Here is a 246972-nt window from a genome sequence, read left to right on the forward strand (position 1 = left end):
ACTGAAGTGAGCTATTCAACTTAGAAAGATATCTGTTTACGAAACTAATATACTAGTCACCGACTTCATAAGTTGTGGAGACACTTGATAGTCAATTTACTGGTAGTAACGTGTTTCTTGTAAAGTAATATACCACTAAAGCCTTAACTGCTAATTTAAAACGTTTTTTTGTTGTTCAGAAACTGAAGAAGGTTTGTACCGTAATACAGGGATTGGATAATTAACATCACCATCTTTTCCCTAAACATCCTTACTGAATCATAAATTATAAATCCTAACCGAGGGTAGATTTGCAACACACAAAAAACGGTCCTGAAAGTTGGAAATGGTTGATCCTCCCAGACGAAGTGTTGCAACCATGTTGGCATAAGTCGACTTACAGTTTAGTCTTTGAAAAATTGCCACAAAAAAGTCGGATAACCAATAAGCATGAGATTAGTTAAAGTTTGATAAAACTTTGCGAAGAATCGATGGAAAAGATGATGTGTATTAGTGATTACAGTTTTACTTTTTAAGTAGACTAGGCTAAGACTTTGCGATCGTTTAGGAGACAATGATGTTCTCAGATGCCTTAACGTCTTAGTTTCTGTTTCATTATAAAAGTTGCTTAATTATACCACTGGAAAGGAAAAAAGACGGTTAATGATGGTTTAAGCAAGTAACATGAGAGACTTGTTGTAATGTACTCAGTATTCGTTTTGACGAAGTGACTTAGTATCCTTCCACTTGTTTGATGGTAAGTTGCTTACGTAATGACAAGCAATGATTAACCTGAGTTTTAGACAGATTTAATGTTTTCTTTCAAGGAATCATCATTGTAGGGAACTGTCTGTTGTTTATCTTTATGAATCATGTAACGATCAGGAGGCAACCACGTTTTTTCTTCAAAGGGGGGGGGGCAAGATGTTAAGTCGTCCAGGGGGAGAAGGGTCTAAACGGAGGCGCATCCCCTCCTCAATTGTGTCCTCAAAGTTTTGGTAAAATAGAGAGTACCTAGATGATAGTGCTGTTATATGTTTTAACTTTTAAAAATAATTTTAAACAGAATTGTCGACTGTTTAGCTAAATATACATGATATATATTTATGTACGGTACACTTTCTTTCAGGAATTATTTGTAATATTCACTTTGCCAGTAAGTGTGTCGGGGGGGGGGGGCGGGGAGGGGTGTTGAGATCTTGCCCCTGATCTTTTTTGGGGGGAGGGGCTTACTTCAGTAACGACGAGAAGTGATTCATTCTTTCAACAATTGTATAGGTATATAAGTGTGTCAGTGCCCTCGATATGGAGTTACAATATTTCATTTCACCATCTTCATCATCAAATTCCAATATCATGGTAAACAATCAAATGATTAATATGCCTTCTTCGTGTCATCTATTTATCATGCTCTAATGCTATAATGCTTTAAAACACGTATAGCTATAAGAAACAATATTGTTGAAACTGAGAAGTGTCTAACAATTGAAGATTTTTGTTTATTTTTTGTTTTGGGATATGATATGTAATTAATATAGCTTTGAAACACGTCTAACGCAAGTTGATGTTTCTGTATATTTAACACCTACTTGACTCTTTCCCTACATTCACGAGTTTTTCTCTTTCATCATCTTCGACAACTATTTTATTTTTGGAAACTTTCATAGATATAGGATATAGATAAAGGTTCGTTATTAAATCATACCTTTTCTTTGATTCATTGTTTCGTCTTTGTTCCAGTGGTTTGATTTATGAGTTATGATTTCCTTATAAAGTGTTGCATTCTTTCGCAGTAATCATCACATCAGAAACCACCAACATTCTTATACTCGGTTGTTAAGAATATTTATCGTGGAGTCAGGATGTCGCTTCTCAAAGTTATCGCTCTGGTTCTGGCCTTTACCACTGTCACCACTCTGGGTGAGTTGGGTTTGTGCAAAGATATCGCAATTTTATTATTATTTGTAATAATTATAGTCACTTTGCGCAACGTTCTTTCATATATGATCTCATAACAAGTCCTTTTTCCTCAATTTGAATTATTCTTAAAGTGCATTGTTCCATCCTCGTTACGACAATCGGATCAATAGATAGTTTGCATGTCTTCTTGGTCTGTTATTGAAATCTTTACAAATATCTCTGTTTTCAAGTTATGATATTGTAGTTGATCAGATTTAGCATACAACAGATTAAGCTAACCTTAACGATTTGCAAATTGATTTCTCAGTCTATAAAAGTAATGCAGGATATTTTATGAGCTAGAATTGTTAGTAAAATGAACAGGTTAAGTGAAAGCAAAAGCTTACACCTGCTGGTGGTCAATTGCTACATACTATACAGGGTTGAATTCTAATCCGTCCACGGGATACCTCAGAGGCCTGCTTTCACTTTCTTTGTCACTGGTAGGTACACCACATAACGCTATATACGAACGCTTGTGGATCGGATCCTGGTTTATAGAGCTCTCTACTGATCCAATATCTGCCGATTGAGCTTTCGTATAAATAACATAATTATTCCCAGCCATACGTTTCCATCCTAAGCCGTTTAATGTGAACGAAGTATTTAAAAATTTATACACCACGTGGCTCATAAGAATGTTCTAGAATTGCGATAAGCAATCATTTCTTCAAAAAGCTGTTTAATCGTAACTGTCATCTTTACGTGCAAAGAAAAGCAATTGAGAATGATATTCTTGTATACTTGTGGCAATTTGATATATTATGATGTCTTCCTTGACTTTCAGCGTCCCCATCAAACTTGAAAGATGCCTCAGAGGCAGACTTTCTCTCGGAACTGTTTAAACGAGATGATGGATTTGACGAGAAAGCTCTAATCCCCGAAGATCGCGGATATTGGAAGGACCTTGACAACTATGTCAAGGCACACAAGACTCGGGGTATCTCTGACGATCAAGGACTTCCGGATGCTTTAAGTGAGAGACTCGCAGAGTTGAGCTTGGATGACGACTTTGGCAGTAAAGTATTTGATATGGTTGCCAGAGACTTAAAGATGAAGGGGCTGCAATACGAAGGCGAAGACCTACCTGACCGTTTTGAAGATTTAACTCCTTTGCAACGTCGACGTTGGCGCTTTTCCTATAGGATGGCGTTCCGTATTGTCGGTAAAATTCTGCGTGCTCTCCTGCCTCTAATCATCCGTGTACTTGGTTGATATCTTTTGGCAGCTCGTCATTGATTCTCCTGATAAGAGTCGAATGGGTAGGCTAATAATCATATAATTGGTGATGGTATTATAGCTTGTAGAACTACATATCAGCATAGTAGTTGTCATGCACAATGAAATGAAATATACTGACAAAAATTATTCGATCTTTCGATCTCTTTACTTGAGTGTACTACAAAAACAATATTTTCAATAATTCTTTTCTGTCATTTCTTCATTCTGTGGTTTGCCGATGTAAGGAACTAATATTATAATGTCCCACCACACAACGTTAACAGTAAGACCACATAAAAATCAAATCAGTTAATATAGGCATTTTCGCATTTTTATATAACACCGGTCTTGCATTTACCTTTCCTCGCAGTCAAAACTTCAACTTCGGCTAGACGCTTTCTTTTCTTTTGTTGAACGTCCGAAACATATCATACACTAACAGTTATAAAACGTTCAAAAAACTAAAGCGAAAACTCAACTGACTGGCTGACGTTGTAGCCAACACAGTTGTCATATGTGTATCGATCATCTCCCTTCCTCGGTATCCTCCCTTCCACCCTCCTCCCTCTGGAAATACTCCATTCTACCTTCGTTACATCCTTTCCAAGTCTGGTATCAAGATCAACAGGTCCAATTTCGTTTTCTATTAAATATTGACCATGCATATTTTTCTACGAACGGTCCTTACTAAGGTCGTTACCGTGTTGAGAAACATAGGGAAACGATGTTTGAAAACACAAGCAGAAAGGAATTGGAACCACCGCAGTTTTAAAACAGTTTATTACACACGTACCCTGCACTGAACAGGGAAATTCAGTCTCGGTATTTTGAAACACAGTTTAAGAATCCATACCAATGTATACTTTCAACAAGCGTAATCTGTTTACTTCATTGCTGTTTCTTGAAACCATCCAGGGACTACTTGAGAGGCACCTTTTCCACATTAATACCCTTGACACATAAATAAGCATAGGCGTGTAACCCGGGTAACTAGAGGGGAATCTTACCATACAACATCTTCGACAGTGGTAGGGGGTGGTAGAATATGTTGCCGCAGTCACTTCTCCACCTTTAGGGGATGTACTCTATATGGCAGTGCTAAATAATTCAGTTGGATCACTTTAGTGGCAAAAAGGAGTGCCAGGGGATCATTTTGCTTCTCAAAAGTTCAACATAAAATCGGAATTATGACATGAAAAAATCCACACATTTCGATAAAACAGCGAAATGTGCACAGTTTATACCCTCTACAAAATCAAAAATCTGTTGGGGACGACCCCAAACCTTATCCCTCCCCCCCCCTTCCGCCTCCCCTCACCCTCTTGTTTGATAGCCTCCAACCTAATGATTCATATGGAGAGTACCAATCACACTTCATTTGTGGTAAAGTTGTGAGAAACAATCCACACTAGTATTATTTATAGGAATTCTGATGAGAATCTGATGATTCGTAATGTATTACTGTATCGGGTAGCTGGAAGCATATGAAGATGATCCCTGCAATTTTCTATCAGCTTATGTTCTTATATTTCTGTATACATGATAAAAGTCGTGGTTCAATGTTTCTATGTGCATGCGCGTAGCCAGGAGGCGATGTAGAGTTAAACTTTCCCCCAACCCCCAACCCCCTGCCCTGCGCCTACCTCCTTCTCCCCATCTCCTTCCAACCTCAAGCAACATGCTGAAGAATCGTTATAAAACTGAGACATAGCACCATCATGATCACATTGTCACATCAGTCTCAATGTAAGGGAAATGGAATGGAGATTGTATATTCAACAAAAGCTTGTTGCGGTTAAACGTTTTCATGTTTCATGCATGACATAACGGTTGAATGGCGATCTTGCAGAAGGCTTATCTGTGGTACCAAATTACCAAAGACTATATGTCTTTAGCTCTACGTCTTAATCGAAAACAATTTTTGACATCAGGAGTGGTGGAGCTCAAGCATGTTTCCTCTAAGCTGGCAATCGGTAGTGCTTTGTGTTAGGAAGATGTAATATAACGCATGTACGGAGATGGGGAGGGAAGGCGGGGGGGGGACGGGTGGAAGGTGAGAGTGTATGTACTTAAAGTTTACGCTCTAACCCTCTAATATATACAGCATGTTCATGCTTGGATGTATAAGTTTCCAACGTTTTCAGTGACAACAAAGGATTAGAAATGTGTATTATAAAGAAATAATATTTCACTGTCTTTGTTTGTTTATGGATCAATAAATTGTACCGTGATCTCATTTTGTCACTTAGCCTGTACGTAATTAAATGTGTCTCTCGTTGACAGTGAAAGATTAGCTAAGCAGACATCCGGACATATGGTTAAGATCAATTGATTATTGTTGGTAGAGAGGGTTTCAATGTGTAAATTATCAGTAGAAGGAAATGCAACGAGTTTAAGATCCACCGCTTGAAAGAAAAACTCTTTATAGTTACATATTTTTGATATACTTCAAAATCCCGGATTGATTGTGATACGACCAGTCATTCTTCACCGGGTGTAAGTTCAAGTTGTTACCAAATATTTCATCTCTTGCAAAATAATGAAGGAACTTCTTCGTATCAATTCCAGATTGTTTGTACATAAATAGAAGTTGATTTTATCTCCGAGCAAACAGTCGGGTGCAAGTCTTCCAGCATCAAGAAATTCTGAAAGCTCCATGCAACATGTTTCGATTATATTCACCGTGCATAGTCCTTCTCCTTGGTGTGATTTGTGGTGAGTACACTTTTTCCTTTCTTTCTCTTTTCAGATTTACATGATATTTAGATTTTCCCACGAACTCTTTACTGATTTAACCATTACTCACTCAACTTAATAAATCTCATTTTCCTTTTAACTGTTGTGAAAGCAGTTGTGTTCTAACCTATTTTACGTCATTATTAATCTAGATGTTAAAGTTAAGAGCGATTTCCAAATCAAGCATCGGTGCCTTACCTACCTTACCTACTGAATTGTCAACCTAGGCTATAGAATTTGTGCCTAACATACTATACAGGTGCCTTATCTAGGCTATATGGTGTTCATAATCAATAGAATATGTGCATTTATAACAGGTGTATAACCAATAGAATAGGTGCTTTTATGAAAGGTGTCTAACCAATAGATTAGGTGCATTTATAATAGGTGTCTAACCAATAGAATATAGGTGCATTTATAATAGGTGTCTAACCTAGGATATGTGCCTAACATATATGTGATAACTATAGGGGTCTAACCTAGGATATGTGCCTAACCTATGTGGTAACTATAGGGGTCTAACCTAAGATATGTGGCTAACCTATGCGATCGCAAGGTACCTAAAAACCTAGGATATGTCCCTAAAATGTTTCTCGTTTCAAGTAACGTCATGGACATAGACACAGGTTTGTCCCTTTGTTCTTGTTTGCGTCATTATCTCTCTCTCTGGTTGATGGTTGATGGTTGATCAGAGCCATTTTTCACAAGTCAAATAAAGTCATATAAATCAAGTCACATTCCAGTCACATGACATTCAGCATTAAGACAGCGGCTCACGGATCACAATACCAAAATAAAGTTTGTCAATTGAAGCTATGAAAGAAGTTACTGACTATGACTAGTTTATTGCCAGTGTTATCTCTTGCCTTACTCATTAGTAATATCGGGCTCTATTAAGTTTTTTAGTCACAAGTTGTAAACTGTATATAAATGCCACAAACTTGCAAACGTGCACAATTAGTTTACACTTCGAAAAATTTGTGAAAACGATGGTATTTTTTTCTCTCCTTTTTTCTTTCAACTCAATAGAAAACATTACCCATTGTGTATGCCATCGCACTATATGAGGCATGTATGTATTAAACACTAAAGCGATCGCTCAAAAACGAACGAGTGTCAAAGGATTCTCAAATCATTGCAACGAAAATAAGTAAGAAGATGCAACCAAGAATTTCATTGAAATATCTGCTATTGTTTCCTTATGTTTCGCTACATCGCCTAAAGCTTGATAACTAATTAATAATCAATACCTAAAGTCACATGAAGCGCCCATGGCCTAGTTGGTTAGGGTGTCCGCATATAAAGGGGGAGGGCACGAGTACGAAATTAGGTAAATCGATACATTTTTTAATATGGAGTTTTGTGACACGCTGATTTTGCTCTTGCTCGGCTCTTGGTTCTACCAATGTGGATCCAAGTGAAGATAATGGTTCGACATATGTTTTTTTTCTCTTTCTTTTCTATTTTTTTTTAACCTTCTATTTTTAGTGTCTTCGTCTCCGACAACTGTTCAACGTGATACTAAAGATGTAAGATTGGACATTTCTCCAAATGGCCTGATTGGGAAATATTTCAATAAAAGAGAGAAACTGGACCAACATAAAGATCATCCTAGTCAGAGAATGAATGAACTGAGCCCGGAAGAGCGAAACGTATGGAGAGACCTTTCAAAGTTGGAGAAGTACCACAAGCTCCATTACGTCAAGCGACTCCGTCCTAACGAGGAAGACTCAACAAAAGAGATTGTAGGAGCAGAGAGGTTTGCTGAACCGATTCCTGAGAAAAGCAGTCCATTACGTAACATCGATAACGAGTTAGATCTTCGAGTTGCTAACTACATCACGAATTATCTGAGATCGGAAGGACTGTCAGCAGGGGCAGAGGACGTATTGGACAGAGATGAAGATTTGCCTGAACCACAGAGGCGATTCCTCTTTAAGTTAGGGCTCCACTTACTCGGCCATGTCGTGCACCATGTTGTCCATCACTTATTTGGATAGTTTCGTTCAGGCTCACAGCATTTCTAATAGTTTCCCTTTTTTTCAAAGTAGCTTTATTTAATAAGTTGTAGAGCAAAATCAGATTTTCGAGTCGGTTATTTATGTTTTGTCAATCGAAGTAGGTAATATTACCGTTTATTTAAAGTTCATCACAAGTTTTCCAACCGTTTGTATTTGATCGACAATGATATCTTAACTAGATCTGTGAAGAGCTATAACGTAACATAAGGAGCATATAATCATCATCACTATGGTGATTACAATGCATGAGTAACTGACGATGATTTTGTTACACTGCATTGTATTCGCCTGGTTTTAGAGCACTAAATTTCTAGTATCGAGAGAGAAACAATGGAAAATGAAATTAATACTTTACCTTGTAAATTAAATATATTACAGTACACATTAGCTATATACGCCTTAAATGTTGTTCCTTGTGGTTTTAATATAAATGGATTTCTGGGAAGACATGAACCGAAAGTTAAATATACTCAAATTAGACAGTACTTTCCAAATGTAGCTTCAGGAGTCATTTTTGTGTTAATTGCAAACTTTCAGTGTACGACACGAGTAAGTACGAAATTTAAGTCATTTTTAACCTTCGGATAATAACGCTTAAGTTGCCAGGACTTCCAATCTAATAAGTTTCAAGCTTGAGGGTTTCCAGAGAAGAGGTTTTAACATCTCAACACCTAGCCGCTCCGCGCTCCACCTCTGCGCCATGCCCGTACTCAAAATTCCATATTGAGGGGACTCAAATATTAACTTATGGCCATCTCGAATGGGGGGTGGGGGAGATCTAAGCCGACTCCGGTGTCCCCTCTCGTATGCGATTTTTTTATTTAAGTAAGAGGGCTTAGATGCAAAATGATAATGTCATTTACATCACTTTATTTCGACTACAGTTGTGTAGTACAAGTTTCCAATATTATTGTGTATTATATTATCAGCCATCGTTGGCACCCGCAATGGTGGGAGGGCATGCCTTTTACAACACATTACTTCTGTCAACAGTATGGTTCGCAGCATACCGAACAGTCCCAATTGGCGTTCCACAAATGCAATACATGACGTTGTCTGCACGTCTACCCCCAGTGTGTGGAATAACATCCCCTTTCGATTTCCACCAGTCCCATTAACTTATTAGCTTACACTTCAATGCTCATGGGTTGTTCACGTTTTGTCGATACATATAGATTGATGCCTTCCTTATCCAGAGACATAAGGCTCCGACCTTACCCCGTGCATCTCTCTCTTCTTTCAACCCGTATTGCTTCCTTCTTCTACAGTAGTCATTAACACGTTAATGTTATCAACTACTTACCTGAAAATCAAATCTGATAATATAGTAACCTCCGTGTAAAGGCACACAAAACTCGCGGTCAGTATTTCTGACGATCGGAGACCTTCGGTTGCTTTAAGAGAGAGACTCTCAGAGTTGAGCTTGGATGACGACTTTGGTAGCAAAGTATTTGATATGGTTGCCAGAGATTTAAAGATGAAGGGGCTGCAATACGAAGGAGAAGACCTACCTGACCGTTTTGAAGATTTAACTCCTTTGCAACGTCGACGTTGGGGCTTTTCCTGGAGGATGGCGTTCCATATTGTCGGTAAAATTCTACGTGCTCTCCTGCCTCTAACCATCCGTGTACTTGGTTGATATCTTTGGCAGCTCGTCATTGATTTCTCCTGATAAGAGTCGAATGGGTAATAATCATATAATTGGTGATGGTATTATAGGTTGTAGAACTACATATCAGCATAGTAGTTGCCATGCACAATGAAATGAAAGATACTGACAAAAATTACTTACTAATTTCCAAGGGGGGAGTACAAAAACAGTATTTCAATAACTATTTTCTGCCATATCTTCATTCTGTGTTTTGCCACAGTAATGAACATGTACTAATATATTAATGTCCCATCACCCAACGTTAACAGTAAGATAACATAACAATCAAATCAATTAATATAGGCATTTTCACGTTTTCTTTTCTTTTGTTGAACATCCGAAATATATCATAAACTTACAGTTAAAAAAAATATAAAAAAACAAAAGTCCAAAATTCAACTAAGTGACTGGCTGACAGTGGTACGTGGTAATCAACATACAGTAGTTCTCAATTGTTTGTCGATCATCTCCCTTCCTCCCTCCTCCCTCCTCCCTCCGGAAATACTTCATCCTCCCTTTGTTACATCCTTTCCGAGTCTGGTATCAAGATCAACCGAAACCGATTACGTTTTCTATAGATATTGACCATATTTTTATACGAACGTCCCTACTTAAGTCGTTACCGTGTTGAAAAACATATGGAAACGATGTTTGAAAAAACAAGCAGAAAGGAATTGGAACCACCGCAGTTTTTAAACAGTTTATTACACACGTACCCTCCACTGAGACAAGAAAATTCAGTCAGTCTCGGAATTTTGAAACACAGTTTAAGAATCCATATACAATGTATACTTCCAACAAGCGTAATCTGTTTACTTCATTGCTGTTTCTTGAAACTATCCAGGGACTACTTGAGAGGCACCTTTTCCACATTAATACCATTGACACATAAATAAGCATAGGCGTGTAACCCGGGTAACTAGAGGGGAATCTTCCCATACAACACCTTCGACAGTGGTAGGGGGTGGAAAAATATTTTTGCCGCAGTCACTTATTCACCTTTAGGGGATGTACTCTATATGGCAGTGCTAAATTATTCAGTTGGATCACTTTAGGTGGCAAAAAGGAGTGCCAGGGAATCATTTTTGATTCTCAAAAGTTCAACATGAAGTCGGAATTATGACATGAAAAAATCTACACATTTCGATAAAACAGCGAAATGTGCACAGTTTATACACTCTACAAAATCAAAAATCTGTTGGGGACGACCCCAAACCTGATCCCTCCCCCTTCCGCCTCCCCTCACCCTCTTGTTTGATAGCCTCCAACCTACTGATTCATATGGAGAGTACCAATCACACTTCCTTTGTGGTAAAGTTGTGAGAAACAATCCACACTAGTATTATTTATAGGAATTCTGATGAGAATCTGATGTTTCGTAATGCATTACTGTATCGGGTAGCTGGAAGCATATGAAGATGATCCCTGCAATTTTCTATCAGCTTTTGTTCTTATATTTCTGTATACATGATAAAAGTCGTGGTTCAATGTTTCTATGTGCATGCGCGTATCCAGGAGGCGATGTAGAGTTAAAGTTTCCACAACCCCCCTGCCCTGCGCCTACCTCTTTCTCCCCACCTCTTTCCAACCTCAAGCAACATGCTGAAGTATCGTTATAAAACTGAGACAAAGCACCATCATGATCACATTGTCACATCAGTACCCATGTAAGGGACATGGAATTGAGATTGTTTATTCAACAAAAGCTTGTTGCGGTTGAACGGTTTCATGTTTCATGCATGACATAACGGTTGAATGGCGATCTTGCAGAAGGCTTATCTGTGGTACCAAATTACCAAAGATTATATGTCTTTAGCTCTACGTCTAAATCGAAACATTTTTGACATCAGGAGTGGTGGAGCTCAAGCATGTTTCCCCTAAACTGGCAATCGGTAGTGCTATGTTTTAGGAAGATGTAATATGACGCATGTACGAAGATGGGGCGGGGTAGGGGAGGGGGGAGGGTGCGGGTGGAAGGTAAGAGTGTATGTACTTAAAGTTTACGCTCTAACCCTCTAATATGTACAGCATGTTCATGCTTGGATGTATAAGTTTCCAACGTTTTCAGTATGAACAAAGGATTAGAAATTTATATGACCAAGAAATAATATTTCACTTTCTTTGTTTGTTTATGGATCAATAAATTGTACCGTGATCTCATTTTGTCACTTAGCCTGTCACGTAATCGAATATGTCTCTCGTTGACAGTGAAACCTTACCTAAGCAGACATCCGGACATATGGCAAAGATAAATTGATTATTGTTCATAGAGAGGACTTCAATGTGTAAATTATGTAGAAGGAAATGCAACGAGTTTTAGATCCCTCTCTTGAAAGAAAAAATCTTTATAATTTCATATATTTGACAAACTTCAAAATCCCGAATTGATTGTGATACGACCAGTCAGACTTCACCGGGTGTAAGTTCAAGTTGTTACTAAATATTTCATCTCCTGCAAAATAATCAAGTAACTTCTTCGTATCAATTCCAGATTATTTGTACATAAATGGAAGTTGATTTTATCTCCGGGCAAACCGTAGTCGGGTGCAAGTCTTCCAGCAAAAATAAATTCTGAAAGCTCCTTGCAACATGTTTCGATTATATTCACCGTGCAGAGTCCTTCTCCTTGGTGTGATTTGTGGTGAGTTCATACTTTTTCTTTCTTTCTCTTTCCAGATTAAAATGATACTTAGATTTTCCCACGAACTCATTAATGAGTTAAACATTACTCACTCAACTTAATAATTCTCATATTCCTTTTAACTGTTGTGAAAACAGTTAGTTTTTCACCTATTTAACGTCATTATTAATCTAGATGTTAAAGTTAAGAGCGATATCCAAGTCTAGCATCGGTGCCTTACATGAAATAGTATACCTTACCTACTTAATTGCAGGCTAGGCTATATAATTTGTGCCTATCACATACTACAGGTGCCTTACCTAGGAGATACGGTGTCTAACCAATAGAATATGTGCATTTAAAATAGGTGTCTAATCTAGGAATTGTGCCTAACCATATATGTGATAACTATAGGGGTCTAACCTAAGATATGTGGCTAACCTATGCGATCACTAGGTACCTAAAAACCAAGGATATGTCCCTCATATGTTTCTCGTTTCAAGTAACGTCATGGACATAGACACAGGCTTGTCCCTTTGTTCTTATTTGCGTGATTATCTCTCTGGTTGATGGTTGATCAAAATCATTTCACAAGTCAGAACAAGTCATAAGCGGCACACGGCAGCGGCTCACGGATCACAATACCAAAAAAAAATTTGTCAAATGAAGCTATGAAAGAAGTTACTGACGACAAGTATATTGCCAGTGTTACCTCTTGCCTTACTCATAAGTAATATCGGGCTCTTTTAAGTTTGTTAGTAAAAAGTTGTAAACTGTCTATAGATGCCAAACACTTGCAAACGTGCACAATATGTTAACACTTCGAATAATTCGTGAAAACGATGGTTTATATTATTATTCTCACCTTTATTCTTTTAAAACAATAGAAAGCAATACCCATTGTGTATGCCATCGCAATATATGAAGCATGTATGTATTAAAAACTAAGGATCGCTGTTAAACGATAGATTGTCAAAGGAATCCAAAATCATTGCAACGAAAATAAGTAAAAAGATGCAACCAAGAATTTCATTGAAATATCCGTTATTTTTCCTTATATTTCGCTACATCGCCTATAACATCTTAACTAATTAATAATCACTATCTATATTAAAATGAAGCCCCATGGCCTAGTTGGTAAGGGTGTCCGCTTAAAGAGGGAGGGCACGAGTACGAATTACGTAAATCGGTACATTTTTGAATATGGAGTTTTGTTACACGCTGAGTTTGCTCTTGTTCGGCTCTTGGTTCTACTAATGTGGACTTAAGTGAAGATACTGGTTCAACGTGTGTTTTTCCTTCTTTTCTGATTTTTACCTTCTATTTTTTAGTGTCCTCGTCTCCGACAACTGTTCAACGTGATACTAAAGATGTGAGATTGGACGAAATTCCTCCAAATGGCCTGATTGAGAAATATTTCAATAAAAGAGAGAATCTGGACCAATATGAAGATCATCCTAGTCAGAGAATGAATGAACTGATCCCGGAAGAGCGTAACGTATGGAGAGACCTTTCAAAGTTAGAGAAATACCACAAGCTCCATTACGTCAAACGACTCCGTCCTAACGAAGAAGACTCAACAAAAGAACTTGTAGGAGCAGAGAGGTTGGTTGAACCGATTCCTGAAAACAGCAGTCCATTACGTAACATAGATAACGAGTTAGATCTTCGAGTTGCTAACTACATCACGAATTATCTAAGATCGGAAGGACTGTCAGCAGGAGCAGAGGACGTATTGGACAGAGATGAAGATTTGCCTGAACCACAGAGGCGATTTATCGGCAGGTTAGCGTTTCGCATACTCAGTCGAGTCCTCCGCCATCTTTTGCCATATTTGCTAAGAGTCGTATTTGGATAGTTTCCTTCAGGCTCACAGCAAATTCAAATAGTTTGCTTATTTTTCAAAGCAGCTTAATAAGTTGTATAGAGACAAATGAGCTTTTCGAGTCGGTTGTTAACGTTTTGTCAATCAAAGTAGGTAATATTACCGTTTATTTAAAGTTGATTACAAGTTTTTATTTTTTGCGGGTATAGGTTACCAAAACTAGACCTGGATAGAGTAGTAAGGTCACATATGGAGCAAGATGCATGCTTGTTTTCTTTTCTTATTATTATCATTATAATGATGATTACATTGCATGAGTAGCCTAACTGACGCTGGGCTTGTTCTTTTTAGAAAATTTAGAGCTCTGAAACCTGGCGACTACAATGTATTGTACTCGCCAGGTTTCAGAGCACTAAATTTTCTAAAAAGAAACAATGGATTATGAAGATACCTTACCATGTTAATTAAATGTATTATATTACACATTAGCTATATACGCCATACATGTTATTCCTTGTGGTTTTAATAAATGGATTTCTGGGAAGACATGCACCGAAAGTTAAAGATACTCAGTAATTTTTGTGTTGACTGCAAGTAAGTAAGAAATTTGCGTCTATATTAACCTTCAGATAGTAACGCTTAAGTTGCCAGGACTTCCAAACAATTTAGTTTCTCGCTTGCAGGTAATCGAGTTGCCAGATGAACGGGTTGAATCCACTCACCACCCAGCCGCTCCGCGCCCCACCTCTGCGCCATGCCCGCACTCACATTTCCAATACTGAGGGGACACAAATAATAACTGATGTCCATCCCAAGGGGAAGGGGAATCCGGTGTCCCTCTCCTATGCGCATTTTACATTGAAGTAAGAAGTTGAAGTTCCAATATTAGTGTGTATTATTAAATGTAAGCCATCGTTGGCTTCCCGCAATAGCGACAGTGCATGCCTGTTACAATATATTATTTGTGTCAACAATATGGTGAGCAGCATACCCCCAACTCTCCCAATTGGCGTTCCATAAATTCCATACATGACGTTATCTGCTCACATCTATACCCACAGGGAGTGGAATAACATCCCCTTTCCATTTCCACCAGTCCCATTAACTTATTAGCTTACACTTTAATGACCATGTTGCTACAGATTGGCTGTTCACGTTTGCAGATACATGTAAATCTGCCTCCATTATCCAGAGACATACGAATCTGACCTTACCCCAGTCCATCTCTCCCCCTCTTTCAACCCGTATCACTTCCTTCTTCTGCAGCTTCTGCAGTCTTATACACGTTAATGTAATAACCTAATTGCCTGAACAGCAGATAGTAACTGACCTAGTACCCTACGTGTTATTTATCACTACCCAAGCCTTCACATTTTAGTACAAACACAAATAAGCAGATGACTATGTCCATACCCATCTCAATCATTTTCAAAGCAATGTTTTTCGCGCGGTCGTAGTGCCGTTAAAAGAGGCAATTTCAACATCACTGAATATTGATCTGACCGCTTTCCCTTCCGCCCAACTCAAGCCTCTGTCAGCAACCCTGCACTACATTACAAGTTGTGCCAGTTCCCACCAGAATCACTTGAGTATACCATGAAAAACTCCCCATGGAAAACACCAACAATTATTACATCTCGCATACAAATGTAGGAATTACTGCCCGATTAGCACCCCTTGAAGCAAAAATGAACCTTAATTTTTGTAGGTACAACCCGAAAATCGCAAGTGGGTATGTCCAGCCTGTTACTCACGGAGACCGCTGGAGATTGAAGAGGGGGCTGGGAGGGATGCATCAACTTTGGGAGCCCTAGACTAATTGCACACTGCCCCCACTGGATAATTCGGTGCAATTTGCTGATATTTGCTTTAAACATTGTGTTAACGGTGTTATATAAGCCTAGCTGAAGTCTCTTTTCTCCAACGCTTGTTTTGAGAACTGACCAACTTTTATTACTAAACATAACATTAATGGCTTATAGTAAATAGGGAATATATTTAATGAACTCTATATGAACTCATATAATGGTAAGGTATAAATTTGATGTACTCTGTTAATCATAGTTACATATAACAATAGGGAATATATACTCTGTTAATTCCTTGTGACTCATTTGAAGTCCCATATCGCTACCCTGGAGATATTGCCAGAGTTTAAGCCATCCCTGGGAGATGTTAATTCCCATTTCTCACACTCCATGATAAAGAACATTTCACTAAATTGTGTTTTAATATAGTCTTAACTTAATCCATCCAGAACGAACATATTTCAGATGCCAGGTATTATTTTAAAGAAGCAAGTATGAAGGAGGAGTTTAATTTGGAAAGTAATCATCTTCGCCTGTGATTCAATCATTGGAACAATTCATTAATTAGTAGTATTATTTATAGATATGTGCTTAATTCTATCAATCACCACTTTGTTAACAATGTCCCGTAACATTAGTCCCTCTCAAACTTGCAAGGTGAGAGTTTCAACAATTGAAGATTGTTTAGCAGATTTGAATTATCACTAGAATCAGAGAGGTTTACCTATCATTGTTTTCAAGTTCTTCATGTGATTATACTTATTATTCACCAATTATTTCACAATAAATAATGAGAAGGAAATTAAAAGTCAAACACAAAATCGAATTTCAACTTTCAACTGTTTATTTTTGTTGTCACCAATTTGTAATTTCTATTCTATAAATTTGATGAACCCCTAGGGCAAGGACCGTATTTGGTTCCTACTACCCTATGTACGGTGGGTCCCATTGTGTAACATTACAACAACAATATCTTGGCATTGCTTGTATTACTTCAACGATTATTTCACATTAAAATAAAAGTCAACACAAAACGACTTCAACTTTCAACTGTTTATATTTTTTGTCACCAATTTGTAATTTCTATTCTATGAATTTGATGAACCCATAGGGCAAGGACCGTATTCGGTTCCCACTACCCTAGAGGTACGGTGGGTCCCATCATGTGACATTACATTAACAATATCTTGGCATTACTTGTATTATTTCAACGATTAATTCACATTAAATAATGAGAAGGAAAATAAAAGTCAACACAAAATCGATTTCAACTTTCAACTGTATATTTTTGGTGTCACCAATTTGTAATTTCTATTTTATGATTTTGATGAACCCCTAGGGCAATTACCGTATTAGGTACCTACTACCCTAGATGTACGGTGGGTCCCATCATGTAACATTACAACAACAATATCTTGGCATTACTTGTATTACTTCAACGATTATTTCACATTAAATAATGAGAAGGAAAATAAAAGTCAACACAAAATCGATTTCAACTTTCAACTGTATATTTTTGGTGTCACCAATTTGTAATTTCTATTCTATGATTTTGATGAACCCCTAGGGCAATTACCGTATTAGGTACCCACTACCCTAGATGTACAGTGGGTCCCATCATTTAACATTACAACAACAATATCTTGGCATTACTTGTATAACTTCAACGATTATTTCACATTAAATAATGAGAAGGAAAATAAAAGTCAACACAAAACGACTTCAACTTTCAACTGTTTACATTTTTTGTCACCAATTTGTAATTTCTATTCTATGATTTTGATGAACCCCTAGGGCAAGGACCGTACTCGGTTCCCACTACCCTAGATGTACGGTGGGTCCCATCATGTAACATTACAACAACAATATCTTGGCATTATTTGTATTATTTCGACGATCATTTCGCATTAAATGAGAAGGCAATTAAAAGTCAAACACAAAATCGACTTCAACTTTCAACTGTTTGTTGTTGTTGTCACCAATTTGTAATTTCTATTCTATGAATTTGATGAACCCCTAGGGCAAGGACCGTACTCAGTTCCCACTACCCTAGATGTACGGTGGGTCCCATCATGTAACATTACAACAACAATATCTTGGCATTACTTGTATGATTGATGATTGATATCAACTGTAAACAATAGCATTCCACAGCTATGAATTGATGAAATATTTAAAGTTGTCACTAAAAAATAAATAAATTCTGAGCCCTGCACTGATGGGCTTCCATAAAATTGTGTTCAAGAAAGTTGAGAAAAAATTTGGTTTTTAAAATTGGCAACTACAATGTCGGTGATTTCAGCTAAAAATGAATAACAGGGAATAGGAAGTTAGACAGCCAATCCTCTTCACTACTTTTTCTGAGACATCGTCAAATGTAGTATTTAGGAATGTGATGTACAATTAGACCTTACCCAATATTAAATATACACCGAATAATACTGTAAAATCGACTTCATATATGAGCACTTTAAAGGTATCTCCAAAAACAATTATCATAAATAAACAGAGCATGAAAATAATTTAAAATATAGCATGAAGATTGGACAATTCAGACCCATATATGAAAACTTAAATTTTTGAACATGCAAAAGCATATCTAATATTCAATCCATATTATTGCTTAAGGGATTATGAACATATTAAAAAAAAAAATGTGTACATTTAATTTCAGAAGTTACAGTGAGTTACTATATATTGCTCAATGAAACAAAATGCATTGAAATGTTACCAATGGAGAACAAAAATCATTAAATATTGTAACAGTAGGAATTTAACTTATATTCATTACATAATATAGTAGAAAAGTGAGTGGAATTTTCTTGTGGACATGTATATAGTGATTTCCCAGAATGGATATGTAAAGTTGTAACTGAAGATGTGACCCTAACTGGATTCAGAAGTCTTTAAGTTGTGATAGGGTTCTCAACTTCTCATCTCAACAAAAGGTGCTTGCAAATAGTCAATTACCTTGAGGGAAGTTTTAACAATACATTGATGAACTGTTCTGAAATTCATTGGCAAATTAATTGTTTTGCTTTGTAAAGGAATTCAAACGTAACATGTGCCACCCTGATGTAAGAAATCGTCTAAACCATTTTTGAGATATGTTCATTTAAAATTTAAAAGTTTATAACAAACCTGAACTTGAAGCAAACAATTGGTGTCATTCTATATATACACATCTGCAATTTTTTTTTTTTTTTTTTTTTGGGGGGGGGGGGGTAGCTGGTTTAATATTTTATTATATTTCTGCTTCAAAAGTGGATACATCAGAATATGTTATTCATTGGTAGTGAAAGTTGGAACTATAGTGAATCCCAAGTCAAAGACAATGTTGTGAAAGAAAACAACATTTTCTTTGTCCACGTGCATCTATGACATCACTACTGCTTGCTAAAAATCACTCAAGGTTCAAAATGTTTAAAATTCAAATGAAAATATGTGAAATGAATAGTGAAAATGTCAAGTAGCAATTGCATGGTAATTTCACATGGATGAAATTCTTCTGTTTACAGGCCAGAAAATAATTTTTTTTCTATAACCCTCTCTTTCTGGTTCAAAGTAAAGCATCAGTAAATAACAGTCTTTTTTTGGTCCTGATAAGCCTTTTTTTCCAGCTGGGATCAGCTGATAAGGTCTCAGTATTTCAGCAGTAAGGTCAAAGGTCATTATTTCTGATAAACCTGTTACCCTCAGAGTGTCTGCCGTAATAAACATATCTGCACTTTCCAAAAGATCCTGGGAAAGGAAAAAAATAGAGAAGGGTTGGGAAAGAATATTTGAAAGAAATTAAATATTATCTTTCACTAAATAGCATCACTAAAAACTTTCTCTTGAAGTACAGCCATCTTCATGTCACAAACAACACATCATCATCCTTGGAGGACGAGCAACTCAAAATAGGGTTGCTTTGCTTGTTAACTTTTGCATTGTGTTCGTGATTGACATGAATATGGCAACAAAATTTTGGGCCAAAAAAAATCTTTTCAAACAGTAATCACAGATTGCTCGCTGAATAACACTTCTCAAAAATTGCAATTGAGTAATACCTGTTTGGTTTCTAGAAAGTTATCACAGATTGCTAATGGCTGGTTACAGAAGCAGGGTTTCGATTTTCTAAGAAGATACAAGTTCTGGAATGCTGTACTTAAAATTTTAAAATGGACTGTTGTCAACAAATTTCATAACAACTTAAAGCAATGCAACAAACAGTCATCTACTGTACTTCTACCACACTGAATGCTCCCAAAAGTGAAGCTCCCATATGAAAGCTCCAATTAAGGCTTCAAAACCACTACTCAGCTACTCCCAAAAGTGAAGTTCCTATGTGAAAGCTCCAATATGAGGCTTCCATACCACTACTCCCCAAAGTGAAGTTCCCATATGAAAGCTCCCATATGAGGCTTCCATACTACTCCTCAGCTACTCCTAAAAGTGAAGTTCCCATATGAAAGCTTTCATAGGAGTCTCCCATACCCCTCCTAAGCTACTCTCAAAAGTGAAGTTCCTATATGAAAGCTCCCACATGACGCTTCCACACTGCTCCACGACTACTCCTAAAATTACTACCTACTGTAAGTGAAAGGCAATGGTTTATAAAGCACTAAAGCTGGTTTAGACTAGTTCTGAAGTATGTCAACATACAACAAAGTTAATCAGTGTATAACAGAAAGTGAAAATGTAATACTATTAACCAAAACTGCTCTCGCACTATATGGATGAAAGGCACTGTATAGTTAGATAGATTGGTTACTAACAACATGCCACATCTGTTTATATACACAAGCAGTTCTTAATAAGTTGTAATCATCTCATTTCCTGCTAACTTGAAACAAAAACTATGTCAATAGTACTGAAACTGCAATGTCAATACTGAAACTGTCAAGTACCCTTGTGAACGTCCGTAAACAGTACTTACAGCTATTTATTAGACTTGTCATTTTGAGCTCAAATATAGAACATTCACTTCAAGACACATTGTGTGCTCTTGAAGAAGTCCCAAGGTTAATTATGCTGACCTACAACTGCAGAACTTGACCTCCAAATTGGTAACAACAATTGACTGTATACAAATCCTTGTTATCAGGGTCACTGAACTTAACGTCACAAGTTCACTTGACTTCAGGGAACAATGGAATTAATTAGAACACATAAATATCCCCCACTCATCATCTGTTTTTGTTTTCTCAGAATATATCTCCCACAATGCTAGGTATCAAAACACATGACTAATCAGGTGATGGGTTAACGGAACTCTTGATTCTACTTGTTTTTCCAGGACCTTGAACTTACAGCGATGGATCAACACTAGATAATTTAAGATAAGCCATATTTAAGTGCTTTGACACTGACGGTCTTTCAATCTGCATGCCATTCTCTATGAGTGCTTGCTTTATTCATTAACAGTAGCAGATGCTGAGATAATTCGTCACTGACAGAGACCGGCTTGAACTACAGTAGCCTCTGAGAGTAACACAGTTGTTTAAAGTAACATACGAAACTAAACTATACTGTTCATACTCATTGTTTGTTAGTTTTGCTTGTCGTTTTAACCATATTTAAAGGGCATCGGAACTACACCAAACTATGTATAAAGTGTTAAAAGTTGCCCCAAATTTTCAAGAAGTAACTTCCTTGATGCAGTGATCTCCCTAGTTGTTCCCACAAGTTGAAGAGTGTTCCCTTAAATATACCGTAAGATCTCTCTGTGAAGATATGGCAGTTGAAAGCTTCTTGTAATTTCAGAATGTGTGACCAATATTTCATTTTCTGGTACATTTTGGCCGCAATACGGACATTCTTCAAAACACAGCACAAAATTAGTCTAATGTATGATATATTTCTCTCAATTACAAATAATAGGTCTTTCTTTGCACTCATTGGTCATTTTAGTTTATACCAACATACTTTAAAGTAAAACGTTAGATGCAAAGTATTTTCACAGTCGCACTTGCTAGTTATTTCCAGAGCCAGAAACCCTTACGATCAAACAACAAGCTAATTCTTGTCTGAGAACCCACCCCACAACATTTCTGCAGACTTCCAAAAATTATTTTACATATTTACATAAATACCACTACTGTTTAAGGATGAATAAGTCAGTGTTCATTAATCGCTCAAGTTTTCGACACTGAATTAAGTATGTCAGCTTTAAAGAATACAGTTCATTGGACAAACCGTTTCTAATGCTATTCTGTTTACAATGGAGATATCCCACCCTTTGAACCCTATTTCAAAGCATGTCCAATCATGTTTAAGTACTGGTTAATAATCTGTTAAAGTTCCCCAAAGCTTAAAAAGTAAATTGTGCTGACTTCCAATAATCATCACGAATTTCTTTCATTTTTGCATGAAAGGCTGCTCCCATTTAAGAGCACTGCACCATATGTTGTGCAAATAGAACGTTCAGCATCAGTAACCAATTAATCTTTAATAATCAAAGAGTGTAATAGGCAGTCTAAGAGCAATTCATGTATCAAATTGTTACATGGTTTTCAGAGGGTCAGGCAACAAGGTTCCATTTTTCTATTTGAGGGTTATGGAAAGACTGTGTTCATAACTGCTGCACTGCAACCTTTGTTGGGACTATTTCAAGAAGTATGATTTAGTTTACAAGTACATTTTGCACGGGATGATGATGATGTCGTTGTCCTGTTTGAAACAATGAAAGCATAATTTTGGGCATAATGAAGGAAAAGTGGATTCAGTATCAAAAATACTAGGATATACAATAAAAGTATAATGATCAGAGTATAATCACGAATGAAGCAAGACCATACCTTTATGGAGGCCCTCTCGGGAGCTATCTGGCAAAGGTGTGTAGGGCGTTGACAGGACTTTTACTTCATCACTCTCCTCCTAAAACGATAAGACAGATTAATACAAAACTTGAAAGATTAATTAGAGAAACAAAATGTGTGGAATGGGAGATCATTGCTTTGCTAATGTTGGAGGTAGCATAATTCACTGTTCCCTACAATAGAAGGATTTGTAATAAGACCAGCATCCAACACGGAAGTGATACTCATTCCTCTGTGGACATAAAATCGGCATCCAGAATACAAGTGATACCCATTCCTCTGATGAAATAAAATCTTTGTTCACCATAAATCTATGCCACTGTTAATTACATTAATGTCACACATTCACAATAGAGCTGTGACAGTTAGACTTAATACACAAGAATATCAAGCACAGTTAGGGACAAGCAATTGAAGATTTAAAATTTTGACCAATAGTATTGTGCAATACTGCCATCTTTCCTGTAAATATGACATTGTGCACCTTCCTTCAACTCTCTTCACCTAGAAATTAAAAAACTCACCAGATTCGAGTCAGGTTTAGCTACTCTCATGTAAGAACCCCGTCTTTGTGCCTCTTTCTTTTCGTGGACACTGACAGGTCTGGAATCTAAGAACTTGAGTTGTGGAAGTTTAAAAATAACATAATACCTGAAAGGGCAAAAACAAAAAAAATTAGATTCGGGTTGCCAATGATTCTGGTGCTATATTAAATGAACTGCTTGCATTTTGACAGAAGTCATGCTAAAATCTTGTATAGGGTTGTGCGGGATCCCGGTAGTCAAGTGAATCCCGGTATCCCGATCCCGGTATTGACTAATCCCGATCACAGTGCAATGTGTAACTACTACCGGTATTGGGAAAACAACCGGTTATTACATTCGTTTCGGTATCATTCCCGGGAATCCCGGACATAATTAAAATATCTACGTGTTACTATTTGAAATAAAGAAAACAAACACGATTTTTTTCTGGTTTCTGTGTTCTTAGTTTGAATAATATCTGATCAACGTACTGGCCTAGACCTATATATTAACAAATCAACTTTTCACGTAGTAATTTGGACCTAGGCTACACAAAATATCGAACGTTACTTGCGCTCAACATGTTACGGGACCTCAAAGTTATTCTGAATTTTCGTTAGTTATTCTTCCTTCAAACGATGATTGTCAAGGTTCCCATGTACAAAATCTTACCCTTATGCATTTCACCTCATTTTGTTATAATAATTTTAACGATTTTATAAATTTTGAGCCAAAACCGCAGGGAGTATATCCAGTTTAAATCCATCTTCGCACAGGACTGTATACAGTATTATTATAGCCTAGGGTACGGTACTGGTACACAGCAGTGCAGTACTTGAGATTTGATGCTGTAATGAAATGGATTCGTTTATTAATGCGGGGGGTTCCACGATGTCATTTATATTTATCTTTCGCTACTTTTTTTTAATTTTTAGAACTTTTGTACGAAAGATTGATATTGCACGTATTCAAAGTATATTTCCTGGAGTAAACAACAGCCGATTAACGATATAAATAAATCTATACTATTCTTATGTATGTAGTTTATAATCCAGTATTTACGTAGCCCCTATGTTATATTCTTATTGTCTGAAGTTCCAAACACGTGGTTACTTGTTGATCGTTAAAAACTTTTCATTGTGAACTTTTGAACTTGAAGGGGTTGCCCTATTCCAATATCATGGAATAGTGGGGAACTCCCAATTTATGTTTGTGTACGGATTACAAGTTTAATCCACGTGCGAACGTGTTAATCTAATAGCGTACGTCGAGTATGAATGAAGGATGGTGTGGGTTGCTTTTTTCCAAGGTTTGTGCTTTTCTTTTTGGAAGTGTATGTTAAAAAACAAAGGCCCTAATATAGCGTGTTATTTTTTTTATTTTATTTTTTTATAATCGTGCGTGTAAGAGTATGTACATAGCCTAGGCTATGCATATTGAATGAATGACATTGACAGTCTCGTAACTAAGTGCGTTGAACCGTAGATGAAAGTTGAGGAAAATACCGGTTGTAGTTACGATACCGGTATTCATGTTGCAACACTACCGGTTGTGTGAAATCCGACTACCGCACAACGCTAATCTTGTAAAAATAGTCTTGCATACTTGTAGGTTCACGTCACAGAAATCAGCGAAAGATGATTGCTTAAAAAAGTTTAAATATAGAGATGTGTTAATTTACATTCCTTTTACAACAATACCCATATTTGGAAGAATACTGTCAGTTACAACTGGTTAGATCTGTCTCCATCTTGTTTTCAAAGGCTCTATGAAAATTTTTGTTTCTGGTAGGAAGTTCTTCCATCTGTTTTTTGGCAGCATTTTCTTGCCACTCAGAAAAGTTGTCCATGTACTGTATGAACAGCTCTTGTAGGTTCACATATTGACCATCAATGCATACCCTGGATATACAGACTATTGGACCACAAACTGAATTATGAAACTAAACCAAGCTGAAGTATTCAAGGTTTAACTCACAGATTTGAATAATTATAAATATGACAGTTACTTTCTTATTTTATTGGCGTTATTCTTTGAAGGTTATTCGGTCACCTTTAAACTGAAACAGAAAATTATCTATTTTTAATACTTAGGTCTACATCTTTCATGAGGTTTATACATCAAGTGTGAAGGACAGTACTGATGACCATAACCATATTTCAAATTCTTCACTTAAATTGGCAAAATTGGCATCATACATGGCTTCAATTACCTATCTGGCAAAACATATAATCAATAATCTTTTATTGCTACTAACTTAAAAGGAGTGAGAAACTGTTTGCTCTGGCCATGACCATAATTTTGGTAAAAAAACAAAAAAGGAAAACTGACAAAATGTTTGCCATAACCCTGACCAAATAACCAGTCCTCGCTTGGTTTATTTTGACTGTTTCACATTTACAGACTTAGGGTATCAGTGGGAGAGAACTTGGCATAGTTAATGCTTTGGATAGGTGTAAGGTACCTATCTTAATTCAACTTGTGAATTATAATCTGCACGTAACACTCAGCAAGTTATGTACTAGTGTCTGTATACTGTTCCCTTGAGGTATGAAATGGGATTTTAGGTTTATAGTCATCAAAGAGTGAAGTTCATTTCTCCCTGTGCTATTAGAAATGTTTTATTGGTTGGACATGTTTTAATCTTTGTACCACATACTACATAGGTCAATATTAGTACTGGTAAGTGCTAGCAATAGGAAACTTACAGTCTATAGTATCTTCATAACCATAGCAGCAATAGTCATGCATATATTCCTATGTAATTGCTTACACAAAATGTGGGTAAATCACCATCTGTGCTGATTATAGAAATCTGGGAAAATTCATGGGACCATAACTGGAGGTTACTTTGTGGGACATTATTCCCTTACCCTTGAAATAACTACCGAAACAATGATAACACTATAAAGCTACATACCTATATCTTTGACATTATTCCCTTACCACTGAAATAACTACCGAAACAATGATATCACTATAAAGCTACATACCTATATCTTTGACATTATTCCCTTACCATTGAAATAACTACCGAAACAATGATATGACTATAAGGCCACGTACCTATATCTTTGATAATCCTCTTCATCCTTCTGAGAGTCTGATAACTCATTCGGACACGCTATATTACCCAGCAGGCTTATGTATGTGACATTCGGAAGATGACCTTTGACCTTGGATATTAAAATATCGACATCTTTAATGTACCATATGAGTCAAGGAATGTATCAATAAAACAAACCTGTAAATGCTACATAGTGCAATGTTATAACAGTTAACAATAATCAGCAGCAAATATTGAACCGATTACAAAAGTGTAGAAATTGAAGAAATATAAACGTACAGTAAAGTACCATACGTCACAATGACATTTAAAAACCACACACAACGTCATGGTACTGTACACAACCAACCACTTTTCCATAGACCTACAGAGCTATTGTACCTAATGTAAAACCTATTACGATTTATTTTTTGTACCATTCATGCACAATAGGTAGTTAAGATACTGTACAGCAAAATTTGGTACTAATGACTTTACACAAACCAAACCTATTGCTAGTCATTGGGCTACTTTTTTTGCTGACTATTTGGTTGTAACATCAACAAATTTGCTGTTTGAATTATGACATTGGCAGAAATTGTATCTTAAACAGGATGTCATAAAAAAAATATTGTCTTCCTGATGTGACTAAACTTTATGGTACTGTTCATCTCCTGTCTATACCAGGAAGATGATCTTACAATAAATTGATAAGTCTGCAACATCATCAGTGTGTGCCTGTGCAATAGACTGTGGATTATACCCTGGGCTACCTCTCGGTTTATGTACAGAGCTGTATATGTAACAGAGGAGACAACCTGAACAATAATATCATATCATACTTTACACACCTACAACCTATGATACTGATCTTGTCAACTATGGTAGGATACTAGCATTGACTGCAATGGAAGCATTGCAAAGGGTAATAGGAGGTGTGGGTTGGAACCATCACTTGCTCTTGTTTAACAACATCCACTCAGATTTAACCCCTGCCCCCCCCCCCACCACACCCCTTAAATTTAAAAAAAGAGAAAGGTAGAGCAAGAAAATAAAACAGACAGTGTACATGTCATGCCTTACAACACACCCAAGAATATCTTCCTCTCTCCTCCACAAATCTGAACCTGCAAACCAGTGAAAGTTTGTTTCAAGCACTGTACAAATAATTCATTTTTATTGACTTTATTTTTTTTAGGGGGTGTGTGGGCAGTGGGGATACAAGGGGAGGATGAGGGTGAGAGGTAAGTTATTTTAAGTTATAGAATGAGAATATACTGGTCTCAATGCATCACTTTCAGTTATGAAATACTTTACAGTGCACCCATCTACTCTCTTTAAGATTATGCTTGTAGTTCATTCCTCCTTTCTCTGTTCAATTAAAAGGATATTTGATTCTTGTTGAGAATGAGTGTGTGGAGGCTGTTTAACACAGGAAACGAGATGGAATCGTCCAGTTGGTTGCTGTCTAAGATGAGTTCTTCAAGGTCTTTAAAATACTCTAATCCATCCAAAGATCTACATAGGAGAAAATCAAATCAAATAAAAAACAAACCCTTCGGTTCATTCAAGAGACACATTCATAAAGTGAATACAAAATATATTATCAGGTTATAACCTAGTGTATGCCTACCATACACTACACTATAGGTGACATTCCTTTTGTGTCTTTGGCAGCTATGAAAGCTTTCTGACCGATAGTTTGGCGAAATGGCCTTAGCCTATCTTGACTGCCAGGGCTCTATGTTACATTTAGTATGAAAGCATCAATAAAGAGGATCCATGTCATACACATCAAGTAGTACAGTATATGACCTTGATTTTCTAAAATTCCTCTAGAAACGGTGAATCTGTGCTCAGTTACAGCATAATAGTTACTTAAATTAAGTTGGAATTCAACTAAACAAGAGATCAATAAACAGTAAATAAACCATATAAATCATAACTTACTACTCGGAAGATTTGTACGTGTATGGATACTGTAATTTATGCAAATTCATTAATTCTAGATGGTGAATGACATCACTACTGTATGCAACTATAAAACACTGAGGTACACACCTGAGTTATATACACCACAGTAAATGTTCTGTTACAAGTACAATGTAGTAATGTACTGAACAAAATGACAATTACCGTTGAACGTGTGTATGTACTTGTATTATAATGGCATACTCAGATACATTTAAACTGTGTAATCATGTGACTTTGTAATATTTCAGTGTTTATAACCAAGGGCGTAGGAACCAGGGGGGCTGGGGGGGGGGGCGCCAGCCCCCCCAGTGAAAAATATGGGGGGGCGGAAGTATCATTCCGCCCCCCGCTCCGCAAGTCAGAAAACCCCTTTTTCATTTCCAAATGAGAAAAAAATCTCATTTGGAGCATCAAATTGCATTTAAGGCCAGGTGAAAATGCAAAATTCTTTACAAAATGGAGTGGGAGTTGAAGTGTGCTATATTGCACCAAATTGCATCTGAGGCCACCTGGAAATGCAAAAAAATTCCAAAGGGGAGGGGGACACCCCCTCCCCTTAGACCCCTCCCCCAGCCCGGCCATCAGTCTTCAGCCCCCCCACTCAAAAGTACCTTCCTACGCCACTGTTTATAACTATGTCAACCCCATCAGGACAGTTTCTGAGTCCTGTACTGTAGGTCAAAACTTACATGTGACAAGAGAATTTCATCACCAGGGGAAGTACAGTACATATACTATAGATATGTAATATTCTCAGCTGAGCACACTGCTGTCAGTTGTTATGGTACCTGTATCATTAACAATACACTGAAAAACAGAACTTCCTCTTTCAGCCGAGGCGGCAACAAAATTAAAATTACCTTATGTGGTTAAAGCTCAGATCAAGCCTTCTGATTTGGTTCCCGTACCATTTTCCAAGTTCGTCTGGTATTTTGATACATTTTTGTTCGATATATGATAGCTGAAAGAAAAGAGGAAGTGATGTCACATGTTATATACAAAACTGGATTTAGTACAAGTTTGAATCATGATCATTGAAAGTAAGCAGTTTAAAGTGGGAAACTGGGAAATAACTGTATCCTTATTGTTACTTCCTGTTCTATGTTTGAGATGTAAGTCCAACCAGATTTCCTTTGAATTGAAATTTTAATTTCAGTTACGATAAACATTTGACAGAACATACATTATACAAAGTTCAACTTTTAAACTGCCATTAGCATAAAGTCTACTGGTTTTACAGGGAGCCTCCTGATTTTATGTGTTAATCTCCTGGCAAACTTGCATTTCTAAAACTTTTACTTGGGTTAGGAGCATGGAAAATTGGCAGATAGTTGTATAAAATGCTTATATTTAGTCTTGAAGAAGCAAGTGTGTTTTTTCCCCCCCTCTAAGCAAAGGACCGATTCCTCTGTCCTTTTACTTGTAAAAAGTGTGAACTTCAAGGCCTTGCATAGCACACTCTTTTTGTAGGAATAAAGTACTGTTAAATGATGTTATCTGTGGCTAATGTTGGGTTTGCTTAAAAGCCCAATACGTGTTACTGTATGGCTGGGTTTTTCCCAGTTCTTCCCAAGATTGGCCATAATCTATTTTGGGGGATGGAAATTTTTAATTCTCCCAATTTTTTGTGAAAGACAGATTTGCAGGTCTGCACTGAAGACCCTATAGTTGCCTAATATGACTGTGGAGTGAGGGGAGGGGTGCCTACCTACTGTATTAAACATACTGAACTGACAGTTTACTGACTGTATAAAAATCTCAGCTTTGCAACAAATGGGAGTACTTGAGATAGGGTGAAAGAAATGCCTGCAGTGAAAATGTATTGCCTGTTACTGTTAAACTATAGATTAAGAAGAACATAAGTTTTGGTCATCAATGGCAACAGTTATATCTTGTTAACATAAACATTAATTTCAACTGTTTTGATAATTAATGGTTAGGATAGCTAAGCTAAGGATGAATTTTGGGGATACCTATTTCCTTTATGGAGCACCAAGGCAGAAGTGTCTGGCCTACACTAAATTTCCACCATGATTTGCCATGTATGAGAAGAACAACAACAAAGCAAGCATGAATGAACATGTAACTAGCCTATATGCATAAGTTTACATATTCTTTTACCTGCATGATCTCTTTCAATCAAGGCCGTGGCTATTCTTACGACTAGTCGTAACATTTATTTATAAACTATTCTTACGACAAAGGCGAATTCAAGCGCAGTAAAGTAAATAAAGCAACTGCGCATGTAGTAGGGGTAACCCTACTCCTAAACATAACCCTAAACCTTAATCCTAACCCTAACTCTAACCCTAACCGGAAATTATTGTTACTCCTCGTCGTAAAAATAGTACTCCTGGTCATAAAATAGCAACTGCGCATGCGTAGTCGGAAATTATTCTTACGACTGGTCGTAAGAATAGCCACTTTGTTCAATCAAAGTCATAAGTTGTTATTTCCAATTTAAGTCAGTTTTGTGCTAAGATAATAAAAAACTTCTGGTAATGTTTTGTCACATCAATTGCTAGCGCTTAGTGCTTACTGTAGTGCTAGTGCAACTTTCAGAACTTCTATAATCTTTATTTATTTCATTATTTTTGTGTTATCTCTATTTGTTAATGTATTTTTGTCTCTGATAGTTATACCTCCTTGGAGAATACATAGAGAAATAAACTGAAAGTGAAACTGTAACCTCCTTCAGTGTATATTGACCTACTGTATAGCCTAACTGTACAAACTTACCGTTGTTCCATCAATAACAGGACCAAATACTTCACTACTCTCTGTAAGAGTGCTTTCGTCCTTTGTACTTTCTTCACCCATGACGTTCTTCGAAACGTGCCGCAAAATGGATTCGGGAAATCGTTCAAATAATCGAGAAGAAAACTGGACGGCAGCCAGTTATTTGTCGCACGGTCAAAGCAATTTCAGTCGCAGTTCGTTCTGAAAGTGTGTACAGTTGCAATGTGTGTGGGTTGTTCTTCAACTTCTTTCAGTGTAATATTGCAATTGCGCTACTGCAAGTGTTATTGACAAAGGTCATATGATGACTTTAATTTCCACTGACTATAATTTAAGTCACTGAGGATGCTAGCTTATAAATTAGCTAGAAAATTACAACATCAGCTAGATTTGTGGAGTCGGGCAGGCAATAATTTCAAGTTAGTTTTTAGGAAATATGATTGATCCTTGTGTAATATATAGAAAATGAGTAATTCAATGAGTCTGTTTCATGCACCTCTTCAAGTCAGATAGCACTAAATTCAGTAACATTAGTGAAGTTAAATACAAAATTTGGATGGAACACTGCTTCGAATTAAGACACGTCGTGGCCAAAGGATTATTTTTTTGCCAAGTTTTTTTTAATTATTTTTAAATTTGAAATGGTAAGAGAGAGGGGTGAGGAAGGACTGAGGAGCCCTCATAATGACATAACAAGGACGATTTTGATAAATATGGTAATAGGAAAGTCTAGGACAATTGGTGGGTGGGTGCATGTGAACGCCGTGGCGCCGTGTTAATGTCATATGATAACAATCACGCATGCAAGTTCAATATTGCCCTATATATATATACATCATTTCTTACTAACCAAGCAACACCTAATGTGTGACAAAACAAGGAATAAACGTCCAGTTGAAGGATAATTAACTAAGCTGCAATTAATATATACTTGTGAGTTCGGGTAGCATTTTAATCAGTCCATGTTTTAGATCGTAAAAAAAATAAACCCAGTAGTATAGTCACCAATAATGCTGCTTCAGGGCTAATCACAAGATAAACACAAGCCCTAACCTAAAACTCTGTACCAGCATATGTAAAATACGGAAAAACCGGGGTGGACAAGGCTTAACGATTGTTGTTGGGAATTAAATAACTAAACACACTCGATCAATGAATTCATAAGAATATTTGAATTAATGATAGTCTAGTTAGTTTATAAGCCCCTGGCATCACCCTTTCATGCTTAATCAATGAGGCATGTGACGTATTCTAAATGGTATCAAAGCAAGAGATTATAAAATTGGAGTTGGATGCCCTTTCAGTGTAATACATCACTATAGCTACAACTCAACAACAGCTATTTCAAAATACACCCCCAAATAAATTCCTAAGCTTATACCGTAAGCAATGGTTAACACTGTCTACGAAAATAGAAAGTGGAGAATTCGTTTTGTATCCAATTGTTGTACAAATGTTTGAAACGTTCCCTCTTGTTTGCAATTAAGCGAGAAAAAAAGATGGAAGTAACACTAACCTGCACGAAACACTTGCCTCGCTACCACTTGCTAGGTTAGTAAAGTTGTTATCGAGAATGTTAAACAACTTTATTACCAGCTTGGAATAATCGAATTACACTGCAAGGAAAATGACAAATGAACATATTCGTATTATATCAACGGAAAACGCGAAGGTTACTTCTGTTTTTATTCAGTCATTGATTCTACATTGCTGATAAGGTCAGTATGTACACGCAAATATGTGGTCCGAAAACTTTATAGAGCACGATATAGGATCTTATTTAGCCACGGAACTTCCACCCTTCACAATCGATGGTCGTAATACATGTCAGCTAGTTAGGACAATTGAATTTTAATGTTAGCCTAAACAAAGTAACTTAGGCCTAATCGATCTGAATAGGCAAGCGCCAAATACCGGTTGATAACTTTTCCGACGTCTGGCAAAATCCCGCGCCCCATAGTTTGCGTTCATAAAAGCAGAGAATTTTTGCTAATTGCTGCGCCATTCATTGCTACTTCACAAAGAACAGGTGGATCGAGTGGATTAACCGTTTAGACATCACATGATGAAACGTTTGGGCATCCTTGAGAATATATTTGGTTTGAGTAACCATATCCTTCTCATTTAAACTTGTTTGTCTAATTTTTTTATTTATTTAATTTAGATTTGGTTAGATATATTAAAATAGAAAAAGTTAAGAGGGCCTGATGTTTCGAAAATAGACATGCACAATAAATGAGAGGTGGGATGGAAGGGAAGGGTGCTTAAAGGATTATAAGGACTGTGCAAATATACACTCTGAGGGGTTTTACATTGGGAGCTAATTAGTATTGGAGTCAGTAAGGCCAAAGGAAGGATAAGGTATAGGGAAGCCTATGAAAGTGGAAGTATGAGATGTGAGAGGATGGAAAAGGCGAAATGGGGGGATGGTTGTGGCATGGAGAGTGAGATGAGAAGGGGTAGTTCATTATCTTCTGAGTAATGTTTCCTGTTCTTTATTTCAATTCGAGGGGGTTCGAGTCCTTTATTACCTACAAATGCATATGAGAATCGTTTGGGGCCGTTTGTCACATTCAATATTGCGCAATACGTACGTCACGATTCTACGATACACACGCATTCATAAACAGATATTCCATTCTCGTCAGGGGGGTGGTAGGATGACGTTTCCACAGATATTATTTTGTATGCACATATCCATGTTCATTATACGGTCAAGCACCCGTGACCATTTCTTATATTTCCATATCGTTTTCAATTTAATTTACAAGAAGCTACTCATTTTAAGCGATATTATCGCACCAATATGTTGACCGTCATCCTAGTATAGTACTGCAGTAGCCTACTACACTACAAGTAGGCCTAAGTCTAACGTTAGGTATAAAGCTATGGATGGTACTGATACTAGTGATAGGCTACGCGACGTAAGTACAGTCCTTATCAATTTCTATGGTACCGTATAAGATAAATGAATCTAACGATGCGGAATCCATCGTCTTGACCAACTGCTTAGTACCTCTCTATACCAAATCTTTTGAAACAGCAGTTCACTTACCGTGTCCTACAGTGACATTCTTTATATTGTCAGTGATTGGAACTTCCGTTTAACCCCATAGCATCCTCATTCGTTCTGCAGACTTGCCGTACGGTCAAATGTTGTAATGCTAGCCTAGCCTATGTGCGATTAAGTGTATACTACACGTACGTGAACTGTTCGTAGTGCTTATTGTAGTGCAGTACGCGTATACGGTATTCCCCACAACAGAGTACTGTCGCCCTAGTCAGCATAACAACATAGAGCAGAATATGCATAACAATAACAACTACAATTGTGCTCAGGACATTGCTTTCTAGTTTACAAGAGATGAATCATACGATAGATTAGTTTGACTCAGAGCAATTCTAAAACATGTTAAAGCATGTCACTACTTATTTAATTAAACAAACACTAATCGAAAAAACTAAGAACTTGGTCACGTGATCTTTGTTGCATATCAATTGATATTAGATGGCGATTTGTCACTTGATTTTCGTAACATAAAACAGGCGAGTCCGATAAAGCTACGCGGTACAGCGTTGACATGGTTTTAAAGCTTGCAAAACATATAGGCTAATCTAAAACCGTTTGCCAATAGTCTTTCGCATTCGTTTGACCAAGTAAGAGCGTTGCGAGTAACAGAACAACGTGTAATTTCGTGGGTTTGAAGATATTCTACACTGAGAATGACTTTTTTTTACTTTCAAACACTCAGTCCAACAAGAAAATGGAATGAAGGTATATTTATTTAGCGTTGCTGTATCGAAAACTTTTTCGATTAAAAGAAACTGGGCGCCCTAAAGTAAAACAATCGCTATAGTTGCTGGAGATCGAGAATCGATTTCCACAGAAATCAGACATTGAATCACGTACATATATAAGGGCCAGTCTGACGTTTACATATAACTCTGAAGAACTAACTTTTCTATTATAATCTTTCTTGGTGATGATTCAACATTGAAATGTGACACATTTGGAACTGTTTGCTATAAACACTCAATATTGAACTTCTCTTTATGGAGAATGTATCAATAATGCAACTTTTTGTGGGAATGTTTTGCTTTTTCTATCTAGTAACACTTTAAAGACACTAATTTCAAAGTGAACGTAGATATTGTTGATGCCGAGACCATTGTCAGTATATATTTGTGTTCAGGACGTCAATATTGTTTAATGTAAACCTCTCAAGCTCGTCATTCTTACAGAAAATATACATATTAGCCTAATTAGGAAAACCACTACAGAGTCTCACGTACGTGGTTAGTGGATTACATTATACTGCGGAGACTTGTTCAAGTCGTCAATCTTGTGTGGGAAACTGATGTTTTCCACACAGAAAAGAAATAATTTTTTACTGTCTAGTTTGGTGAATCAGTTCATCACATATGTTTCTATTACGCAGACTAATGACAATAATATGATTTTTGGCTACAGCGCTTCGTTAAACGTCAGTGTCCAGTTCTAGGGCTTACGTCACGTATAGTCTATGGATGCCGAGGCGGGGGAAAAAACACGAGACAAACAAACTACTACGTACAATATTTGTTAAAAATCTCGGTATTGGTATACAAATCATGACGATTCTAAATATGAAATACAGCCCTAAAACTTTCCAATCGTTTAATTGAAATTAACAACATTGACATCTTTCTGCCTTGACATTCTTATACGAAAATGACAGTTAATGCCATGCATATAACATTGTTGGCTATTGGAATGACATTAAATCGCATAATATATTTACTAAGCATGGTATATGTGTATGTATATGATGGTGCTATTGGCCAAGGGAGTTGTCTACTATACGTCGTATATAGTACAGGAGCAACTGAAAATCAAAACTTGCAGAAACGGTTGAATATTCAAGAATACATCAAAACATATTTCAAAATTCTGACTGAAAACTTAAAAGTATGTGACACAAACATGCTACATTATATAACGAAATTTTCAATAAACATGTTATATATGCACCTTCTAAAGCATATGTCCTTTATAATAGAAAAATGTAAATGAAAAAATTGTATATTTTCAAAGATGTGATAGAGTAATAAACACTTGATTGTGTTGGCGAGTATATTGTTATATGGGATGGAGAACTATTTGAACATAGTTTATCATTCAAATATCCTTATTCAAAAATATTTAATTAAAAGAAAACATTGTTCCACAGTAAACTACATATACTGGCCATCTACCATATGTTAGATTACTATACTGCTTCGATTTACCTTCGTCTTAATTTGTACTCTTCTGAAAGCCTTTTTAAATGTAAATATTATCTGTTGAGTCAGTTACATGTTTCTCATCAACCAGTCCTCGATCACGCCGACATTCTTGTTCACCCAATTGATATTGGTTCGGACTCGTTCTAAAGCTTGCTTGCGCCCTCTTTCGCCAGCTCCACCATCTGGATATTTCTCAAAGAAATCTTGCATCTGGAATTTAAATATGAATCGAAACCATTGAGAAAAGGAATGTGTACATTTTGCATTGATTATACAATTTATAGATTATACCATTAGCTCACCGGGTAGGTTGATAATTACCATTCACAGACGTTCAGATGAGGACAGATGATGACATAGCAACATAAATAAATGCTTTAGTATAATGTTTTAAACTTGGACAAGTATTTGAGCTCAGGGGCGTAGCGAGCGGGGGGGGGGGGTGTGGGGGTGTCACACCCCCCCCCCCAATAAGTTGGTCGCTGTCGGCAAATTTTGGGTCTGTCGGCAAAAGGAGAAAAGGTGAAGAGAGCGGAAGGGGAAGAAAGAAGGAAAGCTGAATAGAGAAAAGGAGAACGGGAGCTTCTTCCGTGCCAAATTTGACTTAAAATATGCACCAGATTGCATCTAAGGACGTTTCAAAACTAAAAAATTTCCAAAGGGGAGGGGTAGACCCTTAGACCCCTCCCCCATTTCAGTCACCACTTCCAGATCCGTCGGCAAATCAAATTTGACTTAAAATATGCACCAGATTGCATCTAAGGACGTTTCAAAACTAAAAATTTTCCAAAGGGGAGGGGGACACCCCCTCCCCTTTGAGCCCTCCCCCATTTTAGTCACCACTTCCAGATCCGTCGGCAAATCAAATTCTCCACACCCCCCAACAAAAACCCCTTCGCTACGCCCCTGTTTGAGCTTCTTAACACTTCTCGAGGCTGAAGATTCCACAGACAACCACAAGAAGACTCAGAAGCACGAAGATGATATGACATTTGGCTACATAAGGAGGTAAAAGTGTAATTGTAGAACTAGAACCAGGGACGACGGAAGAGGGTTCAATCGAGAGGGAGGGGGGAGGCCAGGGCACAAATATTGAGAGACTGTGGGACATGCGATTTTGATTTGAGGGGCAGAGCGCGCAGTTTTCCTCAGAGCTCCCCGACTTAGTAGATCCTCTGGTCAATAGGCACTTGTAATTTATTAGAAAAGAGGGCACTTTTGAGGGTTTTTCCACAAAACTTGGGGAATCAGTGTATGCTGCACCCCTCCCTCTTCCCTTCTCCGCTCTGGATATAGCGCAGACCGGGCGAGTTGTAAATTACCGGTGCACAAATGGGGCACGAAACCCAAACGATTGAACTGATCCACTACCATACCCAGTCACCTTGCATCGAGACTGTGACCGTGTGTTCAAGACGATGTTACGTCAAATTTGTTTAGCGAGTCCCTTATATAGGGAATAGATATTACACATGATTTTCGCCCAAAAGGCCGAGATACGTAATATCTTAATTAATATCCTTCTATTGTGAAGACATGTGATGCACCAATGTATAGTAACTTCACAGAATATTTTCTATTCGCAATGGTAATAAAACCAGTACGGTAATGTAGTCTGTCGTGGGAATATTGGCGACAACATCCCGCCCAGTTTTTTTTAGTCTGTGTGTGAGTAGAACCTGGTTATGGCCCTCAATTACGCGATAAGTCTATCACATTCAGTATTATGTCATATCAACTATATAGACATGCACAGTAAATCTTTTCATAAAATAAACGATTTTCATAGATTGTTTACGACGCATTCGAGGCAGACATGACGTTAAGCTTGCTCGTCCATACAGATGTACGTTCATCACGGCACATATGTTGCTGCAGTTCCACGCTTGCGAACACGGTAAGTTCTTCCCCTTTTAAACAAGTCATAAAAAAAAACTGAACGGTTTAGTTACGATATTGAGAATGTTTAAAGCTCAGCATACTGCACACCTAACACGCACGTGAACAAAGACCACAATGATACACAACTATTGCGCTTTCATCTGAGGGATTGGCGGCGTAATGTGTGTTTTAGAATGACTCTCGTAGTGAGATGTAAGCTACGTTTGATTATATATTCACCTCCTGGAGTTTGAGTTCAGTAGAATAGAAATCCGTGATTGACGGTACCAGTCGACCGAGGTATCTGTTGCTGGTTCCAAATCTGTTAATAAATTGGAAGGAAGGGGAAAGAAGAAATAATATGTTAAAGACTGATCAATATAGGTGACTTATACAACGAACATGGATGATATTAGAGGTGGGGAGGAGTGAGAGAATGACGTCATCGGGATTCTAACGATAGGATGTATAATACTTGTATTTGATATGCAACGTCTTGCTTTGGCTTGGTCAATTATTTCATACTGCTGCGATACTGAAAAGCCAATAACTATATGAAGCTCATGACTGATCAATAATAAAGAAAATTTTAGAAATTTTGAATTTGAACGGAATTTCAATTCATATCTTTACTATATATGGAGGTAACTACGTCTACGAAAGACTACCTCGGATATGTAAATTTAAAGCTGGATTAACCATTCAGGCCACGAAAGCAAGTCCTCTAGCTTCTACAAAGAAAACAAAAAATGACATGACGGTTACCTGTCCACAAGATAATCCCAATTCTTTCTGACCCAATCCCATACAAGGGGATTTCCCACTGGATTATCCGAAATGTACGTCACAACAGAAAAGAAGTCTTGAGTTCGGATTAGGGTTTCGTCCTTTGTATACTCGAGGTACCTGACGGTAAGAAATAAAGATAAATCGAAGGTGGACCGCATGTAACCTATAGCCATTCGCGGCCATGTTACTAACAACTGTACGTCACATATACGATGGATTCGATCGGGTATGAAATGGAACCACAACACTCCCATAGATCGTTAACCTTCAAGTGATGGTGTGTAGCCACGCCTAATCGGTTAATTTCGTTGCGCCCTTGCTTCATTCATTCACCCTCTCTTCCATATCTCCCTCTCATGAACCTTCATCTTGATCGTCTTGATAGATATCAACCAAACATACTTACAATTAAACTAATCGACGAAATTATATATGCACTGTACTTTAAGATGACGTCAGAGAATAAAAGGACCCAGTTCATTGCCTATGGAAGGAAAACCCTTTAGGAAAAGCCTTTAACGCGATATGTATATACCTTGAAAGCAGCCAAACCTGCCTAGTCTGGGCCATGCCATAAAGAAGACGGAGTTTCTCGGAGGCCACCTGGGAGTTTTCATATGCCTGCCACATGATATCCCATTCGTCTTGACCGACCATCTCCTGAGCACCGTATATGTAGACAATGCTTCGAATATCAGGAGCGACGCTAGACGACAGAATCAACAGAGAGAAATATGATACGATGATGTGAACTGTGTGTATAGTAGGATAATAAAACAAATGGCATAACATGACGTGACGTCATAAAGAAAATACAATGGAACATTGTTGGTATATCATAGCGCGATGAATTTTTAAACTGAAGCAAGATCTTTAATGACAGAACTTTGGTCACGTGGTTTGATTTATGGAAATTAATGGAACTGGTTGAAACTATGACATTCTTGCATAAAAAAGAAGTGAATCATAACACCTGAAAATGTGGTTCAATACTGAATAACTGAACCGCTACCCCCTCCCCCCCCCCCCCCGCTTTCGACCCTCACCGCACTCCCCTTACCAAATGTTGAATTCATCTCAACATTTACATAAGAAGTAAACATTCCAGTAGAGATTGGGGAAGTATACGTCTACTGCATAGGCCATTTACACTTACTCTCCGTCGCTTAAAAATGTGTTGAACTGCATCACTGCCTCTTCGAGACAGTCTTGGTTGCCATGACCGCAAGCGAGATCTATGATATCCGACCTTAGTAACCTATTCGATAAATGAAAGAAAATTTTAAAGATTTATTCAAAGCGGCAAAAATTTGTTCAAAATGAATTCACATTTGATTTTGTTTTCTCTATAAATAAACGACTCAGCAGACTTTGAGCGAGTCCTTACTGGTACTCATATTCTAGCATAGTTACTCAGCGTACTCGTGCTAATGAGATTGTTACTCACTCTTTTGCTCAGAGCAGTTTGCAGACTAGTAGATACGAGAGCAAATTTACTTGTACTCGTAATCACGGTGTTGTTTTAATACTACAAGGCTGCTATTGGCATTATTTCGTTCTTCTCAAAAAAGAAATGATTAAGTTAGAGAAAAAGTAAGTGACAAATATATAAACCAATACCAAACAGACAGACAGACAGACAGACAGACAGACAGACAGACAGACAGACAAAACAAATGGATAGCAGTTATGGTATACCTGTCTAAATGACTTCCAGCTCCACCTGTGCCCCAGCCAGTGCTTGCGTAGATGCTGGTTGTTTGTTTTACAACATATTCCTGACAAAAAAAATAACATTAGGCTAAGAAATGTCCCTTAAATGCTATGATATATATGTGTTTCAATCTTACCATGGCAATATTGGTCAAGCGGTTCCACAAAACTAATTTAGATAGCTTATGTCTTGAAAAAGATTTAATTTCTGACTGAATATTTTGACTCACTGTATGTCATTTTGGAAAATGAATTATTCATCAAGTACATTCATGAATATTTATAAAGGTGTCGCTTGGAACTCACTGACGTGCGGATATTAGTCCAATCTGCTAGTGTAAGATATGACACCACATAACCATTCAACCACGAGCAATAATGTATCTGTCCCTGCAAGTATTGATTTGAAGGAGCCAGCAGCTAGTTTAGTTACTTACTCTAAATAATCCGTAGATATTTTGAAAGCGAAGTATCTCACTTAACCAGGCCAGGTTGTCACTGGCGACTGTCCATGGTACATACTCAGTTTCCTTTTCTAAATAGAGCGTCATGTCCAACACAACATCGTAATTCAGCTGTTCAGCTCTGTGGTTGTAAAGAAAGTTAAACAAAAAATGGGGAAGTTTAATGACATTGTTTCAAAAGTAAATTTGACAATGAAGTTATCGCCGTACCAAAGAAATGATGCTATATGACTATATGATACTGAATGTAATTTACCGCCTAACTAGATCTCATGGTTGAATTGTGGTTGTCTGGAAGCCATGTTTATCTAACATTAGTTGAGGGCGTACTTTTCGAATATTAGATTACTTACGATGTCGTGGCAAAACACAAACAAAATGTATTGGTTATATTGTGTTTTCAATGGATCATACGGTACTTGACCCTTCCAGCTTTTATTTTTGGTTTCCTTGAGGAACAGTTAATGAAATTAAGGATATTACCGAGTGGTATTGTTCTCATAACAGTGAACATAAACGTGATAAAAAATAACTTGCTGATAAATTTATAAAGAATAAAACAGGGATATGAAAATACATAATAAAACTTACCTTCCAAGGTTAAACGCGTCATCTATGAGTCCTGCTCGGTCGGAGGCGTTTATTGCCTAAGGCAAAGATAAATAAGGCAAACAAGAAATATTATAACTTACGGAAATAAAACAAAGTTTGCTGAGCAACTTTTAGACTAACTTTTCTTTCCATATTTCCACTTTTTCCATTTTAAAATGGATCCCAGATCACGGTTCTCGATTAGGTCAGACCACAGGTGGGCCATTGCAATCCGCAAGCATTTTCTGCGGCTAGCTAAACCCTATATAAAATTTCGGCGCGCAAGGTAGTAAAGCAAATCAATTGTAAATTTCTTATGCCTGAATTAGGTAAGGGTATGAACCTATATGAAGGTCTTAATGAGGTCTAAGCACTAGGCTGTGACAATAAGGACTCTTGAATATTTCTGTGAGGTTGAAGAGTTGACTGTACACCTGGAGGAGTGGTTTCAATCTTCTCCGGCTGAATGTAAAACATTCCCCTAACGATGGGTAGGGAAGCCATGGACCCCTACCCCCCCTCCCCCTCCCAACCCTGCTCTCTCTCTCTCTATTGCGCTCACGCCACTGCCTACGGCATATAAGAAATTAATAAATACATATTCAGATGAAACACTTACCGTATGGTCACTCATAAGTTGGTCTGATAGCTTTTGCCAATTATCACTATCATAGTTGACGCGGTAAAAGTTCATTTCTTCGTAATTGGCTAGATACCAGTCGTCACCCGATGTAGGAAAAGGGATGACATCTTAAAAACAATAGATAGAATGAAACGTCATCGATTGATTCGAAAACATGTAGATGTAACAACACAGAAAACATATTATTCTAAGGCAATTATAGAAGACGTGTTGGAAATACAAATGCAAATCTAACATTGAAGCTAAAAGAATTATACATCCATAGAATGTGATCTAACCAAAAGGTTACAATTATTAACTAATATGAACTTCAAAAATGGAATACAATGTTTTCTTTTGTATGTTAAAGGTCCCTTCGTTGGATACTGAAGAAGGTTCTGAAGGATCGAAACCCTGAGGCCCTCTATTTTATTGATACAGTTAGCTATATTGAGCTATATTTAGCATAAGGTGTGCCTTTCTTCTGGTGTGTAAATTATAAAGATACGTCAACCTCTCTCATTAATTCATTCAATACCATAGGTAAGTTATAAGCAATGACAATACTCCACATTCCCCTCAAAGTTACCGTCTGTGGTGTTCTTAATTCTTGTGTAGATAGCAGTGTGTAGTTTGTTTTTACTTACCACCATCGGTATCGTCCCACTGCATCCATAACTCGTGTACTTGTGAGAGATCCGATTTATACTGATAGGTGAAGGGAATTTCCCATCTGTAACTGTTTTAACATAAAGAAGTACGTCATAAAGCATCAGTGCGAGAAAACAGTATATCATTTCTCTTACAATGTTCTGTATTGGCAATTCATCCCGGGTGAGGGAATTATATGACACCTTCTGCGCATGCCAAACAGTAACTACCGTACATTATAGCATGACATACCCGATGACGTCACTATATTCATCTGCGCATGGCAACAAGTACCGTAACTACACTTTAGCATGACATACAGGATGATGTCACTGTATGACCAGAACATAATTTAAGCTGTGCTAACGTATCATATTTCGTCAATTATGAATATTCATTAATCTTACTCGTAATCACTTCCGTAGAGTGCTGCTGACTTGTTAGCATTTGGATCGACAAGGAACCACATTTGCTCGAGTTGGAGCTCGGTGTCTGTTCTGGTTATAGTAACCACTGGAAAGCCCATTTGTTTCGTCCATGTGTGCATAACACGCGTCACATCTATACTTGTGTCGCCAGTATTGTTCACATAGGCCTATCAAAAACAATCAACAGAAAGGGTTACGTCATGATTTATTATCACAATTAGATATACATTTCAGTGTATATCCGAAGAAAAAATGCAATTTTCATGAACAAAAGTGGAAAAAAACCTCATTTTCTGGGGATATATCCTTCACAACAATGGCATTATTCCTATGGATAATAGCGAACAGAAATGTGGATATTGGGTGCACGTCAGGTGTCTTAAAGGGTGTGAAGGCTCGCGCCCAAAGAAACGTTTCATGCCGGTAATCTGACCTAGTTTCGAATGAGGTGTAACAGAAGTGTTAGACACCACGATCGTTCCCAGAAAATACACACAAGGCTTGCTACCGTCGGTAATTAGACACTATACAGTCAATACCTACAGCTACGGTCAATACCCGCAACTCAGTGTACATAGCAGCGATGGACATCTCAGGTCTAGATAAAAGATAACAAGGTATCACGTTTCATTACTGTCTGCATTTTCTAGCGACAAGAAGAAAACTTCACTTGCAAGCAACGGAAAGTTAACTTTTTCAGAACACGGCACGCGGTTTGGGGCCAGTCTTCAATGCCTTTAAGGTGTGATTACAAAAATATAATATTTGTGGCTTATTCAAACTAGCACTATCACTCCAATGGGACAACTGGTATTATCACAATCATGTATAGCCCCAGTGCAATCAATCAAACTCAAGTGCAGTTAAGAATCCCTTTTTTGTTCACTAGTATTTTCGTTTCTAGTCGTTTAACTTGAATGCATTGGTATCCCTCACTGGAACGAGTGCAATCATTCAGCTCATATTTATTAAGTAACTAAACAGTTCGCCATAGAGGTTTATAATTATGCAAACTAAGGCAGAGGCGGCAGAAGAAGGTCCATTCCAGAGGTGGGGCACAAATGTCGAGGAACAGGGGACATATGACCCACATGTGAACTTGAGGAAGGAAACCCCCAAATCACCTCAAACCTTGCCTGCAAAATGGATCTGTTCTGTGTATTCTGTCGCGTAAATTACTATTTTGAATTATTAAATTGAGATAGAGATGTTACATTAATATACATATTTACCTCTTGTATACGTTCGTATAGATCATCGCTGACAGCCGTGCCGAACTTGAAATCTTCCAAATATTTCTGAACAGAAAGAAAAATCATATTATCATCGGTTAAGTATATATAGACAATAATAGACCATTTTAATTACAAAGACAATTAAAGACCATAGCCGTGGCCTTTTACAGTGGCCATCCTCATAAGCAATTCTCATTGGCATCACGTAAAGATTACTATTAAAAGACGTATTCATCATACCTTTAATTAAGCTTACATTTCCTCATCAAAATTACGAGAAATAACAAGAGAAGTAAAATATGAGAAAGAACGCAACAAAGTTCTATCCAACGAAGCTGATGTACGAGACAGCCCCCTTTAACTTATTCATTGAGAACGGTTAAATAATATAATGTTAGAACTATTGACATTTAAAGTGGTGCAGACAACTCACCGTAACTCCTTGGGTAAAGGATTCTTCTCCGATGAAGTTGTTTAACATCCTCAGAACCGATGCCCCCTAGAAGAAAGAGTTTCAACTTTTAGAAAATCAATAACAAAGACTGAATGTTTGTCTATGAATATTTGTCAACAAAATCGGACCTTTAAGTTACAATACTACTAATTTTTTCAACAAAGATGAAGGTGCTTTTGTGTTACTGTTAATTATACCCACGTTGCTCGGCTAATATATAGGCTATTGTAAACTTCCGTGCCCACCGCAAAATTTAAAAATCGTAAAATCGTGATAATGAATGTATATAATGTTTCCTTCGAGAATTACCTTCACCTCAAAAGCACACCCACAAATACCCAAAATGCACCTGGCCAGCCACCCCACCCGGTTCCCCAATCCGACCTTTCTTTTCCCGCAAGTAAAAGATGGTAAAGAGGGGTTGGTAAGGAAAGTCTGTTTCCGTATCGATTTTGACCAAAACGTGTGTAAGATCAAATCGGGTTAGAATGAAACACAGACATCTAGTAATAGTGATTAAAAGGGTGAGCGTTTCCCTCACCATACCCACTCTCACTCGACTCCTAACACACAAACTCTTTGTGATGTGATATTTTCTGTTCAATATAGGTCCAAAACTACGGTCATTTGGAACGAGTGTTACTGACAGTATAGATGAGACCTATTTAGAGCTTAAATTTGCCCTTTATGTTTTAGTCGTGGCTAGCAATGAAACAATGCTGTAAACATAGTTGGATCTGCGCATGTTTATAACTTAGTTCCTGCATTGGTTATAGTTTGTTAACGACAGGGTGCATTTACTTTCAGTACATTTTCTCTTGAAATCACATATCCACGTTCAGCAGAGAAGTGGAGTAGTTAACCCACCTTGCTGTATGGGATAGAATCAAATACTTCGTTGATTTCATCTGGATTTTCCAGTTCCACGATTATGGGATGAGATGTTGTGATTTGGTCAAGACCAAATACATACAGCATGTCGGTGGGCACGAATTGATCAAACTGCCGAAAAGAAAATATTAATTCATATTTAGTAAAATAGTTTATTGTCTGAATATAGTAAGTGAAAAGTGTGTAATATAAGTTTTCGAGTACAAGTATACATATCTAAATGTACTGGATTACGAGTACATGTATAAACACGTGAGAGATATAAATATACTCGATTAAGAGTACAGATATCAATGTAATCGATTAAGAGTATAAATATAAATGTACTAGATTATGAGTACAGGTATCAAGTACAGATATCAATGTACTCGATAATGAGTACAGATATCAATATACTCGATTACGAGTACAAATATAAATATACTCGATTACGAGTACAGATATCAATGTATTCGATTATGACTACATATATCAACGTACTCGATTATGCGTAACATATAAATGTACTTTATTACAAGTATACACAAATGTACTCGATTATTTATAAAATATATGTATGTAACCGAGTACGAGTACAATATTGAATCGAGTAGTCCGCTTTCCTCTGTGGATAAATTATCGAAATATAATAAACTATAACTGATGGAGGTCTTACCATCTGCCAATCTGGTTCTACATGGTTGGCGCCGATGTACTCTACGTAACTGGCAAATCCCTCGTTCAACCAGAGGTCGTCCCACCAGTCCATGGTTACAATGTTACCAAACCACTGTCAAAGAAAGATTGTTAGTGTCAAATGTCATTGTTATGTTATATATCAAGGAATAAGTTTTGTAACATCATGTCCCTATGGCTCACAAATATATAATATATATAATATATGTATAATATATATTTAGATGCATTTTGTTTCAAGGAGGCATAGGAAATTATACTTTTAACAACGATACGTTTATGGTTCGTCATATAATTCTCGCTTCCGTATGACGTCATTTTCTAACTTGTACATAATTACTACGAAAACAAAAACTGTCAGATTATTGAGTAATAACTTAATAAATACAGGGATATTGCAGCTTTATTGCCTATAGATATCAGTGATACAAGGAACCCCACATATAGTTCATAAAATATGGATAAATTAATAGGTAATGCGCATGCTCACTAAACGGATAATAAATACTAGTTTTTCCTCATTATTACACAGGCTAAAACACAGCCTGCCAATTTTTTTTTGAAATACTTTTCTCTTCTCTCCTCCGTTCTCCTCCGTTCTCCTCCTTTCCAATTCCCTTCCCCTCCTTTCCCCACCCCTTCCCTTCCTTTCCCTTCCTTTCCCCACCCTTCCCCCTCCCTTCCCTTCGTCCCTCCTTCACTCGAACTGCTGTTATAAATTTGGTACTCCGTTTTTTTTCTTTCCTGCATTTAATGTTTCACACTGTGTATACGTTCATTAAAATTATCAAATTGATTAGACTGAACAAGATAGTGACAGTCATATATTAAATAAAGGTTGTTTCAAAATATTGTCACTTATTGATATTTCTGTAAATGACACGTGACCAGGTGCATAATTCTATAAAGGAACTCACCATATGAGCCAGTTCGTGGGACACAACGCTAAGAATTCGTTGTTTGTTCGAAGCCGAAGACTCTTGTTCGTCGTATAACATATAGCGTTCCCTATAAGTAATCAAACCCCAATGTTCCATCGCACCGGACGAAAAATCAGGAATAGATATCATATCTGTCGGAATGGAAAATATTTCAACTTTCAAACTTGAATATTTTAACTTTTCATGAGGGCTACCCCCGAGCTTATAGTTAACTTAAGACATAGAATATGATAATCCTGAATGTTTCTATAAATTTATACTATTATAAAAACCTACCTAACTTACTTTCCAAGTACAATTTCTATTGCATACCTAGTTTCGGAAGTGGATATTCAACTGCATAGTATTCTTCGAAGAAATCTGTTATTTTCGCTCCGGAATCTAAAGCATAATCCGTCTGGTTGATCTGGAAGTCAGGTGCGTAAACTGAGAACTAGAAAATATCAAAATATGAATTATCAATCTTATAAACATATAATTGTGTCTTCGAAACATGTTTAAATATGAAATTGATTGATTGATTAATGTTGAAGTTTACTTTGGCAAATCAGAATAGAGAGAGATAAGAAAGTGGTTAATTCTCCTGATAAAGCTGTTGGAATTTTGAGACCATCGAACATCTTCTCTAGTTATGCATCTTCCATTTAATTCCATTTTATTCTACCATTTAATTAAGATTTTAAAGGGAATGAAGGCATATGATGGAAAATGTTGAACACAGGTATGAGTCATCGAAAACGAGATATTTACCGGTTTGCCACTTTTTAACGTCTTCGTTTTGCTTTCAAAATCACAGACAATGAAACAAGCTAGATAGGAACTCATCGCAACAGACTCCGTGAACCTAGTTTTGACTCGATCATCGCCAATGTCGGTTTCGCTCTGTCAAAAACAAGACAAAAATTGGGATTAATGAGATTTATTAAGCAAAAACCCAAACAATGTCAACAGCAACTCTAAATAATTATCATAGTCATGGCTGAGTAATCTTTATTTTTATTTACCATTAGTGAGATTATGAAAAGCCCCTCCCCTGTATCGAATGCACCTCCCTCTCTGGTGTCATGGTTTCACATAAAGAGGGCAAGATTCCATACTATACACTGTAGTTTCGGTTAATAGTTAAAATTTCCTTTATGTTAAAGTATGATGTTACATATAGATAAACATAAAATAGATGATATGTTTTTTTGTTTTTTTTAGTTTGGGAGCGGTTTGCTGCAGCATGTGCAATTATTATTGAAACATGGAACCTAGTTGCAGACATGTACAACAGCATGAGTACATGTAGAGTTCCCCTAAGTAAAAATGAGTACACAACGCGTAAATAAGCTAGAATACGAGCACTATGCGGACTAAAATCTGCCTTGTACGTAATTTGTAAATTATTCATGAAATGTAAATAAACAAGTATAGAGTAACCAATAAAACCAAAACTACTACCCTTGATATTATGATTCATTTTATGACAGAGTCAATCAAGTAATAAACTTACACCTACCCACTTCACACACACACTCTAATTGCACACATATAGCCATAAGGCATGTCTTTGTGAGGCTTTAAAGAAAAATGATGTTTTCTGTTGTTATTTTGATCTATTTTTCTTTCTCACCGTGGCAGTAAATTGCACCAACCATCTTTAGACAAAATTTCCCTCGAAAGTATACTTAGATGTTTAATAGATATCAACCAAAATCCGTTCTATTTCGTTTTCAGAACTGCATCAATATCCAATACTATATACAGTAAACACTAACATACAGAAACGGTGTGGCAGTGTGGAATACCCTCTGAATATTCTATCCGGGGATACTCTACACTAGTGCAAAACTTCCGCATAGAAAAAGTTCCCCCCCCCCCGTTTCTTTAGAAAACCCACTTTGTATTTTACTGGTTTATTACTTTGTATTTATTCCATTTCTTATCAGCTAGTACAAGAAACAGTCTTGTTAAGAATTTGAGAATATAATGGTACACAAGCGTCGGTTACTACCTCATATTAGAAACTGGATCAAGACACGCTTCAAGTTTATATAAAGTTTAAATACTGCTACACTATGAGAGAGAGAGAGAGAGAGAGGTGGAGAGAGCACACACTAGTCTATTTACTTCGCTGTCAAAAAGGTCGTTCTTTCTTATTTCACTTTGGCAGAAGGCTTTACACTATAGCCTCAGACAAATCTCTGGAATATAATAGCCAAGGGCAGAGCTTGAACTCTGCTACACAGATACCAAGAACGACAATATCTAACAACAATACAATTCAACCAGTATGGATAACACAACGACAGCCCATTTATATACAACCCTATGTACTCTGTACAACATAGATCACTCCATAGTTTACCTCAACATCCATATTTGACAGGGCAATGTACTTCTTATCGTGGACGAGAGTGGTGATGTATGTAGCTTTAAGGTTTGGCTCATCGAAGCACGGAAAGGCCCTCCTGGCGTCAGTTGGCTGGAATTTACTTGTAGCCAAAGCCCTGTAAGAGGAAAACAAGCAGACCTGATGAATTGGTAAAGAAACAGAGATATAAATATATGCATTCAATCATATATACAGAACCCCGTAAAACATACATCCTTAGCGGCCCTATATACGTGTCCTATATAATCGCTTTGAATACTGGCCTCTTCCATTCATGAGCCCAGATACCTCACCCACCCTCCCCCAACCTTCTACAACTCCCACCCCAATATTTAATGGCAAGATTTGGAGGTATCCCCCCCCCTCCCCCTTTTCGTGTCCAGCACTATAGGGACATGCCCCATATCGTCTCTATTCCCCACAGATATCTAAACCACCGTGACGTACCTCTCTTCACCATCTGGAGTTGTGTAGGTACTCTTATAGAACCCAACAATGTGCCCAAGAAGCGAACCCGTGAACGTCAGGGAGATGGTATACTCTCCTATAGGGAGCGCCCCTCCCACATCGAGGACATAAAATTCATTCTCCGGGTAAAAGAATTCGTCGACGATATTAACCGCTGGACCGCTTTTGGGAGTAATTTCTGACGAAAGAATCGTCATCTCCTTGATGTGAACTCTCGGGTATTCTGTTGGTTCCGTAACAGTGATCTCTATCTGGACGCTACCTGTAAAGTTATTGGTCACGTCATTCAGATCTGGGTCTAACTCGAGCGTATATCGAGTGGGTTTGATGCCAGGGGGTAGACGGAGGTCCTCGTAAGGTTCCGCAGCGCGGCGGTTGCGATCCGCTGCACCTTCCTCTAAAGAACTCTGAATTTCAGGTTCTACACATGCTGGTGTCAGTCCACACATGAGTCCCACAAAAAGGCACAGGATGAGTACTAGAAAGGTTATTGCCCAAAACTGACCGGTCGAGAGGTGAATCTGATCGTTTTTCGCCATGTTTTCACTGCACCGGTTTTTGATTGAAGTATATCTAGATGTGCCAGTCAGCCGAGTTTGGATCTAAACAGGTCAGCAACAGAACAAAATCACTTTCTCTATATAGTTTTCCAGACGGGACACGGGTATAACAAAATAGTCTGAATGCTCTCAGCTGTTTGAAATCCTCGTACAGACTATAGTTGCGAGGCTTTATGATATATGAAACTTTAATGATCGTATTCAGCGTGTGGTTCCTTCGGTTATGAAACTATTAGTTTCTTTCAGCGGAAACACAAATCACTTCTGTTATATCAACTCGGTGACAGTTCGAGCAACTCGCCTCTTACTTAACCGAAGAAATGTGACACCGGTGTTCTCTTGTGCCTGGAGGATTACGAGTTAATTCAGGATCTGGATCAAAGGTCGTCTAGCATACTCGTGGAAGTTGCCAACTTTTATATGCTGTTTATCATTGAGTCTATATTTGATATTTGCCAATGGTGTAAATTTTGAAGAGACCTGGATAGTTTTGTTTGGGTCCTGTATAGGACGAAGTCCGAGGCCAATTGTAAATACTCCACGGTTTATTTATTACTCATTATCTGTATCTTAGGAGGATGCAGAATGTCTCTGCAAGTTATTCCCCTCCCCCCCCCCCCCAAAAAAAAAACGCACGAAGGAACTGAACTCTTAAGGGAAGTTGTTCTATTATAACGAAATGGTTGCTACCTTCATGTCTCACCTTGCGTCCTAAGACAGTCTGGAAAGTATATTGTTATGTTGGACTGCAGACGTTTATCAGTGGCGTGTGACGCCGGCAAACACGTTTTGAAAATGCAGAAAGGACAAGTGCTAAGTGGTCCGGTCCGTCTGATGTAGATATGGCCATGAACACCATCATTTTCGTCAGCTTTCTCAGAAGTGATTCTTCTAAATGTAACAAAAAAGAATTCGTAATCAGGACATTACTCGCGTACTCGGGACATTGCACTTGTACTCGGGACATTGTACTCGTACTTCGGACATTGTACACGTACTCGGAACGTTGTACACGTACTCGGGACATTGTACTCGTACTCGGGACATTGTACTCGTACTCGGGACATTGTACTTCGGACATTGTACTCGTACTAAGGACATTGTATACGTACACTACTCGGGACATTGTACTCGTACTTCAGACAATATACTCATACTCGGGACATTGTACAAGTACTCGGGACATTGTACTCGTACTCGGGACATTGTACTTCGGACATTGTACTCGTACTCAGGACATTGTACTCGTACTTCGGACATTGTACACGTACTCGGGACATTGTATACGTACACTACTCGGGACATTGTACTTCGGACATTGTACTCATACTCAGGACATTGTACTCGTACTTCGGACATTGCACACGTACTCGGGACATTGTATACGTACACTACTAGGGACATTGTACTCGTATTCAAACATTATACTCATACTCGGGACATTGTACTCGCACTCGGGACATTGGACTCCTACTCGGGACATTGTACTCGTACTTCTGACATTGTACTCGTACTCGGGAAATTGTAATCGTACTCGGGACATTATACACATACTTGGGACATTGTACACGTACTCGGGACATTGTATTCGTTCTCGACACATTGTACTCGTACTCGGGACATTGTATACCTACTCGGGACATTGTACTCGTACTCGGGACATTGTACAAGTACTCGGCACATTGTACAAGGGACTCGGGACATTGCACTCGTACTCGGGACATCGTACTCGTACTCGGGACATCGTTCTCGTCCTCGGGACATTGTACTCGTACTCGGGACATTGTACTCGTACTCGGGACATTGTACTCGTACTCGGGACATTGTACTCGTACTTCTGACACTGTACTCGTACTCGGGAAATTGTAATCGTACTCGGGACATTGTACTCGCACACGGGACATTATAGTCAGGATACTGTACTCGTATTCGGGACATTATAGTCAGGATACTGTACAAGCACTCTGGATATTGTACGAACATTGGGGATATATTTCAAAGTTTGAACTGTAATTTATCATATTGAGATATATGCCAATATTGGAATATAACCTGAAAGAAAAATATAAATAAAAAATGTTTTTGTCAAGGTGCATCTTCGACATTACACCTGTCTGCATCAATTTCCTTTGCTTTTGGCATCAAAATGTGTCGAGATTAATTTACTTAAATCCTGTTGGGATTTGAAAAGTTAGCGGAGTTATGACCAACAAAAAACTTTTGTGATCAAAAATTAGTATGTTTACTTATTTCGTTGGCAACCTTTGAATTTCTCTGCAACATTTGGTTAATGTTTTTGCGATGTAACATGGCGATTTTTTTTTTCTGTGACGATTATCAAATGAGAACATTTCATCCAAACAGTATTTGATTCGTTGGCGATGCGTTTTATGTTTCCATCGTGGTAGTAAGGCCATTGCGTTATACTGTATTGGATTATCCTTTGTTGTTGTTAAGTATACACCGCGTTGTCATAATCTTAACCTTTAAACAAGGTGGCAAGCCGCAGGAACAGCAAGACGGGATCTCTTATCACAGCTGATATGCTCCATCTTTGTCGATTGAGTGATGTACTGATAACTTTTATTCGCTCAAAGTTCAAAAGCTTTGAAGGCTATGTTTACAAAGCCTTCAATCCAAATAGATGGCAAGATGGAGTATAATGATAACCAACATTTGCAATCCAACAGTTAGCAATTCATCGTCGTTACCTTAAACAAAGCCTAATTTATTGCAAACGAGAATCTACAGTAGACAAATTTCAGTCTATGAAAAACCCCATGACAGTATAAGGCACGGCGTTTCAAAGTAAAGTATTTCGCAGAACTAATACACATGTAGTACAAAACTTACAGGTCAGTTTGTTGTGTTTATGTCTAATTGTGTAAACATAGTTGTTCAAAACACAAAATCTTAAGAGAAAGTCCGATATTTGTCAAACTCAATCCTGAAACTTAGCTAATTGGAGAAAGCACTAATTGAGACACTTTCTTTGTGTCATGGTTTGTAAGTGCAAGTATCATTCCCATTGAAGGCCGAAAATTCCATTATATTTTCGCCAGAACTCCTTATTTGTCAGTCTTCTTCTATGAGTCACATTTCTTTGCTTCTTTATTTCACATTAAAAACTCTCATTTGCCTTTTTCATTCTCGAAGATATAACTTATGCATAAAGCATGTATTGTACCACTACGGTAAACAACATTAGAATGTTTCAACACAAAGTATGAAGTTTGTGGCCTTAAGGGCCAACAAAACGTTTGCAACTATCATGGACTTCATATCAGTCAGTCTATATGTTAAATAATTCATTATCGCTGAAGAGATTCATATAATCTTGATATCGTTACAACCTCGTAGATCCAGTAAAGGGTTGGTTCAGTAACGTGAGAAGTGTAAATATTGTAATCATTTAGTAAACACACGCAAGTTGATTACTTCGTATCACTTTGTTTAACTTAACTCTGTTGATAAGATCTTTATCAATTAACTGCCATGGTGCACTTCTGCCTGTGTATATACAAAGAACCCCAAGTGATGTATAATTCGTAAACGGTCACACATCCATAACATGCGATATATATATATATATATATATATTTATATATATATATATCTACTATTTCTATGCAGATTTTGATATGTTACTAATCAGTTAAATACAACACTGTATACGTGTATATATTCTTTGTATGTAAAACTTAACCAAATAGAAGGCAGTTTTGCCGCTGATATGTCATGATCAGGCGTTAAGGAGGGCATTTGTGATGAATGGGGTGGGGATGGGGGAGGGGGGAGGGGGTTCGCTGTTACTGTCATGGCTGGAATGCATGCGGCCACTCTGAGGGGGAGGGGAGAAGTGCCCCGGTAGGGGTCATGTGGCGAAATTACATTAGTAATGTTTCAGTCCCCACAAACGCACCTCACAGACACGGGACTGTGCATGAAACAAGAGCCATTCATTGAATTAGTGAAACACACGGGGCTAATTGTCTTTGACAAAAGTGCACCATGGTAACCGACATGGTCCAAATTACTTTGCTAGTTGAAGTACAATAGTCCTTAAAATGTTGTTCAGATCAAGTGTGATGGGACTTAAATATGACCTAACTATGTCATGGTGAGCATGATAAGGTTATTTGTGATGAACAGCTCCAGACCGCCCTCTAGTTAAAAAGCTAAGAATATATCATAGCGCCTCTATATAGGCTCTTAAACTTTTCACTTCTCTTTGATTTTCGTTGGATATTTTCAATATAGAATGTTTACAACGTTGACGATGAAGAAATGTCATAATTAGAAAATGTTTAGAGCTTTAATACTTTATATTTAGCATTTGCAATTCCCATCTCCATCAATTAACCTAAATCTACTTTGGAACGAAGAAAGAAAAACTAAAACTTAAAACTTAAAATTAAAAATTAAAAAGAGGAACTAAAAATGAATAATGATGTCATATTAGACTTGCCATCAAGCCTTTTTATATAATATAAACAATCAGGGCCTCGATACTGCATGTGTCGAAACTGAACTCGCGCTCTGGACAATTAGAGTCGAGTCGGTCGTATTTCCGTGTCGATATATAGGAAGTTCACTTAGGCCAGGCTATATCTGATCCTTATAATAATATCGCTATATTGTATCGAATCAGAGACAACTCAACTTCCTACTTCCCTTATTTTATATTTTAATATATATATATATATATATATAAATATATATATCTCGAGAAAGGAAGATTCAGATATCAAATTGTTAATACAAGCAGCTAATTACGTCATCCTAATGTCATTGCATATTTTCATTCTGGTTTTCCTCTCTTTGATCTCTTCGCTTCCCCCTCACCCTCCCCCGAGTAAACCCTCCCCCCCCCCTTTTCAGCTGCATCAAGTTAGGTATCAGAAGCAGAAAAGTGATCTGCCTAAAGTAAAAGCGCGAGTGATATATCAACCTTAGGTAATCACGATTCTGCAGAAAGAAAAAGACGAATAGCGCCACCTATTTCACTGTCACCTTTTAACCCGGTTGAACTTGTTTATGTTTATGACTACTTCTGTCAAAACTTTGCAGATTTGCGAGATTAAACAGTTTCTAGTGTGGAATAAAGGTTTAAGTCTTAATTTCAACTGAATACTAGTTTCTTTACTCAAAGCTGTTATGATTAAATTTTTATATGTAACTTGATGAAATAATATCACCTGAACCTAATTCCATAACCTAAAAAAATATACAGCAGGAGCTTATGAAATGAAGCATATTTTTTAAACTAAAAGTTGCAGTTTTTGAGATGTAAATTATTAAAATATCTTGGATTTAGAAGAATGCATTGCACAATCATATGTGATGTCATACATGGACCAGAGATCGGTTACACTAACGAGTAACCGAATGAAAAGAAATTATGGTAGTCGGATGGATTTATGTGTTTCTTCTTTTGTGCAGTGGGTCGGGGTAAACCCCTTCCCTGCGTCAACCCTTCCTACTCCAGAAAAAGAAAACATCGAAGTAAAGGCGACCTGACATAGCAGTTTAACGTTATTATAGACCTAATATAGAGCCTAAATCACTTCAGAATGATTTTTTTCCTTCTTTTGTTACTGTTGTGTCTACTTACACATGCATGTAAGTCTATCCTCACCCCGCCAAACTGTCTCTCTGCAACAGCGCTAAGCACTATGGGAAATTCCCCAAAGATAGATTGCCCTCCTTGCGTATACTGCATGCGGGTTGCGACATCGTGAACGGAAGCGGTTATGTTGTGCTTAATTACTGATACGAAAATCACAGACTTTGATTCAAGTGAAGAGTGGCCGCTTTCAAAGGATTATTATTCATCTTAATGTATTAAACTCAGTTCAGATATTCAACTTGTAGGATTTATTAAGCGAACTTGCTTGGTCAACTGTTATTTCTCTTTGCGAAATATCGTTAAGACTGCTATAACGACTTGGTCACCATGGTAGTGTTAGACGCTAGGCCCTCAAGACTAGTTATGTTGTGTGTGTACATTATTATGCTACTACACACAACGTACAGCAGCCTAGACCTACTGTAGGTTAGCCTAGGTTAGGTAAATTAACTGTATGGTGCTAGCTGCAGAGCGCTACACAATAAATAAATTCTTGTACAGTTAGAAGATGTTTATGTGAAGGAAGCCTGCGGTATATTGTTGGATCTGCAACAACTGAATAACTTACATATACCTAAACAGAATATGATAACATTGCATTGGAAGTTGTACAGAGTTGCTTAAGATGGCTTCTTGGTATTTGTTGTGCTAGCCAAGTCTCTCCACATCAACAGTGTCAGTAGGCTTTCATTTTATTTGGTCGTGATTATTTGACTTTTAGTCTTGGTGTGGATGTGAGACCTAACATTTCTATATGTTTAGTAACTGATTTCAGTTCTGTAGCCAAATAGTGAAGATGTAAACAATCAGCCTTTCTGACAGTCCTATCTTTCATTGTGAACTTTAATTCTAAGACCAAAAGCCTACCCAAAGTTTTCTGTTTCGATCCAGGCCATCGTTCTTTGTATGACCTATCGATGCCATACTACTAGAACTAGGCCTAGATGTCAGCTGACATTTATGAACCAATTAAATTGGCCGAATGTTCATCTTGCTGAAAGAACGTTAATACAATATTATCTTGAAAGGCATTGGACTTCATTTGCAACACACCATTCTGATTAAAACTTTCCCATATTGACCGGTTTGTTTCCGCCTTGTCTTGATCATAAAGGCTAAAATCATTTTAGCCTTGTGCAGTTATGAGCAGAATAAAGATCGGCAATGTTGACATTGCAAAGTGCCATTAGCTTTCCATTGCGTGATCAACAGCAGCAGCAGATGAAAATGCTGCCATCCAGGGTCATGTCGGCAAAGAGACCTCGGAACAGAAATGTTTTCAAACAAGAGAAGATCGAACGGTAAGTCATAAGTAACTTTGTACAAATTTAAGGAATTATCTTAGGATTATACAAATGTTCCATTCTGCTTGTAATTAGGCCTACTAATAGGCTGGTTCAGAAAGTAGTTTTTTTTTTCAGCTGTGCATAATAACAATAATTTTACCAAGTTGATATATATGTCTATATCGGTATGAACTCTCTTACAACTGACCTTACACTGAACAGCTGATGAGCACACACTAGACGACTGACTTTTCTGTTTACAACGCATACTCATTTTATAGACTACATGTACGTTATTTCCCTGAGTGTGGTAGGTTACAGTTTTTAGAACCTCTGTGTAGTACAGACTACCAGTTGTCAAAGTGCTACTATGGTACAGTACATGCTGAGAAGCTTGAGTTGCCCTGGCTAAAGCCAGTCTGACTAAATTCAGACTAAATCTTCATCATCGTAGTTGTCAGCGCTCACTCACTTTCCTCAGTAATGTCACAGCAGATTCATTAACTGTTTTTTTTGTTGTTGTAATATTTCTCAGGACATATACATGTATACAGACAAATACAAGATTAAACTTATATTATTTAACACGATAAAACTATTTCAACCCTATCGGCAAAGTACAAATTACTGTGATACTCCATTAACTGTTCATTCTAATGGTGCTAATCACCTGCTAACTGGAGTAGTTCGTACTACTGAGGTATGTCAGTAAAAGTAATGTACATTCTACAGAACATTGCACTGATAAATTAACTTTACAGTATATATATAAGTAACATGTATTTTACAGAACATTTGCATTGTAATGTGAGTGAATCTGGTGGGTTGAAGATTAAATGTTACATACGTAGTGTTCATAAAAACAAGCAGCTGCTCTCTAGGGAAGGAATTATTAAAAGATTTCATTGGTCAGCCTCATTTTGAAAATTATTGTGTGAATAACAAACAAATGATAGAAACACCATACAGTATAAATACCCCAAAACTATAAAGAATTAAGATAATAAAAATTCCACTGTGCACTGGTTTTATCCTTGGGTCATGTTTGCTAATAGTAGTTGTACCATAGGTCATTGTCTTAAACTCCAAAAGTCACAAAGTAGGATTAATATTCGGCATAACTTTTTTTCTAAAAGGGTTGTGAATGAGTGGAACGGTTTGCCTGAGAAAGTTGTACTTGCAAGTAGTGTCAATGGGCTTAAGAATGCTTTGGACAAGCACTTAAAGCATTGTACCTGTAATCGGGTCTGAGTGTTTGTGTCTTCAGTTTTCCCCTCTCCTATAGGGTCCTTGATGGGGACTTGAGTGTCCCTCCTGATCCTTTTTGTCTACTAAACTAAACCAAACTATTTTAGCAATTCTATTAAGTTTATGCACACTATCTCAGGGAACAATTTAGTCTCCATATTTTGAAAATCAGTTTTGAAGGTTCTACAGTATGAACATTGATCTCTTATAAAATACTGCAGTGCCTGTCTCCGAAAACTTCTACAACTTTTCACTTGTATACAGTAGATCTAGCAATTTGCCCATTTAGCATACAGTAGCATTTTGAGATGTGATACTGGATAAATGAGTCACTGTAAATGCTGTATACTGTACGTATTCCGTTCAGTGAAACAAACTTGTCATTAATATAGAAACCATTGAAGCAATATTGTGTATGGCCAAGTATCAAGTGAGGGATTGGGGGAAGGGGAGGGGGGAAGGGGAGGGGCTGGGAGTGATGCTAGGAGTGATGCTAGGAATATCTTATCTAAAGTGTTTTTGTATCAGAAAAACAGAACGATGATTAATAGCCATTCTGGTTTGGGTGCAGATTGGTTTCAATTCACATCGTATTATTATAAACTATTTTCATTACTGTTTATTCACTTTAGATGAGAAAAAGAAGAAATATTTATCAGAAAAATAGAAATTGTTTCATGTTCTTTTTCGATTTACTCAAAATTGATGTGTGCAAAAAAAAAAATCATCCTGCCACAAGCTGATATCATAAAACAAGTTTAAATGATCAATAGCAAACATTAATTTTTGCACCAACCCATCAGTGGTTAAGGCAGTAGACTTGTGATCTAAGGATTACAGGTTCGAGCCCTGGCCAGATCATTGCGTTGTGTCCTTGGGCAAGGCACTTTATCTCCATTGCCTCTCTTCACCCAGGTGTATAAATGGGGACTTGCGAGGTGACTTGTAAATATAGTTGCGTGCGCCGGTTTGTGGCTGCACCCTATGGGAAGTCCCCCAGAGGACACGTGGCTGTGGTGCACTGTGGTGCCCCAGGAGAGATTGTTTGAATTGTGCACACTTTGGTGTGTAGGCGTGACAAGTTACCAATGACCAAGGATAAGTTACACATCCGGGACAGCAAGTTTGCTATAATGAGGATGTTCATTAATCAAGAATCATCAGAACTCATAAACTTGTTAAACAATAAAATTACCCATAAAATAATGATTACAAATGCTATAATTTGCAAAGTACAGTAGGCATACAGTATGTTATCTCCATGGGTTACATTCAAAGTGTTATCTGTGAACGTCTCCACTCTCTTGCATGCTAAATGTGCAGCATACTGTAAAATACCTTCAAGGTAAGTTCAGAAGGTGTACCTTGCAAAAACAACTGCCAGATTGCCCTGTTAGATAGGACTGGGACAGCAAATAGGTAGCTGCCAGCCTGCCTACCTTGTATACTGGCCAAATATCACAAGAATAGTTGAACCACTTTAAACTATTATGAATGTATAGAATAGGACTTACAGCTTTACCATGTATCTATATTCATGATCTCCCATGTATGTAGTTAACATATAAACCTGTTGATTTTCTCCTCGTTTCTTGAACCCTTCACAGTCGTGGGTATAATACATTTAGGTGTATTAAATTGCTAATAGGTTTCATCCTTCACTCTATTATACATGCATGTGGCAGTAATAAACTACAGTAGGAGCAATAATCAGTTTATGAAGGTTACTTACTGTACCGTATACCTGAAGACATGACTGGGGGTGAACATTCCTTGTGACCTCTCAGATGCCGTATCTAAGGGGAGCTGTCAGGCTCCAGTAGTCTGCAATCTGCTATTTGTCATGTACTGTCTAATGTAGTGATTCATGTATTAACATCAGTTGGTGTTTGAACATTATCATGTTCTGACTCAGTTGCCATGGTGATTAGTCATACGTGTCAAAGCCAAACTGTTCTGTTTTGAAATAGATTTTCTATATTCATGCATATATATTTCAATCTAATTTACTTTAAAGTTGTGCAGCATAACTTGACTGTAGAAAATATGCACTTACAGACCACATTTACTGAATTGTACTCCTTTGTAGATGTACAGTACATTATAAATACTAAATTGAACTTAAATCATGGGCCAAATACCTAAATTACAGAAGAGGGTTCATTATAGTTCATTTATAATGGTTTCCAGAACACTGTGCATCACTATCATCAAGATACATGCCTTTATTAAGGTCTACATTGAAGAAGGCCTACTGAAGTAATCATACATTTCTTTCACATTATCATGCAAAAAGGAAGTCAAAGTTTATAAATAACATAACCTTTCTTGGAGATTCTGATCTTCCAAATCCTTCCCAGGGACCCAGACATTGAGAATTATTAATAAAATTTCAGGTAATTAAGTCCCTGGATGAATTAAAACTGAGATGGTGGAAGAAACAAACAGTATTTTTGAAGTTTGCTTGAGAGTAATTAATAAAGTGAGAATTATTTGGCTATCTAGCAAGCTTCTAAGGCATATATCCTGATGGTCTTTCATAAAGTCAATGTGGTAGGGATATGATATATGCATTGAGAGGAAAACACACACACAAAAATAAGGATGGTGGGAGGGGGTGGGGGTTAGGTGAGGAGAAGAAGGGAGGCATGATATCGAGGCACTTTTGAAGTTGTTGTTAGGCTTGTTCACTGTCACAGAAGGAGAAAATTGTTTGAGTTCTACTCAATTTAATGTCTGCTTTACTCTTTATATGCAAGCTGCTTTTACACTGTATCTACCTCATATATCTGCTATATTTTCATGTATGCTGAAGCATGTCTTTTTCACAGTATATTTGTATAGCCAGGCCTTTGTGCCATCTACAGTATGTCTCTTTTTTCCCCGCTCTTTTTGTTGAGCCTTTTGAGCTGGAGATCCTTCAATGTTTGGTCGTAATATCGGGAATAATTTTAATGTAAAAGTTTTGTGTAGCAGTTTGTCGGCTCTGAATTCCGTATTTGATTAAAATTACTATGGTTCGTACAAAAAAAAGTGCTTCACATCTTTGGAGTTGTAGCAAATTGACCATTTTGTTATGGGATACTGGATAAATTATTCCTGGGACATGTTCAATATGTACCTCAAACTACATGCTTTCATAGGTTTACCTACAGTATAGTACCAGGCAATGCACCCTTACGTGTGAAGATTTCAGTCTACAGTTCAGTAGCTTACAATAATCTCACCACATAATCTACCTTTACACAGTTCACTGAAGTGTATAAGGGATTATACTGTAGGTTCTTGCCTACTAAAGATGTTATATATACAGCACTGCAGGGAGCTACATGTGTTCCAGGGTCCTGCAGCTCACGGAAGTCTGTTAGGGATTATACTGTAGGTTCTAGCCTACTAAAGATGTTATATATACAGCACTGCAGGGAGCTGCATGTGTTCCAGGGTCCTGCAGCTCCCTGAAGTCTGTTAGGGATTATACTGTAGGTATTAGCCTATAGATGTTATATACAGCAATGCAGGGAGCTGCATGTGTTCCAGGGTCCTGCAGCTCCCTGAAGTCTGTAAGGGATTATACTGTAGGTTCTAGCCTACTAAAGATGTTATATACAGCAATGCAGGGAGCTGCATGTGTTCCAGGGTCCTGCAGCTCCCTGAAGTCTGTTAGGGATTATACTGTAGGTACAGTACTAGCCTATAGATGTTATATACAGCAATGCAGGGAGCTGCATGTGTTCCAGGGTCCTGCAGCTCCCTGAAGTCTGTTAGGGATTATACTGTAGGTACAGTACTAGCCTATAGATGTTATATACAGCAATGCAGGGAGCTGCATGTGTTCCAGGGTCCTGCAGCTCCCTGAAGTCTGTTAGGGATTATACTGTAGGTACAGTACTAGCCTATAGATGTTATATACAGCAATGCAGGGAGCTGCATGTGTTCCAGGGTCCTGCAGCTCCCTGAAGTCTGTTAGGGATTATACTGTAGGTACAGTACTAGCCTATAGATGTTATATACAGCAATGCAGGGAGCTGCATGTGTTCCAGGGTCCTGCAGCTCCCTGAAGTCTGTTAGGGATTATACTGTAGGTACAGTACTAGCCTATAGATGTTATATACAGCAATGCAGGGAGCTGCATGTGTTTCAGGATCCTGCAGCTCCCTGAAGTCTGTTAGGGATTATACTGTAGGTTCTAGCCTACTAAAGATGTTATATGAAGCACTGCAGGGAGCTGCATGTGTTCCAGGGTCTTGCAGTTCACTGAAGTCTGTTAGGGATGATATTTTAGGTTCTAGCCTACTAAAGATACAGCACTGCAGGGAGCTGCATGTGTTCCAGCATCCTGCAGCTCACTGAAGTAAGGAGACCGCCGTTGAGATGGAATCAAGTTGTATCCATGGTTACACGCCCAGGCTTTCTCTTGGGTGACTCTTCTTCAAAAGTACTAATAAATATGGATGCAAGATATGATGAAGATTAATCCAGGTCTTTCAAGTTTTGGTTTCATCGAGTGTGAATATCGACATCATACCTACTGTACAGTACTGTACAAATGTTATAATGATGTACATTACTGTATAGTAGATATACTGTTGGTTAAGCACACCTGCAGAAAAGTAAGTCAGCTCTCAAGTATGGTGTGTAGTTTCTTTCTTCATAACAATAAGAATTAACTGAACACCCATCTTTGTTTAGGATGAAATCTCTTGAAGCTCTTATTGATTGGTTGGTTCATCGTTGGTCCAGTTCTTATGAATTTATAACACTCACTTACTGTACTTCCCTCATATACATATGAATGCATTATGATGTCCTCTTATACAACGCAAAACTTAGGAACTGAGGGTCCTTAGCTCAAAACTGCTCAAAATGATGTAGAGGGATGGTAGCCACGTAGAAGATAGAATAATAAATCCCTCGCACACCTCAAAACTAATGTTATCGAAACGATCAAAATTGGAACAATTTTGCGCGATCTTACCATGCGAATGGTCAACAAAGGAAGGAGGAGTCAGGGCCTGGATAGATGGTAGCCACACCCCCTGTTTAAAGACTTGACCAATTTGAGCGTAGTATTAGAGGATAATGCATTTGTAAATGAACTGAGGGCGTGGTTAACAAATTCCCAAAACAGGTATAACATGGTTTGGGGGAATCTGTACTATCTATGTGCTTTTGGTCTTTAATGTTAACTGCTTCAAACACAAGGGTAGCTTTGATTGTCTGTCAATATTGACATAAAGTTATTTCAATTTCCTTGTTCGTTCTTTTTTTTGAGTGAAATGTATTTAACAGACAATAGGTTTAAATACGTAGGCAAATGCAACATTGAAAAAATGATTCAAAAAGCTGTGATCTCATTTGTACTTTTACGGCATATATTTGCAGAACTGAATTATTTTGCATTGAATGTCACAGTCCTATGGCATATATGAGAAGACCTCCAAGTACTATTAACAGAGAGAATAATAATATTTCAATTTACTTCTAAGGCCATGCACCAAAATTTGCAATAATAAAGATTGCACGGTGAAAAAAATGAATCATAAAATTTCAATTTGTGTTGGACCTTAATTTAAATTTGGCTGTGTCTGTCTCTAATAAGGAGTTCCAAATATAACCACAGACTATTGATCTGTTAGTTATGATACAGCCATTTGTGGCTGCTGTAGTACATATGGTCATGTGGAAAAGAAATAGGAAAGTCAATAATTTGAACAATTTGCAGCGAAAATGATTAATGTCATCATTTCCACATTTTGCAGCCAAAAATTGATACTTAAATGGAAGCACAATCGCAGAGAGACGAGTGCTAATATTTTGACTGCGCTGTAACATTTCTAAATATACCTTTCACTTTAAAGAAAAAAATTGTTAGAACTATACTGCGGCATCAGAAGTTACACTGTATTATTACAAGTTGAAGTACTGTTTATGTCAGCTATCACCAGGGCTGGGGGCAATCACTTGATTTTTTCTCCGCACATTGACAGCACTTGATATCTTTGTCTAATGTTTTACATGATACATAAGGATTGTGAAATTGAAGGATTTGGCTAAATTTAGCAGATCTATAATTAGTGAAATCAAGTGAAATTCAGAACTTCCACCCATTTCCATTATGTGTAGAGACAGCGCCTGAATATTTCGCCTGTTTTATTTTGCCCCTGGAGGTATTTATGGGCCAAACAGCATTTAATCAATGATTTGAACATTTGACTCCATGGCTACTCAAGACATTGGGGGTACTGTAGGTGATAAATGTTTTCATGTGTTTCTTCTGGGTGTGGCTGTTATGTTCATTGACACATAATACTTTATACATTAAGAGTTTGTTGATATAGAATATCAACTGTCTGAACTGTTAAGTCAGACTTTGTTGTTAACTGCAATGTTCCTTGCAGGATAAGAAATCTGCCCCCAAGGGTGACCCAGTCTGAACCCCAAAATCATTATTAATATAAATGTGTGGGAGAGATGATAATGATGAACAACTCTCCCAGACAGTCTCTGCAAACATGTACAAATATCACATTCCATTCTACTGTACTTTCATTTAAAGATATACTATAGATGCCCCCCCTTCATGTCTAGGGGGCTGAAACAATTCATTATGACATCACCAGGGGGGGCTCTTGTGTATTTATTTTATAAGGTGTTTTCACTGTCTAGTTATTACTGTATTTGCTTCACTTCTCCCTTACCTGTCTCCTCGCAACCTTACCAATCTGGCTCTTCCATGCCTAGAGTGAAATGGTATCCATTTTAGCAATGTACTCCCTCTATGGCCAGCTACTTACAGTCGAAGCCCCCCCCCCCCTCCTCCTCATTCTACCACCTCAAAGTGCCAGGAAGTGTTTTCTCTTAGACTTTGTGTTTTCTTCGGATCTGCGTGTTTTCTTCGGATCTTTGTGTCTTTTTCGGACCTGATGTGGGGTTCACCAATCACCAAGTGATTCAACTCATTAAAGGCATTGAAGACTCGCCCAAAACCGCGTGCGGCCATCTGAAAAAGTTAACTTTCTGTTGCTTGCAAGTGACGTTTTGAAAATGCAGACAGTAATGAACGTGATACCTTGTCCATCCCTGTATCGTTTTTACACTGTGCTGTGCGTATTGACCGCAGCTGTATGTACTGACTGTAGCAAGCTGTGTGTGTATTTTCTGTGATCGATGGTGGTGTCTAACACTTCTGTTACACCTCATTCAAAACTAGGTCAGATTACCAGCGTTAGACGTCTTTTTTGCGCAAGTCTTCACACCCTTTAACACTGCTCACATTGAAGGAGAATGCAGAAATCATAAACGGTTTGGTTTGTTTTGTATAGTAGGTCCTACATGCATTAGAATTAACTGCTCAGATTTTACTATTAACACTACAGTAGGTTGCTTCATGTATAAACAGTGTTATGTATACATCTTTGCAACGTAAAAGCCATTTTCCAGGTGTTGGTTAGCATTTTGAAATTTCTTCTATCAGATAAATTATACCCTGTTTGTCTACCCTCTGGATCAATCAGTCTGCAATTAAGTTAGAAATGATTTGTGCATAATAGACATTTAATCCAAAAGCTATTTTAACCAGTGAATTAATGACAGTAATTACTCCTGCTTTTGTTGCTAACTTATCATTTTTATTTGTCTTCAATTAATTTAATTATATCATCAAGTCTCGGGCCCACATTGAAAGCCAGTGTTGTCTTGTCCCACCCTATGTGGTCCAGCATTAACACTTGTTTACCATATCTACAGCACTGAATAACTATTCTTTAGGAGGTTATGCATATTTAATGATAAATTGATTCTGTGTGAGGCCATTCAATCTCCCACTGAAAAATCTGTCAATAGGACTAAAGCTCCTCCTAGGCCCAGATGAGGTACTATTGCTCTCCTTACAAAGTAAATCAGTAATAGAGTCAATAACCTTTTTAACACCTTAAGGTCCTATATTAACCATGGATACAAGTGGGAGCCATTGTTATTATAGATGGGTATGTTTGTTCTGTAATTAGCCTCAGGTAGAACTGTCTTAATCAATATGCAGACTTTTTGTGCCCTGCTAATAGGTGTAACTGTAGATGCATAATAAGTTAACTGCAATCTGTGCCCTGAGTGATTTGAAGAGCGATTTATGGAGAAAACAGTGTTGGAATTATCCAGGTGTGAGTTACATATTAAAGGCAAGGATATCATAATACATCATTGCTCTGTTTGATTTCTGCTAAAATGAAACTATGAAATTAAATATCATTTATTTACCAATCCCATAATCCCTTAATTGAACTAGAACAACTGTATTTGCATACAAATATGTATCATTGTAGTGCACAGTGAAGGTGAAATTTAGTTAATGTTGTCGATAATGGAGGGGTCTTTGTTAATACTGCAACCCTTTTGAAGTTATTTCGGTCACAAATTAAGCCAGTTATTATTTAACAGCACATTTGTTCTACATTATTAAATGTAATATTTCAAACGTCATCAGTATTGCCCCCAATTTTTGCCAGAAATGAAACGAATGGTCACTCATGTAGAAATATTGATGCGTTTTAGCCCACCCTCAAACAATTAGTCCTCATTGATACATTTTATTATCTAATTGTACATTCCTCATTGTCTGGGTCAAACTTTAAGAGTCAGTTCCTCCTGGAAAGTATTTTTGAAGACCTTTCTTTACTTTTAAGCAATTTGGGACATAAGTACTGACGACCTTCAACGTTGTTGGGTCTCAGTAGCCACTGCAAGTACTGTAGCAGCTGGGTACTTCAACACTACAGTATGTCTATAGTTAATACTCCCATTTCTGAACTACTGCCCTCCCTCCCCCCTCCCCCTCCCTCACCCTCCTCTTCTCTTTTCAAAGTCTTAAAGAGGCCATGACACGAAAAATCCAACTCATCGAGAGTAACTTCCTCTGAATCTATGAGAAAATCTATGTTCAAAACTATCCTCAACACCTTGAAAACCTCAAGGACTAATTAGTAATTAACGTTTTAATATTCGCATCCGAAAATAGATATCTGAGAATGCGATTTCACAACAAGACAATGATGACGTCATGTTAGGAACACACGTGCAAAGCTCAGGCATGTATCGGATGCGCGACGATCATACCGTTCCATATACAGTACACGCACATTTACACTGAGAGAACAACCACTGTATTACGCTATATCGTTAGAAATTTCAAGTTTGTTTTACAACTGTTGTAAACTATCCGAGAGAAAAGCCGGTCCGTTGTGTTGTTGGGGCTGCATAAATATCATTACCCATGCAATTAGCCTTCATCCATGGCTGAAGGACGAAAAAAAACACGGCGATTATGACCAAGTTAGTGCACAACACCAGCGCCGATTTCACTGGGCCTAGCCAGTATGCAGCTCCGAATGAAGCGATCCCTCCTTTTTGTTATGAAATAAAACAAATGGACTTTAACGGTTCGACATAAAAGAGTCATTCTTCTGTCAAGTAATCCACAAAAAACTACTCTGAAGACCAGATCGGGGAACAGGAAACCTCCAATGGGGCAAGTGGCGATCCTTAGGAGGTAGCGCGCCGAGCACTAGTAGTACTATAGTATTAGCGTTACTACACTGAAGTCGCAATAGACGAAGAGATTTTACTGTATCATCTAAATTAACACCCCCTTCATTGCTCTATTGTAAACTAATAAGCTATGAGGTTAGCTTCAGAAGCGATGGGTTACATCTTCTTGTGAACAAATCTCAGTGCCCCAATTTATTTCTGGAATATGCTGGATCAGTTAATTATAGCAATAATTTCTTATTCCTATTCCAGGAAAACCATTTATTATGTTGTGGAGGGAGTGGGGGTAATGGGGATGGGTCAAAATAGGTAGGTAAAAAGATTTTATTCCAAAGGTTGTTTAATTAAATCTCAAAGCGATTTATTTTAAAGTCACAGAGCCAAAAATTCACACAACATAGTTCAAGTGTTAAATCATTGAACAAAATTTATTCAATATCAGTTCTAGACAGTCATTCTGGACAATCTGAACTAACATTAACAACAATCATTGTATTATATGACATAAAAGTAAAACTGTACTTTCCATAAACATTATCATTCTTAAATTACACTTATGTAATTTGTGACATCAAAGGAGGTTAAAAGAAAACAACTTACATGAATTTTTTTGCTTTAAGCCTACAAAGCAGTTGCATGTCCATCGCTATCAATCGTTGTTGTGACAAATTAATTAGAATAATCCAGAAGCAAATACAATACAGGGTTATTTAAACCAAGAAACACTGCACGACGCAACTCACATGCAAAAATGTTACCCACGCATGACGACACGTACAACACTGATGGGCAATGTGAAACACAGCATCACACGCATTAAAACAATCAAAGACCATTAACAGGGTGTACTGCTGAGTTTTTGAAGAAAGACTACAAAACAAACCAACTGCTGCTGAAGAAACAGTCTAAACATTCAAGAGTTCTGCTGCCTCCATTGGTCTTTATTATGACTTTTCTGTCAAATATCATTGGTGATATGGATATTTTGGCTTCCAGATTAAAGGTACGAATCAAACGAGGTAAATGCCCCTAAAAAGGTCAATGCCCGTTCCCTTATGCACATATTATATGACATCACGGTCACGCCAATACTTGTGTCCAAATGCTTCAAAACATGCCTTTTCTTTTATTGTTGATGTTGGGTCTGGAAAATAACCTTTTCATCCTGAATTAAAAGTCTTGAATTTCAATATATCAACACTGAGGGAACCCTGACGGATTGATAATCCAACACAATCGTAGTTTAGAAAGGCTTCCTATACAATGAGTTTTCTCCTGGCAACTTGAATCCAGTGTAATGACCATTGGCTGGAAAATCACTTCTGATCCTTTGGACTGCACATGATGGTAGCACAACCCTGACGTGTCTTGCTAGGAACCCCAAGTATCATTAAACCTGTTGACCGTAGGCTATGTATCTGTACTGCCTGGGAAAAAATTTATGAAAGTTCAAAATGTATTAATGTTGGCCATGATGTCCACAATAACAAGCAGGCACACAATGTACAGTTATGGTTACATTTGTTGTGATCATTTTACACCTTCCATGTATCATGAAACATTCTTTTGTTTCAGAAAATTGATTTTCAAAACTCCAGGCCAGAGTACTAGCCAAGTAATAATGAGTATGAAATAACACATATAGGCATGGCTGCATAATGCAACTTACATCCCCGAGCCAAACTTTCAGTATGCAACCAACCCTACTAGTACTACACACTCTACATATGGGTTGTAAGTTACCGTAACACAACGCACAATACGGTTTAGGGTGTTCCGCGAATTCCAACAACACATGCACAAAATGGACTGGATTTTGTTTTTAAATGCTTCGTTAATAAATTCTTACCAAGTTGTATGTTCCTTGCAATGGTTTCGAACGGATTTCTTCTTCGATATGTTGTGGAGCTTCAATTTCGGCTCGTTTAACAGGCTCGAACTGATACGGTTCTAACACCTCCGCTCCACCCTCAGCGTTCGGTTCAATATTGGAATGATCATCGCCTTCACTCTCTGCTTCGAATATGAGAAAGGGCACTCTAATTATAGCCCAATTTCACTGCCTAGTGAAGAACCATTATCACTTTGAACTTCGGTTGCCGCATTTGGCTCTGGATCCGCCATTTCACAGGAAATTTTGATTTGATATCGCACTTGTGATCGGTGTTTTGTTTAGTAACTACCAGTGTTATGTGTGCTTGTCTACTGTGTACGTGAATGGTACCGTAGCAGCGACAACAAATATGTGTTCAAAACGTGACGTCACATGACGTCATGCGAATCGGAAAATTTTCGAGTAAACAAAGTTTCAAACGCCGAAAAGGGTAAATTCATTCTCAATTTTCGACTTGAAAAATCAAGTTTTAAACTGGCAGATTGGTTGATACATGTTTTAGAGAACATTCTTTGATGGATCCCAAAAATATAGGACTTTGAAATTTTCGTGTCATGGCCACTTTAAACTTTTCATTACTGTTTGATACCGCTATTTTGTCTCTTGATATTTTTGTAACGTAGTCACATTTATCTTTCACTTCTAATATAATTTGCCATGATGGAGTTGCTAGGGATTCTTTATTTTTGTGATCATGGATACTTGCCTGACTCAGACAACAATGACTGGAATCCTTTTGTCTGTTGTTTGCTATTGTTCTTTCATCCATTCCAATTGGACAGTGCTCATGTTTGCTATTGTTCTTCATCCATGCCATTGTTGACAGTGCTCATTTACTTATCCACTGTTCCCAACCCAATAAGCACCAATGTACTCTTCAGTAATATTGGCTGTGCAATCAATCGGTACGTATGAAGATTTCCATACGACAGTTTCTCATCAGTATTACTTGCTCAGCAAATGAGTTTAAGCATATATAATGGAATTTTGGGAGATAAACAAACAGACACAGGGGAAGCTGATCAAATTTACTCATTCATCCTCCGGTAAAATTGTCATCCATTAGCTTTTTGATGTCTTGGCAACTTGTTTGGGACTTGAAGAATAAACTTCTGACTTTTGTAGAGCTCTCTAGGTTCCAGAAATTTGTGACATGGGTCCTGTCAAATCCCAATTATGTTGTGTTTCTGTGTAATGTTATGATATATAGGGTTGCATAGTAAGTTTCAAACAAATAAAATAGTAAGTTTACTACAATTCTAATAGACCCAGGTAGAGAGCTAATATTTAGAAATAGTACTTAAAGTTAGTCAGTTCCTGATTGGGTTGACAGTAGAGAATGTTTTTTTTTTGTATTTAGCATCAGTAGGGCCAGTACTGTACATCTTAAATTTATTTTGCTTCCTTACTTACATGTCTCCTTGCTACCAAAGCACTCTCTTTCCCTGAGCTGTGTCTAGAGTGAGCTGATAAGCTTTTCATCACTCGTACATCACCCTTGGCAACCAGATACTGTACTTCTGGTCACTGACATCTCTCAACTCATTGCAGATACAAACGGTACTAAAATATGTTAAAGTAGTGCAAAAAGGGACGATTTAGAAAACCCTACTCAGGGCCATGCCACCTACTGTAGTCACATTCATGTTGCTTATCCTCTTTCAAAGGGATCAGCTTCCTGTCTTATATGTTAGTTTTGATTCAGATATTCCCTGATTTGCTGGAACAAAAAAAAGAAGCTTTCTAGAACTATAAAACTGACTTCCTTTCAAATTCTTCTTCACAATTAATTGGTCTTTGGCAATTAGAGAGGAGGTCAGCATCCTGCTGTGCTTGTGGGATAATTGTTGGACAGTGTTGCATTCTGGGTTAAAGCGATGTTAATTTTGAAGCCTGATAGACCGTTGCGTTGCCATAGAGATCTACAGTGTAAACTTGTCACACCATAACTTCATGTTTCTCTGGCTCTTTGCATTTATCTCTCACAAGTTTAAAATTCCTTAAATTCTTCTTCCTATGTGACTGTAAAACTGTGAACATAAAGAACATACATTCACTGACTTTTAGCTCAAAAGTCTACCTTCCATTCCCTCCCTCCCTCCCTCTCTTCCACCCCCCCCCCCTCCCCAACCTCCAAACTAGCTTTCAAGGGCGGACTGTTGGACATATCACAAAAGTAAGTTTGATCAATATATCCATTTTACTAGGAACTCTGCAGGAACCAATCTACATGTTTCTAAGGATCGGTCCATAAGTCAAGAGAGTAGCACTGTACTACTACCATCTAAGTACATAGTACATTGACCACCCCCCCCCATCCACCCCATAATGTAGTGCATTGTTGCTAAGTTACTCTCGTCCATCTTCTTACTCTGATGCCTTATTGACCCTCTCCTTTGTCAAGTTCTCACACTGTCCCAGCTTGAGGTTGAGACCGCCTCATGTGGTGAATTGAACTCTTCAAATCCACTGCTATGATTTGAATACAATTTAAGAATGTGAAGGTATTGTTTCCAGTGTATCCAACTGCATAAAGAATTAAATCCTAAAAATTTTAATTTCCCTCCATACTCCCAAAACAAAGAGGATATCATGTAAGACGTAAAACTGCATCAATATCAAACTCATTAGTCGCTGGTTGGAAACAATCACTTCTGTCGATCTGTTTTCATTCCATGCTGTTAGGCTGTCACTTCAATGATCTTCTCAAGGGTGGAATCTTGAAATATGACGGATAACAAAGACGACTTGACAGAGGTTTTAAAAATTGTTCCACGTTTTTTGTGTCCTTGTGGTATCAGATAGTTGACACTGAAGTTTAGTTGGGTAGCAAAGTCAGGAATTGAAACAAGCTATTAATGAATCACTCATGAACAAATAGGACCGAGATCCAAACTGGGGTGTGGGAGAGGGAGAGGCAGGGATGCTGTTACTCTCCCATCATCCCAACACATTCCCTTGTCAGTTTACCTAGAGTTACTGTATGTCTGCCTCCCTCTTCCCCTCCTTGATTCATACTATTGATATGTTGCTTTGTAAAGATTGAAATGGTGTTGTGTTTGTGGCTATTAACTAATTGCAAATGTTCATGTTCGAAATGTTTGTAGAATAACTTAGTAACAGATGCATACAGTCATGAATTTCAGGTCAACAGTTTAACATGCCATTTAAAACTTGTGTCTGCACACAATAGAAGTCGGGGCAAATTTTTGATGAGCGTCCAGTCATCAAAGACGACCAAATTTCTGATCGATTGACCAAAAACAGCTTCGATTGACCAAAACCAGCTTTGGAGATGACTAATTGTTAACATAAAATTTAGATTTCATTGTAACGTACTGTATCCCCAAAAAACCTGTTAAAAATGATAAAGAGGAATCATAAATAACCTCCATCCCTTTGGAGAGAAAGAAAAGAAAAATTTTGGTAGCCCTATGATCCGACCGAAAGGAGAGTTCTACCAGTTGGCTAAAAGCTGGTGTTCTATTCACCAAATCTACACTTCTCTCCTACAGACTGCATAACCACATTTATGATTCTAAAAAAGTATTGCATTCTTTTTATAAACTTTATCAACTCAATTCTTGACTGAAGCTCTCTTTTATTTTATACTGTAACTACTACAACTTTTGCATTCTGTTCAGCCAAATTACTGCAGCAGTTAAACATGATATACATTGGACTGCACTACCTATGAGGTATCTCAAGGACCAGAACACAATAGGACTTCTATAGATTAAACGTCATCAATAGGCTTTACTGTAGATACCAACACAATCCTTGTTATTGTTATTTGTCAATACTCAAGAATGCAGAACATCTCTGTTGAGGTCCCACGATTTATATTGAGAGCTAGTTGAGGGAGGGCGCACTTTCCCTTTTTGCTTTATCAAGGGAGAAGGTCACATATTTCCCTGCACATGTGTGAATGAATGGCAACCTTGAGGATCTGCATTCACTTTTACTTTGGGACAGGATTCTAGGTCACATATTTGCATACATAATGATGTTAAGTTAAGTGGATGGTATCTTCCATATCTTGTTGCTAAAGTATAACAACAGCTCTTCAAAACAATTTTTTTTCACTTCTTTGTTGCATAATTTTCTTTTTACATTGGTGGTAATTTGGTAAAGAAGTTTCACTGATTACATTTCTAAATTCTAATACTAAATCATCTGTGGAATAGAAAAGAAATGTTTGACAAATATATTTTCCTCAATTAATTCAATGCAACTGTTTGAATTATAGAGTTCAATCTGTCTGTAAGGACTTAAGTGAAAATAAAACGTGACTCATAATAGCTTGCTTAGAACTGTTATCTTTGCCATGTAGAACTTTCTCAACACAGCACATCCAAACTGCACATAGCCTTGCTTTATAGATATTAAACTTTTGCTTTGATTCTTATATTTGACATAGCTGTTTTTGTATAGCGCCCTCTTTATTTACATCCTTTTTTTTATATATTTTTTTTTAAGTCTATTGAAGGTTTAGCTGCCTGTAGGAAAGTGTGCTAGTTGTATGAATGTACATATTATGGTGCCAGTGTGGCAGTAATGAGTGTCCGGGCGTCCGTAGGACACTTATTACTAGGAAATAGTGTCTCATTTGCGTGAATAGTGTCTCAGGGACACTTTCCCTTGCTTTCTACGCCACCGTGGAAAGTGTCCGGGTTCTCTTTAAAGAGCTTTAACGTGGTTCTGTTGAGTGACAAACATTTCTGGCCCTATCTATGTTCCCTTATTACTTAAAAGGAGGTAATTTACTAGCGAAGACCAGGTTGACAATATTATATATCGGTCAGCATGCACCCTCAAAACTCGGTTAAAGCATAACTAATACTTCCAGTGTCGACTGTTGTGGGAAGAGGCGGCAAAATGTTATTATTATCATGGAGACTACACTCCAGAGGGACGCTGTCCGCTGTATTTCGATCGTCGACTGTCAGAAGGCTGCATAATGAATGTTAAACTTATCTTCCGAACTAATTAGTTATGTCTGTCTGACTCTGCTGCTTATCAATCGTTACTACCATTAGGGTAGTTGTTTGGAAGGTCGGAATTTCTAAACGTTGGAGAAAGATCAACCATGTAGGTTGAAGGTAAATGTATTTCAACCGGTACGCGGCGGCGGAAAGTTCCCCGCCATCCGGAGCATGGAGGTCAAATCCGGGGTCAGAGCAGGGAGTTGTTATGGAAAAAACTCCTGGTCAGAGTCAATATATTTTATTCAGTACGCGGGAAATGTGGAAATCTCCCGCTCTACGTTCTAGGTGTGACAAAGTTTTTATTTCACGCATGCGTATTTGCATTCTACTGTAAAATGTATACTGCTGTTTACTCAGTGAAGTAAGCCGAATGTGCCGTCTAGGCCTACGTCGTTAACGTTACATGTCGCAGGCCCAAAATTTCTTAGTAGTTGAATATTTGCACGCACAGTAATTGCATTAAGAGTTGAGACCGTTAGCTTACTTAGCCCGATCTGATATTACAAGATGACTTCTCCTGAGGTGGATACCGATGACGAGTAGGCCTACATTATCATTGGAAAATATCTTTCGTCAGGACTGTACCCTGAAAAGTCTACGTTAAATCTAGAAAGATCGATAAGGGGAAGATCGAAGAGCTTTAGACTGGAGATGCCGATCTAGTTTACGTCGGCCCACATGGCAACGAAGATAGGCCCTTGACCAAAGCCCACAAAATTAAAGCTTACAAGAAGGGTTTGGCGGTAAGTGTATTATTTGTTTATTTGTATAAAACTTTAAGGAATTATTTCCACTGAAGAAAACGTTCAGCCGGATTATACAGTTGTTATTCTGCCGATTCGAAGTAAGCTTGCACATTCATATGGTACGGATTCCAAGTCAGGCCAAAATGATTCCATAGATATGCATATAACTTGAACTAAGTGCATTGGCCATTTGGGCCTTGCAGATTATAGGTATATTTTATTATTTGTAATCACCTAAGAGTAGAACTGAAAAGTCTAAACTTTATTAGTGTTAGAGAATATCGTGATGCATAATTAGTCGGCAAGACACGAATAGTATTAGGCTACTATAGGCTAGCCTTACTGTAGCCTAGGAGTAGGACTTCGAGAGTTAACCCTATTTGCAAATAATTTGCTTTATTCAAATTTAAGCCACTCCGATTGGCAATCTCTGAAATAAAGCCTACTTGGTATAATTTATGTTACTGTGGTAGCTTCCAAATCTTCCGGATCAGCTGTCAGTTACATATCAGCTGTGTAGTGTGTACCCATGCTACCATGAGTATACAAGCTTTTAATTTCAATAATGATTATGTGTTTGAAATTGCTAGGTAACAAACAAAAAGAAATCTTCAGGATAGGACTTTTCAGATTTTCTGAAAGATATGTCCTGGGATTAGTCCCCTTACTAGTTAAAACACAAGGTAGCAGGGGGGGGGGGGTCCATGTCTTGTCCATTTTGGAGGATCAATTAAATTAATGAGTGTTGTACTTTATTATCTCTTTTTTTTTAGAGGTTTTCCCATATTTTTTTAATACATTGGTGCCGGGATGTGCACAGACACTGCAGCAGGTCGAATATATGCTATACTGTAGGTAATCAGTTGGCCACCTGCCCATCACTTCATTGTCAGAAGGTTAGCTGTGTTGGCTAATAATGTACGATTTAATGGGCCTTTTTGCTGGTGATATTTTAATTATGCAAACATGTACATGGTTATGGTATGAATATTCATTAAACATTCTTCCACAGTAATTAAGGTTGTTAATATATGCACAAAACAATGTTGCAATTAAATTAGTGCAGGTTAAACCATGGAGCTATAAACCTGGGATTATAGCTCCATGATTAAACCAAATTTATATCATTTATATTAAATTTGCAATGTATTATCACATGAAGACACTGCTTGGTGATATACTGTAGTATTGCTAAAATAGTGACCAGAATGGACCTAAAAACTAATATAGGCCTAGTGTAATCTCTTTGACAAATTTTAGGGTGGGTGAATAAATTTCTATTCAGGAGGATAGCTGGGTGTTGAGAGAAACAATTGAAAAAAGAGCAAATAAAAATGCACAACAATTTGCTTTCGTTTATCCCACATGTTATCATGAACTTATTTGACCAAATGATAGGAGTATTTTGGTATAAGACCCTAATTTGAAAGAAAGGGATCTGAGAAGGTGGCTAAATCAATAGAAATATCCGGTTCATTTCTATTTCTGTAAGATTCCTTGTAGGACACGAGTGGTGACAATTTCACCACCTAAGTATTATTTTCATCGGCATTTCAGCAGGAGGCACATGTACACCTGATTTTGATGGAATCTGCAATGGAAGTTGTGTAACATGTATTTTTTCTTCAAATACCTATCCTAGCTCATAGGCCTTACATGTTAATGGAATACATATGGACCACCTTATGCGTTCAGCTTATAAATGCTAGGCCTGGGTCGAAAATACTGTTCACAAGCAGCACAGTTATAAATTACTAAATCACTTTCTTTTTGTCATCTAAAAGCAATATTTGTTTGTATGATTGTAACTGCAAAGTCATTCACCATATGCATAGTTATCAACCGATGCTTAAAGTTTGCATCCCTTTGTTGGCCAGTGCAAGAGTATAAGGAGTATGTGTGGAGATTGCCCAGAGAATGAAAGATCTAGCTCATTCATTTGTTCTTAAAGTTATAATTTACTAAGCATATATTAAAGATGATCATGATGGTGGTACATTCAGTAGACTTAATGACTTGCAGTACCGTTGCGAATTTTCATGTACTGCAGTCATAAACACAAATTCCGCTAAGAACACATGTTGGTATTTTTTTTAGCTGCGTATAATTAAAGCAACAGGAAAATCTTTACATAGGACTTCATAATTATCTGATATGAATTTCAAAATGAAAAGAAAACTGAATTGTGATATGAAGCAAGAATGACACATGAACATAACAGAGTTCAGTAGTTGAATTGTTGTCATAAAGAAGTATCCGAGAAAATGTCCTAGGTAGTACATTCATATGCAGTTCATAACTAAAGTACCAACAAAGCCATAGCCTTTTGTCCAAAATTCATCCCCAATGAACCCATATGCTTATTTCAACATCTATTTAAGTAAAATTTGCTACTTGGTTAATAACCAAGAAGTCTTTCCTTCCATACTGTAACTCTACAGTGTGAATTTCTGTCATTAATATAAAAAATTCTGCAAATTCCCTTCAAAGATTAATTTGTAACATTTCTAAATGCTTACAATATATAGATACCAAAGTACAGGTTGTACGATGGAGGTAAACTCCATGGTTGTACCAATGTATGCTTCCTACATCAGTTAGGTGTAACCCTGTCATCTCACTGACATTTTCCAAGGCAATTTTCTGACTAACTATCAATCACTCATCCAGGTACTTATACATCTGTCTCCCCCCCCCCCCCACCCCACATTCAAAGGTGATGATAATGGTTACAAGGCCTATGATAGTCCCTATTGACAATTACCATCTAGATTGCAGCTAGATCACTGCATGTGACTTGCATCTCACTTAAGAGATTTCCCATTGGACTTCCATATAACAGTTGGGTTTGACAAGTCAGTAAGTAATAGGTTTGGTAATGAAGAAAAAAATTGGTAACAGAATCTTCCAGTGTGAGTTACAATAAAAAAATAAAAACAATTGAATGTTTAGCATTTTACAAAACTCAGATATAAATCACTTGAACATCAGTTGTATGATTATATTGTGTATGGTTCTGAATGCCATTTTACTTCTTTTTTTAGATGGGTGTGGATATGATTGGACCCCTTCCAGAGACCATCAATGGGAATAAGTACATCATATAAGCCCTATGTGACTATTTTTCAAAATGGCCAGAGGCTGTTGCTGTAAGAAACAAAACAGCAAAAACTGTTGCAAACTTTCTGTTTGAAACCATGGCCAGGTAAATATCCATCTACTTTGTTTCTACTTTACATGGAATTAGTTACGCAGACCTACATTTGCACTGTTTTAGCTGTGACCCAGAAAGCGGCCAAATGGTTACAGGAATTTATAGAAGCTGTTTTTTAAGTTAATGTCAATAAAATGTTAGTGGGATATGGTCAGTGCTTTTAACTTATTTTTTTTTTTAAATCAGTGCTGAAATGATTTCCTGATTAAACCATGCAGCCATTCTGCAGATGCCAGTAGTTCATTACATTACTCGTAATCAATACTTTAACAATAGTTATTTAAATGTTTCCATTTATTTAGATTTGGGTGCATGAAAATTGTCATCTCAGACCAGAGAGGAGAATTTGTTAATGCTCTGAACAAGTCCCTGTTTGACATGATAGGGGTGTAACACAGAGAATCCTCTAGCTACCACCCACATACCAATGGGCTTGATGAAAGATTCAACCAAACTCTGCAAAGGTCACTCATCAAGGTTGTCAATGAAAACCAAGATGACTGAGATGAAATGCTGTCTTCAATTCTCATGGGGTACCATACAGCCAAACATGGTTCAATAGGTCTTTCACCTTTTGCTGTGATGTTTGGAAGGTTTGTAATAATTTAAACCTACCATTGCTGAATAGAGATTTACATTTGCTAAGGCCATATACAGAGAAAAGCAATCAGGGATAAGAGAGTTTGGACAAATCTTGCATAGCTACACCAGTCCTCTGTATGATAAAATCTAATTTGACACATCCCAGGTCCTGGGAAAAACCGCTAAATAGAGGACCATCAATAACCCAATTTAAGTTACAATATCTAAACAAATAAATATTAACCCTGTATATGGTACACTCTGCAGCAAGTACAAAATATGAGCATTCATTAAACTGTAAATGCATGCCCATTAATTTAAAAGATACATGCAATTAATGCCACTGACATTGGTTTTGTTTTTCATATACTATATATTTATCATAATTGGCTGGTATGCAAGTTGGACGTATAACAGCACAGAATATATATAAGGGTTTTATATTTGTGCTTGTTTGAGTATGTGATGTGACTCAAATTTCTGGTTCAATGGTCTTAATAGTGAAAATAATATATATAAAAATTTATTTCTTCTTCAGTCAACAAAGTGTTGTGAATAATTGATTGTTCATTTATCTTCATATATCCAGAGAGCAATGCTACCAGTCGACATGGAAGACTCCACTGTCCAACCAGAAGCTCCTAAGTACAGACTGCAGCGATGCACAGCGGGAGAGGGTTTTTCAACTCATGTCACAGTCGTGGGACATAATCAAAGGTGTTGTGAAAGAAAATATTGGCAAAGCCCAAGAACGGCAAAAAAAGAATTTGGATAATAGGCACCAAAAAAGGTAATTATATAATGCTATGTTGTACATTGAAGTTGTAGTTAAATGAATGGCAACATATGCATTGTATTATGATGTTTACGTATATCTGCTGGATTTTATTTTATTCAGAGCTTCGAAGTTGGTTCCAGTGTTCTCGTACGGAATGCTAGAAAGGATGCCCGAATAGGAGGGAAGCTTGAAAACTCTCGGCTAATTGGGCCGTATGAAGTGAAGGCTGTGAATGAGAAAGGACTGTACACACTTATGAACAGTACCACAGGCCTTCCTCAGAAGAAGAAATTCAATTCAATTTTACTTAAATAATTTTGCACAAGTAAGATTTCTTTGCAGTATTTTTTTTGGGGCGGGGGGGTGGGGGAGGAGGAGGATTGGCATGATTCCTCCAGAATTTCCATAAAAATAATCAGCAACTTAATCAGTTCTGAGTATTTGCTGGCTTATGTGAGGGTAAAGGACTGTAGCTGTCTTCACACAATAAATCAGTTTCGACTTAATGGCCTAAGAAATTAACCATTATTACCAACAATAATAAAGACAGGAATAAGTTAATTGGAAGAAAACTTCAGTTTCCTGACAATTGTTTTCAGAAATTAAATTTCATTTGTTTTAGTTTCGAGAAGATAATTTTATGTGATGTCAGTTTGAAACTCTGCAATTTAATGTTCAACTTCTGAAGAGCAGCTTTCCTGGCTTTGATAATAATCGTAACCTATTCATTCATGCTGGCATGTGTGTGCGTGTCTTTGTACCGCCCACATTGTAAACACGATATCTCAAGAATCGAAGCTTAGATTGATCCCATAGTTTGTGCAAAAGAGTACATTGTTGAGTACAAGAAGGGTATTGTATTGTTTGAGGTCAAAGGTCATTTGGGTCAGAAGCCTAATGTTGTGGGCCGAGGTCATAGGGGTACGGGACCATTTTAGTTTGGGGGGCAGAAAGTTTTGTGTCTGAAAGTTCCTGTGACACTATCTAAGCGGAGCGCCACCATCGGTTGGCGCGTAGCGTACAGGAACATTTTTGGCAAAAAAAGCCTCTCAGATTGCCGGGAACGGCACATCTGAGGCTTTGCAAGTTGCATATAAACATTCTTTATTTTATAATCTCACATTTTAGAAATTTACACTTCCCCACAAAAATTTGGCAAATTAGAAGAAGAAAAAATGGTTACATCACTTTGAAGAGGGAAAATAGGACAGTATATGTTTTAAGCTCATATTTAGTTACCGTATTTATTATAATAACACAGTACTCAGCTACCTCCAGAAAAACATTCATTGTTCAACGACACGTAGGCGGGATAATGTCGCTATGTCGGGTGAGACTGCAATTTGTCTCACAAAACAGTATAAAATGTAACAAAGAATATGATAAACCTGTACTTCTAGGCTTGTAGGCACTCCCCCCCCCCCCCCACCATCCATTCCATCAAAAAGAAAATGTTTCTTCTATACACTCATGTCGGAGATGTCCAGGTATGCAGTTGACTAGTTAGAAAAAAAATTGATCGTGCAAAAAGCGTGGTAGCCCAGGTGAGCTGCGCTTACGGTGGTGTTACACGGAAATATTCGGGCATCATGATGCTAAATAAAGAAAATCAATGAATTGTCGGGCAAAAATTTGAAAAACATTTGGGCAAGCTACTGCATATATATATCTACATATCTATATATATATATCTATATATATATCTATATATATATATATCTATATATATCTATATATATATATATCTATATATATATATATATATCTATATATATATATATATATATATATATATATATATATATATATATATAGTTTCTCCTCATAGGCTGCCCGAATTTTTCAGGACTTTTGCCTGAATTTCTTGTCCTCTGGAAATTTGTTTTTTAAGACTGCCCCCCCCCCCCCCGCCTCGTACGCCTATGGCCGAGGTCAATGGATCGTTTGAGGGTTCAAATTGTGAAAACCATGTTTTACACAGTATTTCAAAAGGACAGATGTCATATTTAGTATGTTGATGTATCACAATTATTAAAAGAAACCTGTTGTTGAGGTCATCATCATTTCAGGATAGCCTGTGATATTGCAAATTTATTGTTTGTCACATCACACTGCTTTACTAAGATCGAGTAAGTTGTACACCCTATAACTATAAATTATGTCAGATTCATGAAAAAAAACAGCTCATGTTACATCATTGAATTAATGCTATTTGAAAGAAGCACATGGCATTGCTCACAATATTGCTAGTAATATGAGTAATATTATAATAATATTCCCATGGAATTTTCTGTGCTATGATAGCTGAAGGAGAGAGGGAATCCCTTACACTGGCCAAGTGGCGAGTTTTTCAAAATATTTTCGTAAGGCCTATTTTTACAATTCATGGTTAAGTAAGTTTCCAGTTTGCTATGATTGTGTTCTTTGCTTTGATTCAACAGAGATCTGTTTGCAACAGTTTTTCTTCAAGTTCCACGAAGCAGTTGTATGACCAATTGAAGAAACTCAAAAAGTTTGAAGTACAGTAAGTGTTAAATATTTCATTAAAGTGGGATTATATGCACTCCATAATCATGCAGTTACTGATACCAACCTAAGTGGTATACATTGGCAGTTACAAGCAAAATTTTGTAGTGCTTAAGCAACTCTCAAAATTCAAGCAGAAACAAATATTGATTAATATTAATGATAAAGGTGCTCTACCTGTTACCTATCATCATCGCTCGGCCAAATGCTTTTAGATGTTTCGCTACTTGTTGCAAACTTTTGTTGTACTATATATATATAGTAATGATATGTATACTTTCAATGGTTAAGCACTGCATTTAAAGGAACTTTTTATTGAAAAATGGGATCCAGTCCTTCTGGTCATATCATTGTTTGTAAGTTTATCGCCCTAAGCCTTGCCTTGTCATGAATTTTACTTTCTGTGATTGAGTGCTTGAACTGTTGGCCCGTCCTGCCAGAAAATTTGAATCTAACACTGACTTACGTGGAGACGTGACCTTAATGCTGCAAATAGGTCACACTTGATCAGATCTCACTCTAAGCTTGGCCTTGATACAATACACAGGAATGCGTATAGACTTCAATAGGCTATCAACTTGCCATACTGTATATCTGAATGCTCGCATGCTCAAGGAGGATCAGATCCCACACTTGGGGATTCAAGTTGCTATACTCTGAATAATCGCATGCTTAAGGAGGACCAAGCAGACCCCACAAATGAGGTGATCAACTTGCTAGTCTGAATCTCACATGCTCAAGTAGGACGAGACCTACAAGGGCGATCAACTTGCTATAGTTTGCATTCTCGCATGCTCAAGGATGATCAGACCCTACAATTTGGGTGATCAACATCCGATGGTATACATTATTGCATGGTTAAGGAGGATCAGACCCACAAGGGCGAACGACATGCTAGTCTGAATATACTCCATACATGCTCACGGTGGATCAGACCCACAATTGGGGGATCAGTCTGAATGCTCGCATGCTCATGGAGGATCAGATCTGCATTTGTGGCAATAAACAATATTGCTAGTCTGAATGCTTCACCTTGTTATTACCGAATGCTGCAACATACATTAATTTGAAGTACCCATTCGAAATGATTGCTGAAATCATGTTTTCACAGTAATATTTACTTTCTATTTAATTTCTGTAACTTTGAAGCAATGCTTACTATTCATGCGTCCTTTTCTGCAGGCTGAATTACCTCAATGACGTTCTTGTCTCTCATGCTGTGGACCATCTCTACCACCTTGTCACATGTTTCACCGAAACAGAAGCTGAAGCAGCCTGTAGTCAACTGCGCAAAAGCTTACCAAAGTAATGATCCTGATGCACAATTATCTTTTCAATATGATATGTGGTGTAAACATGCATTTTTTAGCTTGAATGTGGTTACTTATTAACTTCTCTATTCAGTCAATTATTTTAAACTTTTATGTATAGGTATAGGTTGGTGCCAAGGGTCAGAGCATTTCACCAGGATATGAAGGGAGGCTATCCAAGCTGAATATGATGAGGTTGGAGATGATCAGGTGTTTGAGTATAACAACCAGTGGTTAAGACAAGAACTTGATAATTTATGATAAAAAGGTTTCTTTCTTTCATGCATATCGTTATTGTTTGTCCCCCCACCCCCACTGATAGACAATTCCAGAAAAAAAATCCTGCTTAAAGTTTAAGTATGTTTATATGTGCAAGTTAGATTAAAAACAACAAGCAACAAGAAAAACAAAGCATAAATGCTGTCAGATCACTTTTTGGAACCAGCAATAAGTGTCCTTATATTAAGCAATATTTAATTCACACATTCCCTCTGTTCAAACCACACTAGATTGGTTTCAATTCATAACCCCCCCCCCCTCACACACACACTTCCTCCCCCTCCATATATATCAATGGGTCTGTTTTTCTCCCCCTGGCAAGGAGAAAAATATGCACACAATTAGTATAATGAATATAATTAGTATTTCTATTATCTTATAATGCATAAGTAATGTCATTGTAAGGTTGAATCAAGAGCAATGTTCCCAGAGAACTCCAGTCAGAATGATGGTATAAGTAAATCCTGGGATTGTTTTTGTTGATTGTGAAGTTCAAAGGACTCTAAGGTGACAAAATTCTAACAAAAGTCTCACATAACAAGCATATATTTTACCACACATAGAAATTAAGTTGTTCTATTGGTAGTTGTAATCTATAAACTCATGTGTCACATCCAGGACAGTAAATGGCAGTTAGTTCGTCTTTCTTTAGGTAAAAAGAAGGGAAGCTTGGAAAATGTAAGATTTGGTATGTATGTGAATCATATTGATTATATCCTATATTTTTGGGGTGGATGTCAAGGGGTAAACAGGGTTCAAGTTGTGAAAACCTTGTAAATTATAAGTTCAAGAAAGGAAGCAGAACAGATATCATATTTAGTCTGTAAGTATACCACATGGCTAAAAGAGGCCTTTGTTATTGTGGAGATTAACAGTGGTCAAATTTTGTAAACCTTTAAAACGTGATATCTCAAGATGAGGAAGCTGGAAGAAATCTCATATTTACTGTAGTATGTATCACATTGAGTGAGTACAAGCAGGCTATCAGTGGTCATTTGTGTCAGCATCTGTCATTGTGAATAGTCACTTCTTGCTGTATTACTAAGATCAAGTGTGTCAGTATGTCCCATTCATATGAAATGATACTCATGTTGGATCATAGAAACCACAGCCTGGTTTATGCATACATGCTACTTGACAGCTGTCCTCATATGCCATTCAAGTATATCAAGGCAAGTAACAACTGGGATATAGTTTCTTTATCTGTGATGCATTATGTAGTTGTTGCAACTGAATAAGCGTTTTCGTAGAAAAGGTCTTTTATCATGTAAGTTAACTAAAATCTCAATTAAAGATGCAGAAGTAGAACGCACTCATCATACAGTATATCTAGGTGTTTGTATTGATGACAAACTAAGTTTCAGTGGTCATATAAGCAGAATACTTAAACGGGTGTACTTCATAGTCTCAACTCTATCGTATATAGTTCCATATTTTCATGTTGATGTAAGGAAAAGAGTTTTTACTGCCAATATCTTACCACACCTAATATATGCTGTTTCTGCTTGGTATCACTTTTTACTAATTAAAGATAATAAGAGAATTTTTTTTTTAAAGTATTGTTCTAAAATTTTTAATATAGATATTAACTTTCTTATGAGTACTGTAAACAATGCTGCTAAAAATGAGTTCATTAGAAGTGTAAATTGCATACAGAGAAATGACAGACATTCTTTGCAAACCGAACTTAACTCTCTACTTCGAGAAACTACTAGGTATAATCTGAGAAACAAAGCAATAACACCAAAATTCAGAATTAATGTGTATAGAAATAGTTTTATTTATCGTGCTGCTATTTATTTACAAAATGGTTATCTCGATAATTTATTGTAGACAGCTGCACTTGTACGTTTTGTATATATATATATATATATGTATGTATGTGTGTATATGTTTGTATAAGTATATGTATGTATGTGTATATATGTTGACTGGCCTTGGATGCTCCCCAGTAAAGGATTCAAGTGATTATACTGTTGACTGTGTCAAGACCAAACTTTTAGTGCAAAGAATATTTAATGTCAAAGGAAAAGGTGGGCCAAATATGTAGACAAAAGCAAGAGAAATGTTAACTGATACCAAGTTGTCTGAATTGTGTACAAATATGATTTCACTGGCTTCAGCTTGCATTTCCCAATTAGCCCTAATTCATTTTTTTTTCTTTTCCAACATTTGAACAATAGTCATTGAGATACTTTGACTAACACTAAACAATCTGAGTGTAGTAGAACTGGTTCTCACACAGCCTCCTTTCCCAGTATTTATATTAAGCCTGATACTTAGTGTGACCAGTTGAAGGTAGTCTGTATAGGCCACAAAGTTGTATTGTGACATCAAGAAGTACTTTCCTTAAGGTCTTTATAATCTCCAAATTTTTCTCAGACATTTTAAAAGAACATGCAAAAGGACAGAATGTCCCAGTGAGGTAAATTTCCTACAGGTGGTACAAAAACAGTTTAATAATTTTGACCATAGGTGACCATATTTTAGTATCTGGCATATTTGAAGCCAATGCAACATACTTTCAGCTGATTTTTTTTGAAAATAAATGATATAGCTTAGAGGCCTTTATGTCCATTAACAATACATCGTAGCAACAAACGTTTTTGGTGTTTATCAATACCAGTTGTGCATGGTGAGATATTCGTTTGGAAATACCTTCTAATGAATAATGCACTGCCTGACTGTGCAGGCAGTATATCATGATTCGATCGTTGACATGTCAAGAACACACGAAAACACCTTACACAAACCCTCTGCTCCTATACCATATGATTTTATATTGCTTCCCAAGTACCATTTCCAACCAGCTAGGCATTGCCCAATCTTAAAATATATCACATGAAAAGGAATTCCCAAGTATTTTCACCATAGTTCACATTCACAGCCTGTCGATAATTGGATTAACAGTAGTCTACCTTGAATTGATTGCCTGACCAACAAATACTGCTAGGCTACAACTGTGGACGCCAAAGCATGGTTAACTTTGATTTATGTAACCTTTTTTTCCATGTGAATGTCATTTTGTCTTGAGATCCCCAAGATTTCAAAAGTTACTAGATGTGAGGCTATCTGTTATTGTCAATGGTTGTCAAGCATTAGTATTAAAAGTAGAAGGGAAATTGGATGATTTTTTATAAAACAAAGTATTTGAAACAGCTTGTACTAAAAATAAAGAAACAGATACAGTTGTTCTATGTCACAATAGACGTAGGATGTTGCACGAGTCTTGCAGCACTTTTGTCATTTTATAGAAATGTATTTATCTTATGCAGCAGAGAACATGAAGGAGAATTAAATTTGCAATAAATTTTAAATTAAATTGATATTTCCATTCATTTGTGTCTGTCCAAATAGTATCATGCAAGAAATCATTAATGACCATATATTTCAGCCGTTCATCATGTAGTGAAATTGGTCTAAAGTTCCTCTATAAATCCTGCCATTAAGAAATGCAATTAAGATGAAAAGGCGTACTCCAAAGAAGCCTTGCAGTCCTGATGTTTTTGCACTACGTTTCCATGCAGAAGAGCTTGTAGGACACATTTATCCGTGCTATTCTCTCATCCTGTCCGCGCGGACAGAAAATCACCACACACGGACGTTTTTTCCTAGTTAATAGTGTCCGTCCGGACAGATAATACTGTCCGCCGGACACAATTCCCCCCGAGAAAGTTGTCCTACGGACACAATTCCCGTGGAATAGTGTCCGTGAGACGCCCGGACACTATTCCCTGTCACACCAGCTCCCTGGTGATTGGTGCATTGGAGCTGCTCCTAGTATCAATGAATATACATTATGGTGCCAGCTCTCTGGTGATTGGTAAATGATAGGAGCTGCTCCTACAGTAGTATCAATGGATGTACACATTATGGTGCCAGCTCTGGTGATTGGTACATGCTAGGACTCGGAGCTGCTCCTGGTATCAATGGAGGAACACATGGCATTTTCATGGTTGTATATCTATATGCCTAATAATAAAAGCATGTATGTGGAAGTATGAGGAAGGGAGTCAGTGGGAGGGTGGGACGGGTTGGGCCATGTGACCTTGGAAGTTGGATGACCCCTTCATGGTGCAATCTTTTCATTAATGTACAATACCCTTTGTTTTCTTTTGTAGCGCAGTATCAATATTTACTACATCTAACACATGCACAACTGTATTTCGTTGTGAGAATCACACAGTAAAAATGACTTAATGACACAAAAGGAATTGACAAAGAATAAAGGAGATGTCGATCCAGGGTATTTGGGTTTTCCGTTAAGTAGCTTCAGGGACCAATTCTTGAAAGTATAGATATACTGTACCTGTTACCCGGTGAATTTTCTGTGTAATTGTACTCACGTTCTTAAGAACTAACAGGCCAAATTTGACCAATTGATGCATTTCAGCACTACTTACGAAACCTAATTACAGAGAAGCTGAGCATTATCAAAAACTTGTTTTATAAAGCAATGAGTAACTTAAATAATTTACAAAGTGATGAACTTGTACCCCAAAAGTCACAAACTTGAACCCCTGGTGGATTGAACATTGACCCCAATGTGTTTTAACCGCCTTGCTCAGTTTGTTATCAGGACGATATTAAAACAAAACTTGATGAAAGCCAATATTTTTTGATCTATTTCTTTATTTATTTTTCCTTAACACACCCTTATTTTTCATCATGAATCAATATGTTTAAAATGTTACTCCACAAAGTCATCATTTGTTTGTTATTTAGTTATTAATTTTACCAATATGCATTTAAATACAGATCCAGCTCATATCTTCCTTGGTTACGATATATATATCACAAGAAGAACAAAAGGAAAAACGAGAAAACGAAACATATAAATATGGGACTACAGCACAATGGTTGCCAAGGACAACAAGAGTCATAGCAAACAAACAAAAGTATTGTAGTTACTGTTGGCAGGAAACGAGATCAAAATATACCGTAGATTGTATCGACCGTCTTATAACTGTAGAAATTAATAGAGTTCAAATGTAAAAAGATACAAGGTTATAAGCAATCAATGACTGTAACGTTGATAACGTGTGTGATACACGGACATGTGTCAGTGTTGATCGATATATGTACTTATAAGGAATGGGAGGGAGTAAATCTAGGGTACACTTTAAAAGGTAGTCAGTATAGGCCTCAAATTATAGCAGGAGCTTTAATTGCTAGAAGTTTTCAAAAAGTCCTTTCCTAGAGGTCTTTACTCTCCAAATTGTTCTCAGACATTGTTATGGAACACACAAGGTGACTGAATGTCTAAGTGAGGAAAATTTCCTCAAAGGTTGTAATAAAAACCGTTCAAGAATTTTGACCCAAAGGTGACCATATTTGAATATCTAGCATATTTGGGGCCAATACAGCATTATACCATTAAACATGGCACACCGGCTTCACGACAGTAACAGTGACGAGCAATTAATCTAGGCTTTCAGCCTTTTGAAGTATGTTGGTTCTGTAACATGTGACTGGTATTCGTAGATCAGGTGACAGTAATTAACCAATCAACCGTGATAACATTGGATTACCTCAAAAGTATTTGGTTTCTTGTCTTTCTACCAGAATAAAACCTTCTTAGACTTCTTGGTGGTATCAGTTCATGTGTTCCTTGCTTTCTGGACACCTGTGTCACAGCGGTATGTGAACAAGAAAATAAAGGCACAAACAAGTAGTTGAATTTAATGCAGAGTATATTGTATCTTCCTTGGCTGGATATATGCTACTAAATACAAATGGTGAAAGTTGCATCTTATATACTCTTTTACAATGGATTACAAGAGGATGGGACAGGATGTTACTCTGTCTACATAAACAGTGGTTAAGCTAGTGTGAAGCTAACCACACATCCTGCTGAAGATTACATAATAAAAGGTGCAAAAACAGGTGTAGGGTTTTGGTTGTAGAAAGTTACACTGGAGGTTACAGTGTGGATGATCTCCTGTGATAACAGTAAAATGCTCTCTGTTATAATTGCCTCTCCCTTAAAAAGTTTGGTCCCCAAATGTGAAAGGAAAAGAAAGAATGAAGAAACAGCAAACACTAAGAATTGCAGAAAGTAAAAGTCCTTACAGAATATGTTAACAAAAACGGATATAAAATGCTCGAATGTAATTTCAAAGGTAAGGTGAACCATTGATATTATATGAAAATAGTGATGAAACTCAATAAAAGAAACATGACCAGTAATGTCTCACTGTTTGAGAAAAAAAAACAAAAGATAATAACATATACATCTATAAATGTTGTCGACAAAGGCAAGAAGAAAAAAAAATACAGGAAAACCTGAAAGAACATAATGACATACATTTACTGTCACAACATTAATAAACAAAAGCAATGTATCAATGATTATCAAAATAGAAAATTGTGGCAGTACGGTCACATACTGTTAAAATAATGTCATGCTCAAGATATAAAACAAAGGAATGAATATATTATAAACAATGAAAAAGCCTTTGACATGGAAAGAAGGTTTACTTGTAGAGTCCGATAAATATGGAAGCGCTTCCATATTTGTTTACACGATCAACTTTAATAGTACACAGTATTTCTAAATGAAGAACTTATGTCGTTTCAATGGACGTTTACGTTTTCTGCCTTGCAGAGTACGGGTGATGTGATATTCTCTAATAAGATTAGAAGATAAATCCCCACTAAGAACCCATGAAGATGGTGTTTTATCTGCCCACTTAACTTTGTAATACATAGCACCATTATATTTACGTGCCTGAAGAATTCGATCAACATCTTTCCATGAACTTTGTTCTCTTATATGTTGGGTTTCTTGGGAAGCTCCAGTAGGACTAGTCCCAGGAAGTGTTTTAGGTTCAGAAGACAGGGTAGGGTGTGGCACAGTAGGCACTTTCCTGTCCCTCGGGTCATGATAGGGCTTCAGCCGATTGGCATGAACCAGAGATTGCAATTCCTTATTATCAGAGCAGTTCCTGAGTTTGAAGGTGTCATTAGGACCTAACTCACAGACATAATATGGCCCACACCATTTACGATGTAATTTGGATGAATGGCCCTGTGGTACTTGAGGGTTAAAAACTAGTACACTTTGTCCCAAATGGAATGATGGTTCCTTGGCATTAGCATCATAAGTTTGTTTGTTCTTGTGTTGTGCCTGAACAATGTTTTCCTTTGCAACCTTACGAAAGGTGTCTAACTTGTCCATAACAGAAGTGATATGCTCTTTTGCATCTCTACCCATGGTGTCAGTAGGGTGTAAACTAACATCCAAGGGAGTACGCATATCCTTACCAAACAAAAGAAAGTAAGGTGAAAATTGGGTTGAGTTGATCGCAGGGGACATACGATAAGCCATTAAAATACCAGGTAGCATATCTGGCCATTTGGAATCATTTCCCCCACAATAGGCTCTCATGGATTGTGCAATAACTGAGTTAAACCTCTCACATGTCGAATTAGTCTGTGGGTGATAGGAACTAGTATGGTGACGGGTGATGTCAAACAACTCACACAATGCTTGAATTAACTTTGACATGAAATTTTTTCCACGATCTGAGATAAGGGTATGTGGTGCACCATAACGACAGAAAATTTCTTTGTACAATACTTGTGCAATGACAGTTGCTTCCTGAGACTTACAGTAAGAGGAAAAGCTTCTGGCCAACGAGTAAAACTGTCTGTAACTAATAATACATACTTGTGACCGTCTGAACTGGTGGTAAGTGGACCAAGGATGTCCATATGCCACCGTTTAAATGCATCCTCAACAGGCATTGGGTGCAGTGGGGCAGGGTGGCCATGAAAATGACGTTTAGCTCTTTGACAGGCATCACATGATTTAACGTAATCATAAATATCTGAATACATTCTTGGCCAATAGTACTTTAAACGAATCGAATGATAAGTTCGATCAAACCCTTGATGACCCCCTCCCGCAATAGAGTCATGATATGACAATAAAACGTCAGGTCGAAGGACCTTAGGCACAGCTAGTTGCTTAATTACCCTATCCGCCTGTGAAAGATTTCTAGCTCGACGGTAAAATAAATGATAAAGAGTGCCATCAAGACACACATATTGTTCAGCTTCAACAACAACTTTTTTAGCTACTTTCTGGTCCTCAGGTAGCTCACCTGTTTCTAAATACTTAACCAAATAAGAAAAGTCTGAGCACTCCCTCTGAAATGATTTAACAGCCACAGGATCAATATCTGGCTTCTCTGAAACAGCTCCTACAGAAGGTACACTAGGATTGCTAGCATATTCAATGTGATATTCTACAGTGGTATCCTGATCAAGGTGACTGGTCTTAGTTTGTTCAATGCACATTCCCTCAGCCTTTGATGGAATTTGTTGTGAATCATAGCTTCTCCTAGAAAGGGCATCTGCATTTTGGTGTAATTTTCCTGCCTTGTGTTCAATAGTGAAATCATACCCTTGAAGCGCTATAGACCACCTAGCTAAACGACCATTAGTCGCATGTGAAATTTTATGTAACCACTTAAGAGCTATATGATCAGTCAAAACAGTAAATTTGTTGTTAGCTAAGTACGGACGGAATGACTGAATTGCTTCAATAAGAGCAAGGCACTCTCTTTCTGATATAGACCATTTCTTTTCCATTTTGTTAAGAGATCGTCCCCCATATGCAATCACACGTTCCCTGTTACAACTATCACGCTGTCCAAGAATATAACCGATGGCACTCCCTGAGGCATCAGTTGAAACAATGAAAGGTTTAGACATACTAGGATAAGCTAGTATGGGTGGGGTGGTTAAAGCATGTTTGAGACTTTCGAAGGCGTCTTCACATTGTTTAGACCAGATGAAGGGAACATCCTTTTTTAGGAGGTTGTTTAGTGGGGCAGCAATTTTGGCAAAACCGTGTACGAATCTACGGTAATAATTACAAAGGCCAAGGAAACCTCGTAAAGTAGAGACATCCCGAGGACAAGGAAATTGAGAAATGGCCTCAGTTTTAGAGGGATCAGCCTGAACGCCATCTTTTGTGATGACATGTCCTAAATAAGTAACTTTCTGTGCAGCAAAGTCACATTTAGAAGGTTTGAGTCTCATATTGGCAGTTCGGAGGCGGTGAAAAACATCCTGAAGATGGTCTAAATGATCCTGAAAATTTTTGCTTAGAATAAGGATGTCATCAACATACACAAGAGCATGTTTCCAATTCAAGCCTCTTAGTACTTCTGCCATGACCAATTGAAATGAGGCAGGTGCATTCATTAAGCCAAATGGTAGCTTTTTCCATTGGTAGACCCCATGATGAGTCACAAATGCAGCCTTATGTTTTGAGTCAGGGTCCATAGGGACTTGCCAAAACCCTGAAAAGAGGTCTAACACAGAAAAGATTTGTGCTTCAGATTCACCCACCGCATCAAAAACATCCTCCAATAGAGGTAAGGGAAAGTGCATTGGCCTAGTAACGCTATTGAGTTTCCTATAATCGACAGCAAACCTGTAACTGCCATCTTTTTTCTTGACCAGAACAACAGGACTCTGCCACTCTGAAATGCTGGGCTCAATTATACCATTTTGCAGCATATCATTGACTTGTTTTTCAATTTCGTCTTTGATTTTAGGGGTCGTGCGGTAAAAACGCTGTCGTTGGGGAGGTGCATTCCCTGTATCAATATTGTGATGGTAAAGATTAGTTTCACCAAGTTCAGAGAGGTCAGTGGCAAAAACATCACGGTTCTTGCCGATTAAAATAAGAAGCTCTCGTCGTTGTACCTCAGAGAGATCAGAAGTTGCTAAATTTATACCCATATCCTGAGCTAAGGTGACGTATTGGTCATCATCATCAGGCGAAGTCTTATCGAACAATGACGAAATATTAAAGTCGGATAGATCAGGCTCAGAACCCGAAAAGTCACGAATGTCCTCATATTCATGTGCATAAGCAACGGTAGTATTGACAGGAATACACACAGCAGAATTAGTGGGATTCATAAGCTTAACAATAACACTAGAATTGGCAACCGAGCATACAGACCTGGCCGTGAAAATATTGAACTTACTAGCTAAAGACGATGCTGGCTCTAAAAGGCAAACACTATGGGAAAAGTCAGGGTTAAAAACCTTAACAGGGCAAATAACTTCAGTTTTTGCTGGGACAGTAACTGAAGTCTGCAATCTTATAACTTCATGTCGTTCACAATCAGCCTGAAGGAAAGACACTTCGGTCATACCATCATGAAGAGATAGGCAATGGTTGTGAAGATCAATGGAAGCCTTATTTGTCGTTAGAAAATCCAGACCTAGTATAAGTGGGTGGTGCAGTCTTTGAAATACATAGAATGTCTGATATAAGCACAGCTTGTTAATAGTAACAGGCAGATTGATTGTCCCAAGAACAGTGTGAGTTTCACCACACACCCCTTTAATATGACTAATGGTAGAGTCACCAAGTGTAGACACTTTGAGAATACAAGATCTCTGTATGAGAGACAGAGATATACAAGAAATGGAAGCTCCTGTGTCAACAAGGGCTTTAGAAGTACAACCATTTAGGGACACATTAACCAAATTCTTTTGAAGTGGGGTCACTAAAGTCACAGAGGGCGTGGCAGAAATGGATGCTACAGAGCCCCTACAAGATGCCTCACAACAGTAACTATTCACAGGGGAGGAGGGCCTGTGTGACAGTAATTGCTATTGGGGCTGTTGATCATTCTGGTGCTGCCCAGAAGATTGGAGGAAGGGGTTGGTTGGGTGAAAGGGGGGTACATAACGGCCAGACCTACATACTCGAGCTATATGTCCTAGTTTACCACAGTTGTAACAGCTAAGATCTTGAGCATGACAATAAGACCTTAAGTGACCGTACTCACCACACCCAGAACAAGCACGCTGTGTCTGTGATGGTTGACGATGCCAAGGATTCGGGCCATCCTGTGATGGAGGGGAAGATTTCTGCCAGGTCCGTCTCCCCTGTTTTTGCGGATATGGTGGTGGTTGACCTCTCCTTCCACTGTGAGACTGGTCCAGTGAGGCTGCATTTACCGTAGTGGATAGGGAATGTAACCGATCTGCAAAGCTCTCCTGGGTTGTGGTTAGCTGTTGGAGCTGGTCTGCTAATCCTTGGACAGCCATCAACACTTCTTCCTGTCGTGACGAATCCACAGAAGTCGCGAGTTGGTTTGCCGCCCTACGTATTTCCTCGACAGTGGTAGGGTCTTTTTGTAGGACAAAGGGCCTGATGTGGGAAAGTAGGCCTGCCAGAGTAGCCTGGACAATTTGTTCTGACGAGAGAGATAGATCTGAACCCCTCATGCTCATCCTAGATGTAAAATCGTTAACAGTTTCAGTTGGTTCCTGTTTAGCTGTAAAAAACGAGCTTAGTCTTTGCCAAGTGGGCACCACATCCTGAAAGCGTAACAAAAACGCAGCTTTGACTTGTGTGAAGTCTTTCCTGACAGATTCATCAAGACAAGTAAACCAATCCAAAGCAGAATCTCTAAGTAGTAGTCCAAACATAGCTAAGGCATCTTCATCTTTACAGCCTTTAAGTGTTACAAACTGGGTTAAGCGAGCCAGCCAACGCTTGGCATTTTCTGTAGACAACCCATGATAAGGGGTGGGTGCAATTGCTGGAACAGTTGAAGCCATTGTGAAACGAGTAGATGAACGAAGGAAATACGGAGAACGTGTCATGTAAAACTTAAAATAGGAATTTTTGCTCCTCCACCAAATTGTCACAGCGGTATGTGAACAAGAAAATAAAGGCACAAACAAGTAGTTGAATTTAATGCAGAGTATATTGTATCTTCCTTGGCTGGATATATGCTACTAAATACAAATGGTGAAAGTTGCATCTTATATACTCTTTTACAATGGATTACAAGAGGATGGGACAGGATGTTACTCTGTCTACATAAACAGTGGTTAAGCTAGTGTGAAGCTAACCACACATCCTGCTGAAGATTACATAATAAAAGGTGCACAAACAGGTGTAGGGTTTTGGTTGTAGAAAGTTACACTGGAGGTTACAGTGTGGATGATCTCCTGTGATAACAGTAAAATGCTCTCTGTTATACCTGTATCAAAGAGGCAGTGAATAACCTAAAAATAAACAAGAGGGTTAAATGTAAGTCTCGTTAACATTAAAGCTATGTAATGTTGTATTATATATATACTAAGATCTCAATGTGAGTGAACGTAGAATGAACAAACTATCTTCTGTGTATAGTGTACATACGTTACTATTTAGTAAGATCAACTGGTTGGAAACATTGGAGAGCTTTCTAGAAACTGTTTTACTGTCACTTAATTTGCTTGCAAGTTTGAAACAAATTGCATTGCGTTAATTAGGTGTCAGCTATCAGATGAAAAAAGTAAAATCACATGGCAGAGTGGAATGCCTGGTTTGATCCCAACAACAAACTAATGAACACTGTTAGAGATTTATTATTTTGGCTACCAAGAATGAATTCAAATTGTCTGCTGAGTTTTAATTTGTTCCTCGCCTACCTTTCTCCTCACTACCTCAGCACTCTTGGTCTACCATACCTAGAATGAACTGGTAACCTTCAAACACTGTGCACCCTCTACAACCAGAACCCTCCGGTCAATGACCTCCTTTCTAATTCTACCCCCCCCCCCCCAAAGTGCTGAGACGTTTGTTCTGAGATCAGATTTTCTGTCGTTTTCAATTCATTTGGAACTGGAATTTTCAAGCCCTTTTTCTGTGTTTTGGAAGTAGGAATTAAATTCTATTTGATCATTTTAGTCTGACTAGTGGCTATAAAATTAGGTTTTATTTTACTGTAATTTCCATATTTTACATGTTACACCACTTTAATGAATGGTGGGTAAATCTTTGGTGGAGCTGTCACTAGTCAAGGATACTTACGGTATAATGTCGAGAGACTTATCATATGTGGTGTTGTAAGTACTGTAATAATGTTATAATGTACAGGCCTGGACGGTAATTATATCATTCATGTGCAGTCATGCAGATTGATTGGTGTCTGATTAAACTGTGTGTTGTTGATTTCTACAGGTCATTGTCCCATCATGCACTGAACAGCTGGTATCAGCCAGATGCAGGTTGCTATGGCAACGACCATGTCCTTCTTTTTAGACCATTCTTGCATTTCTTAAAGAATTAAGATTTGTAGCCAATCAGTGCAGAGCTGTGCCTTAAGTTTCAAATGTTGCAGCTTATCCAGTAATTGTGATCCACTGGTTAAGTTTTATATGTTTTATTTTATGTTTGTTTTATATTTAAGTTTTTACTGCAGTTACAACATGGCATATAAATTTGGTTTGTACTTGGTTGTGATGCTTTTCAACAGAGTTTAAACATGGACGTGGTTTGTTGAATTGATATATATCGCGATATCCATTTTGAGAGGGAATGGAAGAGTGCAACAAATCTTACATGGCAACAAGTTAACAACCAATCTACAATTTGAAACATATAGGCCTGTACGGAGAATCACAGCAGCATCAAATATCAGAGCATTAAGCTCTATGTTTCAGTGACAGACAGGTCTATGAAATAAGTGAATTATTAGTACAAAACTAAGAAATTAGGATCAAACATGAGCTTGCACCATTTGGTAAGCTTCAATTAAACATGAACAATTCAAAAAGTATCCTTAATTTATCTAGATCTCAAGACCTTTGAAGTATTAAAACAAAAGGAAACCATATTTATATTGTGTTCTACGTACCCGCATACATAGTAACAAAAATGCAAACAGTGCAGTACCTTACAGGTAGTAATGATATCAACAAGAATGATTGATTATTTGATTTCCTTTTTTGGCATTTGCAGCCACATTTACTGTAGCTCGCAGTTAATGGCTGTAGTTTCACAGGTGTAATTAGCAATTTAAACTCCTAGACTGTCCACTATCCTAAGAAAGTGTTTGTTAAACAACAGTGACCTGTATTTAAACAACTCCATGGTCACCACCAAGTTTATTTGAATACTTGTTTGCATTGGTGTAGCCACACACAGAACTTTACCAGAAGTTATGAAGAAATACATAAACCAATTAAGCTCTAAGTAACTTAGTGTTATATCAGTTTTCTCTGAAACTGATAATTGCTAAGGACGCACAGGAAATATTGAAAACCTTATAAACTAGATAACTCAAAAAGAGTAAACCTTTCTTTCTTTTTGTTATTGTTCGTTTCCTCTTTATGTGCGGAAGTTCAAACTAGAACCTCTTCATTCCTGAATTATTCACAGATGTAAAGAGAGGTGTGCTTCATTTTGTCAACAATATCTTCAACGTAGTAGCATATTTTTCATGACAAAAATTTCTCAAGGAAACAGTGCCCTGAGGATAACAGTAAAAAGTTAAATTAGCATTTGGCATGATATAATAATAACACAATCTAGACAATACATATTAATGACATCAATAGTATGTTATTATTGATTCAATAAGGTTATAAAGCTCATCTATCATTATAAAGCCAAGAGAACATAAGATTACATCGCTTCAGAATGTTTTTTAGTGGTACATGTTCGTTGTGATATCATTTCCAAGTAAGATTGCGAGTGGCAGACCATGTGATCGTATTGTGTGAGGCTGGAGCACACAAGATGCACATGTCCTAATCAGCCTGGCTGCAGTAATACTACAGCCCCCTCAGCACACAACTTTGACAAGCTGGCCCGGATTGCCCTTCATGCGACCTCATAATGCGTATATTCAAATATTAAGGAAGTCATAATGCCTTAATTCCTTTACCATCCTTCACCCTCCCCCTTTCCCCAAAGTATGTTGCAACTCCTCTTAGCAGTAAGGTTTTCCTAAGTCTGTAAGTTTTGGGAATTTTACTTTCATTTCCCCTTTTTTCCTTTTCTTTTTTTAGGGGGGAGGGGGAGGAGGATGGGGGTAATTTTAAGGCAATGTCAGTATAAATCTATTAACTTTATTACTCTATTAATCTAATAATCTTCTATTAACTCCAACAAGCTCCTTAATCCTCCAATGACATGCTACAATTATACTAAGCAAACACGACAGTAATTTATTTCTCTTTACTCACCTCGGGTGATGATTGCCAATTCTGGCCTCAACCTCTAATAGGCTGTTTTAATACCCAACACAGTGTGTGTGTACACTGAGTGAGGCTGACCAAGCAACTGCTATTTTTTTTTAATAATGCTACAATATTCAGGGTCTCTACAGTGCTGGTAAAGTGTAAACTCATTAGAAACCAATATTCAGCAGCCTGTGCGCTGCTTCTCTCTGAGTGCGGTGGGCGAAGATGCATGAAATCTCTCGATGATCCTGGTATACTGTACTTACAGTATATACTGTATACACAAGTCAATGTATGCAGCTTGAACAACAGTACCTGTCACTCTCAATGTAGCCTCAGTGTGTAGTAAGCACTCATAGGAGATGTTCATTACAAGGATTTGACATGGATCTTTTTATGGGATTGTGAAATATTTAAGGAATTTTTGTCAATTCCGTGACTCTTTTCTGTGGATAAAATCTCTGTGTCTGTGTTGATATTCGATATAGTGGACACGCTAGAGGAGAGAGTTGTGTTTTTGTTTTGGATCTAAGAGCATGTATTACTGTTTACTTTGGATAATAACCTTGGACTGTATGGAATCATGTTGCTTGTTCAGCTCAAGTGTAATTGCATGCAGCTAGCTTGTAAATAATATGAACCTCGGTGGTAAAAATTTTATTAATTAACATTATTAATCCTGAATATGTCAACTTCATAGTTTACACTGTAATCAGAAAATTAGGAATAAATGAAACTTAATTGTTTACTTTAAAATATATTGTAAGAACTCAATATGAGTGAAATCTTAGGATTCGTTCCAAGTTTGCATTTGCTTAAATATTAATTGATCTGCAAAGGGTAGGATACTGAGTTGTCTTTTAGTAATTTAGCCTAATAATTTAAGCTTAAAGAAGGTAATTATCGCAAAGTAAGACTTTAATTGTACCGGTTGGGTGGCAGGCCCTACTACTGTATATCTTGTAATTCCTGAGGGTTTCACTATCTCCTATGTAGTATTTTCCACCATCCCTTACCACAGCTGTTGCAATATAGATTTACACATGTATGTATGTGGTATCTTTTGTTTTCTACAAAGGATATCATGTTATATATATGTTGTGACAAGTACTGTAGTAACTCCCAGTTATCGACCCATCAACATCCAGCCACTATGCATGCACCGTGTAACTAAATAATAGGCCTAGTGTTAGTGTCAATAAGCCAGTAGGTATAGTAGTACAGTATATAACCATTCATTTCTCATAATTTATTAAACAATTTTTCAACCAACCAGTAAGAAATGTGGAAAGCAAGATTACAATCAACATTACAATTTACCAAAACAATAAAATATAAACAACCTACTTTAGGTTATTCATCCATTTCCTTGTCAGTGAAAGCTTGAGCATATACACTGTTCAGTGTACATTGTACTGTACACTGTACATATACAATGGACAATGTACATTACAGTACTTCAGTTGAAGAGCTGTCATCATGTGACCCGGAATAATCAAATACTGAGTGAATGATGTCTTTTCCATGTTTATCTGTAAAAGAAAGTACACACCCATGGACATGTCTCCAGGCCATAAACCAATTGTCCATATCCCCTTCTCCCCTTTTGTCCCTTTTCTGCAAGCCCCCTTCTCCCATTCTTCTCCATCTTTCTTCCTCCTGCCTACTTGGCCTTTCCTACCCTTCCTTGTCCTTACTATTAGCTACTGTACTGTAGGTACTCAGTGTAGTACAATGCATAACTATTAGCTACTGTATTGTAGGTACTCAGTGTAGTACAATACATTAAGTAGCTACTGTAATGTAGGTACTCAGTGTAGTACAATACATTAAGTAGCTACTGTAATGTAGGTACTCGGTGTAGTACAATACACTTAGCTACTTGTACTCTAGGTACTCGGTGTAGTACAATGTACATTACTATTAGCTACTGTACTGTAGGTACTCAGTGTAGTACAATACATATTAGCTTCTATACTGTAGGTACTCGGTGTTATACAATACATTACTATTGAACACACTCAGATCTCTACCATTCATTTCCATTAACACTTTACTTTTGTATAAGTACATGCGCTGTTATTCTAGTAACTGTTGACAACAGTAAACAGTTAATATCTAAAAACCTATTTGGTATTTCAAGTTATTAATATCTGTCTTAAGATCCGCTCTCCCTGAAACTAATACACCTACGCGAAAGTGCAATATACCTAAAAAATTGATATTAACGAGAGTATTATTTCTATGGTGATATCTATTGATTCTACATCTCAACAAGCTATGTTAAACATATTTAATAGAAGGACATGCAGCTCTGTTTGCGTGGATGTATGGGTAATGTTTGCACTTCTGTAGAAATTAGAGATATTTTCACCGATAAAATGAGATTGTCGGTTTTATTGCCCTAGGTTCATGCTACACAAAATATGGTATCTAGGCAACAAGTAATCAATTGAAGTACACAGCTCGTTAGAGTGCTTCTAAAAACTGACTGTGAATTAAGGAATATTTTATTGGAAATTTTGAAATTACATACATGTAGAATATATTTATTTTAATCATACACCAAATATATGACTGGTAAGAAGAATAAATAGAGCACTAATGGCTTCACAGTATGGCATTAAAGTTAATGATAATGAAGGGGAGGGGGATTAGCTACAGTAAAGGTGTGGTTTGTTGAGGGGGGGGGGATAAAATCCATATATTTCATACAGTAGTTTGATCAGAAACTGAATATTAAACCATTATGTTTTATATATTTACAGATTATAATTTAGCAATTTAACAGTGAATTTTAAATATATATAAGTCAAAAGTGTCATGCAGGATTTAATCTGTGACATTATAAGATGTTGCTACAGAGGGGAAAAAAGCTTTACATTCCTTGGTTACAAAGTTCATACTTGTTGAAACAAGATATTATTACCATAATTATTATTAATATTAATTACAAAACATGTAGCGCTCACTTATACAGAACAACGTAGTATCCAGTGTCACTTTACAACCAAAAAAAACACACAAAAACATTAAAATCGGTAGAGAACAGGTGTGTGTCTTTCAATTCTCTTTAAAGACATTAACACTATCAATGACCACTGAAAATTTAAAGTTTACTACATATTCTTTAATCAGAGATAATTTTGAGCAATATCTCCCTTTTTCTTCCCCTAGTAGTGGTGGATATCTTATTAATGTTTATATAGTTCTGACCATTCTAGCATATATTCTAGCAGATTGTATTCATGACTCTCTTTTCCTACATCCAGTGCAAACTCATTACTTTTATGATACTCGAGAGAGGATTTATTCTGATTGCCTGCTCGGTCTAATATTTATGAATATGAAACATTGCTTTCATGAAGGACCACCCACGTACAAAATGTTTGCAGGATTATTTCTGGTCTCTTTTTCCTTTGTCTTTCCTGTTTTGCAAAGGCGGATTTAGAAGGGATTAGAATTCATTTAAAGATACTAAAACTAACTTGAAAAAAAGGTGGCATTTGATAAAAAAAAATCAGATTTTTTCAATATGTGGTTAAACTGTAAAATACATGAATAACTGTTTGGAATATATTCTCTTTTTGGATATTGGAAACCTCAAAATGAGGTTTGTTAATTTATGAAATAAAGTCAGGGAACAAAGGTTGATTGTATCACCATACTCATTGCATTGGTATAGTACGTTGTAAACTTGTATCCATGCCCTATAATAAATAATATTTATTTCATAAGATGTAAACATCTGAATTACCAAAAATCATTTACTACAGTTACCAGTATGTGTAAGTCAAATTTTGGAGCTGACGGTGGTAAATATTGAGTTTATTCAAACTTGTGTTTACAAGTTACTTGTGCTATATTCATTACAATACATTCCATACCCCTTTAAGAGTAGCAGAACTTTTGACCAGATGTTGGTTCTAATTTAAAAGGCAGGGTTTATTTTCTTATCATCTCTTGGGAGATCTATGAAATACACCCAAGTGCCAAAAACCAACCACTTGGGAAGAGACTTGACAGTCTGAGGTAGTTTGAAATGTGTACAGTTCCTCCAGTTAAAAGGATAATGCAGAGGAAAATTTATATTCGATGGATGAAAGAGAGAAAATAGTCTAAGTATCCTGCTAAAATTTTGCATTCTGAGTTCCTATATGTGCATTTTTTGAGAAAACAGCATCAACTTTAACAACACAGTTTTGTAGCAGAAGTGAACCTGCAGTGAACTGGAACAGAATTGAACTTGAAATGAACTGTGATGTCTTAGTAATAAATTTGTTTAATAAATGTTTTTTCTTCGAAACTTGATCATAATTTTCTACTTGAAATTAGAGTGCTGCATGTCAGTATGAATACAATATGGTCATTGGTCTGTTGTTAACTTCACATCCCCTTAGGTGAAGTTGGAATCAGGCTACCCAATCAAAGGTCAAAACAATCAAGGGAGCAACAAATTCAAAAAAGAAGCAAGTAAAACAAACGATTTTGTTGTCAATGTGTAGCTATGACATCACACATGTTTGCTTCAAGTTCACCTTTATGTTACGAACTGAAAATTTCAAATACACGTATCTTGAGATCGCCATGTTTTTAATTGTATCCAAATGTCAACAGGATAGGTAGCAAATATGTTCCTCTTTTATCATTTAAAAAGTAAATTTTTATCTCTGGAGTTTCCCTTTAAATAAATTAAACAGTTCAGATAAAGTTTAGCACCGTTTGTTAATACTTGAAAATGTAACTCTTACAGTATGATCCATCTACAGTAATAAGGTGATTGTGATCAAAGGAAGAAGCTAAAAATGCAAATTTTGAAATCTATTGTCTTTAATAATTAGTCAACAATTTCCTACAAGCCATTTAAATATCTCAACTTTTAAAAGTCTTTAAGATATCTACCCTGGAAGTTTGAAAATATGTCATTGGAGAGATCATAAAGTACTCCCTTTACTAACTAGAAACCTAACAGAACTTAGAAATATTTTGTGACGACCATAAACCTGTAAATTAAATAGAAAAGAAACCTCCCACTGTCCGCAGTGTTTGTAAACCATCCTCGTGGACCAGATTTACCTGTAAAACAAAAGTAGATTGCATATCAAAGAACGTCAAACTTGTTGGACGTTTGGCTTAAAACTCTTCCTGCAAACAACTGTTGCAATAACAGGCTTTTCTTCCTTAAACTTCTCACAATCATTCTGTATGTTGTTATGTGCCTGTTACATTATTTAGTTTACTTACTTTAGCGAAGCCGGCCGTGTCCGCAAACAGACTGGAAACCTCTTGTGGTTCAAGCTAAATGGTTGATTAAATTTACTCTTGAAAGTTTAAATCTATTCTACACACACTCATCAAGACCAAGTGTGCTTGAAGTATATGGAGCCTGTATCCTAACCTAAAACCCAATGTTACCATTTGCCAGCAGAGAAAACTAAATTGGCCATGCATATGTATAAACTGTATGGTAGGGTAAAGTAGTACACTAGTTTACTGCAGTACTCAATAAAATAAAGAAATTGCTTGTAGGGAATAAACTTAATTGCCTGATGCAGGTAGTACTGTTGAAAAGATGTGAAATGGGCTTCTTATAATTTACATGCAGTGGCACTGGTTCATATCATACAGACATTACTGTATCAAGCAATAAACAAAATTAAGAATAATAACAATAATGTTTTAGAAACATTTGAAATGCAGAAAAAATTAGGTAATGAAAATTGAATGAATAAATAATTGTTAGTAATATTATTTCTGTTCTGACCTATATATGACACCATCAAGACCCCTTCCTGACCCACCCACGCCCTCATAAAGTACAGTACAGGTCACCTCAAAGACAAGGTTATTGCCTTTCCCTCCCTGACACCTTCTCAAGTTGCAAATTATTTCCAGCCTGTTTTGCAAGGACAACTCCACCTTAGTTTTTTAGTGTTTTGTGTTTTATCCCAAATCTGTATCATTCTGTCAGCATGGAGGCCAAGGGCTGAGGCTCATCTTTGCACTTGATAATGAGTCCTTTGTCACAGCTGTATGCCTTCTGGAACATCACCAAAAAAAAAAATTATTTTAAGAGCATTGTGTCTTATTTCCCTGCTCATTTAAAGGGTTTTATGTTCCAAACTAAAAAACTCGCATGAAGGTGTAAACTGTACTGGTTGCTACAATAACAAACTGATCAATGTATTGTCACTTTTATAATAATACAGCCTCTATTCGGATGGCTCCCTCACAGTAGAGTACTTCAATTGTTTGCCAGTTTTCGATAAATTGTTTATTCTTTGGTCAAGTTTTTGAGCTGATGCTTTTTTTTCTTTCTCCATGACATGGATAAGTTTTTAAGTTGTTTTGCTCAAACTTCAATGCATGACAGCCCTTGTGCAGTAAGTTTTCACTACTTGTATAGATCTGCTTTAGGCCAACTCATATCTTGATGTATGCAACATCATACAGTACATGTTTTAGCATGTTGCCACCTTATCCACATTATCTTACCCTCCTTTCCCTACCTCTTTCCCCTCCCCCACCCCCAGCCTCACCCCCTTCCACATTAATAGCTATATTAATTCCGTAATCTGATTTATGGGCAGTAGATTTTGTTGCAAAATAGGAAAGGAATTTATGGCTAGATTGGGATTTGAACCATGCAGTGACCTCTTGAGAACTGTACACTTGCCCAGCACTCTACCAACTGCATGAGCTGTCCATCCAATAGTTGGTGGCGATCCCTCTGTAGCCATTTCACGTCCTAAACTCTAGGTAACACAGGAAGGCGTAAAGTAGTCTAATTATACAGTATTTACTTTAGGCAGTGAACTGCATGTATACGTGCTATACAATGGTATATATGTGTTATTTCAATGAAACATTTCAATCTTTAATTTGCTCCAGAAATTCACTATTGTGGAATGATACCACAGTAAAGGCCTTCAGGTCTCCTGTCCTCAAAGAAGACAATAAACACATTAACCGCTCAAATTCCTTGTGTCCACCATTTTTCATAACTGTGCAGTTTCGTTTGTAATCTCACAATGAACGACTTTTCTAACTAAAAAATCTTCATTTATGGAACAAATATTGTGAATGGTTTTTGAAATGTAGCTGCAGAGTTCTGTTTTACATCTATTAATATGAGTGCTTTATTAAGCTGTATGAGGTGTACTGTGCGTTGGACGTTTCGTCTTTTAGAATCTTTGCAAGATGGACGTTGAAACAGTGAACACACATGTTAGGCCGTTGACCAGCTTCCCATTACTATTATCAACTTTCAAAATGGAATTTATTTGGAAGAGAATTCCCACATCAACAACTCAATTAATGTGACTGAACCATGTGGACTTTATAGTTGCTGTAGCCATGTGTACTTGTCAATCTTAAAACTTGCCACTCTTTTCCAAGAAGCAGAAGAGAAAAAAAAAACTTGCCTCGTTTTCGTTATTATTTTATTCGGTTGTTTAATATACCCGGATCATTTCCACCAATGGTTTTTTAAGTTTAATTGCCAAATCTGATAAGAATGTGATGAATATATTGAAGTGCAATAAAAAATTGCCAACGAGAGAAACAGAGCGGAAAGTAATTGATTTGAGACCAGAATCCTGGAAATGTTCACTGAAACAACATGCTGGATTTTGTGAATAATTCTGGAGTTTTATCGTTGGAAATGGTCGGACCAAGGAGCAAGTCATGCAATCTCATGATTGTTGGGTAATTTCCTCTCCTTATTCTTCATCTTCTTCTTCATGTCATTTTTCTCCTCTTTTTATTTTGTGATTGAAAGGGTTATTTCTTGTGGCTGAAGTTGATTATTTAACAAAATTGCAATAAATTTAGTATATTCTGTAAAATTGTGTCAAAACCACTTCCTCATATGTTCCTAGGTTTTTATGGTGAATTTGATACTGTAAAATGGATTTTTTTCAAAATCTTATGGTTTTTGGTGAAAACATCTGGCAATGGCAGATTGAACGATTTCATCATAATTTAGCTGGAAATGGTTTTGTTTTGCTAAATAATATTTGTTCATGGAGAAATAAAACATTTCTACCAAATAAACCTTGCCTTCTAAAAGATTAACGCTACAGTAAATAAAGAGATCATATGAAATGTTCATCTTCTCAAATGTATCAACTTTGAAAGTTATTTGAAAAAAAATATTACATGAGTCTGTATGGCTTTTGGAATAAGCTCTACAATGACAACAGCCCATTGACCACATATACTGTGAAACCCTTTGTGGAAAAAGGGACGAAAGACTCAGCATATAAACAATAGGTGTCATTCACTCGACCATAACTCAAGTTAAGACAAGATATTTAGATGGGGTTTTCAACTGACAGTTGAACATTTTACTCCTCATTATTCTGTGCCATTTTAAATGTATTTGCTACCAGAATAATATCCCTATAAAGTTGGGCAGCATCTGCTTGATGCCTGCATCCCTCCTGGGGTGCGTGAACACTGACCGACTGACTCACTGACCGACAGATATTTGTTTTAGAATCTGTCCTTGTTGATGCAGTCCCTTCAAAATATTCATCAGATGTGAAGTATACATTATGATTGATTAAATTGCGTGCTTTTCATGCACGTCACAATGAAAACTGATAATTGCTTCAATCAAATTTGCTTCAGAATTATCAGAGTTTTGCTTCAAATCGATTAAATCGTTAATTGCTTGGTGTAAAAACAAAAGACTCTACACAACCTTCAGTCAGGTCAAAAATAACATTCTAGATAAAAATATGTGCTTCTCATCAAGTGTCGTTTTTATCTACATTTTCATCCTTGAAAATCTTTCGGAACTAACCGGTGTGACTAACATTCTGAATTTTTTGGGTAATTTGAGCAGCTATTAGCAGCCTGTTTTCAGACTCTCTCTGCATCCATTTGTCACGATCCTCTTAACTCAGATTAAAGGTCGCCATTTTATGTGAAATATCATATTTTATGTCCAGAGGTTTATATTTATCTTATTTTTAGACCCTGAGGCTGACGAATTCCATCAGCTGTTTTTTACTGTAAAACTACTCTCCTTTTTTTTTTACAAACTTTGCTCATCTCTGACTGCTGTTATTGCTGACTGCTTGATGGTATCTGAAATTTACTGCAAATGTGAACATCTTTTGTCAGGACAACTGATTTTTGTTGAATAAAATGCCAGCACCACCCCCCCCCCCCTTACTAGCTGTTGGACCTTGTGGACTGTTGGTTTTATGACTATGTCTGATCTAGATTATACCACAGCTTGGCTGCAGTCGGGCTGACCAGACAAATATTTCTGGTTTCCGTTCAATATCTGGCAGATCAAGTGTAAGCTCTAGCTTTGCAGCCACGTGTGGTCACTACTACAACTGCACAGTAGTATCAATGAAGGAAAAACCGATCACAGAATAAGCTGCTGTGTATGGGACCTAAACAAGCCCATGTACACAGAAAATGGTTGTTTACTGTTTGCTCCAGCAGAAAAATACATGCCATACTGTTGACTGTACCATGTACACATTGTAGAATACTGTTTACATTCTACTCTGTGTCTTAGTTGTTGTAAATTTATGTAACTTATTTTATATGAAGTATTAATTGTATTCCTGCTCACGTTTATTTGCAGAGCAAGAAGATCATGCAAGATGATAGTGATGATAGTGCATATTGTTATAGTGTGATGGGTTAAAGTAACAGCTCTGTTATATGTTAAACCAGGTTATTATCTGTCTCACTCACCATCCCATAGCTCATCCTGCTCACATTTATTTGCAGAGCAAGAAGATCATGCAAGATGATAGTGATGATAGTGCTTGTTGTTATAGTGTGATGGGTTAAAGTAACAGCTCTGTTATATGTTAAACCAGGTTATTATCTGTCTCACTCACCATCCCATAGCTCATCCTGCTCACATTTATTTGCAGAGCAAGAAGATCATGCAAGATGATAGAGATGATAGTGCTTGTTGTTATAGTGTGATAGGTTAAAGTAACAGCTCTGTTATATGTTAAACCAGGTTATCATCTGTCTCACTCACCATCCCATAACATGTTCATGGTAGAATGCCTACTTAGGTCTTAGCCACAGCACAGATAATCCTCATTATGCATCCAATCTTGATATAAATTTCTAAACCATCTTTGTTAGGGTTCTATTGTGTAGTAAATCATAACTTAATCATGATGATATACAGTACAACAATATTTATGCCCATAGATCGAGTGAATACAAAATTCAAACTGAAATGTTGGTGTCCTGTATGTGTTGATACATTGAAGACTCATGAGCCTTTCTGTACAGTACATAACTGTTGTACAGTAGGCTATGCTGGGCTAACAGGTTTTGTGCAAAGCACCATTATGTAATATCTGCCTTTTTCCTTTCTTCTGTTCTTTGTTTCTTTGTTGTAGGCACTGTGCAATTGGTCGCATTTTAAGATTTGTTTTCCTGTTTAAAAAAAAATCTCCTTCATATGCTTATTGTAAGATATGGGTATTATATAAATATGATATTTAATATTTACTATTTATTATGAAGATGTTACTCTTTCTTGTGCAAAGTTAGCTCTCCTTAACTTAAATAAGAACAAAAAAGTAGTTATTAAGTTTTGTTTATTTCTTCTCCTCGTTTCTGCATCAGGAGAGGAATATCAGCTGGTAGTTCAGAGCAACACCCATTAGCCGAGAGGCAGCAGACCAGTAACTTACCCCTCGAGTACCTTCAGAGCGTAAACAACGCCATCGGTCAGTATACGGTATCCCCGTCCATCAGCGAACAATCGTCTCCAGTCGAGGATGATGATGATGACGAGGAGGATACCCCCAACAACCAGCTGATGTTATCAAATAGTGGATGGACAACAGGAAATTCAACAGAGAGAAGTAGCCTCTTCTCATGGGCTGATGATGTAAGCACAACATGTCCTAGTTATTTAATTTAGTGAACTATTACTCGATGAGGGTTGGAGTTCTTCCTCAGCTCCTCCTCCTCTGCCAGTGACATCCTCTCCTCTGTAGGTCACATGTTCTCCTTCAATACCCCACCTGGAAGATGTGCATTACAACTTCTGTCGAAAAAGAAACCTGATAACATAATGTGTATCCCCATATCGTCAATACCCAAAGAGTAATAACATTTTCTTTCCTGAACTGTGCAAATATTCAATGATTGTCAAGCACATGCATAGTATATGGTATAGGTTCAAACACATAGTATGGTTCAGACACATAGTATAGGTTCAAACACATAGTATGGTTCAGACACATAGTATAGGTTCAAACACATAGTATGGTTCAGACACATAGTGTAGGTTCAAACACATAGTATGGATCAAGCACATAGTGTAGGTTCAAACACATAGTATATGTTGAAACACATAGTATAGGTTCAAACACATAGTATATGTCCAAACACAAAATGTAAGTTTAAACGCATAGTATTGGTTCCAACACATAGTGTGGGTTCGAACACATAGTATGGGTTCGAACACATAGTACAGTTCAAACACAAAGTATAGGTTCAAACACATAGTATAAGTTCAAACACATTTTGTTGTTGTTTGCATCTGTGTTGAACTCTCCACACACCATTTATTGCTATCTACCTAGATACTGACATAATCTGATAATATTTTACTCCCATTTACTGTCCCACCCCCCCCCCCCCCCACACTTCTTGGAATAAAAGTGCAACTTTGTTGATTGGAGGAAGGTAAAGTACCATGTGTTACCATTACTTGTAGAAACCAGCAAGTTTTGTAAGTCTTGCGGGCTGATATCGTTGGAAAATGTAAACATCAGCTGGAGTGGAGGAGGGAGCATATTAATAAGAACATGACCGTTGACCTCATATGACCTCATTACCATACTGTACTATATGGGAGCTAGGGCTTGTTTGTTATTAGATCTTTATCTGTATGTGTAATGCTGGTGCTTGCTCCCTAGTGTTATTGTTGTGCAAGCACAGAGTTTAGTACACGCTGAACAGATGTGTTCTACTTCTGTAGCTCCCACTCAAACAACTCATAAATAAGACACCTTTAAAAGAAAAACAAATTATTAATATCTAATTGCTTGTTAACCCAAAGGTTAAGTAGATTTAAGCAATTTAGGTCAGCAGTTATGGGAACCTGCACTGTTCACATTCAGTTTGCCCCCGCCCCCCAGGATGATATTTTATCGACCAATTATTAAGATTCAGTTGAAGCTTGGGTCAAAACCCTTACCTAGAATTGGAATCTGGTCAGCTGGCCATTTAATTGTCTTTTGAAACAGTGGTTTTATTAAATCAATTCTGATCAGGGCAATCTTGACAAGAATTCACAAATATACAGATTTGAGTCTGAAGTCTGGCTTGCCAAAGGCTTTCTGTGAAGATATTGCAACATTTACAGTCTTTATGATTGCTTTCAAATATGCTAGGGGGTCAAAAAATGGTCATGATGAAACAAGAAGGTAACACAAAAACCCTACCATCATTACAGTATTTAGTGTACTTGATAGAGATAAATGCTGTGAATGATTTCCTCAAGCAGCCAAGAAATTCATATCCCATTTGGGATTTTATGACAGATTTAACGGTCCATCATGCACAAGGGAAGACTTGATCGAGCCTTAATATGACATCATCAAGCCACTTTTGTCCGCTTCATTGTTTTACATTTTCTTTCTTTAATGACAAATACGGAATATAAATTAATAAAGCTCATATTGCGACCTAATGATGCTGTCAGAATCAACACTTTGATCATTCTTGCTTTTAATATGAAAAGATAAAACTAGAGAAAGTTAAAGATTTTCAGATCCCTAGCTGCACTATGACATCACAGATTTACAAAATGTCAGCCCCCAAACACAACTTTTAAACTAAGATATGTCCCAGACAGAGCAACAGTAGTTTTAAGCACCTCAGGGGAATTTGTCTCCTTTTAAGTGAAATCATCCCCGTAAACTAATATTGTTAGTAACCACCTCCCATCCAGACTGTTTTTCCTCTTTTATCTCTTCCTCGTATTCAGGAATTTGACCAGCAGGCAGCGAGGACAGTTCGTAGAATGTTTGAAGAGATTGACAGCATGTTATACGAGGTTGCGAAGCCAATTAATGCTGGCTCTACTCTACAAAATGAATGCAAAGATTGGAAAAATAGTTTCCCACATCTCAGGTAATATGATTATCTTAGGTAGGCTTTTTTTATCTCTTTATACGTCATAGTCCAAGATGTAAGTAAAATTTGAGAGCTGGTAATGTCTCTACAGTTGTTATGGTTTTCTACATATTCAGCTTTATAATATGATAAATCTCTGAGATGCTCCTTTCAAATTTGATGTTAGTGACTGCTCCTTGATGCAGGCCTTTGAAGATTGTATACTAACTTATAACTTCATATAATTACAAACCATCCTTGGATGGCCTTTTTCCTTCACAAATTGCAAGTTTGTAATTAAGTTGAAAACATGTTATTTGAGGCCATCAAAGTGTTATGTTTTCCTAATGAGTTTTTGTGTTTGTATCTGAGCTAAACTGACCTAATGGGTTGTGCATGTACCTGTTAGATTGTAAAGTCACACTGACCAGGATTATGAAAAGTAGCTGATATCCATGTTGAGAAGTTCATCATTACCTCAAAAAGTCTGACTATTTTTAAGTCGTTCATTTCTTGCTTAAATCTCTCCACAGAATACTTGGCATGCAGTTACTTCCACCGGGAGACGAGGGCTTTGAGGTCTTCCCCAGGGACCCCTCCAGGCCCCCCACCACTGGGGAATTATTAGATATAGGAGAACATGAGTTACCTGGGAGCGGCCATGAATCCCAGGGGTACGATAAGCATTGCGGATTCTTTTATTTATATCTTACTACTGTGAAAGATAGCAGTTTAATTGCAAAGTAAATAGGAGGATGCAGTCACATTGCGGTTTATTTTATTTATATCTAACTACAGTACTACTAGAGATTGCATTGTTATAGTAAAGTAAATAGGATGATGCAGTCACATTGTGTTTTTTTTAAAATTTATTTCTTACTACTGTCAGAGATAGCAGTGTAATAGTAGAGTCAATAGGAGGATGCAGTCACATTGCGGTTTATTTTATTTATATCTAACTACTACTAGAGATAGCAGTGTAATAGTAAAGTAAATAGGAGGATGCAGTCACAATAAACCTACATGCAGGAAAGAAACACACTTATTCGTAGACAGGTAATCTACACTTAGCACAAAGATCTGTGGAAATGTAGTCCAGAATGTGTCAAAGTAGTTCTTGAAGGCATTACCCTTTTACAAAATAATTCAAGAACATCAAAGTTTGGAATTCTAAAATGCATATAAAAAGAGTAAAAGACAGTTACATAGAGCCCTTGCCCTGTGCTTATAATGACATAACAATACTCTGGGGTGTATACAGCCACACCATACAAGTTTACAACAGCAAGAAGAGACAAAGATACAGACACATCTTGGAATCTGTCAGATCTTCTAGGCAGCATGTGGATGATATTAAAAACAAAAGTAGCGTTCTTCATTATGAATAGCTTTGGACTGGAATATAACGGATTGGAAATTGGTTATAAGAGGGACAGATTACAAGTTATGGCTTTCATTGCAAGCTGTGAAAACATGAGACGAATTATAAAGGTGCATTGCGATGATAAAATATCAATGCGTGACTAGAATGTGGACTCGAATGACAGCTATGTTAGCTACCGAAAACAAGCTTGTTTACTCAAGGGGGTGGAAGGGTTCTCAAAGGTGGGACCTTGGTAGGACAAAGGTTTCTTCATAAAATTGTATTATCAGCATTAGTAGAAGAATAAATGTAGGTTGATATCTCACAAAAAGGGAAAAGTAACTGGAGCACCAGAGGGGTGTCTTTCTAAAGTCAACAAAAATTACATGCCCAGGAATATTTTCAAGGGAACAAAGGTAGTTATATCTCATACAAGCTGTGAAAATGTGAGTGGAAGATTTAACAAGTGTCTAAGAAACAGGGAGCAGGTCCTCAACCATGACTCTTGATCGGATGAAGATGTTTACATTTGTTGTTTTGTGGGCAGAAATGATTTTTCCAGCTCAGTGGTACCCGATGTTTCTCTTTCATTTCGTTTCTCTTTGATTTATTTGATTTTCTTCCTCTGTTTTCCCCAGGCTGGTCATTCATGGCAAACATTGTAATGCAATACATTCAGAGAGTGTCGTCCAGTCCAGGACAACTGGCCATTTGGTTCAGGACGAAGAAGTGATCGAAGCGGATGGCATCGTCGAAGAGTACCTGGCCTATGATCGTAGCTGGTCAAGGTAAAATGAAGAAATGTGGTTCCTGCACACGAGGGAGGGACTTGAAGGGATTGCCTGGTGGCAGATAATTGCAACGCTTAACTTTAAAGTGAAATATATTCCACAGTGTTATTTGCCAACATCTTGTCCCTAATATCAAGATATGGTTGTTGGAATGAAACATTATTTTGACTGGTCAAAACTTTTCCTTTTACCACAAAGTTGATCACAAGAGATTTCATCTTAGCAAATATTCTTCAAATGTTTTTCGTTCCTATTATTGAATTTTGTTGATTTATCCTTGAAAAGTGCACATTGATACATTTGGAGTGATTAGTTAGCTGTCGATATTTCTGTGTGTTCAGAATTCCATAAAATGGGACTCTTTTTGGAAGAATTTATTTTGCCTCTGTGGGAAAATTATTTAAATGTTATAAAGAAAACCAAATACATTAGTTTTGCTGTTGCCAGATGCCAAAATTACAATATGCATTTATAACATTTATACCTGTAAACATTGCACCTCATCAGACCAAAGAAGTATTGTGGTTAAAGAGCCCCTTAGTAAACAGAAACTAAATTAAATTAAACAAATCTGTGATACCAGCAATTTATTAAAGACCACCAATAAGGTGAGGCAAATATCTCCCGTAAACTTCATTGAGTAAAACATAAAAATATAGATCACAAGAATTCTGGATCCATGCAGAGATGTTTATCACACGATTCTCATCAGAGAAAATTTGAAGAAATGTCACTGAGAAAAAAAATTGTTTTAAATTTATTGCACCACAAAGGAAAGGTAAAATAGAACAAGTCACGTTGCTGGTACCTAATCAGCTCTTTGGTTATTTTTTACCTTAAGTTTTGTGGTGTGTATCACATTTTAACTGGAGAAAATGTGTCAGAATATTTCTTGTCAATGCGGTTTCAATATTTGCTATATTGTGGTATTATTTTCATAGCGAGGAGGGCCACGAACAGAAACAATACCACGCCCCGAGGAGGAGAAGAGGCTTCCCCCCAATCACTCCAAACGCTTGTCGGCAGAATTCTGTCTGCAGCAACGCTTTCGATGTCCTCTGGGAAGAAATTGTTGGCTGGTTGAGATTTCTTGTTAAAAGACAAATAGAAGGTTTGTAACTTAACCTCTCAGCTGTATGGAGGCAAGACTGTTTATGTGATATGCTTGTAATTATTGGGAGGACCACTTGGGAGAAGGGGGGGGGGGCTGGGTGGTTAGGGCAAGGTTGGACCAGTCCTCAACCCTGTGTTTTGAAGTTTTTAGATGGCATTACAATTACTTAATTTGCCAAATCAATTTCATGCCTTGGAATTTGTGGAGCTATTATTTCTTGGCATTTTTCTACTCTTTTTTTTTTTTGTATTTTGCAGTTAAATATACCTATAATATTGTGATTCTTACCTATTTTCCCTAATTTCCAGAACATCGTTTCCAATCATCTCATGACTCGGTACTCCCTCAGAGAAGCGGCCTTCACCAAACAGCTCCCAGCTTTGATCTGGGAATGCTGTCTTACGGTCCAGACTACACAGGGAGGAACTTGTTAGACCAACCGGTGGGAAAGCTAGCCCCAATGGGGTCCGGGGTGAGTCCGATAGAGATTTCCTTAGATCGTAAAGGAACTGAACAGTAACCTCACCAGGACCGTACAGTGACCCCAAAATGACCGGCCATAATGCTGATATGTCCAGCATGCTTCCTCAAAAGATATATTTTGAATGTTTGGAAGTATGCTTTGCTGTATATGTATTTGTAATGTAGTTAGGGAGTTTCTCGGTTAAGTTTTCTACCATCAAGCGATGCTCCATTCATTGTGGTACCTTCACTACAATCCTTTGAAAGTTTGAGCCATCTGATTTCTCGACAGCTCCGATTTTCTGCCGGGCCATCTCTCAACTTTAATTTGTACGATCAGAAGAGCGCCCTCAATGGCGTCATGACGATCTCCTCGAAAGCGTTGCACAACCGACTCGGTGACAAGGAGAGAACACCACTGTTATTTGGGTGAGTGCTTCATACTGTGACTGGTTACAACAACAGGTTTTAGCAAACCAAAAATTTACTCTAAGGCTACTGAAGAAAACTTAGTGCCAGTTGTTGTACCAAGTCCCTTTGTGCAATCCTACCAATTGTTCTCCATACCTACCTTTAGGGGTTACAAACTGTCATTGTGAGCCTTGTATCTTAGATTGCATGTTTTATAGGTTGATTTCATTTTTTAATGTTGTGAATTGTTGTTGAAAAAGAAAAAAGTTAATTCAAAGGATGTTCAAAGGAAATGATCTGAGGTATCAAAATTTTTATTTTAACAAAAGAAGAATTTGTTACTGTAGAGAGAGAGAGAGGGAGAAAGTGTTGAATATTGTTCTGTTCATACATTTTACTATTATGTTATGTAAGTATACATTGCCTTAAGTTTTCGTTCTTTGTAAAAATTAGAAAGTAATAATTAGAACTGTCAGCGCTTTCAAGCTGTAAAGACGTTACCTTGTTTTGTCTTTATTTAATGTTGTTTTGGCCGTGGCTCGCGACCAATACAACAACAGCCTCAATTGACTGGTTTGACAATTTTTGAGAACGTTGGCATTAGCAAATTGTTGTTTGTTCATAATTGAGCAAAGAATAATTATTTGTGAAAGTTTGTTATATTCAATCACAAATCATTGACTGTTGTATATTTTATTGACGAAAGCAATTTACTTTGTAATTCTACTGTACTATACCTTTTGTACGTCCTTCTATATCAGTGTGTGGGTGTGTGAACTGCAATATGTTACAATTGCATGGAATGATAATGGAGTCACAACTCCATTGGTAGCCTAGGCTTGTAGATTTGTGCAGACTTGACATCAAAATAACCCAAGAGTCAACGAAAAGCCACCACTTCCAACCATGTTTTCTTCAGGCTTCTAATTCAAAAAGTAACCAGCTTTGTCATTAACATTTCCATATATATATATATATATTTGTTTGTTTATTTTTCAGTGACGAAGGTGCCTTTCCGTACCAGAGACCTAATTCTAGCTCGTTCTTCCCCAAGGGAGGCAGACCGGGCAGTACTAAATTCTCTGATTTAATGGTTCATAACAGTCGATTATCCTCGGCCAGGGTTGGTAAGAGCCGACTCAAACCCCTGGAGAGGGCCAAGACTCCAGCCTTGGATAGTGTTGTCACTGGCAAAAAGATGTAAGGACAAGTTTATCCCTCATGTAATCTTTTATCTTCAGATTTTTAACTTTCAATTATGTACAGAACATAAAAGAATACAGCAGCCTGCTCATTGAAGCTGTGTGACATAATCCAAAAATGTGTCTTGATGATGTTTGCCTTGTTGCATTCCATTAATTATGGGGCAGTAGAAGACTCACTCTGTAGTCCTCACTTTTCAATCTTCTGCACAGAGCTCACCCTCCCCCTCATCCTCCTTCATTCCCCATTCCCCTCCCCAGCCAAAATCCCACCTAGTTAAATTGTTCCTGGTGTTGATTAAGATGGACCAAAGCAAGTGAGGACATTTCCTGAAACACAACTAACTGTTTACATTTCAGTAATACACTGGGACCCTTTCTAGTAAGATTATTTGATTAAAAATTGCTTCATAATTTTCACCAATCACCAAGGAAACTCAATTTTGATTGCATTAATTTAAGTATGACATCCTTGGTGATTGTTCACCAATTCAGTTTAAATAATCTACCACATAAAGTCGTAAACATTTGTCGTGAGTCGTGTCGTGAAGACATAACAATTACTCACTAGCAGTAAAGTTTATTATTTAGAGTAACCCAGAGTATTTATACTTTAATGACAACTGTTTGAGATTATCAAATGAACTGGTAACTTTTATATGTTTATACTCTCTCTGTCATCTCAGAATGGCTGTGGGCGACAGACTAGTCTCTCCTCCCCAGCCACTTTCATCATCCCCACCACGCAACTGGAGTCGCAATGCAACATTACCTCCCATTGAACAGGTGCAAGAGAGCAACTTAACCAGAGAAAACTTGAAATTTCCAGTAAGTTTGATTCTCTGCTTTTGAGTTGTTTTCAACAGAGTTTAATTTTCGTTTAGTTATAGCCGTAGAAAAAGTGACAAATGTTCTGTTCGTACTAGGCATCATTTTAATGTACATATGATTTGATAAATATAATGCTATTGTAGTCATAAGTAACATATGTAAGTGTTGTCAAGGTTATTTATACCTATAATTGATATTTCTCAAAAATTGTAACAACAAGTTTCATAGAACAATTCACTGGCAAAACAGGGCTCCAATAATCTCATTTTTAAATCCTCCAATAGTCCAGTTTTGTTTCTACAGGGATCTCTACAATAGCAGGTTTTTATGCCATCTAGAAGATATTCTAATTGTACCCTGTGTTTTTTTTTATATATGTTTTCTATTTTGTTTTGCAGAGAGGCTCAGCTAGAATTAGGATATCAAGTGCAGTGACCGCTGACGATAGACGTCAGGCACCTAAAGAAAGGATCGCCCCGTTTGTGTTTGACACTAGACCAAACACCACACACTCTTTTACGGTAAGACAGATATTTGAAATAGTAACACAAAATTTAACAGGATTGAATCCAATTTCTAGCTGAAAAAATTTATCTGCTCTTTTCAAAGTGTGATTACACTTTTTGGTTAATTTTCTGTTTATTATCAATTAAAATTATATCAGTACAAAAGAGAATTCACTTTGTCATGAAAGGATATTCCAGGTAAGACTAGTTTTAACTGATGAAAGAAGGAAAAAAATATTCTGATGATCCTGGTGAAGCAGACCCAAGAGTAATTGTAAGCTTAGACATATAAAATTATGATTATACCTAATATTATTATTCACATCACACCAAAACGGGAAAGTTATGAACAAATAGTTATCAAATAGATGATCTTTGGCAATGAAATGCTGGAGACTTAAAAGTATTTTCTCTAGAAAACACGTCTCAAACTGCCTCTGGGATGAAGACCTACTAGGATATGCACAGGTTCTGCCACACAACAGCATTATCATACTCTGAAACACCTTCTTCGTCTTTATTATTAAATTTAAACAACATAGCTGAAATAGACACACTCGTTGACTAACAGTACTTGAAGTATTGTGTGTTGGTATAACATTCGAGTGACAGGTCACCTATAAACCTGAACAGAAAGGTTACAGACAGGAACCACCTCATGCCTAGATGCTATCTATGAACTATCTTATTATATGTTTCTCTTTCATCTTTCAAAAAGAATTATAAGAAATAGCAATTAATTTGAAAATTTGATCTGTGGTCCAATAAAGTAAAGAAAATTTTAAAATACAATAAATCCATAAATATATAATCAGTTAGTCAATAAATACTAAAGAGAAACATGTTTGCTGGGTGTTTGTCTGCCAAGAACAGACAGACAAAATGAAACAAACGCTTCAGAACAGAAAAGAGGAAGCATACTAATGCTTCCCTGTCAATTGTACATAGCAACGTGACAGGAAGCATTGGGGTATGTTCACTAATAGTGATTAGTATGTGTATGTTCACAAAAGTATCCATTTTTGTACCTTTGAACGGTATTCTGTATGGATAACAGTACACCAAACTTAAAAGATTTAAAGTATCTTAATTTTCTGGTTTTGTTTTCAGACGGACATGCCAATGGGAGGTATCACTCGACGTTGTTCAACTCCACACTTTCAAGGTGTCCAAACATCAAAGCCTGGAACTCCATCAGCACAAGGTTAGACTATCTGCATGACATACTTCATGCCTATCCACTTTCCCTCTTTACCCCACCTGCCCCCTTCCCCCTCCAGGTTTTCCCCCACCTGCCCCCTTCCCCCTCCAGGTTTTTAAAACCTCTTGACCTATCACAGATATTTTAAAAGAACTTACCTTTGTATCAACTTCGTTCCAAAATATTGAATTCACTGGGGGCATCTCTTTTAGTCTGTGAAATTGTTTCATCTTAATGGCTGTGTTGTTGTCTTTATATAAAGTATGCTATTTAGCAGTATATTATTGCAACAGATGTATATCCTAGCCTGTTTTAATCCACAGACCACAAGGGCCAGTAAAGAAGTGTTACAAATGCCTGGATATATTAAGCATCACCATTGAACTCTGCCCTACCAAGGTTGGGGGTGGGGGGGGGAGGTGGTTTCAGGAATATGTTGGTTTACTCTGAGATGAAACTTTCAGCATTGTTGTTACTGTCTTGACAGTAGCTATAAATTAGTAAGATGTTTATGGGAACCTTCTACTTTTAACCCTGTTTATGGATTATTAATATGTTAATGGAAGCTTCTGCTTTTAACCAAGGTTGAGGAAGATGGATGCATAACATGGTGCAGATGAAACACTACAAACTTTAGTCTTCATTTTCTTCATTTAAGATTAATTCACTTTTGTTTTTATAGTTTTTTTAGTTTTATAGTGGTAGTTGTTACATCATCTGACCCTTTATTACCTTCCTTGTCTCATTATGTATTTATTATATGATATTTTATATATTTACTTATATGTATTCTATTTTGGATTTATTTCAGGTGCCCCTCATTTTATGTCAGGTATAACTGGAGTTAGTTTAGGTATACCAGGAACCACGTCACAGATGGAAACGCAGCATTATGAAACAGCGCCACCACTAAGCAGTTATTTACGTCTGTTATGATGGAACCATTGAGGACCTCGGTATTAGACTGGGCTGGGATGCAATGTATCTGGAAGACATGAATATTCATAAAGGAAGTGACAGCTTCAACTTTAATCACAGAATCAAAAGCCACCACCTCGTGGTAACTTACGTCTGTTATACTGGATCCAACGAGAACATCAAAGCGTGAATATTCATGTAGGGAATGAGAGCTACAACGTACCTGTACGTCTGTTATACTGGATCCAACGAGAACATCAAATCGTGAATATTCATGAAGGGAATGAGAGCTACAACCTACCTGTACGCCTGTTATACTGGCTCCAACGAGAACATCAAAGCGTGAATATTCATGTAGGGAATGAGAGCTACAACCTTCCTGTACATCTGTTATACTGGATCCAACGAAAAACATCAAAGCGTGAATATTCATGTAGGGAATGAGAGCTACAACTTACTCAAGTCTAACCTGACCTTAACTTTAGACGGGTTAAAATGCGTCTTAGGGCAAACGCCTTGTGAGATGTATAATGATGGTGACACACTAACCAACATTTCAGGAGTAGGAATCAATATTAATGTTATACCAGGCTGGAGGTACAGAGCCATATATGAATCATGCAAGGTTGCACATGAGAGGAATTAAATTTGCCATGTGGTTATAATTATTACTTCACAGTGCTATTTAATTTGCAACCATTGGTAATATTTACTTGGATAACTTTATGATTGTCAAATGTACTGCCTATCACACAAACTTTCCTAGCCAGTTTGGAAGTTCAAGTTACATAAATAAAACTGGGTTTCACCCTATTATCATAGGTAACCAATGGGTTTTGAAATTGGATGCTGGCAATAAAAGTACCATTGTGACCAAGTAAGACAAAAGTTGAGCTACAGTATGTTTGGTATCAGGGTGATATGAAATTATGTAAATATAAATATTTTGTTAATAATGAGTGACTTTGAATACATGAATATTCATTAGGATGGACATTTTCCTTTATGTGGTCATTTTGCAGGTGTGCACAGAGGCTGGACACAATAATTAGATGAAATATTTGTGACGTGCTATGCACTTTCAAAATAGTAAGTACACACAGCTATGGATCACAGTATTCACTAAAGTGTATGTAATGATTTTGTGATCCTTTGCAATATTGGAATAATACAATACACAAAGCTATGGACCATACACAAGGAATGTCCAACTACATTGAAAATTATCTTGAAAGGTGAACAGAAATACCAAGGGAAAAGTAATTATTCTGTTTCTTTGTATGTTTCATTAAATTATGACGAAACAATTTTCTGTTAATCAATTACATAAAGCATGGCTGTTTTGAAATGCTTAACTTGAATTCAGGCTCTCTCTGTTATATATATATATATCCATGAATAATTATATATAATGAATGATATATAGTTGTGAAGATGAATGACTTAATCCAGCTGTCTGCAAACTTTTAGGCTCACAACTCTAGGTCTTCCATGAGGACTGAGCCAGACCCATCCACCACATCCCCACCCCCACCCTCAGAATCATGTCAGAATGCATGAAAAAAACTTTGGAAACTTTTCTCCAAACTTTGGAAAATCCTGTGACCTGCCCAAAAAACTTTGCGACCCACTTTTGGGCCTTGCCCCATAGCTTGTGGACAGTTGACTTCTTCAATTTTGGGTAAGATATATAAATATATATGTTCAGATATCTGTAAATTTATCAACAAATGAATTCTCGAAGGAAAGGAATTTGGGTTAAGTGAAGGCTGGATAGCCTTAGTTTGTAACTCACAGGAATTTTATGCCTGATTTTAATCTTGTTAGGTCTTCACTTTTCAATTTCCTCATGTGTGATGTTTTCTACAATAAGAGGGATGGCTGAATAAGAATGCTGGTATTTTCTACATCTTCAGGACAAACCCACATCGTAGCATTTTTTATGGCAAAGATATTAATTTTTTCGAATTTTTGTGAATGCATCTGGCAAACAGCAAAGTGAATAATGACATCATCACAGCAATTCAGCTGAACATATCTTTTGTTTTTGTTCAGCGTATTAAACTCACTTATTCACAAAATAAAATAATATTTGTACAAACATGATTGATGAAATTCTAAATTTGACGAACTTTGATAGCCAGCAAATATGTCAAATGTATTAAGTTTGAAGGATGAATCAACAAGAAGATTGTAATAGGACCGATTAAGCATGTGAAGGACATTAGCCAGCGTGACTCACAGACTACCCACTGTGATCCATTACAGGGAAGAATCGAAGAATCAGCCATATCTTGAGTTAGGATTACGATATCAGATTGACTCTTCAGCTAACAGTGAACAATACGTTGTCTTTTCCATACGAGTAACCCATTGCTTGCCCCTGTAATACCTCTTTATACTATAGTGTTACATGTAACTTAATCTTATCCAATTCTCCTTAATGACAATATCATCTGTACTTACAGCTAGTTACCAACAAGCGACCACTTTCATAATTTCCCTAATGAAAAGTTGGACAGTTGCTTTTCTAACTTTGTTGGACTGTTGCTGTTCTACCTGTATTGGACAGTTGCTGTTCTAATTTGTTGGATAGTTTATTCTTACTTTATTGGACAGTAATTGTTGTAAATTTGTTGGACATTAATTGTTGTAACTTTGTTGGACAGTTGCTGTTTTAACATTGATGGACAGTAATTGTTCTTACTTTGTTGGACAGTAATTGTTGTAACTTTGTTGGACAGTTATTGTTCTTACTTTGTTGGACAGTAATTGTTGTAACTTTGTTGGACAGTAATTGTTCTTACTTTGTTGGACAGTTGCTGTTTTAACATTGATGGACAGTAATTGTTCTTACTTTGTTGGACAGTAATTGTTTTTACTTTGTTGGACAGTAATTGTTCTTACTTTGTTGGACAGTAATTGTTCTTACTTTGTTGGACAGTAATTGTTCTAACAGTTATATTATCCTACCGTTTTCATCATTTGTAGATATTGTCAAACAGATGGGTTAATAAATGTAGGAAAAGCTGCTCATTGGCAAATGGAGAGGCTAGTATAGAGTCATTTTTAATAAGGAGTCATTTTCACATACTTGTGTTTACTTTTCTGTCAGGAGAGGGAGGTTTTCTTTAACGAGAGTGGGTTTTTTTAATGATAGGTGCTTCCTTTAATGAGGGAGTTTCTTTCATGAGGGGTTTCTTTAATGAGTAGAGAAGGGGGTTTCTTTAATGAGGGGCTAGAGGTATTTGGCTGATCTTTTCATACATCTGTTGTTTTTGTGAGCCTTTTTGTTACTCAGGGAATTTGTATTTTTAATGTTGTTGTGTTGTCCCTTTCAGTTTACACACCTTTTTAAACGTCCTCGACTCTCTTGTAGTTCCTGTTGTTAAGCATTTACATATTCCTCTAAGTCACCTTGTAAGCTAAATGATGACGTGTGTATAGCAAAGACTTTTATGTATATTTCATGTACAGAAGATGGTATTTTGATACCGATCAATAAAATCATAAGTATCATAAAACCTTGATCCTATTTGATTTTCTCTAACACCCCCCCCCCCCACGCCTTCAGGACTCCCCTTACCCCTATTCGAAAGAGTTCTATATCAAACTTTTATCAGCAGTGAAGCATCCGATGACTACTGTAGTGGTAGGCACGTAATACAACTTATATTTAACAGCTTGTTAGTCTTGTCTTGTTAGTTTGTAATCTCCACCAACTGATTTTCTTAAATTTCGACCAAAATCGCGACTATTTCAAGTCTCCTCAAACTGATTCGGAAAAGGAATGGCGCCCTTTCGAGTCGATATCAGACTATATTCGTGTAAAAATAGGTCTCTATGTTCGCTAAAGTGACACTTTATTTTCTATATGGAATATTACTTCATAATTTAATATATATTGGATTTCGAGGCGATAATGGAGCAGAATTTCACTTTTAACCAGACGGGAATGTGTTTCTGGAACCAATAATGCCATTAGAAACATCGAAACTGAATTATGAGAAAGTTTTTTCGGCGTAAAAAGGAGAAATATTCAATTTTGGATAAACAGTATCAAATTTGATATTTTTTTAATTTTGATCTTGATAAGGGTATAGCCTTATGATTTTATCAATTTTTGGCCGAAATCCTGATTTTTTTAATTGTTCCCAAAACAGGTCCATGTGATAGAGCGGTCCATTCTGTTACCAACCATGCAATAAAACTGCCATAATAGATCCATATCTGATAGAAAATGACATAATATTGATATGAATATTCAAATGTCATTTTTATGAAAATGATAGCTCAGTCAACCGATTTTTATGGATTAAACAACAGATATGAGTTACGGGAATGGATAAAATCCATCCTGATCGAAATCCGAAAGATTCGATTTTTGGTCGAAATTTGACATTTTGGTAAGGGTATAGCCTTATGATTTTTTCAATTTTTGGCCGAAATCCTGATTTTTTTAATTGTTCCCAAAACAGGTCCATGTGATAGAGCGGTCCATTCTGTTACCAACCAGGCAATAAAACTGCCATAATAGGTCCATATCTGATAGAAAATGACATAATATTGATATGAATGTTCAAATGTCATTTTTATGAAAATGATAGCTCAGTCAACGGATTTTTATGGATTAAGCAACAGATATGAGTTACGGGAATCGATGTAATCCATCCTGATCGAAATCCGAAAGATTCGATTTTTGGTCGAAATTTGACATTTTGGTAAGGGTATAGCCTTATGATTTTTTCAATTTTTGGCCGAAATCCTGATTTTTTTAATTGTTCCCAAAACAGGTCCATGTGATAGAGCGGTCCATTCTGTTACCAACCAGGCAATAAAACTGCCATAATAGGTCCATATCTGATAGAAAATGACATAATATTGATATGAATGTTCAAATGTCATTTTTATGAAAATGATAGCTCAGTCAACGGATTTTTATGGATTAAGCAACAGATATGAGTTACGGGAATCGATGTAATCCATCCTGATCGAAATCCGAAAGATTCGATTTTTGGTCGAAATTTGACATTTTGGTAAGGGTATAGCCTTATGATTTTTTCAATTTTTGGCCGAAATCCTGATTTTTTAATTGTTCCCAAAACAGGTCCATGTGATAGAGCGGTCCATTCTGTTACCAACCATGCAATAAAACTGCCATAATAGGTCCATATCTGATAGAAAATGACATAATATTGATATGAATATTCAAATGTCATTTTTATGAAAATGATAGCTCAGTCAACCGATTTTTATGGATTAAACAACAGATATGAGTTACGGGAATCGATATAATCCATCCTGATCGAAATCCGAAAGATTCGATTTTTGGTCGAAATTTGACATTTTGGTAAGGGTGATTTTTTCTTTGATTTTTTTAATTTTTATGATTTTTTCTTATTTTTTTTCAATTTTTGATTTATGATTTTTTCAATTTGATTTTTTCAATCATGATTTTTTCAATTTTTGGCCGAAATCCTGATTTTTTTAATTGTTCCCAAAACAGGTCCATGTGATAGAGCGGTCCATTCTGTTACCAACCATGCAATAAAACTGCCATAATAGGTCCATATCTGATAGAAAATGACATAATATTGATATGAATGTTCAAATGTCATTTTTATGAAAATGATAGCTCAGTCAACCGATTTTTATGGATTAAACAACAGATATGAGTTACGGGAATCGATATAATCCATCCTGATCGAAATCCGAAAGATTCGATTTTTGGTCGAAATTTGACATTTTGGTAAGGGTGATTTTTTCTTTGATTTTTTTAATTTTTATGATTTTTTCTTATTTTTTTTCAATTTTTGATTTATGATTTTTTCAATTTGATTTTTTCAATCATGATTTTTTCAATTTTTGGCCGAAATCCTGATTTTTTTAATTGTTCCCAAAACAGGTCCATGTGATAGAGCGGTCCATTCTGTTACCAACCATGCAATAAAACTGCCATAATAGGTCCATATCTGATAGAAAATGACATAATATTGATATGAATGTTCAAATGTCATTTTTATGAAAATGATAGCTCAGTCAACCGATTTTTATGGATTAAACAACAGATATGAGTTACGGGAATCGATATAATCCATCCTGATCGAAATCCGAAAGATTCGATTTTTGGTCGAAATTTGACATTTTGGTAAGCGTATAGCCTTATGATTTTTTCAATTTTTGGCCGAAATCCTGATTTTTTTAATTGTTCCCAAAACAGGTCCATGTGATAGAGCGGTCCATTCTGTTACCAACCAGGCAATAAAACTGCCATAATAGGTCCATATCTGATAGAAAATGACATAATATTGATATGAATGTTCAAATGTCATTTTTATGAAAATGATAGCTCAGTCAACCGATTTTTATGGATTAAACAACAGATATGAGTTACGGGAATCGATATAATCCATCCTGATCGAAATCCGAAAGATTCGATTTTTGGTCGAAATTTGACATTTTGGTAAGGGTATAGCCTTATGATTTTTTCAATTTTTGGCCGAAATCCTGATTTTTTAATTGTTCCCAAAACAGGTCCATGTGATAGAGCGGTCCATTCTGTTACCAACCATGCAATAAAACTGCCATAATAGGTCCATATCTGATAGAAAATGACATAATATTGATATGAATATTCAAATGTCATTTTTATGAAAATGATAGCTCGGTCAACCGATTTTTATGGATTAAACAACAGATATGAGTTACGGGAATCGATATAATCCATCCTGATCGAAATCCGAAAGATTCGATTTTTGGTCGAAATTTGACATTTTGGTAAGGGTGATTTTTTCTTTGATTTTTTTAATTTTTATGATTTTTTCTTATTTTTTTTCAATTTTTGATTTATGATTTTTTCAATTTGATTTTTTCAATCATGATTTTTTCAATTTTTGGCCGAAATCCTGATTTTTTTAATTGTTCCCAAAACAGGTCCATGTGATAGAGCGGTCCATTCTGTTACCAACCAGGCAATAAAACTGCCATAATAGGTCCATATCTGATAGAAAATGACATAATATTGATATGAATGTTCAAATGTCATTTTTATGAAAATGATAGCTCAGTCAACCGATTTTTATGGATTAAACAACAGATATGAGTTACGGGAATCGATATAATCCATCCTGATCGAAATCCGAAAGATTCGATTTTTGGTCGAAATTTGACATTTTGGTAAGGGTATAGCCTTATGATTTTTTCAATTTTTGGCCGAAATCCTGATTTTTTTAATTGTTCCCAAAACAGGTCCATGTGATAGAGCGGTCCATTCTGTTACCAACCAGGCAATAAAACTGCCATAATAGGTCCATATCTGATAGAAAATGACATAATATTGATATGAATGTTCAAATGTCATTTTTATGAAAATGATAGCTCAGTCAACCGATTTTTATGGATTAAACAACAGATATGAGTTACGGGAATCGATATAATCCATCCTGATCGAAATCCGAAAGATTCGATTTTTGGTCGAAATTTGACATTTGAGCCTCATGATTTTTTCAATTTTTGGCCGAAATCCTGATTTTTTTAATTGTTCCCAAAACAGGTACATGTGATAGAGCGGTCCATTCTGTTACCAACCAGGCAATAAAACTGCCATAATAGGTCCATATCTGATAGAAAATGACATAATATTGATATGAATGTTCAAATGTCATTTTTATGAAAATGATAGCTCAGTCAACCGATTTTTATGGATTAAGCAACAGATATGAGTTACGGGAATCGATGTAATCCATCCTGATCGAAATCCGAAAGATTCGATTTTTGGTCGAAATTTGACATTTGAGCCTCATGATTTTTTCAATTTTTTGCCGAAATCCTGATTTTTTTAATTGTTCCCAAAACAGGTACATGTGATAGAGCGGTCCATTCTGTTACCAACCAGGCAATAAAACTGCCATAATAGGTCCATATCTGATAGAAAATTAAATAATAATATTGATATGAATATTCAAATGTCATTTTTTATGAAAATGATAGCTCAGTCAACCGATTTTTATGGAGTTACCGTGCAGACTTTTTGCTATCTGAGCCTGTAAATTTCGTCACTGGTAAACAAACCTCTTTACTCTGTAGTAAACAATTTTCGTACGCCTCCTGGATGGCCTAAAGGTGTCTAAAATTGCCTCAATTGACCCAATTTTTGCCCACATGCATTTCTTTTCATGCTCTTCAACATGTAAGCCACAAGAAACCAGAACCTGATAAATAACGTATCAGAAGAGATGTTTTCCCACGTGCATTTGGAACTTTTCCTGAAGGTGAACATCCGAACGGATTGATATAGACTCTAGGTAATAGGTGTATGTCACCTTACTCTATATTGTACGACGAGTTTAAAAAATCTGGAGGATTCATGTACTTTGGGCGCGATGGTATTGTATGCGATTGTATGCTACCACTTCCTAACCTCCAACCCAGTGTGCCGTAAAACTTCTTCTTAACTTCGTAAGTATGGCTGTCAGGAGATGACAGGCTCAACAGCTTGATATGCTAGGAACAGCTCAGTGATGGAGATGTTCTTCATTCATCAACTTACCTTCATTTTATTTTCCTGATACGGAGATCCTGAAAAGCAGTTGACCAAAACCTGGTAGCACTGCGGTAGTCTAGTACAAATGACGTTAAAAGCCCAGTTCGGCGAAACACCTTGTGCTAACGGTGACATCCCTATGTTCCGACGTCTCTATGTTCCGACGTCTCTATGTTCCGACGTCTCTATGTTCCGACGTCTCTATGTTCCGACAAATTGTTTGGACTCTAATATTTTTTGACGAAATTTTAGTCGGACCCCATTTGTGACCCAATTTTTTTTCGGACCCCATTTTTTGGACCAAACTATTTTGGGACCCATATTCTTTTGTGCAAAATGTTTACCAACATGTTTTCGGACCAAACTTTATTCTGACCAATGTTTTTGCTCAAAAAAAATTAAGAGTCCAAACAATTTGTCGGAACATAGAGACGTCGGAACATAGAGACGTCGGAACATAGAGATGTAACCGTGCTAACCAACAGCTATTAGGCTGTAGGCATTTTGTAGACATATTGAAGCATTTACATATTGTAGGCTTACACTAACAGTCAAGTTGTACTAATTTAGAATCCGTATCATTCGACTATATCTGTTAATCCATTAATGCCTCTCTCTGTCTCTCGCTTACTGTCTCTCTCCACATTCATGTAATCACTCACTACCTGTATCTCCACCTCCTGTTCTTCTATCTCCTAATACTACCTAACCGGATTATACAATTGTTACTCTGCCGATTCGAAGTAAGCTTTCCCGTTCATATGGTACGGATTCTAAAATTAGGCCGTCAAGTTTGGGTTGTGACCCACCAGCTCTCTGGTTGATTGCATGCTGTCTACAAAAGAAGCTTTTAGCCAATAAAACTTTTTCTGTAGGCTAGTCTATATACTGTAGGCCTAGAAGCCATAGTTAGGCTTTGTGCAGGACACATGATGTTGGCTACTTCCACTGAACTGCCAATTTCATTTGCATGTAGGCTTAGTAGTTGGCACCCCCTATGTTAGTTGCTAGTAATATTCCAATTGCGCAATGTTTTTAAAGTTTGAGCATATCCTACAGTAAAATGCTGTAATCAAGACTTGAACCTGTAATTCCATCATCATTCAATTTAATGACGTTGATCTTGATATTCTCACTAATCCAGTAAGCTATGTTAAATTGAGTACATGTACAGTACCCTATATTCAAGACAACTAACTGAGAACCATGGCAGCTTGGTTTGTCAGCTGAGCTGTGACTCTAGATCAGAAATGAAACAAAACCAAATCTGACAGGCAGGACCAATCATTCAAGTGCTATTGGCATGCTGCAAACCCTTGTACATAAATCAAATTCAATGCACAATAACAGTAGTGTTCATTTGCGCTGGACAACATGTGAGCGGACTTCCTGAAAAAGTGTGACAATCCTGTTGCTTGTGTAACTCATCAAAATACCTGCATATTTAGCCTTTGTCTGCGAACCTTTTACTGGCTGCCCTGGAAGTTTTACATTGGTAATAAAGCATACTGGTTTGGGATGATGTATTGTGTATAGCTACTGTAGGATGTTGTTCAGTTGTTTGGACTCTGATTGTATGTAATTCTAGTTTTCAAACATGATCTCTGTTTCATCCTTGTCCATTCAGGAAACGTTGCTGAACACTTCAATGATGATGATGAGGAGTGGCTTGATAACACGGATTTGCTGTTTATGCTCTCAACAGTATAATACGTACAGAGCATTACAAACAATAGCTTGCATTAAATCTCCTGTCAGACGATACACATGTACTTCAATTCACCAAAATACCAAACTGTTGCTATGGCAACATTCATTACACCGTCTTCCGAATAGTCAGCAGACATTAACTTGTATATCATCACTTCATAATGCAGCATTTACTCGGGAACAACTTTCTCAGAAACAAAATAACTTGCAAGGAAACTTTGGTTTCCTTCCAGTGGTTGAGTCTATGGTTTTACATCAGCAAGTCAGAGCAGAGAGTAATGGCATTGAAACAAATTCTGCACACGATTTAATCTACATACCATCGCCTGTCGAATGGACGTATGAATTTTTAGAATATTTTCACGATGAAGTTTGTTTATCATGGTGGATGTCAATCATAGCTGCAACCATTGTCTACAAGAGCTTGCTGTCTTTCCCGTTAGCTGTTTTACAACAAAGGGTCTTTGCTCGAATAGAGAATGTTCAACCAAAGATAAACACGTATGTGGAACAGACAAAACAACAACTGGCTCTGATAGCTAAGGAGCGAAACTGGTCAAAAGCTGAACATCAAACTGAATTCAACAATGAGGTAAGTCAGACAGATGTATAATGTATTATGTAAGTAAATATAAAATGAATCACTGGTGTTATAGCATGCAGCCTGGCTAGTTTATGATTACTTGCCTCAGGCAAGTAACCTATGCAGTTGGAGGTTTGTGTGATGTGTGCTTGTAAACAGGAGATATAAACTGAAGATGGTCTACATTAGTTCATCTTGTATAAGCTGAGGTGCTTGCCTATTATGTCATTTGAGATTGACAGAATTCAAAATCGTTTGTTTTCTTGCCAACCATAATATGTTGTATCAAGTACTTGGAATATTAAATCATTCTGCCTACTCCATATTTCTAATGTGTTTTCTTTTCTCAAACAGGTCAAAGACATTGTACGAGCAATCCACACAAGGGATAAGTGTCGTCCCATTCGATTGAGTTACGTTTTCTTTGCCCAGGCAGGTATCTGGGTCAGTATAACTACAGCTCTTGGGCAGATGACAGGCTGGTATCCAGAACTCTTTTCTGCAGGTAACATGAAAGGGACGCTTCAATTCACATCGATCCCGGAGTGGGATTGAAATGGACGTGACAAGCCTCATTGCACTCATTGTAACAGTATCCTCATAGAAGAAGGCCCTATATACAAGCTCCCCAGTGTAAATGTCTCATGTTTTCCCCTGTTGCTATAAGGTTCAGTAGGCTGCATGTAAAGGGTGCTTTCAAGTGGCACCTTGCCCACCTGTGCTACAGATCAAGACTGACATCTAACATTTATTAGTGTAATAATTAGTGAAAAAATTAGTGAAAAAATTAAATAATTAATAAGATGTTAAATCTGTTGATATCTTGCTCCTTGTTTACTTGCAGAGCCAGACATCGATACATTGGAATCGCTTTCTGCAGGAGGCATGCTTTGGTTTTCAGACTTAATGCAGTCCGATTTCATCCTACCTGTCATGGTTGGTTTAGTGAATCTTGCTCTGGTCGAGGTAGGTTTGTTAATTTTGCTCAACGTATTTATGTGCCATTTACCGGCTTAGTGCCACAAACTGGCTTAGTGCCACAAACCGGCAAAAGGCCACTCAACATATGGTGTCTCAAGCTGCTAGCAAAAAGATCAGCGATACATACAATATTTTAAATTTAAGCCGTACTTACGGAGAATGAATGCCAAAATATAAACCATTCTCTTACATAATAAAAATAAAAATCAGCAGTTATTTTTACGACGCTTAAGCGACACCAATTGTAGGAGAAACCTGCAACGGTTTATGGATTACAACTTACACATTGGGTGGCCTCCAATTCAACATTTAACTAAAATTTGGGATCTTTTCAAATAAGAAAGTCATTTCAGATGGGAAAACCATAGATTGCTCTTGGATGAAAACCTACCTTACTATGACTCAGCCAGGTATCGAACCCAGAACCTCCCAATTTCTAAGATTCATAGCGTAAAATGCCACCACCTTTATTCACTCGGCCACAGCACCAGTTACATTTTAAAATAGAGATTTAAAGTTTTCGATTCAGCATTTGCAAAACCCATCTCCGTTATAGAAAATAAACATTGTAATAAATCAGGAAAACATAAGCAGCAACTTTGTTGCTCATTGAGATCAGAATATTAGTAATTTTGAATCACAAGTTGTGATATTGACCTTGAAAATATGGCAGGGATATTAAAGGGATATTAAAGGGTGTGTGAAAACTCGCGCACAAAGAAACGTCTCATGCCGGTAATCTGACCTAGTTTCGAATAAGGTGTAACAGAAGTGTTAGACACCACCATCGATCCCAGAAAATACACACACAGCTTGCTATCATCGGTAATTAGACACTAGTGTACAGTCAATACATACAGCTACGGTCAATACCCACAACACAATGTACATAGCAGCGATGGACATCTCAGGTCTAGATAAAAGATAACAAGGAATCACGTTTCATTACTGTCTGCATTTTGTAGCGACAAGATAAAAACTTCACTTGCAAGCAATGGAAAGTTAACTTTTACAGAGGGTGGCACGCAGTTTGGTGCGAGTCTTCAATGCCTTTAAGTAATAAATAAACATAGTGGAATGGAGATCTCAGGATCCACAGATATTTCACTTCATTAACTCACAGCTTTGGTCAGCAAGAAGAGGTCCTCTGGAACGGATGCAGAATCGTTTTCATAATGTAGCCAGGGTCCTTGCCATAGGTACAATGCCTCTGGCCGCAATGATGCCAAGTGTAAGTAAACTGAATGGTTTATGTGTAAGTAAGGGTAACAGCGTGAGTCGATGGGGATCCTAAGGGTTTTAATAGACTGCACTGTAATATCAGTCCTGATGTGTATGCTATTAACAGATCTCTGAATCAAAGTGATGTAACAGGCCTGGTTGAAGCGCTCATAAACATGTGTAGCACATCGAATGAACTTACACACTAGATGGAGGACACTAGGTTCCACTTCGCCAAACAAACAAGAATGTGTTAATATTGACAATCAAATTTTATGATTGGTCTTTGCAAAAGGCATATACTCTGTTGCAACATGTTATGTAAAATGTAGTGTAAATGGAAACTGTCAAAACTGAAAAAGGTAAAGGATCAAGAGCCGGATCGGTTTGTGCAAGTCTATATTAGAATACAGAATGTTAATTAATTTATCACATTGCTCAATGCATTGCTATGTGATTCATTGTGTTGCAGTCCTCAAAGTCAGTTCTTTTCCATTTATACCCCCTTCTCTCTCTTTCTCCTTTTGATCTCATGTTACCCTGGCCATGCCCTGTTGGAGAGGGTTTACTTTGTGTACCCTGGCCCTGTCCTGTCGGAGAGGGTTTACTTTGTGTACCCTGGCCCTGTCCTGTTGGAGAGGGTTTTTCTTGTGTACCCTGGCCCTGTCCTGTTGGAGAGGGTTTTTTTTCTTGTGTACCCTGGCCTGGTTAAGTTTGTCTTTCCATCTTATTTTACAGGCTATTTCATTTTACTGGCTCGTCTCCAGTCTCTTCAACCTCGGACAGTTTGCCCTTCTCAGGAATCTTTGGATCCGAAGAAGTCTGGGAATTCCGCAGTCACCTAGCGAGATGAAACATCCACTGAAGGAGATTAAAACAGCTCTTAGGATAAAATATGAAGGAAAGAAGGTATTTTAGCATCGCTGGGTATCTACTTAATCTTAGAGATGATCTTTAAAGAAATGCTGTTACCAGATCACTGCCAAACTCATGTGCGATAGGGCGAGTCCTCCAAAGGCATGTGATGAATTCTTAAGTTTTCAATGATAATGGTTAGTAATTATTCTGATCGTTGGCGATGACAGCAGACCTGTGCATCAGTTTATCTTTGATGATGTAGGATAAGAGTTAGATTCAGATGCGTGGTCGGGTCTTGGCACAATAAAGTCATCAGAAGGTGTCTTATGTACTTGCTGTTGGTAATGGCTGACAGAGAGGGAAGAAATTACATGTATTGGCTTTGATGTTATGCCACTTGTTAAAGAAGTGTTTTGCAGTTTTGATAAATTTTCCCATTCTCTGATATTAACATCTTGTAACAGTGATCTGTTTGACTTTCATTGACTTCAAAACTGGAGTTTGCTTCCTAGGTGTGATTGGATTATTCAATACATGTATAACAATTGATACATTCAATACATGTATAACAATTGATACATTCAATACATGTATAACAATTAATGATTCCATTAGTATGATCTATCTGAGGTGACTTCAAAGCTGATTCATTACAGATTCCTGATATTAAAAGTGGAGTATAGCCAAAAAGTTCAAAAGAAGAAAAGAATTGAAAAATCATTGATATTTGTGGAAGTAACAAGTGGAAAAACTTAAAAGCATAAATTACTTCAAATGTTGCAAAAATATGATACCATGTGTGTGACAATGCATCCTTAAGCATATAAAAAAATTCTCATGGGGGAAGAGGATACCTGCTCCCCCCCCCCCCAGACATCTTCTCCAGGGCATAGTATCTGCCACTGGAAGGAGTGTCAAGCTTCTGCTATAATAATTGACAGTTGAAGGTGGTGGAGATAAAGGTAGTGATTCTTTAACAGTACAAAAGCTTGGCAGCAGAACAAGTAATGGTATTGTTTTTCTCTTGCAATGTAATTTCTACTCAATATTGTTATTTTTTTTAAAGACAGCTGTACAACGTTAATTTCTCTGGTATAATCTTGCTTACAAATTCATGTTTTGGAATGAATGCAGAAATACTGAAACAATAAAATATTAGTATGAAATATCTTATAATATGTTTTATCTTGTTAACTTTCTTTTTATCTGTTTGCAGTATTACATAAAAAATAAATAGTTCTCTAGATGGATTCTAACATTTCTTTAAAGACCTAATATTATGTCATCTTTATTATTTATATCTTATCTTTATAGGCTATTTATCAGATCACAATATAATAGAAGGGTTTATTGTATGATAAACAAAATACCTCTAAACATGTAATCTGTATGGTAGTATAATATTTACAACTGAACGACAGGGCCATGTCTAGGATGGATAAAGACCCAATAGGATGCATGGATAATATTTTGTGAACATAAAAACTTTGCCTAAAATACAGTAAACATAAAAACACTTGAATATTTGGCTGGCATATGTACTATGTAGCAATGCACACTTAAATTTAAATCGATGCATAAACTTAAAACTGATTAGCAGATCTTGCCTCTTTCCTTTGTAAACATTTCACTTTTCACATCATCGTAAGTAGAGATGGCGGACAACTCACACATAGTGAATAGTAAGGTTTAGTAAACTAATGTATTAATTGCATCATAATGTTATGTTTTCCACACACAGTCACACTTACTCTTTGCTGTAAGTAATATTTCATCTTGTTTTGTTTATATGAAAAGTATATAATGCTAAAATGTGACCAACTTTTGACGTTATAAGCCAGCAGCAAATACCAATTTTTGAGAATCAAGTAGAGTAGAACCTAATCACTGAAAGAGCTTATAGGCCCGAGGAGGATGCTTTTACAAGTCCCAGACTCTACAACAAAAAAACACATACATTTACTTTTTTGCTCCATAGCCAAATTCTGGGGAACAACTGATGCATACAATAGTTGCTATCAAAGAAAAATTTGAAAAAGGTTAAATTTATTGTTAGTTCCTTAAAATTCATGAAATCATCAAAATTGTCATTTAATTTAATAGAACACAATATAATTACATCTTCATGTTTCCACCTACATTTGGGACTTAACAGAAGCTGTAAGCATTCTAAAAGTGACAGTAGTCATTAAAATAGATAAATGTATAAAAAGTATGATATTCTCTCATCCAGATCAAACAACACTGTTCAAAGATTATCTTTCAAAATGAAACCATAAATACCAATATTTTTGTTCATTTCTGAAACAAACTGTTATAAACATTGCTATAAGCATTGAATGCACCTGACATATATAATCAGTTTTGTTCCTTAGCTGTCTGTTAATATTTATTCAAAAACACATATCAAATGACTAAACCATTGCAGTGTTGTTAATTCAAATTTGACCATTTATGCCAATAATTTGACTAAAAAGGTTCCCAAAGGGACGACAATACTGAATATAACCAAGTGTGACACTCAAAAACTGCATGTAATGACACTCTATTGTAGGTAGGACTTTCCTAACATTAAGTGTGTATGTCATGCCCATGAAACAACTTGTAATACACACTGACCAACCAACAGAAGTCAATTTTCTCTCTTTCCAATAATGTAAATTTCATCCTTAATATTTCTCTCTGGTATTAAACCTAATACTTGTGAGGGGTTTCTTAAACAACACCCCATAGGTGCAAACGCCAACCTATAAAAAGGGGGCGTGGAGGGAGGGCTTTGCAGGCCATGTAGATCACAAAGGAAAACTTCTGACAGAGCAGATTTAGAATGGTGCAAAAGAATTTTCCTGATGTCATCTTTGTAACATAATATTTAATCTACAGAAAAACATGCCCAAACAGTAGGAAAAAGATTTGCAAATGTTTTATATTCACAACTGATTCTTTGAAACTATCAGATGTCCTTATCAAGTTTGAAATTGAAGACCAAGACTCACCTATTTAATTCTTCGCTTAGAGCAGTTTGGACTGCTAATCAATAACCACAGTTTTGCTCTATATTCAAACAGTGTACTAAGCTGTTAATACCAAATGGAAGCGTTGTTATTGTGAAACGAGTAAAACAACAATAGATCAAATAAATGCAGCTTAAATTTGAGACACTTCAAACGAAAATAATTTAAAAAGCTGACACTGAGTATACGACACGTGACACAGCAGAAGCATTTAAAAAAAGAAATGAAATATTAGAAGCTTGAGTGTCATGTAGCAAGCAAACAAGAGGGGGGGGTCAATAAACAGATCATGTGACTCATTTACCACTGCTACATCTCTTCCCACAACCCCCCACCACCCCCACCCTTATCAAAGTGAATATTGAGTTCTATTTGTAATATTGCTGTGTGCCTGATTCAAGTTTCTTAAGTATTAATAATTCCAGACATGTCACTTACCACCCCCTTCATCCCACAACACATGCTCAGATATAATATATGCACTGTATGATACTAACCATCTCTCATCATTGAACGAAGTCACTTTGGCAGAATCAGTTCATGTCACTAAAAGGTCAAACTCAAAAGACAAACGGACTGACTGGTCTGGCAATGGGGCAAATCCCGAGCAATAGAGGGGCCCACTGGTATCCATAACCTGATCAAGTGCAATATTTAGTATGCTTCTGCACAAGGAGTGTGTCAAATTTGTAGGACATGTCCATATTTAGGTGGAGGGGGCACAATGTTCACGTGGTCCAGATCACAGGCAGTCCCCCTGCATTTCTCAACCAGTCCGACAATCACACCGTGATCAGAGTAGAATTAATTTGACTGCATCAGGTACTTTATCAAAGGGGTACACAATGGAGGAGAGGGGGGGGGGGTGGATCGGTTATTCAGATGCTTAATCACAGCAAAAGGAAGAATCTTTAGATGAAGTTAGTTAGATTACTGCTAGAGCCTAATCTATGTACTGGCAGTGAGGAAACATTCACATGTTTATTCAAAACATTACAGAAGACAAAACCAAATACTCTGCTAGTTGTGAAAGCCATCAACTTGAAAACATTCAAATTTTCTGGCACTATTTTTTTTTGGTCAACATGGTAACAGGTGTGAGGAGTTGGTTTTCTTCTGACCCCATACTTGCAGACACTTAACCCTGGGTAGACAGTTATGTCCCAAGTAGAAAGGATAGATACATTTAAGAGGTGTACGGGGGAGGGGGGGGTGGAGGATTGTCACCACAGCTTAGCAGAGAAGCCATGCAAGCAACATAAACTAGGAACAGGCAAGAGAGGACGATCAAGGTCAAAGGTTGACTACAGCTTGGTGTCAAAGTTCATCTCATTAACGTGTAAGTGGTGGAGGATCTCGTAGTCCACACTGGCCAAGCTCTCAGTATCATCATCGTCATCATCGCCACTACTTGCACTGTCTGAATCCTGGAGGATGTTAATGAACAGAAAAAGGCTTGCTAAAAGCAGCATCAGTCAAAACTGGCTGGAGAATTTATGCACATGCACATGAATAGAAAAATAATAATAATAATGGTGTCATCATGCAAAAAAAATTAAAATATTTTGACAAAAAGTTAAAAAGGTTACCTTTTTAATAGTCCCAGTTATTTTCTGTTAGCAAAATTATCGAAAGGTACTAACTGGTGGGGGTTACCTTGGGTTATAAATTATTAAAAGGTAACTGGTGGGGGTTACCTTGGGCTAAAACTTGCTCAGGCACAAGAATACTGATGACAGAGGGGCAACTGTTATTCAGAACGGTATGGACCCATTACCACACCTTATTCAAATTTAAAGAGTAAACTGATTAATTTTCATGAGGTCAGTTTCTCAGATGCAACACAGAACTCACACCAGGAAGACATAACAAGTTAATGGCCTCACATACATTACAAAATTTGACAAGGATAAATGGTATCAAATGTTACCTTCCAAGTGTGTGCTTGTTTGCTTACAAGAACCTATGGATTGAGCTAATAGAATTCATAAAGCAAAAGATTAACATTTAGGGCTGCACTGAGGAGCTTTTCTCATCATCAACATTAAAATTCAAGGAGAATTCCAGAGAATTTTGCCAATTTTTAAGAACTGTGACTATTGTCTTTTCTTAGACGAAAAATTCTGGCTGAGGTTATCTATTAAAGAATTTTCCCTCAGTGAGATATTCAAATATTTACATCCACTCCCTCCTCAATGTCTGGTATGACTAATGACAGATAAGAGCACAATTTGTAGATTTAAATAGTGGCCAATGAGGAAGATGACTTTTAGGATCAAACAAGGGGTGAGGGGAGGGTGTGGGGTAGGGGGTGAGGGTGACATACATTCTAGTAACATCAATGAGATGCGAGTGTAAACTACTGGGGATGATACCAGACCGATTTTTCACTTTTAAGGTTAAATGTCATGCAATGAGCAAAACTAACAAGCAGAAGAATAAATAAAATATGAAAATAATTTTCAATAATTTTACCAAAAATGAAGGTATTATACAAACCTGCTTTCAATGAAGTTAACTTGTTAATAATTTGAAATATATTGGAAAACCAACATGTTCAGTCAATTTTAATTCAATTGCGGCTGGGTTTAAACTGTGTGTTATAATATCTTAATCAATCAAGTGAGAAAATGTGATGTTCTTTCCCAAAATAAGATCATATCTTGCAACACTGGCAAATTCCTGATGTAATTTCAGATAACTTCATGATTATTCATCAATATTCATTCATATTTCAGATTATTCATGAATATTCACGAGCAGATACATTCTTCAAGGAAACCTCCATGTTGTGCAATAACAACCTTCCAAATGGATTTCAATGTCTTGCTTCAACCATCAGTTATGATCAAGTTTAATCAAAATTTGTTTAGGCTTCAGAAAAAAAAAACAGATACTATTTTCCTTATGATATGAATAATAATTTCCGAAGAATAACATCATATCTTTCAGATAGCAGGAGCTCATAGTGCAATGGTGTACCTTGCATTCTTAGTGAAAAGCATCGTTTATTGTGATAAGTTGCTGTGAATGTATCGATGAAACTTCAAATTATGATATGAAACAAGCTAAAAAATTAGGGTTGGATTTTTGTGTGCTTTCATTGTACTTTTTCAGTTGAATGCCTATTTTTTTATAATACTTGTTGCAGTTAAAATCATCACAATGATACATATTCAACTATTGCATTCTTAGATGAAGGATGGAGCCAAGCAGATGATGATATGTAAATGAGGAAACTCTCTTACAGAGCTTGCAGACAAGATTGAAGAAGTTATGGTAAATATAGTAGAATGGATGGATTGAATAATTCCTTGAAGCTTTAGCTGAGAATAAGGCCAGCTGGTTAAAAGCAACACGGCGACTTAACAGGCTGCCATATCTCTGAAGGGTGAGGCTTTATACCTGCTCTTCATCCTATGTAAATTTATGTACTACCTAACGATAGGATATGCTTGGGATTAGTTATTAATGATGAGTCAAGGGTAGTAATTAAACCATCAATACCTACCATGAGTGGCTTACAGTGTATATTGTGCTGCATTGTCGAGGCACTCATCTGCTTATGCTAATTCTATATGACTACTGTGCCTAGCATCAGGGCAGCTTTACAAACACTGCTCTGGAATGGTGGGTCAATATTTATTGCCTTATTTTAAATAGAAGTCTTTATACATTGCCATGCAAGTGTATGGCTTTAATGGTTACATAATGTAGCTAAAAATAACCACTCTTAAAAGAAAAATAATACTTCACTGTTATCTACAGGGTAATGTAATTTACAGTAATGTAATTATTGATGTAATCAACAGTTCTAATTTCATTAGCATGTCTACAATAATGTAATCATTAGTATAATATATGTAATGCAAAGTAACATAATTATTAGTAGTCATTAGTGTAATATATGTAATCTACAATAATGTAATCATTAGGATTATATATGTAATCCACAGTTACATAATTATTACTATAATAGATGTAATCTACAAAAATATAATTATTAGTATAATAGATGTAATCCACAATGTTATCATTAGTATAATATATGTAATCTACAATAATGTAATCATTGTAAGTATGTAATCTAGAAATGTAATTAGTATAATATGTTATCCACAATAATGTAATCATTAGTATAAAATATGTAATCCATACTAATGTTATTAGTATAATATATGTAATCCACAATAATGTTATTAGTAAAATATATGTAATCCACAATACTGTTATTAGTATAATATATGTAATCCACAATGTTATTAGTATAATATATGTAATCCACAATAATGTTATTAGTAAAATATATGTAATCCACAATACTGTTATTAGTATAATATATGTAATCCACAATAATGTTATTAGTATAATATATGTAATCCACAATAATGTTATCATTAGTATAATATGTAGTCCATAGTAATGTAATCATTAAGTTGTAATACATATGATCTACAGTAATCACCCAACAATCAACACCTCCCCTAAAAACTATCCACATAAAATGTTTTGTTAAGTACTTTTGAGAAGACCATGCAATCTCTTGCCCATGGAAATGCATTTTCCTTCGAATTACAATTAATAACCAACTGTGGTGTTAATCAAGTACTAAATGTTTCTTATTAAGAGGGTGTTATATAAGTGCAATAGTACAATAGCAGTGCAGCCTAGCTTAGTGTGTTGCATAGCTAAATATATACTGTCCTATTCTCCCTATTACATGCAGTGTTGGATAGTTTTAATCATGCACTGCATATTTTACAATGTACAATGCTAATAAGCATTGTTCAATACCTTGAGAAATCCTAATAATAGTAAAGAGTGAGAATCAGTCACTTTGAGCTGTAACGAGAGTTTATCATTACAGCAAGTTTGTGAAAACAGAACTGTAAAGACAGAACTGTGAAGACAGAATTGTGAAAACAGAACTGTGAAAACAGAACTGTGAAAACAGAACTGTGAAAACAGAACTGTGAAAACAGAACTGTGAAAACAGAACTGTGGAAACAGAACTGTGAAAACAGAACTGTGAAAGAGCAAATTCATAGCTTTAATAGGCTCACCTGGTTGGCTTTCAATAACTGCCAGTGTCCCTAGAAAGTCAAATTTCTTGTGTTCTAGAGATCTTTACTGCTAATGAGAGTCAAACTGGCAAAGATGGCCTTGAACGGACAAATTACAGACTTGCTGTAGACACACTCAGATATGTTTTAGTTTGGCAATGAGATTACGTAAAGTTGGAAAGACTTCCCATTTAGCTACTAGATGATATTTCTCTCAACCCCTCGACGGGTGGCATGAGATACAAACGCAACCCCTCCCCCCGCCCCACAACCTCAACCTACCCAACCAACCAATAGTTTCAGTGACTTTAATCCTCTTTACTGTATGTAATTATTGTATCTAAATATTCAAATTCTTCATCTGTTCTAACGAGAAGCTTTAGAAAATCAGAACTTACAACTGGAGCTAATGAAGAACTGTCCACCACAACCACAATAATGCAATGATTGTGGGACAATGAATATGAGCAGGCAATGCATTCAAAACCCAGATGAAGATTAGGAAGAAACCCTAGCCAAAACAGAAAGGATAAATGCTGCCTGCCATGGTGGTCTTGAAGTGTAGATGATTCGTTTCAATGTGCTTTGCTGGATACTTTTGTCTTTATGGATGTTCTTTTATGTTAACAATGTCTCTTCTTGACCATCTTAGAAAATTACCCAATCTTCTTGCAATAACAAATGTGGTCATACTGATGTGAAATAAATCATTATATTAATTCAGAATTTTGGAATTATTCCAACAAAGTGACTCAAATGCCATATTGGAAGGCGCATAATTGGCAAGCTTGTAGCTTCCTTCAGGGAAATATTTTCCATTTCAACACATTTATCTTTGCAAGAATTTTACAACAATATGAGAATATTGGCAGAGCTGATATGAAATATATCACATCAAGTTATTGATATAGGTATCAAGATATTTAAATTATCTTAGATAGGGAACTGGTGACTGTTTGAAAATGGGTGTCTGTGCAGACTGCATTCATGAGGTAAACTAGTAGCAGTAAAAAAGATATGTAGCTAAGATGGTGTATAACACACATCACATGTTCCATAAAAAAAATTGCCTATTAAAATGAAACATAAAGTTTCTTACTCGGGTAAATCAATATTATCGTATCAAAATAGTCTTCTGTTATCAAACTCATTTGAACTCAAATTATCTTTTCACATTTTGGTTTATTAATTTGTGCGGGACTTGAAAATACAGTCAGCATGAAACACCATGTATATTCATTTGTTATTTGCAATTCGTGTTATATGCATATTCATAAACTGGACATGATCTTTGCATTCAGTCACAACTTGTTTTTTGAAAATTGATTAATCTGTTATTGATTTGGTTAAAAGAAAGATAGGGAGAAATAGCAATCCAAGTAAGGAGTAAATAAAGCATCTTGATTGGTCAGTATTTGTCATGTGATCGTTACCTCATGCATATTCATTATTTTTGTTTTGCTTCTTCTCTATGTTGCTACCGTGCAGAGTTGTGTGTTATGATTATTATGAAGCGGATTAGTGTTTCAGAACGGAATGATCCCATGATCTACAAGAAAATCGTTAAAATTCAAAACTGTTAGTTGTTTTTGTTCTGAATTAAAAGAAATGTCATTATACATCATAGGCCCAAAATATTATAGGTCCAAAATATAATAGGCCCAAAATAATATAGGCCCAAAATATATTATAGGCCCAAAATATTATAGGTCCAAAATATAATAGGCCCAAAATAATATAGGCCCAAAATATATTATAGGCCCAAAATATTATTGGCCCTTAATATTTCGTTGATGATGATGATGGAAAACAAAAACAAAACAGATGAAGGTGGGTGATTTATTTAACATTGTGTATTTTTTTTATTACTTCACCTTAAATCCCTCTTGTTGTGGAATATATATTACTATATATCATGAATATGTAAATATAATATTTACATCCATAAATAAATATGCATAAATACAGTGAGAATTGTTAGTAAGCAAAAGAAAAGGTTTATAAAATCCAAAGTTTCTTCTTCTGTACAAAGAGATTTTTTTGTGATGTACACATTAAATATCTCAACATAAACGTAAAATGATGAAGTAATAAGATAACCAAAGAGATGAATCACAAACATCAGCCTGTCAGTTTTGCCTCGAAAATAAAACACTTTTAAAAACTTGATGTCAGCCCATGTGACCCGGGCCTAAGAAAATGCAAATTATTTACATAAAAGTATCTATTTATTTCAATTTAATGCAAATTTCAACAACAAAAATGATCAGTTGTCACATGAATCACTTGAAGATTTTTTTTGTTGGAAGTAAGAAACCTCCTGGGTGGGGGGGGGTTGGGAGAAGCTAGTTGGTTAAATAAAATAAAGTCGTTTCTGTATCATCTTTTCACAAGTATCCTCTCTGTGTATTCAATCTTTTAAAGACTACTGATTTTAATCACTACGGAGTCACATTTGATCAAATATTTCATCAATTCCAATTATTCTGTAAACATTTGTTGATGTGTTTCATGATTTATACTGAATTATGTCTTCTGTTTGGCAAACTCTCAACAATTCCAATTACATCTCTACCCTTTTAATACGATTTCAAATGTATTTCAAGTGAAAGACAATCTTTCAGAACAGAAATGAGGAAGGGGTAGGAGATTAGGGGGGGAGGGGGTTGGTAAAAGAGATAGAAGGCTCCCCTGATATGTGGGATAAAGAGCACACATAATATCAAACCCACCATCAAAAGCTAAACAATAAGATCAAAATATGTGAGATCCACAAAGATTAGAGAAAGTGTGTGTGAGTGTGTAAGATACACAGTTATATGGAACAGGGTATTGTATTCATGAAGAGATAAATATTTATGAGGGTTTTGAATATTCAGTATATGGAAGTGCAGAGAATACACATCAGAGAGAAGTCTATAGAAGTATCACACACTTACTTTCTTCATTTCCTGAATGTTCTAGAATTAAGGCAAAAAAATGTAAGAAAAAATTGTTCCAATGATAAAAAAAAAACATGTTTCCTGACAAGAATTAAGCAAAAACATAGTTTACACCACAGATTACCAATCCGCCTAGTATTAATGTACTAAATCGTCGGGTTATTCAACTAGGCCTTAACGAGACCAAGGGCAAAAACATTGGATTACTTAAGTTGTTAGCTAGTGTTGTATTATTTCTGTTTTTGAGAGGGGGGGGAGGGAAAGATTTTGTAAGAGTGCCTCATATTCACTTCCTTAAATGAAAAACATTAATGTATCTGTTGAAAGCAGCTGTTTGGATTCAGCCCTCCAGGGTATTGTCACCCAATAAATGTTTTAATTATACAATTGATAATTTCATTAATTAAATTCCATCAGCTGATCCATCTATCTCTTTTGTTTTTTGTTTCCTTTTTGTTTTAGTTTTTTTTTTTGCATGTCAGAATTAATCACAAAAAAACTGCAAACCATATCATTTTAAAATTGACAACTTCTTCATTTTATGAAGTGAAGTTTGGCAAGTCAATCTAATAATCAACTGCATTGTTTATTAGATTTGAATCATAATTAATTCATAACGAATAATTACCAAAATGCTGCTCATTAATTCAAGAAGACAAGAAGCAGAGACAAAACCTAACAAAAACAATCTAATTATTTTCAAATTAATTGCTGTAGAACATAAATAAAACTGAAACATAATAATAAAAAGGAAAATTGCAAAATTAATGTAAAATCAGCAAATATTCTAAAAGAATATGTTAATTAGCACACTCACCAAAAATTAAAAAGCTTCCACATTTTGCAACAGCTCATACAAATGACAGATGAGGAAAAGTGCATCTTTAATTTGTTCTTTCATAAAAAAAAATATTTCCACCAATGATAAAACTGAAGACTTTCATGTATTTTTGCTTACAAAATATTCGGCTCCTATTTTAATGTTTTGAGAATGACATTAGTGAAACCCGCATGAGTGAAGCTGCATTTTTGACATTTTAACGAAACTGCTTATTTTGCAATATCTGTTTAAGTGCTACCATCTGCCATAGAAGAATGCAAGTAGAGACAAAGAAATTTAATGAGTGAATCCATTAAATAGGAAGTATTAATAACTTCACACCAAACATATTGTGGACGTTTAAGCCTTTTAATTCACCTACCACCAAGGATAATTAGACAAATAAATAAATAAAGCTTTGTTCTTTAGACTTTTCTTCCTTTGTTTAAGATAACTTTAAAATACAATTTACCCTTTTACTGTAATTTTGAGATTTCTATCATTCTTCATCTCTCACAAAGAGCAAACATCTCATTCCCAAGATTAGATCAACAATTGGGTTTTCCTTATTTTATATCTCGTTTCCTTATTTCCCCCGTTTTAATTTCATACGGATTAGTCAACTCTGTCCTTGTTTCACAACTTTTTAACTGCCGTCATTAATAATTAGCAAATACTGGACCATCATATAATAAAAAGAACAATAATTGGTTCACTTTTCAACTTTGATTCAAAATTTAGTGGAAATGGAAGAGTCTTTAATTAGTGATTTAGTTGGGAAAAAGCAAAAGGGTTCTAAAAATTGAAACTGAGACAACAATTCCAAATGAAATTAGTAAAGCAATGCAGAAGGCAAGATCGGGTGGGGTGGCATAGGGTAAACAGGAAATGATGAGTACTAGGGAGGGTATGATGGAGTAATAAGTAAGTAACCTTAAAGGGTAAGAGGCCTAAATACCTCAATCAAACTTATTTGGTTCTTATATGCTACACTACTCTAATATCAACCATATCTCTCAGTAGTGTTAATCTTTTAAAGCCAGGAACATCTCCATTATTAAGAATCATTTGTGTAAATCCAGATGCTGTCATTTGGTAAATATATGTATGTCTGTTTGTATGTCTGCTTGTATGTATGCATTTGCGTGTTCAGAGAACATCTCTGGAGATGCAACCTATTTTCTTCTGAATTATTTGATCAATGTTGCTTAATTAGAACAATATTGTTTTAGTATCATAATATGAACACAAGACCACAAGATGCTCACTATGTCAAGTAGAAATCCTTCTGGACATGAGGATTTACGAAAGACCAAGCCAACACAATAGACATGCTTACCAGGGTTGGGGTAGGCTTGGTACCACTCCAACTTCCTTAAAACTTTCTTTAAATATCGTGAAACGTGACACCTCAGTGATAGGAAACAGCCCAACAACAGAGAAACACACACAAAAACACCACACCCAAAAAACAAAAACAAAAAATAATTTCGATCAAAAATAAGTTCAAGGAGGGTAAAATTCAGAAGCTATAAATCAACTAGTAATAAAAGTGCTGAAAATAATAACCTCTCAAAACATGTGATTTATATAAATCACAAACTAATTAATATTCCTTCTTCTGGATATCGGACAAACTTATCATTACCCTGATGCTTTGGCTTTCTCAGTCCTTTCAATTCTCCACAATTGAATAAAACTGTGTAAAAGATATAAATTTTGATACATTTATTCCACTGGATGCTTGTTAACCTGTGTGAGGAGGGCCTTGTGACTTGCAGCAGTTATGGTAACATTTTTACAAGATGGGGGGAGGGAGAGATTAACAACTTCTAAACTTGTTTCCTCTATTCTAAATACTTTAAATTGCCTAAATTCTTGGCAAGAATTCCTCTCTGCACAACTTTTCTCTTCTTTATTCTACTAAGTAAGGAATATAATCTGTTTCAATAACCAGGTCAAAGGTCAATATCTTGATGTATAGCCATACGATAACTATAGCGATCAGAAATTCGTCTCTCTACCTTTTGAGCTCTGAACACCGGTTGGTCTGCGCTGCCATCAGCGATATCCGATAGGGCTCTACCATTACTGTTGCCCTCCGCCCCAAGGGTTAGGTCAGCACCCCTCCTTGGAGTAGAGGAAGGACCAGCTTGGAGTAAATACGAATATGTCTTGAATCTCATTAACTGAAGAGGAAAAGTAAAAGAAACAAAATGCCAAAGTAAAGCTTGGAAGGAGAAAGATAACTAATTATCTATTGTTCATAAAAGTCTGTATAGATCAACCTATCTATGGTGATTACCATTCTATGGTGGTTAACTACAACGCTATGCATGTACACTTGATCTGACATTCCAAAGATATTATTACTGTCTACCAATTCGGTATCGAACATGGCAAAAAAATACCAACAATTATGACAAGAGGAAAGAAAAACTGAGAGGTTTTAATTTCTGGCAGCACAATGAGAGAGGAGAGGTTGACAATTGGTTTAACTCTAAGAGCTGAGGAGGGTTTTTTACTGACCTCATACTCTAGGTAATCTGATCTGACATTCCAAAGATATTATTACTGTCTACCAATTCGGTATCGAACATGGCAAAAAAATACCAACAATTATGACAAGAGGGAAGAAACACTGAGAGGTTTTAATTTCTGGCAGCACAATGAGAGAGGAGAGGTTGACAATTGGTTTAACTCTAAGAGCTGAGGAGGGTTTTTTACTGACCTCATACTCTAGGTAATCTGATCTGACATTCCAAAGATATTATTACTGTCTACCAATTCGGTATCGAACATGGCAAAAAAATACCTACAATTATGACAAGAGGGAAGAAACACTGAGAGGTTTTAATTTCTGGCAGCACAATGAGAGAGGAGAGGTGGACAATTGGTTTAACTCTAAGAGCTGAGGAGGGTTTTATACTGACCTCATACTCTAGGTAATCTGATCTGACATTCCAAAGATATTATTACTGTCTACCAATTCGGTATCGAACATGGCAAAAAAATACCAACAATTATGACAAGAGGGAAGAAACACTGAGAGGTTTTAATTTCTGGCAGCACAATGAGAGAGGAGAGGTTGACAATTGGTTTAACTCTAAGAGCTGAGGAGGGTTTTATACTGACCTCATACTCTAGGTAATCTGATTTCAGTTTATAGTCCTTTAAGACTATTCCCTTAGCATTTTGGTCAGGTGGCATCTCTCTATGAGTTGCCAGCTCTTTCTCCAACTCCATCGATTTTGTTTCGTGCTTCTTCAACTGATCTTGCTGAAGGGAAAAAAGATATGTCAAGAATTACGATAAAAGTTCAAGGAAATTACAAAAAGGGAGAAAGGCTTATGACATTGTACGGAAAATCTCTGTTTGGTCTCTCTTTTGATTTACTAAAATGAAATTGCGGAGAAAACAGACGTTTTTGGCCAAAACTGATTTTTTTTTCGCAGTGAACTTAGGAAATTTACTAATAATTTGTGATGACTCCTATGCAACTATCTTTCTATCTTTGTTTCAGGGGGAGGTGGGGGATGAAGGGTGCCATTCAGAAGCTCACAGTAACATGCTCACATTAACAGGGACCTTTCAATCATAAGGTCCCCGGTTCCAGTCACTCCAAGATTAATGTATGTCGTCCAGTTACAGAGTTGTTGACAATTGACAATTCATAAATGCCTAAACAAACTTTCTGTATACTGGACCAGTCTCGAATGCGATTCGAGACTGGTCGAGTGTATAGAGAGGAGAATTGCTTCAGGATCGAATTGTTAGACAAACACTGGTTTGTTGCCGTGGCAATCATGACGTCATAATTAAAAGAAATGAAGACATGCCATGAGTATATGCAAATATGTTTATGGGCAAAGAAATTTTCCAAATTGCAAAGAACACTGTACAATATATATAGCCTACTTTCAATCAGTTACAGCAGTAGTACTGTATATGTTTTCAGACACACAGTCTCAATACACACTGTACGTACTTCTTAAATCATCCAGCTAAATACTTCGAGTAACATGAATGACTTAGGGATAAATTTTGAGCTTAATTTTGGGCTAGAGTCAATGTCAGCACCCTTATCGGGGTGCTTCAACGAAGAACCGAAGCGTAAAGCGTCCAATGTTGACACTAGTAACAGTAGAAACCTTGTTGCTAAGCCTAACAATAACGTTAGCACTACTACTACTAGCAGTAACGACATTACTGACCAGGGACTAGGCCTAACGATCTTTCAGACTCGCAATAACACTGCTGTTACTACAAGAACACCTGTCGAACAATGGAGCTCGGAACCTCTTCAAAAACTGCTCATTCTCAGGTCCAGTAAACGTTTATTTGAACGGTTCATCTACCGACCAGGGATAGACGAGTTCTACTCAAAAGATTGTTAGCAACAAGCAACGTTGCTATCCTAACTGTGTTGTAGCGTTTACGGACTTTCCAGAACACACACAACTCAGCATCTGTTTATTGCGCAATTTGACCTGGTAGGTCAAAAAAACGTTTTACAATGTTATCTTTAGAAATTTGTTCATCTGTACTTATTTAATTTGCATTTGCCTCCATTTTTAAGTGTTTGAATGGATTAAAGTACAAAAATTTAAGACCAAACGACACTGCTTCATTCGTATTTTTTCACTCTTAATGTTCGTCGGAAGAAAATGCTGTTTTACAATGAGGTTACTATTACGTCATTCTGGAAAAAGATCAAGGGAGGCATTAGGAGAATTAAATACAGATCAGCAAAAATTTGCGAAAAAATGCCGTTTTCTAACATTTGTGAGGGTCATTTATGAATGGGGATAAAAACGAGGGTACCCGGTCTTAAATTTGATTTGAGACCTCTGATGACGTCATCGAGAAGGGCAGCGGACCTCGGCTATCGCCTCGGTCCGCTCAGCCTCCTCGATGACGTCATCATCGGGCTCAAATCAAATTTAAGACCGGTTCCCCTCGTATTTATCCCCTAATTCATAATCATGGAAGTTAAATATGAATATAAGAGATTGACCTAGGTCAGCTTGCGGCTTTGATAAGCCAATGATGGCTTCTTTGCGAGTTCCTGCTTGCAGGAGGATCTTAAATACATCCATACATACATACATGCACACACTACAGTTTCATTAGATAGGTTCTCATGAGAATTTAGGGGAAAGAGTTGTACGATGTTATGATTGAGCATCTCACACCGTACATCTACAGAAGGTAGTGGTTGTTAACTATGATTCTACCCTGATAGTACTGATGTCAGAAATAAGATGGAGATAGAGAGAGAGAGAGTATGATGCGGTTCTTACCCATGAGAGCCTGGAGGAGGAGGATGGCAGCAGAGGCCTGCTGAATCTCTTCTGTCTGCCTACAGCAGCTGGTAGAGGAGGAGATGAATGAACCGAAGCAGCCATGTTCAATGCTTGCATCCAGTTCTGCATGTCCGCTTGTTGTCTGAGTAAAAAAAATTATGATAGATGCATGGCGATCCTTGGAATGAGAGATGAACTCAATCTTGCCACTCGGCCAGGATCTAGCTGGAACTTAGACTACATCAGGTAGGTACAAACTAGTGATTAATGAGTGCCCAGCCTTGGAATGAGAGAAGAGCTCAATCTTGCCACTCGGCCAAGATCTACAGTAGCTGGAACTTAGACTACATCAGGTAGGTACAAACTAGTGATTAATGAGTGCCCAGCCTTGGAATGAAAATGGGGCTCAATATAGCTAATTGGCCAAGACCTATCTGGAATAACTGAATGGTCAAATGATTTCAATAACAATAAATTAATCCCTTTCTATTCAGAATAGCCCAATTTCAAGTACGTTAACAGCTGCAAAATCAATCAAAACGCCCAACATATCTATGGCAGAAACATTGTTGAGAGCCCACATATTGAAATAACCTCTCTCTTTCTTACACTAAGGCCTAATTAGCTTCTATAAGATTCTAGACATTTACATAAAATTCATTCAACACTTAACTACAAACATTCAAAGATATCATTATTTGTCATAAATTTGACTGATTTTGAAAAAGACTGGACTGTTGAAGTCATGACTAATGTAATACAACTCTCAAAGTTATCAGAATCTAAAATCTATCAAGTTTTATAACACTGTTTGTTGATGAAAGTGTTTTGTACATTAAAAGAATGGAAGTCGGCCAAACTTTGGATGACCTCCAGATCAACAATTAACACACAACGGGATAAATCAAACAGCATGCCAATCAAACTTTAGACATTTTCTTCTCTATTTTTCATGTCTGCTGTTTTTTGTTTTGATAATCTTACGTGCTCTGGAAGAGATACTCCTTCCAGTTGGCCAGTCTCAGGGTGAATACATGAGGCCGTTTCTTATAATCAGTGATCTTCCCAGAGAGGCTGTGATGTAAGCTAATGGCCTCTTTGGGTACTTGGAAGTTAGTTTCAGCAGTGGCTTCACTCTATACAGGGTATAAAAAAAAATTCAAAATATACATAACTAATAGTACCTTTAATAAGGAAAGTCCAGTATGTAATATCATGAACATATTATGTAAGTCAGCGTTCAACAAAGTGATCTGCTTAATATTCTCATCCTATACACTATGAAATGCATCAGAGGTAGCACCTAAATATGGAACTTCCTCACAGCAGGAATGATGAAAGAAACAGGAAATTGAATACAATTTTTGAAAACGATACCTGAAGTGTTGTTTGCATGGACAATGTATGACTGCCTGACTGTACCAGGCATATCATGGTCTTTCAATAAACCAACACTTCAGCTTAAAATGTGGCCAAAGTGACACAGATGACAAACAATAAGACGGATAGACTGACAGACAGACATATAAAAACAAGATGGTACGCATATCACATCATCCAATGAACCAACACTTTAGTTTAAAGATGGCTGAAGCAACACAGGTGACATACAGATAATCAGCCATCACATCTTTCAATGAAACAACACATCTGTTTGTAAGATGGCTGAGAAACTGAGACAAATGTGAAGGAGGGATTGATAGACCAAGAGACAGAGGTGTTGTCAGATGGAGGACACATCAGTAAAGATGACCTCACCATTTGGAACAGGTTGACCTTTTTAACATTTGAAACAATAGGAAGTGCCAAAGGCATCTTAGCTAGATGACACAGTGGGATCTCAGATACAAAGTTCAAGCTGAAAACGATATCATAGCAGACACAAAAATTTTGGAACCAGATCGCTATCCACATTTTTATAACGTTATTATTTTTGCCTTCTTTACAAATTTGGGAAAACAAGGAAAAGGAATTTAAGCTAGCACACAGTCAGAAGTCACAAACTTTCTCATTGTTAAATAACCGTGAAGCTAATTTAACATTGCACCAGGAAACATGTTTCTTTCTCTCCAATAGGATATTCCAATTCAATGAAGTAATCAAATCTGTAGCTACTATTCCAGGAAGGAGTTGGTTTCCATTTGGTTTGTCAACATTCCTTAAAGTTACATAGGGTGTGTTGATTATACAAACAACAACAGACTTGTATATCTTTATGTATATATACAAGTTTAGTACAGTAACAGTGCTCAGCCACTGGTGACAGTACATATTCAGTGTTTAATGGTATTATTTTCATCAAATATGTTTACTAACCACAAGGAATGTTTTTCTTCTGCTAGATTAGGAATCCCTTTGAGCTATTGCAAGGTAACTGTTGTGAAATACAAATACTTGTAATCATGGCAAAAAGTGTGGAAGAAAAAACATGGGAAATTCCTTCACTGAAAGGTCATCAGCATGATCGCAGCTCAAAATTCTCCAGTTCATCATTCCTAGATGTTCTGACCCCACTCCACCTCACCCCCTCCCTTCCCCTCACCCCCTCCCTTCATCCTCCTTCCCCAAAGAAAGACATATTCCCAAATTATAGGAAATGGAGGAAATTGGAAGTAATGATTTCCAAGTCATTCGTCATCCGTAAAATGACTTCTTGAAGTTGGACAGTAACTGTAGCTAACACTTGTTTCTAAGTTTCTAGCATATGCGGGGACAAAAATCACAGTAGTACAGGTCTTCTATACAAATATACACACCTTATGGAGAAAAAGAATCAGACCCTTCACTGTCCCATAGAATAATTTCCACTTCCTCTTGCTACGAGATGCTGAAATTAAAACAAAGATTTTTTTTCAATAATAACACTAACATTCTAAAAGGATGAGTCATAACATCTCCTCATGGTTCCATACGTGACCACACATATACACACGCAGACACATATACACATACACCGACTTGATAATAAGCACACATCAAACAGACATTTGAATAGCCAACAGTTATTCTAACTCTGAATTATTCTGCAGTCTTTTTTTGTGTCTACTTTTATGAAATGTTCTGCTTCCGTTTGAAATGGAAACCTAGAAGTTCTTACGTTTCTTCCCGTCTGCCTCTCGGATACATTTTCTCATGACGTACCCCTTCATGTATACTGGAGCATTAGGGTCCGTTTCCATCTGTTTGAGATACAATGTAAGGAATCTTATCAAAAGATCACATCAAAATATCACCTTACCATATTTTTAGCTTTCTTACTTACTTGTTCTAGGCAAAGCTCTTATTGAAGTCACATGTGACAGGTTAGGGTTCATTGCCTACTGAATCACCAGTTCCTTTTATTTTAATTCTTGTTTGAATTTTGAATTTCTTCATTCAAGTTAAAGCCTGTGTAGAAACATTACTATTCACATTATTGAAGTATTGCAGGCATGACTGGTTGATAGTTTCCATAAGACTAATATCTGGTAGATGCCTTAGCCATTATCGTAATTCAACAAACTTTGTGCAACAAATATTGATAGTGTTTAACAAAAGAAATGCTATTTTTAACACTCAAAGGAGAATTTTAGAGGTAGTTTTTGCAGTACCTGGACATGTTTCAATCTAGTTTCAATTATAAATGCCCAATCCATTTCTGTCATCATTTCGTGTTTCAGGCTGTGACGAGTTTACCGTTCATAGGAGCAGATAAAAGTTCATTATGTACTGGTAAACCTATACAGGCCAAGAATTCTGCAATTTTAGTCATGTGAGAAGTTGTTAAAAAAATATAAAATCAAGTTCCCGATGTGCTGAATTACAACTCTGGCATCAGTTACTGTACATACAGGTTGAAACTGAGCAGCTAAATAGGGTATATTTAAGGTATTTAAGGAAATTTGATGGACGATTGTTACCCAGTATAACATGCGTTTATGTTATTAAATTTCTATTGGCATAGAAATGCAAGTGTCTTTGTTTTTTCTTACTGCCAAACGGTGAAATAATGTGGCATTTAGCCAGTAAATAGCCTGAATTTGGAGACCTGCTATGTAATCTCTACATTTCATTATTTTTGAAGGAACAGGTCAAACCTGTTCACCTAATTTAAGGGAGCCAACTTTGGTTCCATTTGCTACTTGTACAACCCAGTTCACCTTCCCAGATCAAATTCCTTTTCATTTTGGGTTGCAATCTCTAAACTACAATTTAACAACTAGATGATAAGAGACATCTGGATGGCCACTTCCAACATTGGATCCATTGACTACACCAATTATAAAGCAAAATGAGATGGAGAAATGTGGGTAAATCAGAGCCATATGTAAAACAATGTGATAATGAAAACCACAACATACAACCCGGCATATAACACATACAACCCCACATGTAACACAAACAACCCCACATATAACACATACAACCCCGCATGTAACACAAACAACCCCGCATATAACACATACAACCCCACAACCCAGCATATTACACATACCCCACAACCCTGTTATATAACAAATACAACCCTGTATATATCACATACAACCCTGTATATAACACATACAACCCTGCATATAACAAATACAGCCCAGCAGCCCCGCATGTAACACGTACTACTCCACAACCATGCAAATATACATGTAAGACCCTGCATATAACACATACAACCCTGCATATACAATCCCGCATGTAACACTTACAACCCAGCATGTCACACATACAACCCCACAACCCTGCATATACATCCCCGATTACAATCAGGAAAATTAAGATATCATGCAGGAAATCATCTTGCCTGAAGAAGTGGTGCCCCAGATAATTTTAAAGTCCCATTTCTGGCCTTGGACTTGGCCCCTGGTAAGGTTTCTGAGGATTTGTCTTCCTTATCTAATGCCCACTTCAAGGGTTCTGCCTTGATTGCCTGATAGAATGCCTTCAGCATGTCTTTAGAGAAACTGCCTCCATCGTTTAATCCCTCCAAGTTGGTGATAAAGCCATTTAAAGACATCTTCTTGCCAATGTTATTCTGAAAGTAAGAAGAGTGATATCAGATGAAGTTAGAGATTTTTTTAAACCTTCATTCTTAAAATCACTGACAGCACTAAAGGATATTCAAAGTAATGAAAAGATGAAATTTTATCCAACTATGATCTTTACAATATCATACAATAATGATGCAGATATTACAGAAATATGTTGCAGATGACAGAAAATAATTCAACATGGACAACAAATGCATTACTCCTCCATATTGTTGCTGAGTTCAAGTATTTTTCAAAATGAGGTTTGAGCCTGTCAGTAAAAATTCCCACACATTCAAGAGCTGTCTAACAGATTATTCCAATCTTCTTCCTATTATCATACAAGAGTATTCTATGGGAATACTTCCATATTCATTTTGCCAACAATGAGACCATCCGTTGGCAAATACCCCCATTTTTTACAGCAATTTATTTTTGCATTTTGAAGGTCCCACAAAATAACATTAAGCACTACACAATCATGCAAGTAACTGAAAAATACAATGTGCCAACTTCACAGCTGGGAGACCTACAGGTCATATAACCCAGAGAACAATAAATATTGTACTTTTCATTGTCAGAGGTCAGTTGAACAATCCTACGCATACAGTGGCATTTAATGAGCTGCACCTGTTCAGTCCTATTATAGTTTAATATCTCCGTGCAACAACAGCTAGAACTCTGTCAACATATAAACTGTATGGTAAACTCAAAGCATTTTACACTGTCAACATATAAACTGTATGGTAAACTCAAAGCATTTTACACTGTCAACATATAAACTGTATGGTAAATTCAAAGCATTTTACACTGTCAACATATAAACTGCATGGTAAATTCAAAGCATTTTACACTGTCAACGGATAAACTTTATGGTAAACTCAAAGCATTTTACACTGTCAACATATAAACTGTACGGTAAATTCAAAGCATGTTGTTACATACAAAATGAAAAAATTTCAACTTTGCCCTGAGTTTTCCTATTTTCCCTGATTCAAATACCATCAGGTGCAAAAGAGATGATAAAACAGGATTACATAACGGTATCACCTAACAATAACGCAACATAAAAACTAACATTCATGTTTCATTTCACGCATCTGTTCAACCCTTTGTAAAAGATTAACCTAACAGACTTAGTAATCAAATAGATCCTATATCATGTCAATTATATGAAATGTTTGTCTGGTTGATATTTAATACAATGAACAACTCCTGAAGCAGGAAACAGCTTGTCAAAAAATGTAACATTAGAAAACTTTGTTTACATATTTGTGAAAGATGTTATCAATTGTGATTCATCTTACAGATAAGAACATTCATGTCATACTTTCTATGAAATTTCAAATCAATATTTGTCTGGATGTATGTCATTTCATTTTACCCTCCTTGCAGTGAAGACGTTACATTTGATCTGAAGAACTTGTTTGGTGTACTAGACTGGGTAGCCTAGCCGTTTCTGTAAAACTTTCTGATGTCCAAACAGTCAATGTAGGTTCTTGTAGACTGTTAAAATCTATTGTGAACAGTCCATGTACTTGTAGTTATCATTATGAGAAATGTTTACAAAAATTTACAAAAAAAGAAGTTTTACAATCAAAGTGGCTGAACTACTTAGTCTAAGACAGAGACAATAACTGTAGATTTACTACTCAGAAGCAACACAAAGAAGGCCGAATATTTCTTTGGTAACCAAAATGGATAAGTTTGATCTAGCTTTGTCAGAAAGGTAACTTTCTGAGGAAATTAACTAATCTGTACATAAGCATTTATGAAACAGACAACTAACCAGGAAATATTACTTAATGATAAAGCAAACCATATTTTTCTGTCTTGTTCACATTTCTGTATGATCATAGTCAACCTTCTCTAATGTACAGTAGTTCTTATAACCTCAAAACCCTAATAAGTCAAATGCCCAGTCCATATCGCCAGCATATATTATCTTCGTTATCAATCATTATGCTAACCTACAACAGTATATGTTGGTCTTGCCTACCACTTACAGCTCTCCACTCAAGATATCTAATTTCATAAACTAGCCGAAAACAGGACTGTTCAACCATCAATCTAATACTGCAAAGATATTTTTTCTTTCTGCCACAGGGGATAAAATGAGGTCACTTTCAACGAAATGACTGGATACATGTTCTACCAGGTTCTCTGAATGGGTTTAGAAGATTGATTCCAAAGCTGATATGGAATTTTTGCTTCTAAAGGAAACACGATCGCGAGAGTACGACATCAACTCGACATTGGGACAAGAGTGCGTGGTTACAGATCAAAGGCAAACTTGATTGCCGCTGCGTTATGGACAATATTAAACAGTCAGGTTAGCGTTGCAGTCAAGAGTAACTAGTATAACTGGTATCGCTGAAGTTATTAAGTGGAGGGTGAACAACACAAACTAAAGTCAATCTGCAATAAAAATTCACTAATGGAAAAGTTTACCTTTTGACAATCACAATTTAATTTATTCAAACAGTTTTTTCCTTTTGTTTTTTCATCTGACCAATAATGAAGCAGATATTACTCAAGGGCAAGATTATACTATGAAATATACTGACAGTGGTTCTATCTAAAATGGCTCGAAAAATGTTCAAACTGTACAAAAGTATAATACAATAATAATTATGCATATATCACAAAGAAATTATGAATCTCCATTGTAGCAGTGACAGCCACTTCACATTATTTCTGCTTCTGTCCCTGAAAACACTTTACTGCAAGAACTGATATTAATATATTTGTTTCATAACTATCGCTAGCAGAGATCAATGTTAATTCCTACATCTCAAAGTGAGATTCTTTAAAAAAAATCTTCACCAATTGAAGAAAGGTCAAATTAATATCAGTTTCTTTTCCATTTTCCTCTTCTAAGATGACACAATAAGAACAGAATGGATACAGACAATGCCATAAATCTTGACCCTGTATCAGTCCCACCTATTTCAGCCTTGGTACGGTAGGTATTACATTACTTCTATTTAAGCAGACCTGTGCGAACACCAACAGCAAGATCTTTAAATGCTCATCAGACACCGTAAAGTATAGCACTCAAATGGAGAAATACTGTAAGTAGCCATTACCACCACTATTGTCTCATTACATATTCACTGTAAGGAAACCAATAATCATAATACACTAATATGTATGTTTTAAGAGGATCCTTATATTCCGAGTACCTGACACTTCATTTCCTTCTTCCTCGTTCCCATATCCTTCATAAAGGAAGCAACAAACACTGTTGTTTCAAGCTTCTATTGTTGTAACGGTCTTTCTTCTTGGCTTGCCAATAATATTGTAATCCACACTGTTCTATAAATATTGGAATGTAATTTGTGCCTTCAAAGGTGAAATAGCTTAATTTGCTGAAAGGAATTAAAAGGGATAATAAGCTGGGCTCCCCCTCTGCCCACCCATCCTTTATAAAGTGCCTATTCTGTGGAATAAGCAATACTGTACTTCCCTAACGTCATGTGATTCCTATCCAGGGAGAAATATGAATATGCAAATATATACATGTGCATAGTACACGGTTCATGAATAATACTGACTACCTGTATTAATAGTCATTGCTATAGCAAGTTATACTCCATGGACTTATTGTATCTGAATGATATTGAATTCAACTGATGTCATCCATTAGAGTTCATTTGCAAACAGAAATTCAAAGTATGTATAAGTGAATAAAATTAATAAATTTGTGTTGTGCATTTTTTACTTGCTCTGTGATATAAATTATTTTAAAATGTCGGACTTCGTTCATATCCTTTAGCTATCAAAAAGAAAAGATTACTTGAAAATATTGAGCCAAAATCGAAAACCTTATGAAGTTTTATTTCCTCAACCTCTTGAATTGTTACTTTACTCACTTTGAACAGTCACATGTTATGTTATTATTTTAAACCAATTGCTGTTTTATACTAACAGTAGTGCAGTGTATCCAATACGTTACACTAATTCAGACCAGCAATGAACACAACACTATATTCTTCATTTCCTCACTACTCAATTAGCAATTATTTCTGTTCATAAAAAAAGTTATGCTTCAACATATTTTGAGTCTTTCAAAGTAGAAGATTAATTCAATCCCCCCTCCGCCCCCCCCCCCCCCTCCCCGTTCTCTCATTGAACTTCACTTCCTCATACTGTAGACAACAGTCACTCATGCACAATTCCACTGAAGGACATAACTGCAAACTTTTATTAATATTTAATACACAAAAGTGTGACAATAACAAAGTGTTGAGTATAGCAATTGTTTCTATGAGTGGCTGTCATTTCATTCTCCAGTACATTTCAAAACTAGATGTAAATGTTTGTAGGCATACAGGTGAGGAGGGAGATACTGTAAGCATACAAACAGACAAACATACATTCAAACACCCATTTATTCAAAACCCACCTGTAATTATTTCTTTTTGACAATTACAATCTTTCTGCAGCCTGTAAAATCACCTCTTACATTTCTACCATTAGTTAAAGATGAAATAGGAATCACCAAATCATAAACTGTTCCAGTCATTAATGAATGTTTGAAAAACCACCCTACATTCAATTCACCAAAGACCAAATCCTGACCAGCTTTCTGTCAGTATAGAAGGGAAAGCAGTCTCTTCTGGACACAAACATACATGTAAACATTGCTCACAGTACATCACAGTTGTTAAATGTCTTGTACTTACCACAATGTGGGAAATCTACATACCAAGTATGAACTTCAATAAAGGTGTCATGTTTTGAGTTTTCATGTTTACAAGATTGGGCATCACATGCATACACACACACACCATTACCATGGCAAACATTCAATTTGCCTTCAGCAAGGGAATCAAAGTTCAAATCACTGTACAATAAATTCATTCATGTCATTTGCAGACTTTAACCATATCCAATGAACCAGAGAATGTCACAACAGTTCATTCTCTAAACACTGTAAGCAATAGCAGAGACTTAGTAACGAGTACTCAGCACTTAACATAACTTCCTTGTAGCAATAGTCTTCATCCTTGGTTGTTACTACCATGTTTGTAGAAGGTCAGCACATCAAGGGAGTGAGATCACCTTTACAGCATGTTCCTAAGTATGACTACTGTACCTACATACACTGTAGTCTATTCAAAGAAGCCTAAATCAACAGTCAAGTCTATTATTTCCTTAATACTTCCTGCAATTCATACATATGATTTAAAATCAGTGCAAAGCTTTAAATTGTTTCACAGGTGATCTTTCAACATGTCAGATGTCTACATATGGTCGATGTAGTTGATATGTGGTGTTCTGGTAAAACTGCATTGACTTTTACACAAACCCTTGCTGTCAAATGCAACAGATAAGGCAAAAATAAGGTGATTTCTGCTACTTTAGTCCACCAAAATGGCACCAGGAGGACTACATTAATAAACACAAATTAAACTTAATATTAGGGATATGCTATCAGTTATTTACAAAATCAAACATCTATACAGCTTCATGACCTTTGACCCCACATTTCTGTGGATTTGATTGGATATTGTTTGCTTCCTTTTCTACTACATCCTATAAACTTCACCTAAGTTTCCTATCTGGTTCCAGAAGTGACCCAGAAATTGGGTCAACATGGTGAAGTGCTAACATGTGACCAATTTTTTGGGCAGCTATGAGGCTAGAATTGCATATGTAGTGATGAGGCAGGTTAGTGAGTAGTGATGTCAATTCTCTTATTATTAAAACCTTCCTCTCTCTTGTGGATATTTTCATCCTGTTTTTCATCTTCTTCTTTTTTCATCCTTTCTATTTCATTCATATCACATTAATCACACATTATAGCAGGAAGCTATCACCCAAAACCAGCTTATAATTTGATCATCCATATTCCGGAACTTCTCTTCTCTTTCTTGCCTCATCAGAGCATCGTTCCTGGCCAGGCATCCCAGAGTAATACCATCTGACGTACACTCTGACAAAATAGGCATGAGTAACCTGGTTACTAGAATCCTCTGGAGAAGCCATTGATGCAGATACTGCAGTTTGATCACCTTCCACTGAGATGGATACGATGATAACACTGGACTGACACCGACAATATAAGTCACAACTTGACATGTTCTCATGTATCTGACATGCAGTGTCCCTAACATATTCCCAAAGTCTCTGCACTGGGATAATATGTCCACCTCAAGTGCTATCATGTTAGAGTCATGTGGCAGCTACTCAGGGCTCATCTCAAAATAAACTTCAAACTTTTTACTTTGCAACAGTCTATAGATAATGCAGATGGAGTCGTATCTTGTCAGATACTTAGTTTAAGTCTAAAAGTCATTATCTTCAAATGATTTGTACAAAGTTTGGAGAATTACTGGAAATTATTGAATATCACACTTAAAAGTTGTCCACTGTCCACAACGACTAGTTAATGTTAAGATACTATGACAAAGTGTGAGTTGAAAAGATTATATGTGTGAGATGTGTTGATAAATAATAATGACAGTTTATTGTAGAGCAAATTTGTTCTTTAGTGAAAACAGGCTCTTTTCATTTACATATTGTAGTTATACCCATGACATTATTTATGAACTTTGTCATCACCAATGGTATTAACTAGATAACTTCAGGGACATAGTTCGCGGTCCAGACAAAAGACATCTCACGGGAAAATCCGGGTAGGATAAAGTTGTATAAGGTTGATGTGTCAATCTATACCATACCTTTCCATGGAGGTCTGTGTTGAGTAACATTATAGCACACGTCAGAGTATTAACTGCATCGTCCGATTGGTACAACCCACCATTGCATTCATGATACCGTTTGGCAAATTGTCTGAGGACTCGCTCTCTCTCCTGCGATTCTCCAGTGAGGGCGACATTCAATAGAAACTTTCGCAAAGACTGGTCCAGCCGCTCCCCAGTAAATGTATAATGGGCAAAATACTCCTCAGCTACCAGCTGGTTAAAGTCATTCCTACAAAGGACAAATAAATACAAGCATCTAGACAACAAGAATTGAAAGAATCTAAATTATGAGCAGGCTTGTGATGAGTCTGTACTCATACTCAAGTAATGTACTTGTAGATATTAATGTACTCGTACTCAAGTAATGTACTTGTAGATATTAATGTACTCGTACTCAAGTAATGTACTTGTAGATATTAATGTACTCGTACTCAACTAATGTACTTGCATATATTACTGTACTCGTACTCAAGCAATGTACTTGTATATATTATACGCATGCTGTTGTACTCATACTGTTGTACTGATGCTGTTGTACTGATGCTGTTGTACTGATGCTGTTGTACTCATACTATTGTAATCATGCTGTTTTACTCATACTGTACTATTGTACTCATGCTGTTGTACTTACACTGTTGTACGTATAATCATACTGTTGTACTTTCTCTTACTGTTGTACTTGTACTCATGCTGCTGTTCTCATACTCATGTTGCTGTACTGTACTCATACTGTTGTACTCACTCATACTGTTGTACTTGTACAACTGCTATTGTACTCATACTGTTGTACTGTACTCATGCTGTTGTTCTCATACTCATGCTGTTGTACTGTACTAATGCTGTTGTATTGTTATAATGCTGTTGTTCTCATACTACAAGTCTGATAAGGAGGGCGAATAATGAGACATGTTTAATGTGAGCAGCCAGATACTGCCACAAGTTATCAATGAGTTACAAGTACAATAGCACATTCATGTTACTCTACTGTACTACATGATGAAATGGTTCTACATGGATACTGTATGGGTGAAACTAGTCAAAAGATTTAGAGGTCTTTCATGGTCAAAATTAGCTGTACACGATTGTAAAGCACATGGTTATCAAATCATACTACCAATACAAATAACATAATACATGTCTAAGCTACAATATATTGCAAATATTTTTTTACTTCATTTCTTCCTCTTACTGTACAACTTCCTTTCCGTTCATCCCCAGGAATTTTCCATTCATTATAATTTAATAGCCCCTCCCGTCTGATACACTATCTGATACCCTTGCTCTATACAGTATGCATCTCTGACATCATGTATATTCTTCAAAATTCACCATCATTGCATTTCAACAACTTTGCACACGAGTCTGACATCAACATTGTGCAGTAAATTTCATTTGTGACAGGTCAATAGTCAAAACTAGGCATATGCTTCAAAACTAATGTTTTTCTATAACTATAACAAATATAACAATATGAAACACCCAGTCCACTTTGGAGATGTTCAAGTTTTAACACACACAACGGGCACATATCTCAACAATACTTCATAACAATTACATCCCACCATTACTACTTACATATCTGAAAAGAGCATCCACGCTAACATTATTGCAGATTTTTTGTACCGACTATACTTGGATATATCCGTTAGTCACCAAATAGACTGTTTGTCTTGCCCAACAAACCCCTAAAAATATCCAAAAACCATCCACCACCACAGTTGACAGTTTTATCGTTGAAACAACTACAAAAGTGCACGACTTTAGAAGACTTTGTCCAACGACTATGAATGCAAAAATCTATATGAAATACAACTAACCGCTGGACGATACTGTGCCAATAAAAGTGTTTTCACTACTCAAAGACTGCCTGTTAATATTCCATGAAGACTATCAAAATACAGGGACCCCATACCTAGAAAATCCAAATTCCCTACGTCCTTTCTAAATTTGCTACCTGGAAATGAAATATGTCATCAAGGCTTTAGCCAATTTAAGGTTTTAACTTCCCCCTGCCAGGACGCAGCTTTCAACGGCACGTTAACGACTTACGGACAACAATCTGTCTAAACAAGTTACCAATTTATCCATAATTGATTCAAATTAAAGGCATACTTGAGGCATTCACTGCATAAAGCATTCTAAATACCTGACAAATGCAGTTTGGTTCAGCTCAAAGAAACGTGAAGGTATGTCAAATTGTCCTTCCCTCGTTAAGAGAGAAGAAAGTAAATAGCCACAAAGAGGTTAATTAACATGACAACAAAATAGGGGATCATATTGGCAAGGTTAACACAGTAAAGGCCAAAAAAAATATCAGAACCTGAGGAACTTCAAACCCAGAAAGTAAAGAATCACAAAAAGATATGATAGTTAATATGAGAACATGATTCATGACAAGTCTCTTTGTGTTAAAGAGTGACATGTCGTTCTGCTCTAAACAGCCACCAGCTGCAAAGTCATGCTCCAATTACTGATGTTTATTAAATTGTTTGACTTCATTCAGAAAAAATAGGCCTCTGCCAAAAACATCTCCAACTTTTCAGCAAGGCAACGAATGGATTGAATAAAGGTACTTTAGACTGTCATGAAACAGCTAGCTAACGAACACCAAATATGTCCCAACCCTACCGACATTCACAGAGAGAGCAAGACATAATTATAAAATAATGAAGAATCGTCACCGACCATCTTAGGGTCAGTTCAAAGACAGCCGATAAGGGCCACTCTAGTTGACCGTGTGAGCCAAACTGACCATAGAGCTCTATTAGTGGCAGATACTTACAGTTTGCTGAGATGCATTGCAATGTCAGATTTCTTGAACCCATCCAGCATATATAAACGATTGGCAAGTCTTTTGGCAGAGGGGTAGTCTAGAGTTTTACTGGTTTCGGGACTAGTCGAATCTGAGCTTTCATCCGGGTCAGCCTCCACAGAGTTCCTTTTATCTAAAGGGCTTTGGACCAAACCTGTGGCCATCTCCTCCTCGTCCACTTGAAGTGTTTTTAACTTGGCAGAAACCTCTGGCGCATCCAAGTTGAAAGCAGGCCTGGCAACCTTGCTGCTGCCAGATGGGTTTCTACTGCCTCGAGTGGGAGATGGAGGAGGTGTAGAGGGCAAATTTTTGTCCCTTGGTTTTTCAGAATTGCACTCAGGTTGGCTTTGTGATGACAGGCACTGCCCGTCAACCTCTTGCCTAGAATTGTCTGTTCTCAGACTCCCATTTCTTAATTCTTGCCGTTGACGGACGGTTCTCGAAAGATCGCCGTCAACGGGGGAAGCCTCGGCATCGTAGAAAACTTCGTCTTCACTTTCGGCCGGTTTTCTGCTTTGAGTAAGTTCAGTGTGCACGACCGCAGTGGTCGTGAATACACTGCCTTCTTCCACTGTCATATCCTGAGTTCTATCATTAACTAACTTTTTAGACGAATCCATGTAGAGTTTTGATCTGTTTCCCTCCTCTCGTCTTGAGGAGGATGAGGTGATGGAGTCCGCTGTTCCGTTTGTAGATACACTGGTAGAATATCCTGAATCATGGGGGCTAGATGGGCCAGTCATATCTGTCACCCCATCCACATTAATCTCGGTCTCTAAATTAGTTATTTCTTTGGAATCTTTGCTTTGAAGTTTGTCTGTCACTTCTGTGATGCACATGACATCATCATGATTTTCTCCACCCGTATAATCTTCTCGGACAATCTTCCGCTTTTTCTTAATCCAGGAACCTTTCGGAAAGCCAGGCGGTTGGTCAAGGTTCTCAAGAAATTCAAACAGTCTTTGCCTCACATCATCGTCTGTGGGAGAGAGTAAAGAGAGAAGTTCATGCAGCGGTCAGAGTATGCTATCTTTCAAAGACTTGTTCTTTTGGTTAATTAATATATATGTAAATGGGTTGATTATATATGCATTCACGTAGGCAAGGTCGACCATAACACCTGACATTGAGGTACACATACTCACAAAGACATAATATACACACCTTGAGTGTCTCCATCTGTAGCTACAGGTAGATACAACACTATGCAGTCACTGTACATACAGTACCTGTACCCACAGTTACAGTAGGCATGGTCACTGTAATTAAGAGTACTATTACTAGAGCACTACAGTATATTAACTAGTGCTATTACTAAGAGTAAGTTATATATTAAGTACTACTAAGAGTACTAATTAAGAGTACAACTAGTACTGTACATCACTATAGATGTCTACATAGATGCTTAATTTGAACACGTACAGTAAGTTGCATTCAAAAGATACAAACATATCAACGCTAATTACAAAAGAACAGGACCTGAACTCATACTGTATGTACCGTACACTGTGAGCTCATGGAACCCCGCTGTTAAAATTGCAAATGAATACCTAATAATGTCACATGGCTCCCATCTCCATCTTTTCAAGTTAGTTCATCAAAATTTCATCAAAAATTTTAAGCTATCAGAAGCTCAATGGAAAGTTTAGAGTAAAGTCTCAAGACGATATATCTGATCTATTGGGTTGTTATTTAACCTACTTGTGATTCCGGCAAACTTAATTTGATTGAAGCCACAGTCAGAGGACCGTATATAGTTTTGAAGGGGACAGTATTGCTCTAAGAACATGTGATTTCAGACAAAGTAAAGTGTAAGAACGTCAGTAAATTTGGGTAAGACTAGGGTACAGTATTAGAGATTAAAAATCTGCTCCATGAAAAAAGGGTGCACTGGCCATGTACTGTATGGATCTGTGGGGAATTTGAAAGTATTGCAATATCAGTTTATCTCTGACAAAATTAAACACCAAGAGAAGAATCATAATAAAGCACTCACAAGAAAATAGGGATAACCATTTCAATACTGTACATCACCAAAGCACCAACAGACTGACAGTATCTCATTACACCACCCACTGACTCTCTCTCTAATTCCTCTAACCATTCTTAGTCTTCCAATCACACTCCATTACTTATCCCTTTCCCTCTCTTATCCCTTTCCCTCTCTTATCCCTTTCCCTCTCTTATCCCTTTCTGTCCATTATCTCCTCTCTGTCCATCATGCCCTCTCTCTCCCTTATCCCTCTCAATCCTTAATCCCCTCTCCTTCCTTACCCCTATCTGTCCTTTATCCCCCCTCCTTTCCTTACCCCTATCTGTCTTTTATCCCCTCCTTATCCCTATCTGTCCTTTATCCCCTCTCCCTCCATTACCCTTCTCTCTGTACCACTCCCTCCCTACCCCTCTCTCCTGTAGCATATAAGCTCCTCACTTAAGAGGAGACATAACTGAAAACTGCTTCAGCCAGGGATATTAATAATTGACAACGAAATATGTAAGTCCGCCAGCCGACAGGGGATATAGAAAGCTCAGATCATGTGGAATGGGGAATTTAACCCAATGTTTGCTGTGACAACAAGCACTGAGTTTCCTCCCAAGGTGTTTGCATATGTACTGTACATAGCACTATTATTGCCTTCAAAAGTAGTTATTCCTCTCCTCTTCATCGGAAATGTGTCCAGAAATACACAATTATTGTGGCATGAAGCAAAGCTGGAAAACTAAATAAATTGAAAACAAATTAGACAGGGATTTAATTAACAAACGGATATTTCCAACCATTGTCAATATGTCTTAGAGTAATTAGATTTGGCATTGAAAAGTGCAGAATTCCATCAAATACTGAAGCAAACCTTGTTGCCTGTTTTTTTCACAGTTACTATGTCCAGACATCAGCATATGACAAAATTACTATACTCTATCATACACAAGGTTGTAAAGTTGAGAACAGTTAATAAGTATAAGGTTAATGATAGTTTGACAATTTGGCACAGTTAATGAGAACACGTCATTAGGTAAACAAAATTTCAATTACAGTAGTTATAATAAACGGTCAGTCTACTTTATCCAAGCTCACACACTGCTAAAGCCACATGTGTGTACAGTAGTTCAAGATCAAATTTCTTTCTCATATGAAAGTTGTATAGAAACATTTAATAAAGCTGGGGAACAACAACAAATTACACATGAAGGACAGACTCCTATTCTAGAATGATTGGCCAGCTGTACTTGTTCTACACCTACAGTAGAACAACTGAACATGGAATTATACACATAATTGTACTCAAGGAACTTGGGACATAAATTATACTGTATTTACTACAGTAAGATAAGGTACTCATGCTCCACTTGGTCTTGGAGTCTTGTACTAATACAGAGGAGGATTCTACTTGTACTTATGCTGCTTCTACTTGTAACTAGTACAAATCTACTCATACTGTTATATTTAGGCCTACACAAAAAAATCTATTCATGCTGTTATACTCACACTACAAATCTACTCATGCTGTTATACTCTCACTGCAAATCTACTAATACTGTTGTACTCACACTATATCTACTCATGCTGTTATACTCTCACTACAAATCTACTTAGCTGTTATACTCTCACTACAAATCTACTAATACTGTTGTACTCACACTTCATATCTACTCATGCTGTTATACCCACACTACAAATCTACTCACGCTTTATACTCACACTACATGCTGTTATGCTCACACTTCAAGTTGTTATCATGAGGTGGTTGAAACAATTATAACTTGGTGCTATGTAGAGTAATCTATGAGAGATACATAGCCTATGAGAGATACAGTAGTATTTTGTATCAGTTACACTACAGTATGTGATGCCTCTGCATATTATAAAACTTACTGGTTTATATATTTACGAGTGACCCGCTTACCTGTCTCCCCACAACATGAGGGCATACTAGACACGGTAGAATGAGGTGCTAAGTTTGTGGGGAGACAGGTAAGCGGGGACGAAGTAAATATACAGTATACTGTAATGTCCCCTACACTGTTAGGAAGTCCTACTGCTACAGTATGGCAGTCTGTTGCAGCCTAATACTACTGTACAGTAGCTTGCACAATTAAATGGACGTTCATCGTTAAAGTCAAAATAACTTTCAAACTTTGACTACCACTTTCTTTTTTCAGCATTTAATTACCAACTATTATAACAATAATGCATCCAAATGAGGACCCCTCTCCATACTACAAAGCACTTTAAGATACTAGTGTGGTTTCCTTGTGGCATTTGAAGTTAGATTGGAATCGTAGTAAACTTTAGTAATGAATTTCCAGTACATTCTCAATTTGGTTTGGTTATTTAACCACTTTGTTGATCAGATTCAATACACAGTGCTGTAGCAGTTGCAACACTGTTGTCATGAGCTGAATGAGCATTAGGATACACAGTACTAACAACATATAACCCAACACTGTGTTAACATGCAATACACAGTACTAACAACATATAACCCACAGACTCCCAACCAGGTTCTACACTGTGTTAACATGCAATACACAGTACTAACAACATATAACCCACAGACTCCCAACCAGGTTCTACACTGTGTTAACATGCAATACACAGTACTAACAACATATAACCCACAGACTCCCAACCAGGTTCTACACTGTGTTAACATGCGGTACAAGAATTGATATGATACCTTTGTCAATATGCACAGTGTATGATACTTGCACACTTCCATACATACAGAACAGAGTGAAAGTATTACCATGCGTACAATACATGAAGGGTATTTACAGTACTGTAGGTATGCCATACAGAATGTATTAGCATACCCTGTAACTAACAAGGAATATGACACTGTAATGTTGCCCAGCAACATCAACCGAGAATAGCAATTTTGACATATCCTTTGCCCTGTACAATTTACCCGACATTTACATGCGTCAAACATGTGACACATCATGAAAGATACATTCAATATTAATGTTATTCTCAGCTTCTAGCTTCTGAGAGGTCTACAAACCTGTCTTTCGGAGAGATAGATTTACAATGTACCATCCAAAATAATTGGGGAGGTTAAGGAAAATATAGGGAGAATTGGACAACATCCAACTAAAAGATAGCAGTTTGTGAAAAGGAAAATAGAAACATTTTTTTAGGCTTTACAGTTCCCCTCCAAACCATGTGATACATAAAAGGAGTGGCCATCCTAATGCGGAGATTTTCACATAAAACTTGGAGAGCGTGAGATTGCCTTAAAACCCGGGAGATTACCGGTAAAAACAGGAGAGTTGACAGGTCTGATAGCTTTTGCCTGAATTTTCAAATTTTTGGCAATTAATGGACCAAAATGACAAACATTTACATGCACACATAAGTGCTGCAGCATCTTCTCTACAACATAACAGTATGATTGGACTACTAGTATACAGTGTATAAATATGTATCATGTTCATGTACATATAGTATGCGTTGCTTGGTACTGCAGATTGCATGTGATGATGACGCATGTTGCAATTCTTGAACCTGACCAACAACACACTGTACCAATCTGCTTAAATTTACCAGATTTCACTGGAATGTACTCTACTGACATACATAAATGCATCAAATTCAACAGACAACTTTTACATGAAGCACTACACAGAAAGTGTCTGAACAGAAAAAAAAATAATAAACTTCAATAGAGAAACTAATATTTTTCAATCATGTTCTGACTAATCTCCAACCAATAAATCATTGCTGACTTGTTCCAGAGGTGTGGAACAGGAAGGAAGAGGGGGTGGTGACCCATAAGTAGCATCACAGGGACAAATAGCTGAAAGGTTTTCAATTTGATAGGACAGGAACAATAGATGGGAAAGTGCAATGCAATACAGTAGTAATTATCCCCCTGCCCCCCCCTTCCAACCCCTCCCTAAACCTGAGAGGTAGTATGAATTGAAGTACAAAGTTGTAGCAAACTAAACCATTCATTCCTCTATACTGTAGTTTACAAGTGTTAAAGTACAAAGTTGTTACAAACTTAACCATTATGTAGATGAGTGTATAGTTGTTACATACTACACTGGTCTAAACCATGCATTCACTCTTGTGTGTACGTGTGTTTTGTTGTTACATGTAAATGGGTCTAAACAATGCATTCACTCTCACGTATATGAGTGTTTTATTGTTACATACTAAACGGGTCTACACCATTCTTCTAATGGCTACGATTGTTGAAGTACAAAACTGTATTAAACATGCTTAACAATCCATTCTTCTCCTCAAGCTTATTATAAGTTTAAATGTCCTTTGCCTCTCAACAATGCACAGTAAAGTTGCACATACTCAGTTTCATTTCGTCCAAGTTAATAATTTACTCTCTTTGCTGACTTGAAGCACTTTTATAAATGTTAACCCGTTTGATTTGAATGCAGAGTTAATTAGCTGCTATTAATTTTAACTGTTTTTACTGAATGCAGAGTTTATTAAGCTGCTATTCTTTAAATATTTTATGGATCATTTCCGTTCACAGTCACTTAACTTTCAGCATTATAAAAACTCTGGTATTAATTATGTAATCACAGACTCAGCTAATGAGCCGTCCGTAGGACAATATAATAGAAACTTGCAATTTAGTTAATCTATACTTAAAACAGCAAATGTTGCTGAGCATTGTTGAGGAGAAGACTTCTTGCAATTAATGGAAAATAGGTTTATGTCAGTACACTGAATAAAATAAAAGACAGAAAACCATTAACATAATAACACTACAAATAGACTGTACAGCATGTACATGACAATGTGCCCATACTCTATCTTTATTTCATAAACTGTTTATTACCCATTCATTGGTACAGTACCTCATTATATAGTTCTAGTGTTTATAAACATTCAATGCAATACATTTGACCTTGTATGTGACAAAGTCATAATCAACAGACCTCTTCTGGGTGTGATTTTGAAATGTGCCAAAATCTGATGTTTTCAAATGTCTGTAGTTTATGGATTAATATAAAACCAGTTCTGGCAAACAGGACACATGGTGCAGCTTGGAATCTTACTATATGCTGTATGCTTACTGTATGTTGTATGCTTACTATATGCTGTATTTGAATCATTTACTTACCTACCTGTATACTACTGTTTCCTGTTAGAAATAATGTCTGGCCCCCATCTCAAGAATAATATTATTCTATTCAAAGTCAGTGCAAACGTTACTAGGAATGTGAATATCCATTAATTAAAATCATAATACGATGATCCATTGCCAGGAGCAAAATCATAGTAGTGATGTACAATCGTGCAGTACACAGTTAACTATATGAGATCAGTCAGTCTTGAGACCTATCAACAATATTGTCCTAATCACTCTAATAGGCATTAAAAATCGTGAAGATAGCTGTATATCTCATCAAAATCCATCAAAAATTGACCATTTTACAATCCTTTTCTTAATTCTAGTTTTATTCATGAATAAATGTTAGCTAATTCTGCACATTGATCATGCAAAGGGACTCATGAAAGGAGATTTTCGAAAAACAGATTTTGAATGAGATTATCCAACACAACAAATGTACTGAATTTGCGGCAAGACTTTAATACCTGTAGATCACAAAACTTGAAATAAAATAACTTAATTCTTTATCTTTCATCTGATATAGCATGATGATCTCTTGATCAGAAAACAAACTTTGAACCAAGCACTGCTATATATAGCAAGAATTCATGCAAGTTATTATCCAAAGTACTATATACAGTACCATTAAGATTATACTGCACCACTCACACTACTAAACAGCTTGCTATGTACCTTATGTGCAACATGTACACAGTCAACATGTAGAGTTTAGATCACACACTTACCGTGCAAAATGTAAAGTAGAATGGATTGTAAGGTCGAAGTTCACCTAAAAGCCTATTAAATGTCTATACTGTTTTGTGCTGTGTATATATATCTCTGTAGATGGGTCACATCAGTGTTAAGTTTCTGGCTGTGTAAAAAAAAATTCCAAGGGGGAGGGGGAGGGGGAGGGACAGGGGGAGAGGAGGGAGAGGGGGATAAACACTTGAAGATAACCCCTTTTGAAAGTGCCATTGTGAAGTTCACAGTAGCAGCTTAATTATACTGCAAATAAACTAAGCTCCCCCCAACCCCCATCCTTTTTTATTACAAGGATCAACACATTTTCCATCAATAAAACAAATGAAATGTAATAAACTACAGAAGGTAAATCTATTTATATCAAATTTTATTTGTAATTTTTGGGTTCTGTCAACCGCTATCCAACATTGCATGTTTTCATGTATGTGCCTATACACTGGGATATTTTGTAACTCTTGATGAGTCTAGCATGTCAGTCCATGACACTAAAAGGCAAGGAATGAGGTTTGACAAATGCTACATATCACCGGGAAGGAATTTTATTATATCAAAGCTGCCAGTATTACCACAGAAGCATGCATGACGTTCCTTCTACAGTCACAAAAATTGAAAATATATGAGATTTTCATGAAGCCCCTTCCGACATTTATCACTAAGTCTGCAAACTGAAGAGAGTCTATAACTGCAAAGAACAACCACAGAACAGACACAGACATGGTAGTTTAATTGAGCTGACAACTCACAGATCAAACTGTCACAAATTATTCCTTACCGTCCTTTAATGTGAGAAATAACTCATCGGGAGATTTCATCAAAGCTGTGACCACTGAAAGAAATTGAAACAAAGAAAGACAGTTATTGCAAATTATTCAGTTCGCTTCAATACAGAATTTCGTTCCGAAAGTAACCAGGCAAGCCCAAGCACTTTGGGTACAATTTCCAGCTGTTCTATAGTATTTACCCGTAAAGCTGCATGTTTACATGGAATTTTGTAATTATAGAGAATCTGCTGATGGAGTGCTTGAACATTAAATGGAAGATACGGTAACAGATAATTTAATCTTTTACTCAAGCCAACAAAACTTACCAACAGGATTAAATAAATTAAGGTCTTCATATTACTTCTAAGGTTCAAATGAAAACAATACGGCCTTACAATAAATTTGTGGGACACAAATTTTTGGTTTTGGACCAATTGTCAATGACCATGCTAATTGTGTGTAGTTAAAGTCTCAATATGTGTTTGCTGATGAATTTCGCAAAACAAAATTCTGAAGTAGATTCGATGTTTCTTATTCTAAATGCACTCTGACCAGGTGGGTTTAATGGAGAAAAGCTGTCATAATCGAAAGAAATAAATTTATTTTCTGTTGCCCTTATGGCGCGAATGATTTACCGCAAAATCAAAGTGACCGTCCATGTCAGCATGTTCATTACACAAATGTAAACAGAGTAGTCTACACATGCGGCTCGATCAAGATTTTTATCGCAGTCCTATACTCGTGTCATCCACTTTTGACAATTCCATGGAGGAAACATCTGAAAACACCTATTTATCCATTGCAATAGAAGGAAATGACACAATTTCACAAGCTACATCGGTAAGACCGAGAGAAAGATACGAAAGCAGTGGCTCAAGACAAACTAGCCACGAAAGTGAAAGTAAGCCTCGGCCTAACGGTCGTAAACAAAAATGGGAGAGACTGATTGGCGCATGATCTGTTGGGCAAGGGCTTGCAAATTTTGATATAAGTTTGCAGAATCTAGGGACTCGTTAATAAATCTGGCAAATTTTATTCAGCTAAAAAATGTTAACGACAGAGAACTCAATAAAAAATAATCAATATTGGTATAAAAAATTGCATAGAACGGTGTCATTTTCACTGAACTTTTAGTGCAGTAAGCTGGAAAGGTCGATGTTTAAATTTAGCAAACATGTAATGAGACTTAAACTGCAGTTAAATGGCTGTAATTATGACAAATCAGTGTAAATCTAAATTAAGGCTGAAGGGGGTATCCATTCAAGTGTAAATAATAATTACATGGCTTCTTCTGAAGAATTCAGAAAGACTCACAATGAAGCCTCATTAAGCGGAGCATTTTAATAACAGAACACTATGCAAAATACTATTAATTAGTGTGCACTAGTCATTTTGTGGCAGGTATGTAGGTATGTACAGTATGTACAGGTATGTACAGTATTAGTGACAAAATTCTTTGAATCTCTAATCAATTTAACTTTGACTCTCTAATTCATTTAACTTTAAACCTCTTATTAGATGCAAGAACAAAAAGCAAAAGCGGAAGCACACAATTTAATTTTTGGAGCACTTATTAACATGGTTCAAAATATTCCTTTGTTTGTAGGAAAGTGTCGTAAACTTAAGCCATTAATTTGGTACCAGCTTTACAATAGGAGCAGGAAAACATACTACTGTACAGATACACTTAACATCAAGCACATTATTGCAATAAATTCAAGGGTTTGGATATACAGTATGTTTAGTAGCCACAAACTAATTTTTTTTTAATTATGGTGAAGTTCCTACTCCACAATTACAGTTGCCCTGGTTATCATCACAAATGATTAACTTGCTCTTCATGATAATTTCATTTAGGTTCAGTAGTCACTGTAGGTGAACTATAGATACATACAGACAAATACTACTTTGTGTATAGGATATATGCTCTTGAATAATATATAGTATAGCAGTAATCTACATGTGAATAGGATTATTGAATAGTATAGCAGTAATCTGCATGTGAATAGGAGTATTGAATAGTATAGCAGTAATCTTCATGTGAATAGGATTATTGAATAGTATAGCAGTAATCTGCATGTGAATAGGATTATTGAATAGTATAGCAGTAATCTTCATGTGAATAGGATTATTGAATAGTATAGCAGTAATCTTCATGTGAATAGGATTATTGAATAGTATAGCAGTAATCTACATGTGAATTAGATATATACTCTTGAATACGGTACCATAGCAGTAATTTACATGTGATTTGAATAGGATATGCTCTTGAATACTATAGCATAGTGCAGTAATCTACATGTGAATTGGATATACTCTTGAATACGGTACCATAGCAGTCATCTTCATGTGAATACATGTGAATTGGATAGATGCTCTTGAAAACATAGTATAGCAGTAATTTACATGAACTGTATATTGGCTAACTGCCGTTTACAGAAAATGATACAATTTGAAGTTATCTTCATACATGTATGTATGTCCAGTAATCTGACCCCATCCAGCAACATGCACTTGAAATAGTTCAATCTATGTGTGTATCATGCACGTGTATGTGTGTACAGGCCTACATACAGTACTGTTTATACTTAGATGTATGTACCTATAAACATGGGCGCGTACACATACTGTATGCACATATTTGAATACACATATATGCAGGCCTCTAAATTTGAGTTATTTACTGACTAAATGCCAGTGTATTTTGCCTTTTGCCGGTAGCAAATAAAGGCACTGGCAAATTTCTGCAGGTAGACACATGGAAAATTGGTTAAAACTTGTCAGTTAAAGACTCTTCAAGATTTCTGTACCTAACATGAGCCCCATATTATACTTCTTGTTATCAGCATTATATTATTGAGCTGCTCTCATACTGTAAGCCTGTCCAACAAAACTGATGTGTGATGTTGTGATTCTGGAATATATGCCAGTGAATAAATACTTGATGTTATGCACTTAGATTATAAAAGCAACTTTTTATCAAGTTGCTAAAATTGTGAGATTTTGGGCCTGATATGTATATTTGTACATTTGCTTCTTATGTATGTTTTTGTATATATACATTCAAACTTTTTGAGTACTGGTCTAGTTTTGTACATTGTACCAAGGTAATTATTTTTAGATTAAATAACAGAATATCAACAATTATTCAACAATTCAACAATTATTCAACAATATCAACAATTATTCTTGTACGATGTAGAGAATTCGAAACACATGATCAACGGGAAGAATGTTCGTTCTTGACAACAATTTAAAAGTGAGCACTGTATGATGTTTCAATTAGTGTTCAACCGATTATGCATAACAGAAAATACCGATTATTTTTTCCATAATCGTACCGATTCCGATTATTTGAAAATGCGAAAATATCCCGTATATACGAAATCGGCAATAAAGTTTGACAGAAACAATAATTGTTGTGATTTTCCCCTGTTTCCTTTTGCTTCGTTGTTATACAAGGCTCTAAGGTATCATTTTGTATGTACCAAATTACCTCTGGAGTTTCTCGGAAAGAAAAAAAAAGTGTTTTTTTTTTTTAATTTCCAAAATACGGAAATATGACATCCTACCTAGTCAGTACTGTGCTAAGCGAATGGCCTAACCACCTCGACGTGAATGTCACCTGTTAATGGCTTGAAATGGGCTAAGAATAGTTACTCAAAATATCCATCTCAAAAAGTATCTCAGACAAACCATCCATCTTCAATCTTTACCAAAGTGTAAATTTTAATGACATGTTGCCTTCATTCCGACATTATTTTCTACTTATTTTCAGTATTATACTGTTTATGAACAAACAGAAATGTTACGAACTTCAAGTTAAACATACCTATTCGTTACCTATTTAACTCTATTCAGGTTCAATTAGAAAATGTAAGCTTAGGCCAATCAAACTGAAAAGCAAATTGTACCATCGTAACTTGTGTAAAATTACTCTAAAATGTAATACCAGATTGATGTAAAGAAATAATAACAACTAGAAACTACTCCAATATAAAATATAACATTCCCTCTATAAGACATATCACTTACAGTACCTTCCAAACAAATGCCGATTTCCAGCAAACTGAAAGTTTGCTACGCATTTTTTCTTTTTTTTTTGCAAACCGATGGTTAGGCTACATTTCTCATTGACTTAGTGTGGTTGTTAGGCTAACATGTGGTCGAAGATTGCAGTTTCCGTGGATATTTTTATTTTGTAATTGCGACACAACTAGAGCGAATAAACAGATGGCAAGGTTAGATTTCCATGCAGTTGACTTAGTGTGAAGTAAGGCTACCATGTGGTCGGAGATTTGTGAGGATTTTAGGTTATTTTCGCTGGTACTGAAATTGCTTCGTGCACGCCGTAATTTTCCACGGTAACTTCCCGGGGATTGTGCGCGACCCTACCGCACTGCTTCAAATTTGATGCGGGATGTGAAAACTGTTTGCGCGATTCGCGCTGCAACTGCAATTCCTAGCTAAAGCAAACGCATGTCACAATTAATTTTACACAGACACCTGATATAACAAGGGCGATTTTCTTATATTTCTTTTTTCACACTCGTAATTGTGCTTTAGGAGGGCTTTTTAGCACATCGCTCCCGCTTATTTTCGACCCTGTCAAGCACATTCGTTAATTCGCGAAATTGGTATTGCTGCTATGCCTACTGTGCCAAGAAATTTGAAGTCACTAACCACGAGGGAAGCAAAATCGGCGACCCTGGCAGCGTAAATTGATGAAAGTATACACTGTGAAAGACGTATATAGAGGGTGTCTTATTTTAATATTTCGTAGTAAAAGAACAAACCTAATACATCAGTTGATATTTTCAACTTCAATATGTTTTTGAATAATGATATTTTCACCTTCCATATGTTTTTGAATAATCGGTATGAAATAACTGGTATTCCACGTAATTTTTACCAATTCCGATTATGTTCCGATTATGCAATATTCGTACCGATTCCGATTAGGTTAATCGGTTGAACACTAGTTTCAATAGTTCATGAATGTTCAGTTGAAACTAAATAAAAGAGCTCCCAAGGGAAACAAAATTTATGTGGTCTCTTCCTACTTTCTGTCACTCATGATCTGGAGGCAAAATGGTTCCTATGCACTTGACCATCTGGAGGCAAAATGGTTCTTACATGAACTTGACCATCAAGTGGGGAGAATATGCAACTCTACACTATGAGAGAAGAAACTTAAATTTAAATGAAATGTGACAAATCTTAAACATACAATGGACTACAAATTGGAATATTGAGTTGACAAAGGGAGTTATATACAGTACCTTTTTGAGAAGAACAGAGGCCGCATTAACATTAGATATCAGATCACATGTACAATGTCCAAGCATGTTCAATTAACATAACATAAGATAACCAGCATGGAAGGCAGATCTATACAACACTTAACCGTCACATGTGTATAATAAGGGAGAAGTCAAATGGCTTGTAAGTTAAACTTCACATTGGATGGCAATCCAAATTACAGTTAGTGCGCATTTTGGATTATTTTTCTCTCTTTTTTTTCAATTTTAAAAGATCATTTCAGATGGGATATCCATGGATTTCTCCTAGATTACAACACACATAAATTTGACCAGGAATGAAACCCAAAACCTGCCAGACACAACACTATATGTTTCATTGCTTCTAATGCCACAACTTTCATCCCCTCGACCAGAGCGCGCTGGTAGCAAATTGACTTTGACCTGCGGAATGTTTAAATTAGACCCTGTTTATTCATGTCAGAACCCATGAAGGCCTCAGTTAAATTCATCCACGCCGAAGTTATTGTAGTACACTAAAACTCGCTACAATTCAATGAAGGTTTGTTAATTTGATCTGATCATTGAATTGGAGACTGCTATCCCTGACGATCCATTATTTAGTTCTCAAACACATGATAAATGAGCAAACTGATGAAGAAAACAAACATATTGGAGGATTTTTATTGCATTATCAGCCAACTGATTGCTCGTCGCAAATAATTCCCGACAAAACTTACCTTGTTTTGTTGTCTGTCCTGACATGGGCTCGCCATTAATTTTCAATATAGTGTCACCGACGGTGATCTAGGAGAAAGCAGATAAATCGTCATGTTGGGTACAATACTGTAGTAGAATCCTAAAAATGTGACAGCCTTCTCATGACCTGAAGCAAAGTACAATCCTATTGCAGCCAAACAAACAAACAAAGATTGAAACTAACATGTGGGAAAGACATGCATGATATCTTCCTGTTCTGTTCTAATTTTAGAATTCAGACTGAATGATTACAAACATACAGTAGCCATTCATCACAAAATGTATTGATAGCAAGTACCCTTTAGGATTACAATGTTTCAACTCATGTACAGTTTCAGTCATTTTGCATTGTTTTTAGCTGCAAGCTCCAATCACAATCAAGGTAGAACAAAGTCATATTTGGTTGGCATGGTGAGGCAACATTTGTCACCATTGATAGCCAATGTTCTCTCTAGAGGACTGCTTTAGACGCACCCATGCACCACCCACTCCACCTGTCAGTTTGATAATAAAGTTCTGTCACCGCTCCACAAAGGCTGATCTTCCAGCCCTGAAACTTGTGGTTAATGCTGTACAAAGAAGGGTGCGCTAACAAATTGTATTTGAGTTTCCACAGGATGTTCTTTGTTCTTACAGTATATAAAGTATTACTGTTGTTAGCCTTGCAGTAATATTAATGATACCACTCATAGTATTATTATCATAGAAGAATGAGCAAACATGTACATTGAAAGGAGGAATAATATGCAGCTTTCCTTCTCCTTCAGATTTAAACAAAAAACTTTTTTTTTTTTTGTTATGCTGTATAACCTGTATTGCCTACTTTGCTCATCTTACCGTTGGCACAAGTACAGTGTAACTTATCAACCCTAAGCTACAACCTTTCACAAGTCATCCTGCTGGCACATTGCTATCCTATCATAATCAAAACCTTTCGCATTGATGGTACATCTTGATGATATGTCAACCCCATTACTGAAGTTTTATCCTGTATTAATATCAAAGATGTTAACCGATGCACATTGTCTAAACCACACACTGTAAAGGTGCATAAGGATGGTCTATTGCTTAACCACACACTGTAAAGGTGCATAATGGTCTATTGCTTTGTCATAACTTTGTTATTTTCAAAACAGAATATATTGCCTGTAAGCCATCACAAAAAGGAGTCAAAGGACCATTGAAGCCTTAAGTGCAAACTAGTAGTGTTGATTATATGCTCCACATGTAGTACTGTCCTTCTTCTTATCATGTTTTTTTTTTTCTTTTTTTGCTAGCTACATGGAGAGAACAAGGTCAGTTTATTTCTCAGTAATCCACAATTGCAAACCACAACACATGTATGCTAAAATGCCTACATGCTGAGACATGTGGTCTGTACCATCTTAAATATTCCCAACATCAGTAGTACTGTACAAACTCTACTACTGTACTGTACAAACTATACTGTGTAGTATATACTGTACAAAATAAGTAAACTATCCTGTACAGAATGTTACAAGCAGTCAGTATTATACAAACTGTACTGTGCTGCTGTCACTGTACTGTCCTAAACTGTACTATGCAGTATATCCTATATAAATTATTCTGTACCTAACTGTACTGTACAAACTATACTGTACTAACTGTACTGTACAAATTATATAGTACTGTATAAACTATACAATGCAGTTTACCATATATACAAATTGTACTGTACTATTAACTGTACTGTACAAACTGTACTGTACTGTACAGACTGTTCAGTACAAACTGTACTGTACAGACTGTACTGTACTATACATACTGTTCTGTACAAACTGTACTGTACAGACTGTACTGTACATACTGTACTGTACTAGCTGTACTGTACTGTACAGACTGTTCAGTACAAACTGTACTGTACAGACTGTACTGTACTATACATACTGTTCTGTACAAACTGTACTGTACAGACTGTACTGTACATACTGTACTGTACTAACTGTACTGTACTGTACAGACTGTTCTGTACAGACTGTACTGTACTAACTGTACTGTACTATTAACTGTACCGTACAAACTGTACTGTACTGTACAGACTGTTCAGTACAAACTGTACTGTATAGACTGTACTGTACTATACATACTGTTCTGTACAAACTGTACTGTACAGACTGTACTGTACAGACTGTACTGTACTAACTGTACTGTACTATTAACTGTACCGTACAAACTGTACTGTATTTACAGTACTGTACATACTGTACTGAACTGTACATACTGTACTGTACTATTAACTGTACTGTACTATACATACTGTTCTGTACAAACTGTACTGTACAGACTGTGCTATATTAACTGCGCAGCATAGTCTGTACTGTATAATGTATACTGAACAGTCTTCTGCACTACAGTTACTTCTTGCTACATGTCAATACAGATCTATTCCATCACAAAACTAGATATCTTCAAATATGCTAACTGTCCTACTGTACATGAAATATGGTTCCCTGCATACCGTAAATGACTGTTACTGCTTGCCTGAATTTGCAGGCTTAGTATTTACTATAAAAGTGAATGCAAAACCGAAACAACTTACAGAATTATATGATTACTCTAAACATTCTTTAAAAACCCAACATATTAAATTCTCTTGATGCCAACTCTGCCACAAATACTAAAATACAGTAGCTCTGTTATTGGCTGATCAAATGTTTTCCACTTTGGATAATATGCTGGAATAGTATAAACTTAGCAAGATTGTACAGAGGATGAAAGTGACATTGCAAAAGCACTTTGGTTCACAATGTAAGACAATTACCAACATCAATCAAAATTCTATTATTAAAAAAAAAAAAATCATTCAGAGAATCATTGATTCAGTGATATAACAACATAATATAAATTCTACAGTATTCTTATGAATTAATTCACATTCACAGCTTGTATAGAATTTTGGCTTAAAACTGCAATGATCCTAATTGATAATTATTTTCTTCATTGGACAACATGTAAAGGTACCCACACCAGGCACTGAGTAATTTGTCACAATAAGTTATCAAGAAACGCCTCAGATTGGGGATTTCCCCATTGTATGTAAAAAAAAAAACTCAAGATGATGTCTTGTTATACATTCCAATAAATTTTCTACAGGACTTTATAAACAAACCTTCCAGCATGCACGAGAGCCAACCTGACTGACTGTACTTTTCAGATAGAAAGATGAAGCTACCAATAAACACAAGGACCATACATGCATCAAAATAATGAAAGTACTAAAACGTAGCTCAGAGACATTATATAGCTCAAAGTGCAATACAATTAAAACGTTTAATCCTATTGAGCATAAATTATTGCAAGAAATAGTATGTATAGCACAAACCCGTAACTGGTAGGCAGTATCATCTCTGCAGTCGATTTGAAATAAATGATAGAAAGTACAGTGATGCCTCCATAAGCATTGGTAGACGATTAGTAATGCCTGGTCCTGTTACTGTAGTACTAATAATAATACACAACTTGCAAATTACACTTAACGGTACAGTGTAAGGGAGATTAACCCAGTACAAAAGTCAAACAAAGACATTCATAAATTCGCAATAGTTAGATTCAATTTACCCTCAACTTCTCGTGATGGGAAGCGAATTGTTAAGAACTCTTCCTTGCTGACTATAAGATGAACTGTACTGACTCCTTCTCCAGTATAATAGTCTGGGTAAGACATGCATCTAATTTCATGCTTCACACATGTATAGATAGCATAGACCGTGCCGCCCTGCTTGTGTACTTACTTGGAAATGAGACATGCCATAGGAAGTGGAAGACTCGATCAAACAAACTGTATTCTAGCTACGGTGTGTAAACCACAGATTGTTAAGCTGAATGATGTGTGTGGCTGGCACAGCACTAAATAAACAATAGCACCCTTAATCACCACTCATAATCAATACACTTGGGTATATAGTGGGCATGTAAGCTGATAGAACAACTTGCAATTATGTTTGGGGGGATTCAAAAGGTTTCAAAATACTAAAATTCACACTCCCCAGTCTGCGTCACGCCTTACTGATTTACAGAAATGGCGGGAATTTATGCATTGAATTTGTAACTAATATTGAGCTTAGCTTTCAAAACATTAAAAAGGGTGGTATTTTTAAATATTTGAACAAAAAGAACAACACTGAGCACCTTGAATGGCAAATTGTGCAGACCAATTTGTAGCCATGAACACAAGATAATTTTATATTGGTTAAAAACAATGTTATGTTAAAATTCACAGGAACTTTTGTTACAAATAGTGACAAATTTCAATCTTCAATATAAAATATTAATACAGAATACAAACCTCTTTGTACAGTATTGGTGAACACTTTCTTCATGAACTGCATGTATGGGTGTAAATTAGTTTTTAAGATTTATAAGGAACAGGAGGGGGGGGGGGGGCAAAAGGCAGAATTTTATGTGCACAGTAATTATCTGCCATTGGCATTGTTACTACAGCATGTTGATTGAGTGAAGAAAAGTCTTAACATTTAGCATTTGCACGGTGCCATGCTACTATTATGTAGTAGTTATGATTTGTGTTATTCTTGATGGGAATTACATCACATCATATAACAATCTTTACTTAATATCAGAAATGAAACTGCTTTGAAATTTTTAAGATAAGATTGATTTAGTTGGCATAACTCACAAAGTCAATATTTGACTCACTGGTAACTTTTTCAAGATGACAAACGATAACATGTACTGACCTTTGCCCTTTGCGCACAGGAAGTTTATACATCTTCATTATTAATGCTTATTTATTCATTGTTTGCATAGGTTAAATGGGTATTATATTGGTAGTATTAGTCATTAGATTGATATGGATGACATATTTACCATGGTTTCAAGGATAGAGTAGGGATAACTCAGTTGACAGGTCTGCTAAACCCCAATATCCACATATCTACCAAAGTTACAAGTGTGGATTTGTATTCATACTCGTACTCTAGCAGATTTACCTGGACTCATACTTGGAAACTGTATGGATTTGTATTCATACTCATACTCTAGCAGATTTACCTGGACTCATACTTGGCAGTGTGGATTTGTATTCATACTCCATACTCTAGCAGATTTACCTGGACTCATACGAAACACTTGGCAGTGAGGATTTGTATTCATACTCATACTCTAGCAGATTTACCTGGACTCATACTTGGCAGTGTGGATTTGTATTCATACTCATTCTCTAGCAGATTTACCTGGACTCATACTTGGCAGTGTGGATTTGTATTCATACTCATTCTCTAGCAGATTTACCTGGACTCATACTTGGCAGTGTGGATTTGTATTCATACTTATACTCTGAGCATTTTCAATAGTAATATAGGAACCACATAATTAAGTACGGTACACTGGAGTTAGCACCTTGTAAACATACTCAAACAAAGTGTAGATTTAAGGCGTATATATACTGACGAAGTTCTACGCATACTAACAGTCTGACTAATAGCACAGTTTATAAATGTTCAACACATAGATTGGTAAAGCAACTCAGCACTCTAACGACCAATCTGATGAAATAATCAAGTCTTGGTGATATCACAACCCAAAGAACAAACCCTCTTAAAATTCCTGTCTTGAAAATCTCCAAGCTGTAGTGCAGATGGTTAATAGCTGTGTTAATAAGTACACTGACCTTTGGACACCATAGTGTGTGGTCCATTGGTTACTGATTCATTATTGGACACAGATGACTGTATAGGGTGCATATGTTTGTACATCCAGGTAAAGGTGAAGGCTATTTAAAGGGTGTGTACCATATTGCACTGACCAAATCAACTGATAACAGCTTCACAATTACTGTAGGTAAGAGAGGATTTGGCTCAGAAGTATCTGTGTTCAAATCCCTACATAGAGATTAAAACAAGCTATCTGTATGTCAGTGACCCATCAGAGTCCCATTCTAATTAATTAGTTCTTTGCTCCTTTCCAGATACATCCAAGGAATTTGATCATCTTGAGCTCTCCATCACACCAGAAACAATTCGTGCATCACCAATTAATTAATATGCAAGGTTCATTTAGTCCCTTATTACAAATTTCCTCTTTCACCTAAGCAATAACAGCTGATGAACAGAAACTGATTAAATTACAGAGTCGGTCAAAAAAACAACTGTCACTCTTATCATTTAAAATGGAATAAAAAAGTAAACACAATTTATGATGGAAAGAATCGCTTCATACAAGAATATTGAGCATGCAAGGATCTGAACCAGGATGAAATATCATCCATAAAGGACATGTCTAAAGGAGTTTTCAAAAGTTAAATACCTGGCAGTCCAAATTATCATCTGAGTTCAGACATCTAGGAATGAAAATGAGACAGCACAAGCATGTCTCAGGGAATTAGAGCCAACGCTCTGACAATGACAACAAATGCACAAAGTTGGATCACTCCTGAGTGACCATTCTCTGTCTTCCTAGCATATTTTGGAACAATGGATGACCCTTTAAGATTACAGTAAACTGTGGTTACCTTCTCATTGAGGTTCAAAATCCATACTAAAGCACATGACATAAAAGTAGAGTAGTATAGTTTAATACGTGTAATAGTTATTTAGCAACTTCTAAGTTCAATTCAATTGGTCCATTTACTGATGGCATCATTTGACAAGTAATGGAATTGATTATAATATCAAATGCTTAAATGTAAAAGTGTGGTTACAGTTTATTAAGTCATGAAAGAGCATTTTATACTGAAAGTTGTATATATTTCTCCCAAAATTATCAGGTTTAGATATTTACCAGCTCAAAAAGGTCACCTGCCTCCTCACAACTATTGTACTCTTTTTCTACCATGAAAACAGTGAAATGGTAACCTTTGACCTATAGTACCACAGTGACCTACAGTATCACATCTGGTCAAATTGTCCTTCTCACTCTCCCATGGTGCACTAGATTTTTTCTTTACCGTAATCTTTGGAATGTAAGAAAATCAGGCTTCTGTTCGGTAAACAATCTTTGTAAACAACTGGCATCTGACAGTAAATAGGAAAATCCAAGTAAGTCATTAAATACTTGTTTGCTGACTTACTGCTCTGCAGTACTTACGTTAGTGAGAAAGCTCTGTTACAGGCCTATAGAAGAATAGATCCTTCAGTTACTGAATGGACTCCTGCAATCAGCTTCATGGTTAACAACACCCCAAGAACTTTCTTCAATTTAGCTACAGGTGTGAAGTGTGTATGGTCTGAGACAGTAGTTTCAAAGCTAAATTTTGAGAACAAAGTGTTTTGCTAGAAGGCATTCCTCATACTTTTCCCTATACTTGTGGACTTTAGAATGTAACTGAACTTTATCCACCCTACAGATCTTGACAGGGGTGCTGCCGCTGTGTGGAGAGAGGGCAAAGTTGCCATATCATATGGGGGGGGGGGGGTGATGGGAGACTTATATGTGAAGTAAAAGGAATCAGGTAGATTGTTGCACAATCAGTGCAGTACATACTCTGTAAAATGAGAACTGAACAATCATTAAGTCGAAACAACAAATCAGGCGGCAATTACCTTTATTTTCAAAATTGGACATGTCAGCACTCCATGGCATAACTGTATGAACACTCCCAAATCAACAGTTACTGAAATTCAGCATTCAGTAAACTCAAGAATTGTATGACAATTGAAGCAAGGTACCATACCACCATTTTTATTTGTTTTTGACTTTCTAACACTAACCTTAGAAGTCACATTTACTTGTAAAATGTATGTAAGGTACTTTCTCATCCAGCACCATGACCCACCAACCACCTGCCCCCCCCAACCTTCTCCCTCCCCACTAATGTCATAGCAATATGTCAGAGTTGAAAAGTTCTATGGTAGGAAAGATCACTTTAATGTCTCTACGGCTGTCACTGTCACAAGTAAGTGAATGGTCATTGGGACATGACAGCATAAGATCAGGTAATCTTAGCTTTTAACAAACTGTAGTAAACTTTAAATGTTTCATTCATGTTTCATCTGACATAATGATATAAAGAAACAAATAGAAACACAGCACTCCTGTGACCTTAAAATAAGAATGGGGTACACATATGCTAAACATTAGGTCTGGGACTCCTGAGAAACAAAGAAGACAGGTCTGCTTGATATCAAGACCAGTTGACACAGACAATCTGTGGCAGGGATCATGAAACTAATCTGAATGGGCTGAGTGTCCAAGGATCATGAAACCAATGTCCAGGGATCATGATTCCATCTGAATGGGCTGAGTGTCCAGGGATCATGAAACTCATCTGAATGGGCTGAGTGTCCAGGGATCATAAAACTCATCTGAATGGGCTGAGTGTCCAGGGATCATGAAACTAATCTGAATGGGCTGATTGTCCAGGGATCATGAAACTCATCTGAATGGGCTGAGTGTCCAGGGATCATGAAACTAATCTGAATGGGCTGAGTGTCCAGGGATCATGAAACTTATCTGAATGGGCTGAGTGTCCAGGGATCATGAAACTAATCTGAATGGGCTGCGAGTCCAGGGATCATGAAACTCATCTGAATGGGCTGAGTGTCCAGGGATCATGAAACTAATCTGAATGGGCTGAGAGTCCAGGGATCATGAAACTAATTTGAATGGGCTGAGTGTCCAGGGATCATGAAACTAATCTGAATGGGCTGCGAGTCCAGGGATCATGAAACTCATCTGAATGGGCTGAGTGTCCAGGGATCATGAAACTAATCTGAATTGGCTGAGATTCCAGGGATCATGAAACTCAACTGAATGGGCTGAGTGTCCAGGGATCATGAAACTCATCTTAATGGGCTGAGTGTCCAGGGATTGTGAAATTCATCTGAATGGGCTGAGTGTCCAGGGATCATGAAACTGAATGGGCTGAGTGTCCAGGGATCATGAAACTCATCTGAATGGGCTGAGTGTCCAGGGATCATGAAACTCAACTGAATGGCCTGAGTGTCTAGGGATCATAAACTCATCTGAATGGGCTGAGTGTCTAGGGATCATCAAACTCAACTGAATGGACTGAGTATCCAGGGATCATGAAACTCAACTGAATGGGCTGAGTGTCCAGGGATCATGAAACTCAACTGAATGAGCTGTGTCCAGGGATCATGAAACTCATCTGAATGGGCTGAGTGTCCAGGGATCATCAAATTCAACTGAATGGGCTGAGTGTCCAGGGATCATGAAACTCAACTGAATGGGCTGAATGTCCAGGAATGATGAAACTCAACTGAATGGGCTGAGTGTCCATGGATCATGAAACTCATCTGAATGGGCTGAGTGTCCAGGGATCATGAAACTCAACTGAATGGGCTGAATGTCCATGAATTATGAAACTCAACTGAATTGGCTGAGTGTCCAGGGATCATGAAACTCAACTGAATGGGCTGAGTGTCCAGGGATCATGAAACTCATCTGAATGGGCTGAGTGTCCAGCGATCATGAAACTCAAAAAATGGGCCAAGTGTCCAGGGATCATGAAACTCATGTGAATGGGCTGAGTGTCCAGGGAGCACATTTTTCAACAATATATTAATATCCTTCTGTTCACATGCTGTCCAGTTACCTCTTGCCTGTAGGCTATAGTTTCAGTTGAACATTAAGGATAAATAGGAAATAAAATAATATGGTACCATTTCTCTAACAAAGATCTAGTAACACTAAATCATAGATTGACTCAAGAGGTGGGCTGATTACAGTAAGGGCTAATGTTATGCCCAACCAGTTAAAATTGAAATTCAATTCAATTAGTACTGGTTGATGGGTATTGTGTGAGACCAATTCTGCATATATAGGCATGCAACAGTCAAAATATCAACTTGTTGAAAATATGCCAACCGTTGCTATGTACATTAACATATTATAATGCTAATGGTATTGCCATCAAATTTGATCCAAATGGTAAAACTGCAAAGAGTATGGTGCTATATGTGCACAATTCCACATGTTTTGGAATGCTGTTGTTGCTAGGATATTAAACCTAGCATGAGAGCAACATCTCCAAACTATCTGCACAAGTCAGAAAGACTTACTTCCCTGTAGTTAATCATTATATTCCATATGAGCACACCAAACTTAGTTATTACCACTGGTCACATGGTGGACTGTGGAAATGTGCAGAAAGAAAACATTACAGTAAACGAGACATGCTGACAAAAATGTATGATCATCATCATGATTTTTAACTCAAAATTCTTGCTGAACATCTAGTAGTATGGCAAAATAAAGACCCATACCTAGGTAACATTGTAACACCACAGTATGAATATTCATTGCACATGGCTTGTATAGGCTATTAAATATTAAGAGAGAGCATATATGCGTATATTGTTCTCTTCACGCTTCACTGCAGCCTACCTGGATAACAGGTGCTCCAAACGTTTACCACACATTGTACTGTCTGGTATTTTGTAAACATTTGGACTACCTGTGGCCTGGATAGCTCTCTAATGTGTATTGTTTTATGTCTAAGTTTTAATTATCTGTTAATAAAGTGAGGTTGACATATAAGAACTGGTTGTAATATTTAGTAAGAAGACATAACAAACATTCATTGTTCTAAGACTGTCATAGGGTCTAGGCTATGAAGTTTCAGTATATAAAGGGCTTCAATCTACACTGAATGTGACAGATCAAAATACATGTAGAGAAAAGCAAATGCTAACAGAAAACATTCATTGACAGGACATCAAATCATTAGATGTAGCCAAAACTTTCCTCAACTGTGTTATTCATCACTAACTTGGACTACCTTTTTGTTGAAACCTTTGTATATGATTAAAACATTTGCTAGTTTTACTTTGAGTTATACATTCTAAGTCATTATATGTAGTAGGGGCTTTAGTATAACCGAACAGTAACTAAGCATTTAGGATAAATTAGTAGCCACAACAACCTTTGGGTTAAAAATTATATGTGTACAGAATTCAGGCAGAAGATAAATGTACTGTTTGATATTCTTAAATCTTACAGCATACAAATTTCTCTAGGCCTACTGTTACTGTCAGGTCTAACTATTTAATGTTAGGCATAGGCTAATGTAATTGTAAATATTGTCACTGGCCAAACTACTCAACTATACTTTAACCGACCAGGCCTACCATACCAGTTATCACTGTTCCGGGTTCTCCTTTGATTCAATGGGCCAGCCAAACTTTTGTACAAGCGTTGGACATTAGTTTTTATATCCTGCCTAACTTAGACCTTGTCCAGGCCTTGCGTGTGTTCGTTTATACTGTTTAACTCTGTGCCTCTTGATATAGACTTAGGCCTGCGGATAGGCTAAGTAGTGCGTTAGATACTGTAGACTACAGTCGTAGTTTAGTAGCACCCAATATGGTACTAACGTTAGGCTAATGGGATCATTTAGGCCTAAACGGTTGTCAACAACTTACTGCTTCGCACTTAGACGCAGGCGATCCTTCGAGGATGTCACAAATTACTGGAGGAAACTCGGTGCCTTTACCTCCCATTAAAGAGAATCCATAGCCTCCAGATACTGCTCTTTGGATTCGGACAGATTTTATCTCGTCGTCTGCCCTTACATCCATGTTAATAAGTTTAGGTTACTGAATTCATGTTCATATCAGTGCACAGGCTAGGCTACCGGTACCAGCTGCAAGTGCAAAGATGGTGGCGGTCTTCATCTATCAGTTATTCATCTATCAGTCTATACTCTGATCGAGTCTCACCGATACTGTACAGCACCAGTAATCAGTGGTCGATTTTCGTTTGTCATAGGCGTACGAGGCGGGGGGAGGCAGGGGTGGGGGCAGACTGCCCCCCAAATTTCAAGAGGACAAGAAATTCGGGCAAAAGTCCTGAAAAATTCGGGCAGCCTAAGAGGAGAAAAAAATTTTTTTTTTTTCTCCTCTTAGGCTGCCCGAATTTTTCCCAAATTTCTTGTCCTCTGGAAATATATATATATATATATATATATATATATATATATATATATATATATATATATATATATATATATACATATATATATATATATATTTATATATATATATATATATATATATATGCAGTAGCTTGCCGAATCTTTTTCAAATTTTTGCCCGACAATTCCATGATTTTTTTTATTTAGCATCATGATGCCCGAATATTTCCGTGTAACACCACCGTAAGCGCAGTTCATCTGGGCTACCACGCTTTTTGCACGATCAATTTTTTTCTAACTAGTCAATTGTGTACCTGGACCAAGGGCGGCGGAACCGGGGGGCACTTTTCCTGAGGTTAAAAATGTGCCTTTTTTCTACATAAAAATTGAGGTGCCTCAAGTTAGCAAGAGGCCAGGGAACCAGAATGAACACTCGGGAAGGGCCGTTTCCGGCCATCTGAGGGGTTTGTAAAACCAAAAATTTTCTAGTACGCTCCGCGCCAACCAATGGTGGCGCTCCGCTCAGATAGTAGTGCATACAACTTTGCAAATCCTGGCTAAGCCCGTGACTTTTAATGAATTTCTGTGGGTCAAACTCAAAGCTATTTCGAATGAAAAAGATTTGTTTAGATATTAACAAGAAAAAAACTCTAATTCGGAAGATTCCTACATTAGCAACTAGCATGATTTCACCTCATTTTGTCTCAAAAGAAAACTTGTTCTTTGTTTCCCCAGTTTGCGCATTGGATATCGCAGTGCTAGTATGCATATTTTCCTTTGGGGGGGGGGAGGGGGCGTTGATGGAGTGATGTGTTTACACAAATAAGATAATACAATAAGAGTTATAAAGGGTACTAAATATAAGGCTGCATCAGTCCAATCGAATATCTGCAAAGTGCCCTTTGATGTCGGTGCCCCCCCCCCCCCCAAGATTAAAAGTGCTTCCGCCGCCCTTGACCTGGACATCCCCAACATGAGTGTATATAAGAAACATATTCTTGTTCATGGATGGTGGGGGGGGGGGGTGCCTACAAGCCTAGAAGTACACGTTTATCATATTCTTTGTTATATTTTATACTTTTTTATGAGACAAATTGCAGTCTCACCCGACACAGCGACATTATCCCGCCTACGTGTCGTTGAACAATTTATGTTTTTCTAGAGGTAGCTGAGTACTGTGTTAAAATAATAAATAAGGTAACTAAATAGGAGCTTCAAAAATATACTGTCCCATTTTTCCCCTTCAAAGTGATGTTACCATTTTTTCTTCTTCTAATTTACCAAATTTTTGGGGAAGTGTAAATTTCTAAATCGTGAGATTATAAAATAAGAATGTTTAGATGCAACTTGCAAGGCCTCAGAAGAGCCGTTTCCGGCAATGTGAGAGGCATTGTGTGCCAAAAATTTTCTTGTACGCTACGCGCCAACTGAGGGTGGCGCTCCGCTTAGATAGTGTCACGGGAACTTTCGGGCACAAAAAGTTCTACCGCCCAAACTGAAATGGTCCCGTACGCCTATGGTTTAAGTTCGTGACGCAAATCGGGGGTGGACGTGAAAACAGTAAAATCGTGAAGAGAAAATGTGTCTCAACTCATATCTAGCTTTCACAGGGCAACAACTTGGCCTTTGACTCGCAATTATGGATTAAAATTAATTTGTTAATATTTAAAAAATGCTTGTTCACAGTTAGCTGTACAACGAATGTCAATTTAGGGGTATGAAAGAACTTGACACGGCAGACATTTTGTGGTCAAATTCTGCTCATTTGTGCGGTGCATAAGCACAGAACCTTAAATATTTTGAGATCATAACATTTCTGAGGAACTACACATATGAAAAACACATACAGTCAAGTGATTTGGATTTTTCCTTGATAGATATAGTTGATCAAATCCTTAAGTGCGTCAATTATGAGCCCACCATGCTACTATGTACAGTAGTATACTGGCACTAGCCTACAGGCTTTCTGTGTTAGGGAAAGTTGTGAGGTATGTACGTGGTAATTGTAATTGAAAGTTCTTACACTGTAGACCCTGGCATTGGAAGATACTTATGTTCACAAAATGGTCCACACTTAGGCATGATTTAATCAACCCCAGTTAACATGGTTCTAGTGTAGTACTTATGATTTCTTTTTATTTTTGTAACCCTAATGGCAAGTCAAAAATCTGTTCAGGTGATGCAGAATTTATTTTGCAGGTGGTTCAAGTCCACCAACAGAAATAACTCAGCCATACAGTTTCAAGAAGGAATTCAAAGACAAACATGTTGCCATAATGTGGTGTATAAGGCTAACTGTAGTACTACTACTAGGTTCAGTAAGCCCAGACACTGATGTTTTTGTGCTTGGCATCACATTTCAACAACAACTTAAGTCTCACCTCCATTTTCACACTGGCAGTGGAAGTAATCTAGAAGAATTGACCTGAAGAAAGTACAGGAACATATTAGAGAAGAAGTAAGTAAAGGCCTTGGATGGACTTCACTGCTTTACAGGTTGTGATAGTGTCAGTGCATTTTATTGTAAAGGAAAGAAGAAGCACTAAAACTATATACTACAAACAGAGACCTCCTTCTGTTTAGCATTTCAGACAACTGGGAAAGATTTTGAAACCCCTTTTTCTATTACACCAGAACTGGAAGACTTCACTTGCAAGCTCTATGCACAGCTCTATGCACAGCACAATGACAGTAATGTGATTCACCCAGGTGTATAAATGGGTGACTTGTAAATATAGTTGCGTGCGCCGGTTTGTAGCTGCACCCTATGGGAAGTCCCCCAGGGGACACGTGGCTGTGGTGCCCCAGGAGAGATTGTTTGAGTTTTGCACACTTTGGTGTGTAGGTGTGACAAGTCACCAACGACCAGGAAGTACAGCGCGGCAAGACTTTATTGTAAGTTGCGTTATATAAGAACTGTTAATTATTATTATTATTGCAAGATACACTTGTTTAGATTGGCCAGGAGATCCGAGGGTAACATACCTCCAACTCAAGATGCTCTACTACAACACATCAAGAGAGCAAACTATCAAGCAGGTAAATTATACTGCAAACAATTGTATATTAACATCAAAATTTTGATTTAATTTTCTAGCAACCATGTATTTAAATTGCTTCCAAGCACACAACTGGATCATCATGAACATAATTCAATAATTTTACAGTACTAATTGGCTTTTCAAAGTCACAAGTAATACTCATAAATAAATCATTATTTATTGCAAAGAAAAAGTTACTACATCAAGAGAAGAAACCTTTGAAAAAATTGTTTGATATTTTTTGATGATTAACAATCATGTATGCAATTTCTGAAGTACAGTTCTACGGTTTCCAGCAAACAAAAGAAGTTTTCACATGTTATATTCAATTGTTCTTATCAGCTTTGTACAAGTTTTCACATGTTATTGTTCTTTATGTTATTGTTATTGTTCTTCACAATTGTTCTTTTCAGCTTTGTTTAAGAGAAGTCTTGAACAAACTCCCAATGTACCCTCTCCAAGTTGGACATGGATGGAAAACTGAAGATGAGGCACTACTAGTCAACTGGATGGATCTTCCTCCTTCACCAGATTGCATCATGGAGCTGGTCAACTGCTCCAGAACCTGTAAAAAAGGACACAAAAATTGCAGTGATTCTAAACCTTGCACCTGTCTACAAAACAAACTCCCTTGTACTGATCTTTGCAAGTGTGAAGGCAGACACTGTAATACATGTGGACTAACCCTGTCTGATGATGAACTAGACGATGAAGACATTGAGGAGGAATGAAGATCCCTGACACAATTCCCTGGAGCCCCAAACCCCAACTTATATCCCATGTTATATATAACCTTATATCACTTATATCCAAGATCTATCACATCAACCAAGTAAAGTAGGCAACAAAGAGTCGCTTGGCAGCGATGACACCCCCACCATTGAGGGGTTAATTCAAGTCTTCTTGGGACACTCAAGAGATTTTGGGGACCTACAGCCTAATGTTGATATCATTCATGCTCAAAATCATACTGTAACTATTACAAGTTTGTTTTATTGGCCCCAAATGTTATAGGCTAGAGCAAACTTGTTGTGACATTATCACTCTGACTAGTAGTAGCCTACTAGTACAACCTTGCAAAGCAGTGAGGGCAATGAAGACTGATTAGAACTAGGCCTCGGCAAAGTGAGACAATGTAGGCCTATGTTAAAAGGCTTTTTGGTTACTTAGTGGTTGCAAATCAAGAAACATAGGCAATGATCTTACCATGCAGCAACTGCTGGGAAAGTTGGTTGAACCTCTGGAAGTATCAAGATAGCCTATAACCTTGTTATGCAACACAAAGTTGGATGATTCCAAATACCTCTGTAGTGTAAATTACCCTATGGTATCATCATTTTTAAGAAAAGTCACCCAGCAAAAGGTTTTAGTTTAAACACGAAACTGAACCATACACCACAGCAACAATTGTCAAAACAATTCAATTCCCTTTCCCAGTGTATTTACTGATAGTGAAACGCTAGGTGACCTTTCGTCAACATTGGCCTAGTAATGGTTAGCTACACAGTGTAGCACTGTAAACACTGTACAGTACAGCACTGTACAGAATGGGCTTTCGCGGAACCAGTCCATGTATTCTCCAACAAACCCAAAACGCGGCGAATTTTAGGCAAATTTTCTCTTCAAATGCCAAGTCATTCTTTTGTGAAAACTAATGAGTTGCTCCTGACTATTTTACCTTGAGTTTCGTTGACTTCATTTGTCCACCCCCCGATGTGCGTCACGAAATGTGAAAAGGAAAGCACTTTCCGACGTACGGCCCACTGCCTTAATAACGCCAACGGTATACACAATGGTGTCTGAATATCTTGTTTACCCACGCACACATCGTTGATCGAGATTCACTGGCTCCACCTATATACATGACCCATTTCCAAAATCCACAGGTTACCAGGGCTAATAACTATGTCGAGAACAAACTTAAAGACTATATCTATAACCATGAACAATCTACATATCGCAACTTTCTATTTCTATAACCATGAACAATCTATATATCGCAACTTTCTATTTCTATAATATACCTCTTTAACTATACTTTGTAAATATTATTGCTATGGAGATGGAATTCTTGGGCGTGAGCCAGTGAAAGTCCGAAAGTTGGTGCTTAGGTCAGGCAGGATGAAGGAGATCGATAAGGGGAGATGGGGGTCAAGAGGGGTTAGAGATGTGTGTGTGTGTTTCTACAGTGTATGCTATATGTACAGACTACTTATGATATTGTGTGATCATAATTTTGATCATTCGGGACCAGAGTTTCAGAAATTTCATGTTCAAGGACACTTCGGTCTATTCTTTAACTATTTAACCGTTAGTTCAAAATCTTTTCAAATTAATCTTTCTTGTGATTCTAATAAGCAAAAATTACGACTTTCTATTGGAGTTAAAATAATTTGCACAAGTATGTGAGGTCCAAGGAGGAGCTTGAGACTAAAACATTAATGGTATCGTTGGAAGCCTAATTATTGTCTTGCAGAGCCTTGCTTGATGTTCGGTTTGCCAGTGCAAAGTGGTAAACTATAATGGTAATTAAATATAAAAAATAAATTTGGTAATATGTCATCCTTATCAACAACAATGTGAACATAGGTCTTCTAAGACCTTCCTATCTAGTTTAAAGGTAGTCAGTATAGGCCCCAAACTATAGCACGTTATAATTGCAAGAAGTTTCCAAAAGTACTTGCCTGGAGGTCTTTACTCTCCAATTGTTCTCAGACATTTTTAAGGAACACACAAGATGACTGAATGTCCCAGTGAGGACAATTTCCTCAAAGGTTGTAATAAAAACAGTTTAAGAATTGTGACCAGAGATGACCATATTTGAATAGCTAGCATATTTGGGGCTAATACAGCATACCTATAAAAAAAAAAAGGAGCTACTGACACAGGGCTGAAGTTGTCATGACAAAGGATATTGGGAGAGAGGCTTTGATCAAGTTTTTGGTTTCGATGAAAATCGTAACCTATGCATTCATGATGGCGTATGTGTGCGTTTGTGACGCCCAGCTTGTAAACACGATATCTCAAGAAGGGAATGTTGGACCAACTTCATGTTTGGTTTGTAGGTGTACCACATTGAGTACAAGAAGCCTTTGTTTTCTGTGGAGGTCAAAGGTCATTTAGGGTCACTAGGGGTCAAATTGTGAAAACCTTGTAAACATGATATCTCAAGAAGGGAAGGTTGGACCAATTCATATTTAGTGTGTAGTAGTACCACATTGAGTACAAGAAGCCTAATGTTTTTGGTGTAGGTCAAAGGTCATTTTGGGACAACAGGTCAAATTGTGACAACCTTGTAAACATGCTATTGCAAGAAAGGAAAGATATCATATTTGGTTTGAAAATGTACCATATTACAGTTAAGGAGCCTATTATTGCTTTTGGTGTAGGTCAAAGGTCATTTGAAGTCAGCAAATGCCAAACATTTACTTCACTCCCCTCTTACCTGTCTCTCCACACTAAGACATCTTCCTAAACATAATCTCGTCAAGGAAGCTTGGACAGATCGCATATTTGGTATGTAATTGTACCACATTGAGGACAAGAAGCCTTAATGTTGTGGGCGGAGGTCAATGGTCATTAGAGTTCACCAGGGGTCAGATTGTGAACCATGTTTCATCACATTAAGTACAAGAAGCTTGTTGTTGAGGTCAATGGTCATTTCAGGACAGCCTGTGTCATTGTGAATTTATTTTTTTGTCATATCGCACTGCTTTTCACTGTATTACTAATATCAAGTATGTTGTACACCATCACTATACATTACGTCACATTCATGAAGAAAATAGGTGAATGTTACATCATCAAAACCACTATGCATTTTTGCATTCTGGTTAAGAGACAGGTATAGGGTCCATTTCTTGTTTTGTAGTGAAACTGTTCAAGTCATTTTCAAGTTGTTTCCTTGTGCAAAAGTGCAGATCAAGGTCTTGGTATCCCTGTTACATTTCACAGTTGATGTCGAGCAATCAGTGCTTCAGCATGCAACGATGGTTATGTTGTAAATATGTCCTCAAAATTTTGATTTCAGTATTGCATCTCTTATAGAAATTCATTGTGTAAATATTTGAGGTATTAATTAAACTATATTGCAAAAGTTCACTTAGTACTCAAAATTCAAAAGTAATGTAGATGCAAATAAAGTTAGCTATCAGTAGCATTAATTATATGTTGTTTTATAATTTATGTTTTGCTTTTCAAAATTTGAATGCATTGCAACTAAAATGGAGAAAAGGGCCCATACCCAATAGTATTATAGTGGTGATTTAACCAGGAATGAGGTGGAAAATTCTTTAATATTAACCAGGATAATGGTGACATCAACCAGGAAATGTTGTTTAATTTAACCAGAAAGAGGTGGAAAATTATGTGATATTAACCAGAATAGTATGAGTACCAACCAGGAATAAGTTGGTTAATTTGACCAGGAAAGAGGTGGAACTTTTATGATATTAACCAGGATAGTATGAGTACCAACCATGAAATCTTGGTTGATTTAACCAGGAAAGAGGTGGAATACGTTTGATATTAACCAGGATTATGGATAAGTAGTCACATCAACCAGAAAATGTTGATTATTTTAACCAGGAATGAGGTGAATACCCATTGATATTAACCAGGATATTGTAAAAATCTTACCAGGAAATTTAACCAGGATTTCCTGGTTATTTCTACCAGGATTTTCTACCAGGAGGAAACCTGGTGAAAACAACCAGGATATGGAGAGTGGCATATAAACGCATTTAAAATTTCACCAGTTCCTGGTGAAATTTCACCAGGTTGTTTTTAGAGTGTACACTCTTAAAACGTTGGTTAAAAAAAGAATGGTATAGGACCCCTGTGCACTTAATTGGTTAGTTTGTACCCTTAAGTTGGTTAACTGGCAGTATTTGGGCTATTCCAATAAGTATGTACATTTCACAGCCCGACGTTTAACCATCTTGTTTATAACTTTACCGCTCACTGAGTAAAAAATTCGCGCGTACACATATATGTACACTGTACGTACATCAGCGCAGCGTCTATAACACACACTACATAGCACGTCATGCATAGTACGATCACTGACAGGGTGGTTCAGTAATCAAGAATACAGCTAATGCCATGGCAGATATCGAAGACAGTGCTGTCTTGAATTTCTTGAAAAAATACGAGATCGAGTCTCTACATGAAACTTTTATCGGTAAGTGTAGCTTAACATCGGTAAAAAGTTTGAACTTATGTGGGCACTGAGACCCCCAGTGACAGTATAACGTTAGGCTCATAGGCCAACGTTAGGCTTATAATAGGCTAACGTTAATACTAATACTATACTACTACTACTATAGTAACACTAGTAATATTAGTAACAGTATACAGTTACTAAACTGCCACTGTGTTTAACACAGTGGTTTAGTCGATGTTAAATGTTATGAATCTTTTTCGTGTTTTTCACCATATACTAGTGTTGTTCGTGTAATCGACATAGGCTAGGCCTAATTATTAATGTAAATGTGGTATCCTATTAAAGTCCAAATACAAAAACTTTGACCTAGCCTACTGTCTATAGTATAGGTAGCCTAGCCTAGTGTATACACCTGTTTAATTATTTACACACATATAACAGTTAGGCTAAGGATAGATCAAATGTGATGCCACAAACTTTTTTATTTTGATTTATATCATACATATTTTGGAGGATATTTATGAGAATTTTTGCACGATAACTCAACAAGGGAATGATTGATCATCGCCATACTTACTGTCGCATAGTGAGTAGATATCATGAATATTAATGAGGTCACAGGATCAAACATCAAAATTTTCAAATTGCAATAACTTGACAACCATTATTCATTAAGTCAGAATTTCTTCATATTTCATATATAGTGATATTTGTAGATAGTGTGTGCATGCTGATGATTTATTCCTTTCTTATAACCCTCAGAGAATGGAATTGACAAAACTGCACTTCTTTTGCTTAAAGAAGATGACATAAGGGATCTGATACCAAAGATTGGTGACAGACTAAAATTTCAGGCAGGTTGGAAGAAGGAGGTGAGTACTCCTGTATATCAGCAATGGATTTTACATGCTTTAAATGTCTTACAAGAACTGAAGGTGGAATCAAAGGCTTATTTTTCCATATGAAGCATAACCATGGAATTAACTCAAAAAACTCAAGTAAAATTATTTGTGGTCAAGCCGGTTGCACTGCACTCTTTTTTTCAACTGAAGGCTACAAATGGCATCTCAACAGACACCACTTGGGTAATAAAGAACAAACTAATGACCAGGGGGACCAAGAGTCAGAAAGGAACAGTCCCATTCCAATGGAAGCAGATGCACATTATGAGGCAGAAGAAGATGATGAAGAATCAATGGAAAATGATATCAACATAGCTAAATCATATGCAATATTCACAGCCCGACTTAAGTCCTCACCTATTCCTTCATCATTGGTGGGAAAAATTATTGTTGATGTACTGGACCTAATTGAAAATGTAGTTGATCATATTGAAATGGAAATTACTAGATTAATAAGTAACCAGCAGTCCACACTATTGAGAAAGGAAGAGGATAAGCAAGACTTTCACAATATTTTTGCCAATGCAAGGGAAGCTCCTTTCTCTGAAATGAGAACAGAATACCAACAGAGGATACTTTTCAAGCAAATTGGTGCATATGTTGAACCTGAACAAAAACTTCTAGGCTACTGTTTCAAGTCTAAAATAAATAACAAAACAGGAGCTCCAATTCAAAAACAAGAGAAAGAGACATTTCAGTACATTCCTTTGGCAATTTCACTTAAAAAATTTCTGGAACAACCAGGAGTTATGAATGCAATATTTTCAGCTAAAGCAATTGCAGATCCAAATGTCCTGGTTACATATCGAGATGGCATTCTGTTCAAAAATAGGTATCAACAGCATGGTGAAGTGCCTCTTATACCCCTGCTGCTATACAATGACGACTTTGAGACTTCAAACCCTCTTGGTTCAAGGAAAGGAAAACGTAAGATTTCAGCATTTTATACAAATGTGCTGTGTCTACCCAGGAGATATCAGGCCAGATTAAACAACATTCTTCTCACAGCTCTAATCACCTCATCTCTCATTACCAAATATGGTGTAGAAAGTGTTGCGAAAGTAATAAAAGAAGAAATTCAAATGTTATCGAATGCATGTCTGAATATTGAAGGGGATGATTTCAGTGGACTTGTTAGGCCGGTTTTGTTCCAAGTTGTTGGCGATAACTTGGGTATACATACCATGTTAGGCTATGTTCGTGGCTTTACAGCAAACTATTACTGTAGACTTTGCAAGGGGCATCGAAGTGTACTGCAAAAACAGTCAGTTGAAAATGCCAGTCTACTTAGAACAGTAGAAAATTATGTTGCAGATTTACAACATGATGACCCTAGTGAGACAGGTATCAGATTTGCTACAATTCTAAATGATCTGGGAGAGTTTCATGTAGTTGAAAACATAACTCTTGATGTTATGCATGACTTTTTGGAAGGAGTGATACCGTTAGAAATGTACTTAGTGTTAGACCAGCTGATTCAGGAAAAAAAGTTTACATTGGAGGAACTTAATGGTAGAATTTCATGTTTTAATTATGGCTTCACTGACCAGTCAAATAAGCCTAGTCCTTTGAAACAATCATCTCTTTCAAACCCTGGAAAAGTAAGTGGACAAAGTGCTTCACAGATGATGTGCCTAGCTTTCAGTTTACCCATAATGATTGGAGATAAAATTGAAGAAGATTCTGATGCATGGGAGTTGTATCTGTTGTTGATTGATATTTTTAAGATAATAATGAGTCCCAGTTTGAGCCTCTCTGCGACATATGTTCTGAAAGCTTTGATCAGAGATCATCACCAACTATTTCTCCAATTGTTTCCAGATCGGAACCTTACTCCAAAACAGCATTTTCTTACACACTATCCAAGATCATTGCGATTCATTGGACCTTTGAATCAGTACACCTCAATGCGTTTTGAGGGAAAACACAAAACATTCAAAAATTTGCAAATTTTTCTTGTAATTTCCAGAACATTGCTAAAACACTGGCAGTTAAATACCAAATGGCCCAGTGTTATGCATTTCTCTTGGAACAACCTCTTGAAAATCAAGACATAGAATTAAATCAGGAGCAAGTATCCACCCTGTCAAGAGTTGGATCAATTTTAGACATGATGGCAGCTGAAATAGTTGCTGCAAAACTGAACATTGGTTTAGAAGAAGAGATAACTTTTGTAGGAGCAGCCAAGATTCATGGTCATGAATTTAGAGAAGAAATGCAGTTATCACCTCATGGAATGACGATGGACCAGAATTTGGAAGTGTGCAATGTGTCCTTCTAAAAAATTCTGGTATTTATATTGTTCTGAACTTATTCAAGACGATAGGCTTCCAGAGACATTTACAGGCATATGCTGTGGAAACCACAGCAGACTTAATTGAAACTGTTTGTCCTAGACAGTTGTTTGACCACCGTCCTGTGACTTGCTTGAAGAATCATAATGGGAATGACAGATCTCATTACATTTCTACTCGCATCACTTTTCTATAGACACAGCATCAGTTGTACCACTGCAGGTGAATTAGTTATTTAGTCATAACCTACATGATTTTAAATTAATTTTCTCCCAGTTTCAGAGTAAAGTGGTCTTCCAATTTCCTCTAAATCAAGATGAGATACCAGATGTATCATCTCTCTCAGATGCAGATGATCTTTCTTCTACTGGCGATTCAAGTACTAGTGTTGATACCTTGATTATTGAATCAGATGCAGACACATCACTTGAGGGTTCATCTTACTCACCCTTCCATTCACCATATCCCTTGAAACAACAGAAAAGAATCCATTTTGTAAGTAAAGGATATTCTATTGTTTTTAGTGAAAAGTACCGTAGTTATTAACATCTTATAGTGGTTGAGGCTACTTCTTTTTTATGAGAGCAAGGTATGGTGCATGCTTTGAATGAGAAAGGTTTTGTTGTGAATATCAGAGATTACCCCTAAACTTTCCATTATGAAAGAACTACTGTACAGTAGCTCTGGAAGTGATGAATATCCCTGCGAGGACTCAAAGTGATCATTATCAGAAAACGATACAGAAATAAGTTTATAATGGGAAAATTAAAAATTAAAGTTTATTGAGTGGCAGAGGTAATTGCATATAGGCTGGTGATTTATGGTACCATACTGCACCTTCACCATTCAGTCTATAGGTGCCAAATAAATTTAGTTTTCTTATTTACATACTGGCCCATTCACACTCTTCTCATATTTTATGTTTAGGATGTTGAAGCTATTCTAGGCCAGTCTTCCAGAGGAAGGAAAGTCATGGGAAGCATCTCTTGCAAGAAATTATGTTCAAAACAGGATCGACACATTCTTGTGGAAATTTGTACTAGTCACATGGTTGATCATTATGGAGATAAGTGAGTATTGCTATTTTAAGACATCTATTCATTATGATATATTATGGGAATAGCAGACCCTTCTTATATAAACACGGAGAAATGGCTGTACTCTATTTTCAAATGCTCTGGAGACCAAGAGATATTTTTAATAGAATTGATAATGAAAAATATTCAATATGGTTATGTTTCTGAATGAATTGTTCAATTGTCAATAGATAGAATACATTTGCTGTATTGTTGTCAACATTTTACCTATTTCCTTTTTAATCTACAGGCCAAGCTCCTTCATTAAGGCAGCGTTAGCAGCAGCAGTTGTTGATTTGTTTCCCTTTCTGAAGGATCCAGAATCTCCCTTGGGTTATGGAAGCATGTTTATGTTCTAATATCCCTCGGCTTAATTGTCATTAGCCATAGTATACACCACTTTCGTTGTTGTGTTGAGGTGACTAGTTTCCTTTTCCTAGCTGCCCTTTCAATATGTCTCTAAAATGTTGAACACAAAACACTGCCCACAATATCATTACTTTTTGTCATCTGTAGTCAAGTAATGTAATCTTCTGTGGGTTCTACCAAGTAATTTGTTCATCTCATAGAGGACTGTGATACTGAAATCTATTTTCAATACTACCATGATTATATAGGCATCATTTAACTGAATTATTTCTAATTGAAGTCAGCACTGGGGTGACAAGGCCTTTTAATATGTTAAAAATACCAAAATGGATGTTCAATTGTCACATTGGGAACTCCAAAAACTGTAACATAGGCACTGGTTTTCAATGGGCTTCATCTCTAAATCTAACCAAGGTATTAATGAAGTTTGTTGTTCAGTAGGTACCCTCCTTATTCCGTAAAATATCAGAACTCTGTAACTTATTGATTATATGTGCAATTAGGGTCAAACCCATAACTTTTAGGCTTATCACTTAAAAGCAAGTGTCATAGTGTCCCCTGGGACAATACTGTTTTATCAGTAAGCATACGATATTCTGTGAGGACGGTATGGAGTGCCACAGTGTCCTTAGTCATAGCGTCCATATTGTTACCGTGCCATTGTGGAACATGTACCAGACATGTTTGTGGTTTGCTGGCTAAAAGCCTATGTTCCAACCAGCTAGGAAGTTTTAAATGTTGGTGTACAACAGCTTAACATGTAGATCAATAAGTCACATAATTTTCTGAGTTGACTTGAATTTTGCTACCATACTTCAGTTTGATAAAAGAGTATGCTGATTTCATGTGCAGGAAGCATGGTATTGCAAAGGTGCTGCAGGATGACCGGCGACAGGGTATCTAGAAGAGCACCTACGCTACGTACGTAAAAAGAAGATTGCCATGGTGAAAGATTCCCCCGGTGCATCAAGTCCACCTACTCCTTTGACTAAAGTGTCCACTCCACCAAAATTGAGAGGTGTGTAATAGGTTTTTACCGTGTAATAGGTTTTTACCGACTATTTTCAGGATTTGACTTATCTCTCATGCCATGACAATGATCAAAGACTGGCTTAGGACACGTTATACCTGCCACAACCATTGGTAACTTCAAAATTTGATGTTAAGGAATCTCTGTTTAGTAGGAATTATATGTTTTTATTGTCCTTGCCAGAAGCTGATCTGGAGAACAAAGAGGAATTGGTGATGATGACTGAGTGGCTGAAATGTAACTTGGAACCAAGAGAGAAAGTATTGGACTTCATGAGGCAAACTGCAGTTTACAGACAACAGCAGATCAAAGACCACTCAACTAACATTTCAGATATTCTGAAAGAGTATCCCAGGTTGTTAGACCATGGAATGGTAACTATCAAATTTGAATTTTTGCTGCTTAATTAAAGAGAAATACGTGGGTGATTTTGCATCAAAAATAGTAAAGAAGCGAGCTCTGAATACACATATTACGAAGATACTATTCAAGACCATATCCTTTATCTCTTGTGGAAAAATTACTAGCGAGGTTTTGGTTTAGCAGAAACACTGAAATTAATTAAGTCACTAACCTCACTGATGAGTTAATACTATATTTCACTTTGAAGGCTATTTGGCCAACTTAAAAACAGTACTTTGATTGACTACATATCTAATTTGATTGGAAAGAACTAGTTTCACTGCTTTTTTTAAATGATGGCATTATATTTTAAATCTCTTTTAATTTATGCCTGGAAATTTATGACAGTACTCAGCCACACAGTGAAGAAAAGTGACTGACTTTTAATTTAACCTTAGGCATCTGGCAGATCAGTATGCATTATAAAGACCAGATTGGGAATAAATGTTATTTTTGGATGAAAGTGTTGCTTTATTCAAGGATATAGCTAGGATTTTAAGAAAGGTTGCTGATGCTTAGTGTAGAAAAAAGGTACAGATTCAAGCGGTATAATAAGGTTTACAATTTGTACAAAGTTTTTTTTTTTAATATGGTGTCTTTGCCATTCAGTGCTATGGTTTTATGTGCAATGTTTGCTCTGCATTTCTTGCAATTGTGTACCAATCTAACAACTTGTCTATCATCTTGTTACAGGGAGACAAGATAAATTATTCCCATGAATATGCTTTTGTTCAGTGATGATATCACAAATGTTAAATATTGAATTTTTACAACTCAAATTCCCCCCCCCCCCCCCCCCCCGCATTAAAAAAATATTTTGAAAAAAAAACATTTTTGAGCTGTAGTCTGAGATATTTTCAAAGCATCTGTCAATAAATGTTAAATACTTACTTTTCTTTCCCAGATGTTTTCTAAATGTTATTAAACTAGCAAAAGGTATCAAGCAGTTGGATTTTCCACATCCAGCTTCAACAATACATAGTGTTTGTATAGATGCATGGAACCAGACTTTAACAAATTCAGTGAGAGTGATTTTTTAATGGATCCTAGCTGAGGATCAAAAATAGAATATGCTTACACACATTAAAGTATTCTATTTCCCTTTGCTCTGTCAGATAGAACAAGATTTTTCAGTGCTTTGGCCTGAGCATGAGGATCACCTGTATGAGAAATGGGACTTGTACTACAATGGGATTATAGAATATGGCAAACAGGTTAAAAATTGGCAAGGCATTCTTGGATTGGAGTACGTTAACCTAGAGAGTTTGTCTATTGGTAAGTGTGCTTCTTATTTCAGTGCGCATAGTTGAGCTAATTTAATGTTTGTATGTTGATCATTCCTTGCAACCTTTCACCACCATCACACTAGGAACTTCTGAAAGATCAGGTTTGACCAATTATCTGTAATATATCTGATCTTGTTCTCAAAATAGCCTTAGTTTACTTTTTGTAAAGACAACATCACTTCCTTTTCTTTTATTGTAAAAATAATAAACTGAAATTGAACAAAAAGCATCAATGGGATCTGGTTCAGACAGAAACCAAGTTGGGTTGGTGCAGGTATATTCCCTTGCTTAGACTCCATCTGACCCATCTTTGGGATTTCATTTAAGCCAAAAGCTAGTGACTACTATAATAGAACAATAGAACACAAAATATGTCAAAGGTTCATCAGTGTTTTGAGATCTGAATATATAATAAAATATAAAGAGTAGATAACTTTGCAAACAGGTTGTGATAGCAGCACAACATTATGAATGTGGGCTTTTAAAGGAAACATGTATGATTGAAAATAAACATACACAAAATACCAAACAGATGCTAACTTATCTCATTACATTCTCATGATATGCCATTTTCTCATTGCATTCCCATGATATGCCATTTTCTGATACAAATGACTTGAAGGACTTCTAGTGTTAGAGACAAATAAAGGCAAGAGAAAATACAATTAATTTGTGCTGTACGGGGCACTGTACGTGATAATGACAATTTATATGTTAAGTGGTCATTAATTGTGTTATATTTTTATGCACAAGGACTTTGGACCTATCTTTAGTTATGTTTTGTCACTTTCACAGATAAGAAGAAAACATTGGCATTTTTTCTTCTTCCGGTCATCTTGAGAGGGAAAGGAAAGGGAAAGAAAGGATTGTGTTCAGTAAACGAGGCAATCACCTCCTTCGTGGACATTCAACCAGTAGGTGTTTAAGCATTCATTTGTCCACTTGTTGAAGTTCATTGACAACATGCTTATGGCATATGTGTTTTGTAGTTTGTGATGGATTGCTTGTGAAAGTGGAATCTCAACAATTATGCTGGATTTGAGTCAATGTACATAGATGCTCCCAAGCACATGAACCATATTCCGTGTGGTTCAAAATGGATAATTAATATTCATGAGTGGGCAGGGCCTACGTAATATTATTTAAATATTGATTTCACAACAACAATATGCTTGTCAAATTTTGCTCAATTTGGTAAATGACAGTAGTAGGATATGGGTCACATGTGTAGCTGATTTTAACTAATAAATTATGAGTTGGTGATAAAAAGTTAATGATAGTAAAAGTATCTTCTAAACATGATAACTAAACAGTAAATTTCAAATGTATCAAATGTTCATAGTACTTTTTTAAAACTAGCATGTCATTGTAAGCATAGATATGGGTGGTTATGAAGTTTGGCTGTGCCAAGTATAATTTCATATAAAGTTTTTTCTAAATACAAATCTGCTAGAATGGAGGGCTTTTTGCTGTCACAACTTCATATTGATTGACAAAGAGCAGCTTGTGATAATTTTCATTTTTTTCAATTTTTCTCACAGGAAGTGGCTGATATTCTACAAATTTCAAAGACTATTGATGCCACAAAAAAGCCGCAGCCATTTGTTGTATGCAAAGGAACTCTCTTGGCACCAACCCAAACATTCGTTATACTAGAACGGAGGCCAGTCCCTCAAGAATCACTACTGAAAGCTATCGATTTCTGTTTCAAAGCAATGTACATTTTGGACATGGCTTACCAACCTTCATGCTGTCTTGTGTGGCAGTTCATTCAAAATGTGATTTATGAAATCAAAGAAGCACATGTGCCAAGTTGCATAAGAGATCTTAGATCATTCTTGGCCTTTAAAAGTAATTAGTGGCTTAAAAGAAAAGAATTGTAAGCAAGATATTCATGGCTGATATTTTACAAATTTCAAAGTTATTGATGCCACAAAAATACTGCAGCTACTTTTGTATGCAAGGAGCCCTCTTGGTACCAACCCAGATATTTGCTATTTTAGAACAGAGGTCAGTTTCTCACAAATCTCTTCTATTAAAGCTGTCTTTTTCTGTTTCATGGCAAATGTGCATTTTGGACATGGCTTATCGACCTTCATGCAGTCTTGTTTGGCAGTTCATTCAAAATGTGATTAATGAAATCAAAGAAGCACATATGCCAAGTTGTATTATAGCATTCTTGGCCCTGGAAAGTAAGAAGTGCCTTAAAAGGAAATTGTAAGCAAGAAGCTCATATAATAATTGTAAGCAAGAAGTTTGTATAATATTACTATTTTAAAATTCACACACCCGATAGCATCATCTTGAAGGGACATTTAATTAAAACTCATGATATGACATATTTTTACATACCATGCTGGTACAAATCAAAACTTTCCTTACTAATTTTTATTGGAATCCCGATCTAATCAACTGATCTTTCATGAGTAAGGTTTAATGTAGGTTAATATCACCTACACATGTATCTCTATATGTGGTGAAGATATATATACTATACATCCAAATACTGGAAATAAGAACAATGCACTGGCTGCAATGTACTGCATATATCATAAATATGTCTCTAAATGTAATCATGTACACCACATATGTATGTGATACTCAGTGTAATTCTTAATTAACTGTATGTATACTATAGGTAAACCTTGATTAATCAGATCATGATTGATGTTTAGATTCATAGATTGTTTATACATCAATTGATCTATAGTTACATATGTGAGATATTGAGTGTTACAAGTTTTCTATGAATAAGGTTCTTCTTGAAGGGTAGAGGTTTTTTTACATTGTGTCACCTTAAAGGTCTGGTAGAGCACAGCTAAGAAGCTGTTACATCCAAGCATATTTATGTGTTGTTTTGTTTTGTTTGTATTTTATTCACATGGTTCAGCTGGTTATTGTTTTCAATAAAAACAAGTTCTCAAAATGTCATCCATCTGGCTTCTGTAATGTAACTGTTTGTTAATTTTTCAATATTTTTCAAGGAGTTGTTTACTCTTTGCATTGCCATATTCAACTGATTGTTGCAAACTAGGTCTGCATAAACAAAACTTGTGAGGAGTCTTTCAACTACATTAAGTAAAATCCACTGAGGATCTCATCCATCACTGTCCAATATATTGCATTCACCAACATATATTGGGCAATGAAGGCTCATTTGACCCCCCCCCCCACCCTTTTGTAATGGTAAAAGCCACTGCCCAATTTAAATGTAGTAATTGCCCAATACAATGATTTTTAATTCCCCAATTTAATGATCCCTACATTTGTAAGTTCACCAATGATGGGCATAATTTACACAATTAATTTAACCAACAACTGTTGGGTACAAACTTATAGTTATTTTATTGGTTAAAAATGTTACCCAACGGCTGGTTAAAGCCGTTAACCAACAGGTGTTGGTTAAAATATCACCAATAAGTCGAATTTGACATACGTGCCCAGTGTTGGTTAAGGTATTGGTTAATTTTTAACCAACTGTTTTTAGAGTGTATAGATATTTGAGAGTGATGAAGGCTACCACTTTTAATTAGTACTGGTCCGATGTCGGTGTTAGGATTTTTAAGAGGAAGGTAAAATAAAGAGACATTTTACATGCCGTTTTTGTATTTTGACTAAATTCTTATTGTGCTTACTGTCTTAAATGATTATGCAATTAAGGGTAAAAACAATCTTAAATTTGGTCGAAGTAATCGCGATATATATACTGAGCTGCCCTGATGTGGAGCAAAACACCCTAAATGTGCATCAATGCAGCTGAAATAAATACATGGTGTATTTAATAGACTCGAAAATAAATATGTAGTCCATTTAGGGTCATACATTATCTCAATAATTGTTAAAAAAAAGCTGAAGGTTGGCCATAAGTCGCATTTTTTATGATTCCATACTAAAATGCCGTATTGAGCTGCCCTGAGGTGGAGCTGGGTTTTAACCCCGAAAAACACCCTAAATGTGCATCAATGCAGCTGAAATAAATACATGGTGTATTTAATAGACTCGAAAATAAATATGTAGTCCATTTAGGGTCATACATTATCTCAATAATTGTTAAAAAAAAGCTGAAGGTTGGCCATAAGTCGCATTTTTTATGATTCCATACTAAAATGCCGTATTGAGCTGCCCTGAGGTGGAGCTGGGTTTTAACCCCGAAAAACACCCTAAATGTGCATCAATGCAGCTGAAATAAATACATTGTGTATTTAATAGACTTGACAATAAATATGCAGTCCATTTAGGGTCATACATTATCTCAATAATTGTTTAAAAAGCTTAAAGTTGGTCATAAGTCGCATTTTTTATGATTCCATACTAAAATGCCGTATTGAGCTGCCCTGAGGTGGAGCTGGGTTTTAGCCCCGAAAAACACCCTAAATGTGCATCAATGCAGCTGAAATAAATACATTGTGTATTTAATAGACTTGACAATTAATATGTAGTCCATTTAGGGTCATACATTATCGCAATTAATTGTTAAAAAAAGCTTAAAGTTGGTCAAATGTCGCATTTTTTATAATTCCACACTAAAATGCCGTATTGAGCTGCACTGAGGTGGAGCTGGGTTTTAACCCCGAAAAACACCCTAAATGTGCATCAATGCAGCTGAAATAAATACATTGTGTATTTAATAGACTTGACAATAAATATGCAGTCCATTTAGGGTCATACATTATCTCAATAATTGTTTAAAAAGCTTAAAGTTGGTCATAAGTCACATTTTTTATGATTCCATACTAAAATGCCGTATTGAGCTGCCCTGAGGTGGAGCTGGGTTTTAGCCCCGAAAAACACCCTAAATGTGCATCAATGCAGCTGAAATAAATACATTGTGTATTTAATAGACTTGACAATTAATATGTAGTCCATTTAGGGTCATACATTATCGCAATTAATTGTTAAAAAAAGCTTAAAGTTGGTCAAATGTCGCATTTTTTATAATTCCACACTAAAATGCCGTATTGAGCTGCCCTGAGGTGGAGCTGGGTTTTAACCCCGAAAAACACCCTAAATGTGCTTCAATGAAGATGAAATAAATACATTGTGTATTTAATAGACTTGAAAATTAATATGTAGTCCATTTAGGGTCATACATTATCTTAAAAATTGTTCAAATATGTTCATCAATGTATTTTACAAAACTCAGGTCACAGTGAGACACCGTAGCACAGTTTCAAAAAGGGGCGCGGCTTAACACATTGGTTTCACATAATTGAACATCATTAAATGCACTGAGCTGGAGCTGTGCAAAGTTGTAACCCATATACGATCGACATCGTCACATCATGGACCGACATTTTGCAGTTTATAAAGATAATGATGCAATGATTGACGTTATCCGAAGATGTACCAAAGAGACGTCTTTTTACAAGGTGAGTTTGGTTGGATGTAGGGATAGTCTAAATGTTGAAAGGATAGTCCAACTAAATATATAACTTGATATATTATTGAGAAAGTCACTAAACACTTAGCTGATAACCCTGTGTGCTGTTCTCGTATTGCTGACAGTACATGAATGTATCGTGCACACATTGTCTACAAACCTTAGTATTTGTCATAATTGGACGATTCACTTTTGCAGTAAAATCAAATTTAGAATTTGTGTAAACTTAAATAGTCAAAAATGCTATAGCGATGGGATTTTGAAAATTGGGTATATTTTTCGTCACATCAATTGCTTTTTTGAAGTTCTCATTTTGGTCCCATTCATTCAGCCAATACAAAACTGTCAGTCCAACGCATGCATAGTCCATAGTAGTAGGTTATAGTTGGGTATCGCGTATGTCGATGTGGGAAGGGGGGGGGGGCTCGTAGCGATGACAGAAAGCAAAATAATAGGATAATATTTAACTTGAGACGCAATTGGCTGGTATTAATTTTGAGAAATTCCTATCAATTACGGATAAACGTCAATCGCCAACAGCCAACTGGGGTGTTACTAAAACGAATGACAATTGCGTTACACATAACGAATGACAATATGTTGTACACACTAAAAAATTGCATTGACTAAAACGAATGACAATGAATGACAGCACAGACAACCGGATATCACAGTTCAGACTTCGTGGGTATGTTTAAGCCACGCAAACCGAGTGGACGCGAAGTGCGTGGCTAACAGATCAAGTAAAGTACGGACAAGATACAAACGCACCTTATAGAAAGCGAAATTGTAAGTCTGATTTTAAAAAGTAAATTTAACGTCATTTTTCCGATATTAATTGTGAGAAACTAACAATACTATAATCTTGAAACGGCTAAAAATTTCAGGAAGAGTCCTTATAGGCCTATTGGACATTTCTATGAAGAAAAATTTTTTTAGGGTGGGGGGGGGGGTGCAAAAAGTACTAGAAAAGGAAAAAATTTGCACCAGTTATGGAGCGGCCCTTTGGTTTCTATCCGTAAATTACACCAAAACCATGCTACCATGTAACATGCGGTTTTCCACAAATCCTTTTTGCGCAGAAAACCAATAACCGCATTTACTCCACTCCGTGAATCATTCTATCTCCACTCACCACCGTCCTTCGTTGTCATTCGTTGTCTTTCGCGAATGATAATTAACCCTGTACAAAGTCAATTGTCATTTGGTCATTCGCTGTCATTCGTTTTAGTTTGTCCCGCCAACTGGTTTAACTGAGCCCATAAATGCATTTTGTAATATTTGTCTAACATGTTTTGCCCACCTATGTCATATTAGGAAGGCCGTTTGACTGGGTATCCCGCCCTCCTGCCCCCCCCCCCACCCGCTGGTGGCGCCACTGCAGTGGGGCAAGTGAGAATAAGGGTTGATGGGAATGAAGCACCATTCTACCGATGACAAATATTTTATATGTTAGTCAGATCCCTATTTATGATTTGAATATGCGTATATGTTCATAATCAACTCTACCGATTTACATAAATTACGTTCCTTTATGCTAATCATGTTATAATTGTCTTATGTCTACTTTCAGAGTTCTAAGGATGCGTTTTATGTGATGGATTTGGGATACCTTGTTAGAACGGTCGATGAGTGGAAACAGCTGTTACCCGGAGTCCATCCATGTTATGCCGTCAAAGCAAACGGGGACCCTGCTTTACTTAACCTCATGTCAAAAATGAACTTCGGTTTTGATTGCGCGAGCAAGGTTAGTAAGAAAAACCATGATTGGACAATATCGTATTGACGTATATATTGCATGAATATTCAGCACATTTTCCTGCACGTTTGTTTTTCTTTGTCATTTTTCAAGGCACGGGCCGTCATCAATTATGGGGGGCAGGGGGACACGCTCCCCGCTTTCTGAAAGGTGAGGGATACAATATCAAATCCCCCCCCCCCCCACCTCAGGTTTAGTGACTGATTCGCGCAGGCGCTGGGCCTATCAGGCTCATACAGACTTGTACATCTCATAAAAGGAGCTCAAACATTATGCCATGTGATTGGTAGTTACTAATGTTTTCTTATCATTCTGCTCAACCCCCGATGAAGAATATAATTGCTTTAAAATAAGAATTACGGATTTCATTTATAGCGTATATTGAACTTATGAGGAACCGCGCCCATTCACCGCTGAGGCTATGTGCTAAGCCAGCAGATAATAACAGCCCGCAGCATTCTCTAATGTACTTTCCAGTATATTAGTTTTAATATTTTAGAGTATATTGAGTTATCACGTACAAGCAATACTTATATTTTGCATTCAGATTGGTTAGCAATGCCACTCATGATAGTTTTGAAGTGTTTGTGAGATAATTATATATTTCATACAAGTTTTGATATATATATATATATATATATATATATATATATATATTGTGCTAGGTCTGTGAGCTAAGCTGCTAGTCATGTTGTTGTCATAACCAAGTTTAGTAGTTATGTTCACAATTGTGATTAAGTTAACTGATGCCAAGTACAGGACCGTAGCCTGCCGTGGAGGGGGGAGGGGAGGGGATAACTGTCCCCGTGAGATTTTCACTTCCTTAGCAAACTGATCCTTTCATTTTATCTGATTACATTAGTTAGTAGTGTGCAGTCTCAAGATTCTAGGCACGTATTTGCAGAAATGGCGTTCAAAAAGAACATTAGGTTTATTTTAATCGTTCATCACAAAATTGTCATGGTAGTCCCTTTTGGGAAATGGCCTCGTTGAAGCCGACCCACACGATGCATTCTGAAGGATATTTAAGCTGTAAAGTAGGTTTTAAACGCAATGTTGTCCTATTAATTAGTTTAGACTTTTTGTAAAGTTGAAAGGGGAGTCTAGACTCCCGCACCAGTGCCCCCCCCACAGCGCCCCCCACCTCCACTCCTTGTTCAGCATTTAACCTTCGTTAACAAGTGTTTACTTCTTTTGTTATTTTTTGGCAAACACAGGATGAAATTCAACAAATGTTAGAGCTTGGAGTAAACCCGTCTCGGATTGTTTACTCACATCCTCGCAAGCAGCCGTCTAATCTTAGGTACGCGTCATCAGTCGGAGTGGATCTTACTGTGTTTGATGACGAAGACGAACTCCATAAGATAAAGGAAATCGCACCGAATATGAAGTACGTGCTTGCTTACATCAACTTACATCAACTTACATCAACTTGCATCAACTTACATCAAGTTAATTCTTTAATATCAATACCAATATATATATGTGGATGCATTAATTTGCCAATTTTTAACTGCCCCGATTTCCATACCTAAAATGAAGAATTATTGTAGTTCTTTCCATCCCTCATTACCACAAAGGTTGCTGTTACGTTTGTCTACAAGAGGTCTTGGAATTCTGACAACAGACGCTTTACCGGGAAAATATGGTTGTCCCAAGAAGGACAGCGCCAAACTTTTAGCAATTGCTAAAAAGTTAAACCTTAAAGTGACTGGTGTCAGGTGAGCTAGTCAGACATATAGCTAACATGCCAGTCATCAAACAAAAATTCAGAAAATTTCAATTCTTTACTTCATTAGTTGAATTTCTAATTACGTCAAGAAACAAGTTGGATTTATTTTTAGACAATTTTTCTCTTTTGTATGTGATTGTAACCACTATGAAAAACTGTCTAGACCGAGAAAATATATGAATCGAAATTATTCCTCAATTAAGCGTTAAGGAACATGCATTTCGTGAGCAAAGAAAATTGAGGCCAATGTTTGTGTATGATCGTTGGCAATTCATAGTTTGAGTGAAAATAGCTAGATTTGGCTATATTAATGAGCAATCGCAATGAGAGCACTGATTTAACTAATCTGAAGTATTTTCATTTCCCGGCAGCTTCCATATCGGTGTTTCCATAAAAACTCCCGATGTATATAGCCGCATTCTGAAACAGGCTAAACTTGTTTTCTCAGAGGCACGTGACCTTGGCTTTGAAATGAAAGTCCTTGATATTGGTGGAGGCTTTCCTGCTGCAACTACGACTAATTTCTGCTCCTTGGGATTCGACAAAGTTAGTTTTGGCAATTAGTCAGAGTACTGATAAGTATGCGTAGTTGTTTGGTTCAGTACGGGACCGAGTGAAACATCTAACACCTAAATATAAACATACGGTCGAGAAATATTTTCTTACAGGTAATATTATTCAAGCGTGAGCGAATGAAGTCAACGTACCTACATGAAGTGGTCAGTGCATCTCCCATTACATCCTGTTTCTCGGGCGGTGTCGTAGCCATAGGGTGGGTTGGGAAGGGTGGGGTGATGGGGGGTGGTTGGTGAACATATGACCATTTATGTCCTAGACGTTTGTCTGTGAAAGAATATGACATTGTTTGGCTCACAAATTACCACATTTTTTCTTCACTGTTTTTTTTTTATCGATATCTTCAGATCGTGGAACGCATGCGTACCACTATGCTTCCCCGAGCTTAACAGAGAAATACAAACATAATAGGCCTATGTACACTTCCAAATATTCATATCTTCAAGTCATGAATAATTTACATATTTATGTATATGATTATGTGACGTGCATAAAGCTCATGAATAATTTCGTTTCGTTTCAGGTTGCCGGAGCCATTGCTAAGAGTCTCAAAGAAGAGTTTGGTGATGACAATAATGTATTAGTATTCGCGGAACCAGGAACTCATTTTTCGATGCCGTCAGCCGCTTTGGTTGTCAACATTATTGGTAAACGAACCAGGAACCAGGAAGATTCGGAACCGACAGAATCACCGAATAAAGACGAACCTGAAATCGAGTATTTCATTAACGATGGGAAGTTTCAATCATTTGTGATGTACGTTATGCTGCCATATGTACAACCTGTCGTCAAGGTAAATTCTTTTACAAAACACTTGTGTGCACCGGAAGTGATGTTAGGTTAAAGAATCATCGGTTCCGGTATCTTCTCTACACTGAGCTATAGAGTACCAATGTTGTCCTTGTGGTGATTAGTATATGCAATGTAGTAAGGAATGAATCTATAGGTAACTTATAATTATAAAATTCTCATAATCGAATAATGGGATGTCCGATAATCGAATAATAGGCCTAAGATGTTTAAAATGAACTCATCAACCGTGATTTTCTCTTTCACTACCCCCATTTTAGTTGATGAAGACACAAAATGAGAATTTCTGGTTTTATACTTTAACAGCCTGTCGACCAGAAACACACCGATTCTCCTTTGAAGAGCTGCAGAGTTTGGGGTCAGACACTTGCCAGAGAAGATCTTGTCGTAGAGAATGGTGAACTTCCTGAAATGAGTGTTGGGGAATGGTTGTACTTCACAGGTTAGACCAAAAAGCCGACGTCTCGCCCCCTATAATATTCCTTTGGCCCTCTGAGTCTCACGCTATAGGATGTGGATTTGATCTGGGGCTTGTTTTATTTCGACGTACATACAACCCCCTCCCTCCCCCTCCCTCCCCTCACTCCCCCTCCCTACCCTCCCTCCCCTCCCTCCCCTCCCTCCCCTCCCTCCCCTCCCTCCCCTCCCTCCCCTCCCCCCTCCATCCCCTCCCTCCCTCCATCCCCCTCCCTCCCCTCCACCCCTCCCCTCGACCCCTCCCCCCACTTTTAAAACGTCTACCCCGAAAGTTTCATTTGGATTCACCATTGTACAACGATTATTTTGGGTTTATTCGGGACACTGTATGGACTCAACTTTGCAATCTTATATTCCATTCGAATGAGTTTTCAGCCTGTCCAGACTAAGTGCGCGTTCTGTCCGGTTATAGTTTTAACTTCATTTTCATTTTTTTTATGACCGAATATTGTTTCCCTTGTCCAGATATGGGTGCGTACTCTGCTGTTTTAGGGTCCAATTTCAACGGATTCCCATTGCCAACTGTTCACCATTATATCTCTGAATCTATGAAGTAAGTCATATTCAAGTCAGTCTTACAATATATCAACTAATTTACAATCAAAATTAATTTCACAGTTTTTACCATATCATGCCTCCATATTTAAATTTCCCATCGTATTTTCATCCATATTTTGCAATTTAAATTTGAAATAATTACGTAATAATGACAACAAATGTATCTGGTACTAAAAAAGAGGGTCAATGAGGGCCTAACTTGACTGTCCAATACTGTCATTCTCAAAAGTTGTAATCTCAATAAATTTCTCACAACTCTACATATATTTTTCTTTTTGTCTCTTTCCCTAGGAAACGATTAGACGAACTGGTGTCTGGTGGAGCTTTTGGAGAAATCAATTTTTGTGTTTAATCTCATGATTAAGACATGAGGGTAATTAGTGACTATGAATATGCAGTACTGTATATGTAAATTGAAGAAAAAGGACAGAATGAGTTTAAGGTTATTGTTATGTCACGTGATGACACACCTTTGACAGTTCATCTGATAGTTCATTGTAGCGCTAATTCTTTAGTAGTAGTGAAATGGATAATCAACACATGAAACAGATATCTGTAGATTACAAACGTTACCCCATGTGAACCTTTAACGGGTCCACTAATGACTAATTAATTACATTGACTACTTATGATGTTCACTTGTGATCCCAAGATAAACACGCGCATTCATCTTACAATGTTATGGAGTATCGTAAACGCGCGATGAGTTAACATACACTGATTCTGTTTTACATGGAGTCGGTTAGTAGGTAACTATAGACATGATTAGCTACTTTTAATTTCACTCCGGTATAATTGAATACTCCCTGAGTATTTTAAAAGCCTTCTTTCTTCGTCTTCTTCTTCTTTTCATTCATTTCTCTTTCTTTTGCATTCCAAACGCTATACGTTAAATATGGCTGATGAACGTCTCTTTAACATAGTTTGACTGAAGACAGTACGAGGTTGTAAAATCTTTTAGGATAGCATAGAGTTAAGGAATAATACTATAGGCAACCAAGTTATTGTCAGCCAATACTCTGTATCGGTCCAGTGTGGCATCTTTGTCATACATTAGGCGTAACGGTGATGAAAGAACAAACGTTATACCAACTTACTATAGATGGGTTTACCAATGGACCAAGTACCAAAGAAGCAGCAGTAATAAAGAATGTAATTCACGCAATGTGGTATCCCACAAATAATATGTATTTGATGAAGTTTCTAATTTTCTGTCAAAATTTATATATGTATGCATACAGCTCATACATGCAGCTATGTATACATAGGCTACATACATATGTATACATATTGTTTACATATGTTTATATGTACGTGTGTATACATATATGTATATGTATACATTATGTATGCATACATCTATACATACAGCTATGTATACATACGGTACGCTAGCACGAATCTCTTGTATACCAGTCTAAATGCGATATCCTACCCGTGAGTAATAACAAAGTGCAGACAGACACCATGCATGAATGGTTCCTAACCTCAGCCGAGATATTACAGTCTGCTAATGATTAACCTTTCCATCACTTGTTGACGAAAGCGACTTACACAGAGAGTTACCTATATATATGTAAATTAGGATATAGACAAATCGGAGAAAAACATCGTTGTTAGATTGGGGTAAATGTTGCCATATGAGTTCAAAAGTAACTGATATTATCGAAATATGTAGTGTACGGCATATATATTTGCACAGGCAATTTGTATTATTCTCTTTACAATAATAGTAATAATATATATATATATATATATATATGAATATATATATATATATATATAAATATATATATATAAATATATATATATATATATTTATATATATATATATTTATATATATATATATATATATATATAGATATATTTATATATATATATATATATATATATATTTATATATATATATAATATATATATAAATATATATATATATTTATATATTTATATATATATATATATATATATATATATATATATAATCCTATGACAGTTCATTTGATAGTTCATTGTAACGCTAATTCTTTAGTATTAGTGAAATGGATAATCAACACATGAAACAGATATCTGTAGATTACAAACGTTACCCCGTGCGAACCTTTAACGGGTCCACTAATGACTAATTAATTATATTGACTACTTATGATGTTCACTTGTGATCCCAAGATAAACACGCGCATTCATCTTACAATGTTATGGAGTATCGTAAACGCGCGATGAGTTAACATACACTGATTCTGTTTTACATGGAGTCGGTTAGTAGGTAACTATAGACATGATTAGCTACTTTTTATTTCACTCAGGTATAATTGAATACTCCCTGAGTATTTTAAAAGCCTTCTTTCTTCTTCTTCGTCTTCTTTTCATTCATTTCTCTTTCTTTGCATTCCAAACGCTATACGTTAAATATGGCTGATGAACGTCTCTTTAATAATGTTTGACTGAAGACAGTACGAGGTTGTAAAATCTTTTAGGATAGCATATAGAGTTAAGGAATAATACTATAATTAAACAACCAACTTATTGTCAGCCAATACTCTGTATCGGTCCAGTGTGGCATCTTTGTCATACATTAGGCTTATGACGTGATGAAAGACCCAACGTTATACCAAATACCAGATGGGTTTACCAATGGACCACGTACCAAAAAAGCAGCAGTAATAAAGAATGTAATTCATGTATCCCACAAATAATAGGTATTTTGATGAAGTTTTAATTTTCTGTCAAAATTTATATATGTATGCATACAGCTCATACATGCAGCTATGTATACATACATACACCCATACATACATACATACATACATACATACATACATACATACATACATACATACATACATACATACATACATACATACATACATACATACATACATACATACATACATACATATATATATATATACATATTGTTTACATATGTTTATATGTACGTGTGTATACATATATGTATATGTATACATTATGTATGCATACATCTATGTATACATACAGCTATGTATACATACGGTACGCTAGCACGAATCTCTTGTATACCAGTCTAAATGCGATATCCTACCCGTGAGTAATAACAAAGTGCAGACAGACACCATGCATGAATGGTTCCTAATCTCAGCCGAGATATTACAGTCTGCTAATGATTAACCTTCCATCACTTGTTGACGAAAAGGACTTACACAGAGTGTACTATATATATGTAAATTAGGATATAGACAAATCGGAGAAAAACATCGTTGTTAGATTGGGGTAAATGTTGCCATATGAGTTCAAAAGTAACTGATATTATCGAAATATTTAGTGTACGGAATATATATTTGCACAGCCATGTTGTATAACTCTCTTTACAATAATAGTAGTAGTAGTAGTAGTAATAATAATAATTTTTTTTCCACCTCCATTTATTCAGCATATTTTCCTTTTAAACAATATAGCATATACATATTGTTATAATTATAATCACCTTTTACAATTCTTGCATAGAACATGTTTTTATGAAATTTCAAGAACGGAACAACTCTGGGCATTCAGGAAATGCATGTTGTAATTGAATATAACTTACTTTATCTTTCTTACACTTACTTGTTTTTGAATGAATATAACGTTCAACATCAATTGCAAACTTAAATTTATGGGAAAAATGGCAAATATTAGGTAAGTTCTTATTTTCTCTTACAATCATAAATATAATACTTCATGTGTAGTATAAGAAAATTATATGGGTGACTATATCCATTTCCGTACCCGAAAAAAAAAATCGTTTTGAAAAGAAAAACTGTTGCTTTAAAAAACGATTTTCTACTTCTAAAATGAAAGACCCAGTAAAATTACAGTCCCAAAATAGATGCTCGATATTCTCAGTTTCTCTGTTGCAGAAGGAACAAACCTCTGTATCATTTATACCCATCAACGCTAAAATTTTATTTGTTGCAATAATACGGTGTAAAAATTTAAACTGAAAGTAATGGAGCTTTGCATCTAATACAGTGTAGAATCTTAAAAACACCTGTCCCAGTCTTTTTTGGTCAGATCTTTAAAGGAGCAACTCCACTTCTCTCTTGCAGTCGGAACTTTTGATAAACGATGTAAATACGCTTTAAGACATACTCAGAGATAGACCTAGCCCGAATGACATTATGATACATATTAGTATTGTTGTTCATAACATCAGTACTATGAAAACCTGACCTTTTCCACCACTGGGGAATTGCACTTATTAAACCCCAATACAAAGTAAAAGGTATATCAGCATTAAAAATCTGTTTGAACCTTACAAAAGTTAGCGGCTTATTATGCTCATCAAAAAGGTCACTAACATAAAAAACATTTCTATCCAAAAATAATTCTATAATAATAATAACAATAATAATAATAATATATATATATATATTTATATTTATATATATATATATATATATATATATATATATATATATATATATATAGGTCAATATATAAATATATATAGGCCTATAATATATATATATATATATATATATAGGCTATATATATATATATATATATAGGCTATATATATATATATAATTATGTATATTTATATATATATATTTATATTGATATATTTATATATATTTATATATTTAAAAATATAAATAATCCTCTACCTATGGAGACCTGAAGCGGATATAACACAAATTACACCAGACATGCAGAATACAGCCCATTAAATAAAATGTATAAAGACATATTTTGTATTTCCGTGTCTTGATATTTCTGTCATGCCTCCTGGCTCTCCTCCTCTGGTTTCCCTCGATACGTTTTGTGTTGACTCAATGACAAGTGTCATGACCCACCTGCCGCGATTGTCTCCCACAATCTCCATTGACGGAGCCTTACACTGCAGATATATGGCTCTGTCCATTTACAGGACAATTCCGCATCTCAGCGCACTCTTAGTACACGTAGCTTTAAACCTAAATGATGGCGCCCTACAAGTCTTGACTCACTGCCAAGTTCTTCATTTAGAAGCATCTCACTGCTCTTTTATCATCCTTTCTGAAAACGGGACCTAACCAGCGAAGACGGCTTCTGACGAGCATAGGCTCAATGTTCTCAACGTTAGTCGTTTCAAGAACTACCCCATTGGTATACGTGCTGAAGTGATCACACTTAATGGAACTGAACCGCACATTTCAGTTCTTTGCAACGACAGGCCTCATCTTGGTAACAAAAAGTACCCTTTTCCCTTTCGTAAGTTAAATGTGCTCTTATGCCATTTCAAAAGTTCTCTTTTGTTTAAACATTAGAATTGCAATTAAAGAAAAGGGGCACTTTGACGTTCTATTTCTCCACAAACCTGGGAGGGCACGTGCCCCCTGGCCCCACTGCCCCTTCAGTGATTTATATCGTTAGAGGAAAGATGCCTTATTCCGAGGTAAACCCTTATATTTGTTCAATTTACCATCATATTCTAATCAGTATGCTGTGTAAAATATAACTGAAACTGTACAAACAAAGGAACATTTCCATCAAATTATTTTAAAAGCTAATAAGAACAACTTAACAGCGTGGGCCGTGATATCTTACAGTATGATTGATCATCGCAGCGCGTACGCATCATGCTTGTTCGAAAAAAAAAACAATATTACGTAAGGAATAGCTCTGAGCATGCACTGTGCACAGGTCTGCGAACAGCCTCCATGCATGTTCACTGTCACTGATGGAACGTTACGGGGCGTGGCAGTGTTACCATGGGAGTCATGTATTTATCATGCAGCATTTGACGTCACAAAATGTATACATCACCCCTCAGAAGTAGCGTAAAGTATTTACCTAACCCGATATTATCAGCTGGTTCAGTAAAGCAACGCGTATTCGTTCAGGTCGAGCTCCAACACAGCACGACCTTTCCTGGTTGTGTTGAAAGAAACACGATCCTTATCTTCATGTTCCAAGTAAAGTAAGGTTTTCATATCATTACCCTATAGGGAGGTTGGTACTAATGACCAGTCAAGTTCGCCACCCGCCCTTCGCCGCCTGTGGCGATGAAATAAACTGGGTATTAAATGGCGGTAACCTCCAATAGAGTTTGTGGGATTCCCAGACATGACGTCACTCTTACAACTAGAAAAAAGCGGTTGCTCAGGCTTATATGTCACATACTTTCTCTTCTACAAAAAAATGGAAATAAAAAAAGTTGAGTAACTATTACCTATTATTACCAAAAATAAAAACTATTGTGATTTTTCTTATGCGTGATGTAGGCCTATTATCGCCATTTTTGCACAGGCCATATACGTGGAAAAAGCGACGTAATGGTTTAACGAATCACAGTCAAATGAAAGAATGGATCAAAGCAAACAAATTTCTGGAATACGTACTCTGCCTACAGTTGACCTTTACGGTAAAATAGTTGAATTATTTACTTATTTACTTTCTTCTGATCAGTAGTCCGCACTTGCCTACACAAAATATGTGTCTTTCAATTGTCAGCAGTTAGTATTAAATAGAATATTGGAAGCATTAAGGGTTCTTTCCATACCAAAAGTTTGCAACGCCTTACCTCTCGACTCATTCCCCTGGGCCGCCATCCGCCGCCCTACCCCACCCCTTCACCTGACTTCCCCACCCCTACGTTTGGACATGCAGTAATTTGTCAATTATCAATAGCTACCAGCATTCAATCTTTTCACTATTCTTGAACTATAACATAACAAGACCAAACCAACGTCTGTCCTAAAGTCACCCTTTAACCAGAACGCATAACATCGAAGTTCCCAACTTTGCCACCTGGTCGGTATATTTTCACCACTGAGCAGTACCTGCAATGGTATTTCCTTCGTCATCAGCCACCATGTGCTATTCAGTGGGAGATACAACTTCGAACCGATAAACAATCCTACCCTGTCCTGTAACGTTATCTGCATACGTTTGCATTTCTGCCAGTCTGTACACAGCTAGCCAATATCTTTCCCTGGGTCATGCACTGACGAGGTTGCTGCATTGGAAACACGGTGCAACACAGAATGGTCGAGTTTGGTTAGGTGAATTGACTAGGAAGGAAATATTTACCAGTAACGAAACTCGATGAGGAACTAACTGGCGTGGTTTGACTGAAAATAAAATACTTTCATTTCTTAGTAGAGCGTCCAACGTACACATGATGAATTGCATGTCTGTTTTCGCAGTGTAACGTAGTACCAGTCAAACATCGACTCCCAGCAGCAACGACTTTCGTGTTTACGTATCGTCAGCGGGTGCTGGACACAGAATGAATCGGTAAGAACATAAATTGTTTATCAATTGAAGATAAGTATCGCAGACTTCTCTGTACGACTTCTGCTCATTGCCTTTAGAAGCCCTAGTTGTTATTCTACTGAAAACAGAGAAAAGTTCTGATTCAAAGTATGATTGCACCAGAGAAACGTTAAGTGCACCATTATGTAAATATTGTGCACCTAGAACTTCGTTGTACAATATACTCCATGTTTTATGTTCAATAATTCAGTGACAAGAGTCCATAGGTCAAGGGGTAATATAAGTATAACTGCACGATTTCTGCCATTGGCAAACATAATTACATCTCCATATATATGTAGGCCTAATCATGCAAGGTGTTATGAAACATGTGTCCAACAGCTGTTACCATGGGCACCAAGTTTATTCATGTATCGTAGATTGAGATATTGGCTCATTAGCTGAACAAGGATCTTATACTCTTCGCGCTAATCTAATAATAAGAATTAATAAAATGATTTTATGAAACCTGTGTAAATGGATTACTGTCGAAAACCGCCAAAAATATGACGACAACTGCCATATTGAATAAAACAACAGCAATCAGCATAGCTTTTAACACGTAGAATATACAGCGGTAGCCTATAGCATATTGTCTTACAGTAAGTTTGAACTCTGATCTGGTGATAGTTAGCTGGACTTGTATCACCATACTGGAAATTTATATTGCATTTTCACATCCGAAAGGAAAGCGAACTGGAAACGATTTGAGAAATGATTGAAATGAAAGTGAATGCATTCAAATGAAAGTCGATTGACTTCCTGCGGGCCAGCCATACAGCTGCATGATGTAGTAAAGTCATCAGGCTATAGATATACCATGATGCTAGTTATTCTAATTATTGCCCCCATACTACACACAGCATCTTTCGCTTTTTTTCATTTATATGAAACATTTTCACTATCGCTGCTATACAGTGGTTAGTAGACGCACCGTATGCTGTGGTAACGTTAGTAGTGTACAAGTATAGCACGTCATTTCATTTAGAATTAATGGGATATCCCAGTGAAGATCAAATTGAGAGGTCACTGAACCACAGCCTTAATTGGGTTTGTTTTGTTTAATTAACATACGTATTAGTAAACAAAAAGGCAAATGTTAATCCATTAAAGTATAACTTCAGCGCGAAAGCTGGAGTAGAACAAAGAAACCCTTTTGGGAGGCCAACAATTGTAATACTTTTTAAATACCATTTTTGAGATACATTTTTTTTTTTTCAAACTGCGTGAAATTTTATGACCGCATCTGGCAACATTGGTGTTATATATGATTTCATAGTGGCTCTTGAGAGTAGACTGTTGCTAGGCAATTTCCTGCGTGGGCCAACAAACTATAGAAATTGCGCTAGTACTCTACCGGTCCTAACATATTATAATGCCTGCAATTTTGACAAGAAATCCACTTTTGACAAGCGTTCAGTAAAAGTTCATATTTAGTATATGCATTGCAGTCTAGAATGCAGGTCGTGTAATGGTAAACCTCAATAATTATGGGACAGTGACTGGAATATTTTATGGATGGGTTTAGGGAGACCTGTAAGGATTGAAAATGTCATTGTTGAAAAGGAAACGGGAAGAAAATAAGTGCAATGTGCTTTTTTGTCTGTATTTCTATTCCGGTTTCAAGATATTCACCATCAAATATGAATGTACTGCTTCCATTTTAAAGCAGGCTTTCAGGGGCGTATCCAGGATTTTCCAATAGGGGGGGGGGGGGCGCCAGGCATGAATGATCGCCGTCCTGGGGGATGGGTCTAAGGGGAGGGGTGTACAATTTTTGCTTTCAAAGAAGGGTTGAAATGCAAAATGGTGTCATATGCATGGGCGGCGATCCGTACTTCCGAGGAAGGGGGGGGGGGGGGATATGACCTTGTTAACTATCTAAGCGTAGCGCCACCATGAGTTGGCGCGAAGCGTACAAGAAAATTTTGGGATTAACAAACCCTCTAGATGGCCGGAAACGGCACTTCCCGAGGTTTCCAAGCGGCATATACCCAACTTTAAAATAGGGATGTCATGTCCGAAATATCTCATAATCAGGATCCAAAATACTTTTTTTTAAATTTCGGGTGTTATTTTGGGAAAATTGCCCCTGTCAATCTTGTTTCAGGCGCAACGTTAGAATGTTCGAGAGCTCTGTTATATTATTCGATGAAGAAAATGGCCTCATGCAGGATATTATAGGCCTATACACATGCAATACACAATTACACATAGTTACATTCCTAGGTACCGATTGCTACGGCATCCAGGTGAAACGTGTATTAAGCATTACCCTGGTTACATGAGATTCTCAGCTGTTCGAGGGAACATGTACGTGTGTAGGCCTACTATAGGGCCTATATGAATACTATGAGGGTGCATATATGTACTATATCAATACCGTGGGCGCAATAATACATTTTGTTGTTATAGGGCCAATGAAGCCTACAGTCAACTATTTTTGCTTTATAAAGACGCTTTATTTGAAAAGATCGCACTGCGTTTATGGTAGGCGAGAAATGAAGCTAAAAAAGAGCCGTACATTAACGAAGATGCATAAATGTAGGCATGAAAATATTCTTATCCCTGGCATTTGGTGGGGGGGGGGGGTGATATGGTGCATTACATCCCCTCCACCCATTTTCATGGGGGGATATATCCCCCCTCCACCCAGGATCGCCGCCCATGGCCATATGTGATCCATTTTTCGACCTTAATAATAAGCAACATTTCCAGTAAATATGGACACAAAATGCACAATTTAGTATGGCTGGCATGTCATTTAGTGTTTATAGTGATAATACAAACACAATTACCATCTATGTTTCTAAAACTATTATGCCGCCGAACTTCGCCAGAACCTTTTTTTGGCAAACAAAAAATAAAGCATACGGGAGGGGGGGGGGGTTGAGCGATCACCGACATCTCACATAAAGGTCGTCATCAATTTTTTTTTTTTTTTTTTTTTTTTTGCTAAACTTTTTTTTTTTTTGGTGACGGCCAATAGGGGGGGCGCGCGCCTGTTGCGCCCCCCCCTGGATACGCCCCTGGGCTTTTGCATTTTGGTCAGAAATTTGTTAAAACCGACCGAGTTTTACTCACAGTAAAATTGTTGATCAAACTATACGACTCCCTCCGAGGTTTCTAGGCCACGATCATTCATTCGTTAATTGGAAAATATTAACATCAAGCATGCAGGTCTCATCCAAACTAAATCCGAAAAACTTGTAATTGAGGACTCTGAAGTTGAACGTGTGTCTCATACCATGTATCTTGGTGTGCGTATAGATAAAAAATTAATATTCACTGGTCATATTTCAAATATACTACGACGAGTCTACTACATTGTATCCACATTGACATATCTCGTTCCGTTCTTCGAATTAGGCGTGAGGCATAAAGTATTTGTAACATCGATTCTGCCCCATATAATATATGCTGTGCCTGTTTGGTATCATTTTCTACTTGCCTGTAATAAACAAAGAATCAGAGCATTCTTGAAGTATTGTGCTAAGATTTTCAGGTTGGATTATGAGAGTATGGTTGATCAGGTCAATGGTGGAGCTAGGCATGAGTTTATCAGACTAAGTAGGAATATTCAAAGAGAAGAAAATCACCCGCTTCATGCAGAACTGAAATCACTGTGTCGACACACTAGCTATAATCTCAGGAATCGTGCATTGACACCAACATATAGAGTGCAAGTTTTCAGAAACTCGTTTGTATACAGAGCATCTATTTTTATTCAACATGACACTTTAAATGACTTGATTTGATGTAATTTGTATAGTTTCCACAGTTTTTATTCCCTAATTGGGTTACTGTTTTCCTAACTTTTATGCATTTTATGAATGCACGTAACAATTTTATTTATTTTATTTATTATACTCACCATTTTCCTATTTAAGAACTGTATTTTATGCAATTTACTGGAATAAACGAAACGAAAATTCAACCAGTCGATGTAGACTATAAATACAATGGACACTTCCGTTGTTCAAACATAATCTATTTCTTGTTCATTCTTTAGTATATAATAAAATTATTTAGGCATGAACATAACATAGAACTCATAACGATTTTCATGATTTAGTCGATAACATGAATTGTGAAATGAGAAATAGTATGTTGCAACCATGACAGCAAAACAAGGAAGCCAAAACAGTCACCTTCTCTCAGTAGGATCTAGTTCAAGTTACAAATGGTTTCCTTGGTGAAATCGTGAAAGTAAAGACCTTACATAGCCTTGTGGGCGATATGTGGACAACCAGAGATGAATCCACAAGTCCGTCAGTGACCTATTCATCGCCAAGTCATGGGAAAGATGTTATCACTTCGAGGAAGCCAAGCCTCGTTTATTTTTTTGAAACACGGCTTGGAGGGCTCTCAATGACACTAGCCTTTTTCCTGTTCTATGTTATACCCTTTAATATACTCAATGAACTTGACTTACGTTTTGACCGCTACAGGTGTTGTTATGTCATCATTGGCCATATCCTTGTCTCTTTCAAAACGTCACCTTTGTTATACATCTAATGGTCGGATATCCGTATATTCCTCGATTAATTTTCTTGACTTACGGTTTATTGAGGTATAATTATACAAACACCGTCACAGTGGCGTAGGAAGGTACTTTTGAGTGGGGGGCTGAAGACTGATGGCCGGCCTGGGGGAGGGGTTTAAGGGGAGGGCGTCCCCCTCCCCTTTGGATTTTTTTTGCATTTCCAGGTGGCCTCAGATGCAATTTGGTGCAATATAGCACACTTCAACACCCACTCCATTTTGTAAAGAATTTTGCATTTTCACCTGGCCTTAGATGCAATTTGGTGCTTCAAATGAGATTTTTTTCTCATTTGGAAATGAAAAAGGGGTTTTCTGACTTGCGGAGCGGGGGGGGGGGGCGGAACGATACTTCCGCCCCCCATATTTTTCACTGGGGGGCTGGCGCGCCCCCCCCCCCCCCCCAGCCCCCCGGTTCCTACGCCCTTGCACCGTCATACAGCTTGCGTGCAAAGGTTAACAGGACGATAAGTTTGTGATTTTATTGGCAGTCGATCAACACTGAATATGCATGAGGCATCTAAGAAATTATTTTCCCAATGTGTTTACAAGGTGTCTTAATTCTACGGTTCGTCCACAACTTTGATACATAATATAAATATCTGATCAAGATGTAAAGATATATGCTACGGGAAGCAGGCTGGTGTTCCACTTTACTCTCTGCATGGGATTCTGGCGGTGATGGTACGGTCGCCCCACAGCCTTGTTTATTTCAGTTTCAAGAAGTTATAGCCTAGTAAATAAATTATGCTGTTTTGGGGTTGGGAAATGTCACCTTTGTGTTGAATTGATTCGTCCCAGGTGGTGAGAAGTTATTTTGAAGTAACATACTTTCTCTGACTGCGGCCACAGCACGCCTATATTCTTCACGCTTTCTTCTTTATCGCCTTTCAAGTTGGTTAGGAACAGTGTAAATGTGTACAGGTGTGAATTTATTATTCCATCTTTTGGAGATTGTAATAAATATTAGATGTAATTGTGGGAGGGGGGAGGGTTAAATGGTGGTGTATTTCCACCGACCTGTATACCTCTCTCTGACGTTGCAGTGTGACATGAATATCTGTAATTTCATCCTATATGGTTCTCTCAACATAGCCGGATTGTATTAGTCGCTTTGTACCAGCAAGGTCTGTCTTAGAACCGTCTAGGACTGTACTTTGATTCGGGAATTTAGAGTTCGATATGACCTGCTAATTTTATCACGTTGTATATGAAATCTGTTGCAGTGTTAGCGGAAACCCTGTTCTGATCGCTTGTTCCGGTGTTGTGTACATTGCTGTCATGTGTGGTGTCTGTAACGTCTCGATATGTTTGTGTATGCATGTAAAGTGTATTTGTAACTTACATGCAGTGTGTGTTGATTGTTGCCCTGTCTATATCCAGTTGATATTACTCAATAAGGTCTTTAGTATTTCAAGTATAGTGTGCTGATCTTCGGCTCTATACAAGCCTACTGTACCATGACAACAACCACAGTGAAGGTTAATAAGAATAGTACTATTACTATTCAAAGCCTGTGTAAAACCCCGAATTCACAAAACAAAAGATATCTATTCATGGTGTAAATAATCAAAATAAGAACTCCAATGATAGGTGTCTAGTGGCCTCTTAATATACGTTAGGAACAGTTTTAATTAGAAAGATTTCCAGAGACCTTGAAGCTGCAAACGAACAAAGGCAATGTCTACAAGAAGATCGCTATAATTTTATGAAACGCAGTTGCTAGGTCCAGTAGGATGAAGCCTATCCATCGTAAGCATTATTTAGCGTTTGGCCGTCGTGGAAGGCAGTGACACTGGCCGACCGATCAAGTTGCTCAAACTAAGAAAATATACAACTTCTTCATATTTTCGATTCCTTGGCAACATATCTGCCACTGAACATGCGTGTTTACTTGGAGTATCCACTGAATAGCCACGGAGTAGCCATGGAATAACCAGGTAGTGTAGCCACGGAGTAGCCATGGAATAACCAGGTAGTGTAGCCACGGAGTAGCCATGGAATAACCAGGTAGTGTAGCCATGGAGTAGCCATTGAGTAGCCATGGAATAACCAGGTAGTTTAACCACGGAGTAGCCATGGAGTAGCCATGGAATAACCAGGTAGTGTAGCCACGGAGTAGCCATGGAATAACCAGGTAGTGTAGCCACGGAGTAGCCATGGAATAACCAGGTAGTGTAGCCACGGAGTAGCCATGGAATAACCAGGTAGTGTAGCCACGGAGTAGCCATGGAATAACCAGGTAGTGTAGCCATGGAGTAGCCATTGAGTAGCCATGGAATAACCAGGTAGTTTAACCACGGAGTAGCCATGGAATAACCAGGTAGTGTAGCCACGGAGTAGCCATGGAATAACCAGGTAGTTTAACCACGGAGTAGCCATGGAATAACCAGGTAGTGTAGCCACGGAGTAGCCATGGAGTAGCCGCGGAGTCAGGGTAATACATTTGATGTATGTCTTCTCCTTCTTCCGCAGATCGGAACTAGGTATTTCTTTATCAGACAAGCATTCTAATTGCCTATTGATCTGGGGACAGGGAAACGTGATGGTTAGTCTTGTCACGTGACTAGATCCCACGTAGAGGAGCTGGACACCGAAACAGGTATTTTTGAAAACACATATTTTAAGATGATTACGATAATGAGTGTAAAGAAATGAACAGGATTCACTAATGGAAACTTTGTGAAGTCTAAGGTAGCCATATGTTATAAATTGGGCGAATGTTTTCATTTCAATCTAGTGTTAAATCAACTAAACATGGTTTTTGACAGGTATCACTCTATGTATGATGCTATATTGTCAGGTATCACTCTATGTATATATGATGCTATATTGTCAGGTATCACTGTATGTATATGATGCTATATTGTCAGGTATCACTCTATGTATATGATGCTATATTGTCAGGTATCACTCTATGTATATGATGCTATATTGCCAAGTATCACTATATGTATATGATGATATATTGTCAGGTATCACTCTATGTATATGATGCTATATTGTCAGGTATCACTCTATGTATATGATGCTATATTGTCAGGTATCACTCTTTGTATATGATGCTATATTGTCAGGTATCACTCTATGTATATGATGCTATATTGTCAGGTATCACTCTATGTATATGATGCTATATTGCCAAGTATCACTATATGTATATGATGCTATATTGCCAAGTATCACTATATGTATATGATGATATATTGTCAGGTATCACTCTATGTATATGATGCTATATTGTCAGGTATCACTCTATGTATATGATGATATATTGTCAGGTATCACTCTATGTATATGATGCTATATTGTCAGGTATCACTCTATGTATATGATGCTATATTGTCAGGTATCACTCTATGTATATGATGATATATTGTCAGGTATCACTCTATGTATATTATGCTATATTGTCAGGTATCACTCTATGTATATGATGCTATATTGTCAGGTATCACTCTATGTATATGATGCTATATTGTCAGGTAACACTCTATGTATATGATGCTATATTGTCAGGTATCACTCTATGTATATGATGCTATATTGTCAGGTATCACTCTATGTATATGATGCTATATTGTCAGGTATCACTCTATGTATATGATGCTATATTGTCAGGTATCACTCTATGTATATGATGCTATATTGTCAGGTGTCACTCTATGTATATGATGCTATATTGCCAAGTATCACTATATGTATATGATGCTATATTGCCAAATATCACTATATGTATATGATGCTATATTGCCAAGTATCACTATATGTATATGATGATATATTGTCAGGTATCACTCTATGTATATGATGCTATATTGTCAGGTATCACTCTATGTATATGATGCTATATTGTCAGGTATCACTCTATGTATATGATGATATATTGTCAGGTATCACTCTATGTATATTATGCTATATTGTCAGGTATCACTGTATGTATATATGATGCTATATTGTCAGGTATCACTGTATGTATATGATGCTATATTGTCAGGTATCACTCTATGTATATGATGATATATTGTCAGGTATCACTCTATGTATATTATGCTATATTGTCAGGTATCACTGTATGTATATATGATGCTATATTGTCAGGTATCACTGTATGTATATGATGCTATATTTTCAGGTATCACTCTATGTATATGATGCTATATTGTCAGGTATCACTCTATGTATATGATGCTATATTGCCAAGTATCACTATATGTATATGATGCTATATTGCCAAGTATCACTATATGTATATGATGATATATTGTCAGGTATCACTCTATGTATATGATGCTATATTGTCAGGTATCACTCTATGTATATGATGCTATATTGTCAGGTATCACTCTATGTATATGATGCTATATTGTCAGGTATCACTCTATGTATATGATGCTATATTGTCAGGTATCACTCTATGTATATGATGCTATATTGCCAAGTATCACTATATGTATATGATGCTATATTGTCAGGTATCACTATATGTATATGATGATATATTGTCAGGTATCACTCTATGTATATTATGCTATATTGTCAGGTATTACTCTATGTATATGATGCTATATTGTCAGGTATCACTCTATGTATATGATGCTATATTGTCAGGTATCACTCTATGTATATGATGATATATTGTCAGGTATCACTCTATGTATATTATGCTATATTGTCAGGTATCACTCTATGTATATTATGCTATATTGTCAGGTATCACTCTATGTATATGATGCTATGTTGTCAGGTATCACTCTATGTATATGATGCTGTATTGTCAGGTATCACTCTATGTATATGATGCTATATTGTCAGGTATCACTCTATGTATATGATGCTATATTGTCAGGTATCACTCTCTGTATATGATACTATTGTCAGGTATCACCCTTTGTAGCTGGTGATAAGATACAGATTGTTGACTATAAGAATGTTTATGATTTCCTTTTTAGATGTTTACGACTCGATTACTACACCAACGAGAATATAGTACGAGAGAAGTTTGTCTACGTGACGCTACAACCGGCCATTATTAGTGGCTAGGGACTGACAAGATGTCGCTGCCGATGCCATCCGGGAAGGTGATGAGATTTGGGATCAAGCTGATCTCGTTCTATGTGTTATCTGTGCTACTAATTGGCATTATAATTGTACAGGTCATGGACCTGCTGTCAACTGGGGCACGCCCAGACAAAGATACTTTACAGCGACATATTCAAAATCGTCTCCTTGATTCCCAGAATGGCAGAGACATTTATGCTGGAGCGTGGGGGCCATCAAGGGGCTTGCAATACCACCCAAAACTGGCGGTTGGTACAGATGTACAATATAAAGTTACCGAAGTTTCAATAGCAGACCACGGACCGGAGGCTGATTTTGTAGAGACTAGTTCCGATTGTTGCAATAGTGCGGGAACCGGTTCACGAATATTTATATTGGCGGCAATGCGAACAGGTTCTTCCTTTCTGGGAGAAATATTTGCACAACGAAGAGATTTCTTCTACCTGTTTGAACCAGGGAAGTATTTAGCAGATCATATAGAATCTCAAAACCTAAGCAGACGAGTACTTATAACACGTTACTTGCAATTGATAGAGGATGTGTACAGATGTGACTTTTCTAATTCAAAAGTATTAACGGACGGCTTATCTAACGAAACTACTCTTGGGAAGAAACGGTTTGCACCAGCGTTATTAAGATCTAACGGTTGTCGAAGAAAAGGTAACGAGCTCAAGCGAGGGAAGTTAGTTTGTGATCAGCCGTTCCCAGTTAGCGAAATTACAAACGCTTGTAAATCTAGACCGCACGTGGGAATTAAGGCTATTCGCATCCCAGATTTAAACCTATTGTTACATTTAATGAGACGAAGCAAAACAAACCTCAAAGTTATTCACTTGGTTCGCGATCCTCGTGGGATGGTGGTATCGCGATTACGGGTACATGCAAAAGACCGGCTACCAGAGGGCATGCTGTACAATGTCTCCCATATAACCGAAACCGTGCGATATTACGTTCAACGGTATTGTCTATCGTGGGCAACAAACATCGAAATCGGAAAGTACATACCATCAGTTAGTTCAAACTATAAACTAGTCAGGTATGAGGACCTAGCACGTGACCCTGTTGGACACACGCATGACATATACTCGTTTGTTGGTTTGGGATCTAAGATTCCGAGTGAAGTCTATCGCTGGATCGTGAACAATACTGGAATGAACCAAAAACTGAACCAATCAGGCTCAAGCAAACCGTATTCTACTTCAAGGAATTCAAGAGAGACCTTCGAAGCTTGGAGGAAGAGTGTTCGCTATGATTTTATTCACTTCATCCAAAGTATTGGAGATTGCAGAAAATTAATGAACTTAGCAGGATATTTGCATGTGCCAGACGAGCAAGCTTTGAGGGATCCTGCTCGAAGCTTTGTTACTAATATCCCAAAGTTTAACCTCACAAAGTATGAATTCCTATGACCAGAGCATAAGACTAGGTATCTTACAAGTTTATCAGTGATTTTGTGCTATTTTAACACGCGTGATTTGATTGAGTTTTCCTGCTGCTGCTGTTTCTTGTTGTTGTCTTTTTGTTGTTGTTTTTTCTATTAGTAAACCGTAATGTATATGGTATATACCATAAGATATATGCTATACCGTAAGATATATGCTATACCGTAAGATATATGGTATAACGTAAGATATATGGTTTAACGTAAGATATATGGTATACCTTATCATAAGTGCATTGAGCAGTTTTTGAAGGATTCTGCGCTATGTACGACTAATTATTATTATAATTACTATTAGGTCCCATGCTGCGATGATTGTGAAGTAAAGTGGTTCGATGCGTCATCAGCAGCAAAACCCGCGATTCATATCGATATTTTAATAAATATGTATTTCAAACAACTGTGATGGAAGGGCGACGACCCCTACCCACCCTTCCCCTCCCCGCTATTTCTCTCCGTTCCTCCCTCAGCCCTATCACCGCCTAAAGGTGGCGAACTCAAATTTAGTACTTTGCAGTGCGAATGGAAGGGTTAAACAATAATCGTAACCTTTACTTGTTATTGCATCAGCAAAACAGCCCTATCACCGCCTAAGGTGGCGAACTCAAATTTAGTACTTTGCAGTGCGAATGGAAGGGTTAAACAATAACGTAACCTTTACTTGTTATTGCATCAGCAAAACATTGTTGACTTATGACCCTGTTACTAATGCCAGATAATATTTGGCATAAGTTATATTGACAACGTATTAAAATCATTTTGCTAATGGAAACTCCCTTTTTAACTTCACTTCGTCGTACTTATTTACCTTGTTTACTTTCTGTAATTTATATATGTGTTTACTGTTTTTCCCGCTGTGCTGTGTCAATAAATGTTCCTGTGTTACCTCAATCTTGGTCAGCATTGTGAGCTAAATCAGCTTTATGCGTAACTTTGGTCATATAATTCCATTCAAATTGAACAACCTTCCGAAATATCTAACTGAAACAACTTTCTGAACATTTTCATCAAATTGGCATTAAAACAGAGATTGACCCTTAATTTGATTCGATTCAAACATTTTTGGTTCCTTGCTTTAGCAAAAGGAACCTATGCAGTCAGGTTGGCGTATGTGTGTGTGTATGTATGTATGTGTGTGTGTGCGTCTGTGACACTTGCTTGGGTACGCTCTATCTCAATAAGGGAATGTTGGATTGAGGCCAAACTTGGACTATAGATCCGCCATATGGAGAAGGTGTGCCCTATTGTTTTTGGTGCCCACAAAGGTCACCAAAGGTCAGTTATGGTCCAAAAACCGAAAATATTAAAACTGCAATAACTCCCAGTGCCAATGTGCGACAAGATTGATATTTTGGGACAAGTTGTGAACTTGTTAGGGGAGCATTTTCAAACTTAACGGTGATGTGATCTGAGGTCACCAAAGGTCAATTAATGATAAAAAACTAGTATTTTTGCGATAACTTGAGAACGAAATGTCTGTTAGGGTTGGGAGTTGCCTCAATGTAATCCAATTGTCGACCCGCATCTGGGTGACCCTTGACCTCAATTTGACTTCTGGTGACCTTTTCGTGTTTTGGGGATTTTTACAGTTTCAATGCTATTTTCAGATGTCAAAGGTACCTTCTGATCATAAATGTCAATAGGTTGACCCCGTGTGACCTTTATGTGCGAAGTTATATGGGGTCAAAGTTTTTCGGTCGGAGTTAGGATGGTTGTACAGACTTTTCGTTTTGTTTTTTGGAATCAGGAGATTAAACTATGTCTGAAACCAAGGTCAAAAGGTCAAAGGTCACATTAGAAAAAATGTGCTTATTTTGGGAGGAAACGAGCAAAAAAGAAAATGTTTGGTTTTGATGCTAGATTTGGATATCAAAGGTACCTTCCGATCAAAAATGTCAATTGGTTGACATCCGTGTGACCTTCGTGTGCGAAGTTATACGAGGTCAAAGTTAATTTTCAGACATTTAATGCAACAACTCCCAGTTCCAAGGTGTGACATGGTTGATATTTTTGGACAAGTTGCAAATGGTATAGGGGAATATTTTCAAACTTAACGGTCATGTGATCCGAGGTCACCAAAGGTCAATTAATGTCAAAAAACTAGTATTTTGGGGGTAGAAAATGGGCAAAGAAAAAATGTTTGAATTTTTATAGTTTGATGCTCTAATTTAGGTCTCATCAATCAAAAATGTCAATAAGTTGACCCAAGGTGACCTTTGTATGTTAGGTTATATGAGGTCAAAGTTAATTTTCAGACATTTAGTGTTATAACTCCCAGTGCCAAGGTGTTACACAGTTGATATTTTGAGACAAGTTGCAAATGGTATAGGGGAATATTTTCAAACTTAACGGTCATGTGATCCGAGGTCACCAAAGGTCAATTAATGATAAAAAACTAGTATTTTTGCGATAACTTGAGAACAAATTGTCTGTTAGAGTTGGGAGTTGCTTCAATGTAATCCAATTGTCGACCCGCATCTGGGTGACCCTTGACCTCAATTTGACCTCTGGTGACCTTTTTAGTGTTTTGTGGATTTTTACAGTTTCGATGCTATTTTCAGATGTCAAAGGTAACTTCTGATCATGAATGTCAATAGCTTGACCCCCGTGTGACCTTGGTGTGCGAAGTTATATGAGGTCAAAGTTAATTTTCAGACATTTAATGCAATAACTCCCAGTTCCAAGGTGTGACAAGGTTGATATTTTTGGAATAGTTGCAAATGGTTGGGGAATATTTTCAAACTTAACGGTTATGTGATACAAGGTCACCAAAGGTCAATTAATGATAAAAAACTAGTATTTTTGCGATAACTTGAGAACAAATTGTCTGTTAGAGTTGGGAGTTGCTTCAATGAAATCCAATTGTCGACCCGCATCTGGGTGACCCTTGACCTCAATTTGACCTCTGGTGACCTTTTCGTGTTTTGGGGATTTTTTACAGTTTCGATGCTATTTTCAGATGTTAAAGGTACCTTCTGATCATAAATGTCAATAGGTTGACCCCTGTGTGACCTCCGTGTGCGAAGTTATATGAGGTCAAAGTTAATTTTCAGACATTTAATGCAATAACTCCCAGTTCCAAGGTGTGACAAGGTTGATATTTTTGGAGTAGTTGCAAATGGTATAGGGGAGTATTTTCAAACTTAACGGTCATGTGATCCAAGGTCACCAAAGGTCAGCTAATGTTAAAAAAGTATTATTATGGGGGAGAAAATGGGCAAAGAAAAAATGTTTGAATTTTTACAGTCATGCTCTATTTAGGTCTCACCGATCAAAAATGTCAATTGGTTGACCTCCGGGTGACCTTTGTGTGTGAAGTTACATACAAGTTCAAAGTTAATTTTTTGACATTTAATGCAATTAAATCTCAATGCCAAGGTGTGACATGGTTGATATTTTGGGACAAGTTGTGAATGGGGTGGTGGAACATTTTGAAACTTAAAGGTCATGTCATCTGAGGTCACCATTGTTATCATATCTGTTGACACGCTTGTAGGTCTCTTATATTTCTTACATTTTCGACGCCATATTTAGATCTCAAAAGTGCCTTTTGATAAAAAATCCAATCACATTTTGTGATCACAAAAGTGTTGGCTATAGTGTTGGTTACTTTATGGGAACATGTAGGACCACAATTACTTGGACTATTTCAGCCCAATCTTGCTTTATAATATTATGTGTATTGTCATATACCCCCCAAGCAAGGAACCACAGTGCCCTTGGGCTCTTGTATAGCTTAGACATTTGTTGTCACATGAATATCAACCACAAATGAAAAGGATTTTCAACGTTTTCGTCAAGATTTGAAATGCAACTAGACTATTCCAGCTAATACACTGAATGGATTTATTTTTTAAATAATATAGAAAAGTTATTAAAATCAACGCAAAAGATGCTTTCATTTTTTTTAATTACAAATTATGACGCTACAAATGTATTGCTTGTCTATTATTTTAAAAGTCTTTCTTGCTTTGCATGATTTTATGAAAAATAAATGTGAACAATATGTATTATGTAGACTTGTTTGTTTTGCATCCTAAGCCGACCCTTTGATCTAAAAATACAAACATATATACATATATATATATATATATATATATATATATATATATATATATATATATATATATATATAGGCTATTTGTGTGGCGTCTTATTGACTAACTCAATAACCTCAAGAAAGTCTCACATGGATCTCACGTAAGAAAGACTTCCATGGATGCCCCATACTGAGTTCCAGAAGCCTACACTGTTAATAATGGAGGTCGCAGAGGTCCAAATATTGTGAACACAAAATCTGAAGAATGGAAGATTGGATGGATATCATACTTTGTAAATGAAGCCTTTAATTTCTATTGAAGGTTATAGGTCATAATGAGGTCAGCCGTTATCATCTCTCCAACCTTCGACCCCTCCCCTCCTAGTCTACTCATCTCACCTTCGAAGTTTGTTAGTCACTCTAAATTAGGGTTTCCCTAACTTAATCTCCTCACGAACCACATGTTGATGTCAGAGTTGTCCACGAACCTACAACTTTTCGAGACGCGATCTGAGTCATTATTATACTGTAATACGCATAACAGTGCTACGTGAAAGATCAAGTTCATAGTGTAATATTGTAATGAAAAAAAAAAAACAAGAGATGAACAAATCTTTATTTGGAAACTTCAAGATCAGATCACGAATTGTATTAGACCGGCAGCCCAGTGCACTTTGATCAAACGAACGAGGTACCAATATCTGAGTATTGGAACATTTGTGGAAAAACCCAGTATATCCAAAAGTGGATGTCTGCCGTGGTCGCTCTGCTGCATGTGGCCCCTGGGGCCGGTTAAAGGGGGCCCAAAAATGCATCTGATCAAACGAACGAGGTTCCACTTGAAACCAATGTCAACTTAATGCATGAATGCCACATAGTACTGAATGGCCCATACCAGACAAATTTTCTGCTGCAAAGGGCCCGCCAGACGCCCAAGAAGGGCCCCTAAAAAAATGCATCTGATCAAACGAACGAGGTACCACTTGAAACCAATGTCAACTTAATGCATGAATGCCACAAAGTACTGAATGGCCTATGCCAGACAAATTTTCTGCTGCTAAGGGCCTGGGATGGACTCACGCACCCCCTGGGGGTTCCTTCACCCCAGTTAGGGAAACCCTGCTCTAAATACTTGCTCAATCACTAGAGCGGAAAGAGGAGGGGTAAGCAGGGAGTTGTTCCATAACAACTCCCTGGGGTAAGGACCTCTTTACACCTCTATACTCTGTATGTGGTTGGCAATTGTCTAGAGAGTACAGTAAACATCTGTAATTCAACCTTCAAACTGTTCAGAGCATCGATGCGATGAACTCAGTCCTGAGTAACCCGTATACAAATTGTCAAGTTTGTTAGAACCTCGGTTGCACACATGGGTATGGTACGGCTTGGGTGAGGAGGCGATGTGATGTAATCACTGTGTTAAATCTCGTCTGAGAATTAAATTATGGAAGTATATTATTTTACTTCTATTGCACATTCACAATTGAAACATACTAGAAAGAAGAGATACGGGTCATTTGAGGCCATCTGATTACAGAAAGTAGACAACCTTGAATGAATACTTGATATAACATCACTGCCACATGAATACAAACAACACCGGAGGGTGGGTAAGCCTAAACCGCATTGGAGATTTGAGGTTATAAAGAAAACATCACCGATACGATGAGATGTGAAGGTTGTGAGCCTTCTTATGTTAACCCAGATGACGGGAAGAATTTATCAATGTGATACTTCATTTTTCTGAGATAGAGCATTGATGCGCCTCTTCCTCAGCTCTGTCGGATCAGGGAGTTGTTACCATAACAACTCCCTGGTCGGACGATCGATGTTCAGCTGTATGGGAAGGTATACGTCAGTAGACTTCCCTATTGTTATGAGTAAGGGTACGAGTGGGCCTCTATACAATTAGACTCTCATTACTAGATTCAAATATCTCGAGTAGAGGAGTACAAAATCCATATAGACCAGTACAAGTATACAGGCAACTACACCCCCCCCCCGTACCCCCTACTCTCTCACCTCCCTACCAACAGGTTATATCTCTACATGGATCTTCGATAATTAATAAGGTACGAGGCTATGATACTCGGCATTAAGACGGTCCTCGCGACGTGACATTTTCCTGAGGCGGACTAGTTTTACTGTCACAGTATAGGCTACTGTGACTCAACCAGTGAGCCGCTACTCAAATTAGAGTAGCAGGTCCCTGATTCAACGATATCTGCGTATATATGGCATACATATGTATGTGAAAGGATAGGGTCTGCGTTGTAATAAACTGACGACTTGCGGTTCGTATTATTCGATCACCAAGCGATTTATATTGTTTATCTTCATTTCTGAGGTCTAGAACTCTTATATGTCACCATTTAACGGATGGATGTAGGTCAGAGGTGCTCCATAAATAACGACCCTGCGCACAGAAAGTTAGGAGGAAAGAATTTTAATCGGGAACGCAGCACAGTTCGTAAATCATAGTTATTTGCAAATCCTAGCAATTTTCGATAGAGTATGGGAAAGACCAAACATGGAAGTAGGCAATTCCAGTTAAAGAATGGCATGATTTATTGAGTAAGAAATAATCGATGATTGGGGGGGGGGGGGGGGTGGTGAGGACTAAACCTTGTTTGTGTATGATATGCATGTTCGAACCTGCACACATACTGAACCGCCGTGGTCTGACATGCGAGGTCAATGGTCATTTTCAGTTTCTATCGTACCCGGCTTAACCAGAGAGTTGTCCATAACAACTTACTGGTATAATGAGACATCAACACCTGTTAACAAAGATTGACGCATGATTGCTGATAACGTGCGATGATAGTAGCGTTCGGTTACGTATCGAATCTCGGAAATGAATATATGTGGAACACGGGCCGGATGTAGTCTTGGTTAGCCCATGGAGCTATAAACAGATGGCTCCATGGTAAGCCCTAGTATGAACAGGGAGTTGTTATGGAATGAACAGCCTATCTTTTTCACAAAGCTATTTTCCCGTATCTATTTGCTGTACTGCCAAGAGAACGCCCGCGGCAACGCTTTCGATTGATAGGAAGGACAGATCCCTAGGCATGTAAAATAAAATGGGCAAGCACATTCGTGGTAGGCAGGAACCGACTCTGAGCAGGCATGCTCTGAGGCATGTACAGTTCGTACGCGTGAAAAAGAGTATTACAAACGACTTGGCCAAGACTAGGTCGGATGCAGCGCGAGGCACATCCATGCAATAACGGAGCCAGAAATTAGTAGATTTCAGTAGGATAGATTCAGCAGGAATTAAATCACTTATAGATACATACAGCTTTACAACTTTTCAACAAAATGTAACAATTAGCCAAATCTCTCTAACTCCAAGACAAACTATCTGTAACTAACTCCCTTATAACTGATCTTATTGGAAACTGACCTGAATTATAATGGCATTAATGACTCATTGTCGTTTCTGGAAGATTTCCAAGTAGGAAGTATTGGAATGTCACATGTTTAATTCCTTATGGTCATTTGTTGGCTTTCGAGCTTCGCCAACACTTGTAGGATACTTTGAAACCTTCGTGGAAACGACAACCGGAAATTCATGTTTTACATCTGTTTTGCCCGTAACTGCAGTAGCTTACACTGGAGTCCGTGGTATTAAGTCCATATCGGGACATTTTCCGTTACTAGGGTTATTTTTAATTAATCCAACCGATTTGCACCGGGAAAGCAGTCGTTTTCTTGTTTACTTTCACAGCTGTGAAGACAAGGTGATCTCAATACAAGCTAGTATAGTTACACGCACGGCATTTACAAGTAAATGGATTGAGATTTGTTGAAAACCAAGATTAGAAAACGGGCAATTTTAAAGCAGCTTCTCAGTAGACACAATAT

The 246972-nt window shown here is 36.9% G+C and overlaps 12 protein-coding genes and 2 long non-coding RNA genes across 25 annotated transcripts; 10 read left to right on the plus strand and 4 right to left on the minus strand.

Moving 5' to 3' along the window:
• Positions 1-1738: 1738 nt before the first annotated feature.
• LOC139969210 (uncharacterized) lies at positions 1739-3306 on the plus strand. The gene is made up of 2 exons (XM_071974104.1): positions 1739-1899; positions 2726-3306. Exons 1-2 carry the CDS (start codon positions 1842-1844, stop codon positions 3151-3153), a joined length of 486 nt encoding a protein of 161 aa, XP_071830205.1. The 5' UTR covers positions 1739-1841; the 3' UTR covers positions 3154-3306.
• A 2412-nt stretch (positions 3307-5718) lies between these two features.
• Positions 5719-8410, plus strand: LOC139969209 (uncharacterized). The gene is made up of 2 exons (XM_071974103.1): positions 5719-5874; positions 7384-8410. Exons 1-2 carry the CDS (start codon positions 5823-5825, stop codon positions 7893-7895), a joined length of 564 nt encoding a protein of 187 aa, XP_071830204.1. The 5' UTR covers positions 5719-5822; the 3' UTR covers positions 7896-8410.
• A 3657-nt stretch (positions 8411-12067) lies between these two features.
• Positions 12068-17703, plus strand: LOC139969207 (uncharacterized). Its single transcript, XM_071974100.1, has 2 exons — positions 12068-12208; positions 13519-17703. Exons 1-2 carry the CDS (start codon positions 12157-12159, stop codon positions 14043-14045), a joined length of 579 nt encoding a protein of 192 aa, XP_071830201.1. The 5' UTR covers positions 12068-12156; the 3' UTR covers positions 14046-17703.
• Positions 17704-19037: 1334 nt separating this feature from the next.
• On the minus strand, positions 19038-31181 carry LOC139969205 (leucine-rich melanocyte differentiation-associated protein-like). The gene is made up of 7 exons (XM_071974098.1): positions 30907-31181; positions 29028-29128; positions 27583-27711; positions 26214-26351; positions 23148-23274; positions 22603-22681; positions 19038-19561 (listed from the first exon to the last, which is right to left on the minus strand). Exons 1-7 carry the CDS (start codon positions 30985-30987, stop codon positions 19482-19484), a joined length of 735 nt encoding a protein of 244 aa, XP_071830199.1. The 5' UTR covers positions 30988-31181; the 3' UTR covers positions 19038-19481.
• Positions 31182-35470: 4289 nt separating this feature from the next.
• On the minus strand, positions 35471-51241 carry LOC139969198 (glutamyl aminopeptidase-like). Its single transcript, XM_071974080.1, has 20 exons — positions 50331-51241; positions 49857-49998; positions 48257-48388; positions 47819-47939; positions 47483-47637; positions 46546-46659; positions 45867-46001; positions 44979-45044; positions 44543-44608; positions 43290-43477; positions 42879-42970; positions 42229-42359; positions 41610-41665; positions 40992-41139; positions 40540-40619; positions 39998-40099; positions 39377-39547; positions 38818-38958; positions 38293-38374; positions 35471-36381 (listed from the first exon to the last, which is right to left on the minus strand). The coding sequence occupies exons 1-20, from the start codon at positions 50888-50890 to the stop codon at positions 36238-36240; spliced, it is 2826 nt and encodes a 941-aa protein (XP_071830181.1). The 5' UTR covers positions 50891-51241; the 3' UTR covers positions 35471-36237.
• Positions 51242-56650: 5409 nt separating this feature from the next.
• On the plus strand, positions 56651-125382 carry LOC139969200 (protein FAM149B1-like). 3 transcript variants are annotated; one of them, XM_071974083.1, is made up of 14 exons: positions 56651-56752; positions 57655-57841; positions 110555-110822; positions 112932-113077; positions 113593-113733; positions 115061-115210; positions 116155-116324; positions 116636-116799; positions 117082-117218; positions 118200-118400; positions 119089-119230; positions 119632-119754; positions 120850-120943; positions 121752-125382. In XM_071974083.1, exons 2-14 carry the CDS (start codon positions 57705-57707, stop codon positions 121874-121876), a joined length of 1998 nt encoding a protein of 665 aa, XP_071830184.1. In that variant the 5' UTR covers positions 56651-56752; positions 57655-57704; the 3' UTR covers positions 121877-125382. The 3 variants fall into 3 exon arrangements, with proteins under 3 accessions (XP_071830184.1, XP_071830185.1, XP_071830186.1); XM_071974084.1 differs by lacking the exons at positions 56651-56752; positions 57655-57841 and adding exons at positions 100245-100579; positions 106823-107638; XM_071974085.1 differs by lacking the exons at positions 56651-56752; positions 57655-57841 and adding an exon at positions 106769-107638.
• On the minus strand, positions 69024-71077 carry LOC139969256 (uncharacterized). The gene is made up of 2 exons (XR_011793688.1): positions 70464-71077; positions 69024-70041 (listed from the first exon to the last, which is right to left on the minus strand). It is a non-coding gene; the product is annotated as an uncharacterized lncRNA (long non-coding RNA).
• On the plus strand, positions 75050-88257 carry LOC139969196 (uncharacterized). Of its 2 annotated transcripts, XR_011793669.1 has the most exons (7): positions 75050-76239; positions 79287-79447; positions 79759-80049; positions 80628-80828; positions 80937-81141; positions 83258-83340; positions 84525-88257. It is a non-coding gene; the product is annotated as an uncharacterized lncRNA (long non-coding RNA). The 2 variants fall into 2 exon arrangements; XR_011793668.1 differs by lacking the exon at positions 75050-76239 and having other exon boundaries at positions 78948-79447.
• A 4776-nt stretch (positions 125383-130158) lies between the features above and the next one.
• LOC139969215 (cytochrome c oxidase assembly protein COX18, mitochondrial-like) lies at positions 130159-136929 on the plus strand. Of its 2 annotated transcripts, XM_071974113.1 has the most exons (7): positions 130341-130519; positions 130872-130895; positions 132028-132702; positions 133048-133198; positions 133538-133659; positions 134798-134905; positions 135634-136929. In XM_071974113.1, the coding sequence occupies exons 3-7, from the start codon at positions 132049-132051 to the stop codon at positions 135811-135813; spliced, it is 1215 nt and encodes a 404-aa protein (XP_071830214.1). In that variant the 5' UTR covers positions 130341-130519; positions 130872-130895; positions 132028-132048; the 3' UTR covers positions 135814-136929. The 2 variants fall into 2 exon arrangements, with proteins under 2 accessions (XP_071830213.1, XP_071830214.1); XM_071974112.1 differs by lacking the exons at positions 130341-130519; positions 130872-130895 and adding an exon at positions 130159-130315.
• Positions 136765-193607, minus strand: LOC139969214 (PH and SEC7 domain-containing protein 3-like). Of its 6 annotated transcripts, none has more exons than XM_071974106.1 (14): positions 193415-193607; positions 182036-182102; positions 176046-176099; positions 167394-168402; positions 164588-164840; positions 157673-157903; positions 155996-156077; positions 155655-155725; positions 153883-154034; positions 152896-153040; positions 150728-150871; positions 149617-149781; positions 146770-146790; positions 136765-140194 (listed from the first exon to the last, which is right to left on the minus strand). In XM_071974106.1, the coding sequence occupies exons 1-14, from the start codon at positions 193568-193570 to the stop codon at positions 140072-140074; spliced, it is 2673 nt and encodes an 890-aa protein (XP_071830207.1). In that variant the 5' UTR covers positions 193571-193607; the 3' UTR covers positions 136765-140071. The 6 variants fall into 6 exon arrangements, 5 of the variants coding, with proteins under 5 accessions (XP_071830207.1, XP_071830212.1, XP_071830210.1 ...); XM_071974111.1 differs by lacking the exon at positions 193415-193607 and adding an exon at positions 185634-185861; XM_071974110.1 differs by lacking the exon at positions 146770-146790 and adding an exon at positions 149241-149291 and having other exon boundaries at positions 140115-140194.
• An 8138-nt stretch (positions 193608-201745) lies between these two features.
• On the plus strand, positions 201746-207738 carry LOC139969216 (uncharacterized). Of its 3 annotated transcripts, XM_071974116.1 has the most exons (6): positions 201746-202128; positions 202873-202982; positions 205583-205801; positions 206234-206376; positions 206633-206800; positions 207604-207738. In XM_071974116.1, the coding sequence occupies exons 1-5, from the start codon at positions 202050-202052 to the stop codon at positions 206739-206741; spliced, it is 660 nt and encodes a 219-aa protein (XP_071830217.1). In that variant the 5' UTR covers positions 201746-202049; the 3' UTR covers positions 206742-206800; positions 207604-207738. The 3 variants fall into 3 exon arrangements, with proteins under 3 accessions (XP_071830217.1, XP_071830215.1, XP_071830216.1); XM_071974114.1 differs by lacking the exons at positions 206234-206376; positions 206633-206800; positions 207604-207738 and having other exon boundaries at positions 202090-202128; positions 202873-205725; XM_071974115.1 differs by lacking the exons at positions 201746-202128; positions 206234-206376; positions 206633-206800; positions 207604-207738 and having other exon boundaries at positions 202209-205302; positions 205583-205718.
• On the plus strand, positions 207637-212400 carry LOC139969217 (uncharacterized). Its single transcript, XM_071974118.1, has 5 exons — positions 207637-207769; positions 207965-208155; positions 209299-209458; positions 210265-210383; positions 211011-212400. Exons 1-5 carry the CDS (start codon positions 207694-207696, stop codon positions 211326-211328), a joined length of 864 nt encoding a protein of 287 aa, XP_071830219.1. The 5' UTR covers positions 207637-207693; the 3' UTR covers positions 211329-212400.
• Positions 212401-214695: 2295 nt separating this feature from the next.
• On the plus strand, positions 214696-222490 carry LOC139969218 (ornithine decarboxylase-like). The gene is made up of 9 exons (XM_071974119.1): positions 214696-214838; positions 216423-216596; positions 217826-217998; positions 218189-218329; positions 218712-218886; positions 219440-219709; positions 220033-220168; positions 220669-220756; positions 221053-222490. Exons 1-9 carry the CDS (start codon positions 214752-214754, stop codon positions 221111-221113), a joined length of 1305 nt encoding a protein of 434 aa, XP_071830220.1. The 5' UTR covers positions 214696-214751; the 3' UTR covers positions 221114-222490.
• Positions 222491-227556: 5066 nt separating this feature from the next.
• LOC139969219 (carbohydrate sulfotransferase 1-like) lies at positions 227557-243069 on the plus strand. The gene is made up of 3 exons (XM_071974120.1): positions 227557-228001; positions 235037-235163; positions 237514-243069. The coding sequence occupies exon 3, from the start codon at positions 237616-237618 to the stop codon at positions 239029-239031; it is 1416 nt and encodes a 471-aa protein (XP_071830221.1). The 5' UTR covers positions 227557-228001; positions 235037-235163; positions 237514-237615; the 3' UTR covers positions 239032-243069.
• The last annotated feature ends 3903 nt before the right edge of the window (positions 243070-246972 follow it).

This window comes from Apostichopus japonicus, chromosome 6, assembly GCF_037975245.1.
Source record: "Apostichopus japonicus isolate 1M-3 chromosome 6, ASM3797524v1, whole genome shotgun sequence".
NCBI classification, from domain to species: Eukaryota; Metazoa; Echinodermata; class Holothuroidea; order Aspidochirotida; family Stichopodidae; genus Apostichopus; species Apostichopus japonicus.

Coding starts and splice junctions, on each gene's coding strand:
- LOC139969210 (XM_071974104.1), top strand. CDS start 1,842: ATGTCGCTTCTCAAAGTTATCGCTCTGGTTCTGGCCTTTACCACTGTC. Junction 1,900..2,725: donor TACCACTGTCACCACTCTGG/GTGAGTTGGGTT, acceptor CTTGACTTTCAG/CGTCCCCATCAAACTTGAAA.
- LOC139969209 (XM_071974103.1), top strand. CDS start 5,823: ATGTTTCGATTATATTCACCGTGCATAGTCCTTCTCCTTGGTGTGATT. Junction 5,875..7,383: donor TCTCCTTGGTGTGATTTGTG/GTGAGTACACTT, acceptor TTCTATTTTTAG/TGTCTTCGTCTCCGACAACT.
- LOC139969207 (XM_071974100.1), top strand. CDS start 12,157: ATGTTTCGATTATATTCACCGTGCAGAGTCCTTCTCCTTGGTGTGATT. Junction 12,209..13,518: donor TCTCCTTGGTGTGATTTGTG/GTGAGTTCATAC, acceptor TCTATTTTTTAG/TGTCCTCGTCTCCGACAACT.
- LOC139969205 (XM_071974098.1), bottom strand. CDS start 30,987: ATGGGTGAAGAAAGTACAAAGGACGAAAGCACTCTTACAGAGAGTAGT. Junction 27,712..29,027: donor CTGAGCTTTAACCACATAAG/GTAATTTTAATT, acceptor TCTCCTATGTAG/ATCTTTGGATGGATTAGAGT. Junction 26,352..27,582: donor ATTCTCAACAAGAATCAAAT/ATCCTTTTAATT, acceptor CATATGGTACAT/TAAAGATGTCGATATTTTAA.
- LOC139969198 (XM_071974080.1), bottom strand. CDS start 50,890: ATGGCGAAAAACGATCAGATTCACCTCTCGACCGGTCAGTTTTGGGCA. Junction 42,971..43,289: donor CTCTACGGAAGTGATTACGA/GTAAGATTAATG, acceptor ATGTTAAAACAG/TTACAGATGGGAAATTCCCT. Junction 36,382..38,292: donor CTGAACTCAAACTCCAGGAG/GTGAATATATAA, acceptor TTTAAATTCCAG/ATGCAAGATTTCTTTGAGAA.
- LOC139969200 (XM_071974083.1), top strand. CDS start 57,705: ATGTTGACATTGCAAAGTGCCATTAGCTTTCCATTGCGTGATCAACAG. Junction 119,231..119,631: donor GAGAAAACTTGAAATTTCCA/GTAAGTTTGATT, acceptor TTTGTTTTGCAG/AGAGGCTCAGCTAGAATTAG. Junction 119,755..120,849: donor ACACCACACACTCTTTTACG/GTAAGACAGATA, acceptor TTTTGTTTTCAG/ACGGACATGCCAATGGGAGG.
- LOC139969215 (XM_071974112.1), top strand. CDS start 132,049: ATGATGATGATGAGGAGTGGCTTGATAACACGGATTTGCTGTTTATGC. Junction 133,199..133,537: donor TCCAGAACTCTTTTCTGCAG/GTAACATGAAAG, acceptor GTTTACTTGCAG/AGCCAGACATCGATACATTG. Junction 134,906..135,633: donor TGGCCGCAATGATGCCAAGT/GTAAGTAAACTG, acceptor CTTATTTTACAG/GCTATTTCATTTTACTGGCT.
- LOC139969214 (XM_071974106.1), bottom strand. CDS start 193,570: ATGGATGTAAGGGCAGACGACGAGATAAAATCTGTCCGAATCCAAAGA. Junction 156,078..157,672: donor CTGGGGCACCACTTCTTCAG/GCAAGATGATTT, acceptor TATCTCAAACAG/ATGGAAACGGACCCTAATGC. Junction 150,872..152,895: donor CCTCCTCCAGGCTCTCATGG/GTAAGAACCGCA, acceptor TTTTCCCTTCAG/CAAGATCAGTTGAAGAAGCA.
- LOC139969216 (XM_071974114.1), top strand. CDS start 203,006: ATGGATTTTACATGCTTTAAATGTCTTACAAGAACTGAAGGTGGAATC.
- LOC139969217 (XM_071974118.1), top strand. CDS start 207,694: ATGGTGAAAGATTCCCCCGGTGCATCAAGTCCACCTACTCCTTTGACT. Junction 209,459..210,264: donor CCTAGAGAGTTTGTCTATTG/GTAAGTGTGCTT, acceptor TCACTTTCACAG/ATAAGAAGAAAACATTGGCA. Junction 210,384..211,010: donor CCTTCGTGGACATTCAACCA/GTAGGTGTTTAA, acceptor TTTTTCTCACAG/GAAGTGGCTGATATTCTACA.
- LOC139969218 (XM_071974119.1), top strand. CDS start 214,752: ATGGACCGACATTTTGCAGTTTATAAAGATAATGATGCAATGATTGAC. Junction 216,597..217,825: donor GTTTTGATTGCGCGAGCAAG/GTTAGTAAGAAA, acceptor TGGCAAACACAG/GATGAAATTCAACAAATGTT. Junction 218,887..219,439: donor GCTCCTTGGGATTCGACAAA/GTTAGTTTTGGC, acceptor GTTTCGTTTCAG/GTTGCCGGAGCCATTGCTAA.
- LOC139969219 (XM_071974120.1), top strand. CDS start 237,616: ATGTCGCTGCCGATGCCATCCGGGAAGGTGATGAGATTTGGGATCAAG.